We start from the raw sequence: 283517 nt of genomic DNA, 5'->3' as shown, positions 1-283517 counted from the left end.
GGTTGTGGGATCGAGCCCCGCATCGGGTTCTCTGCTCAGCCGGAGGCCTGCTTCCTCCTCTCTGCCTGCCTCTCTGCCTATTTGTGATCTCTGTCAAATAAACAAATAAAATCTTAAAAAAAAAAAAAAAAAAAAAAGAGGGTCAGACCACTCATTTTGATGTGGGAGCCTGGTCAGCCCCTGTCCTGTGATTACACATAGGTCGGCTAAGTCCCAGAAACCAGCAGGCGCTGTTTCTGGAAAGGAGGATATGCCTCCTCCTCTGAGAGGACGACGGAGCTAGGAGCTGCTCTGAACTCCTGAGGGTCTGGTGCTGTATCTCTTCTACGGGCCCTTGCTGGAGGCTCCGTGAAGCATCCTTATTTGCTATGGATACTTCGAGTATCATTGGATCTTCCGGATCCTAGGATTTGAGCGGTTGTACAGCGTGTGTGACGGCCTGAACGTAGGCCTCCTTGCAGCTGGGAGCCGATCGCGGTGCCTCCGGAGATGGGTCGAAGGAACGCACTCAGACTCGGGGTCTGCCACCTCCCAAGCCTGCAAGACGGTCCAGCACTGCACCTCTTTCCACGTAGCAGGTGGTGTGACTTGTAGCCATCTGTCCTTGACGAAGCTCTCCTGACAGGCTTCAGATCCCTGAGCTCCCAGAAACGTCATTAAGTTAGGGGCCTGACTTCCAGGAAGCTTATTTCTCGTGCTTTGGTTCACTTGTTTCATTGAAGCCTTTGTAGAATTTACTGGTACCTGCTTATCAGGTCCAGTCAGCAGAACGCCCTCTGTATGGTGGACCAGAGCAATGAATGATGGAATATCGAGGTAGTCAGTGCCTATGTACGCTTCTTACAGCAGAAAGTAGAATTAGTGTAGCTCCGAGTCTGCACCGGGAAGGTACACTGTGGACCCCGCCAAGTAAAAGCAAAGTGCCCCACTGGCCTTTACAAATCGGCATGGGAGTGGAATGCACTGTCAGGTCACTGACGGTATAGTTCATGCCCGGAGCCACGGTGACTTGCTGCAGTGCTGGTGGCCCTACCTCTGTGACAGCGGCTGTGATTGGGCAACCCCTGATTGGATTGTAGGAGTCTGATGGTGAGGGGGAAGAAGCCAGGGCCTGGCCCCAAGGAACTTGCTGGAAGGGAAATAACCTTGATGTAGAACCTCAGAAATGTGGACAAACCCAGGTGCAGAGTGTCCTGGCAGGCTGACCCGGAAGGTGGGGGCCTGAAGATGTGACATTGAGCAGGATGGGGGCGACAGTGGTGTGGGGGAGGTGGCCCTGTTGATGAGAGGACGGCACTCCTCTGGGGGTGCAGAGCCAGGCGCTTTAGTCCTGGGGGTGCCCGGCGCGTACACCGCAGTGTCCACCACTCCCAGTGTGACAACTCTGATGCCCAGGACTCTGAGATTCATGCATTCATACCAGTGGAGAGTCCCCCCACCTTGTGAGGGGCACAACAACCAGTGTAATTCAGAGCCAACCTAGGGCCCCAGCCTGGACCGATCTCCCCAGCCTTCCCCAGGGCCCAGCTCCCTGTCTGCACACAGGACTCTGCCACTGAGGAAGGCGTACTCCACCTTCTTCCTGGGGACCGATGTATCCACCTGGAACCTCACGCACTGTATCCCAGCGGGAGAGCACATGCACATTTGAGACAAACGCTCTTCCTGCAGTAAATCAGTGAAGACAAATACAGACTGACCAGAGCTCCACGTGCCCCACTCTGTGCTGTCTCGGGCAGCAGATTGGCCTGCTCCGGCCAAGAGCAGTTTCACGCGGCAGATAAGTTTCCTTTCAGGGGACAAGAGATGAGCCTTCTAGTTGGGGCTCCGTGCTCCCTGGCGTTGCTCCTGGGGCTAGCGATTCTCTTGAGCCCCCTGGCCCCGTCTATGAGATGAGAAGAGGCAGAGCTTAAAATGGGTGGTCAGGAAGGGGCGCCTGGGTGGCTCCGTGGGTTAAGCCTCTGCCTTCGGCTCAGGTCATGATCCCAGGGTGCTGGGATCGAGTCCCACTTTGGGCTCTCTGCTCAGCAGGGAGCCTGCTCTGCGCCACCCTCCCCACCCCCCCTCCACCTGCTGCTCTGCCTACTTGTGTTCTCTATCAAATGAATAAACAAAATCTTGGGGAAAAAAATGAGTGGTCAGGAAACTCCATCCCAACCCTGATGTCTGACTGTTCTAAAGATTGTTCTCTCCCGGCTTCTCCAGATGGCAACACCAATCAGTTCTGAATGCTGCCAATGCCAGCCGCTGGGAGAGGAAGATGAAATGTAAATACGTTGCATTTTTGTAGAACGTTCAAACTAGAAAAGGCTTCAGCAGTGGTCCCCTTGGGCTTCTGAATGATTCGTCTGGCAACTATTTAACAACTTGTGTCCTGCGGGACTTGTGCAGTTCTGGGCACTGGGGAGCGAGAGACCACAGTCCTGTTCTCACCGATCAGACACATACATATGTCAGGCTGTAGGAAGCAGTATGTAGACAAGAGAGGCTTGAGACAGAGCGTGACTGCGGGGGCTGTGCTGTTTATCGGTGGCTAAATGGCTCTCCAGTTAGACGACCCCTGAGCAGAGACTTGAGTGAAGTAAGAGACTGAGCATGGGCTATCAGACGTAGAACATTCCAGGTAAAAGGAAGAGCGTGTCCTTCAAGATGGGGAAATTGAGGCTCAGAGGGACACCTTAGCGACCTCCCTTCAGTCAGCTGTCAGATCCAGCCCACACTGGTTGTTTCCCATCGATTCTAAAAGCCCCGTCTCTAAGGCTTGCAGGAGGGACATCGTATGACCGCTGCGTCTCTGACCTGTGCTGTGGCGGGTTCTCCCGAAGAGCCAGTGGAAAAATTCCTCTTGGTCTCCAGCCAGAATTTTTCATGCTTTCCATGCCAGTGGATTCACATGGTCTCTCTGCCCTGTCACGGGCATGTCACTGCATATGCTAAAATGGCAGTTTTGGCTTCCCTAGTGTTTTAAATTGTAATTTTAACCTTTTCTGTGGTATAGTCTGGTGATTAAGAGACAGGATATGGAGCCACACTGCCTGAGCATGAACCCTGGTTCTGGGTACCTTTGCATAAGCTACTTAAACTTTTGAGCCTCATTCATAAAATGGGGACACTAATAGTATCCTCTCATAGGATGATTATATGGGGAAAATTGAGTTAATTTATGGAAAGTGCTTAGGAAAAAGCTTGGCATGGAGTAGGAATTATATAAATACTTTTTAAAACCCCAAACCTGAGAACCAAGCTTGGGGCCCTCTGGGATCAGTGGTGGGTCTTCTACCTCAAAAGGGAAGTCCATACCAAGCCCATATGTCCATTTCCTAGGATAGGTTTGGGGTTTTTCCTTTGATTAGTCTATAAATGAGAGAGTGTGAACAGAAATTAGGAAGAAGAAACAAAGTATTTTACTAAGCAGATGTGGTACCTGTCTGGCCTGTTGGAAAGAGACTGAATGTCAGGGTAGGTGACATAGTCCGTTCTCCACCTGGAACCATTGGGAGCCTCATGATGCCTGGCCCTCCCTCCTCTTGAGAATCCAATTTAATTGGTCTGAGGCGTGACACAGGCATTGGGATTTTTTTTTTTTTTAACAGATTTTTCTGCAGGGATTCTCACATTCAGCTAGGACTGAGAACAGCTGGCCAGATGTGCCAAGTAAAATATCAAGAGCCAGAGAAGCACAGCTGGAGGAAATCTCTCCTTCGTTCCAAAAATTAATCTTGAGATATTTCCCAAATCATTATCTGTAAGATTTTAGAAATTTTAAGAAATCAGGGTGAAGGGAAATTGTGGGAGGAAAGAGCTTCTGAGAAGGTAGCATTTGAGCTGAGCTTTGCCCGCTAGGAGCACCCCCTCCAACCCAAGGAGAAGACGGAGGGAAGAGCACCCCTGGTGGAGGGAACAGCAACGGCAAAGGCCCCAGGGCAGGAGGCTGAGGGTGAGCGGGGCTGGAGGGTGGCGGGTGCCCAGAGTGTGATATGAGATGAGTTTGAGAGGAGGCCAGGGGCCAGAGCACATGGCATCAGAGGCCCTTGTAAGAGGTTGAGATTTTTTTCTGTGTTGAGAACCCATTGGGCGGTTTTAAGCAGTGAGAAGACAGGATGTCATTGATACGCTTGTAAGATCACTTTGGCTTCCGGGGCCACCTAGGAAGGAGAAAGCCAGAGAGAGGACCACACCCTCCCAAGTGATAATAGCGCCAGATAATCCACAAAACCGTATCTTCCTGGAGCCCATCTGAGAGGTGCCTGAAGTCTAAGGAGGGCGGCTGCCTCCAAGGAGAGCGGGGACACGAGCAGTGGCCACTGGTGGCCAAGCGCAGGGAAGACGGCAGAAACGCCGTGTGAAAGGGGCAGAGGAGGTCCTCTGACACCTGGAAGGATTCTGAAGGCTGAGTGCGGGTTAGCACAAGAGCACAGAACTTCCGGGACATCGAAGATAGGGAGTTGACAGGTTCTTGCAGGTTCTTGTCACAGACTTCCACTGGATCTCGTAAAAATATCGGGCACAGAGCAGAGGCTGCAGGAAGCCTCCCTCAGAGGTGCCCGCATGGGGCCCCGGCTGCTGGAAGTGTCCCCAGCCCCCTCCAGACTCTTCACCCCTAACAAACCTTAAGTGGAGGCATGCAGAGATGGTAGAGAGCTGAGCAGATAACAGGAATATTACAAACCCAGGACCCTTGCCATCAAGAAGATGGTAATCCCAGGGCGCTTGAAGCCAGCACGGCACAAAAGGCGAACGCACAGCAGCAAAACCCAAACCCAGCTCCACTCACAGCTTGGTCAACTCGACCCCTCACCCTGACAGCCTGGAGGAGAGCAGGCATGCCTGTGTCCCCGCACACACCCCTCTTCCTTCAGTCTGCCTACTGTGCCACGCAGACCTGGTGTTCGTTAGAAAGATTACAAGACGCAACCCAGTGCCAAGAGATAAATCCCTCCTCATAGCCGGAGTCAGAAGTGATCTGGATGTTGAAACTATTAGGCAGGAATCGTTCAAGAATTAAGATTCATACGTTGAGGGGCATCTGGGTGGCTCAGTGGGTTAAGGCCTCTGCATTCGGCTGAGGTCATGGTCTCAGGGTCCTGGGATCAAGCCCCGCATCAGGCTCTCTGCTCGGCAGGGAGCCTGCTTCCCCCTCTCTCTCTGCCTACCTCTCTGACTACTTGTGATCTCTCTGCCTGTCAAATAAATAAATAAAATCTTAAAAAAAAAAAAAAAAAGGATTCATATGTTGAATTCGCTCATGGAAACTGTGGGATACATGCCTGGAGAGAAGGGCATGGGGCTGGGGTGTGGTGGGGCTTTCGCAGAGAGATGGAAGCTATTAGGGTCAAAGGGAAACTCTGGAATAAAAACCCATGTGATTGAGACGACGTCTCTCAGTAAGCTCAACACAGCTGAGGAATGAAGCGGTAAACTCGAAGGTCAATAGAATTTACCCAGACTGAACCAGAAAGAGAAAAAAGAATGGGGGAAAAACCCCAACAAAATAACAGGGCATCAGAGCTGTGGGATAATATCAAAGATTTGGAAGAGATAATGAATGGCATGTATATATGTCATATGCATAAATAATGAAATCTATAATAGTTATATTTATATATAAATATATGATATTTATATATTATTTATAATGATGAAATAATAAAGATGTCAAGCTACAGATAAAAAAAAGTCTCAGCGAACCCCAAGCAGGATAAGTAAAAACCAAACCCAACCCAGGGCACCTGGGTGGCTCACACAGTCAAATATCCAACTCTTGTTTTTGGCTCACATCATGATCTCAAGGGCATGAGATCAAGCCCCATGGTGGGTTCTGTGCTGGGCTTGGAGCCTGCTTGGGATGCTCTGTCTCCCACTCCCTCTGCCCCTCCTCCCCTGTTCATGTGCACTCTCTCTCTCTCTCTCTCTCAAAACAAAACTAAAACAAAAAAACAGGGATGCTTGGGTGGCTCAGTGGATTAAGCTTCTGCCTTTGGCCCAGGTCATGATCTCAGGGTCCTGGGATCGACCCCTACATCAGGCTCTCTGCTCTGCGAGCAGCCTGCTTCCCCCTCTCTCTCTGCCTACTTGTGATCTCTCTTTCTTTCTGTCAAATAAATAAAATCTTTTAAAAAACAAAACACGCCCAAAACCCTGAGCCAAACAAAAACTCCTAGACACAACATATTCTAACTGCTAAAAAGATAAGAAGGGCACCTGAGTGGCTCAGTTGGTTAAGCGACTGCCTTCTGCTTAGGTCATGATCTCAGGGTCCTGGGATCGAGCCCCGCTTTGGGCTACTTGGTTCTGCGGGGAGCCTGCTTCTCCCTCTCCCTCTGCCACCCCCACTGCTTGCTCTCTCTCTGTCAAGTAAAATCTTTAAAAAGTAAATAAAAAGGTAAGAAAAAGGAGAAAAAAATTGACAGCACAGATTACAAAGGAGCAAAGAGAGGAATCAGAGTAGATGTCTTTTCAGAGAATTTGCAAACCATGGATAACAAAATGCTGAAAGGAAAGAACTGGCAACCCCAGTCTATACCCAGGAACAAAAACATCTTTCAAAAATGCAAAAGAAGGGACGCCTGGGTGGCTCAGTTGGTTAAGCAGCTGCCTTCGGCTCAGGTCATGATCCCAGCATCCTGGGATCGAGTCCTTGCTCAGCAGGGAGCCTGCTTCTCCTTCTGCCTCTGTCTGCCATTCTGTCTGCCTGTGCTCGCTCTCTCTCCCTCTCTCTCTGATAAATAAATAAAATTTTTTAAAAAATGCAAAAGAAACAAAGACTTTTCCAAACAAACAAAAATGGAGAGGATTCGTGTCCTGCAGACTTGCAGGACAAGGAATAAAGGAAGTTCTTCAGACAGAAGGAACATGTTACCAGACGCTCGGCTCTACACCAGACAGTGAGGGTTTCCGGAAACTAAGGTCAATTTAAAAGGCATTGCTTTTCTTATTTCCAATTGCTCTGAAAGGTACTGAACTTCTAAGGCAAAAATAGTAGTGATGTTTAAAGAGTTGACAGAACATGTAAGGAAAATGCATGAGAACGGCAACACAGGAGCTGGGGGCGTTGGGAGTCTACTGTTTTAAGGTTCTTATGCTCTATGCAAAGTGGTATTTTATTATTTGAGGGTTGATTGTGATGACCTAAGGATGGACCATTAAAAAAATTTTAAGAGGCATGGGTTGCCTGGGTAGCTCAGTCTGCTAAGTGTCTGCCTTCAGCTCAGGTCATGATCCCAGGATCCCGGGATCGAGTCCTGTGTGGGGCTCCCTGTACTTCTCCCTGTCCCTCTCCCCCTACTCCCACTCATTCTCGCAACTTCTCTCTCTCTCTCAAATAAATACAATCTTTAAAAAAAAAAATTAAGAAGCATAAATAAAAAGATCAAGGTTCAGAGAAAGAGAGTAGAATGGTGGTTAGCAGGGAGTGGGGGATGGGGGCAGGGAATGGGGGGGGATGCTGGTCAAAGGGCGCAAACTTCCTATTATAAGATGAACACGTTCTGAGGATCTAATATACCACATGGCGACCACAGCAATAATACTGTCTTATCTACTTGAAAGTTGCTTAGAGAGTAGATCTTAGATGTTCTCACTACAAAAGGAGCGGAAATTCTCTGATGGGATAGGAGGGTTCACTAATGCTACAGCGGCCATCGTTTTGCAGTTTGTAAATGTATCAAATCATCACATTTTACAGTGTACACTTATACAATGTTACATGTCAATTATATCTCAATAAAGCTGAAGAGAGGAAAAAGATCAGTGTTGCCATGAATAGGGAAACGGCGGGAAAGGTTGGCAAGGTATGGCCCATGGTTCGAATCAGACCCGCCCCCTGTTTCTGGAAGTCATTTTATGGAGCACCGCCTTCCCTGCTTGCTACTGAGGCAGGGACCGAGGGACTGTCCGGCCGCTGGAGCGGGAACTGAATGGTCCACAAGGCCCATGATATTGACTCTCTGATCCTTTCCAGCAGAGCTGCTGAGCCCCAGGCTAGGCGACAGGGGGGCAACAGACCCCCCAGGGGGTCCTGGAGCACACCCCGGGGAGCAGTGACCGCAGCCTGGCTCCGAGCCTATGACAAGTGGCAGGAATCAGAATATATGTTAGAGACAGAACTTTATCCGGAGCATGTATACAATGGACAGTATTTAGAGTTTCTGATTTACGATCTACGCAAGGGATCCCTGTCTTAAAACACACACACACTCCCAACAAACAGCAATTGCAAAAACCGACCAAAACCAAGATGATTTTTGTCTGACAGCTGCCAGGGTTGGGCACTCAGCACCTGGCATTTTCCGCAGCCCTGGCTCCTCCAGTAGCACCAGAACCATCCCCCAGAGTCCCCAGGTTCGGACAGGCAAAGCCGGACCACAGGAGAACTGGACACCCGCACACCTTCCAGGTGAGCCTTCCTGTCAAAGCGGCACCTGGGCGGCTCCCAAACATGCCATGACCTTGTCAGCGTGTGGGGACACCTACACAAGTTATAGCCTTTTAGTGACAACCCTGTCATTGGATAAACTACTTGCATGGGGTTGATGGCAGGAAATACTGCTGTTAGAGTGTCACCATTTGCCACGTGGGGCCAACCGAGCGACAGATGGACACACTCTAGAAACCCCAAATTCCTGTGTTAAGCCCCAACCCTCAGCTCCTGGAATGTGACTTTATTTGGACATGGAGTCTTTACACAAGTGCTAGAGGTAAATGAGGCACGGGGGCGGACCCTGATCCCATATGACTGGCTTCCTTACCTAAAGGACATAACTGAGCCTGGCCAGACTCAGAAGGCGAGAAGACGCAGGCTGAGCTGAGAGCAGCTGGGAACAGATCAGTCCCTCAGGGCTCTCAGAAGGCAGTGCTGCTAGCTCCAGGATCTCAGAGGATGCCCCTCTAGAAGGAGGGGACAGTGATTTTCTGTCCTTGAAACCACCCCGTGTGTACTGCTTTGTTCTGGCAGCCCCGGAACCGTAGCAGCCTGTTAGCCTGCGGAGGGTGGGCGGATGGCACATCGGGTATCCTGTCTACACCTCCCGAAGTGTGTTATGCGGACCTCTGATACATGTCGCTGTGCCAGGTAATCTTGGGTGCCACAGGGTGAATCATTTTACTCCACTTGACCATGTATTTATCTGACTGTATAAATGCTTCTAAGGATCGTTATGCATTTTAAGTGCGACTAAAATGTGGATTTCGATGCCACTAAAGAGAACTCTAAAATACAGGTAACATCTCAAGTGGGTGGGTGCTCACATATGACTGCTTTGTGTTAGCACGCATAAAATCTAGCACGGGGTCAGAGTAGGGCTAAAGGAAAAGGGGAGTCCATATAAAGATTCTTAAGAGTGCAGGTTGGTGGCTAGATGGGGCCAGAGGTGTGTGCAAAGGAAGCTGCTCCTGTTGGGGGCCAGGCTGAGAGCCTCGGGCTTTCACTCCAGAGGCTGGCTCTGGGCTCAGTCCTGTCCATCTCATGCCCCACTACACACCCACACTCTCACACACACATGCAAACCCATGCACACACGGCGCACTGCTTTCCCCTGCTGTGCCAAGCCTAAGGAGGCACGGTGGAGAATCTATTTTGTAAAAGGAATGCAGGGGAGCCCCGCCCTCCAGCAGGAGGACCACCGGCTTCCCCCAACTCTGGCTTTGCCTCTTAAACGGAAGCTCCTGCAGACTCCCCGCCCACCGCGTACCCGCCGCTTCCCACCAGGCGTGGGTCCGCAAGCTGGGTGGGTCTTGAGCCTGGTGGGACTGTCAGCGGGCAGGTCCTCCGAAACCCGGCGGCGGCCTTGCGGTGGAGCCCTGAGCCCGCCGAGGCAGCGGGAGACGTGGGACGTCCAGAGGCATCACAGGGGAGACACGACCAAAAGCATGGATAGGGAGGAGTGGGCAGCCGCGGAAGGTTTTATTTCTAAAGAAGGGCTCTCGGGGACTCTGTCCATCAGGCATGGATAGCTTCACTACAGGTGTGTAGGTGAGGGTGACCTGCAGTGGAGACACGGGATAAAGACATGACAGGCCTCCTTCCCTGGCACCTCTCTCCCTCCCTCTCCACTTCTCTCCACCCCTACCCCTCTCCCCATCTCACCCTTCCCCCGTGTCACGCGGCAGGGCCTCCCTCCTCGGCGGGCGCGCACAGGACCTCAAGGCCGCCGCCTGGGGCCCGCGCGCAGGGCTGTGCGGTCGCTGACGGGCCGACGCGCGCCCACCTCCCCGAGGGCGCGGCGTCGGGGGTCCGGGACGCGCCCGCGCTCTCCTGGGTGGGCTGCCTGCGCTCCGGGAAGCAGAAGCTGCAAGTCTCCACCGGCTCCGGCGGCGTGCCCGCGGCGCTTCCAGCTTCCATCCAGTGATCTGCGGGACAGGGAGAGGGCGATGGCGTTGGCTTTGGCCTTGGTCCCGACTCCTCCTCTACCGCCCTGTACCGAGGGCACAGGCTGCCAGGTTGTAGGGTTCCCGCAGACGGTAAACTGCCCTGCCCGTCCGCGCCCCACGCGCAGCGCCCCCTCCTGGCGCCAGCGCCAGCTCCCCTTCTGTTGGACAGGTTGGCTGACCTCCTCCCACACCCCCACCCCTCACCAAACCCTGAGGGGGACCGCCTCTTCCAGGTTTCAGCCCTGGAAGCCCTGCGCCCCTGCCAACCCCCTGGCCATCACCCTACACCCATCTTCCCTCAAGTGCCCCATCTCTGGTCTTGATGTTGAACCTGATTTCACCAAGACAGAAAAAGTGCCGCAGGGAGGTTCCCCACCAGGGTTTCTCAGGAAGGGCCGGCAACACGCTCTTCCCTTGGAAACAGGGCCAGTGCCAGGTCATGGGGATGGCCCGCAGCGGGTCTCACAGCAGTGGGAGTGTGCGGCCCACTTCTCGCTCACCCTTGGAGGACTTGGCCTGGGTCCGACATGGTGCCGCTGAGGGCTGGCAGGAGAACTGGTCCCCTCTCCTCTTGAGGAAGCAGGCCACGGCCAGGAGGAAACAGCAGACGATTGCACACAGGCAGAGTCCCAGTGTGCTGTAGACCAGGGCCAACTGGTCGGCGCTCAGCTTCAGCCCTGGGGGCGCCCCAAAACAGATGTGAGGCCCCAAGATCGGGAGAGGCCCTTCACTGTCTAGGGCTCTGCTCTGGAGTGTTCCCTCTTTCTTTTCCCTCACCGGGCCCAGGCAAGCCACGTGGCCACCGCATGCCCCCGGACAGAGCCCCCAGCCCCAGCATGCTGTCCATCTGTCTGGCTCCTGGAGAAGCTGGTTCCCTTCCTCTGAGGCTTGGCTGGTATGGACCCTTCTCTGGACTTTGTAGGAAATCAGCCGCCTGGACCCCAGGCTGCTAGGCCTCTCTCCCGAGAGCACAGAGCTGAGCCCCTTTGGGGTGGCCCTTGTGGCATTGGCTCTTGCCATAGGACATAGGCTGGGACAGTACCAGAGCTGGATAGATACATGACCAGACAATAATCCTGTCCTGACCTGGGCTTTCCTCCAAGGAAAGGGGGCCTTTCTGGGGAAGCGTGCTTGGAGAAGGAGACTGGTCCAGTTGCTTCTGAGGCTGGGATAGCAAAGCATGGGGGCGCTGGGGAACGGGGCTGCTGGTCACTCCCCTTCTCAGGGCCTCGAGCCTCCGGCTTGGATGCGAAAGGAAGACTCAGCCCTGAACCAAAGTGCTGCTCTTGACATTTCTCCTGGATCCTGTCATCAGGACCCTTTCTAGGCCGCTGGGAAGGACAGAGGGGCTATAGTTGATTCCGGCATGTGATGAACTGAAGATGTGGACCACCCACAGAGCCCTTATATGGCAGCAGCACTTCCAGGAACATCTCCTCTAACTCCCTGCTCCTGTCAAGGCGGATGGACTAGCCCGCCTTCAGATCTTGAGATAGAGCTCATATGCCATCACATTCCTCATTTGCAGCTCTGTGCGTTTGAGTATATCCACAAGGTCATGCGAGCGTCGCCGCCATCTGATTGGGAGACGTTTCCGCCACTGTGTACTCACGCACTAGCAGTCACTCCACATCTCCCCTGCCCTAGCCCCTGGCACCATGGCTCTCCCCTTTGTCTCTAGGATGTACCTATTCTGGATCTTTCCCGTGAATGGAATCATACAGTATGTGTCTGGCTTCTTAAGCTGCGTGTGATTTCAGGGCTGTTCCACACCATCCTGCGTGTTAGGACTTCACTCCTTTCTACAGCCCGAGAATGTTCCATTGTAAGGTCATAACCCATCTTTCTCCGTTCCTCTGCCCACGGACGTTTGGGCCGTTGCCGCGATTTGCTGTTGTGAATAGGGCCGCCGTGAACGTTTGCAGACAAGTTTTCGTGGGGACGCATGTTTTCGGTTTTCCGCTGTGAGCCTAGGAGTGGAATCTCTGTCAGGTGGAAATTCTCTGGGTTTTTTGAGGACCCTCCAGACTGTCTTCTGCAGGGGCTGCCCCATTTGACACTCCATTTTGCAGGTGACAAAACAGATTTAAAGTCCCTCTGTTCCCAGTCACAGCTGTCCCTGGGAGCAGGTGTGACGGACTCGGGGCCAATGCGCAGGGCTGGCCACACGGAGGTGACAAGGACACCGCCCCTGACACGCTCCTCAGAGTCTCGAGTTTTGTAAAGTGACAGGGCTGGCAGGTGCCACCCTGACACTTATGGGGGAGACCAGGCGTTTACAGAGGGAGACTGGGTGCTCTGGGCAGCACTGTCCCTCTCGTTCCTTCCCTGGAGCTCAGGGAGGCCCAGAGGAGGGGGAAGCCTCTCCAAGCACGCTTCCCCAGAAAGGCCCCCTTTCCTTGGAGGAAAGCCCAGGTCAGGACAGGATTACTGTCTGGTCATGTATCTATCCAGCTCTGGTACTGTCCCAGCCTATGTCCTATGGCAAGAGCAGACGACAGCCACAAGGGCCCCCCAGTGGGCACCCTATGTCGGTGCTGCAGATCTGGAGACTGAGGCCTTCAGGGACAAGAGGAACAGGGCGTAGTACAGAGCTGGCCGACTGACTCTGCACTTCCCAGCTCCCAGGCCTTTCTGTCTGCCTACCTGCTGCTACTCGCCTCTGGGACACTATGACAGCATCCTCCCACTGGGTGCGCAGGGGAGAGGCTGGTGGCCTGTATTCACATCAGGGACCCAACGCTCAGCCACCAGAGTGTGAAGCAACAATGGGCTGCTGTGCGGGCTCAAGGATAGAGTCCGAACATCTGCGCAGTGTCACATGTTCTCAGTGCCATTTCTAGCACCGAGACCTGGCAGCGAGTGTTCACAGATGGTCCCCAAAGAGCCGGCTGCCCACAGCCTGCCCCCCACGTCAGGGCCAGGCTGGGCCTCCCTGAGGTGGCAGAACCATGTGCGCCCTCTGAAGGCCGGGGAGCCCCTTCTTCTGCTCTCCTGGGAGCCCCGGCCACCGCGTGAGAAGGCCAGCTGAGAGGGTAGTGGAGACGCCACGTGTGGAGATGCCACGTGAGAGGGTGGGCCCTGAGACTGAGGGAGGGGCGGGGCGTGGCCACCCCAGCATCAGAGCCTCCAGGTGACCCTATGCCCCTGACCCCCATCTGTTTGAGGCTGCACAGGCAGCCCAAGCAGACGCCAGACCTGCCCAGCTGAGCCCAGGAACCCACAGAACCAAGCGAGATAATGAAGGGGTTATTTGTAGGCCACTAAGTTTTCGGAGGCAACAGTAAACACCCAGACTGTGCTCCTGAGCGGGGGAGGGGCTGTCCCAGCTGCTCTACACCCCTCTGCCCCCACCAGCGATCGGAGGCTTCCTGGGGCCAAGGGGACCAGCTCGTGCTGGGGACCGGCCCCCAGGACACGCTTTACAGAGCCCCTGACCCAGGAAGGGAAGAGCGGATTGAAAGTACAGGGGTCCTCTCCCACCTGACTCACAAGAGCACCTCGTTTGGGGAGACAAGTTTGAGGGCTGGAACCAGCTACCAATGTCGAAAACACACTTTCCTGATGTCCATGGATTTGCTGACTTCACTTCCCGGCCACATCCCACCCCCCCACACACAGATGGTCCCTGGAGCCTTGTTCTGAGCAGTGGAAGCCTGGGTCAGCCTCAGACGGACCAAACCCCAGGAGATACTTAGTGAAAGTGGGAGGTGGCTCTTTGGATGCCGGAGGTGCTGTGAACCACATAAGGAGCTGTAGCCGGGCCTTAGGTAAGGAAAGGGGGGAAGTCGGTTCCACGCTCAGTGCGAAGCCCAACATGGGGCTTGATCTCACCACTCTGACATCAAGACCTGAGCTGAGATCAAGAGTTGGAAGTTCAATCAACTGAGCCACTCAGGTGTCCCTCCTGTTCTTCTTTTAATTTGTGTGTGCCATCTATTTAAACAGGAAAACAGTTGAAGCTCCTCTGGACACCCACATGTCCAACGAGCCATGTAAAAGGCCAACCAGAAGGACGGGATGGGGGCAGGGCTGGGGTGGGGGGGTGAGGAGGTGTCATATGTTCCCAGACACTGGCAGGCCCACTGATGGGACAGCTGTCCCTTGCTGCCTTCTGCACCACCCAAATGGGCCACGGCATTGGGTCTGACAGCAGAGAGCATCAAGTCTCCTGGGTGCGGAAGGCATGTGTGTGCCCTTATCTGCTTTCCTTTGGTCAATCGCAAAGTTTTCTCTTGGGTCACGACCTCAGAAGTCACCTTCTGTTGGTCCTCGGTGACCTGGCCCTCTCAGGACAGAGAGGTCTTTCCCCATACTTCTCTGTCTGCTGACCCCAGGAGCAAAGGGGGACAGTCAAAAGTTTTTGCGAGAAAAAGGGTTGCATTCTCTGTCCTTGTCGGAAGATCAAGTCCTGGGGACAGCCGCCGCAGGTGCAGTTCCCGAGAACCACCACCAGAGGGCAGCGCACACAGCGGCTTGGGAGCCAGGCTGGCCCCAGTCCAGGGACAGTTTATTTCCAGACTGGTTTTTGTTTTTGTTTTTTGTTTTACTGTCTTCAAAGACATCTCATATCTAAAAACAGAACTTCTCCCAGACTGCTGCGGTCCCCGGCTCAGGCTCAGGCTGGCCAGGTGGTCGGGGTTATGACTCGCCACTTTGAGGCAGAGGGATGTGTGGTGGCCCAGGGCCGAATGTCCACCTTGAGACGGGGTTTCCTGCAGTGAGTGTGAGTCTCATTCTCCCGTCACTGGGGGGCCTGCAGATGGCTGTATCTGTGGGCCTTTCCCATAGACACCCCACCGTGGGGTCTGTGCGTGCTTGTGTGTGTGACACTAGGTTGCCGTTTTGGGAGACGAGTTTGGGAAAGGATGGGGGGCATCCCCTACTCCACTCCCCACCCCCATCGGGGTCTGGGATCCTGGAGTCCCCCTTCTTTCTGGTGCCACCTGCTTCTGCTGGTGGAAGGGCAGCAGGGCATGGGGGATGACTCCCTCCCAGCCTCACCCCTGGCTCCCTGTTCAGCCTCCCTCTCCCTGGCCCCTGGGCCAGGCCCCCTGGTCTTTCTGTTTGCTCAAAGGTTTAACAAAGGAAGCCCCGTTCTGCCCCTGGGCCCCCTCCAGCCACGACCTGTTCCTCCCTTCCCTTCTCAGCCCGATTTTTAAGACCAACCTCAGGGCCACCCTGTCTATATTCGGGCCCCACACATAAGGAACCCTTGAGCAACTCCTGAGACAAAAGCGTGGTCCTCCGCGACCCCGAAATGCTGACTGCCGGCTGTTATGGACCTGACACCCCCCACCCCGTGAAAACACGGCTGTTTCCCACCCTGCACACATGACCTGCAGGTTCATGAATCTCTTCCTTAAATGCCTGTTGTGCTTCCATTTTGCCAAGCCCGTGATCCTGCTGGGACCACCCTGTGCCTTTTCTCCCTGGGGTGCTTGTACCCCAAAGCTCAGTGCTCCACCACCATGCTGGATGCCGCTGCCCCTCGGGTCCTGCACATCCTCACCTCCTCTGCTTTCAGTCCCCCTGCCTGTGACCTTCATGGGAGGCTCTACGCTCTAGGCCATGGCGTCCTAAGCCACTCAGTGAACACAGGGGGTCTTGGAGGGCAGCCTGCGCTTCCGGACCCCCACTCTGCTTCTGTGTGTTCCCATCTGGTGGAATTAGGTTAAAACGGACTAGGAGATGCTAAAGGCCTGATAAAGGATGATACGCATGAGCGGGAGAGGGAGAGGTCTGGCTTCTTGGCCTCAGGAACAGTGAGAGAGTGTCTCCTTGCCCTGCCCCCCGTCATTTCCTCAGGTCAGGACTGCCTCCACCTACGCACACCTGAAAATGGCCCTTCAGAGGGTCCTCTGGCCTCTTTGTGGCCAGAACTGCTGGACATCTGCAACCTTCTCTGTGCTGGGACCTATTCCTTCCAGAACTTTCTTCCTTATTTGCCTTTGTGACATAAAGTCCTCTGAGTTCTGCTCTGACCTCCTTGACTACTCCTTTCCAGTGTGTCTGGGGGACCCTCTCTGACCCCTCAGAGGCAACCCCCCCCTTCCACCACCCATAGAATTTCCCTCTCAGTCCTTTTCTGTGCACACCTCTTGGGTGCCCGGGGCATCTTTTCCGTTCTTGGAAAAATAGCTGCTACCCCATAAGCCCATGAAATTCAAGTTCTCTAGTGAAATGCCCCCTAGAGGTCTGGACCTATGTGAGGGTCCTGGCTTCCCTCGAGGCTGGCATCACCCTCCCATGGGGAGACCCAACTTGGAACTCTTGGTCCTTCTGGTTCTCCCTCCCTTGACCCTGGTTTCTTCCCTCCCCGCAAAGAAGTGCCCCCTCATAACCTGCAACTATGACCTTATTTGGAAAAACAACAACAACTTTGTGTATTTAAGTTAAGGATCTCAAAAAGAGATCATCTGGATTAGGATGGGCCCTAAATTCAGTAACAAGCACCCTTATAGGTGAAGGAGAGAAGACAGACACACGGCGAGGCTGTGCGAAGATGGACTCAGAGACCAGAGGGCGGCCACCACAGACTAAGGCGGTCCTGGGGCCACCAGAAGGAAGGAGCCTCCCCAAGAGCCTTGGGGGAAGCGCAGGCCTGCCTACTTCTGGATATTAGCCTTCTGGCCTCCAGAATGCTGAGAGAGGACATTCGTGTGGTTTTAAGTTCCCAGTTCGTGGCACAGTGTTAGAGCAGCTGCGGGAAGCTAACACAGCCGACCCAGGACGGGACCCGCCTTCTGCTCTTCCCGCCCGACGAGGCCCCATGCCCCCAAATCTCAGAGCCATTGAGGCCTCAGGAGAGCCCGTGAGGGAGGTGCTGTCATGATCACTACAGGTGGGGACAGGTAGGCACACATGGTCCAGAAGCTTCCCTGGATCCAGGCGCCGGCAGGCTTGGGGGGGCCCTGCTCCCAACACACCTGGAGCACTTAAACTGTGACTCAGGAGGCCCCTGGATAGAATCTGGGGGCTCCGTGGACTTGGATGAGAAAGGCACGTTTTCGGCTTCACTGACGGCCTGCTGAAGGTCAGTCTTTGCTTCCCCTGTCCATGGAGGCCACAGCTCCGAGTGGCGGGATCAGGACCGTGGCTTTGTCCATGGCACAGCGCGGGGTATCTGTGCACCCCACGTGCTCGCTCCCGCAAGCTGCGCCGTCCGCCTGCGCTCCTTGGGGGCTGGAGGTCCGCCATCCCCCAGTCCACTGCTCCGTTATGCCATCTGAAGCTTTCACAGAGAAGCACCAAGATTCATCCTGACCTTCCAGTTTGCACAATACTTTGGTAATCCTTTGATTTAATATTTACTTCGATCTCATGTTTCCCAGAAACAGGCTCTAGGGGCCCCTGCTGCCTTCACCAGTGTCCACCCTTCAGGGGTTCCGGGGATCCCCCTGCAGCCCAGTCTGTACCCTCTTGTCTATGGCTGCCTCTGCCTCCAGGAGCGCATCAGTGGCCCCAGCCTGGCCGATAGGGCCATCTGATCCTCTCCCAGAGCCCCGGGATGCTCCACTGCTCCCCCTGCCCCTGACTCCGGTGCCCACTTCCCCTTCCCAAGAAGTCTGTTCAGGGAGAAGCAGACACTCTCTCCACCTAGTTCACCCCTGCGCGTCTCCCTGGCTAACAGCCAGACACCGAATGTTGACCTGGAGCTCCCCACTCTGGCCCAGAGTGGGGCAAGCTGCCTGGAAAGACCAGGGGCTCGAGCTTCTAGAAGATTCCAATCACGCATGTCCCCCTGCACCGGGGACCTCTCACCCCTGGCCACGAAACCCCAGGCAGGCTCCCTCCCCTTGCTTTCAGGCCATTGTCACTGCAGCCTCATCGGGTACACTCTTGGCCAGTGTGTAGTATCATCAATTTCAACAGCCAAAGTGTTCACACTTTCCGGGGGGGGGGGTCCCTCCTGCTTCGGCAGAGTGACCACCACGTCCCGCCTGAGGCTAGGAGCCCCTGACGCAGGGACTTAGTGTCAGTCTCCTCGGATTTGCCTTATAGCACAAAGCTCTTGTCCCCCCCTTCATGGCACAGCAACCTGATTCCTCAGAGCATCTGTAATATGCTGTTCCCTCTGCCTGGAAAGCCCTTCCCCCACCTTGTCTCTTACACACAGTTTCCTTTGACACGAGCAGTTGCGTAGGTTTGGTGGGTACTCACAGATTCTGACAAGTGTTCTCTTATAATCTTCACAACTCCATGAAGATACATGATCTCATTCGTACAGAATCAAGGCTCAGAGAGGTTAAGTAACTTGCTCAAGGTCACACAGTTAGTGGGGGAACCAGGGACTGATTCCATGGCTTCTACCATTACCCTAGTCTGCCTTGCCTCCCATCACACCCCTGGCTGGGTTTTGTTGCCACCACACACTGAGATTAATGTTTCATTTGCCCAAGTCGGGCATTGTCTGTCTCTACCATTAGACCGCAGCTTCTGTGGGGTCAGGGACAGGATTTTCCTGGTTTTGCCGCCTTGCCCATGTGCAGCAAACCCTCACAGTTATGTGTCCGATGAAGGAATGGCAGTCTGGAAGGACTGCAGAAAGAGCTGGGGAGGGGTTGAGGGGAGGTCTGGCAGGGATGTGGACTTAGCAGGGGGATGGCAGGATTTAGGAGCCCACAAGGGGGCCGGGATCGCATCAGCTCCACCCCCAGCAGCAGCCAGAGGCAGCCTGATCCCACGGCGTCCCCCAGACCATGCTCTCCAACAGGTCCCCCCACCTGGCCTTCCAGGGGTGTGACCCTGGTACTGCCTGCTTCTGGTCCATACCACGTGCAGCCTCTGCCGCACCAGCACACCAGGGGTCAGAGGAGAATGGACCAAAGCCCCAGATCTCTGGGGAGACTCAGACCACAGCCACACAGTCATTAAGGCATGGAGTCCCTTGGGAAGGCATGCAGTATCCCTGGCTATGGTGTGGTAGGAGTGGGAGAGCGAATGCCACAGGCTCAGACATGACCTGCCCTGTTGACCCCACTGGCCCCCCGCCATGTCCTTACACACCCCCACCACACATCCTGGGGTATAGCCCTGGAGCCATCATGAGGCTCCCGGCTTCCACCCACTGCCCTCCAGAGATAAGCTTGACTGGGAGTTGCAAACAGCAATAGCTAATCATGTCCCAGGGGCAGCAGATTACCCTCAGGAAGTGACAATCCCATGAACGCTGCTCTGGGTCTTTTGCTCCTGCAGAGCGAGTAAACTTTGGGACCCATCAACTTGGCCTGAATCCCAGCTCAGCATTGCTCATGCACTCACTTACACCTCTCAGCAAGTCCACCTTCTTTTCCTCCTGCATTCTTCTGGCCCACAGACTTCTAAATATTTTGCCTAAATTTTTTTCTATCCTGTGATGACGCTCCCCCGCCTTCTGGCCATTTGCCTGGACTTTGGACGTCCTGCTTTGCAGACCATTCTTATTTAGGCCTGGCACCTAACCTTCCACCCACTGTGACCCTCAGACACCATCAAGTCAACCTCAGAGGGCTTACCTGGGCCTGCCTCTGAGCCTCTGTGCTCTGTTCCCTGGTACCTTCCCAAGTCATCTGACCTGGTTTCGGCTTCCCCAGACCGCTGTCTCTTGAGCTCTGGTGGGAGGTTCACATGGCTCCTGAACTTGTTCTCACAGAAGTATGTGCACTGCTTGGGGTGACGTCCACAGACAGAAGCACAGCTGATGCAGTCCTTCAGGAGCTGATCATAGTACCTGCCTTCCTCCTTGCGGCAACTGAGCGACTCTGGGAGGCAGAAATGAGTGATGTTATCAGATGATAGAGATCTGTAGGCCCTGTGAAGCTGGCCTTCAAGGGTATCACAGTTTAAAATTAAAAAAATCGCAGTTCAATTCCCCAAAAGTAATTCCAGAGTAATGCAAGTCCTTTCCCAATATGTAAATGGAAGGCTATCCATTGTCCTCTAAGTACTGTTTTAGCCACAATATATACTTTGATATGTAGTATTTTTCCTATACTATTTACATTTTAACTTTTCATTATTACTGCTTCTTTGACCTATAGATCATTTGGAAGTGCATTTCTTATTTTCTAAACATATAAGAATTTTCTAGTTATCTTTTAAAATTGAAATCTAGGTTATTACATTATCACATATGTTCTTTACATTTTTCAAAGTTCATAAAGGAAAAACATAGTTCATATTAACATAGGTTTGGAGGAGGAAGCCAACAACCACCTTGGCAGCTTGAGGGAGGAGGTTGGAAGAAAGTTGGGAAAGCTCACACTAATAGTGTTTCTTCTGTCTTAATGAATGAAAATTATAAGAGCTTAAACAGACATCAGTGCCAAGGAGCAGAAGCCAGGCACCCTAAAGCCCAATCATACTTGCATTAAGAGAGAGCAATTTTGAATGCATAACAGAAATCTGTACTTTCACAGGGCAAGCTTCCCTTGTCTTTAAAATAAGATTCTTATATGAAAATGTGACTCACAAAGGGGATTTTAGGGGCACATTTCAGAGGCAGTGCAAGATAGAGGCTAAGAACATAGCCTTTAAGGCCAAACAGATTTGAGAGCATCCCTAGTCTATCCGTTGAGGTTGTGGGGTATTAGCCTCTCTGTGCCTCAGTTCCCACATTTCCAAGACAAAGGTTGATTTCTTAAAGTTACTATGAGGATTTGAAGTTCCTGGCACAGTGTCTGACACATAATAAGTAAATGCTGGGTTAATGGAAGGTTTGAGTAAAATATTTGTTTGTGCCTCTTTGCAACACAAAGACATCAACTCTTCTGTCTTTAAAAGAGTAGAGGAAAAGACCATGAAGATGATAAAACTGGGACCTCAGGGAAGATTCAGGTGGGATCAGTGATCTCTTCTTGCCCTGGCTCTGCCCCAAGGTTCTACTAAGCCACATAGGACCAGTGTCATTGCCACTCATGAGACAGAGTTGACGGGAGGACAGTGGTGTTTCCAGGGTTTTATGTGTGACCTCCTTCCCTCCTCAGGCCCCCAGTGTGGCTGTTGCAAGTGGTGTCTGAGCTCCCCAGACCACCAACCCTCACTGCCAACCTCATGAACTTCCCTTCTGGGCCTTGATATTCCCTGTTGTATTTTCCCACCTCCATGCCTTTGCCCACACTGGTCCTTCTTCCAGGAGTGCCCTGCCCTGCCCCATCTGACTGCCACATCTACAAACTCTAAACAATTTATCTCAGGTGGCATTTACTCCAAGAATATTTCCCTGCCCTCCAGCCCATCAGCCCGAGGTGGTCTTTCCCAACTGTAGCATTTTATGCAACTTTATCTTTCTCATTTGAAATATAGTTATTTCTCCCATTAGGTGATAACTCCCTTGAAGAATCATGTCAGTTTCCTATTTTCAAGAAGCTAGAGAGTTCCATGAATATTTGTGGAGTGATTTGTGGATATTCTACTTCATTAATGGATAGTGGAGATACTCTCAGTCAGTTAAGTGTCTGCCTTTAGCTCAGATCATGATCCCAGGGTCCTCGAATTGAGCCCTGCATCAGACTCTCTGCTTAGCAGGGAGTCTGCTTCTCTTTCTCCTACTCCCTCTGTGCTCTCTCACCCTCTCTCAAAGAAATACAATCTTTATTTTTTATTTTTTTAAAGATTTTATTTATTTATTTGACAGAGAGAAATCACAAGTAGTCGGAGAGGCAGGCAGAGAGAGAGAGAGGAGGAAGTAGGCTCCCTGCTGAGCAGAGAGCCTGATGCGGGACTCGATCCCAGGACCCTGAGATCATGACCTGAGCTGAAGACAGTGGCTTAACCCACTGAGCCACCCAGGTGCCCAGAAATACAATCTTTAAAATAAAATACACAAGCAAGACAATAGCTGGGGAATAAAAAGGCAAAAATTTTAACACTAATAATGGGTAGATAGGAATTTATTATTTTATCCTCTCTGTGATAATTCCTATAAGAAAGACTTTCAAAAGACAATCAGAACAGAGAATGACAAAGGAGGTCCTCATTCTTATTGGGCAGTCAGATAAGACCTCTGACATTTGGCCTCAGACCTGAAGGTTGAGTAGGAGGGAGCTGAGGAACCTTAACAGGGAAATGCATTCCACGCATAAGGTACAACATGTGCAAAGACCCTGAGGCAGGAAAAAACAGCATGTTCAAGAAGCTGCAAGGCGGTCAGTGTGGCCAGAGCAGAAAGACTGAGGAGTAAAGGGATTTAACATTGTACATCTCCTTTCATGACCTCCTTCTCAGCCACCCAACTGCAATGGGGACTGAGGGACCTCTGGGTGGGGGGGGAACGGGGTGATCCAGCCCATGGGACTTGAGCCCCAGAACTCACTGCAGAATGCTGCACACGTGCGTGGAAACTGATGGCTGCAAATAGGTTTGCAGGAGAAGCAGATGTTCAGCAGAGAATCCCAGTACTGTTCTTCAGGGCAGAGCTCCATGGCCATCCTCCTTCACAAGCCCTGTGGAGCTGAGAGGCAAGGAGCATGAGAGCTTGAGGGCAGCTGGCATCCTGCTGCAGGTCAGAACCCAGACAGCCACTCCCACTCACATTCCTACTCTGTCTCAGCAAGCAGAGGGAACCAGACAAAGCTAGCTTCCAACCCCAACTGCACTTGCTGGGTGACCTGCGGCAGCCATCTCGCTTCCTTGAGCCCCAGTTTCCCCATTTGTGATACAGCTGTTCTGAGCCTCCCTCTCTCACAACATCTGTGCCTTTCTCAGCCCTGTTCTTTGCCCTCTTAAATGTGCCTCTTTCTACCACAGTACCTTTGCACAAAATGCTGTTCTCTTTGCATAAAATGCTCCTCCACTGGTTATTTTCTCCTGATCCTTTAGACCACTGTTAAAATTTTGTTTCCTCAGGAAATCCCGATTCTCTTCTCGGATTACGACATGCCCCTTTTTGTGAACAGTGATGTGCCCCTTACTTGTCACTGTTTTCACTTCATTTTCATATGTGTGACTATTGGATACTGTCTCCCCAATTAACTGAGCGCCGTGCAGGCAAGAACTCTTAACTTTTTTTTCACCCTGGGTTCTCAGAATCAGGACAGAGTTGGTGCTCATTAACTGAGTAAAAAAAAAAGCAGATCTAGCCAATGTCTAGCAAATAGCAAGCATTCAATAAGTGTCTATTTATTTCCCTTTTTCATTTTTACTGAGGTAGGAAACACATACAATGATATGTGTAAAGTGCACACATCTGAAGTGTACAGCTTGATGAGTTTTTCCATACGTACACACCTGTGTCACTACAACCCACATCAAGGTACAATTTATAGACATTTCTTGCACCCTACGGACTCCCTTGGATTGCCTTCCATCTAATACTTTCAGAGGTTACTTCTACTCTGATTTTTTTTTAAAAAAAGAATTTCAGCCATTAATTTTTTTAAAAAGATTTTATTTGTTTATTTATTTATTTGACAGAGATCAAGTAGACAGAGAGGCAGGCGGGGAGGGGGGGAGCAGGCTCCCTGCTGAGCAGAGAGCCCGATGCGGGGCTCGATCCCAGGACCCTGAGATCATGACCTGAGCTGAAGGCAGAGGCTTTAACCCACTGAGCCACCAAGGCGCCCCTCTACTCTGATTTTTATCACTGTAAGTTGTTAATATTGCCCATTCTTGAACTTCTGTGTCTGGTTTTGTGGCTCCACAAAGTATCTGAGACACATCTCTGTCAAGGCTCTGTCATTTATTTTGTATTACTGAGTCTTCCATTATATAAATGCATCAACTTTTCTACAGTTTTCTGCCTGATTTCATGATATTAGCTTCACCAACAATGTCTCCTTTTAAACATTTTTCAGGTCTGTTTGTTTACTCTTTAATGAAAGTAAGCTGAGAAGAGACTGGTGGTTTCTGGTTTAACGTGGCAGCTTAAACACAGGGGCTTATCTTCCTTCCCTCTTGAAACCCTACTAAAAGGACAAGAAAAAGATATTTGTCCTTAAAGAGAAAGACAATAGATGGGGTGCCTGGGTGGCCCAGTGGATTAAGGCTCTGCCTCCAGTTCAGGTCATGATCTCAGGGTCCTGGGATCGAGCCCCACATCGGGCTTTCTGTTTGGCCAGAAGCCTGCTTCCTCCTCTCTCTCTGCCTGCCTCTCTGCCTACTTGTGATCTCTTTCTGTGTTAAATAAATAAATAAAATTTTAAAAAAAGAGAGAGAGAGCGAGAGAATGGAAAAAAGTTACTGCAGCAGAGGACAGATGTGAGCAACATTTTTGGGATACAGAAAGCATGTGAACTGGGACTGTTTTCAGATAAAGATCTTTCCCTTTTGATGCCCACAGAGAAAAGGAAGATGATTTGAGCCACAGAACCCTAGGAAGTCTCTGGAATTGGATGCACCAAGTATCTCTGACAGTTGGGGGTGGGAAGACAAAACAATGTAAGGAAGACTGGTTGGAAATTTATATAAAGAAGGCTTGACCCCAGCCAGATCCCATCTCCAGACAGGTAATGGCCTCTTGACAACCCAAGCAAAAGATTAGTGGTCTTCTCTGACATAGCTGAGGGTAGCCATAAGGTCCACTCTCTCCAAAACACAACCTAAGGAGTGTTGTGGCCAGGTTTTAAAAAATATCTCCTTCCCCATCCTGCAACTGGCAGGAAATCAGCAGACTCTGGAAAAACTGACCCAAAGGAAAAGACCTAAAGGCACTGACTAGGAGATTCTCTCTAGAAAATGACCAACTTTTCTGCTTGACCATCTGAGAGCAAAGCTTCTACATTAACAACCTCATTTGTTTACCCAGAACTTCTGATCAGCTGTTTCTGCCTCAGTCTAAGTTGAGGCAGCTGTTTCTGCCTCAGTCTAAGTCTAAGTTGTGAACCAAGAACCAACCACATGTCACCTGATATTTGAGCACACCCTCTACAGGGAAGAGAATTCAAACGAAGTGGGCAGAAAGAACATGCTGGGAGCCAAGAGAGAAAATGCAGAGAATAGAAGAAAATTAAAAGGTGACAACAGCAACAACTGATATCCTCAGGATGATAGAAGAATTTTTACATTCATGAAAAGTAATGGTGTACTGTTTTTTAAGAGAATATGCATAGAATTGGGGCGCCTGGGTGGCTCAGGCGTTAAGGTCTGCCTTTAGCTCAGGTCATAATCCCAGGGTCCTGGGATTGAGCCCCACAATGGGATCCCTTCTCAGTGAGCTTGCTTCTCCCTCTCCCCACCCCTGCTGCTCCCCCTGCTGTGCTCTCTCTCTCTCTGTCAAATAAATAAATAAAATCTTTTAAAAATGAATATGTATAAGACAAGTAAGAATTATTAGAAATTATAAATATAATAGCCAGAATAAAAACACCAGTAAGAGGGTTGCAAGATGTAATTGAAGAAATTTCCCAGAAAATAAGGAGAGAAAAAAATATGAAAATTATGGAATTATTTCAAGAAGTCCAAGGGTTCACTAATGGGAGTTCCAGAGAAAACAGATTTCTAGGATATAGCTTCCAGAGTCAAAGAACCAGTCAGGTGTCTGACATAACAAATTCTCACAAGCCATGACCCATCATCATAAAATTTAGGAGGACCAAAGATTAAGAGCAGATTCTAAAACTGTCTTGAGAACAAACAGGTTACTCACAGAGTTTTGGAGTTTTGTAAGGAAGTCCGTGGACATCTCAAATCGAAACTAGAATGTAAGAACAATGTCTGGGAAGAAGGCAGAGTAGAAGTTCCAGTAACCTTCCTTTCCACCTATCAGCTGTTGAGCAGGCAGCAACCCTCTTAAGTAACTGTTGTGGAACTCTGGACTTATGCAGGGGAAAGCTGGATGAAGGTACCGGTAAATTTTTGGAATTTTGGTGCATTTCAGCCTATTTCGTGTTGGTGACTACCATTCCTCAGTCTCCAGCCCCATGTATGCAGCAGTGGGAGCAACTGGTCATATTGCTAGTCCAACTTGCTGGAATCTAGATGGGCAATAGAGACCTTGTCCTCCAAATATTGGGACTATAGGTTCTGACTGCTCTTTGCTCTTTTTGATCAGTGAGAGGTTAACACACAGGCTGGTGGCAATTGTTTCAACCCCCATCAGCCGAAGTGGCTTCCATGGGGATTTATTTATATTTTTACAGATTATTTATTTATTTACTTGAGAGAGAGGGAGAGAGGGAGAGCAAGAGCAGGGGGTGGCAGGGGAGCAGAGGAAGAGAAGCAGATTCCGCACCAAGCAGGGAGCCTGATGTAGGACTCTGTCCAGGACTCTGAGATCATGACCTGAGCTGAAGACAGACACTTAACTGACTGAGCCACGCAGGCACCCCAAGTGTTCCATGGAGATTTAAAGAGACAGTACTTCCCCCCCCCTCCCCTTTGGTAGCCAGACTTTTAAGGAAATCTTTGTCAGGTTACTGGCTGACTGCAGAGATGAAGGAACAGAAACTTCAGTGACCACACGCAATAAACACACATTTTCAAATGTAGTTTGAAAAAGCCACAAATGGACTCTAGCCATCAACAAGCAAGATACAAAAATTCCTGAGGAATGAGAGAATTAGAATTACTGCAACATAATACTCAAAATGTCCAGTTCTCAGAAAACTTACAAAACATACAAAGAGGAAAATATGACACATTCACAGAAAAAAAAAATTGACACAAATTATCAATGAAGAAGTCTAGACATTAGAAATATTAGTCAAATATGTCAAATCAATGGTCTTAAATATATTCAATGAGCTAAAGAAAACTATGGACAAAGAACTAAAGGAAATCAGAAAAACAATGATGGATGAGAATATGAATAAGGAGATAGAAGTTGTAAAAGAAGGAACCAAAACTTGGAAGCAAGCAAGGTTTCCCTCAGTAGGTACATGGATGAATAAACAACAGTACATCCAAACAATGGAATTTATTCAACACTAAAAAGAAATGAGTTATCAGCCATGAAAACACATGAAGGAATCTTAAATGCATATTAGTAACTGAAAGAAGCTAAGTTGAAAAGGCTACTATGTGATTCTAGCTATATGATATTCTAGGAAAGGCAGAACCATACAAACTGTAGAAAGATGAGTGGTTGTCAGGGGCTTGAGGAGGGAGAAATAAAGGTGGAGTGCAGGAGATTTTATAGGGCATGAAAACTAATCTGTATGATACTATCATGGTGGATACACGTCTTTATACATATTTGTGAAATCCCATAGATGGTACAACACCAAAGTAAATGTTTATGTAAACTTATGGACTTTGGGTGATAATGATGTATTAATGTAGATTCATCGCTTATAACAAATGTATCACTTTATTGCAGGACGCTGATAGTATAGGAGGCTGGGCATGTTTGGGAGTATGAGGTGTAGGGGAATTCTCTGTACTTCCCACTCAATTTTTCTGTGAGCCCAAAACTGCTCTAAAAATAATCTATTGAACAATAGAAACAAATGGAAATTCTGGAGTTGAAGAAAAATCCAATAACTGAAATGTTAAAAAACTCACTAAAGGTGTTCAACAACAGATTTGAGAAGGCAAAAGAAAGGATCAGTGAACCTGAAGATAAAACAATTAAATTGTTTAGTCTGAGAAAGCAAACTTTTTTTTAAAAATGAGGACAAGTGAACAGACTCTGGGAGACTTGTGGAGCCTCATCAAACATGCCACCATAAGTTTATAGGAGTTTCAGAAGGAGAGAAAGAAAAGGACATAAACAATATTTGAAGAAATGATGGCTGAAAATTTCTCAAATCTTAACAGACATAAATATACACGTTCAAAAATCTCAAAGAACTCTCAATAAGATAAATTCAAAGAGCCCATACTGAGACACTTTGTAATAAAAACGAGGAGACACAAAGACAAAGAGAAAATTGTAAAACCTGAAACAGAGAAACAACTTGTCACATACAGGTGATCTTTAAAAACAATTAACAGCTCATTTCTCCTCAGAAACCATGGAGGCCAGGAGTTGGCAGGATGATGTATGTAAAGTCCTGAAAGGAAGTATTTGCCAACCAAGAATTATATAGCCAGCAAAACTATCCTTCAAGAATGAAGGGAAAATTAAGACATTTCCAGATAAATAGAAGCCAAGGGAGTCCATTACCCTCATTCATTACACCTGCCAAACATGGAATGCTAAAAGGAGTCCTTTTTGCAGAAATGAAAGTACCCTAGACATAGACACAGTCAAAAAAAAAAGATAAGGGACATTGGTAAAGATAAGTACATAGGTAATTATAAAAGCCAGTATTATTGTACTTTTTGAGTGATTTGTAACTCCTCTTTTTTTCCCTATATGATTTAATGAAACAGTGCATGAAATAATGACTTTAAATCTATGTTAATGGGCATAAAATGTATAAAAAGGTGGGGTGCCTGGGTGGCTCAGTTGTTCAGCATCTGCCTTCCATTCAGGTCTTGATCGCAGGCTCCTGGGATTGAGGCCCACATTGGGCTCCTTGTTTGGCAGGAAGACTGCTTCTCCCTCTCCAACTTCCCCTGCTTGTGTTCCATCTCTTTCCATCAAATAAATAAATAAAATCTTTTTAAAAATGTATAAAGAGGTTATCTGTGATGATAACAATATAAATAGGAAGAAACAGAGATATAAGAAGAGAATATGTGTGTATTATTGAAACTAAGTTAGTCTTCAAATCAAGTTTTTATGAGTTTAAGATTTAATTGTAATCTTCAAGATAACCACTAAGATAATAACTTTAAAAAATACAAAAGAAGAAAGAAAAGGCAAATCAAATATTACACATGGGTAACTAACTAGATACATAAAAAGATAGCAATGGAGGGATAGCAAGACAAAAAACATATAAAACATACAGAAAACAGATAAATGAGAGAATAAAATCCTTTTTTATTAGTAACCACATCAAAATAAATGGACTAAATTTCTCTATTAAAAGGCAGAAATTCAGGGCGCCTGGGTGGCTCAGTGGGTTAAGCCTCTGCCCTTGGCTCAGGTCATGATCCTGGGGTCCTAGGATCGAGCCCTGTGTCAGGCTCTCTGCTTGGTGGGGAGCCTGCTCCCCCGCCCCACCTGCCTTTCTGCCTACTTGTGATCTCTCTCTGTCAAATAAATAAATAAAATGTTAAAAACAAATAAACTTTAAAAGACAGAAATTGGCAGATTGTATTAAAAAAGAAGAGCGTCTCCATCTATATGCTGTCTACAAGAGACTTTAGATAAAAAAATAATAAAGAGATTGTACAAAACAATCTGAAAAAGAGATTGTAAGTAAAAACAGTGGATAAATATATTCCATGCAAAAAATAGCCAAAAGAGAGCCGAGGTGGTATTATTATTGTCAGACAAAATAGGCCTTTAAGCAAAAGTTATAAGAAACAAAGATTATAAGGTTATAAGAAACAAAGAAGGACAAAATATATCAATAAAAAGTTTTATCACAATAAACATACATGCACCTAATAACGGAGCCCCAAAATATACGAAACAGAAATTAACAGAATTGAAGGGAGAAAAAGATGATTCTGCAGTAATATTTGGATATGGCAATACCCACTTTCAGTAATGGATAGCAGAACCAGGCAAAAGATTAATAAGGAAATGGAGGACTTGGATGATACTATAAACCAGCTACAAATAAACACTATAAACCAATGATGTATAATGAACATACACAGTGCGTTACACTCAACAACAGCAGAAGACATGTTCTTCTCAAGTGTGCATGGAATATTCTCTATGATAGACCATATATTACATCATAGGGGCACCTGGGTGACTTAGTCCATTAAATGTCCAACTCTTGATTTTGGCTCAGATCATGATCTCAGGTTGTGAGATCAAGTTGGGATCCACTGGGCGTGGAGTCTGCTTAAGCGTATCTCTCTCCCTCTGCCCTTCTGCCTCTTCCCCCTCACTTTCTTTTAAAATAAAAAACAAGGGGCGCCTGGGTGGCTCAGTGGGTTAGGCCTCTGCCTTCGGCTCAGGTCATGATCTCAGGGTCCTGGGATCAAGCCCTGCATGGGCTCTCCGCTCAGCGGGGAGCCTGCTTTTCCCCCCTCTCTCTGCCTGTTTGTGATTTCTATCAAATAAATAAATAAAATCTTTAAAATAAAATAAAAAACTGACCATATATTAGGTTACAGAACAAATTTTAACAGGTTCTAAAAAATTGAAGCCATTCAAAATATCTTTTCTGATCAAAAGGGAATGCAACTAAAAATCAAGAACAGAAGGAAAACTGGGAAGTTCACAGATATGTGGAAACTGAACAACCTACTCTTAAACAGCTGCTGTATCAAAGCAGAAATCACAAGGAGAATTAGAAAAATATGGAGATAAATGAAAATGAAAACACGACTTACCAAAAGTTATGGGATACTGGAAAGTAAGGCTTAAGGAGATATCTGTAGCTGCAAATGCATACACTAAAAAAATAGAAATTCTCAGGGCGCCTGGGTGGCTCAGTGGGTTAAGGCCTCTGCCTTTGGCTCAGGTCATGATCCCAGGGTCCTGGGATCCAGCCCTGCATCAGGCTCTCTGCTCGGTGGGGAGCCTGTTTCCCCCTCTCTCTCTGCCTGCCTCTCTGCCTACTTGTGATCTCTCTCTCTCTTTCTGTCAAATAAATAAATAAATAAAATCTTTTAAAAAAAATAGAAATTCTCAAATTGTAACCTAACTGTACACCTTGAGGAACTAGAAAAAGAAGAGTGAACTAAACCCAGAGATATTGGATGGAAAGAACTAATAAAGATTGGAGTGGAGATAAATAAAATATAGAACCGGAAAAACTGTACTACAGATAATCAACAAAACCGAAAGTTTGTTCTTTGAATAGATTAACAAAATTGACAGACCTTAACTAAACTGACTAAGAAAAACAGAAGACTCGAATTACTAAAGTCAGAAATGAAAGTGGGACATGAAAAGATGCTCAGCATCACCCATCATCAGGGAAATGCAAATCAAAACTACAATGAAATATCACCTTACACTTGTCAGAATGGTTAAAATAAAAAATACAAGAAATAGGAACTGTTGGTGAGGATGTGGAGAAAAAGGAACCCTCTAGCAGTATTGGTGGGAATAAAAATTGGTGCAGCCACTGTGGAAAACAATATGGAAGTTCCTTAAAAATTAAAAATAGAACTACTGGGGTGCCTGGGTGGCTCAGTGGGTTGGGCATCTGCCTTCGGCTCGGGTCATGATCTCAGGGTCCTGGAATCAAGCCCCGCATCGGGGTCTCTGCTGGGCACAGAGCCTGCTTGCCCTCCTGCCTACTTGTTATCTATCTCTGTCAAATAAATAAGTAAAATCTTAAAAAAAAAAATAGAACTACCTTGTGATCTAGGAATTGCACTACTAGGTATTTATATATATTATATATATTTATATATATATATATATATATATATATATATATATGTATATGTAAAGGGATACATGCACCCCTGTGTTTATTGCAGCATTATTTACAATAGCCAAACCATGGAAGCAGACCAAGTGTTCATGGATAAACAAATGAATATGTGGTATATATCGACAATGCTGTACAACTCAGCCATAAAAAAAGAATGAAATCTTGCCATTTGCGAAGACATGGATGGAGCTGGAGAGTATTATGCTAAGCAAAATAAGTCAGTCAAAGAAAGACAAATACTGTATGATTTCACTAATATATGGAATTTAAGAAACAAAACAAATGTGCAAAGGTGAAAAAAAGAGAGAGAGGCAAACCAAGAAACAGACTTAACTATGGAGAACAAACTGTTGGTTACCAGAGGCAAGGTGGGTGGGGGATGGGTGAAATAGGTAATGGGGATTATACAGTACACTTACCATGATGAAAATAAAATATAATGGGGGAAAAAAGAGATAAAAAAATGAAAGTGGGATATTACTACAGATTTTACAGATTATGAGAATACTATGAGCAATTATACATTGAACTAATTGAGTAACCTAGATAAACAGACAAATTCCTAGAAACATACAATTTACAAAAACTGACATGAAAAAGGAATATCCGAACAGAACTATATGTAACAAGTAAGAAGATCGAATCAGTAATCAGAAACCTCTCAGTGAAAAGCCCAAGAGCAGATGGTGTCACTGGTGAGTCCGATGAAACACTTAAGAGAAGAATTGACACTAATACTTCTCAGACTCTTCTAAAAAAATTGAAGAGGAGGGAATACCTCTTAACTCATTCTATGAGGTCAGCATTACACTGCTACCAAAGCCTCAGAAAGACAAAATAAAAAAGAAAATTACAGACCAATATGTCTTATGAACACAGATGTAAAAATTCTCAACAAGATACTAGCAAATAAATTCCAAAAGCTATATTAAAAGGATTCTACACCACAAAAAAGTGGGATTTTCTTTTCTTGGAATGCAACAATGGTTCATTACACAAAAACCAATCAGTGTAATATATCACATTAAAAGAATGAAAAGAAAAACTGTATGCTCATCTCAGTTGGTGCAGAAAAAGCATTTGACAAAATCCAAAACCTTTCCATGATCAAAAAAATAAAACAGTAAAGCAAAAATAGGAGAAAATTTCCTCAATATGATTATAGCCATATATGAAAAACTCACAGCTGACATCCTACTCAATTGTGGAAGACTGAAAGCTTCCCTCCTAAGAGCAGCAACAAGACAAGAATGACCACTGTCACTGCATCAATTGAACATAGTACTGAAAGTTCTAGCTAGAGCAATTAGACAAGAAAAAGAAATAAGACATCTAAATTGGAAAGGAGAAAGTTAAATTATCTCTGTTCACAAATAACATGATTTTATATGTAAAGTCCCTAAAAGTTACACACACACACACACACACACACACACCCTTATTAGAGCTAATGGTAAGTTGTAGGATAAAATTGAAACACAAATATATATATTTGCAGCAAACAATTCTAAAAGGAAATTAAGAAAGCAATTCCATTTACAAAGGCATAAAAAAAGAATAAAATGCTTAGAAATAATCTTAACCAAGGTAGCAAAAACACATTCACTGAAAAACTACTAAACATTACTGAAATTAAAGAAGACTTAAACAAGGACATCCTATGTTCATGGACTGGAAGACTTAATATTAAGATGGCAATACTACCCAAGGTGATCTACAGATTCAATGTAATCCTTAACAAAATCCCAGTAACTTTTTTATACAAATACAAAAATTCATCCTAAGACTTCATATGGAATTGCAAGGAACCCTGAATAAACCAAAACAACTTTGAGGAATAAGAATAGTTGGAGGGGGGCACCTGGGTGGATCAGTGGGTTGAGCCTCTGCCTTCAGCTCAGGTCGTGATGTCAGGGTCCTAGGATCAAGCCCTGCATCGGGCTTTCTGCTTGGCAGGGAGCCTGCTTCCCCCTCTCTCTCTCTGCTTGCCTTGCTTGTGATCTCTCTCTCTCTATGCCAAATAAATAAATAAAATCTTTTAAAAAAGTAAAATTTTTTTAAAAAGATGGGTTGAAGGACCAGCACTTCCTGATTTCAAAACTTATTGCAAAGCTAAAGTAAACGGTTAAGTAGTATAATACTGGAATGATGACGGCCACCTGGAACAGTGGAATGGTATAGAAATGGACCAGAAATAAACTCTCACAGAAACAATCCATTGACTTTCAAAAGGGGTCCAAAATATTTCAGTGGGGTAAGGACAATCTTCAATAAATGGTGCTGAGAAAACTGGATATCCACATGTGAAAGAATGAAGTTGAACCCTTACCTTACAATATATACAAAAATTAACTTAAAATGCATCAGAGACCTAAAGTTAAGGCTGAAACTATAAAACTTTTAGAAGAAAAGAGGGGAAGGTCTTCACGGATTGAATCTGGCAATGACACTTTTGATACAACACCTGGATAGACTGGATTTCATAAAAATTTAAAACTTCTGTGCATATCAAGAGAGTGAAAAATGGGAGCTCACAGAATGGGGGCAAATATCTCTGATAAAGGGATTAATATGCAGAAGATATAAAGAACTACCGAGACTCAAGAACCAAAATGAAACGAGTCAAGCCAAAAGGGACAAAATACTTGAATTGACATTTCTCCCAAAGAAGACATCCAAATGGCCTATAAGCATATACAAATAGTCATCATCATCAGTCATTAGAGAAATTCAAATCAAAACTACAGTGAGATATGTTCATTCATGTTCATTAGAACAGCTATTTTTAAAAAAGGGAAAAATAACAAGTGTTGACAAGAACGTGGAGGAATCGGACCCCTCATGTATTGATTATGGGAATGCAAAAGGCGGCAACCACAATAGAAAACAATCTGGCAGTTCCTCAAAAAGTTAAATACGGAGCTAATGTTGGGCCCAGCAATTCCGGTTCTAGGAATACACCCCAAGGAACTCAAAACAGCGATTCAGACAGACACTTGTACACCAGCGTTCACAGCAGCGTTATTCACAATAGCCAAAATGTGGAAAGCCCAAGTGTTTATCATTAGATGAAAGGATAAGTAAAGAGAGCTATGTACACTGCAACATTATCCAGTCATTAAAATGAGTGAAGCACTGACACATGGAGGAACATGGAAGAACGTTCTAGATCTTATACTTAGTGAAATAAGCCAGCCACAAAAGGACAAACATTGTATGATTCCACTTGAGTGAGGGACCCAGACCAGGCAAGTTCACAGAGGCAGAACGCAGACTAGAGATTACCAGGCACTGGGGGCGGGGCAGGGAACTGGGAGGATGAAAAGTTTCAGGTAGATAGTGGTGATGGTTCCGAAACATTGTGCATGTACTTAACGCCACGGAATTGTACACTTAAAAATGACTAAAATGCTAAATTTTATTCTGTATATTTCACACACACACACACAAAAGCAAACCAGAAGGAAAAGATAGGGAACAATGCTCCAAATTTATGATAGAAATATTTTCAGTCTAGGGCACCTGGTTGGCTCAGTGCGTTAAGCCGCTGCCTTCGGCTCAGGTCATGATCTCAGGGTCCTGGGATCGAGTCCTGCATCGGGCTCTCTGCTCAGCAGGGAGGCTGCTTCCTTCTATCTCTCTCTCTGCCTGCCTCTCCGTCTACTTGTGATCTCTCTCAGTCAAATAAATAAATAAAATCTTAAAAAAAAAAAAAGAGAGAGAAATATTTTCAGTCTAGAACACTGCATGTTATTAATCAAGTATGTGGTCAAATAAAGATGTTATGAGACACACAAAATCTCAAAAATGTTTATCTTGGGGCGCCTGGCTGGCTCAGTGGGTTGAAGTCTCTGCCTTCAGCTCAGGTTATGATCCCAGCCAGAGTCCTGGGATCGAGCCCCGCATCAGGCTCTCTGCTCAGCGGGGAACCTTCTTCCTCCTCTCTCTCTGCCTGCCTCTCTGCCTCCATGTGATCTCTGTCTGTCAAATAAATAAATAAAATCTTTAAAAAAAAAAAAAGTTTATCTTCCATCCATGCACCATTTCCTGGTGAGCTACTGGGGGATATGCTCCATCAAATGCAGGGAGTAAACAAAACAATGAGGAGAGGGGGAGAAAGAGTGGCTCCATCTCAGCAAAGAGAGGAAGTTAAAATTCTCAGAATCATGATGAAAGAAGTCTCTGGGGACAGCATTTATAGGCCTAGAGGGAATCCTCTCCCAGCTAAAAAAGAAAAGAGGGAAGAAAGGTCTCCAATGAAAACGTTGAAATAATAGACAAGTGAGTATGTTTGGCCAACTGACAGGCTGAGCTTGTCACAGAGCTGCGGATAAATTACTGATACAGAGAAAACTGAGGCGCTATCAAGCCCAGGGAAATCATAGAACCCGTATGGTTCCGCTGGGAACAAAATCCACAACATCATAAATGTGTGAGCAACAGTCCATGAGTAACTCAGAGACTTTGAATTATGAGTAACAAATGTTACGCATTTGTGTGAGTGGAGATAGCCATTAGACCACTGTCAATGAACAAAGGCAATACTGGGACTTACAAGAGAGGATGAATAAAAGGAAGAACAGAACTCTAGAGCATTTTACATTTGAGGGCAACTGATTAGCCGACAGCAAAGAGAGCAGTCTATCCTTGAACAGCTGGGTTGGCTGAAGGGATCCAAAGACATTTGTGGTGTTGATGGATTCAACCACACAATGTGCCAGGCTGGCTGAGTACACTGCTGTTGCTGTTCCATCCATCATCCGGTCAGCTCCATTGTCTGTATCAGACGTGCTCACAGTCTCATGGGTCTAACAAAAGGCAGGGCTCTGGGAGACTGGGTGGAAGAGAGGTTGTGCGGACACAGACGGTGATGTAAGAATTGAGTTCTTGTCTTACAAAGTAGGAAGTTAACACATAGTATATAAAATTGGAAAGTCAAGAACTAGCACTGTATGCCTATTATATTCTGAGACTCTTTGAGAGTGAGCCCAGTGAAGCTATCAGGTAGCAAGGGCTGGGAACCACTGGACTATGTATCCCGGGCCCAGCACTTCCTAACTGTGTGGTCTTGGGGCAGAACGTCACCTCCTGGAACCCCAGTGTCCCCATCTGTAAAATAGGGATGTTATTGTTTACTTTATATGGACAATGTGAACATTTCATGCATGGCAGCTGCTTTGCCTGGCATTGTACTGGGCTATTAGTAAAAAGTTAACCTTCTGAGCTATTGCCCTTATTAATACTGCCACTCCTTGCAATATGGAGTACTGTGCTGGCCAAGGCCTGGGCCTGAGTCAAGGGAAGAATAAAAGGGCAAATTCCTGCCTAAGGGCCCAAGACAACTCCATATCTCTCTCTGTGGTGGGGAGAGAGTCCCATCCCCGTGAGAAAGGAACAGGAGGGATGTAAAATCTCAGGTCCTCCTTCTGACTCTTTCCAATTTTGTCAAAAAAATCTTGAATTGAAAAGAAAGGACAAAAACAACTTCAAGACGGGAGGAATTTCTCATCCAGTCTTTAAGTAAACACAGTGTGAACTGGGGGCTTTGAGCTAGACTGTCACCGGTGGGGTGAGGTCAGGAGGGGATTCCAATGTGAAGAGATGGGGTGCGTGTCCCGGAGGAGGTCACAGCCTGATACCTGGGGCACCCGCAGGAGAACAGGCAATGACCACTTACAACCTCACTTTTATTTACATGAAGAAGAAGGAAGAGGGACGCCTGGGTGGCTCAGTTGGTTAAGCAGCTGCCTTCGGCTCAGGTCATGATCCCAGCGTCCTGGGATCGAGTCCCACATCAGACTCCTTGCTCAGCAGGGAGCCTGCTTCTCCCTCTGCCTCTGCCTGCCATTCTGTCTGCCTGTGCTCGCTCTCTCTCCCTCTCTCTCTCTCTCTCTGATAAATAAATAAAATCTTAAAAAAAAAAAAAGAAGAAGGAAGAGGAGGTAGAGGGGTTGGGGTGGTGGGAGAGGTAAGAGGACAAGGTGATGGGAAGAGACAAAGAAGGGAATGAGAAGGTGGCTTTTCATCTCAGTTCATTGTAACTGATTTCCTACCAGGCTCTTCTGAAATACTGAACACAGGTCGGAGACTGACCTCAGCCAGCCCCCACCCCAAACTACCTTTCAGAGATTCTCAGGGTGGTGAGCCCACTGTCCCCACACAGGATTTAAGTCAGAACTAAATTGGGTCTTGGGAATCCTAGTCAAGTCACTTTCTCAGTTTTGGTTTATAAAAAGGGGATGACCATTTCTACCTATTATAATTTTTGCCTCCTGTTAGCTCATTTTGAAAATTGATTTGCCACAGTTCAGTGGCTGAACTTTGAGAGAACCAAAGTACGTGTGGTGGGGAAACCACAACTCACCACTGAATCACCTTGGGAAACGGCACACAACCTCAGCTTTCCTTATCTGCAAAATGGAGGATATTGGCTTTCCTCTGCAGAGAAAGTTCTCGCAAGGATGTGTATGTGACATGCATGTAACTGGTCTGAGACACAGCTGCCAAGTGCTGGTTAGTTGTCTGATACAAGTGGTATAAAATATAATGGATTAATTATAGTCACAATTATAATCATTTTATAGTAATATAAAACCATAGAATCTCTTATAATGATAGAATATTTTTATTAATAATGGTATATCCTCGAATTAGCCCTCCAGGCCTGGGAACTTCTCCCGCAGCCTCAACTTGTAGCTTAAGCATCATAATTTTCTAAAAACACTTGCCCCTATACCTGTCTTATCCTCTTGCCTCTCCTCTCCTCTGAGCTGTCTCACATGTGTCTTCCTGGATGACCTTGTGGTCTGAGCATGTCTACCTGGTCATCTTTCTTGTTTTGTAACTCACATTTGGAGGTGTAGCCATTCTGCCTCATTTCACTGTCTCATTCATCTCTGAGTCTGTGCTTTCCATAAAACCAGGACATAATAGGTCCTTGATAAATGCTCATAAATGACCTTGCACATTGCTGTCCTCAGTAAAGACTTGTGGAATGAAAAGCAGTCTCCATTTTTGCACTGTGTTATAGGCAGCTGGGCTGGGACAATATTCAAGTTTTACTCTTCCCCCTCTCCTGCCTGCATTTCCTCCATTCAAGTAGGACTCAGGGCAGAAGTGTCCTGGAGTGGAGAGAGGGAAAAGCAAAAATCTTGGCTTTTGCTTTTAAAACTTAGGGGAGAGGATTCCTGGAATAGACAAAGTAAGTGGACCAGAAACCAGCACAGAAAATAATTTCATATATATATATTTATATACACACACACATATACACATATATACATGTGTATGTATCTATGTAAATAACTTCACATATACATATGTGTGTGTGGGTGTGTGTGTGTATAACAAAAACAAAACCACCAGCCCAAAGATTTAAGTGTGAAAAAGAATAAAATTACAAAAGTTCTAGAGAAAAAAATGCCCTGATATTTCTTTGTAACCTTGGAGTATGAAAGGCCTTTCTAACTATAACCCCATATCCATATAACCCCATATCTTTTACAGAAAAGAAAAGACTGATAAAATAGACTTCACAGAACAAGCAAACAAAAAAACCCCAAACACGACCAAAAATGCCTTCAGAAAAGTCTAAAGGCAAATAGAAAGAGAGAACAAAACATTGCAGTTCATATCTGTAAATAGAAGGGGAAAAGCCAGTTACCCAATAGAAAACTGAGCAAACACAGTGGACAGTTCACAGACAGGGAAGAACATCATAAAGATGTCTGGTTCATTCCAAAGACAACTGTGCTGATACTATCTTCCCTTTAATGGACTTAAAAATCCAGAAGCTTAATAATACCTTCTAATGGCAAAGTCATGAGGAAACTGGTACTCCAGTTCAGTATGGAAAGTAGGGGGGGTGGGTAGGGAAATTTGGCAACATTTGTCAAAATTACTGATGCATTTACCAGTGATACAGTGGTTAAACTCTGGGATTTATCCCAGAGTGTGAAATAATAAATTCACTGCAGCAATGTTTGTAATAGCAGAAGATTGGTAAAAACTGAAATGCTCATCAATAGAGGATTGAATGAGTAAATTATAGTATGCTTATATACAGGACTACATGCATCTCTAAAAAAAGAATTACAAAGCTCTTTGTATACTGCTATGAAAAGAACTCTAAGATATATTATGTGGAAAAACAAAAACAAAAATAGTGTACATAACAGTATAGTTCATAGGGTCGGACCTACCTTCCTTCCTTCCTTCCTTCCTTCCTTTTTGCAAAAAGGGGGAAAGTTCAAATCTGTTAAGTGTTAGCATACATACAAAGAAACATTATAAAGAAATACAATAAACAAAAAAAGTGGTGTTTTAAATAAAAATCTTAGAAATAAATTTAACAAAAGAGTGCCAAACTTGTGTACATTGAAAACTACAAATTTTTTGACAGAAATCTTAAAAAACCTAAATAAATGGAGAGACATCCCATATTCATGGATTGAAAGACTTAATATTGTTAAAATGGCAATATTCCCCAAATTATTCTACAGAGTCAATGCAATCCTAATAAAAAAATCACAGCGACTTTTCTGCAGAATTTGACAAGCTGATCCTTAAATCATATAGAAATGCAAGAGACCCAGAAGAGCCAAAGCAATCTCAAAAAAGAAGAACTTTTTTGGAAGTTGGAAGACACAGTTTTCAATTTCAAAACTTACTACAAAGCAATAGTAAATAAGACAGTGTAGTACTGGAATAAAGATAACCATAGACCAATGGAATAGAATTGAGAGTCCATTAATAAAGCCTAACATTTATAGTCAATTGATGTTCAACAAGGGTTTCAAGACAACTCAATGGGAGAAAGGATAGTCTTCAACAAAGATTGCTGAGAGAATAGGATAGACATGTGTAAAACAAGAAATTTGGACACCTAGGGCACCTGGGTGGCTCAGTGGGTTAAAGCCTCTGCCTTCAGCTCAGGTCATAATCCCAGGGTCCTGGGATCAAGCCCTGTATCGGGCTCTCTGCTTGGTGGGGAGCCTGCTTCCTTCTCTCCTTCTGCCTGTCTCTCTGCCTACTTGTGATCTTTCTTTCAAATAAATAAATAAATCCTTTCTTTTTAAAAAAAGGAAATTTGGACTCCTGCCTCCCACCATACCCAAAAATTAACTCCCAGTGATCATAGATCTAAATGTAAGAGCTAAAATGATAAATTTAGAAGAAAACAAGTGAATCTTCATGCTTTGGGGTTAGGCAATGACACCAAATGCATAAATGGCTACAGAGAAGATTGAGAGATTGGACTTTATCAAAATTAAACACGTTTGTGTTTCACAGAATACTATCAAGAAAATAAAAGGACAATCCACAGAGTGGGAGGAAATATTTGCAAACCATATATATGTTGGAGGATCCAGAATATATAAAAGAATGCTTATAATTGAATAGTGAAAAACAACCCAATTTAAAAATAGGTTAAGGAGTTAGACATTTTTCCAAAAAGATAATGTGAATGGCTACTAAGCTCATGAAAAGATGGTCAACATCACATGTCAATAGGGAAATGCAAATCAAAACCACACTGACATACGTACTAAAATGACTATAATGAACAAAGGGATAATGACACGTATTCCTGAGGATGTGGAGAAAATAGAACCCTCATACAGGAAGCAAGAGTATCAAATGGTATAGCTACCATGGAAAACAGTTTGGTAGTTCCTCAAAGTGTTAAACAGAGAATTGCTCTAAGACCCAGCAATTCCGCTCCAAGACAAATGAAAACATGTCCACCCAAATACTTGAACACAAGTGTTCATGGCAGCATTATTCATAATAGCCAAAAAGCAGAAACAACCCAAATGTCCATCAATTGATGAATGGATAAAATGTGGTAGATCTATTAAATGGAATATTATTGGGCCATAAAAAGGGAAAAAGTGCTGATATATACTACAAAATGGATGAAGCTTAAAAACATCATGCTAGGAGGAAGAAGGCAGTTTGCAAAACACCACATTGGATTTTTTTTAAGATTTTATTTATTTATTTGACAGAGAAACAGAGAGAGATTGAGAGAGCACAAGCAAGGGAAGCAGCAGGCAGAGGGAGAACGAGAAGCAAGCTTCCTGCTGAGCAAGGAGCCCGATGTGGAGCTTGATCCCAGGACCCTGGGATCATGACCCGAGCCAAAGACAGGCGCTTAACCCACTGAGACACCCAGGTGCCCCACATTGGATTTTTTTTTAAGATTTTTATTTTATTTACTCGACAGAGAGAGACACAGCCAGAGAGGGAACACAGGCAGGGGGAGTAGGAGAGGAGGGAGCAGGGAGCCTGTTGTGGGGCTTGATCCAAGGACCCTGGGATCATGACCTGAGGTGAAGGCAGATACACAACGACTGAGCCACCCAGGTGCCCCAATTGGATAAAACCACATTCGATTTTTATAAAATTGTCCAAAACAGGAGCTTAAGTGTGTCTGGGTGGCTTAATCGGTTGAGTGGCTGACTCTTGACTCTGGCTCAGGTTTCGAGCTCAGGCTCTTGGGATGGAGCCTTGTGTCTGACTCCGTGCTTAGCAGGGAATCTGCTTGAGATTCTTTCTCTCCCTCTTTCTCTGCCCCACTCCCCAAATAAATAAAGAAATCTTTTTAAGAAAAATACAGACAAATCTGGGGCACCTGGGTGGCTCAGTGGGTTAAGCCTCTGCCTTTGGCTCAGGTCATGATCCCAGGGTTCCCGGATTGAACCCCACATCGGGCTCTCTGCTCAGCAGGGAGCCTGCTTCCTCCTCTTTCTCTTCCTGCCTCTCTGCTTACTTGTGATCTCTGTCTGTCAAATAAATAAATAAATAAGATCTTTAAAAAAAAAAAAAAGAAAGAAAAATACAGGCAAATCTGTAGAGAAAGAAAGCAGATTAGTGATAACCTAAGGCCTGGGGTGGGGAGGAATGGAGAGCGTGAGGTGATGAAGATGTTCTAAAATTAGATCATAGTGCTGATTGCATCAGTCTGCAAACACACTCAGCATCATTGCCTCGCACACTTTAAGGGGGTAAACTGTGTGATGTATAAAGGATACGGCAGTTCAGCCTATTTCTTTCCAGGGAGGCAGGAACTAGGCAGCTGAAGGACGGAGAGAGAAGGAAGACTTCCTATTATCTACCTTTTTATACTTTCTGTACTTCCGGTGTGTGACCACTATCTACTCAAAACACAAATTGAAAATACAAAAGGATCAAACCAAATTAGAGAGGACTCTGACCCTTCCCTCTTTTGGGGAGAGGAGAAGTAGGGTGCTGCTGCCACCCCAGCACACTGTGAAGTTATGGATGGGGGACTTCTGGGTTAGATTGGACAGGGCAGCCCTAGAGAGCTTCTGAGACATACTCGTGGTCTGGGTGCCACCAAGCTGTGGGACCTGACAGGGACCCAATGGTGCCATGCCTGCTCCCCACTCCTCCACCGTGACCTGGATCTACAGAAAATCCCAGAACCATCATCCAACCCCCCCCCCCAAAGAGCCAGGAAAACCCCAAGACTGACACCAGCCAGGCAGAATAGAACCTCGAGAAACTTCTGTTGACACAGAAGGAAGAAGGGAGAACCCCTTGCACGCCTGGTTCTGAGGACCAGGCTCACACCCCCGGCCTCCTGCACCCTGAGACCCAAGAGCAGCTAGGGGGATGATGGTCGGACCCCTCTGCCTGGGATTCCTCGTGTGCTTGGCTTAAGAAGTTCTGTACCGAGAAAGACGTCTGTGGTCACATTAGTTCGGAAAATGCCAGATTAAAGAAATCCAAAGCTTTTTTAACTGCAGCCCTTCTCCGAGCCTTTGCTTGGGACTCCTCAAGAGGGGCTTTGGCAGGTTCAAAGCCCTTTCGAGGTTCTGAGGGACATCTGGTAGGGCAGAGGCCCTTCTTCATAGTAAAGCTGAGGAAACACAGCCAGGGGAGGTGAAAGGCTCATCCAAGCTCACACAGGGAGTCTGTGAACACCGGGGAGCTAGAACCCTGAACTCCAGGCCAGGGCGGATTCTGGGGCACATGGCAGCTACGCTCAGTGCCCCGTCATGATTCTGACCAATTCCCGGCCCGTGGTCCTGGGGGCCCGGGGCAGTTTCAGCCTGAGCCAAGGTGGCCTCTGGCCCTTGCCTGCTCTGAAGGTCTTAGAAATTTTATACATTTGAGCCCTTAGCTGGGGACATGTCTGGGGACAAGGTTAGTAGGTTTAAAAAGGAATCAGAGAAAAGATGTGCTCCCTGCCTGATAGGAGCAGGACAGAGCGGGAGGTAGCAGTGCATGAACCCAGGCCAGGCCACCCAGGGCCCCGAAGAGCCCCTCAAACCCACCCTTGGGGTCCCCTCTGCGCAGCACAGACTTGGATCCTTCCACTCCAACAAACTATGCTTCCTGGTTCGGGCCTTCAAACAGGCCTTTAAAACCCTGATAAAAATTCTACAGGGTAAACTATCCAGCTTCTTCAATAATAAATAGGAGGGGGAAAGGGGAGACCAGAGGGGAACTGTTCTAGATTAAAATGTGTCATCAGGGGCACCTGGGTGACTCAGTGGGTTAAGCCGCTGCCTTCGGCTCAGGTCATGATCTCAGGGTCTTGGGATCGAGGCCCGCATCAGGCACTCTACTCAGCAGGGAACCTGCTTCCCTTCCTCTCTGCCTGCCTCTCTGCCTGCTTGTGATCTCTGTCAAATAAATAAATAAAATCTTTAAAAATAAAGTGTGTGGTCAAAGCCATAATGGGGGCGTAGTCAAATCCTGATTTGAACAAATCAACTGGAAAAGACATTGATGAGACAGTTGGAAATTCTCAACACTGACCAGCTATTTGGTAATACTAGAGGGGCGACATTCTATATCTTTTTTTTTTTTTAAGATTTTATTTTTTTATTTGACAAAGAGAGGAAGAGAAGGATCACAAGTAGGCAGAGTGGCAGCCAGAGTGGGGAAGGAGAAGCAGGCTCCCTGCTGACGTGGGGCTTGATCCGAGAACCCTGGGATCATGACCTGAACTGAAGGCAGACGCTTAACCGACTGAGCCACCCAGGTGAACCTGGGGGCTGGGGGTGGGGCTTCTTTTTCAAACTGGTCAGAGTTTGATGGTTAATTTTTTCATTTTTGTTTTTTAAAAGGCTTTTAGAGTTCAATGCTGAGGAATCCACAAATCAAACAATGCAGTGTTTGCTATTAGCTTTTAAATGATCCAGGGGGGGCTGCTGGGGGAACACGGAAGGCATGGAAAGGGGGGGCCATATGTTGATAATCGTCAAAGCTGGAGGATGTATGCAGAAGCTGCATTAAACTCTCCTCCGCACTTTGGCTTCAAAATAAAATACTTTTTAAACCTCCTGGCCAACCTGGCTGAGGTGCCCTGGCCAGCTTGGGGTCGGGGGCATCTGGGATGGAATTTCCGCTTATGTGCTGATCTTCCAAGCTCCAGGCTCCTCTCCTGGGGTGCAAGGTACAGACCCCCAAGGCCCCCAGACTTGGGGCTGTCCATGTGCAGAGGCGTGGGGCGACCCTCAGACTGCCCGAGCTTGCCTGTCTGCTGTGGAGGCCGTGCGCAGCAATCCCCATCGAATCCATGCAGGGTACCCCTGGCCGAGCCCTCTTCGCCCCCACTCACCCCCACCCGGCCACCTCCCCAGCTACTCACGCCACTCTTCCTGGCCCGCCCGGCTCCGGCCACCTTGCCTGCTCCAGCCCAAGCCGCTCATTACTCAGGACGTTTATTATTAGCCTGAGATTTGATTAGTGCCTGAGCTGCACTTCCTGGGTTTTCCCCCCAACCTATAGGATGTAAATCAGCGGCACCCCCTCCCGCCCTGCACCTGTGTGTTAGGAGCTGAGATGGGTGGCCTGGGACTGCTCGGAGTCCCCGCCAGAGCAGGGGAAGGACAGGACTGGCCCGGCCTTGGGGTGAGGTATAAACTGATATGACCGCAAGCTGGCCCTGACCCACAGCTTGGACCACAGCTTCTTCCAGCCCCGTGGCACACGTTCCCAGCTGCAGCCAGGGTGACCCCACTCTCCAGCCTCCAAACATTGCTCAGCACTGTCCCTCTTCCTTGACACCCATTTCCTATTTCATTGCTGGGTCATCTCTTCCTGTTCTGGCTTCAGGCTCATCTGAGGGGCCAACTCCTCCAGGAAGCCATCCCTGACTGCCCCAGGCCACGTTAAATGCCCATTCTCTGTGCTTCCTAAGCCCTATCAAAACACTCGAGAAGTTGACACCCTGGGTTTGAACCTCAAGTTTGGCTGCTTACCTGCAGGAAGCCTTTGGGGAAATTCCCTTAACTTCTCTGTGCCTCCGTCTTTTCTTCTCATGAGTGGGTATAATTGTACCCAGGTCACAGGTTGTTAGCAGAATGAAAGGAGTCACCACAGTTAAAGTCTTAGAACAAGTTCTTGGCACCTAGTAAGTTCTCAATAAACAGTGTGGTGGATTAGCACCGTAGCCCCTAACACACTCTTGTAACTCGTTTTCCACGCCTTCCCAACTCCCTGGAAACCTTCCTGGGGATTAAGACTGGATTGAGACAGGGACGCCTGGCTGGCTCAGTTGGTTAAGCGACTGCCTTCGGCTCAGGTCATGATCCTTGAGTCCTGGGATCGAGTCCCCCATCGGGCTCCCTACTCAGCAGGGAGTCTGCTTCTCCCTCTGACCCTCCCACTTCTCATGCTCATGCTCTCTCTCACACACTCTCTCTCTCAAATAAATAAATAAAATCTTAAAAAAAAAAAAAAAAAAAAAGACTGGATTGAGACAGATTTTGAAGCCCAAGGCATTTAGGAAGGAAACTTGGAAGGATGGGAAAGAATCCGGCAGGTGGAGGGGAAGGGGGAGGGCATCCAGGGGGCAGTCAGGACAGGAGTGAGGGCAGGGGGGAGGAACACAAAAGGCTGACTTGGATGACAGTGAGTGCAGCAGGAGAGGAAACAGGGTTGGCAAACCTAAAAACTGCTCAATCTCAGTGATCAGAGAAATGCAATTCAGCAATGAAAAATGAATTTTCATCTACCAGGGTGGCAAAATCTTCAAGTTCAATAATACGGAGGGCTAGAAGGGACCTAGGGAAATGCTTTCTTGCGCCCTGCTGGAGGGAGGGAGTCACGACACACGTGCCATTCTTCTCCACATGCCACAGGTGCACGAGGACCTTCTCCACATGCCACAGGTGCACCAGGGTGTTCACAGAGGCACAGTTAATAATAGGGAGCATCTGGGGGTGCCTGGGTGGCTCAGTCATTAAGCATCTGCCTTCGGCTCAGGTCATGATCCCAGGGTCCTGGGATCGAGCCCCATATTGGGCTCCCTGCTCAGTGGGAAGCCTGCTTCTCCCTCTCCCACTCCCTCTGCTTCTGTTCCCTCTCTCGTTGTGTCTCTCTCTGTCAAATAAATAAATAAAAATCTTTTAAAAATAATAAAAAGATAAAAAAATAATTGGGAGCATCTGAAAACAACATACATGTCCATCCAACGGAGGATGGCTGGATGAGGTACACAGGTCATAACCAGGAATATTATACAAAGTGTACAAAGCAGGAGCTAGATGATCGTCAAGACAAATCATGATACCCACCGTAAGATACCCTGTAGTAAAGATCACACATGGCAGCATTCTCTGTGTCCCCATACATATGAATGCGATGCTTATGAAGTCTGATGGGACATGCGTGGTGACGATGGTTGCCTCTGGGTAGGACAAGAGGGGACCAGGCTTGGCATAGATGGTCAAGGGGGACTTTAGCCCTATTTGTAACGTTTTAAGTTTTACGCAGAGTAGATACTTATGTATTACTTGTGCCAGTGAAAAGTAACAAAACCAGACTCAGGCTGGCAGGGACTGGATTTGCGAGCCAGAGCCGATCAGAGATTGTGTGCCTAGGAATTTCCTGCCTGTTGAAGCGGGGCATGGCCAGAGTCACTGTCAGATGCCCTCATACACCTCCTCCTTACCTTCCTACCCAGGGCTGGGGCTCTCAGCAGCTCACAGAGCAGCTGGCTCCCAGGGGGTTAGTTCTGACCGTTAGAAAGTTGTCTCTGTCTACCGAGCGGACCGTGCCTTCCAGAAACAGACCTGCTGGGCTGACGGCTACTCTCTGAAGCCACATGTGTTTGCTTGCTCCATGAGATCCCACCCTGGAGTTTTAAAGCCAGCGTAGGTTAGGCGTGAAACAAAAGTCGAACAAGCTCCAATCTGAGTTTTGGGCTGGCCAAGGATGGGAGGGTAGGGTTTCCTAATGTCTCATGGCTGATCACAGCTTGTTAATGCTTTTGTTCAACACCCTTTACAGGTAGTGGATTTTATTTGCTTTCTACTTTCTCTAATTAGAAATGTAATTTATTGGGGCGCCTGGGTGGCTCAGTGGTTAAAGCCGCTGCCTTCGGCTCAGGTCATGATCTCAGGGTCCTGGGATCGAGTCCCACATCGGGTTCTCTGCTCAGCAGGGAGCCTGCTTCCTCCTCTCTCTCTCTCTGCCTGCCTCTCTACCTACTTGTGATTTCTCTCTGTCAAATAAATAAATAAAGTCTTAAAAAAAAAAAAAAAAAAAAAAAAAAAAAGAAATGTAATTTACATGCAGTGAAATGCATATATTTTAAGTGTGCAGGTTAATCAGCAAGTTTACATATGTGCATACCCAGATCAAGACTTAGAACATTTGGAGCCCCCAAAAGGCTCCCTCCCTGCCCCTTCCAGGCAGCACCCACCATCCTGACATCCAGCCCCAAAGATTCATTTTTCCTGTTCCTGACTGTGTAAACAGGAACATACAGATGGGATTATCCACTTTTTTCTTCTGGCTTCTTAAGGCTGATAATAGATTTTATTAAACCAGGCAGACCAAAGCATGTGTGACCCGTCCCTTCAGGACCACAGAATTGCGAGGAATTTTATTATTACTGTTAACTGAGCTCGAATTTCATGACCCATGCAAATAGAATCCCTTCCTTCCTGGGCTCTCAGAACAGGTGCTGCAGGTTTCTGAACCTCATTCTGAAACCAGTCCTCTCTCAGAGCTCTCTCCCCGGGGGGGATGTGGGATTCTAATTTTAAGCCCCACACTTAAAGGGGACAGAAGAATCTGGAACCTAGATTAGAGATACTTGTATACTTCCAGGTTTTGGAGCTGATACATTCAGATACCTAAACGGTTAAAATGAGCACATGGTAAAGAAAAATTCTAACAGTGTGAAAGGGAATATAGCAAAAAAGAAATTTCCCTTCCATCTAGATACTCTCGACAGCCCCTTTCCCTGCTCAAAGGCAGCCACTGTGACCAGATCTGGGTCACACAGGCTTCCAAGCAAAACCCTGGCATTTACATGCTTGCACGTGTCAAGGGAGGATGGATTTTTGCCTCTGTCCCCTCCCCACCCTGTGCACATTTTTTCGACACAATCGCTTGTTTATGCAGGTTCACTATAAACATACGACCTTTCTTCACTGAAAATATATCCTTTATTGTTTTAAAGGAGTTCTTTAAATGCTCATTAGAAATAAAAGAGTGAGCATTCCTGTAGCGCTTACCAGGTTCCAGGCGCTGTTCTAAATCCTTTACATATGTTCGTTTCATGTATATTTTATCTCTGTGTTTCATCAAACAGCCTCAATTCCCTAAGCGGATTACTTGGTGAGAGGAAACATTGTCACGTTGATCAAAATTTTCCCATGAGGCAGTTCCACCCTACGCAAGAACAGCGGAGATATTTTGGCCCTGAGAACCTCTACCATGCTGGGTGTCGTGGTCTCTCTGACGCTGTGGGTATCTGTCTCATCCACGCCTTGGCGTCTGCCAACCCCACCCCATCCCTTTGAGGCCATGCTGTTGATCCTTCTCTGGGAGAGTCCTAGAGGTAAGACAAAAGCAAGAGTATCCAAAAAAGGTCATTTCTTAGAAATGCAGTGAAAGCCCTGATTTTCATGATTGCAATTTACATATGCGACTCAGATGTGAATTTCCTCTTTCATTAGTGTACCCGGTCCCTCGATTTGTGCTAATTTTTCAGAAATGCCAAATAGTTTTAGCAGAACATGCTTCAAAGGAGCAAACAGCAGTTTCTACAGCAAGAGCCACAAACTTTTGCGGGAAGACCTAGTTTCTCTTTCCATTTAAAAAAATTTTTCCTTCAAAACTTTTTATTACGAAATTCAAAATTCAGAAAAAGGTTAAAAGTAGTAGAGAATGAATACCCACAGACCCTCCAGCGAGGTTTTTAACAAGTGATCACACTGGTACCTGTCTACCATCCGCTTTCCTGCTGAGATGCCCGGAAACCGTTTGCAGACAACGTGACATTCACTCCTCAGCCCTAAGACACGGAATTATCTTCCACAGATTTAGCTTTTCCGCACTTAAGAAAATCAGTAATAATTCAAAACACCATCTACTATCTAATCCATATTTGGATTTCCCCAGCTATCTTCTGCAGCTTTTCTTGGCTGCCTCTTTTGAATCAGAAGTCAGTGGAGAGGGGTGTCTGTCTGGGTAGCTCAGTCGGTTGAGCATCTGCCCCCAGGTCATGATCCTGAGGTCCTGGGGTCCTGGGATGGAGCCCCTGCTCAGTGGGGAGCCTACTTCTCCCTGTCCCTCTGTTGCTCCCCCTGCTTGTGCTCTCTAGTTCCCTCTGTCAAATAAATAAAGATCTTAAAAGAGAGAGAGAAAACCCAGCCGAGGGTCACACATGGCATGTGGTTGCTATGTCTCTGTAGTCATTTGTTTGGGTCTAGAATTGTCCCCTTTCTCTCTTTTCTCTCTCTCTCTCTTTTTTTTAAATTCAAGTAGCCAACATATAGTACATCATTCGTTTTTTTTAAAGACTTTATTTATTTATTTGACACAGAGAGAGAGAGAGAGATCACAAGCAGGCAGAGAAGCAGGCAGAGAGAGGGAGGGAAGTAGGCTTCCCGCTGAGCAGAGAGCCTGATGCGGGGCTCAATCCCAGGACCCTGAGATCATGACCTGAGCTGAAGGCAGAGGCTTTAACCCACTGAGCCACACAGGTGCCCCTCATCATTAGTTTCTGATGTAGTGCTCAATGATTCATTTGTGCGTGTAACACCCAGTGCTCATCGGATCACATGCTCTCCATCACCCAGCTATCTCATCCGGCCCCTCTCCCCTCCAGCAACCCTGTCTGTTTCCCAGAGTCAAGAGTGTCTCATGCTTTGTCTCCCTCTCTGAATTCTTCCCATTCCGTTTTCCCTCCCTTCCCCTATGATCATCTGGGCTATTTCCTGTATTCCACATATGAGTGAAGCCATACAATAATTGTCTTCCTCTGATCGACTTGTTTCCCTTAGCATAATCCCCTTGAAGTCCACCCGTGTCCATGCAAATGGTAGGTATTCATTTTTCTCTTCTTTTCCTTTCTTTGGTTTGTTGGACATGGACTCAGCCTCAGTCTTACAGAATGTCCCACGTCGGCATCTCTGATGGTTTCCTCCCCTGTGCTTAATGTTCTTCTATCCCCCCGTGAGGCCCTGGGAGCGGGATGGTAGGTCTGCAAGCTCGCTTGGCTTTGGGTTTCCCATCTTGGGGGTGAAGACATCCCAGGTGACGGGCTGTATTCCGTATTGATTCCGCTCAAGTGCTGCCTGGCGTCCCCTGTCCTCCACATGGTGATACCCAGCTGGGTCGCCTGTTCAGGAGGTGACACCAGATGTCTCCATGAAAAGGTGCCCTGCCCCCTCACGAATGCCAACCACAGGTGCCACTTGGCACCTTGGATACCCAACTCCCCGACCACCGTTCGCTGATGGTCCTTGTCTGAGACAACTGTAACACTAGGAAAATGGTGACTCTCGAATCCTGTCATTCCTTCTGATTTCTTAGCCAGTGTTTTCTCTGACGGATTCTCTTTTTATTTGCCTTGTCAAAAAAAAGATACAGACCATAGCCGTGCACGAGATAACAAAACCCTCATGTTCACCATCTAAAGTTACATGTTAACTGGATGGCATATTCACCGTCAAATTTTTCTTTTAAGAGAGAAAACATTGCAGCTCTGAAATGCCCCATCCCCTCGTCCGACTTCTCCCCTCACTGGACAGACGGCGATCATGAGTGTGGCTCCATCTTCCAGGCTTATCTTTTTTTCTTTTTTTTAAAGACTTTATTAATTTATTTGACAGACAGAGATCACAAGTAAGCAGAGAGGCAGGCAGAGAGAGAGAGGAGGAAGCAGGCTCCCCGCTGAGCAGAGAGCCAGATGCGGGGCTCGATCCCAGGACACTGAGCCGAAGGCAGAGGCTTTAACCCACTGAGCCACCCAGGTGCCCCCAGGCTTATCTTTATACCTTTGGACGGATGCGTGATGAACAATACACTACTGGTATGAGGGGTTTTAAACTGTTTCATATACATGGCGTTCTGTGTCTAGCCTGATGTATTTTATTTTCCTATTTCACCCAACATGGTTGAGATCGACTCCTGTTATCGTACAAAACTAGCTCATCCTTTTAACGACTCTCTGGTTTTGCACATTCCACTTCCGCCCCTCCTGTGTTGAGGAACAGTTACTGACCCCTGGGAGAAGGAGCTGCAACCTACCTGAAGGCTTGCATTGCCTCACCGGGAAGGAGGTGTACTGCTCAGAGCGTCCGAGCTACAAGGGAACACCCAGCCTCCGAGAGATGTCTCAAGCCCCTGAAGCCCACCCTAAGCCAGGGGGGTGCTGTATTAGCTAGGGGGATATCATGGAAGGAATGTAATTATTATCAATTCATAATGTCCCTATGTTTGTATTAATAATCTTTGTCATGTTACTGGCACGTGCGAGTCACTTTAGAGATGTTATTTAATCCTCTCAGAAATTTATTATTGGGACACCTGGGTGGCTCAGTTGGTTAAGCAGCTGCCTTTAGCTCAGGTCATGATCCCAGCGTCCTGGGATCGAGTCCCACATCGGGCTCCTTGCTCGGCGGGGAGCCTGCTTCTCCCTCAGCCTCTGCCTGCCTCTCTGTCTGCCTGTGCTCGCTCTCTCTCCCTCTCTCTCTGACAAATAATTTAAAAAAAATCTTTAAAAACATTGTTAGAAATTTATTATTATTATTATTATTATTATTAATTATTCCTATTTTACTGAAGAGGAGCCTGAGGGTCAGAGAGGTAAGTGATTTGTCTAAGGTCATAGAGCCGGTGAGTGATTTGCTTAAAGTGCCCAAACCCTTCCCGCCCCACACTCTTCCCACATGTCCAGATGGCTCCGGGAGAAAATAAAAGATAACTTGTTGCTAAAAGAAGAAAGGTTCTGGTTGTCCTGCCCTTCCCCTTGGCTATGAGCAGAGAAGTTTTTCCTGTTAACCAAAAAGGGCAGCCTTGCAAATAGCTCCCTGGCTCACCAACCCAGATTCTGGATCAGGGGACAGAGAAGGCAGCTTAAAGTCCTTCTTTGTAAGTGCAGCTCAGGAAGGAGAGGTGAGTCGGTGATCTCTTAATCTTTCATCGTTTTTGGATCAGTTGGAAACGGGGAGTGGGGTGGGGAATGGAGCTCCGCGACTCAACAATGGGGGAACTTCTACACCTTAAGTTTGGGAGCAAAAAGAATCTCTCTGTCTCTCTCCAAGCCCTCTGTTGTACATGTCATGTTGGGCAGAGATGTTTACGGCCTTCTCCATTGTCATCGGACTCTAGAAGAGAAGAATCTTACGGACATCGGTTCAAGCCTGCCCATTTTGTACATGGGAAAGCGGAGGCATCGAAATTTCTAGTCTCTGGGCTGCTTGAGGGCACCAAGGTATGTGACCTGTCTCAGAGCCCGGCAAAATACTCAGCATACAATACACCTCTCACAAATATTTGTTGTGTGAGTACGTGAATGAACGAGAAGGTTGGAAATTCAAAACAAACAAGATTTGGGTTCCTGTGGGTTTGGCTGGGCGGTGGCCAATTTAAGGAAGGAAAATCGGTGAACCAGGTCCTTCGTGAGAAGGCCGTGGTGACTCAGCTAGCAGTCATGTTCACAGCCCACTGATTCCAGACCTGGGCTGAGGCTCCAGTTCAAGGCCAGGAACAGAATCTGCACGTGGCCCCACGCTGCCTTGCTCCGCTGGCTCCCTGCTATCCTGCCCACCTCTCTCCCCTGCTCCCTCCAAGAGCCCCGCCAAACCCATTCCCACCTCTGGGTCCTGTGCCCCTGCCCTGAAATGCTCAGCCATAGCTCCTCGTGAGGACTGTCTCAGCTTCTCAGGGAGGCCCTCCTGAGCACCCCAGCCAGCCCTCTCACCCCTTGGATCTGACTGACTTCCTTCTGGCGTTGACATCCACTTAGAATGGGCTAGCTTGTTCGTGGGCTTGTGGGCAGCTCGTCTGCTCTACCTCCAGAAAGTAAGCACCAGCAGGCAGAGCTTCGTCCTGACATGAGCCGGTCCCCAGAGCTGTGCCTGGCACGGGAAAGGCACCCAATAGGCAGTTGCTACACAAATGAGAAAGAGAAGGGGGCAAGCTGCTGACTTCTGGGTGAAGGTCTCTGGCATTCCTTTTCTGTAAACAGTAGGAAACAAGCTGGAAAAGGGGCTTGGGTCCCACAGTGAAGGTGATAGTGTGTGTGGCGGGGGGAGGGAGAATAGAAGAATGATAGGTGACCGCAGTTAGTTGAACTACTACTACTAATGCCAGGCACAAGATTTATTTTAAATTGCTTCATCCTTGGAATAAGGCAAATGCCACCAAGCCCCCCATTTTACAGGTAAGGGAGTTGAGGCTGAGAGAGACCAAGCATTTTACCATTGACAAGGATGTGGTAGAGCGGATTTTCTCCCACTGGTATCTGGCCCCAGGGCCCATGATCTTTCCAGTAGGTGCTGGGATGGCTGGGGTCCTTACACACTGTCCTCAAGCTCCAGATAGGGGCCTGAGCTCCTGCCTGACCCTGATGTGCTTCTGCCCTAGGGCCCCTGACCCTCTCAGGGAGAACGGGTGGGAGCAGAAGCAGAGTGGTTCACTCGATCAGTCCCCAAGCATTAATTGAACACCTACTGTGTGTAAGTGTGTACGTCAAAACTCCCACGGTCATGGAGCTCAGGCGACGGAGGCAGATGGATGCCCACATAAGGAGATGACAGGAAGTCAGACTCTAATCTGTGCTAGGGTCAAGTGAAGTGGTAGGCTATGGAGCATGTGAGGTGTATTTGTGCTGGTGTGTGTGTTGGGGGGCAGTGACAGGACAGGGCTACCCAGAACAGTGGCTAGGCAGCTTGTAAAGGTCTAGGCGAAGGGCAGTTCAGACAATTGGTACAGTTACAAGTGAGTGAACTTGGCATACGAATGTAATAGAGAAAAAGTCCTGTGGGGGTGGATGTCAGAAGGAAGAGAAATGTTTACCAAATGAAGGAAAGATTCGAAAGAGCTCCCACAGCACCTGGCATGGAGAAGTTCCTCCAGAAATATCTGAATTGAATTGAATTGAATTGAATTGAATTGAATCGAATCAATGCTTGGAAAAAAACAAGAAACCACAATTTCTGGTGCACCTCGCCTCCCAGGAAAATTCCCTCCAGAAAGAATGAGGGTGAGTGTTAATCTCCCAGCAAACCAATCTCCTAGCAAACCAAAACAATATACACCAAAGGTAGAAGGCAGATTAGCAAGCATCAGGTTGCAGAAGCAGAATTTAAAAGTTTTGGGTAAAGGAGGAAAAAAATACCTTAAGGTCTTTTGTTTTGCAGGATTTGAGTTTAATCTCCTGCTACTATTGAAGGCTAGTGGATTTTTCTCCTTTTTTCCTGAGCAGCTGGCTCTAGTACCCTTGGCTACACCAGCTCTGGAGCCCCTAAGCCACACAGCTGGGCTGGCCTGGTTGTTGCAGCTCTGGATCTAAAGCGGCTAAGGACACAGGGAGCCCAGGGTAAAAATGGTGAGACCCTGCTTCCAGCTGCCTGCCTTGAACTGTCACCCTGACCTTTCAACTCAGACGTCTGTCATAATAGGAGCTAATAATGCTTTGAATGCTTCTCCACGTTGAAGAAGAGGATAATTAAGTTCGAAGACAGCAAATCACCTACTAAACGTAACATATCCAAAGCACTGCCTCTGGCACTCTTGCCCATTTCAGTAAATGATACCACTGTGTACTGAAGACGCAAGCCAGAGATCCGGGGATGCCCCTTGATCGGTTCCTTTCCTCGCTCCCATGTGTTACCCGTCACCAAGCGGTCTATTCCATCTCCGCAACGCAGAGCTCCCTCAACGTGGTCATCACACTCTCATCCCCCACCACCACCACTCTCGTTGTACCCACATGGCCTTTCTGCTGAGCCACTAACTGATCTTCTACCACTCATTCACCTCCAGCAATTGCAAACGAACTTCTCAGAACAGAAATCAGGGGCTTCTGGCTGGGTCAGTCAGTAGAGCACATAACTCTTGCTTTCAGGGTTGTGAGTTCAAGCTCCACCTGGGGCATAGAGCTGACTAGATGAACACTGGAAACTGGAAACCCTCTAATTTTTTTCTTCTGTCTACTCCTAAGATTCTTCTTCTTGTCTCCGATCCCTGGTAACTTTATGTGCTCTACTCAAGTGTGGTTTTCTTTGTATTTATCCTCCCAAATACTCATAGCCCTTCTCAAATCCATGGCTCAATGTCTTTTCATTCATCTAAAAATATTCTTAGTTATTATCTCTTAAACTACTACCACTGTCCTGTACTTTCTTTCTCCTCTTTTTATTATTTATTTATTTATTACTTTATTTATTTATTTTTTACCTTTTTTATTTATTTATTCTTGATTGATTTAGAGCATAAGCAGTGTGGAGAGGGAGAGGGAGAGGGAGAGAGAGAATCCCAAGCAGACTCTGTGCTGAGTGCAGAGCCCAAAACAGGGCTTAATCTCATGACCCTGAGATCATGACCTGAGCGGAAATCAAGAGTTGGACACTTAACCCACTGAGCCACACAGGCACCCCTCTCCCCTCTCATTCTGGAACACCAGTTACACGTATGTTAGGTCTTTTGTACCATGTCCCATATTTCTCTTAGACTCTTTTGTCTCTTCAATCTGGATATTTTCCTGTGACTTACCTTCCAGGTCGTTATATTTCTCTTCAGTTGTATCTAATCAACTATTAGACTTATCTACTTATAAGTTCTTAATTTCAGTGACTTATTTTTTCAGGTCCACAATTTCCTTTTGATTCCCCTTCCTTCCTTTCTTCCTTTTTTCCTTCCTTCCTTCCCTCCTCCCCCTTTGGTTGATTTTCTTCCAGTCCTTTGAAAATAATACATTTTTATGTTTTAGAGCCACATTTAGGTTCACAACAAAATTGAACAGAAAGCACAGAAAGTTCTCATAAGCCTTATCCCACCTCGTATGCACACATAGTCTCCCCCACCATCAACATCCCACATCGAAGTGGGATATTTGTTATAATCATAAAATTACATTGAAACATCATCATCACCCAAAGTTCATAGTTCACATTAGAGTTCGTTCTTGATGAGTATCTTCTATGAGATTTGAAAAATGTATAATGACATGTATCCACTGTACTGTAATAATTTCACTGCCCTGAAAATCTTCTATGCTCTGCCTATTCATGTCTCCCCTCACCCAAGCTCCTGGTAGCCACTGATCTTTGTACTGTCTGCATAGGTTTGCCTTTCCCAGAATGTCATGCTGTTGTATCATACAATATATAGCCTTTCAGATTGGCTTCCTCCAGTTATAAATATGCATTTCACATGCCTCCATATCTTTTTATGCCAAAATAACTCATTTCTTTTTAGTGCAGAGTAGTATTCCATCGTCTGGATGTCGTACAGTTTGTTTATCCATTCACCTCTGAGGGTTGCTTCCAAGTTTTGGCAATTATGAATAAAGTTGCCCTAAATATTCACACGGAGGTTTTATATGTTCATTTAAGTTTTCAGTTCATTTGGGTAAGTACCAAGGATTACAATGGCTGGATCATATGATTAAGTATATTTTATTTTATCATATCATATCATATGTTTTATTTTATGATTCCCTTTTTTTAGAGTCCCCTTCATTGCCAAATTATTATCTTGCCTTGTAATTCACTGAGCACTGAATCTAGTTATTTCAAAGTCCATGTTGTAACTCCAATATCTGCCCCATCTTGGGTCTCTTTTTAATGTGTGTGTGTGTGTGTGTGTGTGTGTGTGTATTTTCCTCTATCTAGGGGCAAGTCTTATATTCTTGTCAGCCTGGATATTGAGGATGAAAAAGTATAGAAATCATTTGATGTCATCTTCCTCCTTACTTGAACTTTGGGCAGGAAGTTAAGCTGGGATCACCTTAGCTGGGGAATCCCAGATTACCTTAGTTGACGAGGATTAAAGCTGGGATTCAATTCCTGTGAGGGCTTGTCTATTTTTTTTTTTTTACCTTTATTCTTAACATGCAGCCCTTAAGGATCCCAACCCAAAGCTTTGAATGTTTAAGAAATGCTGCCACCTCAACAAGTTCTAAACTCCAAACCCTACGAGTCTGAAACAAAGTCTTCTCGGCTTCTCAGCCTCTCAGATGTTGCTTTCAAGTCAATAATCCCCTTGAGGGGAAAAGTGATATCTACTTCCAGCCTCACTTTCTGGGCATCCATGTTGTTCCAAATCTTGGCCCTGCAATTCCCACAATTTTCACTACCTTGATAGTTATCTGGTACCTTCAAGTAGATGTGTTTTCCTTTTTAATTTTGTCCAGCTTTTCTAGTATTCTCAGCAGGGGAAATTGTCTGAAATAATTGTAGTTTACCATTGATGGAAGCTCCCCCATTATCTTGAGAGAAAAGAAAAAACTTCTTGCTCTGCCTATGAGGCAATCCATGATTTAGATAGTCTAGCCCTCCAGTTTCCTGTCTACCACTCCCTCCTTTGCTCACTATACTTAGAGAGATTTGGGTTTTTTCCTGTAATCCAACTATGCCAAGTTCCCTTGTGCCCCAGGAGCTTTGCACATGCTCTTTTCTGTCTAGAATGCTATTTCCTTGACCTCATCTTCCAGGTCTCTGTTTAAACGTCACTTCTCCTGAGAGGCCTTTCCTGACCTTTCATTCTAACACACCCAAGCTGTACCTTCACACTCCTCAAAACCTAGCCTCTCATTCATATCCTGTTTTTCCCTTCACACCCCTTATCATAATTTTTGATCATATATTGATTTGTTATTACTTGTTTATTATCTATGTTCCCACTAGCTGGAAGTCCTGTGAGGGTCAGAACTGTCTTAGTTTGCACTCCTCATGAGCAGACCCTGAGAAGAAGATTAAGTACAAGTTGTTCAGGAAACTTTACAAGGAAGGAAAGGCAGCCAAGAAAGGATGTTATGATACCAGCTACCATGGCGGAAATGTACCTGGAGTTCAATACCACAAGGCGACTCTGGGAAATGGTGTAAGACTTAATGTCTGGGGTATAGGGGTGGGGAAGGGTATCTATACACCAATTCCTACCAGTCTTATTGGCTGAGGGCTGCCCCTGGGGTATATTAATAGATCCTCCACCCTGCTTGGCAACAAGCATAGCGGCCTCCTGGAATCAGAGCTGTGGACCCCAGCTGCTGGAAGCATCCTGAGGGGGATTCACCATAGCCTGGTTAAGATCCTGTTTGTTTGGGGCACCATTTTATTCCCAGCCCCTATCATGGGGCCTCTTACATAGTAGGGAATAAATAAAAAATTATTTAATAAGTGAACTTTCAGAACTCTGTGCCAGGATTAGAACATTGCTCTTTGAATGGGCTCACTATGTTATTAAAGACAATTTTTGAGAGTCTGCTGTTGGCCAGCTCTCGTGGAGGGTGGGCAGGATCTTTCCAGAACAGGATATAATCAGAGGAGGGCACCCAGCAGCCTGGAGCCTGTCACCTATGGGGAGCAAGACTGAGCCCCCTGTGAAGGCAAGTGTCGCTGACATTCCTCACATAGCCTGGGGGTCATCCTGTGTAGATTCCACGGGTGGAGAAGGACCTGGGAAGACAGTGCTCAGTGCAACTTTGAGGGGAACTCCTTCCATCAGCACTATTCAAAGGCTGCCTCTGCTGAGGGGTGAGCTCCCTGTCACTGATACTTCAGAGGAAATCATAGTCTCTGTCCTCAAAGTGTCCACTCTCTGATGGAGAGGACATCACTCTGCAGAGAGTTGTATAAAGGTTTAAATACAACAACTCAAGGGCAAAGGATTAAACTCAGCTGCCAGTTGGAGGAGCTCAAACTAGGGCAGGAGGGCATAATCTCGTTTGATTTTTCTGTGTAATCTTACAGTGCTGTGTTTCCAAGGGTCCTGCTTGATTCACTGTTTGGTACCTTGTTTTATGAGAGGCCCTTGTTCAGTTTCTGTGCACCTGAACCCCCTAACGAGATCCTGACAAGCCCAGGATGAAACCAAAAGGAAAATGGGGCTGTTTCTAAGAACCATACCTGCATCTCTGACATCTCGAGCCTGCCATCTCCCCATTGTGATAGTTAATTTTGTGTCAGTGCAGCTGAGCCACAGTACCTGGATATTTGGTTAAATACTAGATATCACTGTGAAGGTATTTCCTGATGAGACTACAGTGAAATCTATAGACTTTGAGTAAAGCAGATGACCTGCCACAACGTGGGCGGGTCTCGTCCAATCAGTTGAAGGCCTTAATAGCAAAAGACCAAGTTTCCGTGAAGAGAGAATTCTGCCTCTGGGCTGCCTTCACACTTGAAACTGCAACATCTAGCTTCACTACATTTCCAGCCTGCCAGCCTGTCCTGCAGATCTGAGACTTGCCAGGCCCCACAACTGCATGAACTAATTCCTTAAAATCAATCTATGCATCTGGCTCTTGCTGGTTCCCTTCTTCTGGAGAACTCTGACTAATACACTTGGCCTGTGCTGGGTGTGTAATAGTAGTGACAGCACACAAATCCATGTCTGCAGCCAGGCTTCTCTTCCAGACTCCAAACTCAGGTCCCCGTTGGCCTCCTCCTGGTTTCTGAATAGGCATCTCAGACTTAGGGCAGCCCCAGTGAGCTCTGACCCCACCTCTGCGGCCTGTCCCACCTTGTCATCCCCATCCTGGTAGCTGGTAGTTCCAACCTTCTTTCTCTTTCTCTTCCTCTGTGTCTCACTCCCTGAGACCAACCCAGTGGCAAACCCTATTGGCTATGCCTTCAAAATGTGACCAGAACCATCTGACCTCATTTTGCCAGCTCATGCCTTCCTCAAGCCATGCATCTCTCCCCTAGATCGTGCCAATCGAATTCTTACCCGAGTCCTGGTTTCCCCCCTCTCTGCTCCCTACCCACACCCCATAGATGCTCCCAGCCTGGAAGCTGGGAGGGAGGCGTCCTGTGAACACTGTCAGATTACATCCCTCCACTGCTGGACCCCCAGGAGAAGCATGGGCAGCTCCAGGCCCAGGATCACAGCTGGATCAAAGTCTGAGTCCCCAGAGCCCAACCAAACTCCTGCTGCCCTAGAGTTGCTATTACTTAAAATTTTGGAAACCCAGTGTGGTGTGATACAGACATTGCAAGTAGGGAGCCTGGAAGACTTTCACAGACCCCAGCCCCAATTCAAGTAACAGACCGTGCCCAGCCCCTCCCAGGCTCCCCTAGCATAACCAAACCTTAGGTCTGCCTGGTGCTGGACTGGACATCAATGGAAAAGGCAGTGCCTCCGTTTCGGAATGATTTTAGAGTTACAGAAAAATTAAAAACACACTACAGTGTTCCCAAATACTCTCCATCCAGCCTTCCCTAATAATAACCCTTCCCAGAGCCATGCCCACTGATCAGGACTAAGACATCACTACTAAGGTAGAGCTTTTAGCTAAATAATCCAGTTGGCTGTGAACTAGAGTTATTCACAGAACACTAACGATCACACAGACCGCCGCCCTGATTGGGTTTCTCCCATTGCTCTCTCTTGTCCCATATGTGGTCCAGGGGCCCTTTGGGCTCCCCACACACAGCTCATTGCCTCCTCCATCTCCTCCAGCTCATGATAGCTTGTCTTCCCTTGTTTTCACGACCTGTACAGCTTTGAGGAGACCACGGGTGGTACCGACAGAAAGGGTCTCAGAGCCTGGCTGGGCACACACTGACAAAGGGTATGGCTGCACGGCCCAGCACCTGGTCCCCCGAGCTGGATACCCCCCCAACCAGCCTCCCAGCACTTGCAGCAACCCTGGGGACCCCCACCTGGTCCTGATCACAGCAGAGGAGCCCAGAGAGCTGCTGTGTGTGGGCACACCTCCCTATAGTGACTGCACTGAAAATCAAAACTGGGAAGTTAAGGACTTATCTATTGATTTATTTTTTTTTAATTTTTTTAAATTTAAGTTTTAAATTCCAGTACAGTGTTATATTATTTTCAGGTGCACAATAGAGTGACTCGACACCTCCATACATGACCCGGGGCTCCTCACAAGTACACGCCTTAGTCCCCATCCCCCACATCCCCCCCAATCCCCCATCCTCCCCCTCCCCCCTCTGGTCACCATCAGATTGTTCTCTATAATGAACAGTCTGTTTCTTGGGTTTCCCTCTCTCTCTGTATTTTTCCCCTTTGCTTGTTTGTTTCTTAGATTGTACCTACGAGTGAAATCGTATTGTATTTGTCTCTGTCTGACTTATTTCACTTAGGATGATACCCTCTAGCTCCGTCTGCGACCTGTTAAGATAGATGGCATAGGGTTACGAGAAAAGCACTACGTGCTGGAAGAAAATTAGCGACAAGAGCAGCATTGTTGTACGTTTTCTCGAAACTCTTTAAAGTCTGGCTGAGACAGAGCAGTGGGGCTCCGACACCTGCCGGCAGCCGGTCTGCGGCCACAAGCAGCTCGGCACAAACAGCGGAGGACATCGCCCATTGTGGGTCTGCGACCTGGCGGGTCTCCCGGAAAGGTCTTGGGGTCCCGTTGGGGTCCCCAGAGGACGAGTCCCAGTTTTCCCCTCTGTAAAACGGGATCCCCAAGAGCCCACTGGGCATGCACGTGCTGTGCGCCCCCAATGGTGCCGGTCTTCCCGCCTCCCGTCCCCCCCAGTGTGCGGTGCCGTGTCACCGGCACCCCGAGGCCAGTGCACAGCTCTTGTCCCACGGAAGGCAGCCGCCCTGCCCTCCCACAGGGTGACCCGTCACCAGAGATTAGCTCAGCCTGAGTTTCAGCTTCATGTACACGGAATAACATCAGGCCCATTCCGGGGGGGCAGGGGGTGGCCCGTTCACTCCACGGGGCCTGAGACTCGTTCGTGTCGTGTGAGCCCGTGGCTCACCCGCTTCCGTTGCTGTGTGGCCTTCCTCCATCCAGTCTGTGTCTCTCCCCACGGTTCCTCCCCACTGTCCCACTGATGGCGCTCGGGAAGCTTCTAGTTTGCAGTGATCACTCACAGCGCGGCTATGACGCTCTCTCACGCATCTCTCTCAGCAGAATGACAGACACGTCCGTCTGCGTCGGGCATGTCCCCCGGGAGAGGGGGCTGGCTCATGGAGACAGCCCTGTTGCTCCAGCGAATTCTGCCAGGTCGTGTGGTCGCTTTCCGAAGTGCTGCGGCCCTTGGCCTCCCAGCAGTTGTGCATGAGGGTCCCAGCAGCCACTCAGGCTGCGTCACAGACCCGGGTCAATTCCCCCTCTGCCAGCCAGTAGCTGTGACCCTCTGGGCAAACCCCAGACCTTCTCCAAGCCTCAGGGGTCTCATCTGTGTGAGGGAGTGATGGCGGTGGAGGGAGTGATGGAGGATCTTGCTGCGCAGGCCTGTAGCGAGGGATGAAGCATATTAGGCTCTTCCACCCAGTGTGCGTGACCATGAGGGGTCCAATTGTCCCATCCTTAGAAGGCACACGCCTTCATGGTCCAATGGAAAGGCCTTGAGGGGGACATGAGGTGCCAGTTTTTATTGTCGCTAGAGGATAAGCCCGCATCTTTGCTTCCAGAAACAGCCCACCTCTGGGATTAGGATGACTCAGATGGATCAGAATTCCCCAGAGCTCAAGCTCCTCTCCCACCACTAGGGCTTCCCAAGAAGCAGGGACAACTGTGTCACCATCACCACACCTGTGTCACCACAACCTCCCCCCACCTGTGTCACCCCACCTCCCTCACCTGTGTCACAACCATCGCTTAAACCTGTGTCACAACCACTTCCCACACCTATGTTACCACCACTTACACCTGTGTCCCCATCACCACTCACACCTGTGTCACCACCACCTTCCACACCTATGTCACCACCATCTCCCCCACCTGTGTCACCACCAGTACACCTGTGTCACAACCACCTCCCACACCTGTGTCACCCCCACCACTCACACCCATGTCCCCCTCCCACATCCATGTCACAGCCACCACACCTGTGCCACACCTACCGGGCCCACCCAGGCAACACCCCTCTGCCTACACACTCCTTTGGGTGCCTTTATCCAACAGTAACCAACACCCTTCTTACAGTTCCTCACACATGCCACACCTTATGCCAGCTCGGAGTCTTTGCACATGCTGTTCCTTCTGCTGGAAAGACTCTTCCCTCCCATTCTCTACTTGCCTGACACTCTCCTGGCCTTTGTGCCTCGTTCTAACATCCCCGTGGGCGGAGGTCTGTCCGCGCCTCCACCATTGAAGTGGGGCTCATTCAGCCCCCCGGCCCAGACCTTGCCCATCTTCCTTGGAGCTTACGATGACCACGTATCAGCCACAAGGAGCATCTGTCCGCCTGGTCAGGCGAATGCAACCCAAGGGCTGGGGCATGTTCAGTTCAGCGATGCATCCCAGGTAGAGAGGAGGGGGAGCGCGATTGGTGTTCATCCTGTGGCCTCATGCTCCCCACCAAGACGACAAGTGGGAGAGGAGGGGACATGTGGGTGAGGTCGCCATGCGTGGCTCCTCCTGGGACCGTCATCCTCAGAGCGGCCACTTCCTGACAACCTCAGCATGCCGGTGGCTGAGCGGACGCTGACACAGGTGGTCTGGAGCCCAGGGGATGCAGATGGCAGGGGCGGAAATCAAGGCAGGAGGCCCGGCCAGGGCAGTCCCACAGCCAGCTGCTGGCACAGCCCACACCGAAGCCTGCTCAGTCTGGCCCCCTGCACCGCACAGGTTCACTGCCACGAGCCCTCCACACCCCGTTCCCATCCAGCACAGCAGCACGTCCTGCAGGCGCTGTCTTCAGAGGGATCCTCGGAATACCCCTTCTCACCGCCTCCCTGCTCCCTACCTAGTTTGAGGCACTGTAGTCACTCACCTGGACTAGCCAGGTGGCCTCTTCACTGGCCTTCTGCCCATGTCCCTCCTCAACGCAATTCCCCTCCAGGACCCATGGGACCTGTTAAGCCCAAGAGGAGCTTAGCCCTCCTGTCTCAGAGCCCTCTGCTGGCTGCCAGCTTACTCTGAGTGACAGCCAGAATCTTCACAACAGACTCAGACCACTGAACCTGGGCCTTTCTTTCTCTCTGAGCTGTCTGCTGCTCTCTCCCTCCACCTCATACAGGGGACTTCTCCTCTGGGCTTCAAGCATGTCAATCACTTCCCTGCCTCAGGGCCTTGGCACTTGCTGTTCCCTCTGCCTGGAACACTCCTGGCCCAGACCACTGCTTAGCCCATCACTTCCTACTAATCTATGCTCCAATCTTGCCTTATCAATGAGGAGAGCCCTGAGCACGCCAGGAAGGGTATCCAGGGCATAGTATATGCTCAACAAGTATAAGAAAGAAGAGAAGGAGAGAGGGAGGAGGGCAAGCAGGAAAGAAAGGGAGGGAGGGGGGAAGAATGAGGGAAGGAATACCAGGTAGCCATGCCATCCCAGTGAAACTGGGTTACAATGAACGCCAAAGAACAACCCAGTGGTGCAGAAATAAAGATTCCAAAAGGCTGACGTGAATCACGAGCGGGGACAGGAGAGGGAGGGATGCAGGTTTGGAGACTCGAGGTGCGTAGAGGATTCTCTCTGCTGTCTGTCCGTCACCGCTCAGCCTCACCCAGCCATCCCGGACTCTGGACAATACCAGGAGGCCCAGGACCCGGGGAGGGGCAGGGGTGGGGGGGAAGATGCTCCATGACCCTCAAATCTGATCTCTATTCTGCTCTAAATAGGGAACCCAGCCACGGCCTGAGGAGGGAGTCCAGACATGGGGCTCTCATCTTGCCGATGTCCCAAGTCTAGTGGGTGACCTCAGACTTGGCACTCGATGTCCTGGGCTTCAGTTTCCCCCCGTCAAAAGTAGGGAGAGTGGACACCACCCTCCAGCAAGCCGCCCACTCTTCTCTGAGTTTCTATAAATACAGTGGGCCTCGTGCTTATCTGCTAGGAAACCTGCCACGCCAGACCCTGCCTGACCTCCTGGGGTAGGTTTCACTCGAGACTCTAACCACCACACCTGGTTCCATTGTACCGCAGACCAAGGGCAAGGTCACCTGGCACCTCCCTCCTTCCTCCACTCTTTCCTCTCGGGAGGGCCTGGGGTTTCACATAGAGCAGCCAAGGGCCAGAAATAGCAGCCGTCCGCTCACAAGCCGACCCTCCCAGGCCCCAAAAAGGAAGTGAGAGAAAGGCGGGCACTTTGGTTCTTTCTGCAGAAAAGAACTGCCAGCCACTCCCAGGGCCCTGGGCCAACGCGGCCCCCACCACCCACCGCTTCTCTCCGTGGGCTCGGCAAAGCAGGGCAAAGTCGTAGCAGACAAGCAAGGGGGCTGAGCCGGACCCAGGATTCCTTGCCCTACATCTTGCTGTGGATGGCAGTATGTTCAACAGGAACACGCAGACAAAAACCCTAGGGGACATCGCCGCATAAAGAAAGCCCACGGGAAGTCCTCTGGGGCAACTCTAAGAGAGGGCGGCTCGGGGGCAAATTCCTCTGTGAGGTGCACAAACTCACAGACCAAAAGGGCCATCCACTGCCTTCTTCCGTGACACTAGCTTCCGGGGGCCTGAGTGTCTGAGAACAGCCGAGCAGCGCCAAGCCCTGCCCAGGGGACGCGGGAGGAGCTCTGGCAGGTGCGCACGAGGACAAAGCCTTCCGCAGTGGCACCATTGGAAACAGCAGATAGAGGCAAAGATGGCGAAGTGAGGTGCCTTCCCCAGCCCTGCCCAGACCTTTCTAAAGAGCCTCTTCACTGAGTTCCTTCTTGTTTTGAGTGGTTCGTCTGTTTCCTGCCCAGGCCCCGCCTGAAACGTCAGCAGGGAATTGGATGAATGTGTTCCTACCGCGGCACCTGCTACAGCAGGAAAACAGAGGAAGCCAGGCCCTCCAGCAGAAGGAGGCCAGTGGGTCTCCGCCAGCTCACGGGAATGCTTCCTTCCGGGGGAGGGGACCCCCCTGGTGGCCCAGGTCCAAAGGCCCTGTGACCATATGTGCCGGGCTTCGTATCTTAAGAAAGAGAAACATGGCGCAGACCTGACCGGTTGTCAACAAGACCCTCGTGGCACCCACGAGTTATTCCTCGTGACGTTCTGAATAGTGAAATCTCGGGTGTATTGGTTCACCTGCTGGATTTCCACACAGAGTTTGCTGAGCCCTCCTCCATGCCAGCGCAGACAAAAACAGGTGAAATATCCGTGCCTTCTTGGTGTTGATGCCCACTTGGGAGACACACACCATGCACACACACATTGCACAAGGTTGATGAGCAAAGCATACATACAGCCTGTCAGGTGCTGGTAAGGGCCACCGCGGAGAGGAAGCAGGGCGGGTGTTGCGGGCACAGGGGCTGCCGTGGTCAGCAAGCCACCATGAACTTGGTGACTTAACCAACACACATGTTTTGCCCTTATTTATCCATACCCCCTTCCTCCATTTAGAATTCTGAAGTTCAAAAGTGCCAAGTCAGTCTCACCGGGCTGACGTCAAGGCGTGGGCAGGTTGGCTCCTTCTGGAACCTCCAGGGGAGAATCCGTGGCGGCCTCTCTCAGCTTCCAGAGCCGCTCCCTTCGCATCCCTTGGCTCGCGGCACCTTCCTCCCTCTTCGAAGGCAGGAGTCCAAGCATCGGGCTTCGGTCCCATGTGGGGTGCTTCTGTGTCGGATCTCCGTCCATCTCCTTCTCAGAGGACACTCAAGGTCACACTGAGGGCGCCCCCTGGACAATCTAGGGTCCTCTCCCCATCTCAAGGTCCTTACCGTAGCCACATCTGCGAGGTCCCTTTGCCAGTTGAGGGAACCTTCACAATGTCCAGACATGAGGCCCTGCATGTCCTGGGGTCAGTGTTGAAGCTCCCATGGGTCAGAAAGGAGACCTCATGACGGAATGACATTTATTTATTTATTTATTTATTTAAAAAGATTTTATCTATTTATTTGACAGAGAGCACAAGGAGGCAGAAAGGCAGGAAGAGAGGGGAGGTGAAGCAGGCTCTCCACTGAGCAGAGAGCCCGATGTGGGGCTCCATCCCAGGACCCTGAGATCATGACCTGAGCCAAAGGCAGAGGCTTTAACACACTGAGCCATCAAGGCACCCCACAGACTGACTTTTAAATAGAGGCCTGCGGGAGGAAAAAAGGGAGCCACAGTCTCTGTGGAAGAGTATTCTGGGCACAGGGAACAGCAGGGGAGCCCGGGGACTTCAGCTCAGTGAGCGAGGGAGGCAGCTGAGGGAACGGCTTCAGAGTCCAGAAGGCCTGGGCAGTGGGTGAAAGTTGGTGCTCCCCAAGTGAGACAGCAGCCATGGGCCCTCCCCACGAGGGGTCTGAATTCTTTGTCTCTAAAACTCCGGCCCCCAGTTTCTGGAGGACACAGCCTTCCAGGTCATACTTGTCCCTTTTTATTGACGAGTCCTACTCCTTTGTATATATCCTCCTTTGGATATATCCATTCACCAGGGATGGACACCTCCGTTGTTTCCAGTTTTTGGCGATTCACTTCATGTCTCTGCCAGACAAAGCTGGCAGAAAGTGTAAATACATTTGTATGGACATGTGTCATTCCCCTTGGGTCCACATCTAGGAGTCGAATGGCTGAATCGTACCGTAGGTATATGTTTAAAATTTTCTAAAACCTACCAAATTAATATCAAAAATAGTCCTACAGACTACATTCTGACCAGCAGGGATGAGAGTTTCTGTAGCTCCGTATCCTCATCAACACTTGGGATGGGTCAATCTTTTTAATTTTAACTGTTCTGGGGGTGCCTGGGTGGCTGTCAGTTAAGCATCTGCCTTCGGCTCAGGTCATGATCCCAGGGTCCTGGAATCGAGCCCTGCATCGGGTTCCTTGCTCAGTGGGGAATCAGCCTCTCCTCCCTCTCCCCCTGCTTGTGTTCCCTCTCCTGCTGTGTCTCTCTGTGTCAAATAAATAAAAAATATTTTTAAAAAATTCTAACCATTCTAACAGGTGTGCAGCAGTATCTTGCTATGGTTTTAATTTTTATTTCTTTCATGACTAATGAATGATGTTCAGCATCTTCCTGTAGGCTTACTTGTCATCCATGTACCTTCCTTGATGAAGTATTTGTTCACATCTTTTGCCCATTTTTATTTCTTGTTTTTATTATTTATTTATTTATTTATTTTGGAGAGAGAGAGTGTGCCAGCGGGTAGGGGGTAGAGGGAGAGAGAGAGAGAGAGAGAATCCCACTGCCGAGCCTGATGCAGGGCTCGATCTCAGGACCCTGCGATCATGACCCGAGCTGAAATCAAGAGCCAGGCGTTTAACCAACTGAGCCACCCAGGGGCCCTTGCCCGCTTTTAAAAATTGAGTTGTTTGTTTTCTCACTGTCGGGTTTTTGAGAGTTCTTCATATGTTCTGATACTAGTCGTTTGTCACTAAACGACTTACAAAGATTTTCTCCCAGTCTGTGGCTTGTATTTTTTTTTTTTAAGATTATTTATTTATTTATTTATTTGAGAGAGAGACAGTGAGAGAGAGCATGAGTGAGGAGAAGGTCAGAGGGAGAAGCAGACTCCCCGTGGAGCTGGGAGCCTGATGCGGGACTCGATTCCGGGACTCCAGGATCATGACCTGAGCCGAAAGCAGTTGTCCAACCAACTGAGCCACCCAGGCGTCCCTGTGGCTTGTATTTTTCATTCTCTTAACTACCATCTGTGGAAGAGCAGAAGAGTTTAAATTTGAATGAAGCCAACTGATCTGCTTTGTCTTTTGGGAATTGTGCTTTTCCTACTGCATCTAACAAATCTTTGCCTAAGCAAGGTTTTCTGGTACATTTTCTTCTAGAACTTTTATACTTTCAGGTTTTACACTTTGGTCTATGATCCATTTGGGATTAATTCTATACATGGTGAATGAACTCTGTATCCTGTTCCTCTGATCTCTGTTCGTGGTCAGCCTCTGCAATTATCCCATGTAACTATGGATGGGTTTAGTGTCCTACACTCCCTAGCCTTACCATACTACCTGCCAGGGTCAGCTCCCCAAGTTTGTTCTTTTTCAAAGTTGCTTTGGATATTCTAGGTTTCTTGTATTTCTATACATATCATAGAAGTCTACAGACTTCTCTGGAGAAAAAGAAGCAGAACTATATAACGATATACACATCTATGCGTACATCTCTTTAACTATATATCAATATACAGAAATACAAATGTATCTATATACTAAAGTTATATATATACAAAGTTGTTTCAGGCCAGAGCCAGCAGAGGCTAAGTGCTAAGATCAGCTGAACGACTCAAGCGTAGAGACTCAAAACGAAAGGCAGAATGAATTGCAAATATTGTATGATCGATGGTATTTGGAAACATGGTATGGTATTCCATACAGTCTATATAAAAATATATGTATTTTTTCTTTTATGCAAATATGTATAAATCTGTTTCTCTGGAGTAGTCTAATACACCAAGTGCCTAGAACAATGCCTGGCGCATTGCAGGCATAAATATCTGTTGACTGAATTAATAAGTCTGTCTGTTAATTCATTACCACATCCCCAGGACATGGCACTCAGATGCAATGAATGACAAAGGCTGGCATGAGTATCTCACAGAATGTACCCTTCCTGTTCATGGCTTTGAAACCCAGCTCACATGCTGGGAGGCCAGAGTCTTCACGTTTTCCTCCCCAAGGAAGAGGGGGGTGACTCCGGAGTCTTAAACATCTCTCTCCTCATTCAGGTTTTATCTGCCCCCATGGTTCTCAACCCAGGCAGCTCTGCCTCCCAGAGGACACGGGGCAATGCTGGGAGAACCTCCTGGTCTTCCCAGTGGTGGCATGGGGGACACGGCAGGTATGCACGGGCGTCTAGTGGGTAGAGGCCCAGGATGTCGCCAGACATCCTACAGTGCACATAACAGCCCCACAGCAAAGAGTTACCTGGCCCAAAATGTCGGCAGCGCTGATAGGGGGAAGCCCTGCTTTGTAAGGTTCGCTGAGTGAAAATGCTCCACATTGGGGCGCCTGGGTGGCTCAGTGGGTTAAAGCCTCTGCCTTCGGCTCAGGTCATGATCCCAGGGTCCTGGGATCAAGCCCCACATCGGGCTCTCTGCTCAGCAGGGAGCCTGCTTCCCTTCCTCTCTCTCTGCCTGCTGCTCTGCCTACTTGCGATCTCTATCTGTCAAATAGACAAATAAAACCTTAAAAAAAAAAAAAAAAATCTCCACATCTGATCCTCTTCCCGTTCAGCTTCGCTCCACCCTTCCTTACAAACGGCCTGACTCCTACATGGGATGATTAGGAAACTCTAAAACCACAAGCAAGATGCTTCTTCTTTTTTTTTTTTTTTAAACAGGGAACATACTAGAGACCACAACCGTTCTAAGAACTTTGCATACGGAAGGGTTTTGTTTTTGAAAACTGAAATTACAGAATAAGAACCCATAAAGGAGAGAGGGAGAGAACTTCACTGTTTGGGTTCAAATTAGCAACCTGAGTATTCTTGGCTCCGGGTAGAAAAGGTGTGTGCCAGCGCCAGACGCGGCCACCTGCTGTGGCCCCACGGTTTTGTTCTGACCGGCTCCTTCCCGCGCCTGTTACAAGATGCGCAGATGTTTCGGAGACCAGAAGACGAACTGTGCAGCCAGAGAACGAGGTTTACATGCAAGCAAACGGAAAACAGTGTTCTGAGTCGAATGGAAAGATCTGCCGCTGCTAACTCAGAATGAGATGTGCTGATGAGCTGACCTTGACCAGTGTGGTCCAGACCAAACAGCTGGCCAGGACAGGGGGAGGAGGGCAGCAAGGCAGGGCCTGGCGGCAGTAGCACCCTCCTGAACTCCATTCAGTTAAGGCAGGGGAAGCGGGCAGGCGGTGGGCGTCAGCTGGAATCCGTTTATGCAGTGCATGTAGACGCATCCAGAGTCTGGACTTGACCCCAGTTTCAAGAGCTAAGTAGACACAGTGGCTAGTGCTTAGCACTCTGGGCAGTGCAGACATAGACTCAGTGCAGACATAGACTGACCGCAGACGTCTCAGGAAGGTCTATCGGAAGACACGGATCTGCGTCTCCTCTCCCTGATGCAAGGCTGCCGAGGACAGGGCAGGTCTTCAGGGAGCACCTGTGCTAACAGGGAGCCCCTTCTCCGGGGCTGGGGGGAGGCCGTGCCTACGCCCCTCCAAACGCTGTCTTTCCTCCTCCTGGCTCACCCACACTCTTTCTAGAATCTCCTGCTCCTCTCAGCCTCACCCAAACCGGAGGCGATCTTTCCTGCCTCCAAAATCCCATAATCCCTTACAGGTACTTGTGAATTTATTACTTTGAACGGCATACACATTACTCAGAACAAAAGCTAATGTTCCCATGTTGGCCTCAAGATGCGTCATCTATGCACGCACCTGCCTACCTCCCGGTTTGCCCTCTCCGCAGCTCCAGCAACACGCCCCCCACTTCCCCTCCTCACCCCGCACCCCCTCCCCCGCCCCCCGCAGTTCCCTGAAGACCTCAGGCAGGTCCCGCTTTGGCGGCTCCTTGGGAACTGTTCCTCTGCTCAGAACGCTCTTCCACCCAACAGCCACGTCAGCATCGCCTCTCTTCCTTCAGGTTTCTGTTCAAATGCCATTTTATCAGAAAGGTCCTCCCTGACCATCCTATCCCCCATAGTGCGCTAACACGGAGGCAACAACTTAACTTCCCCAGGCACCTCCTGGCTTAGCCTTTCCCCAAATTCTGAGGCATGGCGCCCTCCTGTGGGCAGCTTTCCCCTAGCACTCTGGAGAGTGAATTTCCAGCAAGCCCTGCAGACACCCCAGTCCTCCTGCAGTGTAGGGGACCACATCCATGCCCCAACCAATGAGGTCGGGGCTGAGCCCTGGCTCTGGGAGGGACCGCGGGAGGCTCTCCCTCGGGTGCTCCATCTCGGCCCGGGTGTAGGGGCTGCTCCCTGTTCTCTCTATGTGGTTTAGAATTATCTTTACTTCTTGATACTGAATCCCTTTTTACACCAATCCTTTGTTAGTAGTCCTTTGTATTAAACATTCTTTATTCCAGTGATGGTGTGTCTTCTTTAAGATTTTATTTATTTATTTGACACAGGGAGAGGGAGACAGAGAGAGAGGGTACGCAAGCAGGGGGAGCGGGAGACAGAGAAGCAGACTCTCCACTGAACGGGGAGCCCAGTGCAGGACCTGATTCCAGGACCCTGGGACCATGACCTGAGCCAAAGGCAGACTCTCAGCAACTGAGCCACCCAGGCGCCCCTGGCTTCTGTCTCTTCATTGGACTCTTCCAGCTCTTATCTGCCCACAGAGCCTCGTATGTACCGCATGTTTGATGAATGTTGGGTGAACACATGAATGAATGACGGTTCTCTTTTGGGTTCACCCCATATGCTGGCTACTGGTTGTTATCCCTTCATGGGTGGTGGGGGGGGGCGGGGACAACAAGAAGATCTAAATCATGGAAATGAACAAAACTATATTGGGTGGCTATAATGCAAGGCATTTCCTAGAGGCTGTGGAAGATACAAAGATATTTGCCAAGAGAAGAGATAAGCCGTTCGCACTTACTTAGACTGAAGAAAATGCTACTGGCAAAACCCACTGTAATTTTTCTATACACAGGCCCCATGGTGGGTCCTACTACATGGAGTGTTGGAGGAAGGTGGACCCACGGTGAAACTGATACTCAGCTCACAGAGGCCTGAGCAGTGCCGTCTCTCACCCAGCTGGGAGTTCACAGGGAGCTACCATCAGCACTGGCTAGGTCCAGAACATTTCCATCACATCAAAAGAAAACCCTAGGGCGCCTGGGTGGCTCAGTGGGTTGAGCCGCTGCCTTCGGCTCAGGTCATGATCTCGGGGTCCTGGGATCGAGTCCCGCATCGGGCTCTCTGCTCAGCAGGGAGCCTGCTTCCTCCTCCTCTCTCTCTCTGCCTGCCTCTCTGCCTACTTGTGATCTCTGTCTGTCAAATAAACTAAATAAAATCTTTAAAAAAAAAAAAAGAAAGAAAAGAAAACCCTATCCCCGTTAGCAGCCACTCCCCATTCTGTCCTCCCCTCCGGCCCCAGCAACCGCTAATCGGCTTTCTCCTCTATCACGTATTCTGGAAACTTCATTAAAACGGAATCATACAACATATGATCTTTTGTGTCTGGCTTTTTTCACAAAGAGAATGTTTGTAAGACTTATACCTGAGGTAGCCTGTATCAGCAGCTCATTCCCTTTTAGGACCACATTTTGTACATCCCTTTGTCAACTGATGGGCGTACAAGTTGTTTCCTCCTTTCGGCCTTTGTGAATAATGCTGAAAACTTGCGTATAATTATTTGTTTTGGGTTCTTCTGGGGTTATACCTAAGAATGGGAACATAGGGTCATAGGATAATTTTATGTTTACATTTTTAGGAAATGGTCCAGCTGTTTTCCATGGTAGCTGTACCATCTACATTCCCACCAGTAATGTAGGAGTGTTCAAATTTCTTCATATCCATGCCAAGCTTTGGTTTTTTGTTTTTTTGTTTTTTTGTTTTTTTGTTTTTGTTTTTGTTTTTTTTTTTTTGCTTCATTATTCCCCTAGTGGGTTTGAAGTCGTAGCTCACTGTGGTTTTAATTTACATTTAAAAAAAATATTTTATTTATTAATTATTTGACAGACAGATCACAAGTAGGCAGAGAGGCAGGCAGAGAGAGAGGGAGGGAAGCAGACTCCCTGCTGAGCAGAAAGCCCGACTCAGGTCTCGATCCCAGGATCCTGGGATCATGACCTGAGCTAAAGGCAGAGGCTTTAACCCACTGAGCCACCCAGGCTCCCCAATTTACGTTTTCTTAATGACATTACTCATCTTTTTCTGGGCTTGTTAGCCATGTGCATGTCTTCTTTGAGACTGGTCTGTTCAAGTCCTTTGCCCATTTAAAAATTGGATTATTTTCCTTTTTGTTGTTGACTGTTAAGTTTTTTATTTATTCTAGACCTGTGTTAGCTAGATGCTTTTAAATATTTTCTCCCATTCCATAGGCAGCCTATCTCTTGATAGTGTCTTTGGTTGCCCATTTTTTATTTTAATGAAGTCCAAGTTATCTACATATTCTCTTGTTGCCTGTGCTTTTGGTGTCATATCCAAAAAATCTTTACTTTCTTGGAAGACATTATTGCCCCTCTGGTCTTCTTCAAAGAGCTTTATAATTTTTACTCTTACATTTAGGTCCTTGATCCATTTTGTTTTTTAAAAAAAATTTTTAAGATGTTATTTATTTGAGAGAGAATTAGTGAGAGAGAGCATGAGAGAGCCCTTGATCCATTTTAAACTGGTTTTCATACATGGTGTGAGGTAGAGGTCCAACTTCATTCTTCTGTGTGAAAATTTCATCGTCTCAGGACCATCTGTTGAAGAGGCTTTTTTTCCACATTAAATGGTCAGGCCACCCCTGTCAAAAAATCAACTGACCATGTATATACGGATTTACTAGTGGACTCTCAAGCTATTTCACTTATTTTTATGTCAAACCATATGCCAGTACCTTACGATTTGGATTATTGTAGCTCTGAAGGAAGTTTTTTTTTTTAAGATTTTTATTTATTTATTTGAGAGAGAGAGCATGAGCGGGAGGGGCAGAGGTAGATGGAGAAAGAACTCCCAAGCAGACTCTGCGCTGAGCATGGAGCCCAACACAGGGCTTGATCCCACAACCCTGAGATCACCCGAGCTGAAATAAAGAGTCGGACACTTAGCCGATGGAGACACACAGGCATCCCTGTAGTAAGTTCTAAAACCAGGAAGTGTGATTCTTCTAACTATGGTTTTCTTTCTTAAGATTTTTTTTTAGTCTATGGAGGGTCCCTTGCAGTTACATATGAAATTTAGGATGAGCTTTTTCATTTCTACCAAAAAAAAAAAAAAAAAAGCCATCGGGATTTTGGTGGGGATAGCCTTGAATCTGTATATTGCTTTGGGTGGGTAGGATTGCATCTTACCAATACTAAGCCTTCCAGTCCAAAGACATGGGCTGTCTTTCCACGCATTTAGACCTTCTTTAATTTCTCGTAGCAATAATTCTCTGTATACAAACCATTAACCTCTCTGCTTAAATTTATTCCTAAGTATTGTATTCTTTCAGATGCCATTATGAGTGGAATTGTTTTCTTAGTTTCCTTTTGGGGTTGATCATTGCTAGTCTAGGAAAACAACTAATTTTTGTGTGTAGGTCCTCCACATGGCAACCTTGCTAGATTCACTTATTAGCACTATTCAGTGGATTCTCTGAATTTTCTACATATAAGATCATGTCATCTGTGCATGCAGATAGTTATTTCTTCCTTTCCAATCTGGATGTCTTTTGTTTCTTTTTCTTGCCTAATTGCTTTGGCTAGAATTCCAGCATTCTGTCGAGTAGCAGTGGTGAAAGCAGGCATCCTTGTCCTGGTTCTGTCTTAGGAGGAAAGCTCTCATCTTTCACCATGGAGTATGATGTCAGCCATGGGCTTTTCATAACGTCCTTTATCACACTGAAGTTTCCTCTATTCCCAGTTTGGTGTTTTATCATACGAGATGTTGGCTTTTGTCAAATGCCTTTTCTGTATTAATTGGGATGATTATGTGGCTTTTTCCCTTTATTCTATTACTGTGGAGTCTTACATTGATTGATTAGTCAGCTCTGATTTTCCAAGATTAGTGGAAATCTGAATTCTCATGGGAAATAGTCTTCCTTTCAAACGTTGACATACATTAAAAAAAATTTGCATGGGCCAAGTCCAACTCAGCTAAGAGCCAAATTGGCTCCATGGCCAAGAGGTTGAAATCTCTGATAAAGAAACTTAAGAATCATTCTTCTCTTTGTTGACTGAGGAATTCCACTTTCAGGGATCCATCCAAAAGAAATAATATACTTGAGTTTTTAAAGCTCAAAGCTGGGAAGCGTCTGAGTATCCAACAATAGAGGTAGATTAAGGGCCAAAAGAAATGCAGTGCGGCCACTTACAATGGATTTACTGAAAACCGTGGAATGCCATCAACAGATACAGGGAATAGAACACTACTGCTTGTCATTCAATATAATCATAATTGCTATTTACTATGAAAATATGCTTTTTTTTTTCTTACGACAGGAAGCAGACAGGATCCCCAAGGCCTCCCCACCAGCTGGGTTAGGTTGTCTCAACAACAGATCATCTGCCCATCTCTCCCCAACACACACCCCCACCCCCTTCGTCTGGTTTCCAAATTTGGCATAATGTGCTTATGTGATTCCTTTTTCCTTTTTGGCATTCTCCATATTTGATTCACATTTTCAAACATTTCAATCTCAAAGGCGCGTTTCCATATACCAAGTTCCCTTTTGCTGCGTCCATGGGCCATGCTGGTTTGTCCTGTCTGTCATAGGTAGGAACTACTTTGGGCAGAAAGCCGCTCCCCTGCCCAAAGCAACCCTATTCTTCATAAGCACTTGAATCAAAACTATCTTGAACATGGTTTTTGGCACTGCTGGCTGGCAGGGCCCCGCACCCCTTCCAGAATTAAGCACCATGGACAACAGTATTCACTGTGCTTCTGCTTTAAGCCATGCCAACTGTGGCCCTTTCACTAAACAACTTTGACAGAAGCAGGCTTTCTGGAGACTCGTTTTATGAAGCAGATGCTTCTCCATGGAAATCCGAGAGCTCTTTCCAGGGTTCGTCTTATAAAAGCTGACTTCCATTTTGAGGACTCTGAGGCCAGATGTCAACGATGGTGACTTGAGGAGAGGAAACAGGAATCCTGCTGCAGTGTGAGCACTGACCTGGCAACTGTCCCACTCATACCACCTAAGCCCAGGACAGGAGAAGGGCTGGGGGCAGACCACGCTTCCCAGAGGAGACGATGCCTCAGCTGGGTGCTGAGAGACAGACGTTGGGGAGAAACAGCTACACAACTCCCATTTCCAGTGCAATGTGGTGTAGACCCTATCCAGCGGCCCCACATGCCTTGCTGGGGCTCAGAACAAGGGGTGGTCCCCGTGGATTGGGAAGGGCTGCCTGGAGGAGGCAGCATTTGAGTCGGGTCTCTTTGGTAAGCTCGATAGTGTGCCCCTCAGATTCATACCCACCTGGACCTGGGAATGTGGCCATATTTGGGAAGAGGGTCTTTGCAGATGTGATCAAGTAAAGATAAAGTCATACTGATTCATGTCCTTACAGGAAGAGGAAAATCCTGATGAGGATACCCAGGAAGGGAGAGTACCTGAACAAGAAGGCAGAGATTGGAGGGGCATGTTTGCAATGGAGGAATGGCAAGATACACTGGCCACCATCAAAAGCTGGAGAAGAGGCAAGGAAGGACCCTCCCGTAGAGCTATAGGATATTGTGCTCCTAGTAGAGCTATAGGATACTGTGCTCCTAGTAGAGCTATAGGATACTGTGCTCCTAGTGGCCTGGCAAGTGGCCTGGCTGACACCATGATTTCGGAGGCTGGCCTCCAGAATCAATAGAAACAAATTCTGTTGCTTTAGGCCCCCATTTGAGGTCCTTGCTTACAGCAGTCCCAACAAGCCGCTGAAGAAGCCTTGAGGGACACCTTGTCCCTGCCTTGGAGATGGGCCCCTCTCGGAAGGGTCGCAGGCTCTCCCGCTTGTCACCAGTAGGTGGCACCCCTGGCTTACAACCACAGCACTTCTCCCTGGTCCTGAGTCCGGCTGAGAGGGGGCCTGGGGGCCTGCCCTGGGCTTGCTGCCTCCAGGTAAGAGGCAGGGACAGCAGGTGGCCGAATGCCACTGCGCCCAACTCCTTTGCCTCCCTCGCAAGGCCTCACGCCGGGCCTGGGCTGCCCTCCCTCTGCAGGGCACTGGTCCTCACAGCCAGAGAGGGATGAGCTCTTTTTCCCTTCCAAGGGTGAGTGTGGGCTCCAAAGAGTTCATGCTGTTCCTGTAACGATGTAAGGAATGACACTTCCCAGGGACGCAGGCCTCTTAGCCAAGGCACAGGAGGGCAACAGGTCCCCCCATGGTCCCAGTCAGTGTCCTTGCTTGGAAATGCCCAGTGTGCATCGGGATATGTGACCTCACGGGAAATGTCCACAGGGATGTCGGGGATCCTAAATAATTGGGATGGACTGGATGCAGCAGTTCGGAGGCTCAGCCTTGGTCCGCAGAGCCAATCCCCTATTTCTGAAGCCTGCTTTGGGGGCACACCCCACCCCCAACTCCACCTGATCCACAAACACTGAGAATGAGGAAGGGGGTCTGCCCTCAAGGAGGTCAGGAGGGCTGAGGCTGGGCAGGCAAAGCAGCCCCCCTCCTCCTATTGAATCACCGGGCAGTGGTTTTCCTCTTTGTCTTCCTTCTGGGCAGGTCCCAGAGACGGGGAAATGCTGGCTCCCCGAAGGCCTCATCCTGTTCTTTATGGGGGCGATGGGTGGCCTGAGGGGCTGGGAAAGGCAAACGTTTTGCAGTAGAAAGAGCCCAGAATCTGGAGTCAGATCCAAAACCCGTCCCAGCTGCACCGTTCACCAGCCACGGCGATCACATTTCTCACCTGATCTTATGTTTCTTGGTTATAAAACGGGCCCCAAATCGTGCACCTGTCTTTCACAGAGATTGTGTAAAACTTTCAGGACATCACACAGAAAGGCTCTGACCACAGGGTGAAACTCGGAGCCCAGAAACTTCTCCAGGTGTCTCGGAGGTTTTCTGGTGGTGGCGGTGGCTGCTTGTGGTGAAACAGACACAAAACAAAATGTACCACTGTAATGAAAAGAACTCCTTTCATCGTGTAAAACCGAAACCGTCCCCATTCGACATGAATTCCCCATTCCCTTTCCCCTGGCCCCTGGCAACCAGCATCCTACTTTCCTTCTCTGTGGACCTGATGACTCTAGGAGCTGCATTTAACGGAATCGGACAGGATGTGCCTTTTGGGGACTGGCTTCTCTCACTTGGTGTTGTGTCCTCAGGCTGGTCTGTGTTGGAGCCCGTGACAGGACTTCCTTGCTTAGTAAGGCTAAATAGTATTTCATTCTGTGCACAGATCATGCTTAGTTTCTCCAGTCGCCTGTGGACGGATGCTTGGGTGGCATCCGCCTCTTGGCTACCGTGAATTACGCCACAATGCACAGGGTGGTGTGAGTACCTCCTCGAGAACGTGCTCTCGATTCTGTAGATAGATCCCCAGAAGTGGGATTGCCGGATCCTACGGTGATTCTATTTTTAATTTTTGAGGAGCTGCCAACTGCTTTCCACAGCAGCTGCTCCATTTTCCGTTCCCACCAGCCCTGTACAAGGCTTCCAATGCCTCCAAGTCCTCGCTGACATTTCTTACCTTCTGGCTTTGTGACTGTGGCCAAGCTGGTGGGGCTGAGTTGATAGCTCCAGCTGTTTGGAGCCCACCGGACTTGACATAGGGATGGGTACTTCCGAAATCACTAAGCAGGCTGGGCCTCTGGGGGCACCTCCCAGATCCCTACAGAACCTGCCTACAGTGTGGTGGAGTGGGGGAGGCACTGCCCCTCCCCCAAGGCCAGGCGGACAGTCAGGGGCCTCACTCAGGCACATCTCTCCTGGGTGCAGAGAGCTGTCCCACAGCTCAGCAGCCCAGGATCAGAGGCTGGGATGCTGCTGCAGAAAATCCCACGACCCAGTGACCCTGTCGGCCAGCACAGCACCGCTAAAACAACAAGCAGAGGGCCACTCCTCCCTCTGCCTCCTTCACCACACTCTGCACATTTGTTTGATGGGCCCTTGCTCACAGCTGGAGCCAAGCTGCAAGGGAACCTGGCAAACGCAGTCTTTCTGCGTCCTAGCCTCTGCAGGCCGGGAAGGCACCTGAAGTGTGGGAGCAGACGCTGAGGGCCCCACACCATGCAGGCTCAGCAATTGCTCGGGACCCCATCTCTGTCGTTAGTATCTCCCACAAATGTGAGTCTGGGGAGTCGCTCCCCATCATCCACACCTACCTGCAGGGTCCCTCCTGCTGACAGCCTTTGCAGGGGCCATTCCCTCCTTCTCGAATGTTCCTCCCTCTCCCCTCTACTTCCACATACCCCGTTAACTTCTATTTAGTAGGTAAAAACTGGAACAACCCAAATATCCATCAACAGGAGAACGTTTCAATGGTGTCTTCATGCGATGGGGTGTTCTACCACCACGAAAAAAGCATGGCTCACTACCATGTGTTGCGACGAGCCTGCATCTCGCAGACGTCATGGTCTAAGGAAGAAGCCAGAAATGGGAGAGCTCATTCCACGTGCTTCCATTCATACGGAGCTCAGAAAGAAGCAGGAGTCTTCTTGGCAAAACAACCTAGAAGAATGGTTCCTCTTGGGGGGGGGGGGCGGGTAAGATGGGGCAGGAGGGGCGCAGGGAGACTTTGAGGGGCTGGAAATGTTCTATCTTGGTCTCTATGCTGGTTGCATGGCGGTACACACTGGTAACAGGTTCCCCAAGCTGTCTGAGTAAAGGTGCGTCGTCTGTGGAATAACAAAAAATAAAAATAAAACCAGTTCTGGGACGCCTGGGTGGCTCAGTGGGTTAAGCCTCTGCTTTCGGCTCAGGTCATGATCTCAGGGTACTGGGATCGAGTCCCGCATCGGGCTCTCTGCTCAGCGGGGAGCCTGCTTCCTCCTCTCTCTCTCTGCCTGCCTCTCTGTCTACTTGTAATCTCTCTCTGTCAAATAAATAAATAAAATCTTTTAAAAAATAAATTAATTAATTAAAAAAATAAATAAAACCAATTCTTTTCTCAGAACCCTTTGCCCTGACTAGAACAAACATCCCCATTAGGAGCCGTCAGAGTCCCGTACAGCTCCCCCTTGGGGCTCTGGCCACTGCTGTGGCAGGTGATGCCAGCAGTCGGCTTCCCCGCTGGACCAGAAGCGTCAGAAGCGTGGCGTGGGAGGTTTCTCTGTCTTGCCAGCGCCTGTTTCTTAACAACCCTCTCTGAGCGTGGGTACTCATCATCGTAGCATAAGCCCACTCTCTGACATCAGGAATGTGGGCTTGTGCCTGCAACGTGAGCTCTAAACCCAGAGCAGGGGGAGAATAATCAGATTTGCAACCAATTAATCCTGCAGCCGTCCAGCTGAGCCGAGAAGCCAGGGAAGGCAGGATTCTGAAACAGAACCACCTACGCCTGTCACTCTTCTGAAAATGTCCCATGTTCAAATATCTTTTCCAAAAAAAAAAAAAAAAAGAGAGAGAGAGAGAGAGAGAGAAAGAATCTTTTCACCTTGAACGCTCCGTACTTATGATCCTTAAGATCATGCACACGTAATATTTATATAACTGTGTTCATGTGACAGGTGAATACTTGAATGCCGCCTAGTGCATTTAGGGGCAGAGGACGTGCTTGTGTTGAGAAGGAAGAGGAAGATGTGAAGACTCACCGGGCTTGGTCTGTCTGCAGTTCAACAGTCTGAGAAGAGCCAAGGGAAGGATGGTGACAGCTCACAGTGCCCAGACCTCGGTCCTCCATGCCAACAGGATTTCCGTTGCCATCCAGGCGGCAAAGCCAGGCCAGTGGAGAGGCAGGCTCGGGAGAGAGACAAGTTTTCAAATGATTAAAGAAGTGACATTGCTAGGTAGTGAGCCCCCTGTCCCTGAAGGTCTGCAAGTAAAGACTAAAAGTGTCTCATCAGGGAAGGAGACTATGAGACAGGCAGAGGGTGAGGAGCTAGAAGGAAGGCCTCACTGGGGATCTTGGGGGCTCAGGAATCTTTTTTTTTTTTAAGATTTTATTTATTTATTTGACAGATAGAGCTCACAAGTAGGCAGAGAGGCAGGCAGAGAGAGAGAGGAGGAAGCAGGCTCCCCGCCGAGCAGAAAGCCCCATGTGGGTCTTGATCCCAGGACCCTGGGATCATGACCTGAGCTGAAGGCAGAGGCTTTAACCCACTGAGCCACCCAGGCACCCGAGGCTCAGGAATCTTGTATCTACATCCTCCTGAAGCATTTCATTCTCATTGAGGGAATGCCACTCTCCAGGCTGCCCACAACTGTGAGTCTTGGAAGGCAGGAGCCAGGAGGGACCTTCCAAAGTATTGTTTCTGAGCCCCAGATGACAACACACAGGGAATTCGAGATTCTGCCCGGTGTTAGGCTGTTCCCAGGGGCTTGGCTCATGGGTAGGCCAGATAGGTCACACTCTCTCAACGGGAAATATCACAGTTGTGCTGAAGAACGTGGGTGGTGCAGCCTGACCATGGGGCCTCACCTCCTGACCTGGGGGACGAGAATCTCAGAGTCACATCCTGGAACAAGGAGTCAAGGGCACGGACTTGACTTAGGAGGTGCTGTCGGGAGAGTGGACACATGGGGCAGGGCAGGGAGGAACCAGCGAAGGGTGTGTTATCAAGGCTGTCATCACCCAGTCCCTGGCGCTCGGTCCTGCTGTGGAGCCCTGGGAGACAGCGTGGAGGATGTCTCCAAAGGGAAGGCCAGAGCCAGGGGAGCTCTCCGCCGACCCCACACCCATGTAGGCTAAGAACTATTTCCAGAGCAGTGAATCTGTAACCACCTCCCACTGCCCCACCCCCACCCCGGCCCAGTTGCTTTAACCCACCTGCTCTGGGCAGCAGCTGGAGAAAGCCCTGAGGAGCAGTCTCAGGTGTCCCCAGCCTGTGGCATGAAGAGATGGGTCCTACGGGGGAGGTGGGGGCAGGGCACCAGCAGTGTGCCCCGCTGCCACCTAGTAGCTGTGTGACCTCAGGCCCTTACTCTGCCTCTCGGTGCGCCTACAGCCACGCCTGTCAGGAAGCCTCCCTGACCTCAGTGAAGCGGGAGGGCTGAGAAGTGGCCGACACAGATCAGGCTTGCAGGAATCCGAGGGGTCCACGAAGGAGCCCTGCTACCTCCCATTTCACAGAGGAGGAAACCAAGGTCGGAGTGGCCAGGCCTCCGGGGCACCACCACACTGCAGGGGCAGAAGTGGGCCCGTCTGACCCAGAGTCCATGCTCCCAGGACTCCCATCAGGGGCTGACCCGGCGGTGGATCAAGGCAGCAGCTGGCCTCCGAGAGCACCTCCCTCCTGCTCTCCACTGCCTGCCCCCCCATATCCAGCAGGGTCCCTCATCGCTGACTACAGCACCAACCTGCTTCCTTGACCCCCGTCCCCAGAGCCTTCCAGAAGCCCTTGAAGCTCCCCCCGTAACACCAGTGCTGGGCTGGGCTCCCCTCGACGGCCCATGCCAGCTGTAGGCAGGAAGAGGAAGAGACCTGCAGTGGCGGAGAGGGGGGCACTGAGAGCCTGATGAGCTCCCGTCCCACCCAGTCCATGCCCCCATCCAAGAGTCCAGGCTACAGACCCCTCATGCCCCTGTCCCCTCCCATGCCAGCTGGGCTACCATGAATCTCCCTGGCTGGACTTCGCTCAGAACACTTGGAAGCAAACCTCCAAGAACAGCGAGGCACCGGCCATGGAGCGGGCCGAGCACTCATGCAGAAAGAGGATTACCTCGCGCATTCCTGCTTTCCTTTGCTCGGCCATCGTGCTCTGCCCGTACTATGTGCTGGGCTCGTGGCTCGGCACCACGCCTCTCCTGCGCCCCCCACCAGCACACAGCCCGGAGCACGCGGGCAGGACAGACAGCAGGGCCCCAGAGCCATCTGGACCACTGGCCCGGGGCGGGGTGGATGAGCGACGTGGCTGGGGTGGAAGATGAGCTGAGAAAATCTGTAGAAGATGCTTGTCCGGCAGGGCAGAGAACCATGAGCTAGCTACCCGTGTTACTATGCTTAGTCACATGCGAGGAGGCCCAAGCCATCTGCCACGGAGGTAGCCGCGTGGGTGCTTGTGGCCACCGGCGAGGCAGGAGAGCGGAGCGTGGTGGGAGCAGGACCCACAGGGGGGATGCCTCCACGGAGGCATCTGTGAACTCTCTCCAAGGCCAAGAAGGAAGAGTCGTCCACCTCCAGACCTCCCCATCGATACTGGCACAGTCACCCCCCGCCATCCACCCCGCAGAGCGTTTCCTATGTGCCAGGACCCTCTTGAACAACTCAGGGTGCCCCCCACCCCTTCCATGACACCTTCTTGCATTTTACAGAAAGGAAGCAGAGGCCGGAGAGGATCGTTACCTTGGTGAAGGTTGCACAGGCAGCAAACGGCACAACCCCAGTTAAGCTGGACTGCATGAGGGCTCGGAGCCCCGGGGACCCATGTACCAGTCAGCCGCCCCCTGAGCTCCCACTTTGCTATGACGGAGCCCATCGCTCCCAGAGGCCTGTGCCAGAGCCCCCTTCTTGAGCTGCAGGCTGTGTCAGTCGATGAGTCACCTACTTCCCTCCAAGGAGAAGCAGCTCCCGCCTGGCGAATGCCAGGGTCAAACCACAGACCTCCTTGGCGCATCTTTGCCTGGACCTCCCTGGGCGGGACCTCCAGGGCGGGACCTCAACCATCCGCTTTTCCAGGAGCCCACTCCTCGGGAGGCACAGAGTTTACACACCCAGCTACCTTGATTACCTTGTAGATGGCCTGCTTCCTGGCGACACCACAGAGTAAAATGACCAGAGGAATCCTAGGCCCAGCCTAGGAAGAAGGTAACATGTAGGAGCCCTGGGAGCAGGCAGCCTGCCATCCGGAGGCCCAGGGTGCAGGCCTTGCCCGAATGAGCCATTGACTCAATGCCTGTGGACTTAGTAAAGAACCAAGGGAGGAATGTAAGTTTTAGCAGCAACCTGGGTCTTTGGTGGCACTCAGATCTGGGTAAGAGTTCCACCTCTGGCTCTTGAGCAGGTCACTTTCCTTCCCTGAGCCTCAGGCTCCCCACCTGACCTCTCAGGGGTTGTGCATGCAAATCAGGTACACAGGGCAGCTGTTCCCCCCACCCCCGCCCAGCTTCCCAGAGGCCACCGACTCCTACACCCTTCCCCAGAGGACACCCTGGGGCTCCAGGAGCCATTTCTCCCTACAGGCAGAGCCAGGCATGCCTGGGAGCTACCTCGCCTCCATCCTTTGCCCCAGTGACCCTCAACTAATGACCGATTAGTGCAGAAGTCTGAAAGCCCAGCTCCCCTGCCCTGAGGGGACTTTCTCTCAGGCTGGAGCTTCTGAACAAACCACTTACACACAAATATTTGTCTCTGGGCCTCGCTTCCAGAATCAGCCTAAGATTCATGCACCTTCCCCCACCCCACCCCACAGAGCGTGGGACCACCTGACCTTACCATGTAATAGAACCTTTCCTTATCTCGGCAAGCACCTGCAGTTAATAGGTTCTCATGTTCCTAAGGAAAGGCCTGTGCCCGCTTCCCAATAGTACACTGCACGTCTATGAGGAAGGAGGAGAACCAGAAACATTAGCAAAGCCCCTGTTTTTAAAGCATTTTGTTTCAGAAATCAAGCTGACTTGTTTTTACCAATTGTAAGCATCAGAGGTTCTTATTCCTCAGTATCCCAAATAAGGTAAAAGAAATCTGGGATTGGATGTTGAGCAAGAGACTGCCCAAAGTGACCAGGTGAGCAGCCAAGAGACTCCATTTCCCATTTCCAAGCAAATAAAGGTGGCTGATGAGATATAAGCAGAAGTTGCTGGGCAGGTCTTCTAGGAAAACACCCAAAAAGCCAGTGTGTGCTCTTTTTGTTTTCTTCCTTCTTCTTCTGGAATACGTACCTGAATATGTACATAGTCATACCTGGAATATGTACGTGATGGCTGGCACTCCTGTGGCCATTTTATGACCTTGAGGATGGAATCAAGCGCTAAATATAATAGAGCAGGAAGACAGAAGCACTGTGGGTTCCTTGATACTCTAGAACTACGCTATCTATGAGGGACTTCCTGACTTTTGTGACCTGTAAAAATAAACCTCTATTTCAGCTAAGCTGCTATTTTCCAGGTCTGTCAGTTGCAGTCGGTACCATTTCTAACCAACATAGGTGTAACCCAGGTCTACAAGTTTTGGGTCCTAAGTGTAACAACAGGATTCTCTCTTCCCAGCCTCTCCCTCAATGGGACCATCTGGTCCTGCTCACAGATACTTGACTGCAAGGAGCAGGTAACCCTCTCACATTACCGAGAAAACAACACTAGCTTTGGGGCCCAGATCTACTTAGGACAATTGGAGGGTTTCCAGCTTCTGGCATAGGACCAGAGTCGGGACAGGTAACACCTGGGTACTTCCTAGTATTGCAGAGAATAAGGACTCTTGGATCAAAGGGAAAGTCACATATGACATTTCCATAACCTGATACATATTGCCAAACCACCCACAGAAAACACTGCGCCAATTTATACTCTCGCCCATAGGGCTCTTTCCCCACATTCATGGTGATACGGAATATTCACTTTTAAAAGGGCCAAGTGGTACCTTGCCATTTTGCTTCCCACCTCTTTGATGGAGGATTGCGTGTCTGACATTATGCGGATGGCTGCTGGTGCTTCTGCACGTGGCCTTTTTGTTCTTTTCCAAACTGCTGTGTGTTTGCTTTCTTCTTGCTGATTTGGAAGGTCTTTTTACATGATGGATTTTAACCCTTCATCATGGGTGATAGGTTGTAAATAGTTTCTCAGCTGATCATTTTACTTTCAGCCCTGTGGAGGGGGATTTGGGTGTTTGTTTTGCTTGGTGTTGGTATTTGGAAGATTTTCATGTTCATGTAATCAGATCTGTCATTCTTTTCCTTTGTCGTTTCTGGTTTCTATGTCAGGAATTCCCCCTCTTAGGCTCCGCTGCTTGGCCTTCCTTTTCAGACTGACCTGCCATTCTCTCTAGATTTGACTCTCCTTCTGTCCCGCTCTCTCTGGTCCTTCATGTAAACCCAAGTGGCCACCCCCTACCACTGACTCCTTAAGAGCAAACTCCAAGTACCCCTTTGCCTTGCTCACGACCCCATCCAGAACCCCCACCTCCACTCCTCTCCCCATCCACTTCCCTGACCCGCCTTGAGGTCTCCCTCTCACTTTCCTCCTTTCTGAAACCTCAGGAATGTGGCCCGGTGGTACCTCTTTGATCTGACAGAAACATCTTTCTTAAGTCCAATCAACACAGCTGCTTTTCACCATCCCTTGCCAAGTGGGGGCACACTCCCAGCTCAGCCCCCGCCCCCATCCCAGGTCAGCATACAAAGTCATCATTTCTACCAGGAGGGAATCAGCCAGTCATCCTGATGATTCTGCAATCATCCAGGTGATTCTGGAATGATCTAGAATCATCTGTGGCTTCCCCCAGCTCTGCTTCTGCTTGGGCCTCTTTCTTGTCCTCTCACACCAAACTCCCTCATGTCTATCCCTGTGGCCTAAACCACTCGCAGCTCCGCACTGGCCTGTCCACTGCCCACCAGTGGGCATTTCACCTACAGACTGTTGGTCATAGGCTAGTGCAGCCCTCAGAGACCAGGAGTCCAGAGAAGGACACCACACAGCCTTGCACAGCAGACTCTGTCATTCTGTTATAAACAAACATGCCATTAGGAGGCCACTGTCCTTGCCTCCTGGCCAGCAGCAGGAAGAGTAGGGGACAGGAATGGCTTTGAAAATATCTCCACAGAGGGAGCTGCTATAGGGGGAAAAAGTCACTGTCAACAAACCCCATCCTGCCCAGCAGGCTTCGAGGGGGCCACACTCTGCCCCGGCCCGCATCCTGGGTCTCCAGCCCTCACAGCCTCCTTGTTATTCCTGGCTCCCCCAACTGGGACTCGCAGGATGTCCGTGCCAGGGAGGCCCGCGTGGCCGGGAGCAGATGTTTCCCTCTGTGCCCTCCATGGGCTCAGGAAGACCCCGCCCTGCAGGTGGCAGGAAGAGGACTCCTGTGGTTGGGGCAGGTCTGGTTCTGACTTTCCATTCCTGTTTTCATTGGCAAAGGGCTCCAGCTAATGGGACCGGGGAACTCCGCTCTCAGGTGACCCGGCCGGCGACTGGTTCCTAGCCGCTTTGCAGTCTGCTCAGGTCAGCACACATGTACTGAATGCCTACTGTATGGTCCTGTCTGCCTGCGACAGTGCGCCGGGTGCCTCCCGTGTGTGAGGCTCTCTTCTGTGTGCTGGGGACGCAGCCTTGAGCAAAGGTGTCATTTCGTGTCCTCTGAGAAGCCGGCAGCAAGAGTTAGAAATTCAAGAAACGTTTGGAGGCGGGGGTGGAGGGGTTGGGGGGTGCTTGTAATGCGTGGAGAGGGAGCATGCGCAAGAAGGAGAGGCTCCGGCGCGCAAAGGATGCAGGCGGCAGGATCCGCAGGGAACCTTGGCCAGGGTGCCGGGTGTTCCAGATCAAGGCCTGTAGGAGTGGAGGTTCCTTAAAGTGCCCGGGCTGGAGGCTGTCAGCTTCTGTCCGGAGGAGCGATTGCAGTGGCACGCCCCGACGGCGGCCACAGCAAGGTGGGATGCTGCTGACACCCTGTTGGGCGATGCAGGGGACGGCCGATCCACCGAGCAGCAACCGCAAGCCATTTCCTGGAGAAAGGCCCAGAGACAGTGTCTTAAAGGAAGGAAACGTGCCTCTTCTTCTCTGCTCTCTTCTCCCTGTGGCCAAGGACATGGACATGGTGGTAAGCCATCCTGAGCCAAGGGCAGGAGGAGTGCCCCAGGGATGGCCGAAGAGGAGCCTGGGATCCTGAAGAACGGCGAAGAGCAGAGTCACCACGTCAGCCCGGCACAGCCTGCCTCCAGACTGGATGTGGGAGACGCCGGGGTCCCGCCTGTCCAAGTCCCTGCTGTCACATGCAGCTCAGAGTACACCCTCAATGCCAGGTTCCATTCTTTCTGTTCACAGTAAGACTGTCTGACAAATAGTGCCGGGAAAAAGATTTCATCAGCCCGAAAGCCCCAGCCCTCAGCACAGAGCTTAGCTGGGACCACGGGGGTGGGGAAGTGAGGCGGGGGAGGACCTCCTTGGGGGCACACAGCAACTTTTCCCCTGGTAAAATACACATAGCAGAAAATTTACCATTTTAGCCATTTTAAGTGTATAGTTCAAATGGCATTCAGGATCCTCTCCACCAGCCATCCCCAGAACGTTTTCATCTTTCAAAAGGGAAACTTTGTATCTATTCCACACTAACTGCCCCTGCCCCTCCCCCTCCCCCCAGTTCTAGTCCAACTTTCTGTCTCTAGGAGTCTGATGACTCTGGGTACCTCATGTCAATGGAATCATACAGTATTTCTTCTTCTGCGCCTGGCTTATTTTACTTGGCAGAAAGTCCTCAAGGTTCACCCATGTTGTAACATGCATCACAATTTCCTTCCTTTAAAAACAAAACAAAACAACAAAAAAAAAACTTTTTAAAGATTTTATTTTTAAGTAACCTCCACACCCAACATGGGGCATGAACCTACAACCCCCAGATCAAGAGTCACAGGCTCCGCAGACCAGCCCGGCCAGGCGTCCCAGAATTTCCATCCTTTTTAAAGCTAAATATATTTCATTGCATGGACAGATCACATGTTGTCTGTCCATTTGTCTATCCAGGACACTTGGTGGTGTCTTTCTTTGGCTAAGGTGCATAATGCTGCTATGAACTTGGGAATACGGATACCCATTCGAGTCCCTGCTTTTAATTCTTTTTAATTCTGTTTTTAATTTCTTTTTTATGTACCTGGAAGTGGAATTACTGGAGAGCAGGTTAATTGCACAGGTGACTTCTTCACAATTCTTCGACATGACATCCCAGCGTGATAGCTCTAAGACTAAACTGAAAAGATGGGGCACCTGGGTGGTCCGGTCAGTTGAACATCTGACCCTTGATCTCACCTCAGGTCATGATGTCATGGTTGTGAGTTCGAGCCCTGCCTTAGGCTCTGCACTGGGTATGGATCCTACTTAATACTAATACTAATACTAATACTAATACTAATAAATTGAAAAAAACAACAATACTGGGGAAATGCTGGGAGCAAGGCTGTTAGTCAAGGGCAGCTCCTTTACAATGCGCTCACTTTCATCTACCAATAGGGGCAGACCCTCACCCCAGCCCTACGTGCCTCCCCCCGCCCATGACCCAACCCTCACAGATTACGGGACAGTGCCGGGTCCTCTCTGCCCAGTTTGTCAGGCAGTGTGCCCACTCCGCACAACGGCTGATGTCATCTGGGGCCCAACAGTGAAACGACACCTGTTGTTCCAGAGCCTTGCTCCGCTCTGCCCAGCCTTGGGGCATTTACAGGGTTGGCACAGGTGAATGACCACAGGTGACTTGCTTCACCCTCTGACTTTGGAACATAAACCCACAGTGGGAGTCCCTGTGTGGGGGATGTTTTCCAGAAGAGTGGTGCCCTTCCTCCTAATTTCAACCCTTATCACTCAAAAACAAACAGAACGAAACACAAACAGAAGCTACATGTCCCCGCCACCCAGCCTGCACCCACCGGGGAAGGGAGTGCTGCTTTCCTCCTTGCTGTGCTCCCACTGAGTTCCCAGCTCCTGCTTGGTTAGCATTTGCAGATCTTCTGTATCCTCCAAGGACACTTCCTCCTGAATGTGCCTGGAAACTTCTCAGCTTGGGGGTGCTCCTGCAGCAGTCTCCGAAGCACCTTCTGTTCTCACACACCGACTGGCCATTGTCAGGAGCCTGTGGATGGACAGACGGAAGTGTCTGAAATGCAAATTCCCGGGCCTCACCCCAGAACTGCTGATGCAGAAACCCTGGGACTGAGCCAGCGATCTGTTGCACTGACCTCGATAGTTCCAGCTCTGACCTCTCCGGGCTACCGGAAAGCTGCAGGGGACTGGCGCTCAAGGCTGGGCAGCCCCAGGCTCTGATGGGTCCCACATTCTAACTCTTCTTGTTGATATTGAGGGACAACTTAGAGCAAAGTGCACCAACGTAGCTGGACCACTCTTCAGCCACACCCTCGGTGGAGATACAGACAGTTTCCAGCGAGGCTAGGAAGGCTCCCTTGTGCCTCCTCCCAGTCAACAATGCCCCCTCCTCCAAGGAGACCTCTGCCCTGAGCCCCTCACCACTGATGGGTTTTGCTTGCCTGGGGGAACTTCATGTAAGGGGAACCATGCAGTTTGTGCTCTTTCTGGGTCTGGATTCTCTGGTCCTACTTAGTGCAATTTGTCTAAGGAGTGGCATGCAAGAAGAGTTTGCTCGTTTTCTTCTCTTCGCACATCTGCCATGGTATGAACCCACCACACTTTATCAAGTTAGCTGTGGGAGAACATTCCTTTCCAGTGTTTAGAGAATGCAGTAGCTCCTGGAGTGGACTTAAGCACTTGCTTCTCCTGAGTGCCAGACCCCTTCCAGAGCTTTCTGACTCCTGCTAAGCTAAGGGTGAGGCATTTTCCTCTATCTCTGGGCCCTGCTGTGTAGCCTTTACTTGGAGCCCAGCGGAGGGAGCTGTTCTGCCAGCTCAGCTGGGAGTTGGTTAGTCCTGTCTGCTGGGGCCAAGCCAGGACAGAGCTCTGGGTGCTGTGACCCAGAAGGCCTCAGGCATGTGGTTTTAGTGGGCTGGGTACTGAGGCTGATGGCATTCTGTTGCCATCATCTCCTGGGGGCTGGGGCCCTGGCGTGGGGACCCCCTGTTCTGCTCACAGCAGAGTAAAGAATGCTTTCTCCCATGACAGTGTGCGGACCCCCCCCCCCCATGGTTTTCAAACCTGGGGAAAGTTTCTAAAACATTGCATAGCTGGCTGATTTTCAAGCAGAGGTAGGCAGAGGTTTGTGTGAAACAGTGAGTGGAGCTGTCTTTGTGCCAACAGGAGGGTCATCCTGGAGGTCAGATGATGGAGGACAGAGGTAGGGCCAAGACACAACTTCAAGTTCCAGGCCAAGTTCCAGAGGCCGGGAGGTGAACAGCTCCAACCGGGCCGTCAGAGTGGGTGTGGCCTCTTCAAGCCTCCCCAACTTGGAATTCTGCTTCTAGCTCAAGCTTCCCCGGCTCCTCCACACCAGAGAGGTCCCCAGGAATCCAGGAAGGAGAGGCAGGTTGAGAAAGAGGGAATGAGTGGCACCAGGGCCCCGCCCCCACTGACTCACCGGAAGGGAATGGAAACAGGGCGTGGGCTGAAGCTGCCAGGGCCCAGTCTCGCCCTCTTAGGGCCTCACCTGGCTCAGAGGTGAGTCCCACCTGCCAAACCCTGGGAAGGCTCTCTCTTTGGGGGTAAAAGTCCCTGCTGCCTCCACCCAGGGAGGGTGGAGGGGAGCTGGGAGAGCAGGAAGAAATTGGGTTAACGATCAGTCAGGACTCTCTGGCCCAAGCCTGGGGTGCTGGGAGGCATCTCTCAAAGGAAGTTGCGAAATCTTCCTTGGGACTAATTTGGGTTTTGGTTTGGGGCCAACCAGCCTATCTTTATGGCTCTGAGAATGTTTTCAAGTAGTAGACATTCCTTCCAAGACATTGCTCAGCGAACACGAAACTCCTCAGCCCCTCACCCCTCCCCCTTCCCTGGGGCAGCCGGCTCAGCCACACTGACAAGGTTTAGAATTTGAAAAGGAAGTGATTGGCAGCAAAGAAGACAAAGGGCTGATTTCCTTCATATACAAATAATGGGGGCATCTGTGGAGTGCTCCGTACAGGAGGGCAGCCGTTCTGAACACTTTGTGTGCAAATAACCCCTTTCCCAGAGGATGACGCTGAGGCACGCTGAGGCTAAGCGGCCCAGCCATCCAGCAGAACGAGAACTTGACCCAGGCAGGACAAGGACAGAGAGAGAAAGAGCAAAGGATACAAACGGAGGATGCCCAGAAGGGAAAAAAACAAAAACAAACTATATTCACAATCAAAGAAATCAACGCTATCCATTGGGGATGTCTTCAATTGGTAAACGTTGTAATGATTTATAATACTTCCGAGCTTGCCAGAATAGTGTTGAGCAGGTGCCCCGCTGCTGGTGGGCGTGTCCATTTGTACAACCTTTCGGGAATGCTGGATGGCTGTTTGGCAGGACCTACCAAATGCCTTTAAAGGCCAGCAGTTCCCCCTCCCCCCAACCCCCTACCCCTCGGTCCAGCTGTTCTCCCTCCCGTGAATCTTCCTGAAGAGACTGATCAGAGGCACAGCAGACAGGAACATATAAAGCTGTCCAGGGGCGCCTGGCTGGCTCAGTCACAAGAGCATGCATCTCTTGATTTTAGGGTCCTGAGTTTGAGCCCCATGTGGGGTGTAGAGGTTACTTAAATAAATTAAAACTTAAAACAATTCAGGGCACTATTCACACTGGTGGGAAGGCAGAAAAAATATGCAAACTCCAACAAAGGAGAATAACTAAAGAGATTATGGACAGATTTGCTAAGGAGTGATTTTTTTTAATTTTATTTATTTGAGAGAGAGGGAGAGAGATCACAAGTAGGCAGAGAGGCAGGCAGAGAGAGAGAGGGGAGAAAGCAGGCTCCCTGCAGAGCAGAGAGCCCAATGCAGGGCTCGATCCCAGGATCCCGGGATCATGATCTGAGCCGAAGGCAGAGGCTTTAACCCACTGAGCCAGCCAGGTGCCCCCAAGGAGTGATTTTTTAAACCTGTTGTAATGACACACAAAAACGGCAGGATATATGACTATTTTTTTTAAAGATTAAAAAAAACGATTTTATTTATTTATTTGACAGACATTGATCACAAGCAGGCAGAGGCAGGCAGAGGAGTGCAGGGAAGCAGGCTCCCCGCTGAGCAGAGAGCCCATGTGGGGCTCGATCCCAGGACCCTGAGATCATGACCTGAGCCGAAGGCAGAGGCTTAACCCACTGAGCCACCCAGGTGCCCTTTTTTAAAAAATATTTTATTCATTTATTTGACAGAGAGAGACACAGTGAAAGAGAGAACACAAGCAGAGGGAGTGAGATAAGGAGAAGCAGGCTCCCCACTGAGCAAGGAGCCTGATGCAGGGATCAAATCCAGGACCCCAAGATCATGACCTGAGCTGAAGGCAGACACTTAATGACTGAGCCACCCAGGCACCCTTATAAACTGTATTTTGAAAGAAGGTGACATGCTTGCCAGTGAGCTCATTGAGGAGTCTTGAACTACAGCTGACCCTCGAACAAAATGGATTTAAACTGTGCAGGTCCACTTATTTTCAGATTTTTAAGATTTTATTTATTTATTTGACAGATAGAGATCACAAGTAGACAGAGAGGCAGACAGAAAGAGAGAGGAGGAAGCAGGCTCCTTGCTGAGCAGAAAGCCCGATGCTGGGCTCAATCCCAGGACCCTGGGATCATGATCTGAGCAGAGGGCAGAGGCTTTAATCCACTGAGCCAGCCAGTAACTCAGGCGCCCCTATTTTCAGATTTTTTTTAAAAAAATATTTTATTTATTTTATTTGACAGACAGAGATCACAAGTAGACAGAGAGGCAGGCAGAGAGAGAAGGGGAAGCAGGCTCCCCGCTGAGCAGAGAGCCTGATGTGGGGCTCGATCCCAGGACCCTGAGATCATGACCTGAGCTGAAGGCAGAAGCTTAACCCACTGAGCCACCCAGGTGCCCCTATTTTCAGATTTTTAAAAAATAAATCCAGCACAGCACTGTAAATGTATTTTCTCCTGCAGGGTTTCAGGAGACCACACTGTTGTCTTCAGCTGAATGTGAAATGCATCCCAAACTCAGAGAAATGGCTGTATAAACAGAGACCGGGGGAGAGATAGAGCCGAGAGCACAGGAACCAAGGGAGACGAGACGAGAGCTGCAGTGTCTAGATGGTAGGGTGCGTGGGAGTTCTCTGCATAATTCTCACAGCCGCTCTGGGTGTTTGCAAGGGGCCATCATAGAATGTTGGGGAGAGTGGCAAGTTATTTCATCTTTCTGTCGTCTGTGTCTGTGTCTTTAAAACCAAGAACCAAGACAAAGAACACAAGTTACTTTGTTTTTTATGTTTATATTCAATGCTCAGGAATTCCCAGTGCTAAGAGGTGGCGGCCCAGGGGACCTGCCCCTAAGCAAGGGACGAACAGGCTGTCCTTGCGGGAGGGTGCAGAGCTCTGGCAAGCTTAGGGCTGGCCTCTGCAGGCAGAAACACTGAGGGTTCCTCAGGAGGAGCCCCTTACAGGAGGAACGGCTCCTGCCTTTGTCCCTCAGTCCCTTTTCCAGATGCCCATGTCACTTCTTAGCGAGCTACCACTCAACTTGCAAGGCACCCCTTTGGGGTCCTTAGTGCTCCCCATTCCTTCTTCTACTTCCTGCCCTGCACTCCCAGAAGAGAGTCTGGTCAGGGATGGTGGGACTTGTGGAGAAGAAAAGAGCAGAAAGGGAGAGGAGGATCGTGTGGACATATCTGTGCAGCAGAGGAGGGAGATGCAGCTCCTGGCCAGAGCTCTGGGCCTCTCAACTGCCTGGTTCCTGAGACAGGGGTCAGGCCCCTCCCTCTTCCTGTCTTATAGCAAGGCAGTACCAGTACGGAGTCCAACAGGTGAATGCAAATCCCAGTCTCACCGCTCCCTTGTGAGCCTGGACAAGCATTTTCTCCTTTCTGAGCTTTTATGGACTCATCTGGAAAATGGGGCTGTCCTGAGCCGTGAAGGAGAAAACCCACAACAGAGGTGTGCTGTGGCTTCTGCAGAGGGCTCCATAGTCAATCACTGACCTTCTACTCATCCGAAGTCTCCTATGTGGCCGCGATGCTTCTAGACAGAGAAACAGCGGGGAACAACAAACACTCTTTTGCAGTTTACAATCCGGTGATTTTTATTATCAGTTCATGTGGTCAAAAGCCCTTGACTTATTCAGAGGTTCTGGGGTTGAATATAAGACCCTGGACGTAGAAAAGCAGTGTAATCAGTGGAAAGGGCAAGGAGTGTCTGTTCAGATCCTGTCAGGTGCCGGAGCCTGGGTGTCTTCTCGCAGGGACGCTCAGGGGAAAAGGATCCCAGATTCCTTCTAGGAGCCACACAACAGGGCCTCCAGGAGAATGAGAGGGTCAAGAGCAGGACAACGCTATCCTCTTGTCCCTTTGGGAGCTAGTGTCCCTTTAGGGCCCCTGCCAAAACACAATGACATATTTCTGGATTTCTCTGCCTCTCCCTAGGGCCCTCCACTTCCTCTGAGGTGGCCTTGGTTCTTCCAGCCTGGCAGACAGAAGGGCAGAGAGTGCTCCTTCATCCAATGGGGAGGGTTCCTCAGGCAGAACTCTGAGGCCAGAGTGTCTAGAGGTTGCTGGTGGCCTCTGGCTGCTCTGTCTATGGACCCCACCCATGGCCTGGGCATATGCTATGTGAAATTTTGCACAAGAAAGATCTTTAACCACAGTGTGTTAAGACCACTGTCTCCAGGCCCTGTCTTCCCTTTCACTCTTGCCCTGGCACAGGGTGGTGTTAAAGTGGCCCCAGGCATTGGAGAACTACGGACACCACAGGGAGACAAGCTGGAGCTAGGGTTTCTTTGGGCCGAGTGGGTTATACTGACACAGTCCACAGGTGCTTCCTTGTATAGGTAAGTTGTTTCTAGCCATCTCAGTGTGGGTGGGATCGGTTTCCAGGAATCCTCCTTCCTCCCAGGGCAGACTCACCTGCCAGGTGTCAGTACAAGGAGGTTAAGGACCAAGGATGGAATCCTGTGGTTCCAGGTGGCACGTGGGTTAGGGATGAAAAGCAGGCTTGAAATGTAAGAAGTCTCACTCGTCAAGTATGCAAAATGTACCCGCAGTCTGTCTGCTCTGTCCCACACCCTGCCCGTGGTACCTGGGAAACCGGAAGGCCAGAGCTCGCTGCAGTGGGGCTGGGGGCACCTTTCCCAGTGGGGGGCTCCCTTCCCACCTCTGCCAACGTGGCTGATCCCAGAGGCTCTGCCTACCTTGAATGTCCCATTTCTCATCCTCGGATGAGATGTGTGTGTTGTTGTTGTTTTTAAAGATTTTTTTATTTATTTGACAGAGAGGGATCCCAAGTAGGCAGAGAGGCAGGCAGAGACAGAGAGGAAGAAGCAGGCTTCCCGCCGAGCAGAGAGCCCCGTGTAGGTCTTGATCCCAGGACTCTGGGATCATGACCTGAGCAGAAGGCAGAGGCTTAACACCTCAAGCCACCCAGGTGCCCCGGGATGTGTGTTTTTGAAGGAAAGACTGCAAAGTAGAGAATGCTTTGGAAAAGTATGTGATCTTTCCCTATTTGCCTGTTTTGAAAAAGCAGATTTCTCTTGCACGTGGAACTTTCACACTCACCACACCCCGCTGATTTCGATTTAATAGGGGGTATGAGTTTGGCAGTGGAGATGGACTTCAAAACAAAGACTTCGAAGCCACTTGCACTTCCTACACAGGACCTGGGACAAGTTGCTGAGCTCTGGGAGACTCAGTTCCCCCAGCCTGTAAAACGGGAATAATCATGATACCTATGTCATAAGGCTTATTGTGGGGACTGGACGGGGTAATGCGTGCACAGTACTCAAATCCAGGCCTGATACATAGACACTGTTCAATACCATTAGCTGATTTTTGCTAATATTATTTTTTAGTAATTTTTTTATATTATTCCCAACACCACTGTAAGGAGAGAGCTAGCACATTATAAGCCCTCTGCATGTGAGGTAAGACAGGGAAAAAATAAGGCCATGTGAAGAGAGGAGTGTCTTAATCACAGTTCCCAGAATCAGGTCCTGATTTAGGTGACAACACTGTACGCAGGAGGCAGATCCCGGGAGACTGGTAAAGGAAGGGGGGAACGCAGACAGAGGAGGCAAAAAAAACAGGTAAGGCTGCGAGGCTGGGGAGAGATCTCCCCAGGGCAGCTCCCCCATGACCCCTCAGGGGACTGAGCCATGCATTCCAACGTATCTCGACCTGAGCTAAGATGTTAGGCTTTCAGGCTCCCCAATGTGTTAGTCACCAACAAAGGGCCATCCCGGGTTAGGGACACTTCCAGCTCTCCTCAAGAAGGGAAAAATAGCTCCAGTCCTTTGAAAACAGGCCCCTTTGAAGAATATCAGGCATGGACAGTTAGAAGCCAAAACACACTCAGTCCAGGGCAGAGGTGCATGGAAATAGCACCTATTTTGAGATGGGACCAGGGCATAGCACAGAAACAGGAGCTGCTCCAGGACAGAAGTGTAGATCTGGAATTCAGAGATAGTGAACAGGCTTCAAAAGAGATGCGCGTGTTCATTCACAATACTCCGTCCTTGAATCCTGTTCTTCTCACTGAATAGCTTGTCCAGGAGTTCAACCCAGAGTGTAGACCACTGCCCTGTTCTCTTTTTAACAGCCGCAGTGTTCATGGAGTGGATATATTATCATGGAGCTCACTGTCTTCTATTGACGGGTATGTACGTTGTTTCCAATCTCCTGCTATTACCAAAACAAAACAAAACAAAACAAAAAATACTACGGTATAATATCCTTGCGGTAGTATCATCTGTACATATGCAAATGTTCTTGCAGGGTAAGTTCCTAGGAGGGCGTTTTCAGGGCAAAAGGCATTCACTTTAAAATTTTTGATAGTAGCTGTACCAGTTTACACTCCCACCAGTAATGTGTGAGAGGACTTGTCTCCCACACCCACGCCAACACAGTATTATTGAAGCTTTGGGTCATTGCCAATCTGATACACGAAAAATGGCATTGGGCCGTAGTTTCAATTTGCACTTCTATTTTGAATAAGACTAAACATCTTTTCATAAGTTGAAGAGTCATTCGTGTCTCCTGTTCCATGGACTGTTCGTTCATATTCTTGTTCATTTCCCTATTGCAGTTTTATTTGTCTTATTGACTTACTGGAACTCTTTACATATTCAGGAAATTTGAGTCTTGAGAAACATGACTCAAAGGTGGAAGCAGAAGTATATTCATCCCAAAGGCTGCCCATGAATTCTGTTACCTAAATCTCATGGCCTTTCCAAAGCTCTTTCCAATGTCTGGTTCTACACTTACTTCTGTGTGTTAGTTCATATTCTCTCAACACATTCTTTGCTTGTTTTGCTTCAGCTTAACTTACCAGAGTGGATTTCAGTGGTTTAAGGAAAACTGATGTATATTCCCTCCCTTACCAGATCAGGGTTCCAGGGAGAAGAGTGTGAGTTGTGGTCTCCTTCCTCTACCCAGGACTATCTGCCTTCTATGCAGCATGTCTCACTACCAGGTCCAAGGTTACGGGGGACCCCAGCAAGCATTTTCAGGCTCCTCTACCCTGTCCTTACGTCTAGGTCACGGTCCCGATCTTTTCATTTGGAAGATGATAGAACTAATTGATCTAAAGAGAGCTATCCCGAGCTTTTCCAGTCCTGGGAATACGAACAGATCTCCCTTGACAATTATGTCTCTGGACTGTCACCTTCGTAGACAGAGACATGGCTCAGAGCAGACGGTCACCAGGTTGTGCTCTGAGTTAGGGGCACCCACCAGCCCGGAACATTCATTCTGGATTGTTGTTGAGTGTTTGTTCATCCTGTCGGCAAACATTCCTGAACGGCTAGGTACCGTGGCACGCAGACAGGGCCGTTCAACCAGGGGACACCAAACCCCATCTGAAGTACGGGGGACAGAGAGGCCATAGGGAGAGCGTCCCAGTGTAAGGGGGTGTTTGGTCAGGAGACTGTTCCCTGAGCCAGACCGGGGAAGAACCGAAACCACAGGGAAAAGTGGATGCGAGGCAGTGGGAATGGCATGCAAAAGGCCTTGAAGCAGGAGGAGGCCGCCAAGGAGCAGGAAACTGCTGGAAGGCAGCCTGGCTGGAAGCAAGAGCAGGAGGGGAGTCAGGCTGTGAGGCTGAACTCGGGTGGGATCCAAGTCTCCTGAGGCTTGGGTCACGGCTGGCTGCGCGGACCATGGAGACGAGATTTCATTCTGAGAATTACCTGGGATACCTGGGTGTCCATTCAGGTTTTACCTGCTTGATGTTGTCATCATGAGGGATGACGGGAAGAGGGGGGGACTTGTAGGAAATTCCACTCCTCAGATGGCTTCAGAAAGGCTCTTAAAAAAAATTGTAGCAGAAGCTGTCATCGAACCCCATCCCAGGTTGCACCCAAGAAGTGCGTTCTCAGTGACACACTGCACCCCCGGGGAGCCTCAGAATGGAGCTTATTATCCCCAGCCCCGGAGCAGCCAACGCCGGGGGGGGGGGAATCGGTGGGTCAGCACCCACCTGGCTGGCCATAGGACTGGGCTCACTCTGGGGAGCTCTGCAGGGCAGGGAGCCCCAGGTGCCCACAGGGGAGGCCTGTCCACCAAGGTGCCCATCTGGGCTCTCCTCCCCACCACCCCCCATCTCACCTCACCACGCATCTATGGGGGTTTTCTGGATCACCCTCACACAGGCCACCTGCACTCAGAATCTTGTCTTGGGGTGGGGGACCTAAGGCAGAGCTCTTGCAAGAGATCTAATGCTGTCCTATTCCCACACCCCACGGGGTGTGACTTGGGATTCCCACCCTGTAAATTCCACAAGTGGCTGAGGACCCATCCTTACCACTGAACTCATTGTTGAGTGCAAGCAGAGCGCCTACAAGTGGGAGGCTCATGCAGAGAAGGGCAGGGAGCCAGAGGGACTGAGGCCAGGGAGAGACTGGGCCAGCTCTCCTGGGCCCAGAGTCCAAAACCTTTTACCAGGTAACTGGGCCAAAGGTGTCAACATGGGTCGCTTTGTAGGGCTCCATGCTGTCCACAGCAATCCTGCTAAACTGGCTGGGGAACCTGTCTGGCTGGGTGCAAGGCCCCTGGGACCCTAGTCCACCCATTCGGGGCAGGTGGCTCAGACAGGGCCATGGAGGCATTCTCGGTTCCAGGCCCCTCCCTGGACAGGGCCCACTCCAGATCTGCCCTAGTGCCACACCCTGGTTCAGTCGTTAGCTCTTCTAAAAACCAGGAAGGGACTCCAGAATCTGATTTTCCTCCTTGAACACTTCCAGCGTTCCGTGTCCAGCCAGGCCAGAGCTGATGATACAGCGACAGGCAATGTGGCTCTCCTGCCTAATTGGATGGGACTTTTGGCTTAGTCTGGGGGCCAGGCGTGAAGCCCATGTTCCCATCTTCAAAGCCTTGAGGTCTGGGCAGGGAACAAGCAGCGGGAAGCTCTGAGGGCCTAGGGCAGAGAGGCAGGTTGAGGGGGTAGATGGGGAAGGTGGCTCAGAGAGGGTGGCCTGCCAATACTAGTTCCAGCAGGGGACAGCAAGTGCAAAGGTCCCGAGGCAGGAAAGAGCAGACACTTTGAAACTCCAAAAGGGAGACTGGCAGGGGAGAAAAACAGGGCAGGAGAAGGAAGCAGGGCCACATTGTAGGGCCAAGAAGCCACGGGTGACAAGTGACTTCTGGGTGTGTGGCCAGAACTAAATTTCTGTTTCTAATAGACTCCTATGCAGGCAGGACTTGGGAGCCGAACAAGATGAAGGTAGCCTGGTAGCCGGGCTGTACCCCTTTTCACCCCCCATTGCTGCCCTATTTACACTTGAGGAAAGGGGTCTCAAAGAGGGGAAAGAGATGGCCTGAGGCTCCCCAAACAGCTGACCCCACAGTGTGCTTCTCACCATCCCACACACCTCGAAGTGGCTGCTGTGGTACCCTTCCTGTCAATGAGAATGTCTGGTCCCTCTGAGAAGGAAGATTGGAAGAGAAGGTAGGAGGAAAATGGAAGGAAGGAGAAGGATTTATACCCACTTGCCTGGTGGTCCCGGTTCAGGGGCACAAGGCCTGTGGCCTTGTCTCACTCCCCTGTGTTCTCACGGGTTTGGGTTTGTTTAACATACCCATCTCCCTGGTCAGGAAGCAAGGACCCTGAACCGTGCACCAGAATTAAGAGGCAAGTGAAGGAATAAAGTCAGATCTCACCTTCCTCCGCTTATCGGCTCCGTCGGGCCCCATCTCCACCCACGAGGCCCAGTGTGATCTGACCTTGGATCTGACACCCACTGCGCTGACCTCACCTCCTCCTGCTTAACCCCTCTGGTCTTCAGGTTCCTAAACTGGAAGAAGTTCCTCCGAGATCCCTTCAGCAAGAAAGGGTAAGCCCAGCCTGCTGGCTCCTCGCCCAGGGCTCAGTCGACTCCAGCTGGTGCTTCCCACCGAAACCCCATCACCAGCAGCCTCCGATGCTAACTAAGACTGGGGCCTCCGAGGGGCCATGCTCCCTGACATGGGCCCCAAGTGCTGTGGTTCTCACTCTTCTCTAGGGAGAAGGTTGAGAAACAAAGGTCCCTTGTGCTAAAAAAAATCTCTCATGTCCTCAAGCAAGACCCTGTCCCTTGCGGGCCTCAGTTTCCCCTTCAGTGAGGAGGGAGATGAGGGTCCTGTGTCGCTTTGAGAGCCGGCGATCTGGGGAGGCAAAGACACATTCCCAGAATCCCCCGGAGTCCTGAGAACGCCCACGCCCCTTGTCCCAGCAATCCTGAGAAAAGGCCAGGCTGATAAGGCTGTGGGTGGCCAGATGACAACATTCTTGGGACTCAGATGAAGTGGGCGGGGCCCACCCATTCAGCTGCACATAATTCAGGGCAATGGGGGCAGCAGCCATGTGGGCCACAGACAGCCAGCCTGCCTGCCCTTCCCGGCATCCCGGCATTTCAGGGATGCCACAGAAACCGGGGCCACAGCAGGGATCCATGCAGTCATCTTGCAAGGTTTTGAGGAAAGAATGCCAGTCCTGTGGGAGGGGACACTGGGTCTGGCCTCCCTCCCACCCCTATCTTGGCTCCCTTCGAGGCTCATTCCCAGGAAACACTCCTGCACCTTCTCCTAGTCGGCGGGTGGGGCGAGGCCAGGGTTGGGGGGAGTCGGGGGGGGGGGGTGGCCGCATGGCCCTGTCTTTAGCCTGGGTAGACCAAGACCACTGCCTGCCCTCCTGACCACCTCCAGCCCACAGGAGAATCTGAAACAGCCTCTCCTCTAGGCCCAGCACTGCATCTTAGCCACCACGCCTAAAGTTCCACCATCACGGCCCAGTCCTTGACAATTACGGCATCACTTTGGGTGAAAAATGTCAGTTTCTCTGCTGCAAATTATAAGTGGGAGGAAGAACAGACGGCTTTGTTTTCACGCATGGTCACAAATGCCCAGAGAAAGTGTCTGTGAAGCGTCTTTACAGTCCTCTGTAAAGAGGACCTGCGGGCTGCCCCTGTGGATTAGGGGAAGGGGGACCCCACCATCGGCTAAGCTGGAGAGTCCCAGGCTTTGGTCTGCTGCTGGTGCTGTGAGTTAAGAAGAAGGGTACGGGGCACAGGATAAACCTGAGCCGTGATAGGGCCCCTCACCAGCTGTGGGAACTTGGCCAGGGCTTTGCCTCTCTGAGGACTATTTTTCAGATGGGGTAGTCCTAGTCCTCTTCTCCGTTGGGAGGAAGGAATGAGCATAACACCCAGAACCAGCACCTGGCGTACACTGGTCAGTAAACAGATGCATCACATCACACAGAGAGCCCCAAGCACATTTGACCTTTGAGCCCTTCTACCTTGCGGCCTGCCACCAGCAGACTCTCTCTCCAAAGGGGGGAGATCCTGGGGTCCCCGTTCCTAGTGGATGGCATTGGGGTGAGCACCTCATGAGGGAGTGAGCTCCCCATCAGTGCAGGAGGCAGGTTACCAAAGTCTGGCTGGAATGGGCCTTTGGATGGAGAGAGAGGAAGGCTGTAGGGACTGGGAACCTAGGCAGAGACTCTGCAGCCCAGCCCGCCCCACTCAAGGGATCATTCACAGTTGCTCTGAGAACTGATCCTGGGCTGGGCCCTGCCGGGAAGGCAGTAGGAAAGGCAGCAGACGTGGTCCCCATCCCTGGGACACTGGGGTCAGCAGGGAAGCAGGAATTTGAGCAAGAAGGCTCAGGAACACTGTTTTTCTCCTTAACATTCAACCCATCTTTTCCTTTCCAATGTCAGCAACTGCTATCTCGCTTCGATGGCTGGAGACTCATTCTCTGCCCCTTACAGTACACATTTTTTAAATATATTGATTAGCATTAAAAAATGATGAATCCTTTCAGATATTCAGAAAAGTATAAAGAAACATAACAAGGGGTGCCTGGGTGGCTCAGTCAGTTAAATGTCTGCCTTCGGCTCAGGTCATGATCCTGGGGTCCTGGGATGGAGCCCCACATCTGGCTTCTTGCTTAGCAGGGAGCCTGCTTCTACCTCTCCCTTTGCCCCACCCCCAGCTTGTGTGCTCACTCTCTCTCTCTCTCTCAAATAATAAAATCTTTTATTAAAAAAAGATTTTCTTTATTTTCTTGACAGAGAGAGACACAGCGAGAGAGAGAGCACAAGCAGGGGGAGTGGAAGACGGAGAAGCAGACTCTCCACCGAGCAGGGAGCCCAATGCTGGGCTTGATCCCAGGACCCTGGGATCATGACTTGGCCAAAGGCAGATGCCCAACGACTGAGCCACCCAGGAACCCCTCAAATAAATAAAATCTTTAAAGAAAAAGAAGCACCAGATATTCATGTTTTCAACACTCGGAGTTAACAAATGTAGACATTTTGCCATACTTCAAATCCTCCCTGTAAAATAAAATTAGGGGTGCCTGGCTGGCTTAGTCAGTAGAGCACGTGGCTCTTGATCTCAGGGTCCTGAGTTCAAGTCCCACAATGGGTGTAGAGTTTACTTAAATACATAAATTTTAAAAATAAAAATAAAATTGGATTACACATCAGCACATGGATGGGCAAAGAAAATGTAGGTATACCCATATAGTGGAACGTTATTCAGCCTTAAAAAGTAAGGAAGAAGTGCTCCAGGCCACAGCATGGATGACTGTGGAACACATTACACTTGGTGAAGGAAGTCCGTCACAAAACACCATGCGTTGTAGGAGTCCACATGTGTGAAATGTCCAGAAGAGGCAGAGAGGGGATTTAGCGGTTGTCAGGGCATTGGGGGGTGGTGGGAGGGTGTAGAGAAGATAAGGTGTGGCTGCTTCGTGGATACCAGGTGTCCTTTTGGGGTGAAGAAAATGCTCTAAATTGAGATCATGGTGAGAATTGCACAAGTAGGGGTGCCTGGGTTGCTTAGTGGGTTAAAGCCTCTGCCTTCAGCTCAGGTCATGATCCCAGGGTCCTGGGATGGAGCCCGCATCGGGCTCTCTGCTCAGCGGGGAGCCTGCTTCTCTTCCTTTCTCTGCCTGCCTCTCTGCCTACTTGTGATCTCTGTCTGTCAAATTAAAAAAAAAAAAAAAGAATTGCACAAGTCTATGTGACAAAATAAAAAGCATTGAATCGTGCACTTTATTATCTTTTTTAAGATCTTATTTATGTATTTGAGAGAGACAGAGAGAGAGAGCACAAACAGGGAGTGGGGAAAAAGGGAAAAGCAGGCTCCCCCAGAGCAGGGAGCTTGACGTGGGATTCAAACCCAGGACTCCAGATCACGATCTGATCCAAAGGCAGATGCTTAACCACCTGAGCCACCAAGGCGCCCCTGAATTGTATGATTTAAATCTGTGAATTTGGGGATATGTGAATTACATCTCATTAGAGATGTATATTAGTTTGCAGGGGCTGCTCTAACAAAGCCCCGCACATGGAAACCTTGATAGAAATCTCCTGTGTCACTGTCCTGGAGGCCACAAGTCCAATGACAGTGTCACCAGGGCTGTGAGGGAAGGATCTGTTTCAGGCCTGTCTCCTCAGCATGCAGATGGCTCTCTGGTTTCTGTGCATGCTTGTCTCTGTGTCCACATTTCCCTTTTATGTAAGCACTCCAGTGATGTTAGAGTTGGCTCGCCTGAATGACCTCATTTTGACTCGATTGCCCCTGTGAAGACCCCGTCTCCAAATAAGGAGACGTGATTATCATTCTTGTCGCCACGGCAATTGACACAGAGCAAGAAGGATGGACTTGAGGCTCCCTGACCCCAAGATCCAGTCCTGAAGCATCCCCTGACCCTCCACAAGGCTTGGCCACCCACATGCCAGACCCTTGATTAGAAATCACCCTCTGCCCTATGGTCCCAGGGCCAACCTCTAGAAGAGCCTGGCCGGCGCTGCAAAGGTCCCAAAGCCCCGGAGGCTACAGGAATGGAACACAGGTAGGAAGCATGGGGGCAGGGGAGAAAAATAAAAACCCAGCTTCGGAGACCATAAAGGAAGGCCACTTGCCCTCAGAGCTTGTCAGTTGGCCAAGAGCAGAGGCCTGAGCCCCATGAGGCCAGAGCCCTGTGTTGTGGTTGCTTGTGACAGGAAAGGGCAGCAGGGGCACCTGAGCCACCGTCTTCTCCAAGAAGTACCCTAGACCAGTGGTCTTGCTGAAAGCTAGTCCTGCCCCCTACAAGGCTGAGGCCACCAACAAGCTCAGGACTGAGGAGGGCAGCCAGGTCACGGCCAAGGATAGAGCAAGCCTCTCTGCTCTCTGTAAGACCTTCCTGAAGGAGAGAAGGCTTCATGGCTAGCTGTCTCGGAGGGCAGCTGGACCCAAGCCTCCCAGCCAGGGGCCATCTTCCTACCTCTGGCTCCCCACCACGTGGCCGACAGCCAGCTCTCTTGGGTGGGCTTCCTGAAAAGCAGACTCTAAAACTAGGATTTGAGGACAAGTCGTTTTGTGGGGATATGGTCCCAAAAAGTACCAGGGGGAGGGTGAGGAAGTAGACTGGGGAGAGAGGGAGGCCAAAACCATGCGCAGTAGTGAGGAGATTGCCGCTCGTCCCAGTCCCCCCGAGGCGCTGAAGAGTTGGGGCGTACCTCAGTTCTCCCACAGCAAGGTACGGAAGCTGGGGACTCACTCACCCGCTTGCTCACCCCTCACTGGTAAAAACTCCCAGAACCTCCACCTGCCCTCTCGTGGTGACAGGCACCCAGGGCCGGGGGCTGGGCAGGGACCTGGGGAACAGCCCGAGCTGCCGAACGTGAGTCCTGGCCCAAGCGCTTATCGGCTGCGTTACATTGAGCAAGTCACGATCCATGTGTGTTGACTGGGCGAACCAACCAGAATGTCAACTCATGACAGAAAGGGCTAAGTCTATTGTTCCCTGCTCTATCTGCACAGCCCGGCCCAGTGTCTGGCACGTGGAGCACTTGGTCAATATTTGTGGAATAAATGTCTCAAGACTTGTGGTGTAAATCCTTCCTTATTGATAACAGCTACCAGGGATGGAACACTTCCTCGGGGCCAGGCACAGCGCTCAGGGCTTTATGCCCCATTTTGCCCCCCTCCCCCAAGAGCTCCACGGTAGTTGTGGTCTCCTGGTACTGGGCGAGGATGGCCCAGCGAGGCAGGAAAGGGGTCTGCCTAACCACGGCCACCCAGCTCAGAAGGAACAGCAAGATTTAGGCTAGGCTCCAAAGCCCATGTTGCTTCTTTCATAGAAACTCACCTTTTAGGGGTGCCTGGGTGGCTCAGTGGGTTAAAGCCTCTGCCTTCAGCTCTGGTCATGATCCCAGGGTCCTGGGATCGAGCCCACATCGGGCTCTCTGCTCAGCGGGGAGCCTGCTTCCTCCTTTCTCTCTGTCTGCCTCTCTGCCTCCTTGTGATTTCTGTCTGTCAAATAAATAAATAAATCTTTAAAAAAAAATTCACCTTTTAGAAGAATTATGTCCTATAACTTCCATGCCACCCAGTGCATAAATCCAGAGCACAGAGCTCATGGAACACATACACATACTTGCGTGATGGCTGCCTGCACCACCTCCCAGAGCACGTCGGGCAGCCCGGCAGGCCCCCACCCTCACGACACCCTCATCCGCCAGCAGCAGCAGCTTGTCTTGTCACTTGCCTCTTCTGGAAGTTTTCACCCCTGGGTCCCTATAGCATGTGTTCGACTCCTTGAGCTCCTTGTTGCACTTCTCAGTCAGCTGTTTTTTTAGTGTCCAGTGTGCACGGGTGTGTGAAGATAGTACGGTGTGAATGACCCCATTCCTGTCTCCAGTTCTTGGCCATACAAATAAAGCTGCAGTGAACATTTTTGTACGTTTCTCTTGGTGGACGTAAGTGCCCGTTTCTGTTGGGTTGATGGCCGGGTACGGAATGACTCCGTCGCTAGGCGCATGTCGGTTTAGTTGCAGATGTTCTCCCGAAAGCTTTTTTTTTTTTTTTAAAGATTTTATTTATTTATTTGAGAGAGAGATCACAAGTAGGCAGAGAGGCAGGCAGAGAGAGAGGAGAGAGGAGGAAGCTGGTTCCCTGCAGAGCAGAGAGCCCAATGCGGGGCTCGATCCCAGGACCCTGGATGATGACCTGAGCTAAAGGCAGAGGCTTATCCCACTGAGTCACCCAGGTGCCCCTACTAAAAGCATTTTGAAAGTGCTTGCACCAGTCCACCACTGCACTTCTAGCCAGCATGGTCCTCTGTGTCCTCTGGTCATTCCGGACCAGGGCCTGTGGAAGGACAGCTGATTTTGATGTGGTCTCTTATGTGCAAGGAACTTATAATCATGGAGAAGAGATCAGAGTCCCGCACCAGTGGCCACTATGGAAATTAGACTCTAAGGGTCCAAGGTGCTCTTCACTAGCCCATAATACTCTATAGTTTGCATCTAGAACTTCATTTCTCTCTCATAACAAACAGCCTGCTGGGGTTTGGGGAGTAAGTCCCCCTTCCCTCTGCTGATGAAGAAATGAGATCTGCCCAAGGTCACAGGCAAGCGTGGAAAATTTCAGGGTCTCTGAGCTCTACTGTGCGGTTCCAGAGTGAGAGCTAGTCTGGTGTCCCTCACAGTTTTGAGAGCTGTTTGGGATTCTTTGGAAGAGCAAGGAGGGTCTCGGGACTCAGGATTTCAGCTCAGTCGTGATTTCAGGGTTGTGAAATGGAGCCGTGCATCAGGATCCGTGCTCGGTGTGGAATCTGCCTGAGTCTCTCTTGCTCTTCCTCTGCCCCTTCCCCTGCTCATGCTCCTACTCTCTCTCTCAATAAAATAAAATAAAAATCTAAAAAAAGAAAAGAAGAAGAAAGAGAGAGAGAAAGCCAGGAAGGTCTGGGGCCACACTGGGTGTGAGTCCTGGCTCTCCCACTCACTGTGAACTTGGGCAAGTTACCGAGACCTCAGGTTCCCCATCCGCAAAGTTGTGTGAGGATCAAATGACGATGAGATGAGTCAGTGCTAGAACAGTTCCAGCACTGGGTGTTCTAGATGTTATTTTTATAATCTGTATTGCTTTTTCACTCTCTCATTATAAAAGTCATACCTATGTGCAGTTGAAAGGTCAGATAGTGACGGGGACTCTGGTCCTCATTCCTGGAGCTGCTCAGACGTCCTTTCCCCGGCCTCCCTCTTAGCCGGGACAGTCCTACCTCCCGGTGGGGCCAGTCAGGAAGGAATCCAGGTGGCTCACTCAGGGTCAGCCCCATTCGTTGGAGAGGCTACCCAAATCCATCCAGCTGCGGGAAGCCCAAGGCATGGCCAAGTGCACGCAGGAGGGCAGTTCTGCCTGCCCTGTGACTGTGGAGCCAGGTGGATGCGCAGGGCCTGGGGTCCCTTGCCTTAGCTGTGTGACTCTGGCTTGCATGTCCAGCCACTGAGCACCCCCCCCCACCCCCCGCCAGTGCCCTTAAGCGGTGGTCTTCTTTGCGGAGGACTTCAGGGGGCGGGGAGGGGGCGGGGCCTGGGTGGAGCTTAACGGTGGGAGCTGTCACGTGGAAAAGCCAGCATGTCCACAGCCTCTGCCCCTCCTGCGTCCTCACCAGACCTCTGGAGCGCAGGACCCCCCGCTGAAGCCTGTGCAAGGGACCTTGTTTCTGCCAGCTTCAGGCTCTGGATCAGCCAACAGGGGTACAGACTCCAGCCTCCCAGAGCCATCGGGGGTGCGGGGAAAGCTTGTAGGGTGCTGTGTGGCCCCCCATCAAGGGCTGTAGAGATGGTGGCCGCCAGGGGAGCTCACCCGGGCCCCCCATTCATTCTGAAAGCCTCTGAGGAGCCTCTACCACGTGCCAGGCATGGATTCGGACTCAGAGTGCAGAAGAAGATGAAATTAACAAGAGATCTGCCCTTACAGAGTGGACATTCTAGCGCAGGAGACAAAGCAACGAAACTCCAGAGTGACAATGCCCATTAGTGGAGACTGGGTCCTGGGGGAAGAACATTCCAGCAGAGAGGAGCACAAGTGCAAAGATCCTGAGGAAGGATGAACTTGGAGCAGACCACTCTAGGGAGTCAGGTCGCTGTGCCATTCTTATGGCCCTTGGGGGGGTCCCCTCCTCTTGTAATGCACAGCTAAGCCATCAGGGTTTTTGTTTTTTTTTTTTAGAAAGGAAGCTCTTCCTAACATCAAACCGAACTCCCTCCCAGGGTACTGAAAGCCTAAGCCCTCTCTTTTAGGCGCCCCCTGGAACCAGAACAAGCTGGTTCCTCCTGCCTCCTCCTCACCAGCTCCAAGATAACCATCATGGTGGGGAAAGTTAATGAAACACCAATGACCTAAAGCGTCTTCCCACGAACCCAAGGCAACAGATGGGCCTATCTTATCAGCTCTGGGATGCAGTGAGAGGGGCAAAATCCTGCAAAAGAGAGTGGGCCTGGGGCATTGAGTGAAGCCTGGGGAACCGGTCTGAGAGCTCCATGCAGGGACTAGAGACTGTAGGGGAAGGGAAACAGGTGGGTGGTACAAATGAAGATACTCAAATCAGTGCCTGGTAATCAAGAGGAGACAAGAAAAAGGGAGCTTGGGAATCAAGCAAATCTTAGCTTCAGGTATGGCTTGTTCCAGCACTCTAGGTTTTGGGTAATGGTTGGTGGCTTTCCTCTCTCCCCTTATCACTTATTCCCAAATTCCAGTCACCTTTCTCTCTGTGACATGATTACATTCTCCGTAGGTCTCCCCCCTGCCATTCTTGCCACCACTCCCTCATGAGTTCATTTTCTATACATTTTAAAAACCACACCACTCCCCTGCTTAAGCCCCTCCCCACGGCATCCTGATGCCCTTAAAATAGAACAGAAACTCCTTATCAAGACCCCAAAGTCCCCTGTTAAACTCCCAACTGTGTCTCTCTGTCCTCTCTCCTCACCGTTCTTCTGTCCCTTGAAGATACCATGGTCATCCCTACATTACAGACTTTGCACCTGCCATCCCCTCCTGGCACATTGTTGTCTGGCCCCCTTCTCATCAGGACAGCTCAGATGTCACCGTCCTCACCCTCCAACCCCGCAGCCCCTCTGTTCACTCTCTAGATCAGCACTGCCTGGTAGGATTGTCTTCTCTCTGTGTGGTTGAGTACCATACCCCCCAACCCCATGTGTCCGATGAACACCTGAAATGTGGCTACTGAAGTTAATGAATTTTTAATTTTACTTAATAGAAACATAAATATGGCTACTAGCTAGAGTGACTCTAATACAAAGCATACTTTTATTTTCTCTCCTTCAGGATGAGTTTGTTTGTTGATTGTCTGTCTCTAGAAAATAAGTTCCAGGAGGGTAAGGACCAGGGCTGTCTTGTCCACTGTTGTATCTCCAGAGCTCAGGCTTGGGCCTGGCTATAGTAGGTGCTCAATATATACTTGTTGAATGAATGAATGAATGAATGAATGAATCCTATGGGCTGTAGATCCTGGAGCTACCCAGTTCTCTGAAGGCAATGCTAGTTCTGCCTGAGATTTGCTGTGTGACCTCAGGTCAGGATCTTGCCTTCTCTGGGCTCAATGTCTTCATCTATAAAACAAGGGATCAGACTAGAGGGTCTCTAAGGGCCCCTCTGGCCTTAAGGCTCTGAGGATTCCTACTTCTCTTACTCTGCCAAAGCTGTGTCCTTTGTTCCCCACCCCTCCCCCAACCTCCCAAGCTCCATCGTAGGAAGGATGGCTGGACAGGCTTCCTGTACCAGGAGCCTATGTTTGGGGAGTGATCAAATCAGGCTGGGCTGCACTCATCTCCTATAAACAAATGGCCTTCAGGCAGTACTTGTGGGAGATGATGAAGTGGTAGCAGGCTGTGGGGGCTGTGTCCTGGATCAAAGACTCTGGCAGGCCAAGGGCAAGGGAGGAGCCAGGCCAAGGCAGGCTGGTGGCTGCCTAGTTGTGCACACTAGGAGTGGACTCTGGGGTCCTCCACGCCTGGCCCTGCGGCTGGTCCACACTTGACCTTCTCACATTGTGGTTGGGACTCAGGGGCTGGCAGGGGATACTCGGGCCCCATGTGTGTCTTACGGCAACTTTTAAGAACCAGGAACAGGGAATTGAGAAGCTGGTGCTGATTATGAGTGACTCAAATCCTGACCCCCAGCCACCAGCATCCCGCACTCACACTCACTCACACACGCGCACGCATGCTTATCCTCAGCCAAACACAACACACGGCCACTGAGGCTGAAATGCCCTCGCACCCAGGTGTGGACACAACCGAGACTCCCATGCCCACAGCACGCACATGAGCAAACACAATTCAACTGAACAGAGCAGGCACCCCCTGCCCCCGGTGTAAACACAGAGGCAATCTCATAGAAACACAGACAGGTGGGCATCAGGGCCGGCGGCTGCTCAAAAACACACAGGAACCCGGGCTTCATCTCACTCGCTCGCAACAGATGCAAAGACGGGTGCATTTGCGCAACACACATAGGCAGCCGGGGACCCGTGGATAGGCATGCCAATACCACAGCCATGCCCTCATACACCCCCAAAGACAGTCAGCCTCCCCTGGGCATGCATGGACACGGATATCCAAGGAGATGCCTTATCCGTGACACACGCGCACCCCCGCACACCCACGGAGCGGCCGCCCACACGGTGACCTAGGGAACCCGAGAGTCAGAACCCAGGCGTGTAGGCCCTGAGCAAACCCCCACCCCACAGACCCGCAGGCCGGAAGAGCCGCAGCCTCTCCCCGCCCTGGCCAGCTGGCCAGCCTCCAGGCCCTGGTGCAGATGATGAGGCCAAGGCGGGGCCTGTCCAGCCCGTGGCCCGTGTTGCCTGGCTCTTCTTCTTGGCCGGGTGACCCTGGAGGACTCTTTTCCACAGCAGAGTGGGCCCTGGACATTTGTGTAACAACCTGGATGTTGGTTCCTTTGGAAAACGGGAGGATCTGTCAAGACCCGTTCCAAGTCCTGTAGGACGGCAACTGGCTGGGGCCACGAACCACTGACGGCTTTAGAAGGACCTGGAACACTGCAACTCACCCAAATCACTGTGTTCCTTACTTGCCTGACCCTGGAGGCTGCAGCCTTAGTATATGCTTCAGACTTTTTTTTTCCTGCCTGTGTGCATATGTGTCTGTATATCCACTCATGTATGTATGTGAGCTAGCAAATTTGTTTTCGAAAAATGGGCTTGTGGGGCACCTGGGTGGCTCAGTGGGTTAAGCCTCTGCCTCTGGCTCAGATTGTGATCTCAGGGTCCTGTGATCCAGCCTGGTGTCAGGCTCTCTCCTCAGCGGAGAGCCTGGTCCTCCTCTCTCTTTGCCTGCCTTTCTGCCTACTTGTGATCTCTTTCTGTCAAATAAATAAATAAATCTTAAAAAAAAAAAAAACCCAAAACACAAAAAATGGAAACTGAATGAAACTGTACACAGACTTCCCCTTAACATATCATAAATACATTTCAATGCTAATAAATATTTACATTGTTTTTTAAGAAAATAATATTAAACATTCTAATGATTCTAGATTTACGTAAAGAGAGCAACAGAGTTCCCACATACTCTTCATCTAGCTTCCCCTCGTGCCCAAATGCCAAAACAGAGAAGTTAACACCAGTAAAATATTATCAGCTACACGAGGGACTTTGTTTGGATTTTGCCAATTCTTCCACGAAGGTCCTTTTCCTGTTCCAGGATCCCATTCGAGTCCCACATGACATTTGGTCTAAGTAATTTCCTTAAGCCCCTCTGGTCTGTGACAATGAGTCTTGCCTTGTTTCTCATGACCTTGACAGTCCTGAAGAGCCTTGCTTGGGTATTTTGTAGAATGTCCCTCAACTTGGGTTTGTCTGATGTTTTTGTTATGATGAGACTAGGGTTAGTTTTTGTGAGACAAGAGTACGGAGAGGAGGTGCCTTTGTGTCAGATCGGGGAACACCTGATACCAGATGATTTATCACCCCTGATGTCAAGGACCTGGACTGTTCCAGTGTCAAGTACTGGTCTCTCCCTTCTGATCTCTATTCTGCAGGCATCAGTCATGATCTTCTTGCCACACTTGGGGGAGGGGGATAAAGCCTGATCAACCTGATTTTATTTTTTTTTTAAGGTTTTTATATTTATTTGACAGAGGGAGACACAGCGAGAGGGGGACCACAAGCAGGGGGAGTGGGAGACGGAGAAGCAGCTTTTCCGCCAAGCAGGGAGCCCGATGCAGGGGCTCGATCCCAGGACTCTGGGATCATGACCTAAGCCGAAGGCAGACACTTAACGACTGAGCTACCGAGGCGCCTCCACGACCTGATTATTTTTAAATGATAGGACCACATTGCACTTTATGGATCTGCCATTATCTACTTGGCCAGTACCCTAATGTCATAGATTTCTGTTGCTTTCGGTTTTTCCTTCTACCAGTAAAGGTGCAAAGGACAGCACCGTGGCCCAACAGTGTTGAGAGTTCAGAGGCAACAAATACTTTTCAAGCAAGCTCTCTGTAACGGACAGCACACACTCAGGTGAACTGTATCTGTGTACCTCTTTCATTTTGTTTTCTTGGAAGAAATTCATGGGTTAGTAATGCTGGGTCAAAAGATAAGCACATTTTTAAGGCTTTTGATAAGTATCTCTAAACAAACCTCCAGGAAAAGTTGTACCAGTCTACTGTCTGGAATAACATTTTTTCCTTTTTCAAAGTTTTTTTTTTTTCTTCTTATTACAAAAAGAAGTCATGTTTTTATGAGATAACTGGAAATAACTTACTGGATATTTAATGATATTAAAGAATTATTGGTTCAGGGTTTTGTTTGTTTTGTTTTTAGGTGTGGTCATGGTATTGTGGCTGCTTTTTAAAAATAATCCTTATCTTTAGAAGCACATGTTGAAGGATTTATGGGAGAAATGATATGAGTTGGGGATTTGCTTCAATATAACACGGCAGGGGAGGAGTGAGTGGGATTTACCTGAAATAGGACTTGTCTTGAGTTCATTTTTGAAGCTGTGTGATTGGCAGGCCAGCCTTCAATGTACACTCTCTCTATATTAGTAAAAAGCCAAAAGTTTGTTTTAAAAGTTTTTACAGGGGTGCCTGAGTGGCTCAGTGGGTTAATCATCTGCCTTCGGCTCACATCATGATCCCAGGGTCCTAGGATTGAGCCCCACATGGGCTCCCTGTGTAGGGAGCCTGCTTCTCCCTCTCCCACTCCCTCTACTGTGTTCCCTCTCTTGCTGTGTCTCTCTCTGTCAAATAAATAAATTAAATCCTTAAAAAAATTTTTTTACAGATCATATAAAGCGATAGCTTTTATCTCCCATGGTTAATGTCAGTGGTTTGGTGTATGTGCCTCTGGACCTTTTCTGTGTTGATACTATGTATACTGCAGACACACATAACCTTAAAACAGGAATGAGCTACGACTGTATACACCATTTTCTCACTAGCATTTAAACTTCGCCATATTTTGCAGACGGTTGGCAACTTCAAAACTCTCTCATTCCTTAATAGCTTGGTGGCACTCCCCTGTATCAAAGAACCATAATTTATTTATCTGATCCTTTAATGGTGGAGAGTTGGAACATCTCCAACCTACCACTCTTAAGAACAATGATGCAGTGAACATCCTTGTACAGACCATATCTTTGTGTGTCTACATGAGTAATTCCACAAGCTATCTTTCTAGAAGTAGAATCATTAGGTCAAAGGGTGTGCATATTTAAAATTTTAATAAAATGACTAAATTGCCCTTGTGGTAGACTTTGTAGGTCCAATGTCTGGCCATCTCTCCCAGTACATATCTGAGGACTGTTGTCATTGGGTGCCCGCAATAGAGAAGTAACACTTCTGTAAACTGGGAGTAATGTGAATCCCACGTGGTAGTCAGGGAAGGACCAGGGGGCTTTTGTCGAAGCTGCATTGTACCATTTGAATTCAAGCGTATGTTCATTTGGGGTGGCTTTGGGGAGACTGATGGAGGATGGGACAAGAGTAAAAAGCCCCCTACTAGGCACCATTTGGCAATGCCAGAGCTAATTTCAAATGGTGCTGGTTGGGTTTAGTGAAGTGATACGCCATGGGTCCCCAGCACCCAGCACAGAGCCGGCAGGCTGTCAGGGCTCCATGGTCACAGCTGACACGATGACTGTCAGGGGCTAGACCAAGACCAGGAAGACTGACTCTTCTGAAAGACTGGCCAGGACAGGGGTGCTCAAGCACCAGAACAAGAGGGGAGCCACGAGAGATGGACAAATCTGGTCTACCATTGGGTACTGTAAATACAGTTTTCTTGGAACAGAGCCGTACTCCTTCATTTAAGTTTTGTTTGTGAATGCCTCCATGGGCCAATGATAGAGTTGAGCAGTGTAGCCTTCAAAGCCTAAAACATTCACTGTCTGGCTCTGTACAGAAAAAAATTGCCCACCCCAGCATAGGGGTTGCAGGCATAATAAAAGATGCCGATAGTTTTTAAGCACTTACTGTGTCTCAGGCATCATTCTGAACACGTCACGTATATTAATTTTTTCAGTCTTCATAGTAACCCTATGAAGTAGACACTATTTGTGGTAGCGAGTCTCAAAGATGGCCCCAGTGAACCACATCTCCTGGGATTCACGCCCTCGTGTGGTTTCCTCCCACAAGTCTGGGGCAATCTTATGCTGACTAATAGGACACAGACGTGATGGTGTACCAGTGCCAGGCTGAGTCTTGAAGATAACTGAGAGCTTCTACTTCTTCCCTCTTGGAACACTTTGGGGCACCCAGGGATGGCCCTGAAGACATGGGGAAAGACCTTGGGGGAGAGAGGAGGCTGGGAGACTAGAAGAGATGGGAGTGGCTCAGATGGCCTGGTTTGGGGTTTACACTCACTCCTCCAGGGGACCCAGCCTGGTCACCATCTGACTGCACTTGCGAGAAACACCTCCCAGGCAAGACCAGCAGAACTGCTCGCTGAGCCCAGGGAGCCCACAGAACCCTGACAGCCAATGAAATGGTTAAGCCACTAGTTCTGGGGTGGGTGGGCGTTGTGGGGTGGAAGAAGGTTAATGCAGCAACACCCACCTGGGACATGACCTCTACTGAGACTTGCCCAGGTCTGGCTGAGCTTCAAGGCTTTTCCTCTCCACTGTGCCCCCGAATGGACACTGGGATGCCCGCCCCCCCCACCGATTCTGATTAAATCAGAATATCTGGGGATGAAGGCTCAGAGTAGGTATTTTTTAAATCCTGCAGGATTTGAGAAACATGGCACCATCCACCGTTTCCAAAACTGACCTAGAGAAAAGAAAGGCCACACTTTAAAAAAACAGATTCCTGAGCTCCAACAGATACACTGCTTCAGAATTTCCATGGGAGGGCCCTGGTAAGCTGCAGAGTTAATGCGTTCCCCCAGGTAAATCTTATTATCAATGTTAGGAGAAAGGGGGAGAGAGGAGAGCTAGCTCCCAGGTTGGAAGCTGTTTGGCAGTTGTCTGTTGAGTTAAACCTGAAACCAGGGGTGCCTGGCTGGCTCAGTGGGTTAAAGCCTCTGCCTCTGGCTCAGGTCATGGGATCAAGCCTTGCATCTGGCTCTCTGCTCAGCAGGGAGCCTGCTTCCTCCTCCCTCTCTCTCTGCCTACTTGTGATCTCTCTCTGTCAAATAAAATTAAAAAAAATCTTTAAAAAAAAAACCAAAAACCTGAAACCAATCCACACAGCTATCTGTGTGGATTCTGTCCCCAACAGAAGTGAGCAGTTACATCTGCCGAAAGGCATGCACAGGATGTCCCTAAAAGCTTTCTTCATATTGTCCCCAACTGGAAACCTCCCCGGTGGCCATCCAGAAGAACATGGCTTCATGGACCATAGCAGAGCCACACAACAGACCACGGGGCAGCAGTGAGGAAGCCTGGAGGGCTGACACTTGCCACAACACCACAGCATGGGAGCATCTCCCAAACCTCCCGCTGAGGGTGAAAAAGCCAGACACAGACTGCACAGGTTCTATCAGTATTCAGTTCAAGGACAGACCAGCCTGACCTGTGGTGATAGGGTTCCAATAGTGGGTATTTCTGTGTTTGTGTTTGTGTGTGTGAGGGAGGTTCTAGAGCTTGATGGGGGAGAAGACTCTCTGTGTGTGTGTGTTCTGCTCCCTCCTAGGATGTCATGCACACAGCAGGACTAACCTGCCTTTGGGGCCCCCTCAAGAGGTCTTTGCTTGCTTGCTCCTTTGGTTATTGCTTCTTTGAGATGTACATTATACACTGAGATGTATACAACAAATTGAGCAAATCTTAAATGTACAGCCTGATCATTGTTTACACATTTACACTGAGTAATTGGCCTTGTGCAAAGTGCTCTTCTAGGCTCCTGGAAATGGAAGTCGAGGCTATATATGACACAGATCCTGTTTGCGTGGGTTTTATTTTATTTTTTTAAAGATTTTATTTATTTATTTGACAGACAGAGATCACAAGTAGGCAGAGAGGCAGGCAGAGAGAGAGAGAGGAGGAAGCAGTCTCCCCGCGGAGCAGAGAACCTAATGTGGGGCTCGATCCCAGGACCCTGGGATCATGACCTGAGCTGAAAGCAGAGGCTTTAACCCACTGAGCCACCCATGTGCCCCTTGCGTGGGTTTTATAACCCAGGATGGGATATGTGACAATACAAGACAGCAGAGTAAGTTTTCATTCATTCACTCGGTATGTGCTTTGTGAGCACCTACTATGTGATAGGTACTGAAGTTAGCCCAGGAAATGCAGCAGTGGCCAAGATCTGGCCCTGCCCTCATCGTGCTCAGAGTCTAGTCATAAAATTTTGGAGTGCAGCACAATGAATGGTTAAATACACTTATTTCAACTCTTAAATTTTTCCCAAAGTCATTCTGATCGGGCTTAGTTCAGGCCCCTACTGTCTCTACTTTCTAGGCTTAGAGTAGTTTCCTGGCCTGCTATGTTTCCAGTCCTCCACCTCTGACTCGGTCTCCAGGCCAACAGCCCCTACTTAAGTGCTCAATCTAAAAATTTCATTTAATGGTCCCTGTGCTAATTGCGTCAACCTGTGTGGGCTTGAATCCTTATTGAGAGGGTCTATATTGTGACCACAGCCACATTCTTCAAATGTCCTGAGCCTCATGTGTGCTTTCTGTAAAATGGATATAAAATAGTAATAACGAGAAACAAAACACCACCACCACCGCCTGTCTCCCTGAGGAGGCCGAGCTTTAATGTGTCACAAGAGGTATTCATAGAGCAGGTGCTAAACCTTGGGTCTCACTGTTTGCTACTCCTCTTTCCCTGCACGACCCAGTAATGTCGAGGTGCTTCTATGCATGGACACACCCTTTGCTTTCAAAGGCCCTGAGCTCGTGGTGCTTCTTCGGTCTGGAATGCCTTCCCTCTACCTTCTCCTAGCAGGGTCTTCTTCAGCTTGGGAACCAGCCCTGGCACTGCCTCCTCTAAGTACCCCTCCCATAAGCTGCATATGGAGCTGAGCGCCCTTGTCTGGATCCCCATAACACCCTGGAATGAATTTGTCTGTTTGCCTCCTGTTTCTGTTTGTCTCCACTTGCTCAAGTGTGAGCTCTTTCTGGGCAGGCCTGAATCAAAGGCTTCTTTATGCCCCCAGCCGGGGACCCTTCCTGATCAGGGCAGGTGCCGGATGTGTCCACTGACTTGAGCAGATCATGCCAAGCATTTTCTTAAGGGAAATGGCCTTTGAGTTGGCTTTGAGGCATGGATAGGACTTTAAAAACTTATTTTAAAACAAAGTATACATGCACACGATACCAAATCCAAGAGGAACAAAAAGGTTTACAGTGAAGATTAAAAGTAGGTCACCTCTCAACCACCCAGCACCCCTCCTCAGAGGCCATGGTTGGTATCAGTTTCTGAGTACTCTGTGCAGGCAAGAATGGTCTGTCTCCTCTGCTACATATGCACTTTTTTATTTTGCAAAAACTTAAACCAACAGAAAAGTTATAAGAACAGTGTAATAAACACTCTTTGCCTGGATTCACCAATTAACATCTGGCCACATCATGCAAAATATTTCACAAGTATTATATCATGTAATGCTCACAACAACCATATAATCATGCCAATTTTGTAGATGAGGTAACTGAGGCAGCAGGCAGGTGAAGGACTTGCCCAAGGCCACAGAGCTAGCAGGGGTGGAGCTGGGCTTCCCCCTTAGGCTGCCACAGGACTTTGATCCACCTTCTTTCAGCTTGCTTTGGAGGAAAGCATTTTCTCACACTAAGTTGAAATCTACCTCCCTGGGATATTCACCAGATGATCAGTGGAAAAGTACACAGCTCTGGAAGCATTTGCTCCTTCTCCTAAAACCTTCCCATTCTCTAAGCAACAGCTGCTGTCGCTGCTGTTAACACATGCTTCAATGTCACCTCTTCTGTGAGGGCTGAGTTAGCTCACCCCACTGTTTAAAAACTCCCGTGGTCTACTCCTGGCTGCCAGCAGAGTGACATTTACGCTCCGGAGCTTGGAATCCAAGGCCCTGGGAGATCTGGCCCCATGAATCCCTATGACCTCCTTTATCCTGCTCCTTCTTCTTCTAATCTCCACCTCCAGCCCGTGGCAACCTCTCATCATATGCTTAGGTTTCCCCTCCTCCTTGAAGCCACCCCTAATTTCCCCAGGAAGTGCATTTTCCCCTTTCTGGGCTCCTGAATCTTCTGCCTGTATGTCCTTTACAGTCTTCTCCAGGCGGTTTTTTGACCATGAGACTGGACGGCAGAGGACTGGATTGACATTTCGGCCCCTCCTGCACAAATTACTTCAGGAGTGTGAGCCTTCATTTCCTCAAACACATAATGGGGGAAAGAATGCCTAGCTCAGTACCTGGCATTAAGTCAGCCTTCACTAATCTCCCATAATAGAAGTGACAGCTCTTCAAGGCTGACTTCTCTTAGTCATCCCTTGAAACTCTACCTCTTATTTCTTAACTTTTCTGAGCCTCAGTTTCCTCATATGTAAAATGAGGATGATGATGGAGAGGCTGTGAAACTTTAACGAGCTGATGAATATCAAGCTCTCGGAACAGTATCTAGTCCCTATTAATAATGCTATGACCACTGCCTCGCGGGGGCTGAGGGCGGGGCTGGCACACAGTAGGTGCTAAGTGAATCCGCTCAGAGCTGGGCTCAGGTGTCCGGACAATGCGCAGGAAGGCAAGGTTGGGAGCCAGAGGTTTGTAGAGCCAGCCTGCAGGTCGGCTCCGCCCCCTCCCTCACGGGCCCCCGCCCCAGCCCCTGCAGCTGTCAGGACCCAGCCAGCTTCGGCGCCAGTCCACCAAACCTGAATGTCCCATCCCGGCGCCCCCACCTTCTTTCGCCTACACAAGTTACCTTGCGCCCGGCTGCCCTTTGTCCCCGCCCCCGATTTCCATTGGTCAAAGGTTTCCTTTGTTAGCCGGAGCGCGCCCCTCCCATTGGCCGGAAGGGCTGCCGATCGCGCGGAGGGCGCGGCCCCGCCCTGCGCGCTGCCCCTATCGCTCCCTCCTCCCCCGCCCGCCTGCCCGCCCGCGCGCCCGCCCGCCCCGCCCCGCCCCGGGAGTGCGCGAGGCGCTCCGCTACCATTTGCTGCGGCCGCTGGGCGCCGAGGGCAGCGGTGGCGGCGCGGACGGACCCCGGGGACCGGCAGCGACCCGGCGCCTGAGAACCGGGTCGGAGCGCGGGGAGGCAGCGGGCCCGGGAGGCCGCGTCCATGGGCCCGCGGCGGCCGGTCGGCGGCTGTGCTGGCGGGCGGCGGGGACCGCGCGCTGTGTGAGGGCCCGGGCGCGGGGCTCGGCGCCGAGGTGCCCCGGCGCGCCGTGCAGCGCCGCTCCGTCGTGCGAGGAGAGGCCCGGCCCGCATCCCGGCGTCCGTGAGGCCGCCCTGACCGCCGGGGGCGCGCTCCGGCCGCGGCCGGGCCTGCGTCCGCGGCCCGGCTGTGAGGCGGCCGGCCGGCGGGGGCATGCCGCGGCGTCCGCGCTGAGCCCGGCTTGAGCCCGCCCCGGGCCTGCCGTGCATGGTGCCGCCGCCCGCCCGCCAGCCGCCGTCCGCCGTCCGCCGCGGAGCGCGCGCCGGGCCGGGCCGGGCCGCCGGGCCTGTGCCGCTGCCGCGCCGACCATGTCGGCGGCCAAGGAGAACCCGTGCAGGAAATTCCAGGCCAACATCTTCAACAAGAGCAAGTGTCAGAACTGCTTTAAGCCCCGCGAATCGCATCTCCTCAACGACGAGGACTTGACGCAGGTGAGCGGGCGGGGGTCCTGGGGCCGATCGGGAGGTGGAGACCCGGGTCCCGGGCCGGGCGGCCCCCGACCCCCGGCGGCCCCCTCGGGCTGGAAGTTTCCCGGCGCGCAGTCGCCCCGCTAGGTGTTGCAAGCCGTCGTCCGAGTAGGGCAAGAGTGCCTCTCCCGGGGCGCTGGCCGCGTCCCCCCAGTTCTGACGCCCGTGAGACCACCGTCCTGCTGTGGAGAGGAGAGCGGACGTTATCCAGTTCCCCAGGCGGGCGGGGGTGGGGGTGCCTCTGAAGGCTCCCAGGGAAAATAAAAACGGAGCAGAAAAAATGTACGTGAGTCCTGGGGAGGGTAGTGAGGATGGAGATGGGGGGGGGGGGAGCGGGAAGTGTATTGATAGAGCCGGGACAAAGGGAAAATCCTCAAGTATGCCGAAAAATAACATCCTTTCCCGTTCCCATAGCCCTACCGTGTGATTCATGCTTTTTGGGTGACTCAAAAATGCCTGGTTTTTCTTAGGAGGAACAAAGCGCTTGGGGATTGCTTGCTGCTTCGCAGTAGCCCCCCATAGAGTCCGTTTTAGGACCCGACTTAGACTTGTCCACCCAGAATGGCCAAGGGAGCAGGATTGTCTGGGTGGACTGTGGGCTTCCCTCTGGACAGACCCGGCGGGCCTTTTCCAAATCATTGTCACTGTCAGTGATGGGAGAGGGGAATGGTCCTGAAGTGGGGGGAGGAGGGTCTTGCTCTTGAACTTAACCTGGAGGCCTTTTTGTTGCTGGGAGAGATGGGGGCTGTTCTCCCCACCCTTTCTCCCAGCTCTCTGGTCGCTTGGTAAGGAATAAGGAGACCTGCGGGCCTTTGGGAAAGTGTGTTCACTTCTCCTGGCCTTATCTGTCATATGAGCACTTTGGACTAGTTTAGTGGCTCCCAAACCTGCATCAGAGTCACAGGCTAAAAATACAGAGTCCTGGGGCCCCATTCCTGGAGTGATACAGGAGATGAAGGAATTTATATTGTTAACAGCTCCCTAAGAAGTTGGACTGCAGTCCCCACTGCCCTTTGGGAACCTCTGTACTGGTTGCTCCCTGAGCCCCCAGTATTCCAGAGAATCCTCAGGATCCCAAGGATTATCTGGAACACTTGCAGGCCCTTGGGCTATGCTGATTCCTTGGATTTCCTGAACAAGCCTTGTCTACCACCACTTGGGATGTGTCTGTGGCCCCTCTTTTCCTCTCCCCCAGTCTCAGTCTTCTTCAGAGCGTGGTTGCCCCCCCACCCCATGCCATGAGACCAGGGGAGCTCCCTTCACATTCCAGTCCAGTGTGACCTAGTTGTGGCCACTCCTTTTGCAGAAGAACCCCTTAGATGGAAAACATTGCTTTGAACTGTAGGCCCCGCTGTTTTTAATGCTACTTAAGTACAGGATTTGAATTGTTTACATGGCAGACCAGAGTAGGTTGGCAGGGCAGGGGTTATGGCACGAGACATGGTGTCTTTCCCTGAGACCCAAGAAAAAAAACTCCTTTCATCTAAAACCAAAAGCTTAACCGAACACTTGAGGCTACAGTCACAGATTTTTGGGATGAAGGACCAGGTCAGTTTGGGAAGAGTAGAACTTAAAGTGTTCTGGGTTGGGCTTTTCAGGGACACTCTCTCTGTTCAACTGGATGCCTTGGGGTGGGGGGCAGTTTATGTGGTGATGAGGGCCTTGGACCAGGAGTCAGGAGGTCTTTTGTCTTCACTGTCACTTTCAGCTGTGTGACCTTGAGTAAGTTGCTTTCCCTTTATATAGTTTCTTTTCCTTTTCTGGTTTACCTCTCTCACCCTTTGAAAAGCAAGGACTGGTATCTTATTAAACTTTTCTCTTACAATTTAACAAACAAACAAAATCACCCACAGAATGGTAAACTTGGATATAGGAAGTTTATGGGCTTGGCAAGCGTTGTTCTGAGTTTCCTGGTTATTCCAGGCAACTGCTAAAATTGGTAGATTGGATATTTACACCTCATAAGAACCGTTTTCTGATTCTTAGGCTTAGATAAACAAATGGCATCTCCATATTTGAGTCGGATCTGTTAAATTTTCTTTAAAAAAATCTGTTGATTATTAATTGGATCAAGAGAGTGTTGCAGATTTAAAGCACTTTACTCTTCAACTTTATTCACATTTGAATTGTGGATTTTAAACAGGCTTGAGTCCTTCAGGGCACAACTGGGATGGTAGTTTCTGAAATAATGAGTGGGGTTATTTGTGCTGGGAGAGATTAGGCCAGCCCTCTACCTCCTGGGATCTTTCAGGAAGAAACTGCTCTTGAAAAGAGAAGGAGGGAGACTCAGGGCTGTTGCCAACAGCTTTAGCTGCTGCTCTCTGCATCCGGCCTCCCCCAGCCTTACTCTTCATCCTCTGGCTCCATTAGAAAACCTCAGCCAATTGGTTCCCATCACTCTCCCCCAAGGCCCTGCTTCCTGCTACCCCTCCCTGCCCTGAGCTTATTTTAGCCCTTCAAGGCTGGAAGATAGATCAGCAATCATTGAGGCCACCCCCTCTTTAAGGCGTGTATCCTTCAGTCCTGTGCATTTCTCTACATGCGTATGGACTCGAATACACAGTTAAAACCTTTACTTAACCCAAACTATATTTGTATTTGCTCTGCAGCATATTTTTTTCCTGCTTAATGATATGTCTTACAGCTCTTTTCATGGTGCGACATATACGTATTCCAAATAGTGCCATCGGGGATGTACCATTTAACCATTCCCTTATTGATGGACAGCAAGGTTACTTCTGGGTACTGCTGTTACAAACAGCGAATGCTTCAGCGAACAGTTTTCTAAATGCTTTTGGGTGAGTGTGTGCGTGCACAAATGCAAGTATTTCTCTGGGGGCAGATAGTTAAAAATAGAATGGCTGGGTTAACATTAAGCACATTGAATTTTTTTTTACAGATATCACTAAATTGCCTTCCAAAAAAGGCTGTGTCATAGCATTGCCAGGATTGGATATTATCAGATGATTTAATTCTTTAATAATTTTCCTAATTACCAATGAGGCTAAGCCTCTTTTTACAATATTTATGGTATATGTTTTGTTTCTTGTGTGGACTGCCCATTCATACTGTGTGCCTGTTTTTCTGTTGGGTTAATTTCTTTCGCCCCCGCCCTGACTCCAGCTGGTCTGTAGGAGCTTTCCGTCTACACTCTAGGTCAGGCGTCCACCAACTTTCTCCCTAAAAGGCCAGATAGTAAATATTTCAGCCATGTGGGCCATATGATCTTTGTGGCAGCTACACAACTTTGCCATTGTAGCATAAAAGCCATCGTGCAAAGCCACTTTAGACAATACGTAAACTTATGAGTGTAGCTGTTTTTGAGAAAACCGTATTTACAGAGTTACAGAGACAGGCAGCTGGTAGGGTTCGGCCTGTATGCTCCAGTTTGCCGACCCCTGCTCTAGATCTCAATCTGAACCTGTCCTATATTGTGCATAGTTTCTCCCACGGTGTCCATTCTAATGTTATGTATGGTCATTTCTTTTTCATATGGTAGTTTTAAAAAAGAATGCAGTTAAATTTCCATGTTTCTTTTTTAGTTTGTAGTTTTAATCTAAAGCTTATGAAGGTGTTTTTTTCAAGATTATAAACTATTCCCTCACTTTTGTAATTCCCTTGTAGTTCTTTTTATGCTTAACTTTCTAACGCATCAGAGTTTTGTCTTAGAAAAATAATTTTGGCATAAAACTAGAAGCTGTAAGATAGTCCAGGTAAATGATAGTAAAGGTCTTCTCCAGGTCACTGTCGGCCAGGATGGAAGGAGTCATGAGACACTAAGGACAGGGTATTGGTGGTTGCTTGGAGGTGGGGATTGAGGAGACCTGGGTACCTTCAGCAAAGACTGAGAATAACAGATAAGGAGTAGGTTTATGGAGTGGGGAGGAGACAAAATTAATACAGTGACTTTGACCCCGTGGAGTTGGAGGTTTAGTTTGGTCCTTAGGTGGAATCACTGGCTCAGGCAAGCAGGTGGTTAGAGCTAGGTGGGGGGTGTGGGCGCGGTAGGAATTCTGAAGTCATGGGAGTCAGTGTAGTCAGTCACTCAGGAGGCCACATAGAGTGAAATGAGGGGGAGCAGATGGGGAAGGGAGGTGAATCAGGGGTTGGCAGTCAGTGGGAGCAGGTCTGGAGCCCAGGGTCTTTGGCTCCCAGGTCCTCATCCCATCTCCAGGGTGGGCTTCTGCGGTCCGTGGTGGGAATTGCTCCCGTGATACGTCCTCCTCCTGCCAACTTATAGGACTTTAGATATGTCTTTTGTGGAAGGAGTCACTGCATCTGAACTTAAGTTCTAGTTCCTTCTACTGCTATTCTGTTGTGGGATCTTGGCTGGGTTGTTCTCTCTCCTCAGGCCTTGATTTTCCCATCTGAAGAATGAGGAGTTTGGTCTTGGTTTCTGCAGGGCTCTTCTAGTCTTCCTGCATCTCCTCTCAGACCTCTCGGTCTAATTGTGCCCCTGGCTGTGCGGCTCTCCACTGCTAGGGCTGCTTGGGGTCTTGGGGTGAGAGTCCCAGGCACAGAGGTGGGTGGGTCAGGACTTGGTTTCTGTGAATCATTTCATCGACTTTCCCTTTACTTTCCCTGTGACCCTCTTAGAAGGTCTAGGGCGTGGAAGTTCTTTACTTCACTTGACATTTATCCCATAAGCAGTGGGCAGATTTCATGCCCACCCCTTTGAGATTTATAATTTATGTGCACATTGGTGGATGGTTTGGCAGGGGCTATGTCAGAAATCCCAGACCTTACAAACGGCCAACAAGCACAGGAAAAGATGGTCAGTATCATTTGTCATTAGGGAAGTGCAGATAAAGATGAGGGTGAGTTATTTACTTCACACCCTCTAGAAGGGTTGTTTTAAAAAAGGGAAGGTCGTAAGTGTTGATGTGGATGTGGAGAAATTAGAACCCTCACACATTGCTCATGGGAATGGAAAATGGTGCAGCCACTGTGGAAAACAGTTTGGCATTTCTTCAAAAGAATTACCATATGACCCAGTAATTCCACTCCTAATGTATATCCAAAATAATTGGGAACAAGTATTCAAACAAGCATATTTGTGCATGTTTGTAATAGTACTATTCATAATAGCCAAAAGGTAGCAGCAACCCAAATAGCCATCAGTGGATGAATGAATAAACAGACTGTGGTATATCCATATCACAGAATACTCACTTAGAAAAAGAGGAATGAAGTACCAACCATCCTACAATATGACGGAACCTCAGACACGTGTTAAGTGAAAGAATCAGGCACGGAGATGACGCATTGTACGGTTGCATTTATGTGAAATGTCCAGAATAGGTAGAGCCATGGAAATGGAAGGCAGATTAGTGATTACCAGGGTTTTTAGGGGTACGGGAGAAGTTCCTGCAAATGAGATCGGGGTTTTCTTTGAGGGGGTGATGAGATGTCTAAAAACTAGGTAGAGAAGCTAGTTGTGTAACACTGTGAATGTACTAACCATCATTGACTTGTTCACTTTAAAATGGTTAATTTTATGCCATGGGACTCCTACCTCAATTTTTAAAAATGAGTGTGCAAGAATCACTCACACACGTACGCATCCCAAAACTGCCCTCTGCTCCTGGTGCCATTAGAGTGAATATCTGATTGTTTTTACAGTCTAGACCAGGGGATTGACCAGTTCTTTCTTAAAGGGCCAGATCGTAAAAGCTTTAGGGTTTGTAGGCCAAAATCCAGGAGTTCGTGAAGGTACTTACATAATCATGTAGAAACATAAAAACTGTCCTTGCTTTTAGGACCTTAAAAAAAAAAATCCTGGGGCTAGATTTGGCCTATGGGTTAGACCAGCCCTGTACAATAGGACTATAACGTGACCCACATATGTAATTAAAAATTACCTACTTGCTACATTAGAAAAGTAAAAAGAAATAGATGAAATAAGTTTTAATTATATCTTGTTCAACCTCACATATCCAAAATACCATTTCAACATGTAAAGAAGTTACTCTTTTACCTTTACGGCACCTTTCGTTTCAGGCTGTCTGGCCACTCTCTGGGAGCTCAGGACCCACCGTGTGGGACAGGGTTGCTCCAGCTGCAGCAGCCTGGCCCACCGAGGGGCCTTTGAGACCCTCGTGGGGGGAGTGCTGAGTGGAAAGGCTGTGCTTGAGGGTTTTTCCTCCCTCTTGGGGGTGTCGTGCAGACAGCCTGTGTTCTGAGGATTCCCGGAATGGTTCTCTCCTGCTGTTATTCCTGTTTGTGTCCTCTGCTTGGTGTCTCTTGCCAACTTTTGGGACTTCTTTCTTTGAACGTCACATCTTGCGGACTCCTTTTAGTGGCACTTGAGGGCTCTGTGGCTCTGATCCCCACTCCCCTTCTAGAAGGAGGAGGAAGGAGGGTGCGGGCAGAGCCTGTCCTGGAGGGAGCCAGTGAGAGCTTGGGGGGGCAGGCTGGCGTGCCCCCTCCAGGCACGTTGCTGGCTGCGGTGACTGCATTCTGACACAGCCCTTTGTGTTTGGGAGTGTTTTGCAGCTGTATTCGAGCTGCTTTTTTTCCCTGTGTTCTAGCCTGCTACTTGACCTTTCTTTCCGAGTTCTTTTTCCTTTGCCACACAGAAGGACTACAATCGAAGACCTATGTTCTATTCTTGGCACAGACATGTAGGGTGACCCAGGAAGGTCACTTATGTTCTCTGAGTCTTGGTTTTCCACCTATAAAGCTGGTGCCCCCATTCTGTTTACAGGGAGTGGTCTACTAATGGAATGGATGGAAGGTGCTGGCTAGGCCTGTGGAGGTTACTAAACCCCCTTTGTGGTAATTAATATTCCAGGAAGCGCGCTGATGGCCTGTCGTGTGGGGAATAGCCTTTGTTTGGGCTGTTTCCTGATTACTAGAACCCTGATGCTGTTTAGCCGAAATAAAGAAATTTGACTGGGAATGTTTATCTTTAAATTGTTCCCAAGCTGCCATTTAGTCTTGAAAGAAAGAAGAGAGCCTTGCAACCAGGGAAAAGAGACGAGAAAGAGGTAGCATCCTACTGCCAACATCCTCAGACTGGGGGGGAAGGAGGCACAAGAGCCAGTGAAGAGCCCTGGCTGCTAATTTAGAAGCATTTAACCTGAGAAAACCGGCTTTTCCTTTATGCTTGGCTATTCACACTCCAGGCCTCCCTTTCCCATTTGAAATGCCACAATTGGACCAGGTCAGTAGTTTTCAGACTTGAACTAAATCATTTAGCCTTCCCTTGAAGAATGTTGAAATGCCATGTCTGAAACTGAAAAAGTGACACCGTTCTGGGTAACATGAGGTTGGAGCCTGGAACTTGGCCTCTCAGCCACCTCTGCTTTCTGCCCATGGGACTCCCAGTCATCTCTGAAGGCCAGGGGGACAGGTTTGAAACCTGCCTGAGACTTTGTGGTTCCTCCAGTTTTAGCAGTGTAGAGTTCTGTGAGACGATCCGAGGACGATTTCCCGGCTGCCCTGGCATGGAAGCCCTGAGTGCCCAGCCCCACCGCTCCCTTTATATTATCACTTCCTTTGGGGGCAAGAGAGCCAGTGGGTTGATTCGCTGGCATTTTGTCTCTGGAGACTGGAACCGGAATCTTCCAAACCACTTGCTGGTTTTCTCCATCAGGGTCATCCTAGTTCACATGAAACCACAGCCTGCTTTTTTGCCTGGAGCCTGTAACCCTTCCAGCGCCTTTCTGCCCTCATGCTCAGCGTGGCGTCTGCACCCTGTGCTGGGTGGTGGCTTGCCCCATCTCTGGGGCAGCTTGCAGCAAGAGTGAGCAGATGGGCGCGTCGAATCCTCCGGAGCCTCCATTGTGCTGCGTCACGTGCTGTGTGCCGTGATCTGTCTCGTTCTGCTCTTGGCAGCTGGGGAGGGCTGGTGGCAGCATGGGCCCTGTAGTAAGGGGTGGTGGAGGTTCAGGGAGCTGGGACTGCCTGTCCGAGGTCACTGATTTGCCCAGCGGTGGGGCTGGGACTAGAACCTAGTTCCATACCGTTCCGTGCCGGCCTTTGTGAGACCGGAAGTCTGTCTTCCCTCCTCTTGGAAAGGCAGCTGGGACTTGTTCACCTAGTACTGTTACTGTAGGAGGCTGGGCTATTGCAAACAAAATCAAAGCTGTGTAATGGACGTCTGCTTCCTAGCCCTGGGAGGAGGGGCCTGCAGGGCTGGGTGATACCCCTCCCAGTAATTAAGCAGGTGAGGGGTTGTCCTCAATTAACAGATGGAGCCGCTGAGACCCAGTTCAGTGACCTGCCTCGGTCACAGGAAGGCCAATGCGGGTTTTTCCAAAATTCTCTTTGACCTCCCTGTGTCTGATAAATTGAAAGTGTTAACCTTTGCTATCAGAAACAGGGCCTTGCCCTGAGAATGGATTCCTTAGTAGCAGGGGTGCATGGGGGTATATGTGGGGATGGTAGTGGGGCAGGACATTTCACAGGTCATCTTGTAGGCCCTAAAATCTAAAATCTTCTCAGCCTTAGGGGCCCCATGTCCCTCAACAGACTACTGGTCTTTGGCAGTGACCACACCTTTGGCACAGCCCTAAACAGGAAGCACTGCTTTTCCCCTAAGGAATTCAGAATCAGGAAGTAATTGTGTCCTTGATCTCTGTAGGTCCTAAAGCACTGCTTTTATCAGACGGACCAGGGAGGCTGTATGGCACCCCTTCTGACAGTGTCTTACCTCCGAACGGTCCTGGCCAGTAGCTAAAGGGGCCAAAGGACGGGGGAGCAACTTCTGGGAGTCCCAGTTGAACCAGAGAAAGAGTCCACATCTCTTGGGTCTCCAGGTGCCACATCCAGAGCTTCTCTGCTCTGGGGTTGGTGAGTGACCTGGGGTGTGGGGAGCCTCAGGACTCAGTGGGATTGGGGCGTTCATTTGTCTTCCACTTGGGGACCTGCTCTGACCTAGAAATCTGACACAGTCCCACTTTTCACTTCATGTGCTCATGTAAGGGAATGGAATGGTCGACACCGGGGGCTTTCAGCTCGGATTTGGGTTCACATCCTGGCTCTGTTTTTATGCTGATGGAGCAGGTCACTTAAGAGTTTCAGCGTCTGTGTCCCTCTTCTGGAAACTGGGGACTATAAAATGCCCGTGTCGTGGGTGCCTGTGATGGTGGCGAAGATGGTGCAGGAATGGCGGATGCCGGATCTGTATATGGTGGGCCACCTGGGGGGCGCTCAGGAATTGGGGTTCGTTTTCCCCAACATAGGGCGCCCCCTCCCTGGTTCTGTGGGACAGCTGAGCCCCTAGCTCCATTTCTTGTCTACCTCCACACCCACAGAACAAAAGCCCAGGCTGCCTCCTCTCCTGCTGAGCTGCTTGGCCCCGCCCTAGCAACTTCCTCACTGTAGCCCCTTGGGATCAGAAAGGCCATGGTCGGTTTGACTTTCAGAACATGTTTAAGTATAAAGATTGAACTATATTTTTGTGTTTGGGTTTTTTAAAAAATAAGATGAAACTGGTTTTAAGAATTTGAAGAGGATCTGAAGTGAAGAGGCCAGATGCCATTAGCCTACGACTTACCCTTAGAGGCCGTGGGCTGCTCCAGAGGGCAGTGGTCGGCACAGCAGCCACCTCTGAGCCCCTGCCAAGCTCCAAGAAGTACCTAGTGCAGGTCCTGTGAATGGCAGTGGCAGATCCTGATTCCAGAAGTCACTTTGCACGGAAGTGTCTGAGTTGTCATCAGTAAAGTAGGAGAGGATTAAGAGAAGGCACTGTCCTGCTCGTCCCTGCAACAGTTGTCTGGGAACCAAAGTCCTGGTGCCCTGGGCCTGGTGAAACAGCTGGAGGGTAGAGGGCAGCACAGGTCTTGTCCCAAACTGATGGGCAGGTGGGTGGGAGATGTGGCTGGGGCATGTCCTGACCCTTTGGTCCCCCAAGTTGATTCATTCACCTCAGCCAGCAGGTTCCTCCTTCCAGTCTCCCCGCTTATCCCCAGACTTTACAGGTCCCACATGCTTCCAGGGAGGGGAGCCTTTCGCCAAGGAGACCGATGTCTAGGGTCTAAACAGGTAGAAGTGGTTCCTAGCTAAAGCCTGCAGACAGCTCTTGAAACAGGCAGATGCCATCTCCGCTAACAGCCTGCTGACTCTTTGTCCCCGTTTCCTGCCTCGAAACCCACTGCCTGTGAGCTTAAGGGTCCTTTTCGGGGGATCTGGACCAGCTAGGGTGGTCATGCAGCCTCCTGTGATGTGGAGGTTTTCCTATTCTTAAATCGAAGGTGAAGGAGCCATTGAGGTGTACTCAGGGATTGTTTATTGTGGCGGCATTTGTAGCTAGCAGTAATTGCCGCTGTTAACTCATTTACATTCACAGTGGCCTTATGAGGTGGAGAGATAAGAAACCTGAGCTGTGAAGTGGCACTGTAGCTTGCCCAAGGGCAGTACTGTAAGTGGAAGAGCTGGATGCAAACCCAGTCTGACACAAGTTCTCCTCCTCCCACTCTTTTGCGTCCTGTCCTGAGTGTGGCAGGTGGGCCTCCCGAACTTTAGATTTCTGGCTGTGTGTGGCCCTCTTGTCCAGGAGCCAGGGGCTGTCCTGCGGGAAGGGTGAGTTTGTGCTGGGAAGGGTGGGGCGAGAGGACGAGGCCTGAACTGAACTGAAGCTTTCCTGTCTCTTTTTTCCTTCCCATGGCACCTTCCCATCCTACCTGTTTCTTAATGGGAGGCACTGCTTTTTGAGGGAGAGGGTGAGACTTTTTCCTACAAAGCTTTCTTGCGAAGCCCCAGAAATGTGTCCCCACGCATTCTCTAGCATTCCTCCCTTTGCCACGAATGGCGTCATGTTCCAAAAATCCCGCGGCCATGGGCTCCTTGTCAAGACCAAACAGGGAAGAGACTTTTTTAAAATGTCACTTTCGCCCTCTTCCTCCAGCTGTTGCAGCCCCGGGAGGAGCCCTGTGCATAGTTTGGGCTTGCAGGGCGTGTGTGTGTTTGTGTGTGCACAGGGGGGGTGCATGGGCGGCTGAGCAGGGAAGTGTGGGGGGGAGGGTGGAGAGCAGGCCATCAGCTGTGTGCCCTCACCCTCTCTGTGCCTGGGATCTAGGGAGCTCTGCGTGTGGGTTTGGTTTGGGGGTTTTGTGGCCTTTTTTTTTTTTTTTTAAGGTGAAATCCACAGAACATGAAATTAACCATTTTAGAGTGTGTAATTCCATTGCATTCATCACATTCGTAGTGTTGTGCAAACATGACCGGTCTATAGTTTAAGACATTTCATTGGGGTGCCTGGGTGGCTTAGTGGGTTAAAGCCTCTGCCTTCGGCTCAGGTCATGATCCCAGAGTTCTGGGATCGAGCCCTGCATCGGGCTCTCTGCTTAGCAGGGAGCCTGCTTCCTCCTTTCTCTCTCTCTCTGCCTGCCTCTCTGCCTACTTGTGATCTCTGTCTGTGAAATAAATAAATAAAATCTTAAAAAAAAAAAGACATTTTATCATCCTGAAGGAATACCCATAACTATTGGGCTGTGACGCCCTACTCCCAGTCCTCAGCAACCACCAGTTTGCTTTCCTGTCCTTACAGCTTTATCTATGCTGGAAGTTTCATTAAAATGGAGCTAGAATATGTAGCATTTAGTCTGGCTTCTTTAGTGTGTTTTCAGAGTTCATCCAGTTGTAGCATGGATTAGTACCTCGTTGGTTGTTTTAATGGCTGAATAATATTCCAGTCTATGGCATAGCACATTTACATTATCTGTTCATCTGCAGTTGGATGCTATTTCCACATTTTGGCTGTTGTGAATAGTGCTGCTATGAACGTTCACATACACATTTTATTTGAACATTTACTTTGAGTTCTGGGTAGAGACCTAGAAGTGGAATATCCAGGTCCAGTGGTTGTTCTGTTAGTGAGCCGTGTTTCAAATCAGCACATCAAGCCATGGCGGTGCCCAGATCTGAGCTCCTCATTTGTAGGACTCCAGGGTGGAGAACTGGGCTACGGGCAACCCTCAGGCTTATAAGCATAGTGTGCAGCTTTGAGGTGGCGGTAGAGGCGCTGTGCCCGGGCACAGGGGTGGCTGAGCCACTTTGAGCTTCAATCCCTTGTTTCTGTCTAACCGGAAGATGAGTGGAGCTGCCAGGAAGGAGCTAAGTGGGGGGCTTTCGTATTGGTGGGAGGGGGGCTGAGGGAGCATAGGAGTCAAAAGCCACACAATGTAGGGAGACGCTGGGGTGCTCCAGTGGTGTGATGCATGGGGAGCTGCAGCTGTTGGGCCTCTAAAAGATGTTGGGGTCACTTAGAGGGAAAAAAGATGATCTGGCCTGTTCACTACTCTGATACCAGTTTTCAAATTTTATCTTTTTAGGAGTAGAGCACAGAGCTCCTTGAAACAGAACATGGAACTCACATATGTTGAGGGATGGGAGGAGAGGATGGTGCCACCTGTGAGACACTGCCCCCCCCAGCTCCGCCCCACCCAACACTCTGCCGTGGCCCCTGAAGCACCAGCTCCCTTTGTCTTCATGGGTTGAATATCACTGATTTACCCTGACCCCCATGTGAATATTTTTTAATAGAATGAAATATTTGATGTGTGCAAAAGAACGGAAGTCACATCTGTGTACAGTCTACGTACAGGGTTCCTAAGGAACACTCTAGGTGCTTGATCGTCCCCGTGTTTCAGCCTCCCTCAGTGGCCGGCCTCCAGGGACCCATAGTGGGTGTTGCATGTGTGGAACCCAGCCCCCTCTCCAGGCCTCCCCTCCTCAGCAGAGCTTTGCCTCACCCTGAGGAAGGGTTCCCTGCCTGGTGCATGCGGGAGTCATTCCATTTCCAGATATGCTGTATGTAGTACAGCCACTGTGGTAAGTCTGGTGGGGGATAGGCAGCCTTTTAAGGTAGTGCTGTGGAGGAGAGAGGAGTCTGAGTAGAGATTTGGAGATGGACCTGAAGGCTCCTTTGTGTTTGGGCTGATGGAGAGCCAGAGTGACAGCATGAGCAGAGTTCTGAGGGAAGCTGGGGTGTGTGGGCAGGACGGGCCAGTCACTGACCTGACAATTTGCAGAGGTGGTGCTGGGATGATTGGCTAGGTCAGTGGTTCTCAAACTTTTTGTTTTGGGGACTCCTTTATGCTCTTGATTATTGAGGCCCTCAACGGGCTTTTGTTTATATGGGTTACATTTGTAGTGTTTGTTGTGTTAGAAATTAAAACTGAGAAATGTTTAGAAATTTATTAATCTGGGACACCTGGGTGGCTCAGTAGGTTAAGCCTCTGCCTTTGGCTCAGGTCATGATCCCAGGGTCCTGGGATCGAGCCCTGCATCAGGCTCTCTGCTCAGCGGGGAGCCTGCTTTCTCCTCTCTCTCTCTGCCTGCCTCTCTGCCTACTTGTGATCTCTGTCAAATAATAAATTAAAAAAAAAGAAATTTATTAATCTATTTAAAAATAAAAGAAACCTATTACATGTTCACATAAATAACAGGTATATTCTGGAAAATGATTTTTCCAGAACAAAAATAAATCTGCTAAGAAGAGCCATACTATTTTACCTTTTTGAAAATCTCCATAACATCTGTCATCATGAAAGACAGAGGGATTCTGCTGTCTTCTGCACTCATTGTGATGTCGTGTCACATAGCTTCTAGCAAATCCTGCTCTACACTAGGGAGAGCATGAGAGTGTGGAATGGAAATGAAGACTGCATAAAGTAGTTTTGGCTCGTGAACCCCCAAAAGGGTCCCAAGGGCTGTACTTTGAAAATCATTGGTCTAGTTCAAGTTGGACCATTTGCTGGAAGGCCATGATAGGAGAGGCAGGGAGGACTCCTGTCATGATGGAGCTGATGCAGGTGCGGAATCCGGGCGGGGGCCAGAGGCAGCCCTCTTGGAGTGAGGTGTCAGACATGCAAAGGGCTTCTGCCCTTTGATAAGGGGACCACTGGGGACAAGTGCCTGCTCTCTATAGCAGCAGGCACACTCCAGGACTGGCTCACCCTTATGTCCTGCCGCCAAGGGTTGGGTCTCCAAAGAATAAATGAAATGCAGATACACAGCATGTGGTCAGGACTCAAGGTAAAGAGTATGGGGTAGGTTATATTCTGAGTGCACAGACAGGCATCTGAGGCTTAGAGAAGGAGGTCGCTTTGCCCTTACATTCCACCACCGCAGTCTGTAGCTCCTGGTAGTGATGGGCCAGAGGTGCCTGGAATGTTTTAGCTTGGAAACTAGACTAGCAACAGGGCTGGGTTCTGATTCGGGAGTGAGGGGCAGCCAAGGACTAACAGACGGTCTAGCAGCAGGTCTCCTTAGCACTCTGTCACTGACTAGCTTTGTGGCCAGAAGGCAAGATACTCCTGATCTTTCATCTGTTCACTTAGCGGTGCTCAGTAATTCAGGGCTCCATCCCCATTCCTGACCAGGAGCTTTGGACATGTGAGTTGGAAGGAAGCATAGCAGTGCCCAGATGACACTCCCTCTTTCCCTGGAGATGCAGGGCTGGGGCTTGGGTCAGAAGTCAGGGTGGAGAGGGAGGTTTGGGTTCCTTGATTTCAGAGTTGATCGTTGGGCCTTGTGTCCTTAGAGGGTGGGGAGGGGATCCAGAGGAATCTTGGAGGCTCCAGAGGTCTGTGTGACACAACTGGGATTGTTCAGATTTTATTTATTTATTTATTCATAAATATTTTATTTTTTTTTTTTTTTTTTTTTTTTTTTTTTTAAAGATTTTGTTTATTTATTTGACAGACAGATTACATGCAGGCAGAGAGGCAGGCAGAGAGAGAGGAGGAAGCAGGCTCCCTGCTGAGCAGAGAGCCCGATGCGGGGCTCGATCCCAGGACCCTGAGATCATGACCTGAGCCGAAGGCAGAGGCTTAACCCACTGAGCCACCCAGGCGCCCCTATAAATATTTTATTATTTGAGACAGAGCATGAGCAGAAATGGGGCAGAGGGAGAGGGAGAAGCAGACTCCTGCTGAGTGGGGAGCCCAACGTGGGGCTCCATTCCAGAACCCTGAGATAATGACCTGAGTCAAAGTCAGATGCTAGCCAACTGAGCCATCCAGGCACCCTTCACTACATTTTATTTTTAAGAAGAAATTTGGATCAACCCTCAAAGTTTTCATCAGGAAGATTACCTCTTCTTTTTAAGACTACAGTGCTCCTCAACCAGGTCCTGCCCCTTCAGTTCAGTGACTGTACAGGTATTTTGATGTCTTTAGTGTTAAATCAGGGAGTTACTCAGATCTTCTTTTAGATATACCACAGTCTTTGTTATGACTTTATTTTTTATGGCATGTGTTAAAGAAAATATTTTTCACATACTCCTTTCTTTCCTCATCCGTGTGGAAAGGCTTTATGAAAAGGCCTATGTCTGTTTCCTTTGAGATGTTTTCAGCTTGAGATTTGGTCTGTGTAACTAGTGCTGCCTGCCCCCGAATGTCCTTACTGGGAGCCTCTCGGGAACCCCCTTACAACACCTCCTTCAACCGGTTTCCCTTTTTTTTGTGTGTGTGGCTTTTGAAGAGTTCATTGTCCAGACTTTACCTCTTTGCTCTTTCTTTAAAAAGGTTGAAAAACTCACCAAATGTTCACAGCCACGAAAAGGTAGAAATGACTCCAGTGTCCAACAGCAGATGAGTAGATAAACAAAATGTGGTCTGTTCATAAATGGAATATTACTTGGCCATAAAAAGGAATAAAAGACACACACATACGGGCACCTGGGTTAAAGCCTCTGCCTTCGGCTCAGGTCATGATCCCAAGGTCCTGGGATCGAGCCCCATGTCGGGCTCCCTGCTCAGTAGGGAGCCTGCTTCCTCCTCCTGCCTCTCTGCCTACTTGTGATCTCTGTCTGTCAAATAAATAAATAAATTTTTAAAAATCTTAAAAAAAGAAAAAAGACACACACATACTACAGTGTGGCTAAATCTTGAAAGCATCATACTAAAGAAAGAGAGCAGTCATGAAAGGTCACTCATCATTTGACTGCATTCATATGAAATGCCTAGAATAGGCAAATACATAGATACAGAAAGTAGATTAGTGGTTTCCAGGGACTGGGGTGGGCATGGGGGTAGGGAATGGAGGGTTTAGGGAATGACAGCTAAAGATTACAGGGTTTCTTCTGGGGGGGGGTGACAAGAGTTGGAGGTTTCTAGAATTCATTGTGGTGGTGGATGTACTACAAACCATTGAATTGTACTCACTTTTAAATGGGGGAGTTGTATGGTATGTGTTTTATACCTCAGTAAAGCTATTATAGAAACACCCCAGACAGACTACTCCACCTTATTCTTCGTTTGTGCTCATAATTCACATCTTACTTATCTTTGACATGTTCATTTCCCATCTTTGTGTCTTTTTCTGCTTGACATTTGCTATCCACTCGTGGCTGATAGCACAGATTCCATCTCTGTTCTGCCCTGTCCTGGCACTCCCAGGTCCCCCTGAGCACACTGCACGGATCTGCTGTTGGCCTCACCCTCTCATGCACCCTTCTATGCAGTCTGGGCAAGTATGTGGCCTCAGCACGGAAGCATTCTCTGCTGAAACCAAGTAGGCCATCCGATAACACTTTGTAGAGCTCAGGTCATTGTTTCACCAAATATTTATTTATTGTCTTTGTCTCCACCCTGTGCTGCTTCTGATTTGGCCGAAGGGTGGGACCATCTGCAGATTATCTAGAGGTTTGGGGCCTCTGGCTAGCTCTGGAGGTGTGGGCCCTGATCATGCCTTGTGGAATTCTTGGGATTTGCGCTCTCCTCCTCAAGCCCTTGCTTCCATGACACTGCCAGATGGGGTGACACTGTGTGTGCGGCTCTGCAGTCTTACCTCTGGAAGGCAGCTTGAATGGCTGCACATGCCAGATGCTGGCTTAGTTCCGCCGGCTCTCATGTCCCTGACTTCAGTTTCTGAAGTTAGTCCTTTGCTCACTTCTTTTTTTTTTTTTTTTTTTTTTTTAAAGATTTTATTTGTTTATTTGACAGACAGAGATCACAAGTAGGCAGAGAGGCAGGCAGAGAGAGAGAGAGGAGGAAGCAGACTCCCTGCTGAGCAGAGAGCCCAATGCGGGACTCGATCCCAGGACCCTGAGATCATGACCTGAGCCGAAGGCAGCGGCTTAACCCACTGAGCCACCCAGGCGCCCCCTTTGCTCACTTCTCACAGGAAGTCTCTCCCAGACCTCCTGTCTCCGCCCCTGGTGCCAAGTTCCTTTCCCTTCGTTCCACTCTTTGTGCCTTTGTCTCATTGTGGGTATTTCCAGTGGCTTTCTTATCTTTGCATTGATGGTTCTGCCATGTGACCTTTAGCACCAAAGGTTGGAAAGCTGCATTTCTCCTGCAGGGTCACGTGTCTTGGTAATTAATAGGGTCCCAACTCTTTCCCCAAAGTATCCCTGTTTGAATGGTTAATTACAGGGTTACTCTCCTTTGTCTGGGGTGGGCAGGCCCACTTCAAATGTAAGGGTGGAAGCCTGTGCTCACCCTTACGTTTGCACAGGTAAGAAGAAAGACTTCCTCCTTCCAGAGAAGAGCCCTGCATTTTCCATCAGCTTCCGGAACACCTTAAAAATCCATGGTGCCTGGCTACGCTGTGTGGGTGGCTCTGTGGAAAGTGGTTTGTGGTTGGTTCGTGCCATAGTGATGAACTCCTCACAGGTGCCATGCACACCCAGGCCCTAGACCTCGGCTGCAGGGGTGTCTGGGGAGACCCTGTGTGATGCGCAGGTCAGGACTAGACCCTCCAGGAGAACATGCTTCCTATTCAGATGGCTCCAGCCTTTACTTTTGGAAGCAGCTCACCGATGCAGAGCAGCGTGGAACGGTTACAGGTCAGCTATGGGGCCAGGTGGTCAAGGTTCACAGCCTGCTTAGACAGGTCATTTTGGTGTCCTTGAATGTCAGATGGAGGTGTTGATGGCATATACCTCATAGGTTTGTTGTGAAGATCCGAGAGTACATGAAAGGCGTGGAGCAGTGACCAGCCACATAAGCTATGATGTTAGCTCTCAGGACAGTGGAAAGCAGGACAGATGTGATGAAGAGAAGAAACAAATGGATATTTTTACAGCAGCCTTTCTCACTTAGAAGGCCAGGTTTTCACCCTGGCCAGGGCCCTGGGTTCTGATCACGTTGAATCACAGAGATAGACTGGCTGTACTCACTCACAGTTGTGAGTATCTTGGTGATGGCTGATGGTTCTCTGCTGACATTCAGAGGCAGATGCCAGGCAGATGCTCATGCTGGCGTATGGTGGCTATATTGAGGAATGTAGTTTGTGTCCAGAACTGGATGTAAAGCACCATCACGATATTCTCCAGGCCTTGAGGAGTCCCAGCATGGTTTACTCCACACGGCCTTGTGGGAGAACAAGTGTGTGTGTGACATCTCAGGGAGTCGACAGTGATGGCCAGTACCCTCACTGATGGTGGTTGGCCCTGGCAGGCTTGTTCTGAAAAGATGCTCCACCTTGCCTGAGGGCATTGGCCCTAGTAGGCATGGTCAGAGTTGTGTGCTAATTCCCTGAGTGTAGGTGAGGCAGGTGGGCACCTAGGACACAGTAAGGTCTTGGCAAGGTTAAGGCCTGAGACTCACTTTCACATGTGCTCACTTCTCCTTTTACTGACTTCCTCTGAATGTCTCGGAAAAGACTGGCGACCTTGAATTCTTCCATGATTTATAAGCTTATAAAGATGGCCAGACGGCTGCTGCCCAGGCATCATTTCTCCTGTTAGAACTGAAAGGTAGAAAATATTAAACAGTCTGTTTGCTATGAATGTGGAAGTATTGCCACAGAAACTTTTAGGGAGGAAGAAGGGGGCAAGGAAGCAACTTCGAAACTGTAGGTATATTGGCTGTAATTTACACGCATTCTGCCTGTAGATCTTTTTTTTTCTTTTTTAAACATTTTATTTATTTATTTGACAGACAGAGATCACAAGTAGGCAGAGAAGCAGGCAGAGAGAAAGGAGGAAGCAGGCTCCCCGCTGAGCAGAGAGCCTGACGAGGGGCTTGATCCCAGAACCCTGGGATCATGACCTGAGCCCAAGGCAGAGGCTTTAACCCACTGAGCCACCCAGGCGCCCCTGACTGTAGATCTTTTTTTTTTTTTTTTTTTTTTTAAAGATTTTATTTATTTATTTGTCAGAGAGAGAGAGAGCGAGCACAGGCAGACAGAGTGGAAGGCAGAGGCAGAGGGAGAAGCAGGCTCCCTGCGGAGCAAGGAGCCCGATGTGGGACTCGATCCCAGGACGCCGGGATCATGACCCGAGCCGAAGGCAGCCGCCCAACCAACTGAGCCACCCAGGCGTCCCCTGACTGTAGATCTTTTAATGAATCCTCTACCAAGGGCCATTTGCCCTCCAGCTCATGCTTGAGTGTTGGTCCCTGTACCTGACCTTTGGCCCAGAGAAATCTTTTCCCCAGGAATTTCCCCAAAGCTGGGATACTGACCCCCACATGTATAGATCCTTTAGGACTGTGGGACTTTTCTTCTTGAAGGACTTTTATCTGGCATGAGGGATCCTGTGTGGGCTTTGCACACTATGCCCCTATGCTGAGTCGGGAGCCCTGCAGTCCTGGACTGGTCTCAAATACTCTGTAGTCCTACCCATCATACTCTTTGGGGACCTGCATTCACTACCTCCACTGTGGGGCTCACTCCCCTGAGCACTGCTGGTCCCCACACGCTACCTACTAGTTTGGTCTGAGCACCAGATGTGTGCACAGCCCTATGTGGGTGCTGGGATGTATATCCCTGACCCTGGGCCCTTGATTGTTCAGTGACCCAGTACGTGTTTATGTCTGATGTAATTGTTTAAAAAATGGTATGGAAAAGTTATGTGTATTTTTCTATTATTGTAGGTAATGAAACTTGAGATTCACAGAGGTAATGTCTTGCCCTGGGCCACACAGCAACCAAGTCATGGAACTAGGACTTGAACTTGGGTCTTCTGGTTCCCAGGCCACAGTCTTTACACTAATTATCTAGAGCTGTTAGGTCATTCCATTGGTGGAGCGTAGAGTACAGGGATTCCCTGACTTCATCTACTTCTTGTTCCACCAGGAGCAATCAAGCCCTCACATTCCACCCCTGCCATCTTTTGGAAGGTATTCTGTTAGTACTATATTAGAGGCATGCATAGTCAGGCAAACATCTTCTCCTCCCTTTGAAAAGTAGTATCTGATAAGTATTATATGTAGCATAACTTTTCAAAAAATGGGAAAAGCAAACCCCAAGACTTGCTCATCCCCACAGTCACCACGATAGCTGTTTGCTCATTGACTCCCAATCTTTCTCTGTCCTTAGGATGCCTTTTATAATAGGCCCCATTTTTACATCCTACCCTGGATGCTTGTTCCCATGTCTAGTCTCCTTTCCTAAAGTAAGAACTCCTTGAGGAGGGACTGTGTGCACATCACATTTTTATCTCTGGTCCCTCAAGTGATTCCATCTTTGCAGCAGCAACTGGGGAAATTCCAATGAACATCTCCAGATTTAATGTGCCACCTGCCTCTGTGCAGGAAGCACTGGCCTGATGGCCTCCCATGGGCACACAGTCTCAAGGGTTTCTTGAATTCCTCATAGATATTTGTAATTAATAGCTGTGTAATATTTTCCTGAGTTGATCATCAAGCATTCATTTACCCATTTGCTTGTTGGACATTCAATCATGAGGGGAGCTTTTTGCTTCTCTGTGTGATTTCTTTTGGCTTAATTTCTGGCTGTGGGGTTCCTGGGGGCAGGAGCATGGGAATGCCATGGTTGTCCCCACATACGGCCACATTGCTGTTCTTAGAGGGTGCCAGGTTTCCCACAGCACTTGTGCCTGTGTCTTGGCCAGTGTGGCACACGTCGCATGACGGGGTCAGATTCAGAGAAGGGAGAGGGACACTTGAAGTCCAGCCTGTTTGCCCGCTCCTCAGCCTGCTGGTTGTCCCCCAGTGCTAGGTGCCGACCAGTACCGATTAGCAACCTGGGAGCTCTGTGTGGAGGCTGGAAGTGTGGTCTGGGCCCACCGAGGTGCCAGCTGGGAAGGTCTTACCGGCCATACTGAGAGAACAGGTTGGGAGCAGTCTCGGCTGTGGGGTGGTGACCTGGAAACGTGCCTGCTGACTCCTGTGGATGTTTGTTTCAGTGACTGCAGCCTGACTTTGTACAGGGCGCTGTGCTGGGTGGAGGCGAGATTCCTATCCGCAGCAAGCTGAGGTGTTGTGAGAAGGAAGGAACGTGGATCGCCTGGGTTGGGAGATATGGAACTTCGGAGAGTGGGCAGGATGGGGCAAAGAGCCCTCTGCACAGAGAATTGCTTGTGCTTTAGCGCAGAAGCCTGGAATATTTTTCTTCCCCCTGGGAGGTGTAAGTATAACAGAGCAGTTCAGAGAAGGGGGAGGTGGCAGTGTCTGGATTAATGGCAGCAGAGCCACAGTAGGTTCTCAGTTAGCAGTTGGCTTTGGGTCAGTTCCTGTCCTGGAAGGGGATGTGGGATTTTGAGGGGGCCTGTGTAGGGGTCTGGTGTCCCCTTACTTCCCATAGAGGGCCTTTAGGATGACGGGATGTTATCAGGGGCCAGGAAGGGTGGGGCCCACATTTTTGCATCGGTCGTTTTGGGTACTCACCCTTTAGTGCCATAGTGTGCAATGTATCTGACTGCCTTTCTTGGCGCCTTGTACACTCATGGTGGCTGAATCTGAGGATGGGAAAAGCGAGGTTAACCCCTGTTAGAAATCCTTCACTGACTTCCCTGCTCTTTGAGCCTCACACAGGCCACATGTTGCTGAGAGCTGAGCATGTAATGTTCTGGCTGCCTTGGAGCTGATTGTGATCGGACGGTGGCATCCAGAGGCCTGTGTGTTTCCGGGAAGCATCAGTGTGGCAGCTTGGCAACGCTGTGTAAAGTTGGCTGGGACGATGGCATCTTTCCCTGCTTGTGGCCTGCCCACTTGGCCTGAACTGAGGCAGTTGGGCTCTCCCTGATGCGGCCCAGACCTGCCTGGAGGGTAGCAAGAGGGAAAGGGGCAGAAGGACCTCACCATGGTTGAGTCAACAGGCCCAACAGAGTACACACATGTGGGTGTGTGTGGCCTCCAGGAGAAGCTGTTCAAAGGCTGGTGGAGCTCATTCAGCACAGTTGAGGGCCACGGAGGGCCAGCCTGGCCTGGGGAAGACCCTTGTGGACCACAGAAGTCTTCACAGCTGGAGTTCCTACGGTCTGGGGCTCTGGAGGGTCCTTTTCCAGTGCCAAATGCCTGTATGAGGGTGGACGTGGTATTCAGCAACTAACAGGTTTTTTGTTTTTTGTTTTTATTAAACTTTTTATTTTGAGATAATTGTAGTTTTCTGTGCAGTTATGAGAAATTACAGAGCTATCCCATGTATACTTGACCCACGTTCCCTCAGGGGTAGCACCTTGTAAAATTATAGTGCGGTGTCAGAATCAGGAAATTGACACTGATACAGTCAAGATGCAAGGTGTTTCCATCCTTCCGGTTCCCTTCACACCGTGCCTCCTGCCCTCCCACCACTACTGCCTCTTAACCCCTGGCAGCCATGAATCTGTTCTCCATTTCTGTAGATTACACATTTCAAGAATTTTATGTGAATGGAACATGCAGCCTCTCAGATTTGGCTTTTTTTACTTATAGTTCTCTGGAAATTCACCCAGATTGTGTGCATCAAGTTTGTTCCTTTTTATTGCTGACTAGTATTCCGTGGGGTCATGTACCAGTTTCTTTAACCACTCACCCATGGAGGACATATGGGTTTCTAGTTTGGGGCTATTATAAATAAAGCTGCCGTAACCATTCAGAAATGTACAGTTTATGTGTGAATGCGGACTTTTGTTTTTCTGGAATAAGTACCCAGGTTTGCAGTTCCTGGATATTATGGTAATTGCATGCTTAGTTTATAAAGAAACCACTAAGTTTTTTTAGAGTAGCTGTACCATTTCACATTCTTTCAGGGACTATGTGAGTGATAGACTTTCTTCACAGTCTTGGTAGCATTTGTTATTGTCACCACTTTTAATTTTAGCCATTCTAATAAGTTTATATTGCTCATGGTTCTAAACAGATTTTTTTTTTTTTTTAGCTGTTGAGTTTCGAGAGGGCTTATTATACTGTATTGGATCCTAGTCCTTTGTTGAGCGAGTGGGATAAAAATATTTGCAAACCACATGCCCAACAAAGGACTTACCTTTTCACCCTCCAGGTAGGTAGGATCTTTGGACAGCAAAAGTTTTTAATTTCAGTGAAGTTCGATTTGTCAGTTTTTGTTTCATTTTTAGTTGCTTTTGTATAAGATTGAGCTTTATTTTTTTTTACCTGTGGATGTCCAGTGGCTTCAGCACCATTTGTCAAAAGGCTGTCTCTCCTCCATTGAATTGCTTTAGCACCTTTTCCCAAAATTAAATTAGACATATTTGTGTAGGTCTGTGTCTGGGTTCTCTATTCTCTTCTCTCTCTCTCTCTTTTTTTTTTTTTTTTTTTTTAAGAGAGGAAGAGCGGGAGGAGGGGCAGAGGGGGAGAGAGAATCTTAAGCAGGCTTCACACCCAGCACAACCCTGACGTGGCGCTCTTTCTCACAACCCCGAGATCATGACCTGAGCTGAAATCAGGAGTCGAACGCTTCATCAACTGAGCCACCCAGGCATCCCTCTGTTCTATTCTGTTGATCTATGTATCTCACCTTCCACTAATATCACACAATGTTGAGTACTGTGGATATGTAATCATGTAATTGAGTAGGTGAATTCCTCCCTCTATTTTTTAAAATTTTTAAACTATTTTCATTCCTTTGACTTTCCATTTAGAGTTATCTTGTCTATATCTACAAGTTTTACTGAGCTTTTGATTAGTAATTGCATTAATTCTATATATCGATTTGGGGAGATTTTTCATCTTATAATCTTCCAGTCTATGAACATATGTCTTTCCTTTTTTTTAAAAGATCTTCTTTGGTTTCTTTCATCATCTTCATTGGTTTCTTTCATCTGCAGTTTTTTGTTTGTTTGTTTGTTTTATTCTTTTTAGAATGCAAGTCTTGTACATGCCTTGCTAGATTTAAATATTCCTTCTTATTTTTAAGACTTTATTTATTTGAGAGAGAGACAGCGAGCATGCGCAGGAGAGGGAGAAGCAGACTTCCTGCTGAACTGGGAACCTGACTTGGGGTTCAATCCCAGGACCCTGGGCTCATGACCTGAGTCAAAGGCAGATGCTCAACCAACTGTGCCACCCTGGTATTCATTTTCTTTAAGTGATTGTGAATGGTATTATATTTTTAATTTTGGTGTCCACATATTCACTGCTAGTATGTAGAAATACAGTTGATTTTTGTATACTGTTATTATATTCTGCACCCTTGTTGAACTCACTTACTAGTTCTAGGAATTTTAAAAAACAGATTCCTTGTTTTTCTACATAGAAAATTATGTCATCTGTAAACATTTTATTTTTTTCTTTCTGATCTACATGCCTTTTACTTCCTTTTCTGCCTTATTGCACTATAACTAGAAATTCTGGCATTGTAGTTCTGAGAGTGGACATCATTGCCTAGTTCCTTATCTTAGAGGAAAACATATCGTCTTTCATCATTTCTTAAATTTCACATATGAGTGAGATCATGTGGTATTTGCTTTTCTCTGACTGACTTATCCCACTTAGCTTAATACTCTTTAGCTCTATCCTTGTTGCTACACATGGCAAGATTTCATTCTTTATTATGGCTGAGTAATATTCCATTGTAGATATAGATCATATTTCTTTTTTTTTTTTTTAAAGATTTTATTTATTTATTTGACAGAGAGAGATCACAGTAGACAGAGAGGCAGGCAGAGAGAGAGAGAGAGAGGGAAGCAGGCTCCCTGCTGAGCAGAGAGCCTGATGCGGGACTCGATCCCAGGACCCTGAGATCATGACCTGAGCCAAAGGCAGCAGCTTAACCCACTGAGCCACCCAGGCGCCCATAGATCATATTTCTTGATCCCTTTGTCTGTTAATAAACATTTGGGCTGCTTCTATAGTTTGGTTGTTGTAAATAATGCTGCAGTAAACTAGGGATTCATGTATCCCTTTGGATCAGAGGTTTTCTAATTTGGGTATACAATTTCTGGATTGTAGGATAGTTCTGTTTTTAATTTTTTGAGGAACTCATCTGAGATTTTGCTTTCATTTCTGAAGGATATTTTTTCTGGATATAGGATTCCGGTTTGATGGTTTTCTTTCAGTGCCTGAAAAGTATTGTACCACTTGCTTCTGGCCAACAAGGTTTCTTTTTTTTTTTTTTTTTTAAAGATTTTATTTATTTTGACAGAGAGAGAGAGAGAAATCACAAGTAGGGAGAGAGGCAGGCAGAGAGAGAGAGAGAGGAGGAAGCAGGCTCTCCTCGGAGCAGAGAGCCTGACGTGGGGCTCGATCCCAGGATCCTGGGATCATGACCTGAGCCGAAGGCAGAGGCTTTAACCCACTGAGCCACCCAGGCGCCCCCCAACAAGGTTTCTGATGAGAAGTCCACTGTTGTCATTTTTGGTTTTCTTCCTATCCATAAACTGTTACTTCTGTTTGGCTGCTTTCAAGAGTTTGTATTTATCTTTAGTTTTCAGAAATTTAATTTTGATGTATCTTGGTTAGATTTCTTTGGATTGATCCTTTGGCGTTTACTCAGCTTCTTGAATTTATAGGTTGCCTTTCTTTCCAAATTTGGGAAGTTTTCAACCATTGTTTCTTGAAGTGCTTTTTCCACCTTAGTCTCCTTTTCTCCTTCTGGGAGTCTCATGACACATATGATAGATCTTTTTTTATTGTTCCACAGGTCTCTAAGACTCTGTCCTTCTCATATTATTTCTTTTAGTCCATTTTCTTGTTGTTGCCTGATTGGGTAGTTTGTTTGTTTGTTTTTGTTAAGATTTTATTGACTTATTTAACAGAGAGTGAGTGCATAAGCAGAGGGAGTGGGAGAGGGAGAAGCAGGTTTCCCACAGAGCAGGGCGCCCCATTTGGGGCTCAATCCCAGGAGCCTGGGATCATGACCTGAGCAGACCTAAGATCATGACCTAAAGGCAGATGCTTAACTGACTGAACCACCCAGGTGCCCCTGATTGGCAATTTCTGTTATTTTTCTAACAGTTCCCTGATTCTTTCCTTGTCCCATCATTCTGCTGTTAGGCCCATCCATTTAGTTTTTTATTTCATTTATTTTATTTTTTTAGTTTAAAAGCTACCATTTTTAAAAAAAAGATTTTATTTATTCATTTGACAGAGAGAGATCACGAGTAGTCAGGGCAGCAGACAGAGAGAGGGGGAAGCAGGCTCCCCACTGAGCAGAGAGCCCGATGTAGGGCTCAATCCCAGGACCCTGAGATCATGACTGGAGCCGAAGGCAGAGGCTTAACCCACTGAGCCACCCAGGCACCCCTCCATTTATTTTTGTTTTTGTTTTTGCTTTTTTTTAATCTCCTGGTTTGTTGTTGTTGTTGTTGTTGTTGTTTGCTGGGGCTTTCTGTGTTTCTGTTTATTCCGAACATGCTTATAATTTCTTATTGAAACATTTCAGCATTGGTGCTTTAAAATCTTCATTAGATAATCCTGACATGTCTGTCACCTTGGTGTTGGCATCTATTGATTGTCTTTGTTTATTCAATTTGTGACCTTTCTGTTTCTTAGTATGCTGGTGATTTTTTTTTTAATTGAAACTTGGATATTTTTGTATTATTTTAGGTGACTGTGGATTGTGTTTGACCCTTCTCTTCTAGTCGGCTTTTTCTGACATTACTCCAGTGGTGGGGGGGGGGCACCATCTCTAACTTTCAGGTGGAAGTAGAAGTCCAGGCTCCCCACCTGGCCTCCACTGATACCTGATGGGGGTAGTACCTTGTTACAGCAGAGCCGGGGTGAGAGTTCAGCTCTCCACGTTTCTTCCTCTGACTCTATCCCAGCAGGGAGAGGGAGGGGGACCTTGTTACTTCTGGGTGGGGGCAAAAATCCCAGGTGCCTGCCTGGTCTCCCGAAATCATCCTGGTAAAGGTGCTGGGGCACCTCTTAGCTGACAAGGGTAGGAAGGAAGCCTTTGCTGTCATGGGTGGGTCTGGGGCTGAGTCTTTCCTGTCAAATGTGGCAGGAATGGAGCAGTTATCATCTAAGAATATTCTGTCTTACCAGGTTGTTCTTCCCTGGTTCTTCAGCTAGAAAGAGCAGTTTTTATTGGGGCTTTTATTTGTACCTGTTGGCAGTTCCAGATTGTTCATTCTTACAGTACCTGGTCTGGGACAGTGAGACAAAAAGAGAAGCCAGGGTACACATTTCCATGTTGTTTTCAGGTCTCAGGACCCCCAGCCCTCGTCTCTGCTGTCTTCTCTCCACCTTGCAGAGTCTCCTTTGGTTTTTCTTAGATACAGTGTTCAAGGTTTGATTTGTTCTTAGTAGGAGGCATAGGGAAAATTACAACTACCTGTCTTCCAGGAAGCAGAAGTTTCAAGTAACCATTTTTGAAAGGACTTCCAATTGAGGAAGACACCCAGACCACCAGTAGCCTCTTCTCAGAGACCAGCCAGAAGTGCAGTCTCTGATGTATTGGGTTTGTGAGGGAAGGCTGAGTCTATTTATTTATTTATTTTACAGATTTTATTTATTTATTTGACAGAGTAAGAGAGAGAGTGAGTGAGCACAAGCAGGGGGAGCTGCAGGGAGAGGGAGAAGCAGCCTCCTACTGAACAGGGACCCTGAGGCGGGGCTCAGTCCTAGGACTCTGGGACCAAGACCTGAGCTAAAGGCAGACACCTAACCAACTGAGCCATCTGGTGCTCCTAGAATACTTGTTTCTTGCCCTGTGCCCTCCATTGGCCCAGCCTTCCCCACTTTCCAGGACAACCTGCCCACCTGGAAGGGTCCCTTTTGGGATGGTATGTCCCAGAAGGACCTGGCAAAGTGAGGTGGGTGCTGGCAGCCCCCTGGTTTGCAGCACATGGGGCCGGTGCACACTAGGCCCGAGTAGATGTTGAGTCAATAACAGTGCTGGTGATGGGTGTTTATGAGATTGTGGCCAGGTTCTGAGGGGACCTGTGGCAGTCCCTCACATGTCCAACTGCTCAGGAAAGGTCAGGTAGATGTAGCTGCTGATTTGAAGTCTCCCCAAAGCCCTGTGAGCAGAGACTAGGAGAATAGCATACAATCACAGCTTGACAAAAATGGAGGGGACACGGCCTTGTTGTCTGACATCCTGATTTCACACCTCAGGGACCCGCTAACTAAGAGGCGAAGTGCAGAAGTCACCTGGCCCAGGATCCCCCTCTGGCCCTGACCTTTCCATCTAGTGTATGTATGTCACTGAGTGATATGAGAGAGACGCTGAGTGAATGTGCCTGCCTGTATGGGGAATAGCTGGGCGCCACTGAGCTGGTATTTGCTGAGAAGACAGACTTACTCTCTTCTGTTTTCCAGGACAGAATTTCATTCCACATCCCCTGTGGCCCTCCTGTGTTATGTTCCTCTAACCCCAAGTTCCCTGCCAGCACCCCTTCCCATGTTTCATCAAAACCAGTCCCTCACTTCCTTTCCTCAGCCCTCTCTATATCCCTTCCCTGAAGCTCCTGCTACTCTGTTCCTTTTCATGGTGAAAAGCCAGAGCTTTTTCTAGGTCCCCCGCTGGGGACCTAGAGAGCCCTGCAGAAGTCAAGAGCAAGGAGTGTTTTTGGCTTACCCCAGAATGCTGTGTGACCTCTGGCAGGTGACCTTCCCTCTCTGAGTCACTGATTCCATAGCTATAAAATGAGGTGGTCAGACAGGGCTCCAGTTTGGAAAGTATTGAATAAAAAGCATGTTAAGGGGACCCCAAAAGCTTTCCGAGAGATGAGTCATGTGTGTAAACAGCAGGCAGACGGTTTGGGCTTTAATTTGTGTTTCTGCCCTCCAAACGGTAGTGGACAAATTGACTTGCTTGTGCCTTTTCCAGCTGCTTCTGACCAGCCAGGTATGGCTGAAAAGGGAGGTGGAGCCAGAGTGTCTGTCTAGTGTCTCAACTCATGTTGAACTCCCACTGTCAGGGGTTTGGGGGGTGGGGGATCTTCATAAAAAAAAAAAAATAGCTAACATTTATTATGCACTTAGAGGCCATACACTGTGATTAATGTTTTTTCCTCATACAATTTTGAGATATAATTTACATACTATAAAATTCAGCCTTTTAAAGTGTACAGTTTAGTGGCTTTTAGCATATTTACAAGGTCATTTAACCATCTCCACTTTCTGTCTGTAACTGACTGTGAACAATCAATTGAGATGACTCACTACCTTCAAACCAGCCCTATCTCCGCTTTCTAATTCCAGAACATTTTCATCATCCCTTAAACCCATACCTGTTAGCAGTCATTTCCCGTTTCCCATTCCCTCCATGCCCTGGCAACCACTCATCTGCTTTCTGTTTCTGTGGGTTTATAATATATGGTCTTTGGTGTCTGTGTTCTCTCACTTCTCTGACTCAGCATAATGTCTTCAGGGTCCCTCCATGTGGTAGATCATGCCAGTATTTTGTACCTTTCTATAGCTGATAATATGCTGTTGTATGGATGTGCCACATTTTGCTTATCCTCTCATCTGTTGATGTACATTGGGATTGTTTCTACCTTTTGGCAGTTGTGAATAGTGCTGCTGTGAACATTCAGGTCCACGTTTTTATTTGAGCACCTGCTTTCAATCTTCTCAGGTGTATATACCTAGGAGTAGAGTTCTGGGTTGCGTGGAATTCCGTCTTTAACTCTTTGAGAAAATGCCAGACTTTTACACAGTGGCTGCACCATTTTATTTCCTGTGCTGTGTTTTACTTGCATTACCTCATCAGTCATCACTTAAATCTCATGAGGTGTGGACATGATTTCCATCATCCCAACCTTTCAGATGGGACAGTTGAAACCCTCACTGTTTTCAGCCCAATGTCACATAGCCAGGAAGTTGATGTCTCTTTGGCCCGTGCTAGCTGTGATCACGAAAGCAGTGTCTCTTCTCCCAGGCCCTGTTTTATAGTATCAGAATGAGGGTTTTTGGCTGTGCTTGTGTGATAGACGTAGTACCCAGCACACAGTGGCGGGTATTCACATGGTGATTGAAAATGCCGTTGTTTCCTGATCTTCATGCCTTGATCAGGAACTTGAGAGATGCCATCTGTGTCGTAGGAGTTCCTGTACTTTGAGGTTTTTCAGAGCCCTGCTGGGTTTTATGTCCCTTTCTCCACACCAGATGCTGCAGAACCACCCCCCGCCCCCGGCCCCCAGGAGCCTCTTACTCCCAAACATCTTTCTTGGGAGACTTGGCCTGTGGCTGGAAAACGAGATGCCTGGTGTATGCTAATCAGAGGAGACTTCTGTTTGCAGGGAGCACTAATCTTTAACTTGACCATCAAACCTGTTCTGTCTCTGGTCCAAGCCATTGATGACCTGCCTTCTTTTTTTCTCCTTCAGGCAAAACCTATTTATGGTGGCTGGCTGCTCCTGGCTCCCGATGGGACAGACTTCGACAACCCAGTGCATCGGTCTCGGGTAAGGTCCTCAGAATGAATTCTTGAGGTGGGAGGGACTGAAGAGTTGCCCATCTAAGGGCAAGTCAACAGAGTAGAAGAGGGAGATAGAGTTGAACCATGGATCCTGGGATGGCAGGATCAGCAGGGAACCCCCATTTGGCAAACCCGTTGGTCCTACAGGAAATGTCTCGATGAAACTAGTTGTGCCAGGTCCACTCTTCAAAAGGAGATGCTTTCAGATGGTGCCTCCTGTTTTCGTGAGTCAGCTTGACTGCAGAAACAGTTAAATGCAAAAGGCCGAATAGGTCAGCAAACATTTGCGTTGTGCTAACTAGGCTTCTGGTTCTTTCATTCCCTCCTTTCCTCATCCCATCTCTCTTCCCTCCAGTCCTTCCTGGCTAGCAGATTAGCACTAGTGAAGGGGTGATGCGCTGGAGGGCCAACTCGTTTTTTGCCGCATCTCTCCTGAGCACCAGCCCAGGGTGGGTCCCTCTGTACACAGGTTGCTGGGAGCAGCCCAGGCTGAGCTGGAGCATCGAGATGATTAAACCAACATTGTCACTAACCAGTGGTTTGTTCCTCTACCAGGCAGCCGTTTGGATGACTCCAGTTAAAATACCGTCTTTCTTTTTTTCCACATGCTTTTTCCAGGTGCTGCTGCCCATGCCCTGTAAATTGCTCCAGCTCCTCTCCCTTCCTATCCCCTGTTCCCTGAGAGCCTCTACCCTGCCTCTTGATCTCTTCTGTCTCTAGCCTGAGTGCTGCAATCTAGGGTGGTGCCCCACAGATCTTGTATTATGTCTGGGACCTTTAGAATTACTTCTGGTGTGGGTTTTGACTTTAAAGATATTACTATCTTTAAAGGAGCCTTGAAAATGTTTCTCAGGGGGCGCCTGGGTGGCTCAGTGGGTTAAGCCGCTGCCTTCGGCTCAGGTCATGATCTCAGGGTCCTGGGATCGAGTCCCGCATTGGGCTCTCTGCTCAGCGGGGAGCCTGCTTCCCTTCCTATCTCTCTGCCTGCCTCTCCGTCTACTTGTGATTTCTCTCTGTCAAATAAATAAATAAAATCTTTAAAAAAAAAAAAAAATGTTTCTCAGGAAACATTCCTGATAGCCTCTCCTGGACACCCAGTGTAGAGCCAGTTGTCCACAGGTCCTCTTTGCAAGGCTATCTGAGCGTCCTGTTCCTGCCATCCAGGCAGGAGGACAGCAGGGGTGACTATTCCAATGCCTGCGGTAACAAGGGAGCAGTGTCCTTTCCTATTCTATATTCGGATCATACAGAATTGCCATTTCCAGCTTCTGATGGGAAAAACATAATTGTGAATGATATAATTCTGGCCCAAAGCAAAGAGATATGATAGTTCTTGTGGCCTTATTGCCGTGAAAGTACGAATTTTGTTGGGCTTTTTGAAATGTTGAAAATAGGTCATAGATACTCATGATGATCTTTGGGATTTGGGGACCAAGAGTCTCTTGTTCTGGTTATGTTTTCCCTCCACAAAAAGGAAAGCACATACTCTCATGGTCCCTTCTGTTCTGTTGTCAGTGCCTTTGGACCCCCGCTGACCCCCAGTGGCCTGTCCTTTGGGTGGAGAGTAGAGGGGCACACTTTGCTGTTCAATCACTCCTTGGACATCAGAATCATTCCCACAGGTCTCCCTCCTTCTCAGTTTTGATTTTTCTTAGCTTGCTTATCCTCAGTGAACACTGGAGCCTGGCTGTCTTTTTCCGCGTCTCCCACTCCCTGTGGGTCTCAGAACAACCCTTTCATAGCAGTTTCCTCGATTTTGTCAGAAGCGGGAAATCAGTGCCTGCTATTCTCCGGTTATTCCATATTGTACCATATAATTCATCAAATAAATACTGACACCTGTTTTGTGATCACCTCTGGGCTGGGTACATAGAGAATGCAAAAAGGTGACCAGGATACCATCTCTGCTCTCTAGGAGCTTGTCAGTTAAAATAAAGCAGACATCTTGTGACATCTCAGTGACTCCTGTGGAAAAACCCTGGGCGGTTTGGGTCTCTCCCCTCGCCCAGTGCCATCTCACAAATTACTGTTCTTTTGCCCTGGGTCCTTCCTTTCCTGCCATCTGCCCCAGAAGTGGAAGCTGTGGAGCCCGCATTCCTTTGACTTAGGCTCATGAGCCCTGGGGACGCAGCGAGCAGAGATCGGGCCAGAGCCCGGCTAACCACCCACTCTGTGCTCCATTGCAGAAATGGCAGCGGCGGTTCTTCATCCTCTACGAGCACGGCCTCTTGCGCTACGCCCTGGATGAGATGGTGAGTGTCCTGCTGTGCCCACTCCCTGACTCGAGCCTCCCCGAGGTGCCTTCTGTGTGTCTGTGTGGGTGTCATCTATGAGCACAGCCCTGTATGCTCTCGCTTGGGCTTTGGGGAGCCTACAGTCTGAAGAACCTACAGCGTCTGGTAGAGACGATCCTGAAAACCCAGACCTTTGGCTTGGGGCATCGTTAGTGGTGCAGGTGAGAGTAACCAGTGAGGGAGGAAGACACTTCTCTTCTGGGCTGACAGGAGTCAGACCTGCCAGACCACTCCAAGTTAGAAGCAGAATAGACTCTGGGCCTCTAGCAGCAGGTGGGAGGCTGGTCCAGGGCATGTGTGGACGTCGAGCACATGCACATCCCCGTGCTGTAGTCCCAGGATTGCCTCTCTGTTCCATTGCTGTAGGGGGGTTCTCGCTTGTCCCGTTGGACCTTCAGAGGCCTCCTGGCCACTGAGCCAGAGCATAGGGCTCCTTCCCACCCTGCCATCCACTGGTTTGCTGCCTGCTTCCTGGCCTGGATGGTCCAGAGGTGAAGCTGAAAACCACCCAGGGGGAATGTTCTGGCTTTTCTTTTACTATCCATTTTGCCTCCTGAGTTTTTCTCTGAAGGAGATTGGTCTCTCCTAAGTAATCTAAAGTATGACTGAATTCCAGGCTTTTTAAAGGATTGAAGATGGAAAATGTAAGCACTTTTTCCTGTTCCATTTGAGTTTGTGAGTGTGTGTGTGCATTTCTGTGGGCAGCATTTTTAACTGGGACTGTCCTAGAAAATCTAGACGTACCATGTAAAATGGGTTGACCTCATCCCATCCAGAGTTCATTGTTTTGCTACAGGAGTAAGAACAGGGTTCTGGAACCGTACGCAGAGATAACTGTTGTCTCAGAGGACCTTGTCTCAGAGGACCTTGTAGACTGTTGGGACACTTGGATTTTAGGGTGGTCATTACAGCTGTGTGAACAGGCCACAAGCGAGTGCATTCTCACATGGGGGTCCTAATCTTAGTAATGTGATGCTTCCTCTGTTTTGTTTCTCAGATGAATTAATGGGTATGACATTTGGGTATGGAATTAATAGATGTGATACTTACTTCTATCTCAGCTATCACCTCATTGGTTCCTTCTTAAAATCATTTTCTTCTCATTTTTCCTGGTGAGTGTGTTTATACAGTGTGCTAGGCCACAGAGGGTGTTTGCCAAGGAAGCATCTGTAGTCCAGAGTAGATTGGAGGTGAGCACCAGTGAGGGGGTGGAATTCACTAGAAATAAGAGCAGGAGGAATGATTCACTAGGACACCCATTCCTTCAGGAAAAGGAAGCAGGCCTGGAGGAAGACCCAGCAGCGCCCTCTGTATTCTCCCAGCTTGACCGCTGTATGAGCAGTAGCCCTGGGTGGGAGTTGGGCTTCTCCAAGCCTTGACATTCCCCCTGTCCTCCCTGTGCCTGACTGACTTGTTCTTAAGTCCTGCAGAGACAAACGGTAGAGAAGGAGCCGCAGAGGTCACTGTGTTACATCCAGGCTGGGCTGCACTGTGAGCCTTCCTGAAAAATAGAGTTCCCTGGACTTTCCTTGGAGACCGATTATTCTGGTCAGGAAATCTTTCTTTAGGTTTCACTGGAGTCCAGTCCAGTCTTTGTTCCCTTCAGCTCAGTTGCACAAGCACAAAGAGAGGGTAGCTTGTGCACAAACGCAAGAGCACATGCTGCATCCCAAGAGCCGCTCCCACATAATGGGGGCTGTTGAGCTGCGAGTCCTGACACCTTGCAGTACACTGTGGTCTCCCAGCAACCTGATCATTGGTGGGTATTATTTCATGGGCTGCTGGGGCAGAGGTGGGACTGTGCCAGCGATGTGGGAGAAGAAGCCCCAGGAAAAACGTGGACTACAGAGAGGGCATTGTGGGGGACGCCCAGAGTTTAGATTTTTGGACTGTGGTCCACTTTCTAGCAGATGACCTTGGAGCTGAAGAGACTGACCTGGTGTGCGAGCTAGCGTTGAAACTGCCCAGACTGTGGGCAGTGCAGATACGCTGCACCTGTAGGAAAGAGAGTGGTGTTATTTCTGGCAATGAAAAAAGACAGTGGCAGTTGTACTGAAATACGTTTAAAGCAACATTTCAGACCTGTAAGAGTTTTCCCCGCTCTGTTAGGAGAGTCCTCTGGGGCAAGTTGCAAGGCAGCATCTGGGCTGCAGTTGAGAAGGAGCTCGGTGACAGGGGCAGTTCACTGCCAGCTGCTCGGGTCAGCATTGGCAGCTAGCTGCTGCCCTGGGCCCTGCAGGCGCACTCCGGAGGGGCCTCTCCCACCCCACAGGTCTCTTTCAGGCCTTGTTCTTCACCACTCCCCAGATGAGCACAGTCCAAAGTCCTGGAGCTCCAGCCCATAGGTAAGCTTTCCTGGTGCCTAGATTCCTGCCTCTCCCTGGCCAGCAGGGTCTTGAGACCTGGAGCGGGCGAGCTTTTCAGGTAGGCTCGTGTGTGACCTGGATATAGCCACGCCGACAGTATTCTCTGAGAGAACCTGGACACGGAGCCACGGTCTGCAGCTGGGCACCACTATGCTTCCTGGGGCCATGTGGCAGTGTCTGGAGTCTTCTTTGACTCTCAAAAGTGTGCAGGGAGAAGGAGGTTGCTCTGAACACCTCCGGATGGAGGCCGGGAGTGCCGTGATGCACAGGACAGGCCTCACGACAGGGAAAGATCTGGCCCCAAATGTCAGCAGTGCCAAAGCTGTGAAACCCTTCGTGATTTGGTCAGTGGCATATTTAATTTATTTTTTATTATTTTATTTTATTTATCTTTAAGATTTTATTTATTTATTTGTCAGAGTGAGAGAGGGAACACAGAGGGAGTGAGAGAGAGAGAAACATTCTTCCCACGGAGCAAGGAGCCCGATGCAGGGATCGATCCCAGGACCCCGGGATCATGACCAGAGCTGAAGGCAGAGGCTTAACTGGCTGAGCCACCCAGGCACCCCCGTTTTTTTGTTTTTTTGTTTTTAAGTAAAAAATAAATTTGATTTTCTTTCTTTTCACCCTGACTCTTGAAGTGTAGAAGGACTCCCCTCTCTGATTGTCTGGGTGTGAGGGAGGTGGAGGGCCAGGGTTAGCCGGCTGGCTGGTGTGGTAAGTGCCAGACAGGGAATAGGGGTGGTTGTGTTCCCGGTGTGGAGGGGTTTCTGTGGGGTGTCCCTGCATATCAGGTGACCGAGGCGCTAGCAGATTGCTTATGTGTGTGGCTCTTACCTCGGGAGCATATAGGTCCCCCTTACTGTGCTGTACTCAGAGCAGCAGGCTGTATAATGGCCCGAACTGGGTGTCTGCAAGAGCAGCGGCTTTGGGCAGCCGGTTCGCACTGCTGAGCCACTCCTGCTCCCTGCCTGTGATAGAGTAGGGCACTTTATGGGTGGGCTGTTCCCTTAACATTTAGCATAAACTGTTTCAAATTGTTGCTTGACTTTTATACAATATTGCCATTTGTTTTCATTGGTTTCAATGTTATCTTACCAACTAAATTGTAACTCTTTTTCCCCCATCCTCTCTCCCCTCATAATTCTTGGTATCTCTGCATTGTCTGGCCTGGGGCTTGGGTGGCACAGATCTGGTAAACATTTGTTGAGTTGAGCTAACCAGCTCCCCAAGTGTGTTGCTGTAGAGTTTCTGCTCTCTGTGTAGGGAGAAGGTGAGACCTGGGGTGTTTCCTGGAGAGGGCTTCAGTGTGTTGTGTGTTGTAGCTCTCACTGGTTGCTGCAGAAGGCTCCAGAGAGTAGAGTGGGGAAGGTTGTCCTGGGCTCCCTCGGCTGGGACCCACACGGGCATGGAGGTTGTCAGGAGTGCCCGGGAGGAGGAGGGGGCTACATAGCATGGGTCAGTGGCTGCCTTGAGGGCGGCCTCGAGAGGCTTTTATGCTCAGAGACTTGTGCTAGGTCTGGAGCCTTCAGGCCTAAGTCCGGCTCCAAGGGCTGACTGTTGGCCTTTCTCTTCCAGGCAGCTCTGAGATGGGGCTAACCTCTGGGAATCACTTTTCCTTTTTTGGGAAATTTCTTTCTCGATACACCCACATACCCTGTAACTGGTGGGTGTGGAAGAGAGGCAAATTTCCCAAAAAAGGAAAAGAAATTTACCAAACGCAAGCTGAGGTAAGGTGGGCTCAGGGCAGCCTCACAGACAAGTGGGGGCCTGAGCAGTTTGGCTGGGTCTCTGGTTTTTCCGGAGAGGACAGAGTAAGAATCTAGAAGTCTACCCTGCTCCCTCTCTCCTCTGCTGTTGTTTCTTCCTCTGGGATCTGCCCATTACTGGAGCACATTCTGCCACCTCTCTGAGCTTTCAGGGACTGATATATAGCTAAGGTACTGGTTTTATCAGAGCCCAAAGGTCATTAGAAGGCTTTCCCAGAGCATAGCAAGTCCAGAGGGGAAGTTGTAGGTGGAGCACGCTCGGCCGTGAGGCTTTTGCGGCTCTGCGCTGGGACTGGGACTGGACTTGATGAGCAGTCTGGTCTCTTGCTTTCATGTTCTCTTCCTTTTCCCTCTCGGAAGCCAGACAAAAAGATCGTCTCGGGTTTTTGTGTTTTGTTTTTATATTGTAAGCTATATATAACAAAAGTTACTGTTTTAGCCTTTTTTAAGAGTGTGGTTCTGTGGCCTCAAGCACCTGGACACTTGTGCGGCCGCCACCCTCAGTGGTCCACAGAGCTCCTCATCTCAGCCTTTCTCCCCCCACTACCCATCGCCCTCTCTGCCAGCCCCTTTCTTTTTTCTTTTTTCTTTTTTAATTTTTTAAAATTTCTTTTCAGTGTGCCAGAATTCATTGTTTATGCACCACACCCCGTGCTCCATGCAATACGTGCCCTCCCTAATACCCACCACCAGGCTCCCCCAACCTCCCACACCCTGCCCCTTCAAAACCCTCAGATTGTTTTTCAGAGTCCATAGTCTCTCATGGTTCACCTCCCCTTCCAATTTCCCCCAACTCCCTTCTCCTCTCCATCTCCCCATGTCCTCCTTGTTATCCCTTATGCTCCACAAGTAAGTGAAACCATATGATAATTGACTCTCTCTACATGACTTATCTCACTCAGCATAATCTCTCCAGTCCGGTCCATGTTGATACAGATGTTGGGTATTCATCCTTTCTGATGGAGGCATAATACTCCGTAGTGTATATGGACCATACCTTCTTTATCCATTCGTCTGTTGAAGGGCATCTTGGTTCTTTCCACAGTTTGGCGACTGTGGTCATTGCTGCTATGAACATTGGGGTAGAGATGGCCCTTCTTTTCACTACATCATTATTGTTGGGGTAAATACCCAGTAGTTGCCAGCCCCTTTCTGCTTCCTGTCACCGTGATTCTGATGACTCTAGGTTCTTCATATCAGTGGACTCACCCAGTATTTGTCCTTCTGTGTCTGGCTTATTTCACTTAGTGTAATGTCCCCACAGCTCATCAGGTTGGAGCATGTGTCAGATCTCCTTTTTTTAAGATATGGTGGTCTAATGGTGTTGAACCCAGTCTTCTCTAAAACACACTGGCCCTGGGTTTCTCTTGCATGGAAACCATGGAGGGATTGTACCTCTGCTTCCGTGGCAAGTGTGTGGTAATAATGGTCACCTCTCACCGTGTGGGGCTTCTCTCCATTCTTTGCCTTGGGAGTCGAGACAGACTAGAGCTCCGTGACACTGTAGGGACTGCGCAGCCGAGGACCCTTCCCTTAGTTCACCTCCTTAGCCATAATCAGGAAAACACTTTTAGTCCTTGTGTACAGGCCTTTTTCAGGGGCAGCCATGTGTTTGTCCATCCCACAGAATGCACAGGTCCAGCTGGCGCAGTTACGCTGGGGTGTCTCTGCTTGGAGGGTCTGTCTTTGTGTTGAGAGGTCAGCTCGCTAGGAACATTCTTCAGAGAATGCTGCATGCTCACAGAGTGGGATTCTGGCTCCTTTGTAAGGGTTTGCTTCCTATAAGACAGGGTCCTGGAGGTTGCTTCGATCTCAGGACCTTTACCCACTTCATTCTTGACAAATTCTGCTCCTCTGGGGCCCTGTCAAAGCCCTGAGTAGTGCCCAGGTGGCCAGGCCCTAGAAAGGCTGGCACAGCTTGGCCCTATTCTCTTTAGGAATGGTCTCTGAGGTACTTTTACTATGTCCCCCATCGTGTTTGTTTGCAGACATTCCCCTAAGAACCTCCTGAAGGCAAGGCCCAACTTCCCACAGTTTAAGTCACCAATCCTGGGATTTTCAGGAAGCACTAATGTTTGAGAACCTCTTCTGTAAGCTCTGGCTTTGTTTCTACCTCACTTGGCACTTTTCTAGGCAGAGGCAGGCTGATATGTCTGATTCATCAGTAACCATTGTGGCTGTGGTGTCCCTGGCTCTTGTGTCCATGGGGTAGAAACACACGGCCATGAGGAGGTCCCTCTCGTGGTGAAGCTCATAGTCAGTTGGGCTCCACATGCACAAAACCATGATGTGCGTACTGTTCAAGGCAGTGGGTCATTTGGGGAGTCAGAGAAGTCTTCTGAAAGGAAAGAGAGAACATTGGCCACCTTCCTGCTTGTCGCAGAGATTGGGGAGGAGCAGCGGGCTTGGCCCAGTGCTGTGTTGGCTCTTCAGGCACTGTCTCTAATGTGGTCCTCCTGACGTTGCCCTGAGAGAGATTGTTGTATCCATTTCATAGATGAAAACACTGAGGCCCAGAGATACAGTAGGGGTCACTCAACTTGTGAGCAACACACTGAGATTTGTAAAGAGGTGACACACCTTCTGGGAGAAAGATGGTGTCTTTTCCCCAGTGGCCCTGTCCTTCACAGTGTCTAGCAATGGCCGACTCAGCCAGCATCTGCTCCCTGCATGTGGGCAGGGAACAGTGCCGGCCAAGAGCCAGGCTGGGCTCCCAGCATCCTGCCCACCCCTCAAGTTTGTCTGTAGCCACAGACTGGCAGCAGGAGTAGTTTCCCTTGTGTGTTGAAGCTAGTCAGACGAAACTAACTTCAGGCCTACAGTCCAGGTGTACGAGCATGCTGGAATTGTGTGGAATCCGAACAGCCTTCCTGTGTCTGTACTGAGAGGCCGAGATGCTTCCTCGGATGCAAGGGAAGCTTCCTTTGCAAAGGGGGGGGGGGTGAGATGGTGAACCTGAGAAGATATTTTATGGATTAGTCTCAGGTTTTTAGATTTATCGTTAAGTCTGTCATGTGTTCAGCCTTGCTATGGCCTTCATTCTTTTCCACATGGTTTCGGCTTCCAGGAAACAGGCAGGCCTGTTGTGTCAGGTGCCAAGAGCCTGAAGGGTGTAGGGAGAGTGTTGGTTTGGGAGTGCAGTAAATGTGGGTTTGAAGCCACTTCCTCTGTTCTGGCAGGGTGGCCTTGAGCAGGGCCCTCCTCGCTGCCCGTTTTCCCTCCTTCGCCTCTTCTGCTCCGCTGCTCTTCGATAGTCCAAAAAAGAACTCTGAACTTGGAAGTGTTTCCTTACCCAGCCCCTTGGGGAAGTTGGGGAGCCCTTAGGGGAAGCCAGTGCTGAGGCCCTGCGGACGCACCATGTTGTGCAGGGGTGTGTAGGTGCTGTCACCCACAGTTGGGAGACCTCTGACTTTAAGTGGAGTTCTGCACAGAACATTCCTAGAAGCTATAAAATGGATGCAGTCCGGTGCCCCTTGAGTTCGAGTTGTGAAATAATCCCAAGCCCTCCTTCCCCAGCCCTCAGCTGTACTGATGACTAGGCCCTGACTGGAGGGACCTCCTTCTGTGGAAGAATTATCCAGGTGTCTGAAGGCCCAGGCCATGTGCCTGCACAGAGAAGGCACTTCTTCTTGTGTGGACCATGTAATTCACTTATTTTTCCAAAATAATGGACTTTGTCTTCAAACATCTGCAAAAGTCATGCTTTGCTAATATGGGCTGAAGTGTGAACAGTACTCCTCTTTCTGGGTTAACTTGGAGGCCCATGTTGGGGCTGTTGTTTGCAGGGAGAACTGGCAAGTAGCAGGGAGGCAGGAAGTGGGCCACTGGCAGTTCCGGGGTGTGTGGAAGATGATTCCAGGTGTTGAGGTGCTTTGCTACCCCCTGCATTAGCCAACTGGACATGGGGGCCTCTGATGAGTCCCTTATCCCATTTTTACTTCATCACAGCAACTAAGAATAGTTTTCATCTCTTTGTGAGTGTCATTTTAGCAGTCCCTTGGCTGGAAGGTGAGGCACTAGGGCAGTCCTGGTGAGTCTATGTGGTGCTTCCTTGGATGCAGAGAGTGAATGACACAATCGGGGTAGGGTCATGGAAAGGCCCTCTGTGCCCTGTGCCTGGCCTCTGGGCTTCCTGCTGCCCACTTTTCCTTAGAGTATCTTTGGGCCAACCTTAAGTTATTTTGAAATGTTGAAGTGATTGAGCAGGGTATGACATAGATGAACCCAGGTGGCATTGGGAACTCTTCCCAGCTGACAGTGGAATTCTGTTGTCAGAAGGTTGGAGGGTCAGTGGTGAAGTTTACAGGTGCCACATGTCATTTTCCCTGAAGTTTGATTCACTGTGATGCATGGGACTTCACCCATTAGAAAGAAGCATGTGGGGCGCCTGGGTGGCTCAGTCATTAAGCATCTGCCTTCGGCTCAGGACATGATCCTAGGGTCCCTGGATCGAGCCTCGCACATTGGGCTGCCTGCTTTGCGGGAAGTCTTCTTCTCCATCTCCTACTCACCCTGCTTGTGTTACCTCTCTTGCTGTGTCTCTCTCTCTCTCTGTGAAATAAATAAAATCTTAAAAAAAAAAAAATTAAAGAAAAAGAAAAAGAAAGAAGCACGGAGATGCAGGGACATTTTCTTTGTGTCTCTCTGGGACCTTCAGTATAGACATTGTTCTCTGGAATTGGGACCAAACTTTAAGACCCTCCCCTCCTCTCCTTTTAAAGTAAGTCAGGGAGGAGCTTGGGGACATGGGCTGGTTCAGACATTTGAGCCTGGCATTATTACAAAGTGCAGCATTCTGCCTCTGGTAGCTTTTCCTTGTCATTTCTTGTCATTTACAACTCTGTATGCTGGCCCAAGTGACACATCGCACACATGAAACAGCTGGGGCATGGAAGCCAGCAGTGGTGAACCATGGTACTGTTTGGATGGAGAACAGAGCAGACTCTGTTGTAGCACAGGGGTTTCCAGAGGTGACCTGGTCCAGACCTCCATTTTATGGGTGGGGAAACCCAGTGCAGGGGGTTAGCAGTCTGGCCATGGGGGCTCAACTGGTACGTGTGGGTTAAACAGCCAGGTTCTCTGATTGCCAGGTCCTGATCTGCAATCTGTGGGCTGCCCTTCAGGGAGTGGAATAGGTGGGTGAGGGAAGGGCTGTTTTATGTATAGGGGCCCGAGAAGGGGGTGGTGGGAATGTTTCATGCCTCCAGAGTTAGAATCTGAGCCTGTAGAGGAAAGAATCAGAGGACCTGCAGGGATGAGTGGGGAGGGGGGTGAGATAGACGGGAACAAATAAATACTTGCCAGGTATGGTAGGACGTTTCTGCAGGTAACCCTGACTCCTCACAAGAACTAAGAAAAGATACCGGTGCCGTTCCCACGTGGGCTCAGGTCAGCTGGGCCACCCCTTCCTCTGTCCCTTCTTCAGGACACTTAGGCTCTGTGGGTCTCCCTCTGTATGACAGTGAGCAGCTCAGGACGGAGGCTGCTATTTGCCTGCACACACGGGACATTAAGTAACATGCCCAGGTGGGAGTGACGCTGACTGGGTGGTGAGTGGGTCTACTGTCCCCTTAGCTCTGGTGCTTGACTCTTTGCTGTAAACATTTTAAGAAGACCTCCCACTGAGAACCCAAGTTCTTTGCCTTTCTCTCAACTGAGAAATTTGCCACCTCATGTTGCCCAGTGAGCGCCTTTCCATCTCGCTGGGAGTATCTGCTGTGCTTACCTTCCTTCCCAGTTACATAAACGGTGAGTCAGGGATGGCAAAGTAGTCATCAGCTGCCTGCCTGTATCCAGCGTCCGTGAGCCATAGTGAGGTACCCACGTTCTATGTCTGCCTCCCCCGGTGTGCCTGCAGGTACTGAGTGGGGAGGCTTGTGGAGGCCGTGAGGAGGAGGAGGCTGAGGACAGTTTTATGTCCTCTTGTCCACTTGGGTGCCATCTGCCCAGCCCTTTGCGACTACATGGCTCTGTAGTGGCAGGAGGAGGTGATGGGGGTGGTTGGAGTAGCTGTTCTGCTGAGTTGGTGGAGGGATTTCTGTGGCCATCGCTCTGCACTGGGATTGCAGCCTAGGATGGGCTGTGATTGGCACCCGTTTTGGAGATCTTCAGGGCTGGGGGTGGACTTCTCTGTAGCAGCTGCAGCCGGTCTGCCGGGGGAGTCTTTGTTAGTGGGCTGGGCGGCTCCCTCCTGCAGAGACAGAAATGACTTTGGGTATTAGGAAAGCGAACAGCTTGCAGTAATTGGTTAGGAAACTAATTAAGTAGCAGCAGAGAAAGAACTGTCGGAAAAGAGTCATTTTATGGGAGTTAGCAACAGAAAACATTTGGGGTTGAAAAAACAAAGCCAAGCAAGTGGTATTAGTATGTTTACATGTGTACATGCGATGCGCAATCACACATGCGCAGGTGGGGCTGGGTAGCACACAGCCAGGCCACAGAATCCTCCAGGGGTACAGTCCTTGCACCTTGACCTCCTAGGCCCTCACACCAGTAGCCCTCCAGGAGCCCACTGCACAGGTGCCCACTGCACAGGTGCCCACTGCACGCGCTCTCCTGGCCTGAGTCTGTTGCTTTGGACTTCCCTGGGAAGTGGGCAACGCTAGCCATCTGATAGGCCAAGCCTTTTAAGGTGTTTATTGTGGGTAGGCAGCTTAATATGTTTGTGGCTTAATCTCTCCCGCCCTCCCTTCTCTCCACAAAACACTTTTTCAGAAGCATCTTTTCTTTGGCAGGGAAGGGCAGGGCATGTTCTTTATGGTGATAGAACTTTGAAGCCAGGGAGTGATTCCAGTGGTAAAATGGCAAGAACGATGGTAGGCAGATGGGGGTTGTTAAGGTTGGGGGAATCCTTCACAAGGTCTGGTTCAGGCCATGTGCATGTGTGTCAAAGAGTTACTCACTCACAAGCATCTGTTGGCTGCCTGGAGTAGTCAGATGTGAACTCCAAAGCGGCTTCATTCTGGGGAGAGGGCACTGATAGTAATGCCCGACATGGTAGGTGTTACTGGTTGCCTGCGGCTGCCAGCCAATCACCACTAACCTGGTGGCTGAAGATGACACAGATGTGTTCTCTGACTGTCCTGGAGGTCAGGAGTCAAGAGCCAGTCACTTTGGGCAGAGCTGGTTTCTTCTGGAGGTTCCAGTAGAGAACCTGGGTCCTTGCCTGTCCAGATTCCAGGGGCTGCCCCCACTCCTCTGCTTGTGACCCCTTCCTCACGTCACTGCTACTCTTGCTTTTGTTGTCACCTCTCCTGCCTCTTTCTTCTGCGACACTTGTGATGACTTGGATAAGTCACCAGATAAGTGATTCCTCTCCCATCTCAAGACCCTCTCCTTAATCATACCTGCAGAGTCCCTTTTGCCCTCTGAGGTCACAGGCACAGGGTCTGGAGATTGGGACATGGATATCTTTGGGGGCCATTATTTAGCCCACACAGAGGGTATGATAAAGGGAGCTGAGGCAAAGTGTTCTGGAAACAGAGGAGGGTGAGCTGAGTCTACCTGGAAGATTTCACAGAAGAAATGAGCTGGGCCAGGTCTGCACGGCTGAGTGTCATTGCCCAGCCCAGTCTGGGAGATGGTGGGGAAGGCAGAAGTTGGACTTCCAAGTGACTAGGGGTGCGGCTGCCTCCCCTTCGCATTGTTTTCCTGCCCATTCTCTCCCCATCTCTGGTGTGGGGCAGGCTGAGCAGTGGTCTTGACACAGAGGCACTAGGAATGGAAGAAGAGAAAGGCAGGATGTGGAGGAGGGAAGCAAAAAGATGGGGCCAGCAGAGGTTGTCGCTGGTGGCACGGACCTCTCCTAGTGTTGCATGTCTGTGTTTTCAGAGTGAGTCAGTCATGGAATGGCTGTGTAGGGAAGGGCCTAAAAGGACCAGCCCTTATCCAGGGCAGGCTGATAAAGAAGTGGTTTTGCTCAGGTCACAGCAGCATAGAGACTGGCATTGCCGAGCTCTCACAGTTGCTCTGACTCAAGTCACCTCCTTGAGATGAGCTCCTCAAAGTGGAAGGGGCTGCAGACAGCACGGCCGGCTGTCCTTTTCATCAGGCCAACCTGCAGGGAGGGGCAAAGGGGGGATGAATCTCCACTGTGTCCTAGAGGAGTCTCTCTTCCTGTGGGCGAGCCTGGTTTTGTTTACATCCAGTGAGTGTGGGGTTGCTTGCCAAGCTCATGGGACACTACGGTGCAGGAAGATGAGGGTGGAGGAGGACCGGTACTCCCCAAAGGCCATGGAGGCTTTGAAGAACTTTGTACAGTCCCACTTGTGGCCCACTTCCAGCCACATGGGAGCCTCCTGCTCTTAGAACAGATGAGAAGGGTCTTGAACAGGATTCCAAGGCTGGGATGCCAGCCCAGCTTCTACTTTACCCACTCTTTGTCTCTTGTCAAGGTAACCTTCCCTTTGGACTTCTGTGCCTTTGGATGGGAGGCAAATGGGTGGGCTGCCCTTCAGAGTCTAATATGAATGAGTCACTTTTGTTTTCTTGAACCTGCTGATGAGGGTTGTAACCTGTTTCCTCCTCAGTCAGTGAGGATTTGGTAGCCTGACCATGCTCAGCAGTGCCCAGACCCCCGCTGGAAATCAGTGTGTGCAGGTGCTTACCAGTGGCACCAGGCTGCTGATCCAAGGCCGTGGTGGCTGTCACTGGGGCGGGAACCTAAGTCTCACTGCCTTCAGGTAGCCATGTACATTTTTTTTTCTTTTGGAACTAGCTAGCCTCTGTGATAAATGCAGAGGTAAAAAGTCATGTACCACAGAGCTAGCTGTTCTCACTGAATCCTTAACATGGTCCGTGGAGAGAGCAGTAACTTGCCCAAGGGTCAGCTTTTCCTCCCGGCAGAGCTGGGCTGCTTGTATCCAGTCATGGGTCAAAGGCCTGGTCAGGGAGCTGCTCTGGCTCATTTCCCATAACTGAGCTGAGGCCCAGGCACCCTTACTGACTCCGGGATTCCAGAGCTTTGCCTGGTTAATGTTTTCGAGTTCTGGTATGGCAGGATAAATGATAGCAGAAGCTTTACACCTTTGTGGTGTGACTGGTGCTAAAGCTGTTGGATTGCTAACACCTGTTGGCACCCAGTGCTCCCACATACCCAGCTGGTTCAGGGAAGTCACAGGGGCTGTAAAGGTCTAGGCCACCTCTTTTCCTCGTTCCCCTAAGGCAGCTAAAGTCTGGAGAATCCACTGGGGTGGGGTGAGGTTTACTTAGGCCTGTGTGTGGAGGGCATGCCGGGCCCTGACTTCTATTCTAGTGTGTTCTCAGGAGACCTAACCGCATGGCCACATATTCTGGTCCCAGAGAGGCACAGGGCTGCCATGGCTACATCTGAAGGGACCAGGGGAATGTGGATGTAGAGTGGTATTGGGAGGATCCTTCGAGATGTCCTGGAGTTTAGCCCTCACCTCTGACAGACAAGAATGAAAGCCAGAGGGGAGAAGGGGTCTCTGCGGTCACCCGCCCCACCAGGAGGTTTCAGGGACACATCTCTGCCACTACCTGGAGTTGGGATTGTGTGGGAGCGGGGCTGTGTCCTTAATGAGCTGTGAGCTACCGAGAAACAGACGGCTTCCTTATTTTCTGTACCAGCAGAGCCCCGTGTCTGTGGGAAGTGCCCAGTGATTGTGGCAGGAATTGAACTGCCTCTTCCAAGGTCACGCAGGTGTTTGGCACAGCACCCTGCTGGACAGCCGACCTCATCCAGGGCCTTCTTCACTGCGCCATGGTGCTCACAGTACTTCCCCCTGCCCCACCTGGCCTCAGAAGGTGGCAGCCCCTGAGACTTCCACCTTTGGGAAGCTGAGGATATGAAGATGGGGCACCGAGAGGCTGCTGGTGTGATGGACCTGGGCTTTGCGTAGAAGAGTGGCAGCTTGTGTGAGAGAACACATCAGGTTTCTTCTATTTCAGACACCTCCATTCCAAGACAGAGGAGAGAACACAATCCATGCTCCAGTGAGGAAAGGTTAGGAAAGCAGTCAGCCCCAGCCCAAGTATGCCTGGGCCTGGTTTCTACATCAACACTGACACTGGGGAGAGCCAAGTACAGAGTATCATTGTAAATGGAGTTTAACTGTCGTTCGGGGGTGTAAGGTAGCCTGTGCTGGGAGACGACGGCCGGGCTGGGCTTCCAAACACAGCCCTTAGCCAGAATAACACGAACATCTCTCCTGCTCCCGCCTGGTGTACACTTCTCTTGCTCTCTCTTGGTCTCCCTCCCTCGCTCTCTCACACTCTCTCAGGTTGCCCATAATAATTCTCATTGCTTTCTCCTAAAGTGTCCTCCATGGCATCCTCTGTCCCTCTTCTGAGGGTAGGCAGTGTTACAGTGCAAAGTGTGGGACACATGCACCGACACCGTTTCCAGCTAAACCTGTGTTGTCTGTGTAGCCAGACTTGACTTCCTCTGCTTCATATGCTGAGGTTTGTTACAATCATGTGGAAAGTTCATGGTGCATGATCAGGAAAAGGGTAAGTGCTAAGAATCCATGTCAGAAACACAACAGCTGTCACCTGCTTGACATGAACTGCAGCTTGGCCTCAAGCACTGGCTTTAGAAAGGAGCATGTTTCTAACCCCATGTCTTCTCTCTGTGCTTGCCAGAGAGTTGGGAATGGAGGGGCCAGAACGTGACTGGTGGGAATTTTCAAAGGTTCCCCACATGTTCCTGTCTTTTTCTTCATTTGCTTGCCTTGGCCCACTTTTATCAGATCACTGTGGTTAGCTTCCTAACTGCCTTTCTGTTGCTGAAATGAACTCAAGTCCTGCCTTTCCGAGGTAGGAAGAGGAGTGAACATTTCTTCATAGGGCCACTCAAACTTTTTTAATCTTTCTTTCTTTATAGGCCCTGTAGGGAAAGACAAAGCTCATGTAAGTGGTGTTGATGGACGTCAGGAGGTCCTCTTTAGATGGAACCCCTCGTCCTACTGCTGTGGGCCTCTGCGGAGGCAAGAGGAGCAATGCCCGCCAGGCCAGTCATGGGGAGGGTATGGTGGCGACTGCTATAACTGCCCAGAGGAACAGGAAGGCCCAGTTATCTGTGGAAAGGAGTGGACATGGAAGCACACATCTCTTCCATTTGTTCACTTGTCCATTCACTCACACCGGAGAGGTCACAGGTGTTTGCTCGGAAGGGATGCTGTAAGGGTGGCCGGTGCAGTGATTTGATGATGGAAGAGGCGAGAGGTCTTCTGTATTGAACTTTAGTTTTTTAACATAACAGCACATGTGAACTTCTGATAGCTTGGTACCGATTTTGGCCATGCTGTTTTCCCCCGTATATTGTTAGCCTTTTCCCATCTGGGAGAAAAGCATTAGCCTACAACATAGCCAGTTATTTGGCTTAAACTTTATATGAAACCCCCAATCAAGCATTGAAACTGTTAACAGCCTGAGAAATGACCTTTCCATAACTCCTGTGGGCAGCACATGGACTCTGCACCAGCGGATGCCCTATTTGAGGTCTTCAGCTTAGGAGGAGTGGTCTTTTATTTCTGATGGCCTTGCCCAATGACAGAATAATATATGAACACACCCTAAAGAGAAACTGCAGCCAGAGCTGACTGTGTGAGCTGAGGGCCCTGGGGGTCAGTCTTCCAGGCCCTTGGAAGTTGTCTTCTCGTGGGTATGAGAACAAGGCCGTGTATTGGAGGATCCTGTATCCATTTCCTATAGTTCGGTATTTACCTTGGGACCTTATTGTGTTCTCTGATAGACCTGGAAGCTGGAAATGGGCCAGGCGGGAGTTTTGAAGGCATTATGGGACCTTTAATTTTTTTTTTCAAAATAATATAAGTATGTAGTTTAAAAAGTCAGATACATAACCAGAATACAGGAGCACACTGCTCTTTTCCATTCCTCCTTATCCATGAGCCTGTTTGAAGAAGAGGCTATTTCTCATTCTTAGAGCTAGAGAATTCTAGTGCTTCCCTCTCTGTTTGTAACATGTTTATACTGCTATTTCTTGAGTTCTTTAAGGTATTATCTATTACCTGTGTACGCCATAAGATTGTCTCACCTGCATGACTTTGCCACACACACGAACAGACACACACACACACGTACATGTGTGCAGGCACAAGTACACTCTCCTGTCTTCTCTCATCCTTCCTCCGTCCTACCACAGAGTTACATTAAATTAAATATTAGAATTACATTAGCAGTGTGTAAAATATGACAGAGTGTGAAAAGCATGCACACTCGAGCCACGTAGTAAACTTTGATTATTTTCTTACATTTGGGTTCTCTTGCAGTTAATAATTGCCTTCTCCCCCTTTCATTTCATTGTCTATATAACCTTGGTTGAACCCTAAAGGTTCTGACAGAACTGTAAAATTCCTCTTGATGTGGGCAAGTACCTGATGCAGTGATTCTTTTCTTTTTCTCTTTTTTCCCTGGTAGCATCCCACATAGAGCTGGCTCTCCTCTTGTTCCAATTTGGACCGGCTCTTCTCCAGGCCTACTACGTAGTTCTTGACCAGCGACTCATTTCCATCATCCTGGGAATTCCCTTCTTCTCCTCTTGAGTTTCTTAGTTCTATCTCTTTTGTTTAATTCTCTGTTTTGGTGAAGACTTTCGAGTTTGGAGACCCATCCCTTTCCGACCCACACTGTTGATTAGTAGCTGGCTTTGCCGTAGGCTGTTAGGTAGGCTTTTAGGCAGGAAGTAATCTTCCCTTGGAATTTTGAAGGCGCTATTCTCCCTCTGTGACTTCCAGCGTTGCTCTTGAGAAGCTCATGTACAAAGGATCGGATTCCTGATCTTTTGTAAATAGAAGAATTTTCTCCCTGAAAACCTCGAGGAGTTTCTTGTTATCTCTTGAGTTCTAAAATTTCATGAAGATATACCTTGGTGTGAATCTTTTCTCTTTCATTGAGCTAGAAGCCTGTGTACCTTTCAACACAGAAAGTTCTGTCTCTCTGGTCCAGAAAGTTGTTTTGTATTTTTTTTTCCTCTGGTGATTTCCTTTGTTTCATTTTCCTTGGTCTTTGCCTCTAGAACTTCTAACATGTGGCTCTTGGTTCTTTTGGACGACTCCCCGGTCTTGCTGTTTTCTTGCGTTGGTTTATCATGCCTGAGATTGCATTAACCTTCTTACATCCTTTTATTTCTTATTCCAGCTATTCCATTTTCTTATTTTCATTCTGATTCTTGTGCCAGCTAGCATATTTTTGATATCTTAGGGCTCGTTTTTTGTTCTCTGTGCCTTTTTATAGCACCTTATTCATGTTGCATGGATGCAGTGCTTTCTTTTATAACTTATTTTGAAGTACCATTCTGTATATGGTCTGACTCCCTTTCTTCTTAGTTCCCTTTCTGCCCCTGTTTTGGTCTTGGGCACTCTCAAATGAGTAGTCACCTCTGGCTGTACATTTGTATTTAAGAATAAGAGCGTGCCTGTGTGAATGTATGTGGGGGTGACTGGCTGGCTTCGCCCTATAGGGACAGTCAGGCAGGAAACTGATGACTTCGGGAGGATCCACAAATGTCCCCACATATAAATTCTCTCATCTCAGTTGACACCAGCTTTAGGAGGTCTTTCTCTTGGCCTTGTCAGATTCCCCAGATACAGTCCTCATCTCTAGTATAGGGAGACCTGTGGGCTGCAGAAGGACTTTCACACCCTTTCCTTCCCTGCAGTGGTGCCTGCTACCCCAGGTCCAGAGCCCTTCCAGGGAGTACCCTCTGGTTACTGCTGCTGGGAGCTGGCCCCTGGTCTGGCCGCTTCTTGCACAGGCACTGACCAGTCCTCTTCTCAGCCTCATCTCCTTGGTCACAGATGCCTGGGGCCTCCAGGCCCTGAGCTTGCTGGTGTTAAGGGCAGTGTGGGCCAGAAGCTTCCTCTGCTCGACCCAGTCACTCTCCGTGTATGCAGCCACCTCCCGTGTTCCAGTGTTTAAATGGTACCTCACATCTGCTGCTGTCTCTTTAGTGTTTCATCCTTGAGAGTTTATACCTTTTACAGATTCCTTTGTGGTCATTTTTATTAGGGTTTTAGCAGGACCTTGAACACACAGGTGTGTTCAGTTGGCCATGTTTAACTATAAGCCCCCTTCATACATTTCAGGAAGACCAAGGGTGTGTGCTGGTTTCCCCCGTTCGCAAGTCATTCCTGCCTTCCACAGCCCTCTGTTTCTGTGCTACTGTTCCCTAGTGATCTCTGTCCTTGTGTTGTCCTGTGTGGGTCATATTGTTGCCCTGGGTCTATATGGCTGTTTCTGTGTACTGGGTGGGGAGTGAGGGGGTTCTTTGCTTGTGTTTGAGAGCGAATGCACACATGCTTGCCAGGGAGTGTAGTGTATGTGCCTTTGCCCCCTGAATTGAATGTGCTGTCTGTGATTTGCCTCAACACCTTGTATAAGGAAGAAATACTTTCATAAATAGTTGAAATTCCAAATTCTTTTGGTTGGAAAGCCAAGGGTTAATGATGACTGCTATTGCAGAGTAGTTGAAGGGAGACGTTTATCTAATCTCCCTCTGCTGAATAAGGCCCTTTACTGATCAGGACCATCACCTACTTACACCAACAATAAGTCCCTTGTCACAGAGGAGGCAGGTTCTGCAACTGATACTCTGCCTGCCTTGAGAAATGCCACAGGGAGACCTGGAGCTTGGGCCCATCCTTACCCCAAGATCACATAGCATTGTTGAATTTTCCTTTTCCCTACACCAAATGTTTTCCCAGTGACTCTCTCCCTGGGACCTTTGGAAACCAGGAGAGAGGTTGAATTCACTCATTGACTTACTGCTTCTTTGTTGCATGCCATGGACAGGCTGGGGGTTGTGAAAATAAAGGTGAAGAAGGCCTGCCCTCCAGGGTCGCATAGTCTCTGGTCAGGAAGAGAGAAGCATCGGCCCTCATGGGGAGCATCAGGGCATAAAGATGCGCACATCCTGGCCAGGCATGGGAGCCAGTCTGATGAGCTCTGGGACTCCTTGGAAAAGAACACTTCGGGAATAATCTGGAGGTAGAGGTGGGAAGGTGCCTCTAGGGAGAGGGAGAGATCAGTATAGAAGGCAGGATTTGTCAAAGCACACAGACAGTGGTAGGAGATGGGGCTAAAAAAACCCAGTGAGGTCCCCCCCACCCCCTGCTCCTGCCAGAAACAAAATATGTTCATGGTGAGAAAGGTGGGAAACACAAAAAGGCATGCAAAAAACAAATTGCCCATTAAATCTTATTGCCCAGAGATAAAAATCTGTTAATATCATGGTTTGTGTATCTTCTTAGTGTAGTTTTATATGTAAACTTTGAGGCAAAGTCTTTAATACATACTGTCTCATCAGCTGGCTGTATTGGCTGCATTCTATACTTTTGGACATTCATGTTGTCTTCAGAGTTTTTTCCCTTTCTTTATTTAATATGATGCTTCAGGAAACATTCCCAGAGGAATAGGCAGCCTCCACAAAGCCTGGATATCCGCAGCACCAGGAGGGTGTCCTCGTTGCTCACCTTCTTCACATTTCTCTTTTCAACGTGTCTTACACCCAGATTTTGTGTGGGTTCCAGAGGTTGTAGGGTGATATTTTCTGAGTGAGGCACCCCACAGTTAAGACCAAATTTGTGGTCTTAGTTCTGGGTTAGCCTGACTCACTGGAAGGAAGCCTACAGATGATTGAAAAATCTTATTCTAGATCCCATTTTATTCTTCCACTGTCAAACCAGAACTAATAGCAACTGTCAAACCAGAACTAATAGCAAAGGGAGCTGGGGACTGACCTCTCAACATGCCCGTCCCCCTGCCCCTGCCCCGTACTTCTGAGAGCTAGGGGGCTGGGAGCAGGCAGGTGAGGGGTGGCCCAGAGGTTAGTAGCACAGAGAGCGAAGTGGCTTCCAGGGGTCTTAGCCCTGCTGATTTCTCCTTTTCCCTGGAGTCAGATGTTGCCCCTGCCATGCTCTGCCTCCTCCAGGCCCCTTCCTCTCCACTACCCATTTGCCTTTCAGAACTGGGATCAGAACAAAATTGTTTCCGGCCCCAGAAAGGGCTTGCTTAATTCCCATGTCTCTAAAAATATCTGTGAGACTCTGCCCGCCTAGTCTCCGCCCTACAGAATCTCCTCCTTTCTCTCCCCAGCCCTCAACTTGGGGGAAGAAATAAGATCTCCCTCTCATTGCTCTTTCCAGGCTCAGAATGGAATAAATAAGAAATGCTGTTTCCACAGTTAAAAGGGGAAAACTGCCTTTGTTTGGTCTGGAGAGCTGCCACTGTGCCTGGGTCCAGGTCCACATTCGAAGGGTCCTGCCTCCTGCTTGGGGAAGGGAATCAAGGAGGAAGAGAGAAGGGGACCCGAGTGAGGACTCCTCACTCCTATGTGTGAGGGGCGGCAGAAGAGGCCAGGCCCTCCTGCGGTAGGCGGGCAGTAAGAAGGGAGTCTTGGTGTGGGAATGAAGCCGGGCTCCCAGGCCCCTGGCCCCGCCTGGTCAGCACAGACCCAAAAGGAGTCTGTGGGAAGCCTCCAACCTCAGAGGCTGCCTGAGGCTCCCAGAGCTTTCTCAGGCATTCCTGGATTGGGACAGAGCCCCAGACCCCTCCCCCGCCCCACCCCCCAAACCTTGGATGCCTGCCTAATTGAGGCTTTATTTATTTCCACATTTTCCCAGCTCTGTATGAAGAGACAAGCAAGTGGGTGAGGCCTACAGAAACTCTAAGAGCATGGGGCAGGGGGTAAGAGGGTGGCTAGGGGCAGAGGAATACTCAAGGGTCTGCTTCCTTCATCCTGGAGGGGCTGTGGAGGGGGAAGGCGCAGGGAGGGGGAACCAGGGCAGAGGAGCTGCCAAGTGAGGCGGTTGTGGGAAGAATTTCTTTTTCCCCCCACTCAGACCCCAAAATAGCCATGTCAAAGGCACAAGCCTTGTAAACGGGGAGCCAGCTGAAAGCCATTTGCTTCTCAGCCCTCCTCCCTCTTCCTCAGCTCTTCCTCGCCAGGCCCCTTTATTCTAATTTCTTTCCCAGTTGTGGAAGAACTGGGCCACTCAGTACTGCACCCTCACTGGTTCCATCAGGGAACTCCCAAGTGTAACCAACTCACACCTAGGCACACTCACAGGTGGCCATATCCTAATGTCATTTACTTTTTTTAATAACTGAATTTTCCCATTCAGATTTCTTAAAGGGAAGCAAATCTATGGCTGAAATGTCCACAATAAAAAATAACATGAAGACGGTATTTGCATCTTGAAACAGGAGGGATTGGTCAGATGCAAGAGAGCAAATGCCAAAAAACCGTGTACTCTCTTTTTTTTTTATTATTATTTTTAATTTAATTTAATTTTTTTTTTTAAAGATTTTTATTTATTTATTTATTTGACAGAGAGAGAACACAAGTAGGCAGAGGGGCAGGCAGAGAGAGAGAGAGAGGAGGAAGCAGGCTCCCTGCTGAGCAGAGAGCCCGATGTGGGTCTCGATCCCAGGACCCTGGGATCATGACCTGAGCTGAAGGCCGAGGCTTTAACCCACTGAGCCACTCAGGCGCCCCAAAACCGTGTACTCTTAGAACTGTTTTTCCCAGTTATGAAATCAACATGTTGATTGAGCAAAGTTTGTAAAAACAGGAAAGCACAAAGATGAAAAGATAAACCGAATGTCCAGAAAAATCATCCGCTGTGAACATTTCGGGGTTTAAATGATGAGCGGCCCTTTTTGGTTTCCTTGCTTAGAGCTATTCCCAGAGGAGAGATCCTTCCAGGCATCACCTCGTCGCTGTCAGCTTGTCACACAGGGCAGGCTGCGGGGGTGGGGGGGGCATCCTTTTGTGGTGGGGGGCCTCACTCAGAAAATATCACCCTACAACCTCTGGAACCCACACAAAATCTGGGTGTAAGACACGTTGAAAAGAGAAATGTGAAGAAGGTGAGCAACGAGGACACCCTCCTGGTGCTGCGGATATCCAGGCTTTGTGGAGGCTGCCTATTCCTCTGGGAATGTTTCCTGAAGCATCATATTAAATAAAGAAAGGGAAAAAACTCTGAAGACAACATGAATGTCCAAAAGTATAGAATGCAGCCAATACAGCCAGCTGATGAGACAGTATGTATTAAAGACTTTGCCTCAAAGTTTACATATAAAACTACACTAAGAAGATACACAAACCATGATATTAACAGATTTTTATCTCTGGGCAATAAGATTTAATGGGCAATTTGTTTTTTGCATGCCTTTTTGTGTTTCCCACCTTTCTCACCATGAACATATTTTGTTTCTGGCAGGAGCAGGGGGTGGGGGGGACCTCACTGGGTTTTTTTAGCCCCATCTCCTACCACTGTCTGTGTGCTTTGACAAATCCTGCCTTCTATACTGATCTCTCCCTCTCCCTAGAGGCACCTTCCCACCTCTCCCTCTGCACTGTAGCTATCCTGGGCAGAGGGCCAGATGGACACAGGTTTAGGTGCTGACAAGTAAACCTGAAGCGTAGAGTTCTCCATCCCAAAGGGACTCCGATTGGAGGTACAGGTTGCTGGCCCTCCTGAAGGCCCCAGGAAAGTCTGGCCTGGGGGGAGCCCGGCGTGTACAACATTCAAGGGAAGACAACACTGCCAGCCCGTGAGGTCTAGGCTCACTGGTTGTTTCAAGCAGGGCTTTTTTACCCCCTGTGGAACCCATTCAAACAAAACTAAATTGAATTAATCTGTCCTCCAGCAGTTTGCCAGAAAATAATAGGGTTTGATGTGTGTGGGTTTCAGTTCCAGCTCTACCGCCTGCTAGCTGACCGGGAACACTTTTTGTAACCTTGCTAAATCCAGATTCTCTCATCTGTGCAATGGGGAGAATAATAACAGCTTCTTGGGCTTGTGGACATTAAACAAGAACTCGGGGGAGCTGCATTTCCTTGTCTTCCCTGCCCCATTCCTGCTGCCCGGGGAATTCATCTCCCATGCTTAGGGGAGGGCCATGTCCCGTTCTACTCATCACAGGTGTGCTTCCCCCTGAACACAGGCCCTTCCTGCTCTCAGACCCAGCAGAGCCTGCCCGCTGCTTATAAAGCTGAGTTTAACACTTTGGTAATATTATGCCCAGGTTTTTAGATACATACTTTTTCCATGTTTTTTTAGAGAAAGAACCAAAATTCAGAAACATTTTGAGAAGAGCAGTGACAGCAGTGAGGACTTGATGCATATTATTTCCTATTTTTTGGAGTTACCTTGTGTCCTGGCGACAGCCCCCAGCCTAGAGCGTCGAGTGGCTGTCATGCTGAGCGTGCGTACCTCTGTGGCATTTGCTGCTGCCGGCACCAGCACCCTCCCTAGCTTCTCTCCGCTTACTTGGAGCCTGCTGGGCAGCAGAAAGGCAGATGTCCCGCGCCCTTTGTTCTGGGTTTACCTCTGGAAAAACAGTTGGCTGCTCCTCTTCTTCCTGCCTTTATCCAGCCGAACCCTGTGTGGCTCTGTGGCTTGACCTCATTTATTTATTCCTTCTGTAGCCACTCTGTCTGCCATGTGCCCCTGGAGTTGAGAGTATGTGTGGAACTCACGCACTTGAAGTGGTGTGTACACAGATGCCCACGGATTGGAAAACCCACGTGCGCCTGCCTGTAGGTGCAGTCTGTCCTGTTGAGTCCTTCCTGCGAGTTCCTCTCCTCTGCCTACCCATAGATGTGCATTCTGTCCCCTCTGCCCCCTGAGTCTTGTCTCCCTCTAGGCAGGGTGTGGTGGTAAAGCACATATTGGATCGGGTGTCAAAGGCTTGGTGACTCCATGCAGCCATGGACTGTTATTTCCTGGCTTGGGTCAGATATGCTCTGGTGAAAGTTCAGAGTAAAGACATATTGGTAAAGTATAGAGCTACAGAGGCCTCACCTGTCCCGTCAGCTTCCTGTACAGAGGAACCAGTCACCGTCCCTAGCCTACCTGTCCTCAGCCCCGCCGGCTCTGGAGCCCTGTGTTCACTGTCCACAGTGCTAGGGGGAAGCTTGGGGTGTCCGTTTGTCTGACCCCAGGACAGCAGTGGCTTCCCTGGGATCTAGCCGCCTGGGCTGTTCTGGAAGTAGTAGCTTCTATTTTTAGTAAGCTGCCTGATTGGAGGCCTTGTGGAACTTAACCCGCTCACCTTGTGCTTTGATCCTTCTGTCTGGCCTTCTCTCTTTACATGGAAAAAGTTGAAGTTCATGCCCCGACCAGAGCAAATCTGTTTTTGCTGGAGACAGAGGCTCTCACTGTGAAAACCCTGCCCCTCCCACGGCCCCTGTTGTCTCTTAAGTAATTTCCAGTAGGCTGTCAGCATTGATGCTGGTTCCTTCCTGATAGGGTACCTCATGGTGAACGAGCGTCTTCCACTCTTATCTGCTGTATCAGGACATCACGGGAGTGAAAAAGAGTATTGAAAATGATGGAAGCATAATTCCCTGCAGGAAAACAGATTGGTTTCAAATATGCTGTCCGTACATCCTGCCTCAGACAATGGCCCTTTGCACATGATTTCCCTGACTTCTGATGCCCTCGTTTTATTTTAAGCTTGAATAATCAAATCTTTGAGTAAAGCTTCTTTGTTCCTTTTTAGCAACAGGACATCTCATAGAACATGAGGTAGGGTGTTGTCTTGGTAACAATCATCATTTAACTTTTCCCCAAACAGAGGGAACATTTTATGACTTTAGCAGCTACGGACGGGGCTAGCGTGTAGAGCACATTCACAACCTGAGGGAGGGGTCTCATCCTGCTGCCCGCCGTCTGCAGTTGAGGACCGACATTTCAGAGACAATTGAGGTCATCTAGTCAGTGACCCCGGCATCTCAGCTCACCCCAAATTTAGAAATCCTGGGACTAAAATTAACTCAAGGCATTTAATTATTAGCTTCACAGGGGAGGTGGATTGAGCTCGTGCAGTGCTGGGGAGGGATACTGGACCTGTGGGGTTGGGAGGACCGTTTAGGGCAAGGAGGACTTCACTGGCAGGGCGATGGCAGCCCTCTGGACACTTCTGGCTATGTGTGACCCATCCTGATTGCTCACCAGACAGCCTTATTGGCTGGCTGGCGCTGTGTGGGTGCAGAGTTCTGAAGCAAGACCAGGGCCCCACTCCTGCTTCGACTCCTTCCTAACTTGCACAGCTCTCTCAGCTCCGCACGGAGTCTGACCCGCTGCCTCTTCACACTGATGCTGAGGTCCTGCCTACCTTGTGTATGGTTTTTGTGAGGAGTAAATTTGAAAAGAATTCTGTGACCCAAGCACAGCTTCCTTGCTGGGGCATGCTGGGGGGCCTGCTTCATCATGGAGACAGGGACCTGCCAGTTCTTGTGCCAACCTTCTGTGGAAGGTTGAAGAAACAGAAATAAATGTCAGCTGATGCTTATGGGCAATTAGACCTAGCTCCCTGAGTGGGGTGTCTTTGTTCTCTGACTCTGTTCTAAGGGCCAGTTTCTAGAAAGTGACTCTCTTGGCCATTCCATTTGGTACCTTATTTTTTCCATGATGGCCTTGACCATGATGGCTGGACACTCAGGACTTTAACTTTTCTGGCAGAAAGGAGGCACCTTGCTGTTTCCTCACTTGTTCATTCATTTGGTGATCTCTAAGCATCTGCTCTGTTTCTGCTAGGGAGCTAGGAAATTGGACGAGCCCTTCCTCCCGACAAGGGAGCTCTAGGCCTTGCTGGGGGGTGGACACATGGACACCTAAGGAGGGCAATACTGAGCCTCCGTGCAGGTACCACCAGGTGAAGGGTGGGGAGGGAGGAGAGCTGGAGGCAGCTGGTGGGGTTCCCACCAGGGGCAGGGTGGGACTTGGAACTGGAGAGAGGTATATATGGGAGCATGACCAGCCCTCCAAAGAGGTAGGAGCTTTCAGATCCGTGGAGCGCAGCAAACACACTGGCCTGCCAGGGAGAGTCTCGGGATCACAGTGGAAACTCCTTTTTGCCCTGCCTGTCTACGTCCTGGACGTTATGGGTTCAGCCAGTTGGGGAGTGTGTGAGTGCGTGTATGGACACGTGGTTCTCACACCTCCTCTTCTCTGGACCACCTTGTTCTGGAAGAGAACCTGCTTATACTTCTGCAGAGAGGACCCTGTCCAGAACCCCCAAGCCTGGGGAGTGGTCTGCTGAAACCTTCAGGAATAGGAATGAGGTTAGACACATGAATTGAGGTCAAGATGGCAGGTTTGGTTGTTACAAAATCTCCCTGTGGCAAACATAACATTTTTTTACTTTCTCTTTGGCCCAAACTGCGTGCATTCTCATAAATTCTGATACTTGGAGATACCAGCGTAGCGGAGGCCAGCATGCCCAGACACCCAGGAATGAGGCCTGTGAGAGGCCACAGAGCGCTGGGTGAGCAGAAACTTTCGCCTCCAGGCCCTGGCGCAACAACCTGCTAATTGTGTAACTTCAAGTAAAAACAGTTCTTTTGGGTAATGTTTTATTGAGATAGAACTCATGTATCATATGATACCTGCATTGAAAGCAGCCAGTTCAGTGGTGTTCAGTGTATTTGACAGAGTTGGGCAACCATCAGCACAGCTGATTCTAGAACAGTGGGTCGTCGTTCAGAGAGAAATCCTGTACCCACACCCATCATCCCCACTTGCCTCCCATGCCCCCTCACTCTGGAGAACTTTCTGCTCTCTGGAGTTGCCTGTTCTAGACATGTCCTGTAAATGGAATCCTACGATATATGTCCGTTGGTATCTGCTGCTTTCACTCAGCAGGAGGTGTTCAAGGCTCACCTGTGTTGCAGCAGGGGTCAGGCAGCCGTTCCCATTGAAGGCTGAATAATATTCTGTCATGGATCTACCACGTTTTGTGTGTCCATTCATCTTTTGGCGCACATTTGGGCTTCCGCTTTGTGGCTGTTGAGAATCATGTTGCTGTCAACAGCCATGTACAATTTTAAAAGCTGAGGTTATATTTTTCTTGGTTGGTATACCTGGGACTGGAATTGTTGGGTCACATGGCAACTCCATGTGTAAGTTTGAGGAACCGCCAGGCCGTTTTCCACAGGATGCGCCGCTTTGCATCCTGACCAGCAACGTAGGAAGGGTCTGATTTCTCCATGTCTTCCGCACGCGTTGTCCATCTTCTCATCATACCCACCCCAGTCGGGGGAAGCGGTATCTCTTTGTGGTTTTGATTTGCATTTCCTCCATGGTCGAGCCAATTTTTTAACCTCTCTGCACGTGTCTTCTTGTGAGTAAATGTAGGACGATGATGAAGGATGTGTATTTTACTTGTTAGATATTCTTATAAGCACATCACTTTTTAGCCTTTTGGCTAAGATCAAATGTAGATATTCTTATAAGCACATACTGTGTGGCCTCTGTTGTTCTTAAGTGCTCTGTATGCATTAGCTTGTCTAACCCTCGTGACAGCCTTTATGAATTGCTAATGTTTTTACCTCCGTGTTGTAGATGAGAAAAACTAAGGCCTAGAGAGCTTGAGTCACCTGCCTGAGGTCATACTACTATGCAGCCATGTGAAATCCGTTGTCACCCATGCCCAGCATTTCTTGGCATGCTAGCTGTGGTTTCCTGGGTGCATGTGCTGGGGTATGCCTGGTTGATCCTGCAGGGGCCAGACGTTCATGGGGTTTGTGGCACTGAGCCTCTGGCTGTGCGAGCTAGTTGATGGTGAATTACCAGAACTTATTTTTCCTTTCCTGATAGTTGCTTCTGCGTCCCCGGTAGAGGAGACGTGCCATGAAGAATGGGCACAAGTTCTCTGCCCATTGGGCAGTGTGTCTTTCGTCCTTCCTTCCTGCTGAATAGTCCAAGGCTGCAGTCAGGTCTGGCTAGGAAGCCGCAAAGCAGAACTACTTCTCCATCCTTTCTTTGTCCCTGTCACCTTCCTCCCCTGGCTGCTGGCAGAGCATCACAGGGACAGAGGCCCAGTTGTTTTCTTTCCGCTGTGTCTTCTCTGAGCCTCTCCCCAAAGGTCACACCCTAGGGCTCGGTGAGCAGGCCCTTGCAGGCCCAGGCAGCCGCCCCCTCTATTTGGAGCCGGGGCCGACCCGTCCAGTCTTGCTTTCCGTCTGTCCCCCAAAAGAGAACTTGATGCCCAGTGGCCTGGGCCATCAGCTCTGTTCTTCGGCCGCTGTTCTGTTATTTCCCCAAGACAGTCTGTTCTAGGACACTTGGTAAGGTTTTCTGTCTCCATTGAGGTTTGCTCTCTTGGGGTTCTTATTGGCTTGGGGAGTGGTTGGCAGATGCTGGAGCCGAGAGGGGCCTTGTTACTTTCAAGTCCATCTGTGGAACAGTCCCACATGCCCACCGTGTGTGCTTGTTTTTTTCCTGTATTTCCTCTTGTGTCAGGGTTCCCTACTTGAGGGTTACGTAAGCCTCACACAAAAGCCTAGAAATAGACTTTTGTTGTTTATCCTCAAGTGGACACTAATCTCGTTCAGCGTAACCTGAGATGGGCCTCACTTTCCCCCAGGGTTGGGGAGCGCTGTCTTCTGCCCACAGTGTGGGTTTGCCTGCCCTTGTGGTTGAAGGGAGCAGAGCGAGGGCTGAATGGCTCTCTCAGACCACTTCACCTGCAGGCTCTAGGCCAGCTCTGCAGTGGCCTCCGCCACCATCCCTCAATGGTGGGGCCAGCCATGCCTCGAGTTCCCAGGGTGCCAGTTACTGTCTGTGGCCCATTTTTGTGGCAGGTTGCTCTTAGAACTGTGTGGGAAGCCCCCATCCCCATGCTGCTCTTCCTGGGGCAGGATTGCTCTGGCCTTGTGAGGCCCTCGGGATGAGAAAGCACGCGTCTCCAGGGCCGGACTGGCAGATTTTGCCTCCAAGTCACATCCAGTGAGGCAGAAGGGGAGGGTCGGTTGCTTGGCGGTGGCAGTTCTATTGGAGGCCCTGGCACAAAAGAGGCTGTTTTGGACCATCTGAAGTCCAGTAAGGAGAAGATGCTTTCAAGTCAGGCCTTGTTCCTCTGGAAACCATGCAGCTCTCCAGAAGGGGCCATGCTCGGTGACCTGGGCAGGACCTTTTTAATACACTGTAGATTTTCTGGTTTTGGTTTTGGTCTTGTTTTTTTTTACACTTTAATTTTTTAAATAACAGTTCTAGCAATTTTTTTTAATGACAGTATATGACATAAGATATCTTTCCCCCAAAGGGAGGTCTGTAATAAACCTTTTACTGAAGTAAACCGTACATACAGAAAAGCCTACATATCTGTCACAAGGTACAGCTGGATGAGTTCTCACAAACCAAGCAGACCTGTGTAGCCAGCACCTGAGTCAGGATGTGCGGTGTCTCCAGATGGGTTGGGGGAGCTCCTCCAGGGTTAAGTGTCTTTGGAGTGCCGTTCTGAGCTGTTGTGTCCCCTCAATCCTGCTGACACAGCAGAAGTACTCAGTAGTTACTAGTCCACTGAATGGTTGATGAGTGAAAGGAAATTTGATTCCCATTCTGTGGGTCCTTCCCAGCAAGCCTGTGGTCGTTTCTGGGCATTTCTGCCTCTTGACCTTTTGTGGTCAGCTTGCAGAAGTGCCTCTGCCGGAGGACTTGATGGTGGCAGTGGGAAGCACGGAGGGCCTGCTGTGAGAAAGCCTGTGGTGTCCAGAGAGTTGAGATGGGGCTGTTCCTCCAGGAATGCTTCTGGAGACCACCCTCCCCCTGCCCATGACAGGATTGCTGTTGGTCCAAGACTTTGCCGCCTGAGTTTCCCAGTGCCTCTGACCAGTTGAAGGCTCTGCCAGGACCGCTGGACAGACCCAGGGGGAGAGCTGTTCATGGGGAGATGTGTCAGCCCGTTATGAGCATATCTCAGCTGCTGGGTGTTCATTAGGGTTGGTGAGCGTCATGAAAAAAAAGGCCCCATATGTGCATAAGAATTGCAGCTAAGTTTCTGTATCTGAGCAGTACGTAAGCCTGCTCAGCCTGGGAAGAACAGGTTGGGAATGCCGCATTTTGAAGATGGGTCTTAAAACAAGACTGTTGTCACTGCAGAGCCCCCACTGAGATTGCTTGGCAGTTGTCAGTAAGAAAGAGACCAGAGAGAACTTCCAGAGTGAGGACGTCCTTGTCAATGCGAGCCTTCAGCAGGCGCTCGCAGAGGATCTCCTCATCCCAAGTTCTTTCACTGTGGTGCTGCCATCTTTGAAAGTGGAGGATACACTGAGGAGAAACTTGACGTCAGGCCCCTTCTCTCGGAAGGCATTCCATCTTCCCCACATTTCCTTACTTCTTTGCTCCTGCTTCTGTGATTTGGAAGTCTAACCAGAAGGCTGTCAGGTTTTGTTGTCCTCCAGGCTCCCTATCCCAAGAGGGAGGGTGTTGGTGCTGGTGGGGTTTTTCTGTGGACTGAGGGAGAAGCATGTGGGTCTGGGAAGAAGAGGGTGCTTCTTCCAGGTGGCCCCCCCTCCTCCTGGTGACGGGGGAACCCTGGCGGGACTGGGCCCCGTTCAGGTTGCTCCTGACTCTTGTGGCATTTGGGCACAGGGTCTGTCCTTAGAGGGATTTCTGGGCCCTGGGTTTGAGGCTGGTTCCCTTCTCCAGCTGCAGCACGTGCACCGTGAGTCTGGGGCTGCCGCTGCCGGTGGACACTTGACAGGTTCCTCAGCAGTTTGGCCCCGGGCGCCCTGCGGGAAGCCTGGGAGACCAGTATCCTTGGCGGGAGGGGGAGGCACAGACGGCCTTGGCTCTGGCCTGGTCTGTATTCTTGTAGACTCGGAGCATAAGCCCCAGGCCCAGGTCATCCCTGAGGGTCTCCTGCCAGATGCCTCTTGTGACCCCCATACCCGTTTCTCGCCTGGTCTTCCAGAAGCCAGGGAGGCCCAGTGATTCCTGATACATGACAAGCTTGTGTTTCTCTGTCTCTGGCATGTTTGGATTCTTGAAGTAAATCTGAGAGCTTCTCCCCAAAGGGCAATTTAAAATCTGAGCTTCCAGTTCGAGTTGGTCTTGTTAAGCTGAGCCCTGTAGTGGCCCCAGGCCTGTCTGCTGCAGAGGCTCGGCAGCATGGTTGGTGGAAGGGGTGTGTGTTGGGGGGGCACACTGCTTGTGGGTGCCCTGCAGTTCAGCACATTGCCGATGTGGGCGGCGAGCTCCCCTTCATGCGCTGGGCTCCTGCCAACGCTTGCACCCAGCAGAGGCCAAGGAGCTGGACCCAGAGCTCAGGGCAGGGGTTGTGGAGGCAGGAGTCTGCTTCCCGAACTGCCATCTTTATGGCACCTCCTCCCACGGCCAGGGCTCTTCGGGGCTTTGCCCCCATCATCACACACAAGTGCTGTGGCCCTGGTTGCCTTCCCCATGCCCCACATCTTCACAGGCGGCATCATTGCCTGGCATGGCCTCCATTTTCCCAGGGGTCTCATTGGGTCACCGGAAGGGAAACTGCCATTCTCCCCTGCCCGCCCTATTCCCTCCGCGTGTCTGAGGGTTGCATTTTCTTGCCTCATTGTGGCTGGTAGGGTTTTGGGGGGTACTGTCCCGAGCACTGGGTGCTGGGCACCTTATAAAATCACATCTCCAGTGGGATCTGCTCTTCGTCTCTACCCCCTCTGTTCCCACCTCCCTCTACCAGCAAGCTCTGCCCAGCTGTGTTTTGTCTCTGCTCCCCCTCTCTGTCTTTGCTTTCATCGGGTCCTCTTGGGCCTGGCCAAAAGCTGTGTGAGTGACTTCATCCAGCTGGATGGCCGCCCTGGGCCAGCCAGCCAGCCAGCCGCAGATCGAGCCTGCTGCGGCACCACGCGGATCTGGGTCCCCCCATGGGGCAGTTGTTCCCCACTCTGCATGGACGTTAGGAACACAAGGGGACTTTTTAAATAACTCTGACGCCCCCAGAAAATTTAAATCTGAGTCTCTGGATATGGAACGTCTACTTAAAAATCTTCCCGGGTGATTCCATGATTCAGCAGAAGTGGAGAATCACTGCTTTAAGCTTTAAGACCTTGCGCTTTAAGACTGCTTGCCTTCTTTCTAGCCTTTCTGGTGAGGCTGTGGTCCTGGAGAGCCTCTCCTCCCTGCTCTGCCCTGCAGCACCAGGGGTGAGTGGGAAGCTGCTGCAGATGGGCTCTGGGGGCTGTCACTGCTCCCGGCAGCCGAGTGCCTTGCAAGGGTGTCGCAGTGAACAGCTTGTTTACCTACGATCTACCTGGCAGGCCTGTAGGTAAGAAAGCAGCTCAACTGCATGGGACAGCAGCACCCCCTTCCTCCCAAGCTAAGGCAGAGTGGAAGGCTGGGAGCTGGGCTGTGGGAATCTCCATATAAGGCCACCGTTGCTCCAGCCCGCCTGCCTGCCTGCCTATGTGCCAGCCTCCGCCTTCTTCGTGGCTCCCGCCCACCTGCCCCTGGAGAGCTCCCGAGAGACAGCTCCTATAGGCCTGACCGCTTCCGCCAGGGGTGCCTTGAGTCCCTCCTCGTTCTCTTTTGTCTTTGATCTTCTCCTTTCCCTCCTAATCTAACATGTCCTGGGAGAGAGGGCTCAAGAACTCATACAGCAGGCATAACATGCTCACCTAGTGTCTGCTCTGCTCCCTGCTGAGCTCTTGGGTGTGTGGGGAACTCAGACAGGTGCTCTCTCCCTGGCACTTCACTGGGATAAGATTGCAGGTAGTGGTGAAGAAAGGAGCTGTGCGCCCCCGGAAATGAGCGGAATGTACGAGACTAAAGGCAGAAGGGAGTGCCCATGCGCACTGTGCTCCTGTGGACGACATTCTTTCCTGTAGGGGACTGGCTAGCAGTTCTAGAACTGCTGGGCATGTGCACCGTGACTGGACAGTTAAGGAATTGGACGGTGGATAGTGGGGCCACTGTTGGAGTGGGTGCTTCCAGGCAATAAAAAAAGAAGGCGGTGGGGAGAAGCTAGCACGATCCATGTGGTGCTGGATTAGAGGCAGAGCTAGCAGTACGCTGAGTTTAATAGCGTTATATAAGGAGAGACAGACAGAGAGGGAAGGGTGGATGTAGGTGGGTGGACACAGACGGATTCTGTGCGCCTCCATTTCCGTGCTGTTGGCTCAGAAGGCCTGGAGGCCACAATGCTCCAGCAGCAGTGAGCATCCCTAGCACCTGGGTCTTGGCTCTAAGTACCTTCTCTAAGCTCCTAAGTGGGCTGCTCAGAGAAGTGGCTGGCTCTGGGTCCGGGCTGGAAATACACAGGCTGGGCCTGGAGCACCTTCTAGTGCCAGGCGTTAGGGGAGCACTTGGAGAATGTGCTTGTGTGCACACTGCATACAAGCATGATCTGTCAGACATGCACACACATGATCTGTCAGAGACACAGGAGCCGACCAAGGAGGCCCCCCTCACTGACTGAAGCTACAACAAAAGACATAATTCGAGCAGCAAAAAAATACATAATGCAGAGTTGGAATATAATCCGGAGTATAAAATGAATACCCACAAGTCCATGTAAGTAAATGATTGAAGAAATAAACAAGTAAAGGAGAAGAAACAAAATCTCTTTGCAGAGGAATTCCAAATAACTTGGGTGGCGACTCCCCGCTCAGGGAGCTGGAGCTAACTCCCCACTGCTTATGGGCCGGCTGCACATGGAGACTTCCCTCCTACCCCAGGGGAAACAACAACTCTAGAGCACAGAGTGCAGCCAGTGGACACAACCTCAGCCAGGTGTTCCCAGTCGCCATCAACAGTGAGAAGTCCTGTGCCCTGGATAGGATGGAAGACGAGCGGGCCTCACCTCCGTGGCCTTCCTCCCCCAAACCCCGAGCCCCAGTAGAACCAGGAGAAAAATGCCAAATTCCAATGGAGAGATGTTCTACAAAATATCTGACCGGTGATATCATGAATAAGGCAAGTCTGAGAAAGTGTTGACAGCCAAGAGGAGCCTAAGGTGATTGACGACTAAATGTAATGTGGGGTCCTGGCACAGAAGAAGTATGTTACGAGGAGACTAAGGAAATTGGAATAAAGTAGGGACTTAAGTTAATATCCTAGAGCACTGTGGGCGCCTGGGTAGATCTGTGGGTTAAAGCCTCTGCCTTCGGCTCAGGTCTTAATCCCAGGGTCCTGGGATCGAACCTCACATCGGGCTCTCTGCTCAGCAGGGAGCCTGCTTCCTCCTCTCTCTCTGCTGCCTCTCTGCCTTCTTGTGATCTCTCTCTTTGTCAAATAAATAAATAGAATAAAATTCCTAGAGCATGGTTGATTCATTGATGATAAATGTACCACACTGTTGTGAGGCGTTAATTACAGGGTAAAATGGGTGAAGGGTATGTGGGAACTCTCTGTACTAATTTCTCAACTTCTCTGTAGATCTAAGTCTATCCTGAAATAAAAGTTTCTTTTAAAAAATATTGTTAAATGAAGTACCATAGAGGGGCGCCTGGGTGGCTCAGTCAGTTAAGCATCTGACTCTTGATTTCGTTTCTGGTTGTGATTTCAGAGTAATCAGATCAAGCCCTGTATTAGGCTCCGTGCTCGGCAGGGAGTCTGCTTGGGATTCTCTTTCCCTCTCCCTCTCTCAAATACATACATACAAACATACATACGTACATACAGGAAGTACCATAGAATCTTGGAGAAAGAGGAAGTCTCTCTAGACTGGGAAACCAGGGAACGTTGCTAAACGAGGCATCAGCGGAGTTGCCCTTGAAGGAAAGGAAGATCCACCCCCCTGGCCAGGAAGCCCAGGCAGGTGTGCAGCACAGAACAAGTGGAGCTGGGGTGGTGGGAGTGAAGTTAGACAGTGGGTGGGCTCAGGTCACGAATGCAGCGTTACCAAGGGCTTCCCTTTATCTCCCTGTGGCCGGAGGCACCTTGCCATGTGACCTGTTGAGCCAGGAGCCTCTGTTCCCTGCCTCTGCAGCGGGAGGCCTGGTGGTGGTGGCGACGGATGACGGTGGGGAGTGAATGACCATGGAGGCCTGGCATCCTTCTCAGGCTTAGCTGTGCTTTAGTGATAAGACTCGTTCAGAATTTTCTGTCTGATTAAACCAAGGCATCAGGACCAAAACAGGGGAACTGAGGCCGGATTCCTCCATCATCTGGTCCCTCAGCATTTGGAGGGAGGACTGGCAGCTTTCTCACCTTCCTGCTTCCTCACTGTGCCCTGGTCTTGCTGTGAGGTCAGACCTGTGCTCCAGCCCCTGCTGTTGGGCTCCCCACGCCCCCTATCCCTTCCCTGTGCTTCACTCCTTACCTCCTGCTTCCCTGCCCGGGGGAGGTGATGCCAGTGAAGATGATGCCATCCTCAGATTTACAGGGACAAAATGTTCATGTATTGAAAGAGCCTTAGCAAATGCCCTTCCTCATCTCCCCCTGAACTCCGTGTCTGCAGTTCCTGCTCCCTGAGCCTGGCTCTTCCCGTGATGAGCTTGCCAGACAGGTCTGGTCCTGGTGCCACGAGAAGCCTTCAAGACATTGAACTTCCTTGTCCATGCTCCCCCCAGGCTGTGTTGATGCCTCTGTTTTGCACTGCCCTCTGTGTGGTGGGTGCCATGTCTGTCCCCGGGGCCTGGTGTCCAGTGCACATTTGTTGAACTAATGATTTTTGGAGACCGTAGCCCTATTAACCCCAGCCCCTCCTCAGTCATTCCTCATTCTCTAGATTACACAGCCCTGGGTCTTTCAGTTGGCTCCTGTAGGCCTCTATTTAGGGCCCTTCTCTCCACTGCTTGTCACTCCTATGAACCAAGTTCTGTTTATTTCTGGCCTTTGTTAAGTCCTTACTTGTGTGAGCCCCATCCTCAAGCCACCTTCTCTGCTCCTTCTTTTGGAGGAAGATGGCCTCCTTGGACTGTGGCTGGGGCTGCTTTGAGAGGCATTTCAGAGCAGGTGGAGATTGAGAGAGATCACAGGAGGACTGAGTGGCCTGCTGGGGCTCTGTGTCAGCTGCCAAATCCTGGGTCGCCCTAACCCACAAGGGAGGACCTGGGATCCCTTGGCTCCAGGAAGGCCACCTGGTGGCCCTGGGCTTCATGGGGTGAGGTCAGCTCTGCCCAGCTGCCTGAGTGCCCTTGGGCTGTCTGATCCCTCAGGGCCCTGCTTGTCACCTGCTGGATACCCAGTGTCTCAGGCCTTCCACTCTGATGGACATGATCCTTTCCCAGAAGGAAGCTCTTTCTGTTGGGAAGTGACATGACTGTTGACAGGGACTGTCACTGTTCCTGTCTCCATTGAACTGAGAGGAGGAAAGCTGAGTTTAAGTCCTTTACTTGATTGCCACCCCCTTCAGCCTCCCTCATTTCCTCAGACTGTGCTCTGCCAGTGTTCCTGCTCCATCCTTCACCCCTGGACCTATCCTTGTCCTTCACCCCTGGACGCATCTCTTCCCTTTCCTGCCACACCCCTGCTCTAGCCAGGCTGTCCTCTCGGCCAGCCCTTAGTGGTCTCCTTGCGAACTTTCCAGCTCGCACAGTCTAAACAGGCTGCTGTCTCTCTGCCTCTACAACTCCACTTGCCTTCTCATCCTGGCTGCCTGAGTCCCATTACTTGTGGCGTTAGCTTAGGAGGGTCTGTTTTCTGTGAAGGCAGGGAAGTAGAAAAAAGGTAGTTGGAATATAGGCTGAGCACAAAAGGAAGAAAGGAAGGAGAAAAGGAAAAGGAAAGGATGAATGAACTTTTTAGAATGTAAGTGAGGTTCGGTAGGGTGAGGTCCAGAGCCGAAGACCAAGAAAGACTTCTTGAGACATCTTCGGTGCAGAGTGGTGGTTTATTAGAGCACGGGGACAGGACCTGTGGACAGAAAGAGCTGTTGCCCTGGGGTTGTGAGGAGTGGTCTACTATATGCTTGCGAGACGGGAGGCAGTCAGGGATGGCATCGGTCTGTAAGGGATTTTGGAAGCAAGGTTTCCAGGACCTTGAGGGGCTAGCAGTTGTTGGGAAAAGGTCATTTAGTACTGTCTAATAAAACCTTGGTCATGAGACCCTTCAGATATATATCGGTGGGCCATATGCTTGGGGATGATCCCCAGCATGTATCTTGGAGGGTTTAGAGATAAAGGAAGTTTCCAAAGGAATTTGTATATGTTCAGGCAGACCCACAGGATCCTGCTTGGGGTGGGAGGTGTACGGTCAGGCTAGGACTGCCTTTTGCCCTTAGCAAAGTATGAAGGTGGAGGCAGTTGAGTCTAGAGGAACGCCACTCTGCTTGTTTCAAGGACTTGGCAGAGGTTAAGGAAATTTAGTAACTTTTCTTCTGCCTCTGTTTCCCATATCAGAAGGAATGAAGGAAGGAAAAAAATCTCGTTCTTTAGTACCTGTTCTAGCCCTGAATCAGAGGCTTAAATCCCAGTGTCATCCCTGGCTGCTCTTCATTCTCAGCCTCATAGACTTTGAGTCCTTCTGGCTCTGTCTTTTCTGCATATCCCAGTCAGTCACTCTGCACCCCACACACCGTCAGCATTCCAGTCCGGGCCTTCGTTTCCTCTGCCTGCCTCACTTCTCTGGGGTCTGAGGATTCTTGGGAGCTGCACCCCCGTAACACAGTGCCTGGCATGCAGTAGGTGCCAATAAATGTCTGTCCTCTGTACCTAAACATCTGTCCCACAAGTCTGTAAGGTGATACATGGGCTCGTAGGCAGGGCCTTGAAGACTTCCTTCACTCTCAGTAGATGGAGTTGTAAGTATAAAGTTGAAGTAGCGTCTGGTTCCTGAGAACTTAGGCAGGGGCCACACTCCCACAGGCCCAGGTGTGAGTCAGACAGGAGTCTTCTAGGTCAGCCCCCAAAGACTGTATGACCTACCAGGAGAAGGGGCCGAGACAAGGGACATTTGCGCAGGCAGGCAGGCAGGCTGGCCAAGAACTGGGCAGTAAGAGGGGCACACGTGCCAGGTGGAAACCAAGAAGGCAAAACTATGAAGGCGTGGTTTAGTGGTTCTGTTGGGGGGGAGGTGAAGGAAATCGATTGACTTCCAGGGCCGGAGCTCAGGAAGTCAGCTTGCTGGCTCTGCGCCAGACTAGGCCAGTGTACTAAACCAGACTAGTCCTATTCAAGTCAGAAGTCTCATACCTGTAACAGGTGCTCATTTGTTCATAGTTTGTACCTGAGGTCACCATACCTTCCAGGAAAATAGTTCTTACGTTGTCCAGGTCCAGTTGTGGTGTGAAGTATTGATACCCTATAGGAGAAAAGAACAGCAGGATTCTGGGGTCCCATGCTTTGCGGGGAGAGGTGTCCCTCCTGCCCTTGAGCTGAGGATTGGAAATGGGGAGAGGTGGGAATAGGAAACTGGGGGGGTGGGTGGGTTGAGATGTGTGCTCACTGAGGCCTCTGTTCTCTGCTGGGGAGGACCTCACGCACGGCCGCTGTAAGCTGGGCTAGCCTTGGCCAGGCTCCATCACTCTGTGATCAGTTCCACACAGGAGCACGTCAGCCCACAGGAGGCATTTGCCTGTGCCCGCTGCCCTGTTTCTACAGGTTGCCTTTCTTCCCGATGTGAGGTTGCCTTTCTTCCCGACGGAGTCCAAGTTGGCCTGGACAGTTGGTTCTTTGTGAGTGTGAATACGTGTGTGTGTGTGCAGGTATATATAACACGACACTATCCTGTCAGTGTCCAGTTCGGTGACATTCAGTGTATTCACATGCTTGTGCAACCCTCATCATCACCACCACCCATCTCCAAAACTCTTTCATCTTCCCGAACCGAAACTCCATAGCAGGTAAACACTAATGTTTGTCCTTTCATGTCTGGTGTATTTCACTTAATAAAGTGTTTTTAAGTTCAACCATGATATCCAATGTATCCAAACTTCATTTCTTTCTATGCGTGAATAATAGTCTCTCGTATGTGTATGCCACATTTTGTTTATCTGGTCATGCATCAGTGGGCACTTGGGTTGTTTCTGCCTTTTTGCTATTGTGAATAATGCTAAAATGAGCATGGGTGTACAAACCTCTCCTCGAATCCCGTGCTTTAGTTCTTCTGGGTATACATCTAGAAGTGGGATTGCTGTGTGATATGGTAGTTCTGTACTTAATTTTTCAAGGACCTGCCAAACTGTTTCTTTCAGTGACTCAACCGTTTCTCTCAGTGGCTCTACGATTTTATCTTCCCACTAGCAGTGCACAGTGTCTCAGTTTCTCCTCATTCTTGCCAACAGTTGTTATTTTCTTTTTTTAAATTAAAGCCATCCTTGTAGGTTTAAAGTGGTATCTCTTTGTGGGTTTAGTTTGCATTTCCCTAATAATGATGTGTCGAACATTTCTTCGCGTGCTTATTGGACATTTGCTTATCTTTGGAGAAATGTCTATCTAAGTCTTTAAGCCTTTTATTGTTTTTTTTTTTTTTTTTTTTTTGCCCTTCAGTTTTAGGAATTCCTTATATATTTTGCACATTAATTCTTTATCAGATCGTGATTTGCAACTGTTTTCTCCCATTCTGTGGGTTGCCTTTTCACTCTTGTGATAATGTTCTTTGACACATAGAAGTTGTGGGTTTGTTTTTTTTTTTAAGATTTTATTTATTTATTTGAGAGAGAGAGCATACAAGCAGAGGAGAGGGAAAGAGAGAAACAGGCTCCCCACTGAGCAGGGAGCCGGATGCGGGGCTCGATCCCTTGACCCTGGGATCATGACCTGAGCCGAAGGCAGACACTTAACCAACTGAGCCACCCAGGTGTTCCTCAACACACAAAAGTTTGTTGCCTTTGCTTTTGGTGTCATATCCCAGGAATCATACCAAATCCAATGTTAGAAAGCTGTTGGCCCTGTCTTCTAAGAGTTGTCTGTTTTTTGCTCTTACGTTTAGGTCTTTGATTTACTTTAATTGTCATATATGGCATAGTGGGCCCTTGATTCTTGTGGAATCCTGCAGCCGTGCAGGTTGGTGGGATGAGGAGGAGAAAAGGTGTTCTTCCCTGTGTTCCCTTGCCTCCAGTCTTAGGAGCAAGGTGAGCCTTGGTTGAGTGGCGATGGCTTCCCAAGGAGAGCGGAGGGCCCTTGCCTGCTTGGCAGGAGCCTGTGCTTCTCTGCTGTGCAGTCAGTGGCCCAAGCCAGCAGGCCCGTCTGGCACAGCAGGTATGAGAAGGAACTTCCTGGCATTGGCAGCGAGTGAAAAAGGTCCTTGTTGTATTCTTTTTTCCCTCAAAAAAAAAAAAGAAGCTTAGCCAACCCTAACAAGGCCCCACAAAGGCAGGGAGGTTGGCTGCTTGACAAAGCCCCGAGTGGGTCATTTCCACAGCACCTCTGCACGTACTGTGTTGGGCTAAGCAGCCCCTCTTCTCTTCTGCAGCTCCCGGGCTACAGCCCCAGTGTGGCCATGGCCCTGGGCACAACTCTTCCCGGTGCTGCTTGGGATTAGCAGACGTTCCCCTGTCTTTGGGCCCCTTTCTGCTGAATGCCTCAGAAAGCCCAGCCCACTCCTGGATGGGGCCAGAGCTAAATCTTGAGAAGGGGACCTCCTAGGGATGGGATCACCTGCTCATTGAGTATCACCGCTGGCAGGAGGTACCTCCCAGCAGAGTAAGTGCTCAGCCCTGTCCTCTGTGCCGATGACGCATGTTGTCAGAGGCTGGTAAATGGGATGTTAGCTCTTTGGGGCTGGTTGGCTCTAGCCGCTGCAGTTGAGGTCAAAGTGCTGAGGTAGGTTAGGGTTTGGAAAGCTGGGCTCCAATCCTTGTGCCTGTCTGGGCCTTGGCTTCCATGTCTGAAATGTGGGGCAGAGGGACGGGTCTCAAACACCCTGTGGGCCTGGGCTGGAGGCAGCGGGCTGTGCGTGTTCTTCCTGCAGGAGTCTGAGTGAATTGAAGCGCCTCCTCTGCCAACCGCACATCATGATTATTTCTCTACCTGAGCCATGTTTTGTTTTGTTTTGTTTTTAAGTATGCAAATAGTTTTCTTTTAGTTACAGGACTATACAGCCATTGCCATGATCTAATTTTAAGAACATTCCCCATACCCCATGCCAGCCAAAGGAACCCTGTACCCCTTACCCATCACCCCTAATCTTCCCCAGCCCCCGGCAACCACTAATCTATTTTCTGTCTCTATCCATGTACTTTTCTGGCCATTTCCTATAAATGGACTTATGCAGGATGGCTGCACCCACCTCTTGCCTTCAACTTGATCATCTGCTGGTTGCAACAGTCCCGGCCCCAGGAGTCATACTTATAGACTACGGGCCCCTGGAGGTCAGGTTCCCTTTCTGGGCCCTGCCTCTCCTTCAGGCCAGCTCCTACCCTTCATGCCCTTCAGACAGTGGAGGATTTGTTACGCTCTCACCTTTGCACGAGGAGCGTCCCACTGTCCACTTAACAAACATGGGATTTGGTAAGGTTGGGTATTCCAACTTGATAAGTGAAACATTTATAATATTTATTATGTTACATATGCTTTAAAATATTTATAAACAAAGCATAGTGTTTATATAGTGAATCTGCAGTATACATTTAGAGTGGTTGGTTTGTTTCATATATTATTCAAAAATATGTGCTAAAGCTGGGCCAGCGTAGACATATAGAGGGAAATCAAATTTATTTTATTGAGGACCTTACCAGCTAGCATGGAGAACAGATGGGCAGACCCATACATGGACCCAAGGCTACATGTAGGGCTCTTCCCTTCAGAGAGGACGGGGTGATCATCCAGGAGGTAAAGGATGTGAGGCAGACATCTGGCAGGAGATGACTCTGAAGGAAGCTGGCCTGTTTCTCCGTGGGTCACCTAGGCCCATGAGGAAGGGGCTCTCAAGAGCCTCAAACACAGGGTGGAGAGCTTGGGCTTGAGCCCGGGGGAGCAGCTAAGGCACGGCCATGTTCATGCTCATGGAAGGTTCTGGGGCCAGTACTGGCAGCCACAGGGGGCCCACCTTGCCCTGGGTTCTAACTGCTGAACAGTGCTGAGGAACTAAGTGCCATGCCTGGGAGAGGAGAAGCCATAGACCTTACCACTGGATGCCAGATGCTCCTGTTATGCCTCCCCCAGAACACATCGCAGGTTTGAGACTCCCATCTGCCTGGCTCGATTTGGACCAGTGGGCAGTGGGGTGACTGTATGGTGGGCAGTAGGAAAGACGTGGATGCGACACTCAAACATGGGCCTGCCTGTGCCTGGGAGTGGATGGGGACAAAGGCTGACCACAGTGCAGGTCAAGTGTCTGGTGCTCTAGAGAAGGATGAACACCCCAGGGCCTTGAGATAGGGACCAGGAGGCACAGAGAATAAATATGAGCTACTCTGCTGCCCTTGGTTTGGCCTGTCATTTTCAAGAGCCTCCTGGTGGCCATCTTGGGCCAGCTGCTGGCCTCCAGTGTGGGCATTGAGGCCTGGCTTTGCCTCAGTTCTCAGGGAGAGGATGGCCCGTGGTGCCTAGAGCTCCCTCCAGTCCAGCCAGGCCAGTTCTCGTCTTCACCCTGCTGGCCTCTTCTCTGTCCCCAGGTAGGAGACAAATGTGCCTAATGCCTTCTTCCCTTTTCCTTGTGGGAAGCATTCAGAGAAAATGTATTGAATAAATTGTCTTCTTACCACCACCCCGTTGCTTGGTGGGGACTGTGTGTGTGTGTGCACTGAGAAACAGCAGGGGAAGCAGCCTGGGTTTTGTGCCAACCCTGAGCCCTCACTTCATCTGAACAGTATCCTCTCTAGTCTCGTGGCAAGCTCTTTGAGGTGAGGGATTTTTTTTATTGTGGTGAAATACACATAACAAAAAAACTACTGTATTAACCACTTCAAAGTGTATAGTTCAGTGGCATTTAGTATGTTGGTGAAGTTTTGCAACCATCACCACTATCTAGTTGTAGAACTTTCTCATCATTCCAAACAGAAATCTCATACCCATTAAGCAGTCACTCCTCATTCCCCACTCCCTCACTCATCCCCTAGCAACCATTAATCTGCTTTCTGTCTCTGTGAATTTGCCTATTCTGGATATTTCATCGAAACTAAATTATACAATGTTTGTCCCTTTGTCTCTGGCTTCTTTCACTTAGCGTAATGTTTTCATCTACATTGAAGTGTGTGTCGATGTTTCATTCTTCTTATGGCTGAATACCATTTTATTGTATGGCTAGACATTTTGTTCTTTCTGGTTTTGACTTTTTTTTTTCTTAAATTATTTTAGAGAGCTCGAGAGTGTGAGTGCAGGGAGGGGCAGAAGGGGAGGTGGAGGGAATTTGAAGCAGGCTCTCTGCTGAGTGATGGAGCCCAACGCTGAGCTCGATCCCATGACCCTGAGATCACAAACCAAGAGTTGCGTTCTCAGCCGCCTGAGCCACTGAGGCGCCCCATCCGTGCATCCACTAATAGACATTTAGGCTGTTTCTACCTTTTGGCTGTCGTGAATAGTGCTGCTACGAACATTTGTGTATGTTTTGTTCAGAAACCTGTTTTCAGTTCTTTGGGGCGTAAACTTAGGAGCAGAACTGCTGAGTCATATGGTAACTCCATGTTTTACTTGTTGAGGAATCTCCAGACTGCTGTCCACAGCAGCTGCTCCATTTTGCATTTGAAGTAAAGGATATTGTTAATCCCATTTTACACTTGTGGAAGCTGAAGCTTAAACTTTGCAGCTTGCCCAAAGTGACTTTCATGGTGATTGGCAGAGCTAGCATTCTGTTCTGAAGGTGGTGCTCTTCTTGGCTCATAGGCACTGGAAACGTAAAGCCCAGAGGCTACATTAGATTCTCGAGCCTTTGTGGGGAAGAAGGGCCTGGGAGCACGGTCATGTTTGGTTCCCCCCTCCCAGGGTGATGGGTCCACAGCTGATAAGTTCTCAATGCCGTAGGCCCCAGCATGGCTGGCCCAGCCTCCTCCTGTGGGCAGAGTTGCAGCAGTTAGGGTTCATGCTGGAGTCCTGAAGGGCAGGAAGGGGTGCAGAGTCACTTCTTCCTTCAGAGGAGGCCGTGTGAGATCACAGGCCGGGCAGCGAGGCTGCAGGCGCACCCTGGCCTCGGGGCTGCTGTGTGCGGCTGGCAGCTCCGGTGTGGGGGATGGCTGTGAAACTGCCCAGTAAGCCCTGAGGACTGTGGGATTCAGGGGAGGCTAGCCACACGCCTGGCCAGGGAACTTTGCTGGCTTCTGGCCATGCAGGCAACGGGAGGAAAGCAGTTCGGCCTGGCGGGCACCTAAGCAGCTCCTCATCCCTCCCTGCTGCCCTGAGGCCCCTGGCTGAGGTTGGGGGAAGCCTTCTCTGAGCTGCCAGAGGGGCCAGTGGGGGCTTTTGCTCTCCGATTCAGGGTGGTTTCGTGGTTATGTCTCAAGACTCCTTTTCCATTTTTCTTTCCCGTTTTCTCTGAGAACTTGGACTTTGAGGCTATCCATCTAAAGAGAGCTGCGTGCTAGGGAGAACTGTGGGCTTGGAGGGCGGGGCATCAGGTGGCCTGTTCTACACCTGCATGGCATTTGGTGTCCACCTCTTGTGAGAGGGACTCATGATTTGTTCGAGTCAGGACTCTGAGCAGTTTGATAGTAGGAAGAGCCAGAGACAGTCTCTGTGGTCCTGACCAGCATGTGTTCCTCTTAGGGCATGGGGTTCCAGGGGCGCCTGACATGGGGTGCAGTACTCAGAGAAGCTCCCCACAGGACACCTTCCTTCCACAGAAAATTCTGGTCTGACCTCCTTTAATCCTCAAGAAAGGATGTATGTGGTCTCTCCCTGGACCTGGCTCAGGTGGCCTAACCAAGCCTTTGGTGTGGCTGCCCAGCCAGCCTCTGTACAGGAGCTTATGGGAGCTGCTTTCCCCCTCTCTGAGGAGGGCAAGGGAGCTTGTGTTACTGCCTAGGCCGTGTCTGATCCTACTGGTTCGGCAGTAACCCTCGGCCACACTTGTCCTGGGTGACCCCAGTGGGTTCCAGGGCCCTTTATCCCTCTGGGCCCCACTTACAAGCCATTACAGTGCCTTCCTCCTGAGGCTGTCATCAGGGTGAACCTGTAAGTTCTTATCCAGGGCCCTGGCCGACCCTAGAAGACCGTTGGGATTATTCTTGCCCCGGTGGCTCCTCCTGCAAGGAGAGTCTTTTTGGCCTACCTGGAGCATACTCACGCCTACTTCTGGCAGTGCACAGAGGTGCTGGCTGACTGCTGTCAACGAATAGCACTGCTCGTCCTGTTCCTTAAGTGGATCGTAGGGAGTGTGATGGAGCAATAATACGGAGTACAGGACAGGTGGGAAAAGTCTTGATCCCTGATTTTTCATTCTGTGTGTGTGCATGCCCATACACCTGTTCTTCCCAGCATGAAATGTGTGATTCTCAGTCAGTCGTGGACAGATAGTTCTGAAATACACGAACTGTTGCAGGACCTGCAGTGCACTGCGTTGGCCTTCACCTTGAAAGGCACTTTTGACCTTCAGATTCTGTGAGCACTTCCTGGCCCTGGGTGAAAGCCTTTGTTTCTGTGGGTCTCTGATTGGAGAAGTGGGCCATTCTATCCAAGTTTTACCTGACCTCTGGTTGTATAAGCACAGCTTCCTGGAGGAAAAGGGTCCCCACCTGTAGCTGTAAATGGCACCTCTTTGTACTTCTGTCCTACTCTCCTCTTCTATCTCTCTGAGAGAAGCTTACCTTCCAAACTTCCAGGATCCAACAAGAAGTGGAGGCTACCTGTTTTCCCCAAAGTGCACCTGCTTGGGCCAGGGATGGGGGTGGAGGGTATCCAGGGGCTAAGGCTTTTGTAGGAGGATCTTTCAAAGCAAGCATCTGACAAGTGCCCAGCTACAGTGGACAGAGGTTTCCTTGGCCTTTTGTGGGCCATTGGGCGGATGACAGGAGGGCTGGGTTCTCAGCAGGATGTCATCACATCCCCGGAGAGAGGCCCTTGTCTTAGTCCTCCGGCTTGGTCATTTCATGCTTATGTGGTCTCCGGCCTGGGGATTTGTTGACACTGCCGCAGCTCTGCCATCTTAGCTGGTGTCGTGTGGAGACCAGAAGAGGACTGGAAACCCCCAGATGGCTAGAGGGCCATCTGGTGACATTGCTGGCTAAAGAGTTAACCCATAACTTCGCAACACAGCTGAGCTCGAAGGCCTGCAGATAGCCATCCCTTTTTTGAAATCGAGCAAAACTGGGTGCCGCTCAGCCTGGTAGGAGGCCTGGATTCTTCACAGCTGGAGGTGCGAAATGAGAGCAGGGAGCTTGTCAGATGGAACTGGGTCTCTGCGGATGGCATGGGAGCGAGGGCACCCCTCTGGCTGGATTTGGGTTGCGGCCTAGATATCTGCCCTTGCTCTTCAAGCAGAGGGGCTGGCCAGCTGGGAGATGGGTTGTCAAGGATCCATTCTCTCCTCCATGCTGAGAATATGGACTGGTAGGACCTGCTCCTGCTCTGAAGTGGGGAGGGCCACACCTGGGCCTAGGGGCTCTCTGGAGGCCCTTGGCTAAAGCACCCAAGCTCTGGGTGCAGGAGTTGTGGTTGAGCACAGACTAACGAAGGGGCAAATGGGGGTGGCGGTACAGACAGCGTCATAGGAGTTTGGGAGTCGTCCGTGAGAGGACGCACTGGCCCGGGGCCTGGCCTTCGGTACCCATCTGAGACAGTGAGCCACTTCACGGCAGGTGGCACCGTTGAGACTCAGGAGGAACTATTTCCACAGCACCTGCCTCTCCTCCCTCTTCCCTGTATGCGACAGGGTTAGATTATGCCCACCTCATGAGTAGTGTTTAAGGAAGCCTGAGAGAGGTTGTAATCACAAGACACACAGGTAGTAAATAAATGTTCATTTCCTGCAGCTGTAGCTTGTTGTTTTTGCCTTTGATTGACACCTCTGAAGGCTCTTCTGGAAGGAGGGAGAGAACTCATTTTGTATACGTTAACAACTGAGGCCCAGAGAGGTTGTGGGATGTCTAAGGGCCTGGTTTGTAACTAGGTCCCATGACCCTGTTCCGCTGCAAGGCTAGCTAGGAAATCTCATCACTAGCTTCTGGCCACGTGTCCAGCAAACCCAGTGACTGTGCATGAGGGAATGACGAGCAGTTTCATGACCACTGAGCCCTGGAATGGTAATTGCTAAAGATGAGCACGTGCCTTCAGATGGCCCACTAGAAAGTATAGGAAGAAAAGAGTATTAGAATTTCTGTTGGCCTGTTTTACTGTCACTGTTTAGCTTACCTGTGTGTGTGTGTGTGTGTCTGTGTGTGATAGTTTATAAGGTATTGGCACAGATAACTTAATCCATGCATCCCTGTGTCACAGGTGGACATACACTGGCACCTGTGACACCCATGAGTCCAAGCACTGGGTAGGCTATCAAGGACAAAGGAGGAAAAGTCACCCTGGAAGAGCTCCTCTGCCCTCCCCTCTCCCGCTCTGGGCTCTGTGTTCCTGCTCATGGCCCTAATACTCACAGCAACCCGTGGTGTCAGTGTCCCTGTTTCATATACAAGAGGACCCACCCCAGAGAAGCCTTGGGAGAAGCCACCCCAGGGAGCCTTGTCGGTACCAACTGGGAGCGTGTGCCTCTGCGTCGGGAGGCTAAGCTGAGAGAGCAGAGGCCATGACCCCTAGTTTGCCCAAAGAGGGTTCAGATGGGGCAGTGGCATGATGCCAGAGAAGACCTGGGATTAGAAATTCTGAAGAGTAGGACTGGAACTGGAACAAGGCGGTGGGGAAACCTAGGAGGCCTTGCCCTGGGTTGGAGGGGTGCTTTCTTGAAGCTGTGGGAGGAGCACTCGTCTGGGGAGGGGGACTCAGCCTCTACATGCTCATGGGTCTCCCCAGCCAGAAGACCAGTGGGTGGGTCCCAGGCCTCCCCCCTTGTTCACTGCTCCTGAAGAACTCCTTTGGTTGGTTGCAGGATAACCCAACAAGCCCCCTTTCCCAGCTCAAGGACTCTTCAGGAGTGCCCAGGAGAGACCCTCCAAGGCTGCTTTCCTGAGGAAGAGCATCCTAGCATGTGTGTGGCCCACCCTCACAAGTGGGACTCGGGCCCGTCTCCTAGCCCCAGCTGAAGTCAGAGGCCTCCCTGTTCTCTCACAGCTGGCTCACCTGCCCTGCTACCTGCATTCTGAGCTGTGCCCAGAAGGTCCATAACGAAAGGGTTTGGGGAGTTGGGAACCTTACTTCCTTCCCCTCCTGTGGACCAGAAAGCCAGCAGCCATGCTGGGTGAGGGCTCTGGCACTCAGTGCTCCTCTGGTCCAACTTCTGTAGTTGGATACCAGGACTTGAGGAGGGGGGTAGCAGTGCATCAAAGATGCTGGTGGGCTGGCCTGGAAAGTACCAGGAAGCTCATATGCACTCCAGCTGGAGGGGGTCTGGGAGCTTCCTGCTTCCTTTCGTTTGGCAGATGAAGAAGGGTTTCTGGTAGCGGTTAGAGTTGGCCTGAGCTTGGCATTCACACCGAACCCAGCATCTTGACCTTCAGAGCAGGCCTCTTCCCCGTGCCCTGGCAACAGGGAGCTTGCAGCCAGGCAGGGCTAGGACCTACCTCAGAGCCTTAGGAGGGAGGTACCTGATAAAGCAGCCACCAGCTGGCCACCGTGGCTATTCCTTCCCCTGCCGCTTTGTCAGGAACCCAACTCAGGAAGTGCTGAATCCGTAGGGGCCACTCAGTAGGGAAGCTGGCAGCTGCCGGGGAAGTTGGGCAGCCTCCCCACCTCGTCGCTCACACCATCAGGGGTCCTGGCCAAGGCTTCCCTTGCTGGGAGAGCCACCAGAACGGGGCATTAGGGTAGTGCCTTGCCTGACTCCAGGCCAGGAGCTCTTTGCCCTTGGGGTGGTGACAGCCCTGGTGCCTCACTTCCCTCCCATGAGTGCCTTCCTGTTTGGGGGAAGGTGAGAGGCCAGAGGGTGCAGGGCTAACAGATCCTCTCCCCCGCAGGAACCTCTAAATGCCCTCTTTGCTTGTTCTCGGTGTTCTTTTCCTCATTTCAGTGTCTAACAGTGTCAGAACAGGAAAAAGTTTTTATTCGCTGCTCTGGCGTCGGCTGGGCAGTCCTGCCAGGTGGTGGGGGGTCACCTGCCCTGAGTGGGCTCAGTCTGCCTCTACAGCATCTCTGATAACTGTGGCTCCAGCCTGCCAGCCCCACAGCCCGCCTTCCAGGATGTGGCTTCTCTCCGGTTCCCTCCGTGCCTCTAAAAATAACCTTGCTATTTTGGAACCACCTCCTCTGGAGCTTTTTCTCACTGCTCTCTCTCTCGGAGCTGTAACCCCTGGGAGACCAGACTCTTGGCTGCCTCTGTCCTTCCAGCTGTCGTTAGGGAGCTGTCCCCTTCCTGCCTCTCTCCCTTCCCCCGCTACTAGCTGGCATCTTGTTCTCCTGCTAGGAGGGAATGTCCAGCTGGATGTCCTCTGAGAAGAGCAGGCCTGTCACCTCTCCTCTCTGGGATGGCTAGGACAAAAGTGGGGCCATGAGGGTGGGGACGAGGCAGAGCACCACCCTGTGCCCCTGTTGTAACTGGGGATCTACACAGCTGCCAGAGGGCTGGGAGGGCCTGGGGGTGTGGGGACAGCCCATGCTGCCATACTCTGACCCATGAGTGCTCGTCTCTGCATGACCCCCTGCCCCATCTTCTTCTTTGCAGCCCACAACCCTGCCTCAGGGCACCATCAACATGAACCAGTGCACAGACGTGGTGGATGGGGAGGGCCGGACAGGTCAGAAGTTCTCCTTGTGCATTCTGACCCCTGAAAAGGAACATTTCATCCGGGCGGAAACCAAGGAGATCATCAGCGGGTGAGTCTGCCCAGCACCTCTGCATACCAGCAGGTTCTTGGGCCAGTTCCCTCTGGCACAAATTTGGCAAGATGGCCATCACTTTCTTCCCCACGCGTGTTCCCTCTTCTGAGTCCCCTCTCTCTTCACACCGCCACCATGTACCCAGTCACCACACCAGAAACTGGCCTCACCCTGCACCTGTCTTTACGTCATTCCTGTGTGCTCATACTCTCCTCGTGTCCCACTTCCCGGGACCCTCCCTCTGCTGGCGCTGCCCCACCTCCAGGGCTGCTGCAGCTTCCTTCAGCCTCTCATTGGTCTCACCACCTCCATTCTCAACCCTCCACCCATGTGTCACTCGACCATGAGGGTTTCAGTCCCCAGAGCACACATGACCTTGCCTCTCTCCTGCCTGAAGCCCTGTGAAGTGCAAGTTCCTTGGTTGGCCCAGGAGGCCCCTTCCCAACCCTCCAGCCTCACCCCCACCACCCTTGTGTCCCTCATTACCGAGCTGCTTATCACTGCACACCCCTGTGCTGCCCACCAGCTGTGTGCCTTCCCTCCCACCCTGCCTTCACTTTGGAATGACCCCTCCGTCCTTCAGCCTGAGTGTCCGCTTTTGCAGGAAACCTGCCCCCATGAGGCACTTGGCACCATCAGCTGGCTTTATGAAAGATGCAGATTGTCTGGGCGCATATCTGGCCTCCTTTAGCCGGCAGTAGGTCCTTGAGCGTGGAGGGCTGTGTCCCATTCCTTGTCCTTGGGGCCTACACACAGCAGTCACTCCAGTGCTGCTATAGACCCTGGCTTCTTTGTCCAGGTGGAAAGAATAGACAGTCCCTGAGTCACACCACTGCACTGGCCTTGCCCTGGTCAGAAGCTTAGGGGAAGCCCTGGAAGGTGGAAGGGGACCCGGGTTTTCAGGTAGCTGACAGTCCAGGCGAGCAGAGCTCCATGCTGCTGAGCTCATACAGCGTGTGCCTTCCAGAAGTCCGTACTCCTGGGCGCATGTTACCAGCTCTGTGCGACCTAGCCCCACAGTACATGCTCAGTGAGCAGGCTCAGCATGCCTGGCCAGGAACTCGGGCGCTGGATCTTGGAGAATCCCATTGGTCCTTTAAGGCCGAGAAAGCTTTGAGAGAGTGAATTGGGGTGTGGTCGGGGTGGGCGGTTAGGGATCCTGGGCTGATTATTGTAGTGCAGAGTGGAGGGAACTAGGTGAAGCCTTTTGGTTTCAACAAGTAAAAAAACTCTGAGCACTGGCTCAGCTTCAGGATCTCAGGCCAAGGCTGCTGTATGAGGAAGTGAGAACAGTGGTCAGAAGGTCCCCAGGTTTTGCCGATTCAGAAGTTTAAATCCACGCTGTGCCGGGCTGGAGCCGAGGGCCAGAGTTGCACTGTAGAGTGACCAGCGGACCCTCTGCTGGGGCTGCCAGCTCAGCTTGAGTCCTTCATGCTTAGAGAGAGGGTTTGCATTTCTAATTCCTAGGGGCAAACAGCAGGACCGCTTGGCCTCTCCCTCTCCCTGTTCTTAATTGTAGAACTATATGGTTTAGGAGTGTAGAGGGCTCAGGGAGCCTGGCCAGCTGAATCAGAGAAGCATAGGACTCTTGATTTTGGGGACGTGGGCTTGAGCCCCATACTGGATGTGGAGATCAGTTAAAAAAAATTTTTTTTTTAAATATACAGAGAGAGGACTTTTACAGAGCCCTCATTCTACAATTGGGAGACTAAAGCTCTGGAAATGCAAGAATCCTGATGAAGGGCAGTCTACAGGCATGAGGGACAGCGGAGAACCACTCACTTTTCCCGGCTCACACCTGCTACTGCAGCCCTGTCTGGCAGATAGACAGCCTGCACTGAGGTGCCACTGCCCCGCGGGATTCCTCGGGTGAGACCTAGCCCTCCCCTGAGGTGTTAGGTCCGGTGGAGGATCCTGATTAGCACGAAGTATGAGAAGGGGTGTCCAGGGTCCCCAGGACAGGCTGGGGCATATGTGAGCCAGGGAACCCAAGTCATTGATGTCGTGGTGTGCTACATGGCATGAGGAAATTGACAGCTGACACAGCCTCTGCCAGTTAGCCCAAATCCTACCATCAGGCACCTACCACAAGCCAGGGGACTGCCTGTCCTGATCCCCTCTCCTAAAAACACTGCAAGTACAGGGATGGGGGACTGCCATTCCTGTGCACCTTGAGTAGACAAGGTCATTGGTGGACCAGGACACCAGATGTGTGTGTTCTCTGGGTCCCGCATGTTGGCTGGGCCATCCAGGTTTGTGCGGTGGCTCAGAGGCATACGCAGAGCTTTCCCTGTCCTCATCCCTCCCCATCAGGCAGGGTTTGCCCCATGGCAACCTGTTCCTGTCCCCCAGCAGCAGCATCTTTGTCCTCACCACCCACTGGTACACTAGGCCTCCTTTACAGAGTCACGTCGGGTAGTGTGCTCTGGGGACAGACTTCTGCCTCCATCTCTTTTCCTTCCTCTGCCTCTCACCTTTGGACGCATGCCTCCCTTGGCATCCTCACCACCTGGTACAGTTCCTTTGCCAGAAAATCTCACCTGTGGGCTTTTAGACCCTGAGACCCATCTCCCAAATGAGGTATGGGCTTCGTCTGGGCTGACTTAGAGCAGGGGTAGTTAGAGACAGTCCATCCAGACTTCTTTCTGTGTTTTTCTCTGAACAGAAGCTCCTGAGCCGCCTGAGGCTTCTCATCCAGAGCTGGATGGAGAGAGTTGGTGGTTCTCTTTCCCACTCTCTAATGCCAGGATGGGCCTTCAGGATGTTTGAGGCACAACTTAGCACAGGTCTTTCAGAGGAGGTGGGATGTAAGCAGGTGGGTGGGGACTCCAGCTGAGCTGGGCCTGATCTTTCCCCGCCTCACAGTTCTGCCCCCCTCGGTCTCACTCATCCTGGCTCTTCCGTCAGAGTTGCGGAACCCAGCCTACTGTGTCCTGGCACTCACTTCCACCCCCAGTCCCGTGTCCATATTCGCCCCTTGCCTCTCTTCCCGAAGGACGTGTTACATGCTTCCTGCTGGGCTTCTGTAAGAAACCTTAGTGCAAGGGACATATTCCATCATCTGTCTTGGCCAGCCCCAGCCCGCCCTGAGTCTGCAGCCTTCTTTGGGCTGGCACAGGAGCTCGTCGAGCTCTGGCCAGTCGGCAGTGCCACCGCGGTGCAGATCTCTTCCCTCAAGGCCCCGTCCCTCGGGCTCACCGGTTTGCCTGCTTGCTCGTGTTGCCAATTCACAGCAGCTGGGCCACCTGCACCTGTCTGTCACGCCTCCGTGCTCCTGGGGCCCTGGAGGGTGAGGGGACTTTGTGAAGCAGTCTCTCCTCATCTCCTAAGTAAAGCTCTGAGAGGGGTCTTCAGCAGACACAGCTTCCCGGGGTGCCCAAGGAATGTCAGCCCCTGTGGCAGACAAGAAAGCAGGTCTTTTAATCCCACATGTGTGTGAGTTCCTCAGATTATGTGAGTGAGGCGCTGAGAGTCTGCTCATCTGCTGGCCTTGCAGACACAGTCATGCTTCCTCTTGGTTCGGAGGAGTGACCCACAGGGCCTGCGCCTCAGGTCTCCATGTGCCCGGAGTCATTCAAGCTCTGGGCAAATACAGAATGAAGCTGAGCTGCGCTCACCCCAGATGCTCTGATTCCCCATGCCCAAGCCCCCTTCCCCAGCTCTCAATAGCAAAACCAGCATACCCTCCTGAGGCTGTCCTAGAAGGTCACCAACTGTGACCAACTTTCCTCCCTCCGTCCACGATTTAAGAAGCACCTCGGGGTGCTAAAGACAGGAGCCCTCCTTCCTGACTGGCTCGAGTGCTGGTGCTGGCGGGACAGGCTCTGCCTCACACTGCGGCTCAGCCACCGTCCCGGGCCTGGGGTGACAGCAGGCCCAGCACAGACCCTCAGGGTCCAGGGAGAGTGGGGCCAGAGTCTCCTACAGTACCTACCCCTCTGGAGAAAGCACCCTTCACCACCAGCTCCTCCTGTCCCCCTCCTCCAACCGTTCCAGGTGTTAAGGCCTCCAGTGAGGCAAGCAGTGGACATGTTATGGCCTAATCTGCCCCCTGCTTTCAGAGAGGAGGAGACTGAAGCCCAGAGGCACAGGGAGCCCCCAGGGTTGTGGTTAGAAAGTAGTAGAGCCAGCTCTGTATCAGCCCTCCTGCTTTCAGCCACTGCTCTTCCCATGCTCGCCTGCTGCCTTCCCTGCTCCTGGTCCAGAGGGGACTTTCCCACTTGTGGGCCTTGGAGTGGGTCCCTGGGCAGCTCTGCTGGGTCTTCCCCAAAGCCAAGGTGCCCAGAGCCCTCAGGGTGCAGGTAGGGCCCAGAGGTGAGTGAATGGGTCTGGGAGGTCAGCTGCTCAGCCCCTGGAAGTGACCTGCCACAGAGAACTTAGGTAGCACAACTGCTGGGTTCCTGTCTCTAGAGCTCTAAATGCTACTCAGTAGCAGCCCATCTGTGCCTTAGCCAAATCTACCATGGGAGGAAAGTTTTAAAGCCAAGTCTAAACCCAAAGATAGGGTCAGTGATGGAAACTATGATGTGCTCTGCACATCTATGGCTGGTCACATGGCCCTCTCCACCTGCACTATGGTCATTGTGGGGTCAGCATCTGGGCCTGGTCCCAGCACAGCTTGTGCTTGTCCTGGGCTGCACTGTCGGCACTTCCCCAGTGGTGGCTGGCTCAAGTCTGGGTTATGCTCTGTCCTTGCTCCACTGCCCAGAGGCCTGGCCACTGGATGGGCACCCTCAAGTAGGAAGTATTGGGCCTGCTGCCTAGACCACCCAGTACGGTTCCCAAGTCCTGAGGGCAGGGATCTGATCCCTCCTCTTCTCTCCCCAGATGGCTAGAGATGCTCATGGTCTATCCCAGGACCAATAAGCAGAACCAAAAGAAGAAGCGGAAGGTGGAGCCTCCCACACCACAGGTAGGTAGAGTGGTGTCCATCAGTGGGGCTAGGAGGAAGTAAGAGCTCCCCAGGAGGTTAAAAGACTTCAGAACCCAGCTTAAAATTAGGGGTGAGAAAAAGGATCCAGATGGGAGTGCAGCTAAAGTGGTTATGACCCCTGCATGGGCTCTCCTTCCCTCTAGTGGTCTGTGGGCTGAGGCCTGCATGCTCCTCTCCAGGCCGCAGGGCAGGACCCCCCGCAGGATAGGGTGGCCTCACTCATGTGCTCTGGGTTCACCCCAGGAGCTTTGCAGTGAGGGAGCCGGTGCGCAGTGGCGGCATGATAGCATGTCCGTTCCTTGGCTGTCCTGCCAGCTGCTAGCGAACAGAGGGCTTGCTCAGAGGGGCTGCTTGCTGTACGTGGGTATCCTTGTGCAGGCAGGGAGGGTCATAGAGCATCCTGGCTGAGTGAGGAGCTCTCAGGGGACCCTGTTCCTGCTCTGGGCTTTGAACAAAAAACTGGTAAGACCTTGACTTTTGTGCCCCTGCTCTAACTCCCATTTGACCGAAGTGGGGGGTGGCTTGGTTAGGTCCCATCAGCTCTAATCCTTCCCTAAAGGCCACTCTCCTTGTCTGCAGGGACACAGGCACCCAGAAGGGCTCTCCGTCTTCCTGCCATGCTCCTCACACTCCTGGGGCCCTGGTGGAGCAAATTAACTTTACTGAGCCTCAGTGAACTGCTTTATAGAATGGGCCTTTGGACACCCAGTTACAGGGTTGTTGTGGGCATGGAAAGAAGGAATGAGCCCTTGATGGGTGCTCAGCGAATGCTCCTCTCTGCTCCAGACTTCAGTGTTACTGAGTGCTTTCTCTTGCCTGATGGAGCCTCACAGAAACCCCCAAGAGTGAGCAGGATGGGAATGGGGGTCCCTTTGGCATCTTGCAAGGCCCAGAGTCTGGCAGCAAGCCAGCCCATGATGGAACCTGAACCACCCCTGGGGACTCAACAGTCCTTAGTGGCTGCTGTCTGCCTCACCGAGAGGTAGAGGTCCGCCCAGGCAGGACCAGGGGGTGTGTGCTGGCCTGGGTACCACCACCACCAACCCACACCCACCTGCCCCGGCCCTGCCATGCACGGGTCCTGAGGGAGTGCAGCCCTGGGCCCACTTTAAGCTGATGGTCATTGTTTGCCCTCTGTCCACCCTCCCCAACGAGCCTCAGGCCAGCATCCCCTGGAGGGTAGCACACCTGGCGAGAAGTCAGCAAAATGCAGTCAGAGACCTTCCTGGAGACTGAAAGTGGGACTTCGTGCTGGGGAACGGCAGATACGCACACAAATGCCCCAGCACTGCCCGGTTTGAGAGAATAACCCCAGGCAGAGTAATGGCATGTAGGCTTGCTCTGCGTTTCTGTAGTGATGCCGTGGAAGCAGTGCTGGAACAGAGCTCTGGCCTCCAGGTCAGGTGACTTTGCGTGTAGGAGACATGTTTGGCCCAGACCAGGGCACTTGGTTGTGTCCCTCCTGCCTGCCTGTCCCTCCCCCCAGATAGTGCTGGCCAGCCACGGCTGCGCTTCACTTCTGCAGTCGGTAGTGGGAGCCCCGTGATCACACGGTGAGGAGATGACCCACTTCTCTGAGGTCTCTTAGAGCCCAGATGTCCCCGCCTGCTCTGCTTATTCCCCTTATGAGCCCTGCAGACCCAGCCTGGCAGGGCTCTTTTCCTTCTGCCTCTTGCTCCCAGGAACATCACGTATGATTCCACTGGTTTCATCTGGGGGCCCATCTCCCTGTGACTAAGTGTCAGAAGGTCACGTGGGGTCTCTCCAGAGAAGAGTTGGGGATATCTGGGCAGGACTCCGCTCCACAGTCTGATGCTGAAGGTGTTTGGATGCCCCAAATGGAGCACGGAGGGGATCCTAAAGCTTTCAGGGCCCCTGTAGAGGCCAGAACCCAAGACCGCATATCTGGTCTCATTTCTCTGTGGCCTGAGGGAGTTCTGGATAAAATCAGTAGGGTGAGGAAGCATTGCTGTGCTGTGCCCTGCCCTGGGAACTCAGGCAGGAGCATCCACAGGGTCCCACGTGAACAAGGATGTCTTGAGCAGTTGGGAGTTCCGGTCATAGTCCGCTTTTTGAGTGCTTTTCTGAGAGCAGGCCCTACGGGAGGATGAGGGTCAGGCTGCAGGGGAGCAGATAGCCTATCGGGTAGGGTCAGCGGCCCCGGCAGAGCCAGGACACCAAGGAGACAGTCTAGCCCTGGCCAGGGCCTCTGAGGCCTGAGAGGTGTGGTTTCCAGAGCTGCTGCTTAGCGGCTGTTTACTCCCAAGAGGGAAGACTTTCCCTGATACTGAGATGTCTAGAGAGGAGGAGGAGGAGATTTACTCTGGGTGTGACTAAGACAGGAAGGATGGAGATCTTACCACCCTCTCCCCCAGATCCCAGACCTGGGACTCTGACAAGGTCAGGGGCCGCCTGTATCCCCTGCCAGGTGTGTGGGTTGGGAGGTATGTAGGAGCCAGAAGGGGGGGTGTGTAGCCATGTGGTGCTGAGAAATGTATATTTCCCAAGTTCCCTGTCATGGCTCACTGGGTCTCAGGCCTAGAATTTCCTCTGCCTCTTGGGGATCCCTGCCAGCCCACCCCTTCACTATGGGGATCACCCAGGCACCAGAAAGGGCTGTGCATATGCCGTGGGCACTTGACCCATAGCATGGGGCTAAGGGCTCTGGCAGCCTAGGCCGCCCCCCTCCAAAGCACAGCCACCTGCCTCGAGCTCTTTAGCCCTTTCTGGCAACCTCTACGTACACTTGGGCGCAGGCTGTCTTCCACAGAGGGGACGGATTCACCAAGACCAGTCTTCACATCACCCCACACAGCTCTGTCCCAAGCCCACCAGAGCATGCCCAGCCTCTGGTTTCTGGCCTTTGAACAGAAGACTCCGTTGTTGGAAGGGGCCATGGTAGGGGGACCTGGAGTGACTTCTTCTTGAGGGAAGCATTGCTGGGATAAGGATTGAGGGCAGTATGTTAACTGGAGGTCCAGGTGGCCCTAGGGCCAGCTCTCCTGAGATCGTGAGAGCCTGGTTCTGTTGGAGCCCTCAGGAAACTGTCCAAAACCATTGCCATTATATTTTAAGAAGTCCACTTCTTGCAAAGTGGGTCAGGAGCTATAGGGACTCTCCTGGGAGCCAGGTCTGTGGGTGGCTCTGACCAAATGGGCAGTTGGGCATGTCCTGGGTCTGTGGGAAGAGGCTTCTTTTTCTTTACCCATCTCATGAGTCCTAGAATCCTTGCAAGGCTAAGGAAAGTTTTGGACCTGATAAAATGCCTGTCTTTTCCCATTGTGATACCTGGTGCCATGGCCTCTCAGTGAGTCCTTTAGATTGCCCATCCAAAGCATTTCCACCACCCCACTGCTGCTCCTGAGGGTATCAGGTGGTAGAAGGGGCTTGAAGCCTCACTCTGGTGGGTACGTCCTTGTGAGCCTGGTGGGCCATTCTCTCAACCCAGGCAGCCTCCCTTGCGGGGTATGTTGGGGAGAACGGGAGAGTGCAGTGGTGCCCCAGAGCCCAGCACACAGTCCGTGCTCAGTGGCTGTCTGACAGCCTGCTGGTCGATACCGGGTCTGTGCAGGTGATTCATGGACACAGAACCTGTGTCCGCCTTGCCAACGGTCCCTACTCAGAATTGGGTTAAGGTAGGTTTCTAAAAATGAGGTTTGGCCACCAGGATGTATTGGTGGAAGGTGAGGATTTGTGTATTATCCCCCATGTTTGGTGGAAGACAGCTCTAGGACAGATCATCATCATCATCATCATCTTCTTCTTCTTCTTCTTCTTCTTTTTTTTATGACAGAGAGAGATAGCAAGAAAGGGAACACAAGCACAGGGGAGCTGGAAAGGAAGAAGCAAGCACCCTGCCGAACAGGGAGCCTGATGCGGGGCTCAATCCCAGGACGCTGGGTTCATGACCTGAGCCAAAGGCAGAGGCTTAATGACTGAGCCACCCAGGCGCCCAATTTTTGAGAGGCTCCAAAGCCCTCTTGCCAGCAGTGCCCTCTGCAGCTGGCATCCCAGCCCTGCCCTAGTCTGAACTCTAGGTTTGGGCTGTTGAGTTAAGGTTCTCCGCATGCTCTGGAAGTGGACTCGAATGCTTCTCCCACAGAGCAGCACCGGCTCTGATCTGGGGAGAGATGGGATGGACACTGTTCCCATCTGGGCTACAAGCTGCCATCTAGTTTGTGCGGCTGCGCAGGTGGGAGGGTGTGAGTATAGATTGGATGTTTGGGTTATATCTGATGACTCTTTATTTCACATCGTGTCCTAGGTGTCGCATTTTAGCTTTCTAGGACCCAGAAGTGGGAGGCAGGGAAGGCCAAGGGCTGGCTCCGGCCTGGGGTCTATATGAAGACCTGCTTTGCATTCACCCAGCAGGCCATCTCAATGGTGTGTTCTTTCTTTGCCCTGTCCCATCTTTCCTGACTCGTGTCTTAATTACCTGTGAGTCTGGAAATGATGAACTCTGAGCCAGTCACTTGTTATCTCACCTTTAATGCCTGGTCAGCTGCTCTGGGCTCTTTGGTTTTGTTGGCAGGGAGAGCTCGCATGTGTCAGGCATCAGAGCTCCAAGCAGAAACCCTGTATATTCACTCCATGTATGTGCCAAATTTGGCCTGAGGCTGGTGGGACCCAGCACTTTCGGTATACGGTCTAGGGCTGTGGAAGACAAAGGCCACAGGGCCATCCAGGTGGAGCTTTTGCCCTGACCAAGATATCTCTGAGTCTCCTCTTCTGGGGATTCCAGGCCACTGACACAGTATAGTTGACCTTGACGTCCCCCGTAGCCAGGCGCCTAGGCAGCCAGGACATGTGTACCAGCCCAGGCTGTGTGCCCCGGGGCTGCACACACATACACTGCTTTCTCCCTTAGGAACCAGGGCCAGCCAAGGTGGCTGTCACTAGCAGCAGCAGTAGCAGCAGTATTCCCAGTGCCGAGAAGGTCCCCACCACCAAGTCTACACTCTGGCAGGAAGAAATGAGGGCCAAGGACCAGCCTGATGGGAGCAGCCTCAGTCCCGCTCAGAGTCCCAGCCCGAGCCAGCCTCCTGCTGCCAGCACCCTGAGGGAACCTGGGCTGGAGAGCAAAGATGGTAAGTGGGAGCCAGAATGGCTTATGTGCATGCCTGTTCTGGTGGCCAGTCTCACAGTGCTGGAGCAGGCGACCATCCCAATGCAGCTGGCACTGAGAACTCAGAGAAACTGAGCCCCGGGCCTCAGGCTCCTTCACCTGTGTCCATCAGCACTTGGCAGGGCCTGGGCCTGGGTGGGGCTGGGATTCCTGGGCTCCGGCCTTGGCCTTGCCCCTCTGGCTCTTAAGTTCCACCTGTAAAGGAGGAAGGTAGCACCTGCTGTCTCAGCCCTTGGGTGTGTGTTGTGAGAATCAGACCCTCTGGAATGAGGCTTGTGGAGGGAGGCCTCTGGTTCCTGCCCCCATGGCCGCCCTGTGTTCCTGGCCTGGAACCTGGAAGCTCAGTGTGTCCTGAGCGCAGCCTCATCCTTCTCCTCATTGTGCCATCGTGCCAGGCCCCCAGGTGCCTGGGAGGCTTTGCTCTGCTCTCTCCACTTAGCACTTTGGAATCGCCCGAGCAGAAGCAGGGCAGCAGTCTCCGCCTCCCTGCTCTGGGCCCCAGAGGGATCTGCATGACATAGGCTGGCTTTTCCTATTTGCATTTTGTCCAGCTCATTAAAGACAAGGGGACAGTTGGGACTGACCCAGTTCATTCAGGCCAAAATGCATTTAGTAGCAGCTGGAGGTGAAGCAGCCTGAGTCCTTCATGGGTAGTCCCATGCACTCCTCTTGCCTCTTCCCTCCCCAAATGCCCTAACAGGCTGAACGGCCAGTTAGCCCTTGATTTCCTCCTTGTTGTTTGGTAAGAAGTGGTTGTGAGTGGGCATCTCTCCTGGGAGGGGATCCTGCTCTCCCAAACTGGCCCCCAGACTAGAAGCTTGGGGATCCCCTGACAGTGTAGCAGATGCTGCCAGCTTAGAGTGAGACGGATGAGGCGCATGTGTGGGAAGGATATTTCATTTCTGTCCCATGATTCTGCCCTTGGGTGAGCCCTGTACGGGTGGCTGCAGAGATGGGAGGTAGAGAGATGGCCCCTGTTTGGATCTACATGGGCTGTTTAAAAAGTCCCCAGAAACCAAAGGTGGCAACAGGCTAAGTACATCTCCTGACTCCCCCTTCTCTCTTCCAGAGGAGAGCGCCATGAGCAGCGACCGCATGGATTGTGGCCGCAAAGTCCGGGTAGAGAGCGGCTACTTCTCCCTGGAGAAGACCAAGCAGGACTTGAAGGCCGAAGAGCAGCAGCTGCCCCCGCCGCTCTCCCCTCCCAGCCCCAGCACCCCCAACAACAGGTATAGTGGCCCCGGACCGCCCTCCCAGGAGCTTGGTCATCCTCTTCCTTCCCCAGGTTCTCGAACCCCCAGCCGAATGGTCTGCAGCAGCTCTCTTGGCTCCCTGGACGTGGCCAGCCGGCCCCCCACCCACATGGACTCCGACAGCGCTGGGGGGCGGGGAACAGAGAGACCGGGGCGCACCTTTGCCTTTAAAGCCAGCAGGCAGTATGCCGCCCTGGCCGACGTCCCTAAGGCCGTCAGGATCAGCCACCGAGAAGCCTTCCAGGTGGAGAGAAGGCGGCTGGAGCGTAGGACTCGGGCCCGGAGCCCTGGCAGGGAAGAGGTGGCCCGTCTGTTTGGCAACGAGAGGAGGTAAGGAGTGGGCTATAGGACCACACGTGCCATGGACACACTCCCCCTCCTGTATACTCACATTCTCCTTTACACTACACGCTCACTCATTCTCTCCTGTGTCCTTATAACATGCTTTTTACACTTCACACAAACACACACACACACACTTTGACATACACATTTCTACGTTCCCTAAGCCTTCCTTGAAGGAGTGCACTTGTCCTCCCTTTCCCTTCAGAGCATGTGGGAAAGCTTTCCCTTCTGACACTAGATTCTAGTCACGGAACTCTCAGGCCCCGGTAGCCAGAAACATAGCATCTCTGGACACCCAGACCCCTGGGCCAGAGGCTGGCTGCTTCGTGTGAGTGCCTCTTGGCACTGAGACCTTAAGGGCCCCCCTGGTGTGTTCTCAGCCACCTGGGCCTTGTGTAGCTGGATCTTTTCCTTCCTGGCCCATGTCTGTCCTCTGAGATGACCATGGAGGCAGGAAGAGTCTGGAGAGGCAGATGGTGGCAGAAGCGCCCCTTGCCCCTCCAGTCTTAGGCACGGGTGAAGGACATGAAAGGCGGTGGGGGTGGGCAGCACAGGGAAGCTGGGTAGCCTTTGATGTTCCCAGGTGCCCTAGAGTATCACTGCATTCAAGCTTGGCTGGAATGTGAAACAGGGAGGCTGGCAGAACGCAGCTTCTGGAGAGGCACAAGCTTTAGGGAGGGGACCTAGGACAGGGACTGGGACAGAGGCATGGTCTGAAGAGAGGAGTGCTCTGTCCTCCCTTCTTGTTCCACTGGCCCTGTGCTTCCCAGAGAGCTGGGGAGAGAGCTTGGTTCCATGTCTGAGGCCCTGTCCTGGACCAGAGTGCTAGAGTGCCCCCTTCTGATAGGAGCTTCCATCCCTGAGTCAGTAAATGGAGCCTTTGCCCTGACAACAGGGTTCCCACCCGGGTCCAGGGATGAACTGCCAAAGGTCCACGAACCTCTCTAAATGATTCAAGAGTCCATATGTACATTTTTCTGGGAAAAGAAAAGCCATAATCTTCATTAGGTTTTCAAAGAAGTTCACTTTGGTGGGGGGCGGGGGGGAGATTCAGACCTAAATTCCAAAAGCATTCCAAGTGTCCCCTCCACCCTGCTGGAGCCTAAGTAAAGCTCAGAATTAGGGCATGCTATGGGGATGGGGCAGGGTGGCAACGGGCTTCCCCCCTTGAGGGGCTGGCCGCAAGCAGGGTGCCTGTCCTTAATACACACCTGCTCTCCCAAAGCCCCGGGGACCACCTCCAGAGTAAGGAGGAGATGCCCAGAGTTGTTGGTCTTAAAAAGAGAAGAAAGCAGATGTGCCTAATTCCTAGGCAGAGGGAGAAGGAAGCTGACCTATTGCCTGGGAGGTGATCTCCAAGCACTTGGCTGTCGTCTTGTTTGGTTAGTAACCAGAGAGGTCCTGTGTCATATCCCAGTGTGTGGACATAGAGATGGGAGCTCAGAAGTGGGGAGACTCCTCAAGGCAACAGCCTGGTACAGCAGAGCCAGGACATAACTCCACTCTGGGCCTTTAACTGGGAGAGCCCTCTCCCTGATGTGACCAGGAGAGGGCCAAGGCTGTCCTTCAAGCACCTGAGTAAATATTTCAGTGGAGGAGCTTGCCAACACTGAGGAGGCCTGTGGGCCAGGGCAGGGGAGACTTCACGCTGGCTAGCGGCAGACCGCAGGTCCTGGAGGCTCCTGAGTGGGCAGCTAGGCCCTGGGGTAGCAGCAGACCAAAGAATTAACATTCAGCATACCTGCTTGGCTTTGAACTTGTTCTTGTCTAGCCTCCTGGGGTAGACAGCATCTCCGGGACTTTACTTTCTGCATGCTCCTCGCAACCATGACATGGGTTTTCACTGGGTACTGGCACCCCTGGAGCCCAGCAGTTCTGCATCCTAACTCTGTAATGTCACTTTCTTACCCTAATGACATCTGACTGGCTGCTGTCACTTTGCAAGGCCTGTGCTCTGGTCCCAAGTAGCCCTCCCTGTGCTTGATTGGATCCCTGGGTCCTGGTTGAATAGAGCAGAACTGCATATTGGCAGGACGTCCGCCGCAGCTATCCAGAGTGGCTGCTAAGCCCGGCTGCCCAGGAGCCCAGCTGGGGAGACAGTGGGCGCTGGTTTCCTGACAAGCCGTGGCCCTGAAGGGAGCCTTTACGGGCCGATCCTCTCTGCTCTTCGCGTTTGCTCCAGAGCTTTTAGAATGTTTCCTGGATGGTGAGTCACTGCTGAACCAACCTGGGGAGGCCGTAGCCCTTGTTGAGTTCTTGGTGACTGACACCAGCACTGGCTCTTGTGTGGTCCTCACGTCCCCTCAGCTGGGAACCTGGGGAGGGGAAGCGGAGCCGAGGTGCAGGTGTCTCCTCTCTGTGCCGTCTGCCAGCCCAGGGAGACCTCTGCAGCCATGCCTGCAGTACCTCCGGAGCCAGTATACAGGCCGCTCACTCGCTTTGCCAGATAAGCTGAAATAAGCCATGGCTGATCAGCCCAGAAACCCCTGCTGTGTGCGGAGGCTGCACTAAGCGCCACTTTCCTTTCCTCGGCTGTCTCCTTTCTTGGCAGCCCTTCAGGCCTGCAGCATGTAAGCCGCATGGGCCTTGGTGGGCCGCTGTTCCTCGAGGCCTTCCTGCAACTTTCCGGGTCAGTTGGAGGGGCTCTCATTCTGCAAGTGATGGTACCTAGCTCTGTGCGTGGGCCTGGAACCTTCCCCAAACCCATCTAGGATGGCGGGGCACGCGACACCCTCTGCCTGACCAGGCCGAGCGGTGACAAGAGCTTCCTGTGGTTCCCAGGCGCTGCGCTGCTGCCTGAGCTTCCTGCGCTGGCTCGCCCTCTGCTGTGCTCCCTCAGCTGTGGCCCCCACCGGCCTGGGAACAAGCTTTGTGTCTGGGGGAGATTCCCCAGAAGCTTAGGGCACCAGAGCTCAGAGAGGAGCAGAGGGCCCAGGAGCCCCGAGCCTTCTACACTTGGGCTTCAGCCTTCTTTGATGCAGAAATCCTCAGAGATCCATTTTTAATGGTAGCCCTCTCTGAGTAAAAGTTGGTCTCTTGGCAGGGTCTCAGAATTTGAGCCCCTTTCCTCTTTTTCCTTATAGAGTTAGACATTAGTCCTCGGTTAGATTTCAATCTTTTGGGCTCAGAGGCCCTTGCTTCCCCTTGACTCTCTGCCATTAGCCCAGAATGCAAGTAAAAACCCTTCCTGTAAGGTGACCTTGGTGCACTTGCCTGGGTGTCCCTGGGATGACAGGCCTCTGGTTTGGTGACACGTTAATATTGTGTAAAAGAAAAAAAGGAAGGACAAAAGAAAAGAGAAAAGAAAAGAAAAAAAATTCAACTGAGTAAATTCTGAAGATCTTCTTGGCTTTATTCAACAATTCATGAATCAGGCAGCATCCCATCTGTCAAACAGAAAGGAGCTCCAAAGAGCTGTACAAAATAAAGGACTTTTATAGGCAGAAGAGGCCAGAACAAGTTAACAGTAGCAAAGAGTGCATTGTTTCGGACAAGGTCACCTTCCTTTGACAGCCAGCAGAGGTCTCTCAGGTAGATTACCCCACTGGTGCTGACTAGTAATTCCAATTTGATTAGTTTAAGATTCTACTCCTGGGAGAAGTTGAAACTAAGTAAGTTTAACCACCATTTGGTGACTTAGGCATAGCACAATTGACTCTATTCTGGGCCTGTTATCTTTTTTAAAAATTTTTTATTCTTTTTTTGTTTTTTTTTAAGCAATTGCCCCCAACCTCCCCTTTCTTAAATTTTATTTATTTACCTCTTTCCTTATGTAATCTCTACCCAGTGTGCAGCTCAAACTCATGACCCTGGGGTTGGGAGTGGCACTTTAACTAAGCCAGCCAGGTACCCCACAATCCCCCTCTTTTGTTCAGATTCTCAGCTTAACCGAGTGGCATGATCAAAATTTAAAACCTTAGCACCACTCCCAGCTACTGCTCAAATTCTTGGAGTTTTTGCTGTTTCTCCATGGTCGTCACACGTCATGACGTTTTTTGCTGAATCTCTATGGTACTCACAAGTCACAATTTCATGTTCACATTTTTTAAAGGCAGTTATCCTCTTCATTGCATTCTGATGGTCCAGTCTTAAGGAGATCATTCACTTTGTGGTTAGCGGCTGCAGACATGCGTTTAAGAGACTGTAGTGCATTGAGGGAGACTACTATGGTTATTTTAAGCAGGATAATTCCCAGTGTCTGGAGTGTGTTTTGGATCCATGGTCCCCAAGACCCAAAGCGACCAAAATCAAGTAACTCAGAGAAAGCCCTCCCCTGAAGGAGTCACTTTTTTTTTTTTTTTTTTTTTAAATGAAGTGTCTTTTTCAGTGATTTTTCCATAGCTGGGTTTCAGATTTCCCAGACGTATTCATCTAGGAGCATAAGTGGCACTGACCACAGCACCTATAGTTCCTTGTTTAGCTGCAGGCTCATCAGAGGATACCCTATTACAAAGAACAACTTTGACCTTGCAGAGATGGGGGTTGCTGCTGAGATCTTTTTATAATTGGGAGCAGATCTGATTTAGGTAATCACAAGAACATGGGAATACAAATGTATTACAATTTGCTTAGGAATTTGTGTCCAGTTGGGCGAGTACAATTACAATCGTTGAAAGGTGAAAACAAGGCACTAGATGTTCTGGCTGTCAAAGTCGGATTGTGTAAGTGACTCCTAAGATCAGGGAGTCCATTGGGAATAGAAGGGAAATTGGTCACAGGGAGGGCCAGGGGGTCTCTAGTATCATGGACTGGTAAAGAGCTCTTTTAATTATTAAATCCAGCAATCTGAAAGATATCCAGCCCCCTGCCCTCCCTTAGTAATGAATGGCCTGAGAGATACAGGTGGTAGCTTTCTTTCCAGACATGTGCCAGAGTAGCGTAAAGGAAGAGGAAAGAATTTCATTTCATGCCTAAAGAATGAAGTCTTGATCCAGCATCTTGGGTGGAAGCAGTCCACTTTGATGTCAGCTACTTCCTTGTCAGTTTGATGTTGAGGTCTCCAGCTGCTCTGTAGCTCCTAGAGTCTGAAGGGACCCTTTTATTTTGGAGATGGGGACCCAGGGTTCAGGTGCCTGCAGTTTGGTTGCCATCTAGGGAGTGAGGAGGACTTGGAATAGCCCTTGAGAACTGTCTTTGTTCTTAGTGATTCCAAATCAGAAGGATGGCTGAAAATAGGAAACATTGGTTTGGAGAGTCCTAGCCAGATATTTGCAAAAACTAGAAATCAGGAGCCAGTCCAGGTCACTTATAAACAGGTATGGAGCAAAACCTCAAAGACATTTACAGCTTAGAATCTAATGTCTACAAAGATGCAAACACAGTTTTTGTCTCTACAGTTATTCCTATTTTTTTTTTAAAGATCATCACAATAAAATTACTTTGTTTGCCTTAAACTTACCCTGATTTTTATAAGTGCGGCAAGAATAGCGATTGACTGTATAAGCCCTTTTAAAGACTGCTTTGCTGGAACTTTGCATAAGTAATCTCAGATTGAATTCTTGCCTGAAGCCGAGAAGCCAAGCCAAGGACTCCCCATTAGATTTTACCTACAGTATCTTTAGTTTGGGTGACTTTCTCTCTTCTCAATGTTTCCCCCAAATGTTCTGAGACTCACAGGCCTGCCAGGAATTGACCTTCTTAACTCATCTGGAAGGCTTCCAGGAAACCCGTAAGCAAGGTACCAGCCCGATTTGTCTAAGCAGTTCTTTAAATCTCTTTGGCCACATCTGAGTCCATGCATATTTCTAAAATAGGACATTCCAGTCAAAGCCTTGGTAATATAGCCAGTGTTTCCATCTGTGTCCTGTTACAAGGAGAACAGATTTTTATTGAACTTACACAAATAACCAAGTATATTACCATGAAAAAAATACCATAGAGTTTACAAATTCTGGAGGGATCAGTAGGGAGAAAAAGTAAATGTTTCATCTTTGTTTACAAAAGTATGCCCTACCAAATTGCTGTAGATAATAGAGCACTTAAGTGAAAATGTTTCCCTAAATCTATGAAAGCAGAACACTGAGGAAGTAGCAGTGTTTCACACAAAAGGTCATGTAAAATTATAATCATCCTCAGTTCATTCAGCCCTATGTAATCAATACTAATTCTGCTTGAATCCAGTGTTTCCATTAGTTCTAGAAATTCTTCCTCAATTCAGTTTTACAGCCTTGAAGTTATGAGAAATCTTTACTTGTTGGTGTACCTGGGGGTCTCAGCCAGTTAAGCGGCTGATTCCTGATTACAGATCAGCTAATGATCCTGCCTAAGAGTCTCTCTCCCTCTGCCCCTCCCCCATTCTCTTAAAAAAAAAAGGGAAAGGAAGAAATCTTTACTTGTCATAGTCCTTTCCAGGAACACTTCTGTGAAAGCATCAGAATAAAACGATAACTCTTTGTAAGTGACAGAAGACTTAAAATTGCCCAGAGTTAAAGATTAGATGAGAGTTCATTGTAATGGAAATAACAGGAGACTTGGTTATTTTGTGATATTCACCATTTAAGATAACAGCGGAATTATGACTGACAATATTGCATTAGGACATATCAGAACCTAAGAAGGTTTAATATCACTGAATTAACAATGCTGCCCATGATGATTTAACATAACAAATAAGCCTAATTTGGGAACATCTCTCTTATTTTTAGGATTTTCAGGGATCCTCTGAAAAAATCCCAAAGTTACTTCTAGGTCAAGAAGACTTCATTTGGGGGGCACTGGTGTGGCTCAGTGGGTTTAAGCCTCTGCCTTTGGCTCAGGTCAGAGAAGACCTAGATAAGAGGTACAGAGAAGACCAGGTAGACCGTTTACATCACAGAGGCACAGGGAAAGAAAGTAAAGGCCTCCAAGAAAGACTTTTGCTTCCCGAGGCCAAAATTTTCACAATACTTAGAAGGCTTTAAAGAGATATAGGGGTGGGTTTGATGTTGGTTAAAAAAAAAAAGAAGAAGAAGAAGAAAGAAATGGACTTCAGATTGCTTCTGGAGCCGAATTTCTTGTTTTATGAAGATTTATAAGATGTGGACAGTTGCTTTAATTCCTCAAAGAATTGAGTTGCAACTTAAATGATATCATAAGTTGGTTCACCTATCCAACTGCATTATCCTCAGTTTGCTTCTTTATATCAGGGAGGAGCTTTCCAACTGAGATGGAAATCAAAATATTCCTGTTTTCTGGATTTGGAACTGTTCATCTGTGGAATGTTTAATAAATCCTTTCACAGAGGCTTCAGATGCTGCTTTGTCTGGGTACATGGTATCGTTTAGCTTAGGGAAGAAGGCCTAAGAAAACTTCCTATCAGGCTCTGATTATCAGCTTCTAGTTTGGCCAACTTCAGACCACAGAGCTATTTAAAAACTCCTTCTAAATATCGTGTCACTTTTCAGTGACTATATTTATACTATAGAGTGACTATATTTATACTCTATACTATATTTATACTATAGAGTATCTACTCCATAGAGTAGATATTTCTGGTAGTAGTGAATAGCCCCCCTTCAATGTAAGAGGGGATCCCACGGGGGTATAAAAGGATACTTACTATCTTCCCAAGATCCAGAGTTACTCTAAGATAGCCAAAGGAAAGAACCGGTAACCTGCATGTCCTATTCAGGCAGAATACCAAACCAGATTCTTAAGACATAAGACAAGCAAGAAGGCAGTAGCTGTCCCTGAGAAAGAAAGGATCAAGAACCAGTGTGTTTGGGTTTGGAAAGAAAAGGACAGTGTGACATTTTATTTTTGTCTTTGGGCTAATGGGGTATTGCAGACGGCGATTCAGGAGAGATGACTCTGGTATGGATTCTCACTTTTCTCTGGCTTCTACTAGTTTTCCCAGGATCCCCTGTAGTCTTGGTATCTACCAGAATTTGGCAAGATTTTTTGTTAATTTTAATTTTAGTTTTTCTTGGCTGTTTAACAGAATAACATAGCACTTTATCAGAAAATCCCTCAGAATCCCACCAGCTCTGGGAGGAGCCCATATGGTGGAGGGGGGAATCTCCTTCAAAGGCAGATAGGGGGGTGTTCAAGTTGATATTGAAGGATTTAATCAGAACCTTTGAGGACAAAATTTTTTGTAATGGCCCACTTGCTTACAAATGATATGCTGATGTCTGGGCAAGTATTTTGATGTTGTACTCCTAGGAGAGTGTAAGGGGGAGGCCTACATATTGTTTTAGGTATCTTTTGTGTCTTTAATCTTTCATTAGCCTTTGCAAAAAAACTGCAATGAAGATGTTTTGGAATCTTGAAGCCTTTGAAAGCTTTTGCATACCAATTAAAATAGTTACTCCATTCTGTTTGCTTGATTTAGAACCCTTGCTTTTCAGTGTGCTTCCTAAATAAATGATCTTGTCTAATTGGAATATTCCCATATTGGCCATCGTAAATCTAGGTTATCTTTAGCAAGATTTTGCATTTTTGTAGATATCTATAGCTTCTGGGACTATAGTTCTTAGCCATAAAATAAGTAGATGTGCTAAAAGTTGGTGTGCTGAACTCCGGAATTTTTTTTTTTTTAAGATTTTTTGTTTTATTTGAGAGAGAGAAAGAGCATGCACACCAACATGAGCCAGGTGGGGAGGGGCAGAGGGAGATGCACACTCCCCACTGAGCAGGGAGCCCCACATGGGGCTCAGTCCCAGAACTCTGAGATCATGAACTGACCCGAAGGCAGACGCTTAACCAACTGAGAACCACCCAGACACCCCTCAACTCTAGAATTTGAAGATCCTATTTCTTCTAGCTAAGCCTGTGAGTCTCCCAGAGCCAAATTAATAACTAAAGGGCTATGCTGTTGCGTTAGGAATTCTGTGGTGTTTTACAGCGTACCTTGTTGCATGGAAATTTTTTGAGGTTGGCTGGTAACCCAGTGTCCCCATATTGCCCGTTGTATGACCAGCTTACCCTAACACAGGAGTCTTAGGGTTAGCTGGCAAACGCTCTAATAGGTTTATAATGCTCAGCCTGTGCCCATCAGTTTTGTAGCTTTTGGCTTTCTAAGAGTCTCATTCGCAATAGCCTTTACCTTGTATGCACCTTAACCCACCAGCAGGAACTGCGATGTGACTAAGCAGCCAAAGGCTTTGCGCCACCAGCAGTTCTCACTGTGGAGCTGGGCACTCAGGGAAGTACTGAACCGGCAGACCCCAGGGAATGGGAGCCGTGGCCTGGGATTCCCATGAAATGGGGAACTGCGGACTGAAGTAGCTACAGTTCCCAGCATGGTCTAGTCAAGTGGGGGACCATAGAAAGCCAGTTAAATCAGGAGCTCAACGCCAAGATAGCAGAGCTCAGAACCAGAAGGAATTCCCATGGCCCTCAGAAATGGTGAAAAAGACAGAGACCTCAAAGGGTTCGCGCATACCACAGCTAGCTGTTTCTCATTGTCCTCGAAGCTGTCTGAAGTTTCCTTCAGGTCCCACCACTGCCACCAACCCTGTAAAAAGAAAATTCAACTGAGGAAGTTTTAAAGATCTTATTGGCTTTATTCAGTGATTCAGCCTCCCCACATCTAGCAGAGAGAAAGGAGCTCTGAGGAGCTATGCAAAGTGAAAGACTTATAGGCAAATGGGCGTGGGACAAGGAAGTTCCTGGCAAAGTGCATTATTTCAGGCAAGGTCACCTTTCTTTGGGGGACAGCAGGGGTCTGTAAGGCAGATTACCTCACCAGTGCTGACCAGGTGGCTTCAGATTGATACGAGTTTAACATTCCAGTCCTGGGAGAGGTTGCAAGTGTAATTCTGTAATTTAGATGTCAAGTGTGTGTTTATTGAGTGGACTTAGCACGAGTGACTCCCATTTGCGCCTTATCTCTTTTTAAAACAATGTCTCAACAACCCCCCCACTCTCCCACCTCATGGGCGGTCCCCAGAGGTGAGGACTCAGCCTCAGGCCACGTGCCCCACCTGGCCTCCCTGCCTTCGGCCATCATGGCCATTCCTTGTGACTCAGGGACAAGGATGGCTTCCCCTTCTCAGCAATCACCTCGGGTTTTTGTTTCTTTGATTCTTTGGATAATTTTGATTTACCATTATTTGATTTAAAAAGCCGTCCCTTTCCGTGTATTCATTTTCCAGCCTTCTTTTCTTTCAGGTCTTGCCCCTCTCCACCTTCTCCTGCTGTGTGGCTGTGTGACGTTACTCGCCCTTCCTTCGCCTGCTTCGCTCCCATCTCCGCTCCGTCTCCAGCCGTAGATGGCCTGATGACGCACCGGCCTTTTCACACGAAATCAACTTGCTTTGTTTTTGTTTTAATTTGGTTTTGATTCTTTTTACTGTTGGCAGAACCGATGTTAATTCATGGGCCTTTTTCTTGCTAAATTTTGGGTGCCCTGGGGTAGGGGCTGCATCATGATCTGCTGAGGAATGAATGCCAGGAGCACGGAGGCTGTCACCCTCCGAGGTGGTGGTTGCCTTCCGATCACATCTGTGGCTCAGGAGAGGGTGCCAGGCGATGAGCTGTGTGATTGCCAAGCGTGTCAACAGATCGTGCAGGGACCTCCAGCATGGGGGGCAGAGGTCAAGGATAGCTGGGGAAAGCGAAGGCCCTGGCCCCTGAGCTGCTGCCAGCCCCTGCATGGCTTTCCCCTCCACGGTGATGGGACAGGGAGCTCTGGGAGGGGAATCAGGTGGACTGGGCCATCGTGCTGTGCGCACAGCCTACGCGCCGTGTGGGGTGGCCCAGGGAAGGCTGGGATGGGCCAGGCATGGCAGTGTGGGCTGAAGGGGCTCCGCTGCAGCTCAACACCAAGCCCGCCTCAGGCTGGGCGGGGGGTGCTGGTCTCCCCCTCAGCAGCCTCATGTCCTCTCTTGCAGGAGGTCCCAGGTCATTGAGAAGTTTGAGGCCTTGGACATTGAGAAGGCAGAGCACATGGAGACGAACTCGTCAGCCGGGCCCTCACCATCAAGTGACACACGCCAGGGTCGCAGTGAGAAGAGGGCGTTTCCCCGGAAACGGGTGAGCGCCTGGGGTCCAGGGCCAACGCTGAGGCCCAGGCAGTGCCGTGTGCGACCGTGGGGCACGGTCAGCATGTGGCCCTACACCTTCTCACGGCGCCCCCCCAAACACGCACCTGGACGCACTGCTGCTGGGCTTCCTGCTCTCGTTGCCTAGTTGTTTGCTCATGTCTCTCCTCTCCTCCAGTGAGTGACTTTCTTGAGGGCAAGGCCTGTCTTCTGCGTCTTCCTGTCAGAACTTCATCCATTTCTACTCAATGCTAGTCTGACAAGCCTCAGATCCCAGGTCTTAGCTAGAGCTGCTCTCTTCTTCTCTGAGGCAGCCCAGCCATGAGGCTGAGCACCTTCCTTCCTCTTTCTTTCGAATGGCGGCCAAAGCCCTTGCTTCTCTACTTAGTCCCCGGGCAGATCCCTCTTCGGAACCCTCCTCCTCCTCCCAGACAGCCCACCCGCCTCTTGTGGCTCTGTTGTGTCCGGTCTTCATCTTCCTCTCCAGCTTCTCTTTGGGTTCATGAAGTGTTTTGCTGCCGGCTGCCACAGAGTCTGGGGCTCTTTGTTCTGTGACCCCAAGCAGCCAAGGAACGGAGGTGCCACCAGGAGAGCGATGGTGGCAAGTGCATCTGAAAGAAAAGGCTGCTTCAACAGCTAGTGCGTCTTTGAACCCGCCGTGTGAAGCGGGAGGCGCTGGACGAGGAGTCCCAGGATGCTGGCTCTGGTCCCCATGCTGGCCCAGACTTGCCATGGGACCCCAGACACAGTGCTCTCATCCTCGCCTGGGAACAGTCTTGACCCTCTCGCAGCTCTGGCTGCTGGTGCCCCTGTGCCTCATTGGAGTGTACTGGCTTGTACTGACTGGCGGCTGCTCTCTGCCACAGGACCTCCCCAGCGAAGCCCCCACAGCGCCTCTTCCGGACACCTCGGCCTCCCCCCTGTCTCCACACCGAAGAGCCAAGTCACTGGACAGGAGGTCCACGGAGTCCTCCCTGACGGTGAGCCCAGGCGCCCGCGCACCGAGGCCTGGAGACTCTGCTCCTGCTGCTTCTGTCACTTGGGGTCACTGTCTGCTTATGTCCGTGCGTCTATGCTGGCTGTCCCCTCTGCACTGGCCTTTGTGTCTGTGCATGGGAAGCAGATGCTGTGTTTTTTTCCCTTTCTGGACTCCATGGGCACCCTGAGCTCTGAAGTCCCTGGTGGAGGAGGCCACTTGGTCAAGGCAGCAAGATCCTGACTTCGGGGAACCAGGGCAACAGCAGGGAACCTCTGTTATTGTTTTGGGTGCTTGTTTCAGCCACATTTTGCAGGCAGGAGCCCCCTCTTGCCGGAAGCCCTTGCCTTGTTTGTGGTGTTTTCACCACAGGAGGAGAATGGCCTTGGCCCTAGGTCCTTTGAGCTGCAGCGGTGGGGTGTGGTCATATAGGAGCATCGCTCCCTCCGGGAGCTGAGAGCAGCTGGCCAGAGGCCCTGGGAGTGGAGGACAGCTGCTCACAGGGTGACCTGGGACTCCTAAGCCTTCTGAGAAGCCCATGGTGAGTGCCACTTCTACCCCTGGGGAGTGGAACCACCACACACACAGCGACATGAGCCTGAGTGAGGGCAGGAGGGCTTCTTACCTGGAGGAGGTTTGTTTTTTCCTTGAGTCTGGGAGTGGCTCAGAGATTTGGAACAGAGACTCCCAGAACATGGGTTGCTCGTGGTGGTCCTGCCACTGTACACCTGTTCTCATAATAACCCCCGAGTCCTTCAAGTACAGAAAGACGTCCCAGCCTGTTTCTGGCCAAGACGGCGGTAGAGAAGTGGAGAGCAAGCACACGGGGTGAGAGGAAGGGTGCTCCACATCTCTTTAGGCTCTGGCTTCACAGGTGTCCAGGCGTGAAACACAGGCCAGGCCCTGCTGTGCTGCAGGTGGTCCCCAGGCGCCTCCTCCGGCCCAGGGATATGGGTACAGGAAAGCCCAGCAGGACATCGCCCCCTGCTTTCCTGTCCGCTGTCCGGGGCTTGCATCTTGCCAGGAAATGGAGCCTAAAGCCCATCCCGTTGGATACACAGCCTCCAGGCCTCGGCAGGCCTGCTGCTACATCCTTGCTCAGCACTGTACGTGGGCTCTGTTCTTCAGGCTTCCTTTCTCAGTCTTTCTGTGGTTTCTGTGAGAACTTCTGATTTCTTCTTTTAGGGTTCACTGCAGGTTTTCCCCTTCGTGGGAAACACTAACAGACCCTCCCTCTGGGCCATTCTGTGCTGCCAGGCAGCTGCCGCGGACGTGACCAGGGCTTCTCTCAGAGCGTCCAGGCCGCCCAGCTGCTCCCAGGGTGCTGGGGCCATGCTTTTCCCCTTCCCTCTTCGTCAGCCCGCCAAGCCCAGCATCTCGTCCTGTGATGACACGCGGGTCTGCAGAGTGTTTGTGGGCAGGCGGAAAAAGCCCTCTCCCTGCTGCCCACCATCTGGACAGAAATATCCATGCCTCAGCCACCCTTTCCACACAACTGGGGTATCAGTGTGCTTTCTTCTGAACTCTTCTTTTCTTCTCCCTTTCCTAGCCCGACCTGCTGAATTTCAAGAAAGGCTGGCTGACCAAGCAGTACGAGGACGGCCAGGTGAGCACACAGGGCTGCCAGGCCCCTGAGGCGCTTCAGAGCAGGTGCGAGGGCTCCCCAGCCTTGTCCCCGCCAGGTGTGGGAACACCCGTTCCATCCGCCAGAGCCAATGCGGCCTCTTGTCTGGTGGGCCAGGACGGCGGTATGGCCGAGACCCCCTTCTCCTCAGGGAAGTGGAGGTGCACAGCCTCCCCAGCCTTAGTTCTGCAGTGGGGGACAGGGGTCTCTGGAGAAGGCTGCCCTCCTGTACCCCACAAGGGCCTCAGCCTCAGGCCAGGAGAGCATCCTCCAACTCTAGCTCCCTACCTGCTACTCTTTCCTCAAAGTTCTCCAGGAGCCCAGGCTTCCCAGGAAGGCTCTGGTTGTGTGGTTGGCTTGGGGTTGATTACAAGGCAGGACGAGTGGAAAGCAGCCAAGGGCTTCTAGACTCTACCAAAGCCTCCAGCTCTGCTGCAGTCCTGGGAGGAGCCGGTGCTGTACATTCTGGCCTTCAGACTCAAGCAGAAAGAGCCCTCTGCAGCCAGACCTGTCAGCCCCACCTCAACCCTGCTTGGGGCTGGAAGGCCAGGCCTCCAGGAAGGCATGAAGGGGAGCCGCTAGCCCATACCGAGAGAGGCCCCGAAAGCCTGCCCTCCCGAGCTCCCTTCCGTGCTTCCTGAGTGACTGTGCCGAAACATCCTCTTTTTCTCTCTCCTCCATATCAATCCCCCTGGCCTTGTCTGAAGACTCAAGTCTCCCTCCTTGCTACTCACAGCGAAGACTTGGGAAGCTAGCTGGCGGGTTTGCTCCTGCTGGCTGCAGGTGGGCGCGCCCCTCTGGTTAGCCACCAGTGGCTGTGGCTCACAGGCAGCCACCTGAGGATGGAGATGCTGTTTCCGCAGCCACTTTTCAGCTCTGAGGGCCCAGCCCCCTGTCTGCAGCCTCTGGAGTTGAGATTATGGACTGCGAAGCACTTTTCACCAGCCACACCGCTGTGGGTTACAGAGAGTCGTAGCCTGTGGCCCACCCAGCTCTCCATGCTGCCTGGTCACGGGAGCCGCAGCTTAGCAAGTGCCCTGGGGTCCTGAGTGCATGGCTGCCGGCGGCCGGGGCAGAGTCCTATGTGTGTCTGCCACTCGCGGGAGGGGCCGCCTGCCCTCTGCTTTTCCTGCGCTCTGGGAGGTTCCGCCAGGACTCTGGCTGTGGATCACCGTGGAGCAGTAAGTGTGCTGCTCAGCTCTAGTTGAGTCTGCTTTTTCCCTTCCCTTTTAGTGGAAGAAACACTGGTTTGTCCTCGCTGATCAAAGTCTGAGATACTACAGGGACTCGGCAGCTGAGGAGGTGAGTGTCTTGGTTTCCTTCCCAGTTGTGGAGACAGCTAAAGCGGTCCAGGTGGCACCCGGCAGCTCTGGCTCCCAGCCGCTGCTTCTCCAGGGTCCAGGCCCCTTCTGTCTGTCGACTGGTGTCTAAGTTGCCATCATGGGTTTCCCGGTCTAGATTTGGGGGGAAGGCTGAGCATGGTGTGACCAGCTTTTGATGCTGTCGTGACTGATTCTTCCTGAGACACTGGCTGTGTAGAGGCCCTGCTTTCAGCACGTGGGTGGTGTGTTTTAGTGGCTTCTCTTCTCTGCTCTTTGAAAAACGTTGAAAGATGGCTTATTTTAAAACCAAGGATGAGCAGTTTTGTTTTTTCTACAGAAGATTTCATGGAGAATGGAGTCTCTTAAAGAAAGAGAACTAAATCTTGTCTCTTATCTTTTGGACAAAGATGGGATGTGACAAGTGAATTTGATTGGCCCAGTAGACTGCCTTGATTCCTTGCTTGAAGACCAACTAGAAGGGGCTCTTTTTTCTTCACCTACAAAAAAAATTATCTTTTGAGCAATTTGGCAAGTCTGTGTTCCTACCTTTCCCCTTGCATTCCACTCCAGGAATCCTTCAGATACATTTCCACAAATAGGAAAAGATCTGTGCCCAAGATTAGGCATCCCTGCACTTTTGTCAGAGTAGCAGATTGGTGAGGATCTAATTATTTGTCATTAGGGGGCTCGTTATATGTATTTGTATACCATGAACCTTAGAAAAAGAAGTTCTTTGTGGACTTCAGTGGAAAGATGTTGGTGATACAGGGGAGCTGAGGGTGGTATGAGCAGCTGGCCCCTAGTGCTGCCTGACGTCAGGAAACACAGAAGCATGTGTGGTTGTAGTGTGTGCGTAGATCAGCAGTTCTGAGTGTGGCCTCTGGACCCCTGGAGACTCTTTCGGGGGGCTGGTCTACCCAAAACCATTGTTACAAAATTAAGATGCCATTTAAAGCCTCAGTTCTTGAAAACTCTTACATATCCCATGATTCAAAATTGACAGTGAGAATAAGTCACTTTTTCTGCATGCTGGAGTCCGGGGTGCCTCGTGGGAAAGCACGCACACCCTGTCCACGCAGCTAGCCAAGCCGGTGGCATCTCCTCGTGCAGTACCGGCTGTACCAGAGATAGCTGCTGAGACACACACTGCTCGCTCGCTTCAGGCATTCGGCACTTTCTTAAAAGTGAACCAAGTGAATCTATCCCTTCAAAGAAGATAGCTGACGATTTGTTGCCAGTGATACAGTTTGAGCCTTCAAGTGAAATTGGAACTTTGGAAAATGTGTTTTCCCCATCACAGACTTGACCGCTTCCCTTTCCTTACAGAGTGTCCTGACCACATGGGTGCCGATACTAACTTATTTTGAGCTCGTGTAATGAAATGTATCCACTTGTGAAAGATACCCATAACTTGATGTCTTCCAAATGACCAATATGCAAAAGTTGCAAAATCACACACGAGTAAAGGTCCATTCATAGGGCAGCAAAAAAACATGGATTTTAATACAATAGTATGGAAAGTCCCTTGATGGGATTTCAGATTTCATTTTGCAGTTAACCTTTTAGAGAGTACAACTTTTCACAGTGCAAGTCAATCAGACCATCGTGCCGCTCACCTCCAACAGTCATGTATGTCCATTATTCCTCAACCAAACTGGAAAAAAAGAAAGAAATGTCTTTCTTTTTACATCTCTCTTTTCCAGTCTGTATCTGTGTAAGGTTGGACTGTCTGCATATACGGTTGACCCTTGAAGAGACACAGAGATTGGGGGTGCTGTACCCTTCTGCAGTCGAAAACCTGCATATAACTTTTGACTCCCCCCAAACGGAACTAAGAGCCTACTGTTGATCACAGGCCTTAACATTTGCATGTTATGTGTATCGTGTACTATATTCTTAGAATAAAGTAAGCTAGAGAAAGGCCATTAAGAAAATCATAAGGAAGAGAAAATACATTTATAGTACTGTACTACATAAAAAAAAAAATCCATGTGTAACCTGGACCCACGCAATTAAAACCCATATTGTTCAAGGGTCAACCGTGCTTCATCCAAAATGGTAATTGTATAGGATGAGCGTAGCCATAGACGTGAGAATCCAGCTGTCCTTGGAAGCCAAGCATTTAAAGAAAGATTTGCAAAAATCCCTTCCTGACTTTTTAGAATATTTTTTGTGAAAAAATAAAATGGATCATTTGTGTTCTTAAGTGAGCAAATATGTTTACCTTCTTCTACCTTATTTCTAATATGCTGAATATCCTCAATAGATAAAAGCCACATAAATGAAAACTCTTTGGGGGTCCTCAATTTTTAAGAATAAAAGAGAGTCCAAGCATCAGGTTGCAGAACCACTGGCATGTGCCAAGTGTGGCAGGATGGGGACGTGGCATGGATACCTCCATGCAGCAGGGATAGGCGGAATCCTCACTCATCAGCGTATATGCCCATGAGCATAAAGCTAATGTGGAAATCCACTTGTCCAGGTGTACACATTTCCTTTCTCTCTGTAGGCAGCTGACTTGGATGGGGAAATTGACTTGTCTACATGTTACGACGTCACCGAGTATCCAGTCCAGAGAAACTATGGCTTCCAGATACATGTGAGCCCAGGGTGGAGTTGGGGCACCGGCTGGGCATGGAGGTGGGGGACACAGGCTCCTGTGGGAACATTTCTCCAAGAATCTGATGTCCTGGTCTGGGGACACTTGTGTACAAGCCTGACCTCCTAACTTGTATTAACCAAACCCAGGGGAGACCAGGGTTCAGACCCAAAGGTCGATGATTTTATTATAAGGAGTAGTCTGGGCGGCAACCCACTGGGCTACTGGTCATGGCAGTCCCTCCGTGCAGGGCAAGTGTGCAGACACCAAGGCCCGGTCAGAGATGGCACTGCTGGCCCGGCACCAGGGCCAGGGCATGAGCTTGGTGGCCCATGCTGCCCTGCTGTGATACTCTTCTGCCCTTGTCCCTACAGAAGGAATAGACATGCTTGATAAGCCAGCGTGTCAGACAGTAGTGGAGTCTGGCTTTCTTGGCCTGTGCAGACACCCCCCACCCCTTCCCCACTACCTCTCCATTTTAAAGAGCAGGTCTCTCTGGGTAGGGCATCCCAGGAGTAATAAGTGTTTTCTCGTTAAGTCAGCACCCATCACTGGGCTTGTTACAGCTTCGTTGTTCTAGGGCTTTCTTCTGTATGACGAGTCCATGGCCCGAACCGCAAGGTGCCAGTCTGTCTCTGAGAACTCACCTGCTCTTCCCGTCACAGGCAACATTTCCAAGTCCCCTCTGTTCCCTAGCTAATCTCGGCTGTCATTCAGACCCCTGTTCACTTTACTCTGGGAAGGGCAGTGTGAGCTTAGCATCGGTTCTGATGCTTTTCCATGAGGCCCACAGACTCAGAGAGATTGCTGTCAGTGCAGGAGAGTGGGTCCCAGGAGGGGCTCAGCCTGGCCCACTAAGGAGCTTTAGGATCTTGCAAGGTAAAGCTGGAGTGCTGAGTTTGCCGTGTTCTTGCCTGGCCAGCAGACTTGGTGGCACCTGCAAGGTGGCTGAATGCAGAAGCCAGGTGAGGGAGGCACCGTGAGAGCCCTGTGGGCTGGTCACGAGTCAGTCCCATCCTGAGGTTGGGGGAAGCCCTGGAATGTGGTGGAAGACATGAGGCAGTTGTGCCTTAGTAAGCCACAACCAGCAGGACATGGAGCGCACTTAGAAAGGAGGGGAAGGTACAGGCAGGCCAGGTGGTGAGGGGCAGAGGCAATGGTGACAAGGGCCGTGGCAAAAGAGCAGCTGGGCGCGGCTGTGGCCAGGGGAGGAGGAGGCAGCTGTGAGGTCTGCGCCCTAGAGCATGGTGAGCCTTGTGCTGCAGTCGGGCGGCAGAGGAGGGGATCCTCTGGACTTCAGGCCTGGGCTGTGTTGGAGGTCTCCCTAAGAATAGCAGGCAGCCACTGGCATTGACGTGGTCGGGAAGGAGCTCTCTTCAGGTGAGAGATGAGCTCATGGGAGAGAACATACAGAATGCTGAGGTCAAACTGCAGATACCCACACTGGAGTGCGAGGAAGCAGAGGATGCTGGGATGCCAGTGGGGGGTGCTGGTTCCAGGGGCATGGGGAAGGCCGGTGCTTCAGAGAGCCCTGAGGTGGCAGCCCTGCCCTTGGCTTGCACAGAGAGGAAAGTGGTGAGGGAGAGATGGGGAGGGACTTGGGCTGTGGGACTTCTCGAATTGGGGTGCCAGTGGGGGCACAAGCTGTGCCAAGCCAAGCCTAGCCCATGCTGGGCTGGCACGTGGTTTCATATTTTGGCCCTTGGCTCTGCCATTGTCCATCCCAAAATCATCTTGGCGAATTCCTCTTCCCATCGGCTGACCAGCTGTGTCTCATAGGCCAATTGGTCAGTAGCCTGAGAAGCCTAGAGAACAGTACTGATGCCCTCTCTTCTGTGACACAGGAGCCCGAGGTGCAGAAGCTGGGAGGTGGCCTCCAGGAGACCACTGTTTGCGTGTTGTGCCCCTCCCATCTTGGGAGGTGCCTGGCAGTGTGGCTTAGTGATACAAGGGTTGCAGCCCAGAGGCATGGCCTTGCTGCCTGGCTCCCCTGTCCTCCTGTCCACCTTCTGTCCCACATAGTACAGCTCCTCCCCCCCAGCCACCACCAGCATACTCCTCCATCTTGACTCGTGTCCCACCAGGTCACCCGGCTCAGGGGCTGGCGGTCCAGGGATTGTCCTAGAAGCACCCCCTCCGCTCCCATGCCCTATCAATGAGGGACTGTGTACCACCTCCTTTGCTGCCCCAGAACCTCCCTCTTCTGTCACTAGCACTCTGTGCTAAATCTAACTACGACTGCCCAGGCGGTGGCGCAGCAGGGCTCCCTGCCTCTTCTCAGCCTGATAGATGCGGCCCCCATCAGGCCCGACCCACCCGCTGAGTCCCGTGCCTGCCACTCTCCAGGCCATCACCCTGTGCACCTGGTGTGCGTGGCTGTGTGGCACTGGGCCTGGGATGGAGCTTTCCCCAGCCTGGGGGTCCCTTCCCATGGCTCCCCACACACTGGCTTCGTTGTTGCGTTGTGTTCCTTCCCCCAGTCTGTGAGCCCCTGAGAGAACAGGGCAAGCCATCCCAGGGCTGGGGACATTGCAGGCAAACAGGAAACCAAGGATGATGGCTGAGGCCACCACGGAAGCACATTTCCTTTGCTCTCTGGCCCTTCTTCAAGGGGGACACACACAGTTCTACCACAGCCCCCTCCCTGGCTGTAGTTCTCCCTGCAGGATGTCCTTTGGGGTCAGGGAGGGGACAGTCCCTGATGACAGCTTGTCTTTCGTGTAGACAAAGGAGGGCGAATTCACTCTCTCTGCCATGACATCTGGAATTCGGCGGAATTGGATCCAGACCATCATGAAGCATGTCCATCCAACCTCTGCCCCAGACGTCACAAGGTAGGACAGCCGGGTGCCTGAGGGAGCCCCCTTCCCTTCCAGCCACCGGCTCACTCCTTCGTGGGTCTGTGGTTCTTCTGGCCCAGCACAGCCTTCTTCCTTCCTCCTTCGTCCCACTGCTGACTGGCCCCCATCAGTCTCCCTCTGGCTTCCTGGTTTTTCTGCCTCCGGTGACCTTTTCCTCCCTTAAGCCTGGCCAGTGGAGCTGTCTGTGCAAGGGACGTTTGTGCCCCTGTCGGGACTGAACTTAGTGGGAGAAGCCCCTCCAGCTTAGGCACTGGGCCTCTCTGATGGTAGAGTAAGAGCAGCCCTGGAGGCCGCCTTCACAGGCCGCCAGAATGTTCCTTTCTCTTGGTCTTTTTGCTCCACGACTCCATCTGTTGGATTTCTGTACAACCAGGAAAAATTTCTTTGAGACTCAGTGCTAGAACTGGGTTGGACCTCTTGTTCTTCCCTCCTGCTGAGTCTCTGTGGCTCGCAAACCTCATGACGTTCCATGTGCCTTCCTCCTCCTGCCCTGAAGTTAGAACCTGCTGTTTCTAGTTTAAGAAAAAGAAAAAATTCTGGTGGGTGGGGCTGGTTCCACGATGCCCAGAACTCTGTCATTCTCAGCTGAAGGCTTTGGAGCCTTTGCCTCTTCTGAGAACGTCCCATTTATGCTTTTCAGGTCACGTACTTTGCGTGACTCTTCAAGTGTCTTTCTTGTGTTGTTGGTCACACGTGGAGTGGCGTCCCAGGGCCCACTGTGTGCCCCCCAGCAGCCTGGGGCAGCCATGGCCATGCCGAATCTTTGTCAAGGGCTTGCCTACTTCCTAGTGACGCTGCAGCTCTTTGAGCAAGAAAGCAGGAACAGAATCTCCTCTCCCTGTTGGCATTGTTTATTCCCTCATTTATTAAGTGAACAGAATATATGGTTGATTGTTCCTGTCAGTAAGTCAAGGTGTTGGTGGCCGGGACAAGTTCTCAAGTGTCCTGTTATGAGAGCTTATCTGTGAGTGGAGTGCGTCCTGCCTGCAGAGATGAGCGGGGTGCCCTCATTCTCATGGGGCAGCCTTGCTGGCTATCCTGGGGCTCTCTTCTAGCCAGGAGCCCAGGCCAAAGCTTTGTGAGGCTAGCAAAGCAAGAAAGGCAGCTCAGGGTTCTCGGGCAAGGCTGCTGCAACAGTGATTCGGGTGGTGGACATGAGAGGGCCTGAGGTCCTGTCCTGGCCACCAGCCTTTCCCTGCCTGCTGTGTCCCAGTCAGCCCTGGCTGCTCCACAAGGGCCTGGCCCTGTGCAGATTGAGGGGCCCAGCTGAGGAAGCCAGCTTGGGACGTCACCAGGCTGGCACATGGCACTGGCCTCAGAACAGGTGAAGAGGACACATGGCGCATGTGCACGTGCACATATGTCCCAGGCTGGCATTCATGGTTCCCTGCCACACTCAGACGCTGGGTCCATGCAGGGACCACAGGCCCACAGGGACCAGGTCTTTCCTTTATGTAGGAAGGTGGACTTAGTGATTGCCTTCCTGACTGGAATTTACTTCAGAATTGGTATATCTCAAACTTAGGGGGTCCTCACCCTCCCCTAGTTTGTCTTTAGCTTCTCTGCTGGTTTTCTGTGGGCTTTCATAGTTTGAGGAAAATTTGGACTTTTTTTAGTGCTTACGGGGCCAAGTCCCAAGAAGGTATTGGAAGCAAATATAAAGGTCAGAGGTGCAGGTTTGAGCGATGCCCCATAGTCCCCCTGCTTCGGTGGTGGGGTTGCAGGGCCTTCCTGCCTGGGGCTGGAGGAGTTTCCTCCCACAGAGCCATGGCTGCTGCTGCCAGCCCTCCATGTGGCCCTAATGCCCCACACAGTTGGGAGCCTGGGTCAGCTCTCAGTTGGGTGGTGTTGGAAGGACTCTTCTGGAGAACTTTTATTCAAATGCACAGACCATTTTATTCAGATGGTCTTAAATTGGCACCTTGCAGGCCCCACCACCCTAAACCACTTGAGACAAATGACCCAAAGCCTGATGATGACCATGTTTTCTTTCCCTTGGGTGCCTCTTCTCCAGGCTCCCTTCTCTTTGATTCCCATTTGAAGACCGGCACTCCCTGGATCTCCTGGGTGGTGCAGCCGTTAGGCTGGCACTTGATTTCAGCTCAGGTCTTAATCTCAGGGTCATGAGTTCAAGCCCCGTTCAAGTGACAGGTGCCCCCAACACCACCCTCGCTGGGGCCCTCAAGACCCTGGGTGGCTTCCAACTCTGTTCTGCCGCCTTGGCCAGGGCCAGGGGCCACTCTGCTCCCGGGGCCTCAAACCACAGCTGATGTTCCCGCCTCACCTCTGCTCAGGGATGTCCTCTGTAGGAATCTTTGCTTTGGGGCAAATTGAACAAAGGCATGGACTCCTTACTGGGCAAGGAGGGGTGCCCTTGAATCTGCTCCCTACTCACCTGTGTGGTGCAGGCACATAGGTGCCGGCTGGGCCATCTCTCTTCCCATGGCACAGTGGGCTCTGGCCTTTCATGCTGTGATCTGTCCCACCAGCCACCAGAGTGGTTTCTTAAAATGCAGACCTGACTGGGTTATTTACCACTTGTTAAAGAACCCTTGAACCTCTGGGGAGAAGTGGTTGGTCTCACCCATTCTGTCAGCACTGTCTGGAGCACACACGCCATAGGCTTGGCCTCCCACATGACCTCATTTAGATGGTGGCCGTGCCTGGTGCAGCCTGATGGAGCCTCCACTGTGACACTTGGCGACAGCACCTCCTCGGTCCAGGTTTCCTCTGAGGTCTGAGACTGGAAACTCTGAGCCATCTATGGCGGCTCTTCCTTTCTTGTCCCCACTCAGAACCGGTTTAGGTTCCCCCTGTGGAAGGAACACAAGTAAAGGGAAAGTGTCCTCTCCTCCCCTCCCCTGTGGGAGCCATAGCAGCGTAGAAGGAGGAAGTGGTAGAGCTAGGCACCCCTCTGGGGCAGGTGGCTGTCACCGGGAGCTGCACCTGACAGGCTCTCTGCCCCTTGCTCCCAGCTCACTGCCAGAGGAAAAGAACCGGAGCAGCTCCTCCTTTGAGACCTGCCTGAGGCCGAGTGAGAAGCCTGAAGGAGAGCGTGGAGAGCCAGACCCCGAGCAGAAGAGGAGCCGGGCTAGGGAGCGGAGGCGGGAGGGCCGCTCTAAGACCTTTGATTGGGCTGAGTTCCGCCCTATCCAGCAGGCCTTGGCTCAGGAGAGGGCCAGTGCCACTGGGGCTTCTGATGCCCACCCCGAGGCTGAGGCCGGCGAGCTGGAGCGGGAGCGAGCTCGGCGGCGGGAAGAGCGCCGTAAGCGCTTCGGGATGCTCGATGCTACAGATGGGCCGGCGGCAGACGACATGGCCCTGCGGATGGAGGTTGACCGCAGCCCAGGGCTGCCTGTGACCGCTGACCTCAAGACACAGAACGTCCACGTGGAGATCGAGCAGCGGTGGCATCAGGTGGAGACCACTCCTCTCCGGGAAGAAAAGCAGGTGCCCATTGCCCCCCTGCACCTGTCCTCCTCCGAGGATGGAAGTGACCGGCTTTCCACTCACGAGCTGACCTCTCTGCTGGAGAAGGAGGTAATGGGCAGACAGGTGATGGGGTTCTGTGCAGCAGCCTTTCCCAGCACCTGCTGTACCTGGTGGTGGCCAGAGCTGTTCAGCCACATAATACTGAGGGTCGTGTGGTCCAGACTGCTCAGAGAGACAGACACATGGACAGACCGGTCCTTAGAGTACAGTGCAGGCACAAGGTACAGGAGGGTGCCATGTCATGGAGGGTGGCAGGCTTTTCCAGAAGGAAAAGGTGTTTGCCATGCAGGGACACTGCCGTATAGAGCCAGGAATGGACAGAGACTAGGCCGATGGGATGCAGGACTCAGGAGCAGACTTTGTCCTACCCTGTTATGGGCACGAACTAGAGATTTGAGGCAGGAGAGGGGCATGAGCAGAGTTAGGTTTCCATATGCAGTGGGCAGCCCTGGATCAGAGGGGCCAAAGCTTGGAGGCAGAGACCAGCCCCGAGGCTTTTGCAGCAGCCCAGTAACCATTGATGGGATCTGGGGTGGGGGGTGCAGGTCATGCAGCAGGAGGCAGAGGCTGGATTCTGGATGTTAAGGAATATTCAGAATGTGAAACAGAGGCCGTGGGGAAGAAGGGGGTAAGAATCTGGCAGGCTGGGCAGACAATTGCCGTCATGCCACCAACTTGACTAGTTCATTGGGCACCAGAGCAGGCCCTCTGGGATGTAGCGTATCCAGAGATCAGATCTGGAAAACTTGGTAGTGGATTTGTAAATCTGAACAGTGAGTTTCCTGAACAAGAAGGTTCAGCATTGTACTGGCCTCTTAGGAACATTCAGGAGTATGTTTCAAATGTATTCTTCTACAGAAGTAGCTAATGAAAGTGAAGAATGGCACGTGGCCCTGCCCTCGCTTGTGATTTTCCTGTTAAATTTATGAAGCTAACATGAATCATTAACACCAGCGCTCGAATTTTTTCCCATTTCTAGACATGGTAAAGGCAAGGTGCAAAGAACTTCATGTTCACCTTGCTCTAAACTGTCAGAGAGGGCCTGCTGGCTTGCAGGTCACACACTGGACCATGAAGCTGTCACAGACAGCAGTCTGGGAGCCAGGTGTCTCAGTGCCGCCCACAGCAGTGCCCGGCTGCGCTCTGCCCCTCCAGCGCCCCCCACCCCACCCCTGCAAGCCAGCATCCAGTAGGCACCTGAGGGAGGGTTCAGGGAAGAGGTGGATGGATGGATTACTCAATTCAAAGCCACTGAAAGCAGGAAGAGTGGGAGGTGGCTTGCTCGCTTCACACATCTCATGGAACCCTTCCCACAAACAGCTTGCATGGAATCCGTCACGTTAAGAGGGGTCAACAGCAGCCGTTTGAGCGGAAGCCATGGCAGGGCCTGAAGTGAGGGCTTCCAGGGGCAGCTCCGGCCTGTTTGACCACACTGAGGAAACCGCAGGACCCAGCGGGGTGGTCTTCTGACACAGGCGCAAAGCCCGCATCTCCTGGTGGGGTCTGCTCCCCACATCCTTACGGGCACGTGGGAATTCCGTGGGTGCCCCGGGTAACAGGTGTGGTGCTGTCATATACGGCTTGAGCTGGAACCCTCAGTTCCAGATGCCGCAGATAAAGACCAAATCAGCACGTGCCCTGAAACATAGCCACAGGGCAGGCCAGCCCAGGTGTCTTGTGTGCGCCAGTCTGACAAGAGCCAGAAACACCACTGCCAGCCCATGCTGAGCTGCTGCCTCTGGTCCTTGCTGTCCCTGTGCTCAAAACTGCGTGTCTCTTTCCCAACAGTTGGAGCAGAGCCAGAAGGAGGCCTCCGACCTTCTGGAGCAGAACCGGCTCCTGCAGGACCAGCTGAGGGTGGCTCTGGGCCGGGAGCAGAGCGCCCGGGAGGGCTACGTGCTGCAGGTAGGGCTGAGGGGCTGCTGCTGCCCTTGTTCGTTTGGGCTTCAGCGTGAGGACCCAGGGAGGCTAGGAATGTGCAAAACCTGGCTGAGCAGGGCCAGCCTGTCCCCAGGGCCGCCCCCGCCGGGCTCTGCCGCAGCGCCACGGCCCACAGGCTGGCGGGTCCTCTAACCTCACCGTTGTAGGACGTTGTGGAGAATCTGCCTGAAACCTCTGTTTCCAAGGGTTTTTCTTTTTGTTTCCTAATGAAATCATCCTGATCATCTTTCCTCTTGGCTCTCAGAGTACCCAATATATACTTATTATCAGTATCACATGTCTGCGTGTCGTTTCTACGTGCTTTCACAAACAGCCGTACTAGGTCCATTGTCCCCACTGAAGAGCCTGAGTAGTAGCAGCCAAGTGCCTCCTTATCACCAAGGTGGTGGCAGACTTAGAACCATCCTTGACCTTCTGTGTAGCACACCTACAGGGCAGTCTGGGGCCATTAGCACTGGCCTAGTGGCTCCCTTATTTTTTGCCTCGGCTGAGGTGCCGGGGGAAAGTGGCCACCCGGCCATCGGCCAACTCTCCCAGCAGCCTAATGGAGAGTCTAATGAGAAGGGCAGCAGCCCGAGTCCTGAGCTGAGACCCAAACCCATGCTCCGGCAGTGAGTTCCACGCCCACATGCCAGCCAGCAAGCAGTGGGTGCTGCCCTGGTGTCTAGCCAGTGGGAACCTATTGTCCTATACCATTCTGGCCCTGAGTTCTGGGGCACAAAACAACACACTCGTGCCCCATCATGCTGATATGCTGGTGCAGAGAGGGTGGCGGATAGAGCAGTGCTGCAGAAGTGCAGAGGGTTGAGGGAATAGGGAACTCGAGCTCCCAGCCAAGGCTGAGGACACAGCACTCCAGTCAGGGTCCCGCCACCGACCAGTAGAAGGTGGTGCCATCCCCTGCAACCTCAGCCTCCTTGCCTGTGTAGACTTAGAACTTGACCCCAAGGGCCTTTCCAGCTCTCAGGGACCCTGAGTCTCTCTGATAAGTGTCTGCATTGACGTTTCCAGACCACAGCACCCCGGCCACCGTGGGCCAACTCAACCCAGGCAGCACATGAGCCTCTGGGCAGAGTTTACCTTCCCTCCTGTCTCCGTGCTGTTATTTGTTGCATGTTCCCTCTGCCTCCTCTTTCTCCCCTGGCTTTGACCATGGCCCTGGGTGCCCCTTGTGCCCTGGTCCTCCCCAGCCCCTTCAGCCAAGGAATGGCCATGCCCAGGTCCTATTCTCGGGCACAAGGGACTGGTGGTGGTGGGCATCCCCGTTTCCTGTGTATGTTTCCTGGGTCATTTTGTGCAGACTTTCAAGGTTTGGGGAGCATCTTTTTAAACCTGCATGAATTCACTTCACATCTGGTGGTAAAGATACTAGCAGCAGATTTTGCACATTGCTAACCTAAGAACCTGTCTCTGTGTCTAACCTGGATGATTGCATGAGCCTGCAGCAGAGCCCCAGGCAGAGGGCCCGGGGCCATCCCCTGCAGCCTCAGCTGGACAGGGCTGGTCAGCCTTCAAACCTCCCCACTAGGTCTAACAACGGGTGACTTGTAACCTCCCTTTGTGCTTTGAAAATGCTTATCCCCAAGTCATTCGGCATGAGCAAGGGGCCTTTGGGGTTCAGGGTCAGGAGGAGAGCTATTCAGGGTGGGCACTGCACTAATGGTGCTGGGAGGAGGAGCTTGCATGGTTTGGATGTGGAGCGTGGAGTGTATGTAACTTGACTATAACTGAGTGTCACATCTGTGGCTTCCCTGCCAGCAGACCAGACCTAGAGCGAGCCACAGGCAAGCCAAATTCTTAGGCTGGGCTCTTCTCACTCTTGTTCATGTTGGTTTTGCCCCGGCATTAATTAGTTCTGTCTCTTCTGCATGCCTTTCAGTTTGGGGAGTTTTGTTTCATTTGTGTTTTGTGTCTTGCATACTTCACTCTCTTGCTTTGAATTCCACGAAGGTTTGCTTGTTTTGTTGATTATCATGTTTTACTCCGTGGTTTCCGTTTTCCCTCATTTTGTCTTCTTGCAGGTAGAGATTAGTTCTTCCTGTTACTGTAGAGGACGGGCTCCACTTCCCAAAGGAAAACACTTCAGATGTCACCTCACTGGCATCCCGGGCGGTTGCCTCCCTTCCTTCTCTCCCCGTCCTAGAAGGAAGTGGCACCGCCACCGCAACCCCCGCAACCCCCCTCGTCCCGGCTTTGTTAGGGTTTGTTGCCTAGAGTCTTCTACCTTTTGTTTTTGCAAAACAAACAGATCCTGAAACTCTGCTCCTCCCCCTCTCCTCCTTCCCAGTGTTCTCCTGTCCTTCGTCTTCCTTTGCTCATCAGTGTACTCCATTATTCACTTCTGTTTGATTTTGTTATCCTAGAAGCTGCTTGGTTAGAGCTGTTCGATGTGACTGTCCATGTGTTCCGTTTACCTAAAAGCAGCTACTTCCCAAAACAAGCTAAGATGATTTGTTGGATTTGTTTTTTAATTGAAAAAAAAAAAAAAAAATTATGCCAAGGATAAAAGGCAAACCCACCAAGAAGCTTTTCTGTGGTTGACCCTGGCCAGAGGTGTGACACTCAGAACTGGGAGGCCCGAGTGGTACTAACCAGTATTTAATCGGTTTTTTTAAGACTGAAGTGGCCACCTCCCCATCCGGTGCCTGGCAGAGGCTCCATAGAGTCAACCAGGATCTGCAAAGCGAGCTGGAGGCCCAGTGCCAGCGCCAGGAGCTGGTCACGCAGCAGATCCAGTCCCTGAAGCGCAGCTACGGGGAGGCCAAGGACGCGATCCGGCACCATGAGGCCGAGATCCGGAGCCTCCAGGCGAGGCTCAGCAATGCCGCCGCCGAGCTCGCCATCAAGGAGCAGGCGCTGGCCAAGCTCAAGGGTGACCTGAAACTGGAGAAGGACAAGGTCCGGGAGCAGCTGGAGGAATGGCAGCACAGCGAGGCCGCACTGAGCGGGCAGCTGCAGGCCAGCGAGCAGAAGCTCAAGAGCGCTGAGGCCCTGCTGCTGGAAAAGACGCAGGAGCTGCGGGACCTGGAGACGCAGCAGGCCCTACAGAGGGACCGGCAGAAGGAGGTGCAGAGGCTGCAGGAGCGCATCGCCGACCTCAGCCAGCAGCTCGGCGCCAGCGAGCAGGCCCAGAGGCTGATGGAGGAGAAGCTGCAGAGGAACTACGAGCTGCTGCTGGAGAGCTGCGAGAAGGAGAAGCAGGTGCTGCTGCAGAACCTGAAGGAGGTGGAGGACAAGGCCAGCGCCTATGAGGACCAGCTCCAGGACCACGAGCAGCAGATGGAGGTCCTCCAGAAGGAGAAGCTGAGCGCCAAGTGCGAGGGCAGCGAGGTGGTCCACCAGCTGGAGGAGCAGCTGGAGATGAAGGAGGCCAGCATCCAAAAGCTGGCCGAGCACGTCCAGAGCCTCAGAGATGAGCGGGACCTGATCAGGCAGCGGTTCCAAGAGCTGATGGATCGTGTCGCCCTGTCTGACGGGGACATGGCCGAGCTTCAGGAGAAGCTGAGGGGAAGGGAGGCCGACTACCAGAGCTTGGAGCACTCCTATAGGAGGGTGGCCAGCCAGCTCCAGAGCATGCACACGCTGCTGAAGGAAAAGGAGGAAGAGCTAAAGTGCATCAAGGAGATGCACGAGAAGGTTCTGGAAAAGAAAGATCAGGACCTCAATGAGGCTTTGGTTAAAATGGTTGCCTTGGGGAGCAGCTTAGAGGAAACAGAAATGAAGCTCCAGGCAAAGGAAGAAATTTTAAGGAGATTTGTAAAGGAGTCTTCAGAGGACATGGAGGAGCCACGGAGCTGCCTGGAAGAGGCAGAGGACGGCACCATGCTGTCGGGCCTGCAGCTCCAAGCTGCTGGCACACCCCCGGCCTTCCCACATCCCAGGCTCGAGGACGAGGCCCCAGGGGTGGCCCTAGGGGAGGAGTGTGGCAGCGGCAGCCCCCAGAGAGAAGAGAGCATGGGCTCTCTGAAGTCAGAGGTGCCGGACAGGGAGGGACACCCCCCAAGCACAGCAAAACCTGACCAGGGAGTTCCTGGTGTCAAAAGGCAAAGGATCCGGTTCTCCACGATTCAGTGCCAAAAATACACGCATCCCGATGGGTCCGAGAAGACCTGGACCAGCAGCACGTCCTCTGACACGAGCCAGGACCGCTCGCCCTCAGAGGAGAGCATGTCGTCAGAAGCCACCCCCAGCTCTCTCCCTGCAACCAGCGATTCCGACACGTATCTCTCCATAATACACTCCCTGGAGACCAAGCTCTACATCACGGAGGAGAAGCTCAAGGATGTGACAGTGAAGCTGGAGAGTCAGCAGGGCCAGAGCCAAGAGGCCCTGCTCGCACTGCACCAGCAGTGGGCCGGCACCGAGGCGCGGCTCCGCGAGCAGCTCCGCGCCAGCCTGCTGCAGGTCGGAGCACTGGCCTCCCAGCTGGAACAAGAGAGACAGCTGAGGGCCCAGCTCGTTGACAGTCACGTCGGGGAGCTCGGCGACTTCCAGGTAAAAAACAGCCAGGCTCTAGCTTGCTTAGAAAACTGCCGAGAACAGCTGCGATCCCTGCCAGCGGCCACCCCAGAGGATGCGCAGGACGTGGGCACGGGCCCCCTGGCCAGCGTGGAGGGTGCACTCATCAGCGCTATCCAGGCCCCGAGCCCCTGGCCAGCTCCTGTGGACAGTGGGGCCCAGGCCCAGCCAGAGGAAGCTCATTTCGTGGAGCTAGGGAAGGCGATCTCGCAGCCGCTGCTCCGGCCGGAACTGACCGAGCAGGAGCAGCTGAAGCTCCTTTCCCATCAGATAGCTCTGGAAGCCTCACTGATAAACCAAATAGCAGACTCCTTAAAAAACACAACATCAGATATCTCACGCGTTCTCCACGAGATTTCTCAGTCAGGAAAGTGGCCTGTGGAATCTGAAAGTGCTGCTCTCTGCCCTAGGGCCCCAGCGGACACCTGGGCTAAGAAGGTGCTGGTAGATGGCGAATTCTGGAGCCAGGTCGAGTCCCTGAGTAAGCACCTGGGAACGCTGGGTGGAGAGGCTGCCGGCACAGCGGGAGGCAGGCAGCAGAGTGTCCCACCAGCCCTGGTCCCTGCCCTGGCCGATGCCACATGGGTCAGGGCAGAGCTCAGCTTCGCACTGCAGTCAGTGAGGGAGTCCTTCCACCGACGGTTGCAGAGCATCCAGGAGACCCTCCAGGGCACCCAAGTGGCCCTGCGGCAGCACAAGCGCGTGCTAGGGGACATCCTGGGAGCCTACCGGACCCCCGACTTTGAGAGAGTGATGCAGCAGGTCTCAGAAGCCCTCAAGCTTCCCGCGGGCATTGAAGGAGGCATGCAGGCATCCTGGGACCCTAGCCCATTAGGAGAAGTACTGACTCCTCAGGAAGCCGCCAGCTCCCGGGAGCCCTTCTACATGTCCGACCAGAGCTCTGGAGCCCTTGTTACTATTCAGGAAGAACTCGCCCTGCAGCTCAAAGATAAGGCCAGCCTCTTGGGGGAGATATCTGCTGCTTTAACCTCACTTCCCCCTGTGGAGTCGGTCAGAGATTGTCAGAAGCTTCTCCAGGCATCCCAGAATCTCTCCTATAACACTTACCTGGGAGGCCTTGGTCAGTATTCTTCATTATTAGTTCAGGATGCAATTATTCAGGCACAGGTATGTTACGCAGCCTGCAAAATCCGGCTGGAGTATGAAAAGGAGCTCCGGTGCTACAAGGAGTCCTGGCAGGGCACGGGGGCCTCCTGTCAGGAGCACGAGCAAGCCATTGGGGCCCTGAGGGAGGAGTACGAGGACCTTCTCCGGAAGCAGAAGAGTGAGTACCTGGAAGTGATTGCCATTGTTGAGAGGGAAAATGCCGAGCTCAAGGCTAAGGTCACCCAGCTGGGCCATCAGCAGAGGCGTCTGGAAGAAGTGGAAAGCAAGCACAGTGAGAATATGTTCGCCCTGCAGGGGAGGTATGAGGAAGAGATCAGGTGTGTGGTGGAGCAGCTGAACCGAGCAGGGGACACACTGCAGGCCGAGCACAGCAGGGTCCTGAGCCAGCTGGATGCCTCGGTCAGAGACCGGCAGGACATGGAGCGACACCACGTGGAGCAGATGCAGAGCCTGGAGGACAAGTTCCAGCTCAAGATCAAAGAGCTGCAGACCATCCACGAGGAGGAGCTGCGGACCTTGCAGGAGCACTACTCACAAAGCTTGCGGGGTCTGCAGGAGGCCCTGCGCCACTACCAGCGCCAGCTGCCCGAAGCCCCACCGGCCCCCGGGCCCCCGGGCAGCCCCCACCAGTGCCCCTCCTCCAGCTGGCCCGCCAGCCAGCCCCGGGGGGCTCTGCAGGCCACCAAGGGAGAGGCCGACTCCATGACGGGGCTGAGGGAACGTATCCAGGAGCTGGAGGCCCAGATGGACATCATGCGGGAGGAGCTGGAGCACAAGGACCTGGAGGGCGATGCGGCCACGCTGCGGGAGAAGTACCAGAAGGACTTTGAGAACCTTAAGGTTCTGCAGCATCATTTGATTTTCAAGGCAGTGGAGGCGCAGGCCTTGCTCTGCTGTGGGTGGGTGGGGGCGGGTGGCAGTGTCTGGCAGACAGGACTCTCGGGTAGAGCCGAAACACAGTTCTTGGCTCTGAGTTACTGTGCAAGCAGAGTCAGGTTGATACTGTCCCTCCCCTGACTCCTTGCTGGCGTGGTGTGGTCTCAGAGCGGGGTCCAGGCAAGGGTCTAGCCTGCTGTTCAACATCTGCCCCACCCCCAAGGAGGACTGCTGGGAGGAGAACAGGAGCACCATGAGAGAGGGAGCGTGGTCACCCCCCTCACCCCTCTGCCTGGTCCCTCCCAGTGCCTCCAGCAGAGGAAGCCTTTGCCGTTCTGTCCCAGCCTTGCTCTCTCTTCTACTCCCACAGAACCCACTCCAGGGCAGTATAGATGCAGACCTGGGAAGAACTCAGGAGACAGGCCTGAAGCTCCCTTAGAGAGCTATCTCCTGAGTGCCCTAAGAGGGCAGAGTTGGGTTTCCCAAAAGATGGGGATATTTGCAAAACAGTGTCAAGGGTTACTCTTGTCCAACTTCCTGTGGGGAACTGGCATTTAATGGGCACTGTGGAAGAAGGGCTTTCCTCCTGAGCATGCCTCTCGGCCGCTGGTACTCCTTCCCTGGGGGCTGTGAGAAATGCCCCATCCCTAGTAACTATACCCTGTTCTCCTTCCCCGTTACGTGCTCCGCCTCATTAGGTGGAATACCCAGGCCCTAGCATGTAAAGGTGACCTTCCCAGGCTCCTGGGGGCCATGGGCTGTGTGGCCAGTCCAGGTTCTCGTCCAGCCCCTTCAGAGCTAGAGAGGCTTGCCCGTGTGCATGCTGCCTGGCTGCCCAGAAACTTCCCCGCAGCTTCTCGACATTAGCCTCTTGAACTCCGCACCATCCCTTGCTGCGGCACAGTAAATGGCCGGCCTCCTCAAAAGCTCTCCATCCCCAGTCAGGTCCCTGCTCTATTGGCGCCTCAGCCTGCCCAAGCATAGCGCCGGCCAGCAGCGTTTAGGCAGTTGCTCGTGGCGCTAATGCTGCTCTCTGGCAGGATGCCCGCGCTGCTGTTTTCTGTCACCCTGAAAGCGAGGGACAGACATGCAGGGAGTCAGCAGGGAGTCTTCTTTACCTCTGGGTGACGACGCAGCCCACTGGCCAGAGCCAAGCATGTGTGGTCATCAGCAAGCTCTCAAACGGCCAAGAGCCCATTCTCACTGTTCTTTTCCCAAGTCAAAACCTTTTGAAAATGGTTAGGAATCATGAGACAGCTTCAAGGGCTATTTTCCAGAAGTGCACGAATGGTGCCCCCATGGTGGCCTGTGCATGCGAGCGCAGCACTCAGATGGGCCAGGCCCACCTATAAAAGAAACTCGCACAAACACCGGCCCTTAGTACCCTCCCAAAAGAGCATCCCACTGCTTCCCATGACACCGTGCAGGTCTGTGTGGCCAGGGACCCAGGCACAGACACACCTTGGGCTCCCTGGGAGCTGAGGGCTCCCTGTCCTCCAGTGAATGGCTTCATTTCTGCTCCACAGAGCCCCTGGGCAGTGAGGCAGTCTCAGCCCCCATGTCAGTCAGAGGGACAGAGATAAGGCCCATACTGGTGGCCTGGTGTGATTAGTTAGCAAGAAATGGGGTTGGGGGCTTCTGATCGCCGGTCTCTGGGGGCTGCTCTGCTGCTGCACTCTGTGCTGCCTCTGTCGTGTGCCTGTGAGCGTCCGGCCTGTCCGTGCTGTTCTCATTGCAGCCCTAGAGGCCCAGCAATTACAGTTAGCGCTCTCGAGGGCCTCCGACCAGTAGCCAGAACTTGATGCAGTTTTACCCCGGGTCAGGGAGACCAGGGTCTTGGCTGACAGCCCCTCTCTGACCATTGCAGGCTGCCACCTTCTCTGACGACTCTGCACAGTAGCCATCGAGGAACTGGGCTGGGAATACTGGCTTAAAAATCCATATGTGTTTCTGGGTGAATGATTTTAACACATGTGCTGTCCAAGGAAGCAGCTGGTCTTTAAAGCTTATTCAGTGTTTGTGTAGAAAGAATTTTCACCCTTAGCTTTAAATATTCTAAAGCCATCCAATCCAACTAAACCCTGAGAGACCAACTAGCTGTGTGCTCACTGTGAACGAAAGCACGAAGGAGGGACGATGAGGGGCTCGGACAGGCCAAGGGCTGGGAGCCACAGCCCCAGGACTCCTGCAGCTGTGCTGTGAGGCAATGAGAGGAGGCCGACGGCTTCCAGGTGGGAGCTGCCCGGGAGAAGGAATGCCCAGTTAGCGGTGGATAACAGTTAAGACCATTGACCCAGTCGCAGCCGGTCTGTTTGAGTGAAGGCCAGACTGTTCAAAAACATTGGGGTATCTCAGACAGGCCCATCAGTTACTGTGGGGGCTTAGACCAGGACACCCAAGTATGGTGATTTGATTTCTTACCCTTTCTTGAACCCAGGTGCAAGAAAACTGAGCAAGTAGCATAGATCGGGAGGGAGGAGTTCCCCACCCCGCTTTGCATTTGGAATGTAACCTGGCCGTTCTCCATCCTCTTCTGGTTTTTTAAAAATCACTGAAAAGCCTGATCCCTACTTTGGAAGAGATGTGGCAAGGGGTTTAGATAGAAGTGTGCCTCCATGCACAGAACAGCTGCATGTACGCCTTCACAGCAGTGACACATTCCCCCGCCCCTTTGGTCAGAGCACTCTGCTAAGCCAGGCCTGGGTTTCTCAACCAACCTGTGGAATGGTTGGACCCATCTTAGGGTCCCATCTTAGGGTACCTCTGTCCCTCCCTTAAACCAATGTGTAGGTAATAATCCGGCCTGCATTGTAACACGGCATGGACGAGTGTGGAGAGCGGCTCTGCTGTGTATCTCTCTTCAGTTAGTTAGTTAGTGCCTTTGTTTGTACTCCTTGAAAGAGGAAGAAGGAAGGTGCAGGCTGGAAGAGAAGAGATCATGCAGCCTAATCTGATTCCCTCAGTGGATGCCAGGCGAAGGTGGCCAGCTGGTTAGTGGCGGGGCCTTGGCCACCGGGTTACCTGTCATTCACAGGATGGTGTCGGCTCCCTCCGAGAGCCAAGAAAGATGCATTTATGAAAGGCCCGGTTTGGTGCTGAAAGCTTCTTGCTGTGTAACTCAAACCAGACCCAGCCAGCCTCCATACGTTTACTCTCTTTCTTGCTCCCTCTGGTCAGTCCCACCTAGCCATGATTTGTGAAGGCCCGGGATCAGCTATTTTAAATTCCAGTGCAGCTGCTTCCCACCCACAGTACAGACTTTCCGTGGATTCAGAACAATAACCCCAATAAGGTGTAAACTCTCTTTCCCAAATGCTCCGGTAGCATAAAATGCCCAGTAGTGTCAGTGAGCGTCTGCAGACAGCCATCAGATAGCCCTGCTGGCTCCGTGCTCAGTGTCAGGGAGCGTGCTGTCTGACCAGGGAGCCTCGAGGGTCCGGGCTGCTGGCTTCGCGATAAACAGAACACCCATTGCAAGAGTAAAGAAAAACATCCATGGAGTCCCTTTTGCATCTTACAGGCCACGTGCGAGCGAGGGTTTGCAGCCATGGAAGAAACGCACCAGAAGAAGATTGAGGACCTGCAGAGGCAGCACCAGCGGGAGCTGGAAAAGCTTCGAGAGGAGAAGGATCGTCTCCTAGCCGAGGAGACGGCAGCCACTATCTCAGGTGGGAGTCGGGCTGGGCGGCCACACTCACCCCAAGGGCAGGATGGCGGCAGGCTTCCCTAGCTGACCACACTGTTCGGCAATGAGCTGTCTTGGAGCTGCCTCTTGGCTGAGGTTGCAGCTTGGGTGTCCAAGGCTAGCCTGTGACAGTTCCTTCCAAGGGAGAGACTGCTTTCAGGAACCCTCTGAGAGCTTGCGAGCCCGGGCCTGGCACCCCCAGCTACACCTGAAGGGCTGTCCCCAGCCGCACTAGTCCCGTCAGTGCCATTGCCCTTGGACCACATAAGACCATCTCCGCCTGTGGTGCCGAGAACATCAGCACAGCATTGCTACCGCTCCTGCCCGGTGACAGACTTGGCTGCCGAGCCGACACGCACTGCCCCTAGCAAGCCTGGTGCCATTCGTTGTGTATTACCCTCCTTTTCTGTGATGGTGCTTTACGGTGTTCGCATTTCGGGGTGAAGAACAAAACCTACTAGCCTGAAAGCTTGCTTGTTTTATAAGCTCGAGTGTGATTTTAATGTTGACATTTATTTCATCAGTTTGGCTTGCTTCCAACATTTAAAAAAAAAAAAATGTACCTGCATCCCTTTTGTGGTGGGAGTTCCCCGGGAATTCCTTGGCTGGTGTCTGCTGAAATTCGGTCTGGGAGAAGCCGGCCTGACCACTTGTGGACTTCGCATTAACAATGGGCAGACATGCCGTCCTGTTCATCTTGCTTACCCCCCAACCCTGCCTCGAGCCTCTCGTGCTGATGGCCACATCCTTGCCTACAGCCATTGAAGCCATGAAGAATGCCCACCGGGAGGAGATGGAGCGTGAGTTGGAGAAGAGCCAGAGGTCCCAGATCAGCAGCATCAACTCCGACATCGAGGCCCTACGACGACAGTACCTGTGAGTCAGCTTCCTGGCCACAGGAGGCAGCCCTTGTGGGCCAGGCTGGAGGAAGCCCTGTGGGTGGGAAACGGGACCTTTCCTGTGTCTTCCCAAGAGCCACAAAGACATGGGTCTCAAGGGTGGGCAGTGGTGGAGGCCTGAGGTTCTGAGGCAGCTCCGAGTCGCCCTTCCCGAGGGGCTGAGCACCATCCCAGAATCGTCTTTGGTTCTACAAGTGGAAGAAGCAGTCTTTTCCAAGAGGTCCAGGGTGACCGAGAACAATGTCATGAGGCTTTGATTTTCTGAGTGTGGATAGAGCCTGGTCCTGGCTTATTAGACACAGGGCATCTCGGAAGTTAGTGTTGAAAACAGATCACAAGTGTGACTTCTCTCCAGGCATCATGGGGATTCTGTGTGTGGGAACATTAAGGTCCTTGAAAGAGGTGCAGGTTGGGGCGCCTGGGTGACTCAGTGAGTTAAGCCACTGCCTTCGGCTCAGGTCATGATCTCAGGGTCCTGGGATCGAGCCCCGCATCGGGCTCTCTGCTCAGCAGGAAGCCTGTTTCCCCCTCTGCATCTGCGTCTGCCTTCTGTTCTGCCTACTTGTGCGCTCTCTCTCTGTCAAATAAATAAAATCTTAGAAAAAAAAGAGAGAGATGCAGGGAAGGATGTAGGAGAGAGTCTGTAAGCCTACAGTACTTCGAGGTTTTCCCTTTTTTAGCTGGGTCCAAATTTGCTGCGACCACGGAATGCACAGGACCTGCCCTCTGCTCAGCTCTTTGCATTGTGTCTCATTGTTCCTCAAGTTTCGTGATGGGGACTCGCAGGGCCTTTTAGATGTCTGGCCCAGGGCTTCGGGCAGAGGGGTGAGCCATGCCTTCTCCCCAGGGAGGAGTTGCAATCAGTGCAGCGGGAGCTGGAGGTCCTCTCGGAGCAGTACTCCCAGAAGTGCCTGGAGAATGCCCACCTGGCCCAGGCGCTGGAGGCCGAGCGCCAGGCCCTACGGCAGTGCCAGCGTGAGAACCAGGAGCTCAACGCCCACAATCAGGTGAGCCTGTGCCCGGGGGTGCTGTGCTAAAGTGGGGGGCTGGGCCTCACCTGAGGCGGCCCTGGGTCAGAGTGTCCGCCCCATCTGCAGGCAACTCCCTGATGTCTGACATTGCCCAGAACGGTGACAGAAACTCACTGCAGATGGGGGAGCTCGTGAACGAGCTGTTTAAATTTTGACTCCTTTGGGCTCTAGCCCTTCTAGGATCTCTGAGATGTCTCCTGAGCATTTCTGGATTTCTGCTTCATCACTGCAGGGCAGGGCCCGAGAGGGTGGGTCGTTGCACCTGGTCCAGACCTCCTGTCCCCAAGGCTGGGACCATGTTTAAACGTCCCCCAGTCAAAACCATACACTATTCACATTTTTTTGGGTCAGATCATTCTCTTAAAATTTGCCTGTTCTTAAGAGAATTGGGGTGCATTTAAAATCCTGGTGAGGGGAAAGACTCGAGGTAGGTTTAGTTTGATAAAAGCTTCTCTGGCTTAGCACTTGGACCACTGTGTGCATGACCCACCAGCTCGTCCTCCCCTGGCACTGGGTACATGGACATGTTGGCCAGCTGCAGGCTCAAGGCCTCTGGGCCCACACTCACCCCGGATGAGGGCACTCTGGCAGGACTGGTTCCTGGTAGTCTCTGCAGTGGCCCAATGACCACGTATCAGTTGGAAACAAGGTACAGAAAGGGAGTGGAGAAGGCGCCAAGAGGGCCCAACCCTACAGAAACTCAAGTTGGACAAGCCGTGACACACATGGATACTAGTTATGGTCACAAAAAGGTAGTGAGGATTATGGAACTTGGTGTACACTATTCTACAAACACAGAGCGCATGTGAACGGCTGTCGCAGAGTTGTCTGTCACAGGCAGTGGCCACCTTGCCCATGACCTCAGTGAGCATCAGCCCTGCCCATGGCCCCTCTACTCACACCTGTCCGCCTCTTTCGTGAGAAACCGGCCTCTCCCGCTTGTGTGGTGTTAGTGCCGCCCCTAGGCGGCTCTGTGAAGCCTCCGTCCTTGCTGTGTTGCTGTCCCGCAGGAGCTGAACAACCGCCTGGCTGCGGAGATTGCACGGTTACGAACGCTGCTGACTGGGGACGCAGGCGGAGAGGCTGCTGGCTCCCCGCTCACACAGGGCAAGGATGCCTATGAGTTAGAGGTACTGCTTGGAGCCCCTTCAGCCTGCTCTGAACTGCACACGCCCCAAGTAGGGACCAAGAGGTGGCCTCAGCTTATGGGGTCATGGCAGGGATGTGCACTGGAGACAGCAAGAAGGATGTGGAAGGATGCAAATCCCCCAGGCAGCAAAAGAGAGTAGCTGCCAGGCATTGTGGGTGCACGGCAGGAGTGGGGTCCCCTCGGGAGGAGGCCACAGGGTGCTCTAACCCCGTATCCACAATTCCTGCCTCACCACAGAAGCAAAACATTTATTAGCCCTGCGAGCACCACAGCTGCTCACAGTCCTGAGCGCCGTGTTACTCAGGGGCAGCAAGGTTTATTTTAAGTCAGAATGATTGATTCTTATGTCTTTCTATAAAAGCACTTAGATTTTTCCCTATTTAATTCGCATTTTATCGTGAACCTCTGCTCAGTGATGTGAGAGAGGCTGAGCCAGTCCAACAGTTTGAGCAGGATGCTTTCCTAGGCCCCAGCCCAGCATTCACTGCGGCCCCACGGGCTGAGGAACAGGGTGCTCGGGTCCAGGAGGAATAGCAGTGGTTTCTCGCTGTTTCTGTATATGGTGGGCCACCTGTTAGCAGCAGTCAGTGTATTTGCTGGCGTTTGTGGTTGCATTTCCCTGGGAAGGGGGTGGGTTCCCTGCTCAGTCCTCATGCCCTCATCTTTGCTTTCAAGACTCTGAAAGTCCCTTTGCTCCTAATGTCAGCCCCTAATTCCTGTTATTCTAGGTCTTACTGCGGGTCAAGGAGTCAGAAATACAGTACCTGAAGCAGGAGATCAGCTCTCTCAAAGATGAGCTACAGACGGCATTGCGGGTAATGGCGCCTCCCGGTGGGAGACAGGTCTGAGGATGGGCTCGGGGCTCCAGAGCTCACAGAGGCCCTTGTGCGCTCAAACTGTAGGCTCTTCTGGAGCAGATTTCTTTCTTATGGGGAATGTGATTTCAAAATTCAGCTCCAATTAAAATACCAGCCTGTCAGCAGGTGTAGTAAAACTGAGGTCTCACCATGTCCCTGTCCTCCGTGCCTCCTCTGGGCTTTGCCAGGGACCGAGAGACCAGAAACAAATGTAGTCCTGGAAGGTGAGAGCTTGGCGAAGCCCAGCTGCCTCCACCAGGGCATTCTTGGAGGCAGGGAGGAGATGATGGCAGCCCTGGTGGCCATTCAATCACTTAGGAAGTCCAAGACAGGGGCCGTCTGGTTGGCTCAGTCGGTTAAGCATCTGCCTTCAGCTCAAGTCATGATACCAGAGTCCTGGCATCGAGCCCCTCATCGGGCTCCCTGCGCAGTGGGGAGTCTGCCTCTCCCTCTGCGTCTGCCTCTCCCCCCAGCTCACGCTCACATGTTCTCTCTCTCTCTCAAATAAGTAAATAAAATCTTTAAAAAAAAAAAAAAAAAAAAGGAAATTCGAGACAGAGGGGGTTTTCCAAGAGGTCTGCGGTGGGTCAGGGCCGTGCCTGTGTTTGCCAGAGCTCCTGGGGATGCTCGCCTCGCGTCCGGCAGAGACTCTGGGCCTTCATACTGAGTGTCGCCTCTGTATGACGTATGTCTGCCTGCCTCCCGGCTGCAGATGGCAGCCTTCAGTCATTCTGCGGCACGTTCCCACCCCAGGGAGACGGACTGCCTAACCTGGCCCTAACCTCTGCTTGCTTCTGCCCTTATCCCCAAGGACAAGAAGTATGCTAGTGACAAGTACAAGGACATCTACACAGAGCTCAGTATTGTGAGGGCAAAGGCCGACTGTGATATCAGCAGGTTGAAAGAGCAGCTGAAAGCAGCAACGGAAGCACTGGGTGAAAAATCCCCGGAAAACACCCCCGTGTCAGGATATGGTGAGTTCCAGACTGTTTCTGCCCAGCCAGCCAGGGGTTAGTGACTGCGGTGGTGCTGGCGGGTAGGTAGGGACAAGGTCTCTTGAGTAGCCGTTGGAGGACGAGCCGGCTGTCTTTCTGGAATCAGGCAATACCCGAGCACCACTCAGACTCAAACTATAGACTAACTCTGGAAGGTAGGTCGCCAGGTGACAATAGTGGTTGCTCCTGAGGGGGACCCCAGGGTGGCCTAGGCCACGGAGAAAGGAAGGCTTAGCATTTTCGGGGGGAGTGTGGAGGTCCTGTGAGCTGCCAGTTGACCTTCTGAAGAATGAGTGCAAGGAAATGTGTGAACAAGGAAACTTGCTGCAGATGGAGGCCGGTGGCTTCACGACACAGTGAAATACCAGCCATTCTTAAGAGAAACCAGGTACAGGTTTCTGTTTGGATGTGGAAAGAGATCGGTAGCTATACAAAGTAGAAGCCCCGCCCCAGCAGGACACATGGCATGGGGGGACCCAGTGTACATTGGGTTAGAAGCCGTTTTTAAGAAGTCCGAAGGACTTTACCCCAAACTGAGTGGTGGTTGTCTCAGGGGGAGTGGATTACGACTCTCACTCTTCTGCTTTATGACACTGCTGGGTCGCCAGGAGGAGCGGGGGCAGTAAATAAGTAATGGGGCAGTGGGTCTGTGCAGCAGTCCCAGACAGGGGTCCTAACCCACGCCCGCCTGCCTTGTGCCGTGCGGTGCAGGCATAGGCGGCAGGAGCCTGGTGTGGGGCCACACGCGTGCCTTCTGGCCGATCCGGTGCTTTGCATGCTCCCAGAAGGAGCTAGTGGGTTTTATGGTCATTGGCTTGTTTTCTCTTAAAGCTGTTTAAGGAAATCCCATAGGTGTGTGGTGGTAACAGTAAGCCTGGGAGATGTTTAAACATTGTCTGATTCCACAGGTTTTATAAAACAAAAGTAATGGATCTATTTGTCCCTTCAGATATAATGAAATCTAAAAGCAACCCTGACTTCTTAAAGAAAGACAGATCCTGTGTCAGCCGGCAACTCCGAAACATCAGGTCCAAGGTGAGTCTGGGGTGCAGCCCCAGGGTGTGTGGGGCTCTTGGACGTTAGAGAGGAGCCAGAGTCAGAGCTCACCACGGGCTGCAACAGGGGTCCCCGGTCCCAGAACTCCTCTGGCTCCACATGCCTACCTTCTGGGCCAGTTCTGGTGGCTTCGAGTGCTGTGTCTCCTTCATGCCAAAGTGGAACTGACTTCTGACAGTGACGGTGAGGGGCCAGGCCTACAAGAAAGAAGCAGGGCTTGGAATGAATTCGACTTTGGACCTCCGAGGCCAGATTTTTTTCCCCCAGATCCCCCTAGGCCCGTCCCACTCTGTCTGTATTTCTTCACGTGGCCCTCGCTTAATCCTGATGCCGCCTACCTTCCAGAGAGGAAGCAGCCTACACCTCCTCTCCCAGCCACAGCGTAGCGCCCCCTCAGCGTGTCCCCTGCCCGCTGCGCGCCTCTCTGCGGGAAGGACGGGCGGAGGGTGGGAGTGATGAGCATGTTGCATTTAGGATTTACTGTGTGTGTGTCTTATTTTTTGCTCTTTCCTCTGACAGTCCGTAATTGAGCAGGTCTCATGGGATAACTGAAACGAGCCCGCTTCCAGGTCCCCTGTCATGTAGGTAAACCACCTCTCACCACCCACCCACTGCCACCCTCGAGGGGGCGGCTGCCTGCATGCACGGCTCACACCTCCACAGCAAGCTCCTGTGTCATTGTTCCTTTATCTGCTCCGGCACGCACATACACCGTCCTGGTCAGTCTCTGTAACCTGTTCTGGGGACTTCACTGGCCCTTTAACCTCTTACCAGAGTTGACCCTTTGCTGAGGGGAGCTCCCCCCAGCTTGACAGGTGGCCCGTTGCGGCAGCATCTCGGGTAGGCGTGGGCCTGTGAGCAGCCCCCGGCGCTGGTCAGCGCGTGTGACGATTGATCTGTGCATTCCACGTTCTCTGGGGAAACCCGTCTTGCCCTCTGTCAGGAGTGGCGCTGACAGAGACCCAGCAGCCACTGACAAGCAGAGTGTCCCATCACTCAGAACCCCCACCGACTCAGTTCACAGGCCAAGGCAGGACAGAGCCTGGGTTTCAGGGAGCCAGTGCCTTGTGGGTATAGGTGGGAAAGCGGCTCAGCAGAGTGAGAGGACTCGGAGGGACTAGGGCTGAAGGGTTATCGGCACTTTTTTGGTTTTTGTTGGAACAAAACAAAAGCTTCTCTCTGGGTGCCATGGATGGCAGAGGTATAAAGAAAGGAGGCAGGGGTACCGAGGTGCTGGCTGAGAAATGAGAAATATTAGCCTGTTGGCAAACACGCAGGAGGATGGTGGGCCCCGGCCCGGAGCGCCCCAGTCCCCACACCAGGCCGTGCGCCCAGGTGCAGAGCTGCTCCCTCCAGAGCGTGCTTCCGGCCGAGCTGACTTCATCTCATGCTCTGACGAGAAGGGTAAGGGCAGCAGGAAGAACCCCAGGACTGGGCTTTGCTTCTGGAATAGGGGACAATGTCATGAGCTCAGGGCCGCACAGCACGGCTCATCTTGTTTAAGTGCCTACGGCTCACTCAGGCGGGAGCCGCAGGCCAACATCCTCTGGCTAAGGGGCACGACCCCAGTGGCTTGGGTGACATGGGTTTGCTTTAGGAAGACTTCTAAGAAAATCTCAAGTATCTTGAATCTAGTCGGTTTGGCTTATATTTGTTCTTCTATAGCCACAAATCATTATAACCAAATGTGGCTTAGGCTTGATTATAAACTTGGTTTGGGCTTTTTCTGTAAACATGAAAAACATTCTAGTTAGTAAAAGTAGAACTTGTTCTTTGCTTTATGGTTTTCTTATCAAAGATCCTGTTTTCTATTTGAGGTTGAACTGTAGCTGTTGTAAGTTCACTGTTAGTGATTTAGGCCTTGTGCCCATGCCTCTAAATGACAGTCAGTGAAAAACTTCTGCTCTCTCCCTTCTGGAAACCCTTGCGGCAATGCGGCTGCCCCGGCAAGACAGATGTGTGTGTGTTTATCCAACTGGGTGTGTCTGAGTTCCTGTGGGGGATTAAAAATACACAAGATTCTGGACAAAGGGGCAGAAAATCAGTGAAAAGACCTTTATCAATAAGGGCCTTCTCAGGGGCTGTGCTGGGGAAACCTTTTATGCCAGCTAGGGAAGAGCTAATGTCAACGTAGAAAGTGGGGAAACTGTCAGGCACACCCACAGAGGTCTGACTGGGCCTCTGGGGCAGCCTCAGATTGTCAGAGGTGCCAGGCCCCAGACAGGAGTGGGAAGAAGCCCAGGAGTGGGGTTTTCCAGATGTCTCCGAGTACACGTTGAGCTTGGCCGAGTTTCCAGTGTGTTGGTGGGCAAGCACATTCCCGCTGGTGCGTGTAGAAAGAAGGGACCTTGCAGCGTCCTTAGGGACTCACATTGTGATGCCAAGCTAGGCTGGAACTGTTCACACTCACACATGGCTGTCCTTTCCCTGACCGTGTTTGGAGTTCCCCGCCACCACCGCCACAGGAAGACTGGGCAATGAAGTTGCCCAGAAACCGAACCTGTCATTGGTGCTGTTTAATGTGGGATCTTACACATACCGTCTTCTGTCCTTTATCGACGTTCTGTTTCTATATCCTGGCTCACTCAGAAGGCTAGAAAGTCTCAGTGCCTGTTAAGGCAGGCTCTGCTTAAGAGCTTCATGGGTTTTCTGGTATTGAGACCAGAGCGAACCTTTCCCCATGGGTTCTCATGAAGGCCCCCGTCTGGTAGTGTGAGCATGGGGTCACAGAGGCGCTTGTTGGGGAGACCGGCCGTGTGGGAGGAATGAGTCCAGGGAGCCACAGTGTACAGGGCCATTGTGGGGCTCCATTCTTCCCACCCTTACAGCTCAGTGGTATGTGGCACTGGGCGCACAGCTTGGGCTGCCCCTCATCGCCCTACTACCCTGCTACAGTCGTGAGCACAGCAGGGACTCTGACAGGGCATGGAGGGAGCACATGCCGGGCAGGACATTCGCCATCCTTTGAATGGGTAGGACAGAGTGGTGTGGCACCGGACAGGCCTGCCTGTGTGCCCTGCACTTAGGTGTGGGGCCTCCCACATCGTGGCCATGCATGCCCAGCACGTGTCTGAGACGACCTGCTGTGCACAGGGCAGCTTGGTCTGAAGCACTTGGGAGAAGACCCAAGAGCATCTGAGACAATTACATGCATTAAGGGAATTTCAGGTTTCAGGTTCAGAGTGGGACATGGATTTGCCCCCATCCCCTACCTGTTGAGCCCACCGAGTAGCAAGCTTTAACAGTGACCCTAACCAATTGCTTACATAGGCGTCCATCTGGACCAGTGGGTTTCAGAAAGGTTAGCCATAGAATCCTTTATTTTAAGAAAAAAAAAAAAAAAAAAGCTGGCTTTATTCTTTTTCACACAGAACAGTTCCACAGTATAAAAAGCAAGCAGAGCTGTTCTCTGTAATGTTGGGGGAAGCCCCTTGCAGGCGGCCGGGTCCCACAGGCTCCACTCATGGGCTTTGACGCATCAGGCCAAGCCACATCGGGAGCCCCGAGGAGCGTATCATGGCTGGAAACGGCGGGCTGGGCGCTCCAGACCCATGGGAGCAGCCTGGTGCTCTGATTCAGGGGTGAAGCTGGTGTGGTCCTTGGGGGCCTGTACCCAGGTCAGCTCTAGCCTGTGCCAGCCCCAGGAACTGGCCATCTGAGGCTGGAGTTGAGACTTGCCGCGGAGATCCTGTGGCCGCTAAGACACCAATCCTATCCCAACCAGTGCCGGAGTCTCCCCAGCCATGCTCCGAGGAGATCTTCCTGCCCTCACTGAAAGAGCAGATCTTTGGCAAAGCCTCTAAGAGTAAAGCGGGACGTATTTTGTCCCCCTGGTAGCAAAGTGTCACTCATCCTGGAACCCACAGATTTAAACTTTGCTGAGGTCACACATGAAGAGACTATTGGTTTCACATTCTGAAAATCGTAGTAAATATGTTGACGTGTTTCCAGGTTTCCAGTAACCGCAAATCCTGCCAGGCTATTGCTCAGGGAGTGCCAGGAGTGGGCCTGAGGGGGCAGGCGCGGCCGGGGTGGGGGCAGCCCGGGGAGGAGGGCTCCACAGCCACACGCCGCCAGTCACAGCCTGCGACGTCTGCAGGCTGCGTCCCGATGCTCAGCATCACGGTCACAGAGGAAGTAGAGGTGGACAGGACCCCCACCCCCCCACCCCCGCCAGGAGAAGGATGTGGACGGGCGGATTTCTAGTTCTTGGCACAGCTTTTGCCCCTGGCTGAACCAATCTGGTCGCTGCTTGTCTGAAGAGCCCTAAGCTCAGAACTCAGCTGCTTACACACGTGGTCTGTTTCTCTGGGTTTTTCCTTTCTCATCCAGATAACACCATCTCACAGGGGATGGCTCTCTCCTTAGCATGCCCCACTAATCTCTCGAGGAGCCCCTCCTGCCCCACCCCGCACCCCGGCACCTGCACCTCTGCCTGACTGCAGCCGCGCCTGTGGTGCTGGCCGGGCGGTTAACGGTCTCTCTCTCCTGCTCTCATCTCCACCCAGAGTCTGAAGGAAGGCCTGACGGTGCAAGAACGCTTGAAGCTCTTTGAATCCAGGGACTTGAAGAAAGACTAGCCGCATCCCGTTCCACTTGAACACACACCCCTCCCAGCCTGCAGCAGCACTACCCAAGCGCTGCTTTTTGTCTGTACCTTTATTTTTTATTATTATTATTGTTGTTGTTATGTTGTCATCATTAACTGTGGGTATGGATGCATGAGAGACTGGTCTATGGGTTGTTCACACCGTTCCCTGCTGTGTTGATTCCAGCTTCCTACGTCTTTGTCAAAGCTTTTTTTCCATGGTATTCTCAAACTAGCCAAGCAGCGAGGGCCAGGAGGGCCGTCCGCTCCCGGCCAGGGTCTGCGCAGAGCCCCCGCCCACCGCTATCCACCGCACTCACTGTCAGTATTAAGGCCCAGCAGCCTGTCGATAAGCTAGCTTGTTCCGCCGGGTGCAGGGTGCGGAGTCGGCGAGGGCGGCTCTCGCTGGGCTGTGTGTGGGCCCCGCAGGGAGAGAGCAGGGCATCAGGTGGCCGCGCCAACCACTCGCGCGCCTTCGGGAGGAGCTGGAGGAGCAGGGGGGGGGACGTGGCTCGGAACCTGCAATTCACTGCCTCCAGCTTGGGAGGACAGCACTTTGCACTCGTCCCACTACTTCAGCTTAGAGCCACACCCCAGGTCATCGTGGGGAACCTTTCACGACCTGGAAAATGTCGAAAGCAGCCATTCCTATTTTTGTTTGTTTTTTATTAAATCTTGCACAAAATCCCGGCCCCTCTCATTCCTTCCTACGCTCGTTGCTTTCTTGGTCACTAGCGGCCCTGCTCTCTCCGTAAAGACTTGCGAGTGTTGCCCTGCAGCCCCAGGGTTTCAGACGGAGCTTGCAAACAGTGATGAACTCGGTCCTTGAGGGGGAAGCCTGCTCAGGTGCTGAGCCTTTCTGAAAGAAACATCCACATTGCTTTTGAGAAGGCTGAGTGAAGACCCCTATGTTAAGTCAAGAAGAAAGTAGAGAGGATGTTGGAATCAGATAAAAACTGCCCTTATTACCTGTTTTTAACTCTAACCTGAGCTCTGAAAAGTTCTCTTGCAGCGTTCAGAGAGCCCAGAGTAAACGTAAACCAAGAGAGTTGCTTTTTCTACTAGTTGGAGTGAGACCTTGGAACTGTCAGGAAATGCTGCAGTGGTTCTCAGGAGTCTCCTGCCCCGGGATTTCCGTCGTGGCCCCGGGAAGACCAGCAGTCTTGTTAAGACAAGCAGCCCAGGCAAATGGCAGCAGTGCCGAGGCCTTCAGGGTGGGCAAGAAGCATCTGCAGAGTGAGTGGGGGTCCTATTCTGGTCTCGCTGTGTCAGCACTTCTGTTAGGTCTGTGGGCCCTGGAAAAGGCACCGTGCCCTATCTCTAGATTCAGTTAAGGCCAGGGTCACCCGGGAAAGCCCTGGCAGGGCCTGGGGCATGCCCTCTTCTCACTAGAATAATCTCTGAGCTCCCCCTGGCGCCGAGCCTTTCCCTCAGCAGCTTCCAGACTCTTAACCCACACCTGTCACTCCTTGGCTCCTTTTCTCCCATGTTTTCAAAAGCAAGAGAATATTCGGTCTGGTTTTTTCATTCTGCTGCTCAGACATTGCTCCCTGCACCACCCCCCTGGAGATTGCTGTTACTTTTAGAAAGGACCATGATTTTGTGCGTGTGCCTCTCAGAATGGGAGCATAGGGAAGGGATGCTCAGCCCCCAGGGCCCATTCCCCAAAATGCTGTCTAATGTGTGTGTTCTCCCAGCAGAGGGTGTGCTGTCCCGCAGGATCTGATGGGACAGGGGCCGCGTCGGCTGGCCTCTCTGCCGGCTCCTACTGCCCTGGGTACTCTGGCTCTTCTCCAAGCAGCCCCCTCCCTGCCTCCGGCCCTCCCACCTTCGTGGCAGGGTCACTGTGCCGAGTCAGCCTGTGGCTGCAGCGCTCTGACCAGGCCAGAGAGCACCATATGCACTCGTCTTCATCCTTTCCTCTCGGGGTTCACCCTCCAAATTCTGGGAACATGAGTGCAGCATGTGGAGGTCAAAGGCAGAGACAGGGAAACCCCTCCTTTCACCGCAACCTCTGAAGGCTTCTCCTCCTCGCCTCAGAGACAAGAAGCCATGGTCCTGGGGCTGCTACCCTCTGGAGGTTACCAGTAAGCAGTCTAGAAAGGGGGGTACTCTGGCTCCTCTCCAACAAGAGGCTGCTCCCGCCACAGCCTCCAGAAGAAGCCCCGAGCCAAGCCTGGTCTTGCCGAGCGTTGCACAGTGACCATGGCTGTCGGTCTAAGACCTCTGGCTGGAGGGAGCAAGCAGAACAGAACAAAGAGGGGTTTCAGTGAGCACCTGTGTGTCGCACCCCAGTCCCCACTCCGCCCTGCAGACCCCCAAATCCCCCAGGAAGAATTTAGCCACCAGGTTCCAGAGAAAACAGAGTATAGTTGAGGAGGTGAAGTTAGTTTCTGTGCTGATGGAGGAGGATCCTATGGGGGCTGCAGATGGGGTGATGTGGGTGATTGTCAGGGGCACTCCCACCACCCCTGGGGTGGACCGCACAGTGGGAGTGTCCCCCTGCCCTGGGGGCAGGGGGGTGACATGAGAACAGGGATTGAGTCTGTGCAGTCATGTTTTCTTTCCTGGTCACTGGCTCATCTATAACCCGCTGGCCCCTGCAAGTCAGCCCTGCCAGACACAGGCAGGGGGAGACTGCTCTGCTGCACGGCTCTCAGGAAGGCAGACAGATGTTTCCGTGCACACACGGACGCACACTGGGCCACGCCCTGCTGCTCGGGCTCCTTTGGCGGTGCCGGTCCGGGGGTGAGAGCCAGCCTCCCGGGCCCAGTGGATGTCTGTGGCCCCTGTCGGCACCATGGCAGTGGCTACAGGAGGTGGCAGACGGAGCACACCGCCCTTGGAAATGGAGGCTTGTGCCATTAGGCATCAAAATGGGTCGGAATTTGAGAGAGGAAGCTGGGGCCGTCCTGGGGCGACAGGTAGAGGCCACAGTGGGGATGTATGCTTTGTCAGGAGCCCAGACCAGAGGCCTCTCCCTGGGACTCCAGCAAGTAGAGAGGCCAAGGACAAGGGAAGTCTGTCACCCGCTCACTGGCTAACAATGAGCCGGCAGGGGTCTCACGAGGGCAAGGCTGGGAAAGGGGGAATTGCGGTGTGTAACAGAACTGTGACCCTCCAAGTCTGCCTGAAGGGGAGGCTGACAGATGAGGCCAGGAGACGAATCCGATGGCACAAGAAGAATCTCTTTAGAGATCTCGTTAATACTCTGGAACACTGACTGCTGGCCTGAGGATGGAACGTGACCCCTTTTGTCACTGCTGCCTGGTGCTCCCCTTGGCAAGTCTGTTTTTCAGCTCATCCCGGGCCCGAGGCAGTGCATGAGGCCGCCCCCGCTGGGCCCGTGGCTCAGGGCCTACCCCTGGACCCCCTCTCCGTGACCATAAAATGACAGCTATACAGGGCCCTATGCGCTCGCTGGCTAACCCCCCAGGGCTGTTCCCCACTCCCCTGAGCCAGCCTGCAGGGAACTTCTCCAGAAGGTTCCTCCCTCCCACCCATGCTGGGAACTTCCCCGGCTCCTGGCTCCTTGGGCTGCCTCAGCCTGCAGGCTCCGGGCAGGGACAGCTCTCCTCTCCCCTCCTTGGTACTCGCTGGCCAGCTTCATGGCTGACCTCATGCCTGAGTTCGGAGGCGGTTCTCCAGGGACTCAAAGCCATTTTCAGTTAGAGTGGAAGGACTGTAAGCCATCAGCCCGTGCTCTTAATGTAAGAGGATTCCTGGAAGGAAGTTTCCTCCTCATTGTTCTAAAGAAGCTTGGAATTTTTAACACTTTCCATTCTAGACACAATTTTAGAAAGCCAGATAACTAAAACCGAATTCCGTGCCCTCCCCCCGCCTCCCCGCCCCCCGCTTTTATCACCAAGAAAGCCTGGATTGGGGGGGTATTTTCAGAGGTTCACAAAGGACAGGGAAGTATGTATAGTATTCCACTTAGCAGGAATTAGATACTGAAAAGGAAACAGCTTGGCATGCTCACGGGAAGCTTTAGCTCTCCAGAAGCTTCAGTCGTGTGGAATCCCTCCCACCCTGAACACACCGAAACTGCGCCATGGCTGTGTTTTCTGTTAGGCGTCTGCTGGGTCACTGGGTCTGAACCTCTGTCCCCACGCCCGGCCCCACAGCCCCGCCTTCCCACCAGCTCGGGAACCGGCTGGTGCAAAGGCTTCTGAAAGTTCCAGTGTTGGCGCACTGCTCTCTTCCTCTTCCGTCTTGGGCCCCTCTGCCTCGGGTCCCTGTTGAGAGAGGAGGCCCTAGGCATCCAGCTAGCCCACCAGCGACTGGGAAGGAGCACTAGTGGGTCTGCCACACGCTTCCCACCTGGGACTTTCTCCGGCCTTTCCCTACCACCAGATCCCTAAAAGGTGTGTGCTTAGACATTGCACGTCTGATCCTAGGAAAGGTCTTTTTACCTACCTGAGATCGGGCCAAAAGCTAAAGTCCTTGACTGTTCTCAGCACCGAGTAGGACACTGTGGCCACGTCCCTTCTTCCGTGGCCACGTCCGCCCGGTCCTCAGAGTGCTGTTAGGACGTGGAGCCCGTTGAAGCTGGGAACGGTGCGCTCTGGTCACAAGCCCAGACGCACTCTTAGCCAGCTCATGCTTTCCTCAGTTGAAGACTGAAGCTGAGAATCCTGCTGCAGTGAGTCTGGTGAAACCACTGCTTTGGCATCCTTTGCTAGGAAGCCTTGACCCACACGCAGAGTGGAAACGAACAGTATCGCTGTTTCCCAAGGGGTATGCTGGGAGAGACCCCGCCTCATTCTTGTGCCCTTTGGAGAACGAGTTGCAAGTATTCTTGGTTCTTTGTAAAGGGAAGAGGGCTCCCGTCTCCGAGTGTTTCAGCAGAGTAGGAGGAATCCATCAGCTACCCCCGGTGTAGGGAGCCAGGACGGCCACTCAGATGCAGCCCAGGCCCTTGTCCTCTTCGTGTCTACATGGGCTTTGGGAAGAGAAGCCACTGTGCACTCTGTGTGGACGCCAGCCTCTCTGTATTGACAAGCAGCTGTGTTTATTTTGTTTAAAATAACCTGTATATTATTCAGAGTGAGCAGTGTAAATATTATTCGGAAGTTACCGCAGGGATTTTTTGTGTGTGACAAAGTTTGTGTGGGTTTAAAAAAATAAAATCCTATGCAGACCTCCCTTTGTAAGCTAGGGCGGATGGCTTTGAGTACAACCTTGAACTCCACCCAACATATAAGGAAATGTTTTCATGACTGATATATCTTTTTAAAAGCTGTGGCCACTTCACGGGGGGGTTGTAAAGAGCATATGACAGTCTCTGGGATGACAGCAGGCCTGCCTCCGTGCCCGCTGGCCATGCAAGAACACCGCGATGCTCACCGCCAGAGCACTCCGAGCCCTGCAGGGAGAGCAGCGTAGGGAAGAACCTGGTGGGGCCGTCTTCCCCGTCCAGGCCGGGCTCGTGGACAACCTGGACGGAGACGTCATTTCGAGCACCGTTGTGGCCGGACTGGCCTGACTGGGTGACCTGGGAACTCTTGCCGGGCTGGGCATCTGCATCTCCTCAGCTCCTGGGTTCTGTGGTGGGACGGCGTCGAGGCACCAACCTGGCCACGCTGTCACTTTACTGCAGGCATCCGTGGCCATGTGCGGTCACAGCATCTGAGAACTGGATCGTCGGTACTCAGGCTGAGCCAGGAGGGCATGCAGGGGGAGGCACACAGTCCGTGGCGGCCAGTTGGGGGGAGACTTCCCAGGACACAGTTGGGACACCGCAAAGGAGCGGAGTTCTGGAGAGGCAGTGGTCACCAGCACAGTGCACCTGTCCCTCTGTCACTTGTCCCAGGCCTCTGTCTTTGCCCTTTGCACTAGTAACATACATTGCAATTTTGTTTCATAGCAAGCTAGGAATAGGTCATATAAAGAACACTAAAGTCATTATTGTGTCACGTTTCTATCACAAAACCAATTAAAGTGGATTTTAGGATTTACCTTTAGTATTATCGACTTATCTACTGATTGATTGTTAGGACTTAAAACCAGTTAAGTGATAAGAATTCATGTGGTTTTCCTAAGTAATATTTATAAAATGTAAAGTTTCTAAGTGACTCAACAACTGTAATTCTTTACTTTTCTCACTACTAGACTCTTCTATTGGCGTGAATGTCTCAGGTCAGCTGTTAGGGACACGACGCGGAGCCGCGGGGGGAGCTGACACAGGGACAGAGTGGAGTGTGTGCGCGCTGTTTTCTGCTGTGACGAGTCAGGACATAATCCACAGCATTGGTTTCTGCCACAGCGAATTCTTTCAGCCGTCGGGTGATATTCCAACCCAAAGCGTGTTAACGGGTGTTTAATTTCTGTACTAACGCTAAACAATATTGTTCATCAAACCCAAAGTGCCGTGCAGGGGTGTGCAGAGGCCTGGGGAGCGTGGGCGAGCCCTTCATGCCGGCCTGCAGATGTGGCGGGGCCCGGGGCTGGGGGGCATCCCGTGGGCTGCGCCTTCCTCCCCAACAGATGAGCCTGGCCAGCCGAGCCGCCCGCCCTCTGGGACAATTCAAGACGGTGATGGTGTTGTTGCGGCTCTTTTTTTAATTAACAGAGTTTCTGAACGACTGTTCGCTACAATTTGAAGTGTTACTTTGTCAGAATATTTATTCCTTTGTGTGACATGCTAGATTCCCACGGATGTTGCTGATCATTTCTACTTTGTAAATATTACCTAACTTTACATAAACTATATCATAATAAACTATTTTTGCATCACCCTTTGCATGCTGTGAATGAGGTTTTGTGTAGCGCAGAGACATGCAACCTATGCATTGAGGTCAACATTGTCAACATTTAGAAAGTGGTCCGTAGCCTGGAGACTTCTACTGGAGTTTTGCTTTTACTTTTTATCATCTGCTTATTTTATTTTTTAAAGATTTTATTTATTTATTTGACAGAGATCACAAGTAGGCAGAGAGGTAGGCAGAGAGAGAGGAGGAAGCAGGCTCCCCGCTGAGCAGAGAGCCCAACGTGGACCTCAATCCCAGGACCCCAAGATCGTGACCTGAGCCGAAGGCAGAGGCTTAACCCACTTAACCACCCAGGCACCCTTCATCTGCTTATTTTTAAACAGTGTTTGCAGAGTTCAGGATTAGTTGTCGGCATTTTAAAATCAGGAGACTTTACATCATGAATCTACTGAGGGGACATTGGCTCCGTAACAGAAACCTCCAGGGCGGGTCAGAAGCACTGTGCGAAGTCCTGAGGAGAACAAGGAGCTACGTAACTAGCAACCAAGAGCTCGAATTCTCTCATCTCTGCCCCTTTATAATTACATTCATCTACAGTAAAGTGTTACTCTTGGTTTTATTTATTTATTTATTTATTTATTTGACAGATCACAAGTAGGCAGAGAGGCAGGCAGAGAGAGAGAGAGGAGGAAGCAGGCTCCCCACTGAGCAGAGAGCCCAATGTGGGGCTCGATCCCAGGACCCCGGGATTATGACATGAGCTGAAGGCAGAGGCTTTAACCCACTGAGCCACCCAGGTGCCCCTTACTCTTGGTTTTAAAGGAGAGAATATATCATACCTCATGACCAAATCCCCATACACAGCCCCCAGTAACAACCCAACATTTCACAAAACAACACATCCTTACTAGAATATGCTATGATGTCATATGTTAAAATTCTGGTTGTGACCTACTGAATGAATTTAAAATAAGAAACTCATTTTCCAATATTACCACAACATTTGGAATGAATTATGTGGAAATGTGTGGAAATCCAAAGTGTGATTCAAATATACATACACAAAAACTAAAATCGGACTCTACCCATTAGAAATCGACTTACAGAATTCACAAAACCTAGAAGAAATAGAGTACAGACATATAAAGGATACATACTTCCAGTGTGCTATTCCAATTATTTAAGGATGTTTCAATAATTTTTATCCGTTAAATTCTAGGCACTGGTCCGGTGTAATGGTATTCTAATAGATCTAATGCACTTTTGTGTTTTTTTTGTTTTTTAAGCTCTGTAAGCGCTGTTGTGAACATCAGTTGGCATTTGGAAAATCCAGCACCTTTTCATGATGAAAACACTCAGCAAACTAGGAATAGAAAGGATCTTATTCAATATGATAAAGAACAGCTATAAAAAAAAAAAAAAAAAAGACAACTAACCATACTTAATGGTGGAAAACTGGGGGCGCCTGGGTGGCTCAGTGAGTTAAGCCTCTGCCTTCCGCTCTGGTCATGATCTCAGGGTCCTGGGATCGAGCCCTGCAGGGAGCCTGCTTCCCTCTCTCTCTCTGCCTGCCTCTCTGCCTACTCATGATCTCTCTCTGTCAAATAAATAAATAAAATCTTTTTAAAAGGGTGGGGGTAGAAAACTGGAAGTGTTCTCCCTAAGGTCAGCAACAAAACAAGGATATCTGTTCTCACCATGTCTATTCTGGAGATTTTAGCCACACAAGAAAAAGGAAAGACATCCACATTGGAAAGAAGTAAAACTGTATTTGTAGATGACATGATCTTGTATATGGGAAATCCTAAGGAACCCACCCCCCCAAAATATCAATTAAAACTGATAGAAGTTTTGCCGTTTTGCAGGATACAAGATTCATAAACAAAAATGAATTGTATTTACTAACAATCTGAGACACATTAAGAAAACAATTCCATTTGGAATAAAATCAAAAAGAATAAAATACTTGGGAATCAATTTTTTTAAGAAAGTGTAATACTTAGACACTGAAACTGTGAAAGATTATTTAAAGAAGACGAATCCTATGTTCATGAATTGGAAAATGTGCTATTCTTAGAATGGTAATACTTCCCAACGTTGACCTACAGATTCAACGCTATCCCTACCATAACCCCAGCTGCTTTTGCAAGATTCATATAGAAATGTAGCGACCCAGAACAGCCAAAACAATGTTGGAAGGAACGAAGTTAAAGAACTTGCTTACTGGATTTCAAAACTTGCCACAAATGCTAGGTAGTCAAGATAGTGTGGTACCGGCATAGGAACTGACCTGCAGGTCGATGAACCATAATTATGAATCCAGAAATAAGTGATTATATTTATGTAATCAATCGATTTTTGACAAGGGTGCCCAGATCATTCAACAGGGAAAGAATAGTCTTTTCAACAAATGGTGCTGGGACAACTATTCACATGCAAAAGAATGCCGCTGAACCCCCTTCCTCACACTGTACACAAAAAGTAACTCGAAATGATTCACAGACCTGGCTCGAAGTGGGCAGGCCCAGTGAGGGACAGGGATGAGAACGATCATCAGGAGGACGTGGCACAGACAGCCATGTTGAGGCCTCAGCTTTCCACTCTGCTGCCTTTCCTGCCACCACTGATCCCCAAGGATCATCTGCCCTTCAGTGCTGTTGTTTCTGATTACAAGAGGGTTACGATCACAGGTTCTATTTCATGGCACATCACACATCCTGCACGATTACAAGAATGCATGAAAAACTCCAGGTAAGAGAATTTCTTCAGGATTATAAAATTGTTATGAACAGAACTGCAGGGGGAAAGTATTTGAAAACACTGGATTGCACAGTGCTAAAAGTGCATAGCTGAATCGTAATTGGGTCACTTTCTGAATCTATAAAGTCTGAAAAAAAAAGTTTCATAGGCTGACACATAAGACCTAAGAGTATAAGACTCAGAAAGAAACACAGAAGCCAATCTTTGTGACTTTGGACTGTGCAAGTGTTCCTTAGATATTGACACCAAAATACAAACAGCAGAAATTTAAAAAAAAAAAAAAAAAACTTGGCAAATTTAACTGTATCAGAATTACTAACTGCACACAATACCCAAGAAAGTGAAAAGACTACCTAAAGAATGGGAGAAAATCTTTGCAAATCACATGTCTGGGGGCGCCTGGGTGGCTCAGTTGGTTAAGCGTCTGTGTTCAGCTCAGGTCATGATCCCAGGGTCCTGGGATCGAGCCCCACATCAGGCTCCCTGCTCAGTGGGGATCCTGCTTCTCCCTCTCCCTCTGCTGCTCTGCCTGCTTGTGTCTCTCACTTTGTCAAATATATAAATAAAATCTTTAAAAAAAAAAATCTTATGTCTGATAGGGGACTTGAGTCCAAAATATAAAAAGAACTATTACAATTCTTATAATTCATAAGTCAAAAGTTGTAACTTCTAATTCAACGATAAAAAGGCAATCCAATTTTTTAAAAAGTGGCAAAGGACTCGAATAGACATTTCTCCAAAGACAACATATAAATGACAAGTACATGAAGAGACACTCAACATCCTTAGTCATCAGGAAAACGCCAAGTCAAAACCACAAGACACCACCTCATACTCCATAGGTTGGCTATTATTTTAAAAGTCAGTGGTAGGGGTGCCTGGGCTGCGCAGTGGGTTAAAGCCTCTGCCTTCGGCCCGGGTCATGATCCCAGGGTCCTGGGATCGAGCCCTGCAACAGACTCTCGGCTCAGTGGGGAGCCTGCTTCCTCCTCTCTCTCTGCCTGCCTCTCTGCCTACTTGTGATCTCTGTCAAATAAACAAATATTTTTTAAAAAGTTAGTGGTAGTTTTTTGTTGGCAGGGATGCAGAGAAGGAGGAACCCCCAGACTTTGCTGGTTGGAATGTAAAATGGTGCAGTCACTTTGGAAAAGTCTGGCAGGTTCTTGGTAGAGTTCTAGGACCCAAAAATTCTACTCCAAAGCATATACTCAAGAAAAATGAAAACATGCTTCCACATGAACACTTACATGTGAATGTTTCCTTTACGTGTAACAGTGGAAACCACTGAGATGTCCATCAGTTGATGAATGGGTTCCAAACACATGGTCTACCCACATGACACTACAAGAAGTGAATACTGACACGTGTTACAACAGGGACAGCCCTCAAAAACACGCTGAGGCGCCTGGGTGGCTCGGTCAGTTAAGCATCTGCCTTTGGCTCAGGTCATAATCCCAGGGTCCTGGGGTCGGCTCCCTGCTCAGCACAGAGGAGGCTCCTTCTCCCTCTGCCTGCTGCTCCCCCTGCTTATGCTCTGTCAAATAAAATTTTCTTTTGCCTGCTAAATGAAAGAAGGCAGGTGCAAAATGCCACAGACTGTGGGATTCCAGGTATATGAAATGTCCACAGTAGGAAATTCCAGAGAGACAGGAAATAAGTCAGTGGTTGCCAGAGGCTGGGAGTGAGAGAGAATGAGGTACTGCTCTTGGGACATGATTTCTTTCTAGGGTGATGAAAATGCTCTCAAATCAGAGTGGTGCATACTTTACAGGGGTGCATCTTAGGATATATGAATCCCAATGAAGTCTTTTCAAAAATGCAATCAGTTGCTTTTTAAAAAAAATAATAATTCAAAAGAACCAATATGTGCTTGAAATTACAATACAGGTGCATGGGTTCACTCAAACCCTCCCAGGGGGGTTGACACTTGCCACACACTACTCCCACAACAGTGGTTTTCAATCACAAGCGTTGCAAGAGGAAGTTTTATCTTAACTACAATTCTTTTCCAACCAATTAACTACCACCTGAAACTTGTGAGATGTAATATCCCGCTGCTCAAATAATGAAGATAGCAATATAAATGAAACTATTAAATAAAAAATGTTACGAGATGAGATCATTTCGGGATCCTGAAAACGTTTCATCCAGGTGGCTCGGCTAGGTCACCTCTGCACCCCGTTACTAATGTGCATCCGCCTGGCCCGGCCAGAAAGGGCTGGGGTCACAGCAGACGCAGACTCAGCAGGGGCAGCGGGCTGCCTGTGTGCCCACCGTCACAGGGTGGAGGAAAAAACCTGGAAAGTCCGCCACCAGCAGCAGGGACATGTTGGAAAACACTTCCTGGCTTCTTGCTGGCTGGCTGGCTGAATCAGGAGACAGCGTGCACACCGTGCCGCACTACCACACAAATGATGCGGTCAAGTTTCCCACACGGGGGACATCGCAGGGGCAAGCAGGCCCGCAGTGCAGTGGCTAAGTCCCTCCCTGGAAAAAGCACCTGCCTTACCTGTGGAAAACTCGAGTTCCCCCAGCACCACGTTCAGGTCTGGCTCCTCTTGGCGGCTCCCATCGTGACCGATGGCTCCGAAACAGCTCCAGGTCGTCCACCCCCACCAAAATGTTACTTAATAAACAGCACCCACTCTCTGAGCAAAAGGCAAAGAAACACCCAGTACTACCATTCCAGAACAAGAACATATTTATTTAAGTGTGCCAGAAGTCCAGGACAGCCCGGCTTCATCATTCACAACACAGGATACAACTTCTGCTCTCCCTTCAGAACACACAGTGCGGGAAAAGACAGGTGAAAAAACACTTTCAGTGTCCAAGCATTTCTCATTTCCGATCTATGTATTTTATAGCTTCGGTTACATCAGAAAAATTAACTTGAGGTTTACTTGCCCAACACAGTAAGTCACGGATCACTTTCGATGGGCAACAACACGCAGCGTGACCGCTCTGTGCAGGTGGCTCGGCAGGCGTGAGCACACCAGGAGTCATCAGGACAAGTCACACACCGTATCACTGATACAAATGACAAGATGGCAAAACCACCAGGGCCCACTTGAGCTATCTATAAATAAAGGTACATGTTACGAAAAAACAATCTAACTTTTCACAAATGTCCATAGGTAGCTATTCTCCTAATTACCAGTGAGAGCAAATCCCAGAGCCGACAGTAAGAACACATCTGTGGGGCGCCGCGCCCAACACTGGCCTCCCTCCTAGTTAACTCCTCCAGATGGTCAGGTAACTCAGGATTATGCTGAGCCAAAACTGCCAGTGAGTCAAGTTCATGGGTATTACACTCAAGGTCACTTCGAAGCACACCAAATCAACTTGAATTCGAGAATGTGGACAAAGGCATAAGGAAAGGAAACAGAAGCAGCTTCTGGCCACTCGCAGTCCTCGCTGGTAGACCTTGCACTTGACCGCAGTGAGCACAGAGGGGAAGTGGCAGAACATGAACATCTTCAGGTGTATTTGTAGTAAAGGGTCATCATGTAAGGAGACCCGGGTAAGAGCACCACCTGCCGGCCACGGGGGGCCAGCCATGCTGACGAGAGAGCCTGGAAGGCAGCTCCCTGCTCCCGCCCAGCCCCTCTCTCCCCTCCTGCCCTTTTTCCTCCCCGACTTCTCCCCTTTCCCTCTGCAGACTCAAACCCGCCAAGAAGCCACGGAGGAGCTGGCCGCCTCTGGCCAACGCCAGGGCCCAGCGGTGCTGATGGGAGCGGCCGGGCCACCAGGAGAAGCAGAAAGCATTCTGGAGCCACTGGTGGGGGTGCTGCCGGGGTTGGCCAAAGCACGAGAGTCTCTAGAATCAGACTGGGGGTCAGCTTGCATGCTGGGTGGGAGCTGGCGAGCTGCAACCACACGGGCCCCGGGGCAGGAAACAAGTGGGCCCGCGACAACGCATCGGTGTTGCAGGGATGTCCCTGTGCTTTGTCACCCCAAATGCTCTTGAGTTTGCTTTAGTGCCCTGTGGACGAGAATGGAGGGTGCGCAGCGACTTCCTGAGATGTCGCTCAGGGGCCGCAGCTCTGGGCGCGACCCAGGCCAGTCTGGAGCCCCAGTCTCCGCAGCTTCAGTCTGCTTTCCACTCCCGGGACCAAAAAGTTTTGATACTGGACAGCACTCGCCCCCCAACTCCGCAGACAGAGGAGAGAGCACAGCTTCAGTGACTCTGCTTCTTTTGCGGGAAAAAGGTGTACTTGGTCGGATTAAACTCTTCCCAAATACGCTCAAATTCTTCCAGGAAAAGCCTCACATACTCCTCATCCTCCATAATCAGGACGTTCTCTCTGTTGTTTTGAATGGCTTGCGTGGTCCAGTTGAGGGAGCCGGTGATCAGCACCTTCTTGTCCACAATGGCGAACTTATGATGCATGTAGCCCAGGTCCTGGTCGTGTCGCACCTGGATGCCTGCGGAAAGGGCCAGTCAGCCTTCGCCACCGCCCGCCACACCCCCATGCCCACCCTCGCTAGCGGCTACGACTCTGCCTGTTTGCTTCTCATCTGGCAGGAAATGGGAAGGTGGTTCCCCTCCGGCAGGTGGTGGGGGCTGCGCCGGATGGGACCAGCAGAGGAGGGAGGGCCGAGGGGACAGGAGCAGGGGACACACACAGACATACACATACTGATTTCACACAACCTGCCTTCCTGTGCAGACAACTCTGCCCGCACCCAGCCCTGCAATCTGAGGGAGGTCTGCCCACCCCCACTGCTCTTGTACAACCCAGCCAGCACAGTCCTGTTGTTCCAGGACATCCTGGTTCCAGGACGAGCCGGCTCTGAATCCGGCCAGGGCAACCAGAGCAACCGCCAGCGGGGCTTTCCCACCTTCGAGCTCCCGCCCTGCCCATCCCGGGACCGGAACATGCCAGGAAACACCATGCACGCCAGGACTGCACCCCCCTGGGGAGGGGGTGAGCCTGAGGCAGAAGGACCACAGGAGAAGCCAGGCCCTGGGTGCTTCAGCGGCACCAGGCCGCTGAAAAAACAGAGAAAACAGGCTCTCCCTGGCTTTGCCCCTGTGGCTCACTGCAAAGCCAGTAACGGCTGCCTCTTGTTTTCCCATTTGTCTCTCTACTACTGTTTTCAGCCTCCCCTCGGGCAGGACCTGTCTGTCCATTCCCCTCTGCATGGACCCTGGAGTCATGCCAACCTCACTGACAAGTTATCTGCTCAGTGAACAAGACCATTAGAAATAGGACTTAAGGGTGCCTGGGTGGCTCAGTGGGTTAAGCTGCTGCCTTCGGCTCAGGTCATGATCTCAGGGTCCTGGGATCGAGTCCCGCGTCGGGCTCTCTGCTCGGCAGGGAGCCTGCTTCCCTCTCTCTCTCTCTCTGCCTACCTCTCCATCTACTTGTGATTTCTCTCTGTCAAATAAATAAAATAAAATCTTTAAAAAAAAAAAAAAAAAAAAAGAAATAGGACTTAAAAGAACAGTTTAAAATAGGCTGTTTTGCAATGGGGCCACCAGGCTTCACAAAAAAAAATACAAGATGACCAAATTAGGATGGGCTATCAGATAAACAGATAATTTTTAAAAAATAACTATGTCCCATGCAATATTTGGGATGTACACTAAAAATTATTCGTGGCTTATCTGAACTTCAAATTTACCAGGGGATTTTGCCCAGCAGCCCTGCCTTGAAACCATCCTATCCCAGAGGACACAGACACCATTTCTCACAGCCTCTAATCGACCCACCACCAACTCCTGTCAGCTCTACCTTCAAAACGGATTTTTAATCTGACCATTTTTGGGACGCCTCGGTGGTTCAGTCGGTCAAGTGCTCAATTCTTGATTTTGGCTCAGATCACGATCTCAGGGTTGTGGGATCAAGCCTGTGTCAGGCTCCAGACTGGGCTTGGAGCCTACTAACGTTCCCCCCACGTTTCCTTCTGCTCCCCCATATCTGACCATTTCTGCCCCCCTCCAAGTTACCATAGGCTCTCCCATCCAGTGGGACACCCAGAACACAATGTTACTCTGAAGTTGAGGAGGAAATACAGAACTCACAGGTAGGCCCAGGATCTGAATTTAGACCCTCTTCAAAATCATTCCTACTTCCCACTTCATCTGCCCTCACCCCAGAGGCAGAGAAAGGCCAGTCAGACGTGTATGTCATCCCCGTTTTTTGCAGCTCAAGGAACAAGTTAACTGTTCACCAGCTAAACATTTTAACTGCACTTTTTAGCATCTTGTTTTTACTCACTTCAAAAGCTCTAGCATGAAATTCACTAGTGTAGTTAAAATGAAATGCCTTTTTCCTCCCTCATTGTATTAGCCCAGTCATTGCCGTCTTGGGGCACCTGTTCCCAAGCACACAGTACTGAGAATCTGCTAGCGGGCAGGCTTGACCCTTCATCTCTTCAAGACCATCGCGCTAGGCCACTGCAACAGTCAGAAACAGCTGGCGGGGCTGCATCCCCAGCTCTACCCACCATAGGCTTTCCCCAGTATCCCAAGGCCAACATGGATCATGACAATGTGGGGAATCAAAGGAGCGTGGTGGCTTCCCCAGTGTCACTGGGCAGGCCCCCAGCCTCTGACAACGCCCCAGATCTTCCTCCACCGGCTGGGGACACACTCAGATATCCGCAGCACAGAAGCGCCAACCACGGGGCTAGGGCAGGTGCTCTCTCTGGATGGCCCTGGAGTCCCTCCAGGGTAGAACCAGCCCAACCTCACGAGGCCACCAAGGGACATGAAAGGGTCTCTCTCACCCATCCTCAGACCCCTGTAGTATCCGCCTTTGACATTGCCCCCTGGGTCAGGTCACGCGCCAGGTGGGGTGTGCTCCCCAAAGGGCTCCGCAAACCTGAGCTCCAAGCCTGGGTCCTGGCCGCTGCGGCCTGGCCTACCTGCCTTTCGTAGCAGGCCGATCTGGGAGCCGTTCAGAGCCATGTAGTCGCAGTCGGTGATGACCCGGATGCGCACCCCACGCTGGTGCAGCAGCTGCACCGCACGGCCCAACTGTGGGCTGGAGAAGGCAAAGAGGCAGAGCTCCAGGCTGGAGCGAGCGGCCAAAAGGGCGCGCAGCAGGCGGCTGAGCGAGCTCTCGCCGTGGGGCAGGCTGCAGGGGCAGCCTGCCGGGGGCCCCGACGGCCCCTCACCGGGAGCCTGCAGCAGGGCCTCCGTGCAGGTCACCTGCGACGGGAAGAAGAGCACCTCGCGCCGCGGCGGCCTTCGCCGCTCTTGCCGGCGCCCGGCCCGCAGCCAGTGCAGCACGGAGGGCAGCGCCTCCAGGGCCAGAGCCAGACCCAGGGTCGCCACGGCCACCATTTGCCAACGTAACCGCTCCATTCCGACTCGGCCCTCCTCGGCCCGCGGCCCACAGCGCCTGCACTCCCGCGACCACCGACACCCGCCGCCCCCAACCAACCGCTGCCCCACACGCCGGCGTCCCCGCCAGCCACGTACGTGCGACGCCCTCCAACACACACGCCACCCAACACGCATGCGCGCCCGGAGGCCTGTACAGCCACCTCCTTGCCCACCGCGCCTGCGCGACCCCACGCACGTGCGCCCGCTGTCCAAGCACCGCCCACCGGGCCTGCGCACTTGCCAACCACGTGCACCCGACCTTCCCCTCTACCACCAGCGTGCACCACGCACAGCACCTGTGCGTGCCTCCCAGTCGCGCCTGCGCTCTGGGCCTACAGTGTCAACGACACCCCACTGCGTCTGTGGGCCTGCTGGTCACGTGCTCCAGGCCCTGCCCTCCCAGCCCCACCGAGATCTGTGAATCCGGCTGTCGCCTAGACACCGCCCGCCACCCGTGGGGCCTGCCACAACCCAGGCCCTCCTCCCTTTGCGGGCTGGTAGAGCAGGGCTGACCTCGCAGTTCACACTTTCCCTTTTGCTTTGCGTACAGCCAGGCGGGACGGACAGAAAGGCCTGGAACACACTGAGAATGTCAAATAAGGAACACTTAGCCGGTGGCAGGGTTTGAACCCGAAGTGTCGCAGACCGTGGTGTGATGGGGACGGCCAAAGTCCAGCGTTAGGCCCCTTGTATTTCTACCACCTCTCCCGGTACCAACTTGGTATGTGAAGATGTCGTTCTGCTTGAAGCATAAACAGTGAAAACTGGGAAGTCCTTGGTCCTGACTTAGCAAGCACCAGGCCCATGGTGTGTCACCTGAGAGGGACTATGCCTTTTCACGGGGACAGAAAAGAGAGTCAAAGAGTAAGATGCTTTTTTCTTTCCTGAATCTTGGTTAGGAATTTCCTTGGTTCATTTGAAGACTGCTTGTGGTCTTTGAAAGGAAATGATAATCAGAGAAGCAATTATCATATGCTTTCTCTGAAATGAGGAATTAGAGAGGCAGGGCTAGGGTTCGTGGGGGGAGGGGAGGGAAAAATTAAACAAGTTGGGACTGGAGTGGGAGACAACTATGAGACTCTTAATCCCAGGAAACAAACTGAGGGCTGGGGGTGGGGGGCAGCAGGGGTGGGAGTTGGGGGTGGAGGGGTAGGGAGGGATAAAGTGGCTGCGTGGTGGACATGGGGGAGGATATGTGTTATGGTGAGTGCTGTGAAGTGTATAAGACCAATGATTCATAAACCTGTACCCCTGAAACAAATTAATACATTCTATGTTAATAAAAAAAGAAAAAGAATTGTGAAGTGATATTAGATACCTTCCCACTTGAAGTGTGCTAATGATATCTTTCACAAGAAGATGATGGTAGTTCAAGTCCATTTAGCAGCCAGACTGCAGTCTGATTGGCTTTACCCTCCTTCCTCATGTAAATTTGATAGAATCTTATAAACATGGTGTTAGGGAATTTGGAAAACTTTCGTTTATCTCATCTCCTAGATTTTGAAAGAAATGTTTGGCAGAGTTCAATTTTTATTGGAAATTAAACTGACGCTGCTTCAATTTTCCGAGGATTTTTATTTCACGGACAGTGTATCACTGAGTGCCCTGGACTGGCATGATTGTCAAAAGAAGGTCAGCTGTTGCTCCCATAAGGTGTGCTCTCATGCTTCCTTGTTTGTTTGTTTTTTGAAGGAAGAACATAGCCAGGGGTCAACATCTACATTACTTATATATCGGTAATTAAATAAGGAGGCCTGACTGAAGTGGCTCTAATACCTTGGTGGCCTATGTAAGCAGCCTAAAATCTAACCCAGAACCCAACCAACCCAAAACCCAAGTCAAACTGGAAACATGTAATCCAGAGGCAATGCCCTTAAATCCAAGAAAATGAAATTTAATAGCAACTGATCACAAACCACCAACTAGGCTTTCCTGGACAAGGCAATCATCTAATCAAATAGTCCTAAAATCATCCTTATTAAACTACATGAGTTCATTTTCTCTCTCTCTTTTTTTAAGATTCTGTTTATTTATTTGACAGACAGAGATCACAAATAGGCAAGAGGTAGGCAGAGAGAGAGGGGGAAGCAGCCTCCCCATCAAGCAGAGAGCCTGATGCGGGGCTCGATCCCAGGACCCCAAGGTCATCACCCGAGCTGAAGGCAGAGGCTTTAACCCACTGAGCCACCCAGGTGCTCCGCATTTTCTCTTTCACCCAACAGTCTTCAAAAATAAAAATGCTCCTTTGGGATCCCCACTCTGTAGGAAGCCTGCTTCTCCCTCTCCCACTCCCCCTGCTGTGTTCCCTCTCTCACTGTCTCTGTCAAAGAAATAAATAAAACCTTTAAGAAAAGAAAAAAAAAGAAAGAAAGGAAATGATAACTCCTCTACCATCTCCTCCTTATAACCGGCCTCCCTGACTTCCCTTTGTTAAATGCAGACCCTCAGAGGGCTCCTGGGTGGCTCAGTGAGCTCTGAGTGAGTGACTAAGCCTCTGCCTTCGGCTCAGGTCATGATCTCAGGGTCCTGGGATCCAGTCCTGCATCAGGCTCTCTGCTCAGCAGGGAGCCTGCTTCCCTCTCTCACTCTCTTCCTGCCTCTCTGCCTACTTGTGATCTCTCTCTCTGTGTCAAATGATTAAATAAAATCTTAAAAAAAAAAACTAACATTAAAAAAAAAGACAGACCCTCAGATTGCGGGGGAAAGAGTGACTTTGGAAAATCATGTATGACTGGAAACTATAAGGCTAAACACAAAAGGGCCTGGACATAAACACTGTACTCGGTACATTGGTACTTGGTATACTTGGTACATCTACTCTACTTGGTACAGGGAACTGCTTACATGCCCACTGGGGATGACTGGGTTAGTAAATGCTTGTCCAATAGTAGGAGCCAGGGTTCGCTCTGTTGGATGGGATAAGAAATTAGATCCCTATGGTACTGGACTGGAGTCAGAGATACCACAGTGAGGTCATGGGTAGCCTAGGATGTATATGTCATATGTCAGTGTTGACATACATATATCACATACCTCAGTCCCCCAGGAGGCCTGGACGCAGTGAGACCCCAGGAGCAGTGAGCATCCCTTGCTCCCAGATCTCAGTTTCTAAACACTGTTCTTCAATAAAAGGAACCTGGACTCGGTGAAGAAATAAATAGTTGATTCTAGGATTGGGCAGGGAACTCGTAAGCCATGTTTTAGGCATCTTGTATTACCAGAAAGTAAGGATGTGGCATGGCAGCATGACGAAAGGACACGGGAGTTAACCTGAAAGA

At 50.5% G+C, this 283517-nt stretch overlaps 3 protein-coding genes and 2 long non-coding RNA genes across 13 annotated transcripts; 2 read left to right on the top strand and 3 right to left on the bottom strand.

The window, feature by feature from the left end:
• Positions 1-9872: 9872 nt before the first annotated feature.
• On the bottom strand, positions 9873-45411 carry TNFRSF13B (TNF receptor superfamily member 13B). Of its 3 annotated transcripts, none has more exons than XM_059149147.1 (6): positions 45316-45411; positions 22664-22793; positions 19866-20111; positions 10869-11045; positions 10085-10347; positions 9873-9981 (listed from the first exon to the last, which is right to left on the bottom strand). In XM_059149147.1, the coding sequence occupies exons 2-5, from the start codon at positions 22776-22778 to the stop codon at positions 10097-10099; spliced, it is 789 nt and encodes a 262-aa protein (XP_059005130.1). In that variant the 5' UTR covers positions 22779-22793; positions 45316-45411; the 3' UTR covers positions 9873-9981; positions 10085-10096. The 3 variants fall into 3 exon arrangements, with proteins under 3 accessions (XP_059005130.1, XP_059005132.1, XP_059005131.1); XM_059149149.1 differs by having other exon boundaries at positions 10206-10347; XM_059149148.1 differs by lacking the exon at positions 22664-22793.
• Positions 45412-77132: 31721 nt separating this feature from the next.
• Positions 77133-79582, bottom strand: LOC131816672 (uncharacterized). Its single transcript, XR_009348138.1, has 3 exons — positions 79417-79582; positions 77993-78126; positions 77133-77641 (listed from the first exon to the last, which is right to left on the bottom strand). It is a non-coding gene; the product is annotated as an uncharacterized LOC131816672 (long non-coding RNA).
• Positions 79583-92661: 13079 nt separating this feature from the next.
• On the top strand, positions 92662-105036 carry LOC131816819 (uncharacterized). The gene is made up of 5 exons (XR_009348195.1): positions 92662-92867; positions 95293-95442; positions 98932-98988; positions 102614-102661; positions 104881-105036. It is a non-coding gene; the product is annotated as an uncharacterized LOC131816819 (long non-coding RNA).
• Positions 105037-122177: 17141 nt separating this feature from the next.
• On the top strand, positions 122178-270173 carry MPRIP (myosin phosphatase Rho interacting protein). Of its 7 annotated transcripts, none has more exons than XM_059148720.1 (25): positions 122179-122861; positions 153253-153330; positions 155531-155596; positions 205058-205209; positions 210040-210124; positions 215013-215232; positions 216340-216499; positions 227683-227824; positions 228699-228812; positions 230358-230414; positions 231666-231734; positions 234264-234353; positions 237078-237187; positions 240190-240754; positions 242495-242611; positions 245264-249133; positions 252690-252837; positions 253613-253730; positions 254601-254760; positions 255795-255914; positions 256663-256749; positions 257603-257765; positions 258736-258821; positions 259362-259427; positions 263351-270173. In XM_059148720.1, exons 1-24 carry the CDS (start codon positions 122739-122741, stop codon positions 259392-259394), a joined length of 6933 nt encoding a protein of 2310 aa, XP_059004703.1. In that variant the 5' UTR covers positions 122179-122738; the 3' UTR covers positions 259395-259427; positions 263351-270173. The 7 variants fall into 7 exon arrangements, with proteins under 7 accessions (XP_059004700.1, XP_059004704.1, XP_059004703.1 ...); XM_059148719.1 differs by having other exon boundaries at positions 122180-122861; positions 259362-259423; XM_059148717.1 differs by lacking the exon at positions 259362-259427 and having other exon boundaries at positions 122178-122861; positions 216340-216853.
• Positions 270174-275592: 5419 nt separating this feature from the next.
• PLD6 (phospholipase D family member 6) lies at positions 275593-280392 on the bottom strand. The gene is made up of 2 exons (XM_059149898.1): positions 279777-280392; positions 275593-277328 (listed from the first exon to the last, which is right to left on the bottom strand). The coding sequence occupies exons 1-2, from the start codon at positions 280372-280374 to the stop codon at positions 277081-277083; spliced, it is 846 nt and encodes a 281-aa protein (XP_059005881.1). The 5' UTR covers positions 280375-280392; the 3' UTR covers positions 275593-277080.
• Between the last annotated feature and the right edge of the window lie 3125 nt (positions 280393-283517).

The sequence above is a fragment of the Mustela lutreola genome, chromosome 15, assembly GCF_030435805.1.
Source record: "Mustela lutreola isolate mMusLut2 chromosome 15, mMusLut2.pri, whole genome shotgun sequence".
Lineage (NCBI taxonomy): Eukaryota > Metazoa > Chordata > Mammalia > Carnivora > Mustelidae > Mustela > Mustela lutreola.
Note: the sequence above shows the minus strand (reverse complement) of the source record. Positions and strands in the feature narration are given on the sequence as shown.

Excerpts from the sequence above, each read along its gene's own strand:
- TNFRSF13B (XM_059149147.1), bottom strand. The coding sequence starts at position 22,778 with ATGGCCATGGAGCTCTGCCCTGAAGAACAGTACTGGGATTCTCTGCTG. Across the intron at positions 20,112-22,663 it reads CACGTGTGCAGCATTCTGCA|AGTCGCTCAGTTGCCGCAAG; the intron begins GTGAGTTCTGGG and ends TCTGCCTCCCAG. Across the intron at positions 10,348-10,868 it reads CCAGGCCAAGTCCTCCAAGG|ATCACTGGATGGAAGCTGGA; the intron begins GTGAGCGAGAAG and ends CCTGTCCCGCAG.
- MPRIP (XM_059148717.1), top strand. The coding sequence starts at position 122,739 with ATGTCGGCGGCCAAGGAGAACCCGTGCAGGAAATTCCAGGCCAACATC. Across the intron at positions 205,210-210,039 it reads ACCAAGGAGATCATCAGCGG|ATGGCTAGAGATGCTCATGG; the intron begins GTGAGTCTGCCC and ends TTCTCTCCCCAG. Across the intron at positions 258,822-263,350 it reads TCCGAAACATCAGGTCCAAG|AGTCTGAAGGAAGGCCTGAC; the intron begins GTGAGTCTGGGG and ends ATCTCCACCCAG.
- PLD6 (XM_059149898.1), bottom strand. The coding sequence starts at position 280,374 with ATGCGTGTTGGGTGGCGTGTGTGTTGGAGGGCGTCGCACGTACGTGGC. Across the intron at positions 277,329-279,776 it reads CGGCCTGCTACGAAAGGCAG|GCATCCAGGTGCGACACGAC; the intron begins GTAGGCCAGGCC and ends CCCTTTCCGCAG.